Source organism: Kogia breviceps, chromosome 8, assembly GCF_026419965.1.
Source record: "Kogia breviceps isolate mKogBre1 chromosome 8, mKogBre1 haplotype 1, whole genome shotgun sequence".
In the NCBI taxonomy this organism is placed as follows: Eukaryota; Metazoa; Chordata; class Mammalia; order Artiodactyla; family Physeteridae; genus Kogia; species Kogia breviceps.
The window spans coordinates 50,440,176-50,728,533 of record NC_081317.1 but is presented as its reverse complement, the minus strand read 5'-3'; the positions used below and the strand labels follow the sequence as shown (position 1 = coordinate 50,728,533).

General features: G+C 38.7%; 1 protein-coding gene across 22 annotated transcripts; it reads right to left on the bottom strand.

Moving 5' to 3' along the window:
* Positions 1-66,347: 66,347 nt before the first annotated feature.
* On the bottom strand, positions 66,348-226,943 carry ELAVL2 (ELAV like RNA binding protein 2). 22 transcript variants are annotated; one of them, XM_067041399.1, is made up of 9 exons: positions 226,738-226,943; positions 226,352-226,449; positions 141,836-141,926; positions 138,845-139,088; positions 106,848-106,951; positions 80,745-80,898; positions 77,233-77,458; positions 69,714-69,752; positions 66,354-69,108 (listed from the first exon to the last, which is right to left on the bottom strand). In XM_067041399.1, exons 3-9 carry the CDS (start codon positions 141,905-141,907, stop codon positions 68,781-68,783), a joined length of 1,167 nt encoding a protein of 388 aa, XP_066897500.1. In that variant the 5' UTR covers positions 141,908-141,926; positions 226,352-226,449; positions 226,738-226,943; the 3' UTR covers positions 66,354-68,780. The 22 variants fall into 22 exon arrangements, with proteins under 22 accessions (XP_066897506.1, XP_066897500.1, XP_066897505.1 ...); XM_067041405.1 differs by lacking the exons at positions 226,352-226,449; positions 226,738-226,943 and adding an exon at positions 198,381-198,603 and having other exon boundaries at positions 66,348-69,108; positions 138,845-139,085; XM_067041404.1 differs by lacking the exons at positions 226,352-226,449; positions 226,738-226,943 and adding an exon at positions 202,631-203,169 and having other exon boundaries at positions 138,845-139,085.
* Positions 226,944-288,358: the final 61,415 nt, after the last annotated feature.

The following is a 288,358-nucleotide window of genomic DNA, read 5'->3' as shown; positions in this document are numbered from 1 at the left end:
ACATATATCTTGTAGTTTTCCATGAGCTTCAGCAGCTGTTTCATCTATACATACTATACCATAATATTTACTAAATAGAAATAATTCTGCACCACATTATTATACTTTTAGCATCTATATTTTATCTAATAATGTCAATTCTGTTGAGTTAAAATTCCACATTGATAGTACAAGTTTAAAGAAAGATTTACAACTACCTTAGGCTTTCTGTGTCCCCTCTGTGCTAAAAGCTCAAGGCAAACTTCTAACCTGGTTTTACCTAATGCAGTATTTTTAGAGGTGTGGTGTGTTTTTGAAACTATTTTATCTATAGAGCCCCCAGAGCTAGGACTCCTGCATTGAACACATTTAAGTCTTAGGTTTAAGCTGCCTGGCTTTTAGAGTAACACAGAAAACAAAGCTCTGATGCATGAGGCCGTCAACAAAAGCAACATGCCTTCTTTAAAGTTTCAGTTCAATAAAGGTTTGCCATACAGAAAAGGTCCTTGCTTTCTGAGACTTTTTCACTCAAAAGCTCTCATTTTAAATCACATTAAAAAAAAAAATCTTTATTGTCATTGGCTGAGAAGGGAATCACCAAGGTGCCTACAAAACAATGGGGTTGTAGCGAAATGAAAGGCAGGAGGCTTGAACTCTGCAACCTTGGGCAAGTCCTTAAACCTCTATGGCAGAAATAGTGAGAGTAAAACCTAGGACAGAGAAGATGGAGTAAATGTCTTCAGCATTTGGACAGCTACCATAAGACTGGCTCTGGAAGGAGGGTTCATACCTCCTCTAAAAGCATCAGAGTTTGATTTTTCTTTTTGTAATGCAATTAAAGAGATGTCCATGAGATGGGCTAAACCCAAGGATTCAGAGTCTGAGGTGCTTTTGTCCCTTCCTGCAGAGACATTCCTCATCAGGGAAGAAGGTGGCAAATCTCCTTGCATCTTCTCCCTGCAGGAAAAGGGGCCTAGAGGTAAAAACAACTTCTATCAGCCTCCTCTGCACTGTTGAAGCCAAACCTCTCAATATTTCAGTAAACGTTTCCTTTTTACCCTTGCTTCCTCTAGGGCCAGGTCCTTTTTTTCAGTGCTGCACATTTTTCATAGAACATTCCAATTAACAATTTGAAAAAACAATGCTTCATGTTTATGTTAAACATGTCATATGTTAGAACCTACAATCAGGATATGCAAACCCATAAAATGAAAGCAAAATGACAAGTGAAGATACACTAGAAAATGTATTTTAGTCCAATCATATATAAAATCCAAAAACAATGCTAAGTCAGCAAAAAATGCATTTATTCATCTATCCACTCATCCAATTAGTATTCATTCACTCATTCATTTATTCAGTCATCATATACTAAGCTCCTATTATGTGATAGGCACTGAGTGTAAAAAGATGAAAGAAAAAGACACTCTTTCAAGGAGACACTGCCTGGAATCCAGCAGAGACAAAACACTGATCATATGATTGTATGTTAGAAGATTACAGATGATGCTCTGGGAGCAATGGAAAGGCATACCTAGCTCAGATAGGGAGGGGGTGGGAGCTCTAAAGTCTTCTTGGATAAAGAGTTTTAAAGGATAAGCAGAAATTACTTGGGTAAAAGGAAAACAGAATTTTAAAGTTAACAGTTCTTTCATAGATAACAACAGAACACATTTCTAGTACGTAAAACTTTTCCAAGTCTAATATAACCCTGTGAGATTCAGATCTGATCTGAGCACAGCCAATCAAATTATCTCTCTGAAGATCATGGGAAGTTGGCATGATTCTTCCTAACACTGGGCCCAGTGATTCCTCTGATGGCCCAGCTGACATACAGGGCAAACTCTATGGCATCTCAAAGAAATTTGGCTAGGAAAACACAGCAATTAAAATCCCTTCTCTCTTGTGCAGCATGCATGCACACAACCACACAGACACTAATAAGAGTCCCAGAATCCTAAAACACCATCCTTGCAAAGGAACATTCACATCCCCTTCAACCAGTGAAGGTAAATTTAAAAACAAGGGAAACTTTCTTTTAGAAATAATTGAAATACTTAACAAGGAAGATTAATTCTTGAGACTCTGCATATTGCAAGTAAGCCAGAGGAGCTGTACTTTGTCTTTCCTACTTGCTGAAGTCACTTTTGTTTTCAGCTCACTGCACTTTTATTAATATTAATTAGAACATACTTCCTGCCAGAGTTTAGCATTTCCAGATTATTTCTGTAGGTACTGATTTAATGGCACTGACATTAAGCTTTCTATCCAATGGGTCACATAAAAGTCAACGAAAATGGGCTGCAGAAGGAGAAGAGTGTTGAAAATCAAAAGGAGTGGGAGGGCATTAGAAAGACTGTCAATGTGCTTAGCCCGCTGCACACACAGGGTAGCAGGTGCTGACTCCAGTTATTAGCACAGCTTGTTCAACGTCTACTGAGAGTTTCCACTGAGCCTCTTCCTGATGGGAAAAAGCTCAGGAAGGAGAAGGCTACAGTCTATCTTCTCTAATCTCACCGGCTTTGAATCGGATATTCCTATCTCAGTGGAAACAGAGAAACAAGCCAGTCTCCAAATCAGTTCTTTGAGACTTTCCCAAGGGCTTTGCCATCCTAGTGAAACTTAGGCATTTCTACAGGAAGCACAGATTCACAGCACTTTCAGGAGGAGAGCATAAAGGCATGAAATGATGACCAAGAATGCAGTCTTTCTAAGCCCACCTTGAATCAGTTGGTGCTTAAATTCTGCAGGAACCAGACAAGTAATTGAGGGAAGCAAGTATGGACACTACTGTAAGAGAGTGGAGAGGACTGTGGCAAACTGGAGAGTTCGGGCTCTACTCAAAGGGCAGCCACTGTTCAACCTCGGCCCAACGTTTTGTCATAACAGCATGGAGGTCCAGGTTGGACAAATCTTCTGATATTTCAAGAGAAGTAGAAATATAAATTTTAATGTGAACTTCCCAACTTTGAAATGTTGGCAACAAACGTAAAACACATCCAGGTCAAACAAAATATACCTGGTGCCAGATGCAGCTGAGAGACCAATGGTTCGTACCATGTGATCAAAGTTTTATGGCAAGGGTTTGGATATCATCTCAGCAGCAGAAAGTACAACAAAGTAGAGGGTCCGCTAGAACTTAGGCACCTGAAATGCTACTCTAACCCAGAAGGGCCTGCAGAAGATTACCAGCTAGCCTTAGATATAAATGCCTTTTATGTTGCCTCTTCTTTTCTCAAAGCAAACTTAATATTGGGTTCAATATTTCCAAGGAAGAGAAATAAAAAGGGGCCTCGTTTTGATATTTTTTAAGGATTTCTGGGGCATGTGGCACTATCAGATCGTTTGCACTGAATATCTACACTCAGTCTTCTTTATTGAAATAAATTTGCTGGTTGAGTTTTCTCTGCTTCTCAAGATGACTTACTCTCAGAGATATTAGGGCTGAAGGATCTGAGACTCCTGATTAGTTTTATCGACAGAATAAGGGTTTTTTAACCTGGCTTTCTTCAGCATTTCAGGGACTGTATGAATAATTTCCACACACAAGGATACCACAGATGAACTGCATGGGGTCAAAAGTTGTTCAGGGCTAAAAATCATATTTAAGGGCTTCACAGCCACTGGGCCTGGCTCTGCAAAGTGAGCAGTCAATGGGTGAGGGATGGAAAGTGCTTTATTCTGGACAGGCAGGGGTTGAGCCTTTCATTCTGAGAATCTGCAGCAATGCAGGGCACAGGCTTGAGAAGAGTGAAGTACTGTAGTCGAGTGGATTCATGTGTTCGTCCAGTAAAAATTTATTTAATGCCTACTGCAAAGCCAGGAATTGTTCTACATGCTGGGGAACAGCAAGTTAAACACAATTTCTGCCACCACTGAAAAAACCATTCTCAACAAATAAATGTATACTGTAACATCAGACAGTACTAAGTGCCACATGAGAGAAAGGACAGAAGAATAAATGAGTCATGATTGGATAATAGGCTGCTTCAGAGAGTTTTCCCTAAGGTCACAGAGAGCATTTCCTGGTTATTGGAAGGAGCAAGAAACACTGTTGCAACCTGGCCTTCACATCCCCCTTCACCCTGGAGGGAAAAAGCACAGTTTGAAACCCAGCTAAACTAGCTGAAACTCATGTTCTTAGGCAGACTTAGACTCCCTGGGCTTCAGTTTCCTCACCTGTACAACGGGGATAATATTAGCCACCCACCACGAAGGTTAAATGTGGTTTACACGTGACAATGATGTGACGTGCTGTAAAGAGAGCTATGGACAGAGTTAGCACCGCATCAACTGAAATCATTTTCATCACTGTCCCCAGCACAGCGTCCGCCGCCTCCAAGCAATCCCTTAGTTGAAATCAGCTCCTCTCCCCTTTTCGTCTCCGTCAGATTCACGGCACAGAGTGGCTGGGAACATGCACGTCTGTGTTCCCAGCCGGCTCTTTGTAGGAGGGTGTTATATTGGAGACATGCTGGAGTTGAGGGAAGCTAAAGAATTCTTTTTGAACCGAAGTAAAGAGCAAAGTTAGCTCTTTTCTCTTCTTTGTTTCCACACATATAGTTAAAATTTACACACTAATGAAGAATTAGAAAGCAACTTTCAAAGGCACTTGTTGGACTGTACTATTTCCTACAGAGGAATTCTTTGTGGTCAAAACAAAAACTTCCTATTTCAGTTAAAGAAAAAACTAAGAAAAAATTAACAGAATAGAATCCTATTAAATAGAATCCTGTTAAATAGAATTCTTTGAAATGGTATTGCTCTAATGGGACTTGACTTTGATTTATACGGGTTGATGACTGCCAAAAAGATGAATGATAAAATTTTCCAATGCAAAAATAATAATTTCTGTGAAATGGATAAAATGCTCCAAATATATGTGATGAATAAATTCTAACACTAGATGAATAATGACTGCCGGATTTTTACAAAGGTTGTTGAAAATGGTCCCTTTAGCAATGCAGGTGAGAGAAAAGTAGTGGAACTGATTTCAAATTAAATTTGCAAACTTAATCGAACAGCTGGCTTACTTATATTTGGCCAAATATGAATTTAATAGATTTTTCTCACTTACCATTGAAAAGAAGTGTGTTAGTCTCCTGAAAAACTGCCCCTAGGAAATCTATTTGAGAAATAATAAAAATAAACAACCATTATTTTATGAAGACCAATTAATTTGTAGATTGCTGTACAGCATTATATCTAGCATATTTGTAAATTTATTCCAAATATTTCAAAGTAATTAAATGTATTAAATCAGAAGCTCCATAAAGCACAATATATTATAAGAATTAATGTTTATTTCTAGACCTAACATATCTGTGGTGAAACCATGCCAGTTAATTTTCATGGATTGTCACAGACAGAAAGAAACCAAGACTGCTCTATCTTTGACTGGAAACAATGAATCTGCACTGCCATTATCAGCTTGCACTACCCCCCACAGAAATGACAGGTCAAATAACTAGGCCTAGCACTAAAAACACTTTTGCAAACCCTTGCTGAGTTCTTTGCAAACTTTTAGCAATAGCCATTATAAGTTCACGTATATCTAATCCTTTTGACCACTGTATTTAATGATTCAACACTCTTCAGCTTGACTCCTGATGTCCCTTACTTTCTTTTTTATCCACAATTGTCTTATTTCTTCTATGTCCATGTAAATATATGTATACATTATGCATAATATTTGTGGCCTATTTCCCCTCAAAAGACTATATGATCCACCACAATCCGCAAAATTAAGTAGAAATCTTAATTTTGTTCAGTGACATGACCCAGGCACTTAAAATATATGAAGGTAGAAATTTTTTTTGATAAGATAAATTCTTCCATTTAAAAAATGTATATTCATTTCTTAACCATGAGCCCATATTTGTGTCTGCCAGGTGCTCTTAAAACAAGGATTAACTGCAGTTTATTTATCAAGAGGAAAAAAAAGAAGAGGTCACAAAACCACCATGTAGGAACAAGAGAACGGAGGCCGTGGCAATGCAGCTCACAGCCTCATAACCAGCGATAGATACTCTTATTTAACAGCTCTCTAGGCCAACAATATAAAAATGCCAAGGTACCAAAATACTTGTCCCCATACAAACATGGCCTAGGGCTCAGAAATCAAAAGCATGCCTTGAGACATTCGTGAAACAAGCAGGCTTCCTGCAGAAGACCACCCTTCATGCTAGAGTAGCCACTCAGCCACAATCACAATTTCATCTATATTGATGTTCACCTTGTTTTTCTCTTTCAAGGCAAAATGCAAAACACTTAAGTTGTGAATACTCTAGAGTACAAATACATTCTAAAGTATAATGTTCTCTTTCAAAAGGCTAGCCAAGTGCCTTTTCTCTCTCATTTTGAGCCAATCATCAAATCATCCATAAAGAAATGTATGAAAGTCTTATATATTAAAAATTCAACCCTCTAATCCAAGCTCTATCACTTAGCAGCTGTATGTCCTCGGGCATATCGTTTACATTCTTGGAGCCTCAGCTTCCTCATTTGTTAAACAGGGTCAATACCATGCAGAATTATCAAGGTTTAGGGGTACTGAATGTAAAGTTTTGAGCATGGTTTCTGACAAGCAGGACTGTGGCATAATCTCTATTGAGGTGATCGTTTGAATTTTACTCACAACTCTAAGAAGCAAAATCCTAAGTAGTATTTTCCCTGTTATAAAAACATAGCTTGGGCTTCCCTGGTGGCGCAGTGGTTGAGAGTCCGCCTGCCGATGCAGGGGACGCGGGTTCGTGCCCCGATCCGGGAAGATCCCACGTGCCGCAGAGAGGCTGGGCCCGTGAGCCATGGCCGCTGAGCCTGTGTGTCCGGAGCCTGTGCGTCCGGAGCCTGTGCTCCGCAACGGGAGAGGCCACAACAGTGAGAGGCCCGTGTACCACAAAAAAAAAAAAACATAAAAAAACGTAGCTATACGTCTTTGTGATCTGAGTTCTGGGGCTTTATGTGAGGGCTGAAAGGGGCAGCAGGTGGCAAGGAAAGAGGGATGAGTTAGCTTTCCTTCTAGTGAGACGACAAATAGGGTGCCCAAGTGCATCTTCTAAATAAGACTATGTGGTACCTGGAAGGTGTAAACCAAATCCTGCAGCTTAGCGCCCTGACAAATGATTGCTGTGCCCATCTTGCCTCTAAAATGGATCATGTTGACTTAAAAAATGAGTCAGTGTCAACTGATACAGATAAGAACAAGGATACTTTCACAGAATGTCAGAACTGTGTAAGGTCTCAGGAACTCATGGGAAACCTTAGGAAGATTCCCATCCCAATAACTTGTGTTGGGCATCTCTCCACTTTGGCAAGAAAGGGCTTAGTCTCAGATCTAATTTGAATTTTGAGCAAGGAGGAAATGTAACATTCATGCATTCAATTAGAATAGATCAAATTCAGACCCAGCACTTAAATGCGGGACCCATACCATATTAACTCTACGCAGAGATTTTCTTTTGAGTGTTAAGACAGTTAAGATCGTTTTATTAGAGTGATATCATGGCATCTGCAGCACTGTTGCATCACGCCTTCAAGCCCATAGTACATTCCAACATCCAATCAGTGTGACAAAGCACTGGGACAGGGTCACCAGCTTCCTCAACAGATGAGCGGCAACTCCCCTGCAAAGCAACTAACCATTCTAAATTCAGCTCATCAAACAAAGCTTTCTGCTTAAAATGAGCTTCAAAAAGGTGAGTCACTCTTTATCACAGTTAGCAAGTTATCTGTGGGTAAAAAGATAACTTCAATACTGAAAACTTGGGCTATGAAATGCCTCCTTTGATGCCATTCAAAACAAAAGGACATGAGTAACTACAGCCACAGACGTCAAAAGGCATTCCCCAGGGTGACTACACAAGCAGCAGCAGCATGGAAATGGAAAATCCTTAATTCAGAGCTTATTCATGTGCCAGCCATTGCCCTAAACACGTTGTAAGTATTATCTCATTTAGTCCTGACCATAACTCACTGATATTATTATCTCCCTTTTTTCAGATACAGAAATTCATATTTAAAGGGACTAAATAAACTGTTGAAGAAACAACTAGTTAAATGGCAGAGCTCAGGCTCCAGGGCCCAAGTTCTTCACCCCAATGGCACTAATCCGGCATCCTAGTCAGAGGATCTCTGAGCTGCTGCTTCTCAGTTGAGCCTCTCAAATCCTGGTTAAAAACCAGTCATCCTACCTTCTGCTCTTGTACCACTTCTACTGACACTGTAATTACCATATCTTCCATCCTGGATCCTGGGAGGAAAACAGAAACCATACCAAGTATCTTACCAGAGAGACTTTGATATAAGGAATTAGTTAAATACATATTGTGGAATCGAAAAAGTGAACAGGGAACAGTGAGTTAATGCAGAAATAAATACCAAAGAAAGCAGCTTCCCTGGTGGCACAGTCGTTAAGAATCCGCCTGCCAATGCAGGGCACACGGGTTTGAGCCCTGGTCCGGGAAGATCTCACATGCCAAGGAGCAGCTAAGCCTGTGCACCACAACTACTGTGCCTGCGCTCTAGAGCCCACGAGCCACAAGTACTAAGCCTGCGTGCCACAACTACTGAAGCCCATGCGCCTAGAGCCCGTGCTCCACAACAAAGAGGCCACTGTAGTGAGAAGCCCACGCACCGCAACAAAGAGTAGCCCCTGCTCACCGCAACTAGAGGAAGCCCACGTGCAGCAACGAAGACCCAACGCAGCCAAAAATAAATAAAAATAAAAATAATTTAAAAACCAAAGGAAGCAACCACCACCCTTAGGGAAGAAAGGGTAGAGCCCTAGAAGCTTAGAGAAGGGGCTCTGTGAGCTGGGTGTGGACTTCTGAGGAGTCGGGGCTGCCCAGCTGGTGCTGGCTGTGTCAGAACAACAAACAAACTGGAAGCTGAACCAAAGGACCACTGCCAGGATGAAAAGCATAACAACAAACATACAGGAAGGAGCAACCCTTCCTCCCCTCTTCCAGCCTCCCAGTATTCCTCCAGTGCCCCTGTGGGCAGGATCAAAGTGGGAGCTGGCTTCAAGGACTGACTCCCAGTCCAAACCCCAAGTCGAGTATAGAGTGCAAGTTGGGAGTCGGAGACAAAGCTTAGGTACTAAGCAGCACACATCCCATGGGGGTGCACTGGTAAATGAAATAGATAGAGCAGCCCCCAGGAGCCCACCAATGATCCCGTCCCCTCACCTGATGATGAAGTGTGACCCATATTGATGCTGACTGAAAAGATACTTCCTATTTGATCGAATGGCTTCCTGAATGGAGGAAAGTCAGCCTGCGTGGATGCCCACAACGTGTAAATACTGTACCAAGAATATTACCATATGCATCCTAACATTTAATCTTTACAAAATAGTCAGTTCTGCTAGAACTCAACACAGACATTCTTAAAAATCACTATGGTACGCAAAATCGCACAATAAAAACCACAGGGCTAATGGGAAAATTGAGGCTAGGGATACAGCACTCACAAAATTTTGTCAGTGACACAGAGAAACCTAATAAAAAGAGTAGCATAGTTTTATACACACTGAATGATTAAGAAATACATAAATACTACAATAAGTATGTATGAAATTTTATGGAATTTCACCTTGAAAAAGGCCCAAAGTTTGTTTGTGGAAATGGGCAGCTCAGGAGTTACTGTGATTGAGGGAGGGTTATCTGAAACCAGAGGGACAGTTGTAATACCAGATTGGATGGCTGTGGCTTACAACCCTTGCAGAGAACTGAGGCAGCTGGTAGATTTCTGAGGTGTGGATTTGTGATCTGTGTACTCCTATGTGACCTGGGTCAGCTGGCCACAGTTTTCTGTGTTCAACAAATGTTTCTTGCAGACAAAATCTTGAATAAGCAAATATAAAATCCATGTTATGAGCAAATTTTCCCCTGATTGAGCATATTGGAACAAATTAATGGTGTCAAAATAAATAAATGGTTTTGAAACAATTATAGCAGAACTAATTATATTCTGCAGGCCAGAGAGTATGAACTCCAATTTTACAGATGAGGAAACTGACTAGAAAGATTAAACATTTTGCTGAAACTTATCTTAAAAAAAAAAAAAGCCGGTGACCTCTCTTGGGCCAGCACTGTATTTTCTCATCTAAGGTAAGTTACTTGACAGTATGAGGTAAAGCAGTAGAACCTGAGGGCAATGACCCTTTCTAGGTGGTGTAAGTGCCCTGGGATGGAATGAGCTCAATCTTCTTTAGGTCAAAGTTCAAGGCAGAGCTGCTGAGCAACAGAATCCTGTCTCTCCCACACTTTCTCATAAATGGACTTATAGACCTGTGTCACAGTGATCCTCAAAAGATGTCTGATAGGGCTTCCCTGGTGGCACAGTGGTTGAGAGTCCGCCTGCCGATGCAGGGGACACGGGTTCGTGCCCCGGTCTGGGAAGATCCCACATGCCGCGGAGCGGCTGGGCCCGTGAGACATGATTGCTGAGCCTGCGCGTCCGGAGCCTATGCTCCTCAACGGGAGAGGCCACAGCAGTGAGAGAACTGCGTACCGCAAAAAAAAAAAAAAAAAAAAAAAAAAAAAAGAAAAAGAAAAAAAAAGAAAAAGAAAAAGATGTCTGATAACAGTTAACACCTATGGAAAGAAACGTCCCAACTTTCAAGGTCCAATTTACTGATGAAATAAAACATAACATGACTTTCTAAATTTGTTCTTTATAATCTGCCACAGTGATCTTTCTAAAATGCAGAAGTCAATGTCATTCCCAAGCTTGATACCCTTCAATGGTTCCCCAATACCCAAAAGATAAGGTATAAAATCCTTACATGGGGTGGGATCCTCCTGCATAGGGCACCTGTTTCATCTCTAGCAAAGTCCTCACCTAAAACCCATGATGAACTGTGTGCTTTTCCACACACACCAGGTCATTTCAGAGCTACATAAATTGGCAATGTTGGTCCCTCAGTCGAATGCCCGTGTCCTCTATGTCCGACTTCCGAATACCAACCCACCGTTGCTCACAAGCTCCTCTGACAGGATCCCCTCCCCTATATCTTTAGGCAGAAAGAACCACTTCTTTTGTTGGGTCCCCATCATGCCCTACACTAGCTCCTATCACAGTACTTTGCCAGGCATATTTGTGTATAGGTTGACTTTATTTTTAATTGCAAGCTGTCTGAGGGTACTATGTCTGAAAAGTCTCGGCATCCTTAGCACCTAGCTCACTGCCTGGTACATAACTGTGTCGTCAATGTTTAAGGACTGAATGAATAAATAAAAGGCTATAATGTTATCATGATAAGAAAAAAGTGCCATCAGGATGATCCATCTATACCTTTTTCTTTCTTCCATCTGAAATCTGGGAAAAGACCCTCAGCTCCACTAAACAAGTTTCTGTGTAGGGTAAAACCTGCTGAATTGATAAAGGTAGGTATTGTAGGCTGAATGTTTGTATGTCTCCCAAATTCATTTGTGAAGCCGTAACCCCCAGTATGATGGTATCTGAAGGTGAGGCCTTTGGGAGGTGACTAGGTTTAGACGAGGTCACGAGGGTGGGCGTCATGATGGGATGAGTGCTCTTACAAGATGAAGACAGAGAGAGCTCTTTCTCCATGCACATGTACCAAGGAAAGGCCATGTGAACTGACATTGAGAACGTGGCCATCTACAAGCCAGGGATTGGGTCTTTATTAAGAACCAAATCAGTCAGCACCTCCACCTTGGACTTCTTGCCTCCAGAATTGAGAGGAATGAATTTCTGGCCATCCAGTCTGTGCTATTGTGTTATAGCAGTCCAAGCAGACTAAGCGTGATTACTAGATGTATCACATGATTTTGCCAAGATGAAGATGGCCTGGGTGTAACATCTTACGTCAAGGTGTAAGATTCTTGAGGACAGGAAACTCACAGATGCTTAGCATGAAAGGCATATTCGATTAAAATATGGATAGCACCAAGGAAGGTAAACTTAAACCATAGGAAATGTTCACCCACGTTGAATTATTAATTGAAGTATCTGCATAAGAAGCTATGGAGGAAGAATCTAATTTTGACTACTGCAGATAACAAACACTTCTTTACAGAATCCGAGGACTGTGAGAAAACTCCTCCCCTGTGGTGTGAGGTTAACAAACTGTTTAAGTACAAGCAGCCAGTCACCCAGTCCTACACTGAGGCCAACTTAAATCAAAATACCATAAAAAGTTTGCAGACACCAGATCTATGATGGTATAATGAACATGGATTATGCAATGGCTTGCCTAGAGTTCTGCTGGATTCGTATTCCTCAAGAGATCTCCCATACTCAAGGGTGGCTCACTCTCCCTGGGTGGCAGTGAAACAAATACAAATCATGTGATGGTAAATCCAGTCCCAAGGTATGCTAGGCATGGTCTTCTTGAAATATGCATATTCTAAAAAAGATATCCAAAAGAAAGCCTAGATTTTTTTCCTCTGTTTGGGTTGCACATGAAGGAAAGGTAAGTCCTGAGCATCATCTTCTGACAGCTCAGTATCTAAGATGGATACAGGCAAATGTGCCCTCTTTAGGAAAGATGGCCATGCTGAAGCACTAGGCCTGTTTTTCCAAGTGCCTAAGGAAGATTGCCATGGTACAGCTCACAGTTGCCTCAAACACCCTTCATCGGTCTTTTCCCCACAAAGGTGCTGACCTGCCCCAAACCCTACTTCCTATAATGTCACGATCACCAGCTTAGTTAGATCCACTACTTCAAACTCTCAAATCCTTGTTCCCTTCTCCTTTAATCTCCTCTGTCACCAAAATCTCATCACTTCTTCCTTTAAAATATTAGGGACAGACAAAACATCTAAACCTTCGCTTGACCATGCTTTGGAACCACAGCATCGATTACAGAGTTGGCTAGCTATTCTCCAGAATTCATGCCCCTCTCTGTGGTGTAGAGCTGGGAAGTGGCTGCCCACCCAGAGATGCTATTTCTCCGTCCCACTATTTGCAGTAAATGTGAAGTCGTGAATTAGTTCTAGAGCATGGAATGTAAGCAGAAGTGAGATGCACCACTTCTAGGCCAGAAACATGGAAGACCCTCTCACAATGTCCCTTTATGCTTCTCCCTTCTCTGCTGGCACCAATTAAATTTGAGGTCTTAAGGGCTGGTGGAGCCACAGAATGGAAGAAGCTTAGGATCTCAATCACTATGTGAAGGAAAGTTACCCTCTGTCCAGCACCATCCCATTTAACAGATACATTAAGAAATGAACTTTATTGTACTAAGTCACTGAAATATTGCAGTTTACTTTATTACAGCACAAACACCGAGAAGACTAGAACCATGTAAGGTTATATTTCAAGTCATCTTCATATGCATGATTATGAGAGCTGTGGTACTGCCCTTGATTATATGACTCAAACCCATCAAGTATGCTATTGCTTTAAGAAAACAATTGTAATTATACTATATATCATATTGAAAAATAGCCAGCTTAGGCTATTTACTACCTGCTTAGGCCCAGGCAAAGGAACAGGTACAAGCCTAGGTCATATAGCTAGAAAGCGGCACAGCCAGAATTCAAGCCCTATGCTGTCTTTCTCCAAAGCAGTCTTAACTGCTACCCGCCTTCTTTAAGAAAAACAACAAACAAGAGAAGAATGCCATATAATGGCTCTCGCTCCAGTTACCACATGAGACTGTGCATTTTACAACGTGAATGTAAATTTATTTTCTGCCACACAGAATAAGCAACCTGGTACTTCAGTTAGCACCACCGCAGAGTTGTTTAAGTCTAGCTTCAGGGTTCCCCAGCCTGACCTCGGCAGCTGTGTAATGAAAGGATGTTTTCCGGCTGCTCATCTCCACTTTCCCAAGAACCATGTTCCACCCTTCCCCCCATGAGCACTTCACCTGCCTCACGTGGATGCCTCTGAAGTTACACTAGGACCATCTCTGACCGTCTTTTAATTCAACACCAGTTTGAGAATCTAGATTTCAAGCTTTGTTTCCAAAACAGGAGACCCTCCCTAGAAGCTGATCTAAAGTGAAAGGCACTAAATTAGTCATTTAATCATGCACTAATTTTCTTCCTGTCTTCAAGAAAATCCAGATGAGAGGTAGCTTGCACCAAGCCTTAAACTGGTTTTGAGAAATGAATCCGATCTCCAAATAAATCTACCATAACGAATTGGGTTTTTTAAAATTGATGATCTTTACATAAACTGCCTTGTTTATGACTGACCGCTTTCCAAATTACAGGCTGATAGGACACTCATCAGTCACTGAGTCTCCCTAGACAGAGCAACTTACATGACCGACAGTGACTGACAAAGCCTTTCCAGCAGATGACAGGGGAGCCAATTTGTCAAACAGGATAACCAGGAATGCTGAGGTCATTGCCAGAAGCACTGACCCCCTAACCCAGGAGAGATTCCGAACAGGTATTTTATGGGCCTTGGCACAAAATCTAACTTTCTGAGCTAAAATGAAGACAAAGACAAATTAGCCCCTTCCATGAGTACTGATTATTTTTTTTCCTATTGCTATGGTAACACTATTCCATTTTAGAAGAGGAAAAAGAGTGGGCCTTAAAAACTAAGCTATAAAACTTGTCAATGACGTATCAAAAAGATTTTATAAAGAAATTTCTTTAATTATTTCACTGCTAGGAAATTATCCAAGAGAAATAGTCTGATAAATGTGCAAATATACATATAAAAGACTTATAAATAGTACTTTATTATATAGTGAAATTGGAAAAAAAATCTGTGTCCAACAATTAAGTAAATTATGGTATATTTGTACAGAGGAATACCAGAGAGTCATTATGAGTTAGGATACAGATTTGTGTTTACTTGCATCGGTGCATGGCCATTGTGTACCTTGAAGTCAATACCTAAGTGACAGGATAGTATAGACCATTTGACTCCATTATAAAAATTTCCCAGGGAACAATATCTGAAGATATTTATATCAAGATTCTAACAACAGCAGTTATTTCTAGTGAGAGAAACCTGGGGTGACTGGAAATGTTTGCCATGTGCTTTTCTATGTTGTCTATGATGATTTTCATTGTTTGTGTAATTAAAAATAGGGACAAATGTAACCATAGCTGACCATTATTTATTCATATATATTTGCTGCCCCAATGCAGCTCTTTCCTGGTGACTCTTCTTATGAGAGGAATATAATTCTTGTCCCCATAGACATCTGGCTTAATTTTGTGCCTGCTTTGGCTAATACAATAAAGATAAAATAAAACATGGAAGGGACATGTGTGACTCCAAGCATAAACTCTGAGAGCTATCATGTAACTTTAATTTAGTTTCCTTCCACCCAGAGACAGGATTGTTCTAGATAGGGCTGCTGCTTCTGCCTGATCACAAAATAGAGAAGATGTGAGGCAGACTTGAGTTGACTTGCAATAGTCATAATAGGAGTGAGAAGCAGTAAGTCTTGAGTTGTCATAAGCCACTAAGATTTTGGAGCTATTTGTTGCCAGAGCATAATAAACTCTAAGCTGACTGATGTATGAATTTTTACTACCACTCAAACAAGACCAAACTGAGATTTAAATATAAGAGCCTCTCAGTTACCTATCTCTGATTAGTTCTAGAGTTTCATGTTTAGTACAAACCTCCCTGTTAACAGTATTTTAAAACTGTTATTTGTGGCAGAGTTGACTGCACCCAGCCTTCTATTTTTTTCCTTTCTGCCTCCCCACTGCCTCTTGAGTCACGTTGATTATTTCTGTCTTTCATGACTGTTTCTTTTAATCCCCACTATTATGCCCCTGGTCCAAGCCTTGCTCATTTCATGCCCACATATGGTGGCCACAGTCAGTGGCACTATCCTTCAATCCTCTTTATAACAACACTGTTGTGAGGTTCATCTTCCTTCAACATTGCTTTGTGAGTTACCACCACTAGTTCAAGGCTCCCTGAGCATTTAGTCCTGAATTCAGGCCACCACTTAATTCTTCAAACTCATTACCCTCCTCACTACAAACCCTCATCACCAATCAAACTAGCTCATTCATTATTTCCTGTGTACACCTCACACATTCCCAGAATCAGGGCCTCTCGGCCCAGGGTTACAGTGATGATGTTAGTAGACTGAACCCTCTGAAGAAAAATTATCCTGGTGGGTGGAATGAAGGAATAATTTCATGGGTGACTCTGATATACTAAAATACAGGTAGCACCCCATTGAGGAAACAGGTAACAAAGTGGACAGGGTGACAAGGCATGGTGATAACCTCCAAATATGACCACCGACAATTCCTCCCGTCCCCGAACACACGAGAGCTATTTCCTTTCTCTTAGAATCTGGGCTGTTTTTGTGACTTGCTTCGACCAATAAAATGCAGCGGAAGTGAAGTTCTGAGACTTCCAAGACCACAAGAGACGTGGCAGTTTCCCCCTTCGCTGAGCCTAGCCACTGAGCTGTCAGGAAGTCCAGGAGAAACTCCTGAAGGATGAGAGCCATGTGGACACGGCCCTGGAGAGTGGGTGCCCATCTCGGATTTACCAGCTCCAGCCGAGTTCCCAGCTGAAAGCAACTACCTGAGCAGACCCAGCAGACAGCACATGGAGCAGAATAACTGCCCAGTTGACCCCAATCAACCCAAAGACGTCTGGAAAAAAATGAATTGGAATTGTTTGTTTCACAGCAATAGGTAACTAAGACAATGGGAATTCTCCTTGTTTCTGCCCTGAATACAGTACCACTCCAGCCTCTCAGGGGACGAGGATTTCTGGAGCCCAAGTCAGTGTTCGTGGCACAGTAGCAGCATTAGGGTGCCCTCAGGTGACTAACAGGGAGTGAGTCTAAACTATGGATAAGGGCTGGGGGTGCACATGAAATGGGAGACAAAAAAGTATTGCTAACAGACTGACCTATTAGATATAACTAGATGAAAACCTAGAGGTGGTGGAAGATCCCTGCTGAAGCTGTGGGCAAGAGCCAATACAATTTGAGTTATTTTTTCTGTGGTTCTATCTGGTCCCACAGGCCAGTAGTGACTGAGTCTATTCCTACTCGTCACACCCTCCTTGCTCTGGTTATTTATTAGGAAAGGACATAAATCCAACATGAGCAGAAGCACAAACCTACTAACATCAGGGCAATTAGAGCTCAGGTGGCAGAGACTGACAGCTGATCACCTAACTAATTCCTGGACACATGGTCAGACCCTATTCCCAGCCTCCCTTGTAGTTCAGCACGGCCACATGACCGAGTTCCAGACAACAGAATGGAGATGGAATTGATGACACCACCTCCCAGCCTGCCCATTCGAAACCTCCATGTTCTCTCCCTTAACATGGCAACCTTGGAAGTCACATCTTGACAATGGTTAAGTCTCAATTTTTTCTCTTTAGGTCTTCAACTGATTGGATGAGGCCCACCCAGGTTATGGAGGGTAACCTGCTTTACTCAAAGTCTACTGATTTAAATATCTTCACAGCAACATCTAGACTGGTGTTTGGTCAAATGACTGGTACCACAGTCTAGCCAAGTTGACACTAAAATTAACCATTATGCCAGGTGATGCTAAAGTCCTGGGGTCCTCTCAGAGTCACTGCTGTACAGGACTGTGGTGAAGGTAAGTGAGAAAACATAACATCATCTGGTGGCAAAGGGTATCCGCATTACAATTACCTCTTCTCTTCCTTTACAGGCCTTTTAATTTTGAATCGACCAGGGAAATGAGGATTTCATTCTCCAAATACTTGAGAGTGTGTTTGCGTAGAGAGGGTATGTGTAAAAGTATACATCTGTGGTTGCTTCCTAAATTCAAATACACAATTTCCAGATTAGCCACTTGCTTACATTACCTGAGCCCCTTCTTGATCCCATAAGTATAAAAATCAGAAGTTTAATTATGGTTCTGAAATCACCATTTTCATTTGACAGACATGGACACTAAAACAAAGTTAGTGTGGTTTTCCATCCACCGACCCCCCCCCGCCCCCAGATTTCTCAGGCCTTCAAAGATCTAAATTTGGTAACCTGAATTTCAAAATTAAAGCTGGTGTTCTGATGGGGCACTTAATAATTACATGTTACATAAACACAATGAATAATTTTGTATGTTGAAAAGTTGTAAAATGATGATATAAATGAAATGCTAATTATTCTCTTTTAAGAGAGTTGTTTCCTACCAGGATTAAATTCTTGCTTTTTTGACACATTTTAAAAATCTGCACTTCACAGCAGTTAGAAAACAGCAGAATTTAGTTCTGATTTAATCAGATAAGAACTAATTCAGCTTCAGGCCAAAATGACACTTGGTGGGAGAGGTTGGGAAGCTCTCACACTATATTTTTTTAAAACATACACATTTCTTTCACTCTTCCCTTGAACTTTCACTTTGCTTGGTACTATTCCTAGATTTTAACTCCTAACTCCCCAAAGGCTAGAGAAAAGCCATCTAATGTATTATAATTTAAGATAGCTTTAGTTTAAAAAAAAAAGGTTTTTATAATACTAGAATCAAATAAGCCACTTTAAAAAACTCTGATTTTGGCAAGGATGACAACAACACTACTTACATAGAGATATAGATACACACGCACACACACACACATTTTTTTGACCAGCCAAAATTGTATCACACCAAAACATTTGGATATCCCTTATCTAAATTCATTAATACTGTGTTTCACAAATAATGCTCCACATAGTTCTTTATAACAGGCTGGAGGGAAACTCTAGGTTAAACAGGCTCCTTTATTCTAGAAGGTCTTTGGCTTTTTAAAATGTTAATATGCATCAAGACTATTAAAACACACACGTGCATGCACGGTTTCCCAAACTTACTTGTTCCTGAACAACATTTGTTTCCCCCTCAGAGCATCTCTCAGGATTGGGGTTCTACTAAAACATGCTAGAAAAATAGCTTAAAGATGCATTCAGGAAGAACTTACCCTAACAGTTGATGGCCTTCCATTTAAGGATATGCTTGCAAAATCCGGATAACTCTGTACCAACTCAAACTCAGGGTCAGTAAGGCCAACTCTTCAACTGTGGGAAGAAAGCAGAGTCTAAGCTGAACAACAGGACTACTTCTTCAGTTCTCCAGCATTTCAGAAAATCCTACCAATAATAATCATGGTGTTTCAACCCAGCGTGGACAAATGGTATAACAACTGCTAAACACTCTAAGGAAAGAACCAATGTAACATGATAAAAGAAGCCAAAATATCAAGAGTCGTCATTTCTAGGTTGTTAAATTACAGAGGCTTTTTTTCTTCTTCATGCTGTTCTGGGTTTTATAAATTTCCTAAAATGAGCTATCCTTTTCTAATCGCAAAATAAATGTTAGATATCATTTTAAAAGGTAGTCTAATGCAGTTGCTTCTCAGGGGAACTTTTATAACAGAACTATTGAAAATGTCATCATTTTCATTGGCACACCCAATAGACTATAGAAAACCTAGATCAGAAATTAAAACTAAAACATGAAAAATGAGCCAAAAGTGCTAAATTTGCCTTTGTTTTCTCTGGCAAGGTATAGGAGCTGCCCTTCATTAGAAAGGAAAACATTCACTTTCGCAAGAGATACACAGCACACCACCGTAAAGATACGTTCTTGCCTACCTAGAATTCAGATTGTTTTTTTCTAAAAAAAGTTCAGCATTATAGTCGGTAAGTCAATTCCAGAACAGTCACTTCCAGAACAGCTTACATGCCTGTGGTAGGCTGAATAATGTACTTCCTCCCCCAAAAGATATCCACATCCTAACCTTTAGAGCCTGTGAATGTTGCTTATATGGCAAAAAAGGATTTTTCAAATGTGAATAATTTAAGGATCTTGAGATGGAAGATTATCCTGGATTATCTGAGTGGGCCTTAAACACAGTCTCATGTATCCTCATAAGAGAGAGACAGATATGGCAAACGAAGGGGAGAAGTCCTGTGGCCACAGAGACAGACATCAGAGGGATGCAGCCACAAACCAAGGAATGCCGGGCACCACCAGAAGCTGGAAGAGGCAAGGAATGCTTCTGCCTTAGAGCTTCCAAGGAGGAGTACAGCTCTGCCAATGCCCTGATTTCAGCCCAGTGGATCTGATTTAAGACTTCTGGCTTCCAGAATTGTGAGAACAAATTTCAGCTGCTTTAAGCCACCAAGTTTCTGGTCATTTGTTACAGCAGCCCTAGGAAATGAATGCAATGCCCCAGTCTAAAGTACACAAGTAGTCTCGATTTACACCAGGGCACAGGAGATTCACTCTCTAGCTGACCAGCTGGTGCCTGAAGGCAATCCCCACTGTGAGTGACTGTCCCTTGGCCTTGGTTCAGGAATGACCAGGACACTGGCTTGCAAGCTCTGGACATAGCACCTTTGAGTGGCACACTTTTAAAGTGAGTTAAACCTAGGAGACAGGAACCCAGTCATGTGAAAGCTACCTGGGTTAATGTGAGTTTATTATTAAATACATTATCCCCTGACATTCTTGGCATTTGTTTAAAATCATCTCTCTGGCTAGGATATTATTAAAACATGCACCTGGCACAATTATATATATATATATATATATATATATATATATATATATATATATATATATATATACCTATAATCCCAATGTCAAACAAAAAACTCCATGAATCTAGAAACCAGAGAATGTTTTACATAGGAAACAAGTGAGAAAAAAACATTTCACTTACCTTAGTTATTGATTAAATTCTGAAAGAATAAAACATACACTGTGGAAAACATCAGCAACTGAAGAAAGAATTGCTGTTCTTATAAATCAAATTCATTCCACTTAAGAGCTCCATTATCTCCTAGTAGTACCAAAACTGAAAAGAGGTTATTGCTTTTAAAGGTTTAATTTAAATTTAGGCCCTTCAACAGTAAGTTCAATGATTTATCACACTGATTGAATTCTAATTCTCTTACTAGGTTGAAATCCAGAATGCCATTTCCTTCAAACACATACCACACTTACAGGAACTCCTTCATCCTCCAAAAAATAATGTAATTTATATGACACTTAATTGAACGAGACAGAGTTACTGCCACATACTGATGAAAGTAGTGGTACTGCGTACAAGGAGTATGATTACGCATGGTATATTTTTTTCACAAAGTCTTTTAGAAAATCTGGCTTTGCAAAATAATAAAGTATTGACAGCTCAATGTATCCTAAATAAGGAAAGAATGATATATAACTACTAGAATGCAGGGGTAACTATCTACACAACTCACTTTTCTGCAAGAGTGACTTAACTCCCCCTTCCTACTACTCATGCCACACCACAATCTACATAAAAGTGGCTGAGTATCTCCAAGGAAAGTAATGGGAATTCAGATCTGAAGGTAGATCAATTCTAAATAAACATATGGCAAAGACTTGCTAGCTATTCACAAACCATATCCATCTTCCTCATGGAAGTCTAGCTAGACTAGATTTCCCAGCCTCTAGGAGTCAGGGTTCAATACAGGATTGAGTTCAGGTACAGTGATGTGCATCGCTTCAAGGCCTGGCCCACAGACCCCCAAGGAGATGACTCTCCACACTCCTTATCCTTCTGCACCAGCCTTTGGAGCCATGTGTTAAAGAAGGCTTGCACAGCCACAAAATCAAATGAACCTGGAGGAATAAACTATTGCCATTATTTCTTGAAGCGGCTAGCATTAGCTTAATACAGTTGTTTTGCTTAATTTGTTAACTTCTATGTTGATTCAGTTAAAAACAATAATACACTGGCTACTCCACACATGCCAGAAAATGAGGAAACACAGGACTTAACCCAGAAAACTTGCCAATCAAGGAAACGACACAAGTAGACAAAGATCCAAGGATGCATGTTCCTAAGTCCTATGAATGAAATACATGCAGAGTTATGGAAGTTTCTGTGGAAATGGGAGAGTGGTGCTAGGGGAATATGGGTCATGATTCCCAAGTTGATTTCTGAAGCACAGGTATGGCAGGAGCTTTTCCATTCACAGGAAAAAACCATGTGAAAAAGTGGTAAGGGGCCAGATTGTGGGTCCTGTGGAGAATGGAATGGAGGAAAGTAGTAAAAGATGAGGCTTCACATACTGGCAGGGGAGTGATAACCAGAGGCTTGGCAGTCTTCGTGATACCCTCAAACACTAGTCCCACTGACTAAATGATGGTAATATCTTTGCTAAGGAGAGTGAACTCCATCCTCAAAGCAATGCAAAGTCACAGAAGGTTTTTATGGTGGGCAAAGTATCAACAACAGCTCATTTATCCAGAGCTCTGGCTGTCAAGCAACCACACTCATGAGAACCTTCCAAAAGTGAAAAGGTCTGTGGCAGGTAAAGAGAGCCATCACACTGGCTAGTGACTAAAGATGTGGCACTTTTCCGCACAGGAATGTCTTTTAGAATCTTACTTTGTTAAAACTGTATAGAAATAACTGTGTGGAAAAGGCAAGCATCTAATTTTTTTAAATTAATAGACTTTTTTTTTTAAAGCAGTTTTAGGTTTACAGAAAAATTACACAGAAAGTGCAGAGAGTTCCCATATACCTCTTCTCCTACTCCACACATATCAGTTCCCCCATTATTAACACCTTGCATTAATGTGGTACCTTTGCTAAAACTGATGAACCACTATGGATACATCATTAACTAAGGTCCATAGTTTACATTCGGCTTTCTTTTTGTGTTGTACAGTTTTCTGGGTTTGACAAATACACCATATCAGGTATAGACAAGTAACTTGAGTATTAAACAGAACAGTTTCATCGCCCTAAAAATCTCCCTGTCCCCACCGATTCTTCCCTCCTTTCCTCTCTCCCTGAACCTCTGGCAACCACTGATCTTTTTACTCCAAAACTCCATCGTTTTGCCTTTTCCAGAATGTCATATAGTTGAAATCATAATGTAGACTTTTCAGACTGGCTTCTTTCATTTACTAATACACATTCAAGGTTCTTCCAAGTCTTTTCATTGCTTGATAACTCTTCTAATCACTGAACAAATTTCCACTGTATGGATGTACCAGAGTTTGCTTACCCATTCACCTGCTAAAGGACATCTTGGTTGCTTCCAAATTTAGGCAATTATGAATCAAGCTGCTATAAACATTCATGTACAGGTTTTTCTGTGGATATAAATTTTCAGCTCACCCAGTTAAATAACTAGGAGTGTGATGGCTGCACTATATGGTATGACTACACTGAGCTTTCTAGGAAGCTGCCAAACTGTCTTCCAAAGTGGCTGTACAATTTTGCATTCCCAATGGCAGCCAATGACAGTTTCTGTGGCTCCACATTCTCACCAGCATTTGGTGTTGTCGGTGTTTAGGATTTTAGCCATTCTAACTGGTGTATAGTGGTATACCTCATCTTAATTTGTAATTCCCTAATGGCATATGATGTGGAATATCTTTTCCATGCTTATTTTCCTTCTGCATATCTTCTTTGCTGAAGTGTCTGTTCAGATATTTTACCCATTTTTCAGTAGGGCTGTTTCCTTATTGTTGAGTTTTGAAAGTTTTTTGGTATCTTTTGGATACACAACCATTGTGATATATGTGATTTTGCAAAGATTTTCTGCCAGTCCGTGGCTTGTCTTTTCATTCAGTGTCTTTTGCAGAGAAAAGTTTTTAATTTTAATGGAGTCCAACTTGTCAATTATTTTCTTTCATGGCTCATGCTTTTGGTGTTGTATCTAAAAACTCATCACTAAGCCCAAGCTCACCTAGATTTTCTACTAGGTTACCTTCTAGGACTTTTACAGTTTACATTTAGGTCTATGATCCATTTTCAGTGAATTTTTGTGAAAGGTGCAAGGTCTGTGTCTAGATTCATTTTTTAAAAATATTTATTATTTTTGGCCGTGTTGGGTCTTCGTTTCTGTGCAAGGGCTTTCTCCAGCTGCGGCGAGCAGGGGCCACTCTTCACCATGGTCCGCGGGCCTCTCACCGCCGTGGCCCCTCCTGTTGCGGAGCACAGGCTCCAGACGCGCAGGCTCAGTAGTTGTGGCTCATGGGCCCAGTCGCTCCGTGGCATGTGGGATCCTCCCAGACCAGGGCCCGAACCCGTGTCTCCTGCACTGGCAGGCAGATTCTCAACCACTGTGCCACCAGGGAAGCCCCTAGATTCTTTTTTTTTTTTTTTTTTTTACATGTGGATGTCTAGCTGTTTCCATTTGTGGAAAAGACCTCTTTTTTCCATTGTGTGGCCTCTGCTCCTACAGTCAAAGATCAGTTGACTGTATTTGTGTGGATCTTCTTCTAGGCTCTCTATTCTGAGCCAATGATCTATTTGTTCTTTCACCAGTACTACACTGTCTTGATTACTGCAGCTTTACAGTAAGTCTTGAATTTAGGTAATGATTTTTCAACTGTTAATTAAAAAGGAGAAACAAGACTCGCCATCCAAAGGTTCATGGGCAACTCATTACACATATGTAAACTGGAGAGAATAGAGCACCCAGAAGAAGCCCAGAAAGTTCAGTTAGCTTGGACCCCAGAGTGAGGACTATCAGGCAGAGCCCTCAGCTGAGGCACAGAACTTTGAACTGGGAAAACTCTGCACAACTTTAATGAAGGAAATCACCTTTGGGGACTTCCCTGGCTGTTGAATGGTTAGAACTCTGCAGTTCCACCACAGGGGCACAGGTTCAAACCCTGGTCTGGGAACTAAGAACCCGCATGCCTCGAGGCATGGCCGAAGGAAAAAAAAAAAAAAAGAAGGAAATCACCTTTGATTTCTGAATCCTTCATCAAATGAGCACCAAAAATGCTCCTGTAGGAGTAGTCATGTAACATTAAACACGGCCCTTTCAAGAAGGAAGAAGTGAGCCCCTCGGCTTTGGCAGATACAGGGCTCTTAATAGTAATAATTTAGAGGTTTCAGGCTATCTGCAACCCTGTAAAGAAAATAGTTTCTAGTTGAACCTCAGTGAGGCAGAAATCTTACCACCCAACAGAGCAGCATGAAACTCCTCCCACTACTGCAAGGAGGCTGAAAGCAGGGACAGGAAATGAGAGGAGAAAATAGGTAGAGCCACCACACCACAGCACGGAGACAGCAGTGCCTAGACTACCAGAGATTGGTTGCATGTATTTTGTGGACGAAAGTGGACTCAAACCAACTGAAAAGATTTTGTACCTGAAGGAAGTTTTGACTTCGTTATGAGATTGAGAAGCCCCTGCAATGAAGGCAACTGATTCCAAAACAGACTCTTGGGGAAGAACAAGAACGGGCAGGACAATCAGCAGGGCTCAAAAGGGGTAACCAGACTGGCCCAATAGGAGACTATCCTTAGCCATGGGATATGGGTCCCCGTCAGAACTTTGGTGAAGAAGAGTTAAAAGTTCATACCACATTCCATCCTCTGAACTGCATTTTTATTGTGAATATTCAAATTTTGATACCTACGACACCTTTTAATGTGTGCATCCCACCTTGAGCTATTGTAAGTAATGTTTTATTGTCATACCTCTTTGCTTATGTATTGCCTATGCTGTTTTAGCACTGCAACAGCACTACAAAGGGCTGAGGAGCTGCAAGAGAGATCATATGGCTTGTAAACTCTACAAACTATTTACTATTTGGCCCTTTACAAAGAAAAAGTTTACCGACCCCTGATCTAGAGTATAGATTTAGTCAACCGATAAGTCCTTTTGTTGTCTTTGGGAAATCTCAAGTTTTAGAGAACAGTTCCACTAACTTCATTTTAAAAGGCCCTATCTGACCACTAATGTCAACATTCCTGTACCCTCAAGAAACTGATAATGGCACTTGCTTTGAGGAGAAGGACTGGAGGATTGGGAAAGGAACAGCTACTCTCTGCCATATTCTTCCTGTTCATTTTGACTATTTTAGCAAAAGCATGTGTTAAATTCAATTTCTATGTATATATGTATGCATGCACAGTTTTTAATTAGTTCTTTAAAAAACAGTTCTAACAATCAAATTTATGTGGATTAGAAGTTTAATTAGGGTTCATTTTATTTAACTCTGCAATTGTAATGATAAAGAAGTCATCTTAAATCCACTGAGTGTTGAAAGAGTGTTTATCTGATTCACTTTGCTGTACATCTGAAACTAACACAACATTGTAAATCAACTATACTCTAATAAATTTTTTTTAAAAAAAAGGAGTGCCTATAATAGTGAAAAGTAGAAGCCTCTTAAATACCCAATTTTTCAAGAAATGAGGGGATGAGTTATATAAATTGTGGTATATCCATTCAGTGGAATTCCACACTGCCATTACAACAGTGATTAGATATGCATTTCCTCATATGGACACAATGTGGTATTAAGTGAGAAAAGCCAGTCACAGTACAAGATGAATCTCGGGATCCCATTTTAGTTGAAATAATACATCTATGTGCATATATGGGCATTGAAAAGACTGGAAGGATATACATCAGAAAGTTAAATTTATGTATTAAAAGAGTACAGTGTTTCTCTCCTTTTGCTACTCTGTACTTTTAAAATTTTCAACTGTGAACATGGATTCCCTCTCATTATTGAAAATAAATACTTTAAAGATTATAGAGTGAATAGAAGGGAGTACAAGGTGAAGCTTCTGGGATACTGGGCATGTTCTGCTCCTGATCTGGGGATCTGTAACACACAAATGTTCAATATGTAAAAACGTATCAAACTGTACACTTATGTGTACTTTTTGAGGTATATATATTATACTTCCATAAGACACTTTAAAAAAAATATTATAGAGCCTGGAAGGGAGAAAAAGGCACAAATACACCATCCCTTATAGAATTTCACTCATTCAGTTGGCATTTATCAACTACCTGTCAAAGACTGGACTCCCTGCTAGGTATTAAAATAAAGATACACAGAATGTACATTTACAGAGCTTGGTGGAATACACAGGCACTATAAATAAAATCACACAAATAAGTACATACTTATGTGTATCTAAGTAGTAGGATTCAATTACACGTTCCAAAATAACTAAACTAGCTTAAGCAAAAAGGAACTTCACTGGCTCATCAAAGAAGCACTGAAAAGCAAACTAAGAGCAGAGGCGCATCTAGGCCAGTGGTTCTCATGGGAGATGATTCTGTCCCACCCCCAACCCCAGGGCATCTGACAAAGTCTGAAGACTTTCTTGTCACACTGGGAGAATGCTAATGGCATCTAGTTGGGAGAGGCCAGGGAAGGTGCTAGACATTCCACAAGGCACATGACAGGCCCCCACAACAAAGAATAACTTGGTCCAAAATGTCAATACTGCTAAGGTTGAGAAACACTGACCTTTGGCACCTAAAAGCAGGTAAGAAATTCAGAACTGTAATCCCAGCCCAAATTACTTAAATCAGAACCTGCCCAAGATCCCAAGTGTCTCTTAAGCACACCAAGACTTGAGAAGCACTACCTACCGCTCCAGTAACAACTGGAGTCAGGCGATGCCTTCACCAGGCAAGTCTCTCCTTACATTATTTCCCTCCTCCCGCTGAGGATGAGGTTCTATCTCACGCAGGAATCCTGGCCGCTGTTGGTTCCTGAGGCTCACACCTCCTTCCACAGGAGAGGCAATGGGTCTTTTTCACAGATGCTGGGCTTACCAAATAATAGGTGGCTCTTGTAGCTACAAAGGAATAAGGACAGCCATCTTTATTTGACAAATAATGGCATTTCTCAAATACTGACTAAGCACCTATTGTGTTCGACACTGTTCTGGCCCTGAGAATTTATCAATGAAAAGAACTTTTGTCCTGATTTTGCCCTCGAGGAAAGGCTTAAGTCCTACTGGGCAGAAGCAGATAAACCTGGAAACAGAGACAACACAATTACAGAATGTGATGAATGCTAAGAAGTAGGGGAAAGGAAGGAAAGAATCTGAAGGTAAAGGATGATGTGACAGAATGCCTGAAGCACCAGGATGAGTATTTGAAGTAGGATTCTCCAAATGAGGTAACATTTGAACTGAAACCTGAGGGATAAGGAGCCCGACAAGCACCCAGGGGCAGGGCATTCCATAAAGAGAGATCTGTGGTGAAAAGGTCCCAAGGATGACAAGAGCTTGGCGGGTTCAAGGATGAGGGCAGGGTTGAGGGGGAGGAAGGGGGTGCAGGTGGCAGAGAAAGGGACAGAGCTGAGGGGACAGAATGAGGGAAATGTGGTCCTGGTGGTTACACTGACTGGAAGGACTGACCTCCAGGCAGGAGAGAGGGTGGTGCAGACTGGGGTGGCCCCTGGCTCTGGCTGCCTGGGTGTATCAGGCCTCCACCATTTATTAGAAGTGTGATGACCTCACGGGGTCACAAAGATAACAATATGGGAAGACACCTTAACAGGCCCACTGCCTGTTTTGACAGGACTATGACATTTTAAACGGTTATGTAAGTACCTGCATTATATCCTTGATTTTGCCCTTAGTCCGCAAAGCCTAAAATATTTCCCATGTGACCCTTTATAATGAAAGTTCATTATAAAGACCTGAGCCAGTTCTGCGAGTAGCAGGCACACAGGAGGTGAGAACCACTGCTGCCTTCTGCCATCACATGGACTAGGTGGACCCCCAGCCAGCAGTACCTGAGGCTCTTCATGCAACACCTCCCAAAATAACCATTTGCCTAATTTACAGTTAAAATGCAGACAAGTGACTTCCCAAGAACATACAATTAACTCTAATTCTTGAATTCAAATCCATATTTCTATGTCCCTAAAACCCATGGTCTTTCTACCATGTAAACTCCATAAAACTAATCTGTTCTCCGAGCCAGATATTTTGTTCCCTGCATATCTGACACATACAGACAGTTAAGATGGAACTGAATGAATCTGTATCATGTTGCTCATTGTACGGCCAAAAAAAAAAAAAAAAAAAAAAAAGAAAAGGGGTGGGGGAAAGAGGAGGTGGTTGTTTTTGAGGGCCATACTTAAACCAATTTATTGTCCCTCTGTTTACTTTTCTCCTTTTCCCAATTTTCTATAATAAATGTTACTTTTATAATAAGGGAAAAATACTTCTTTTTTTATAAAGAAAGCAAGCAGATATAATCAGCCTTACCCAGAGTATCTACATTGCACTTTTTAAAGACAGCACTATTTTGACAGCCAAAAAAGACACTTAGGAATACAGCATTACAAATTCAAGATCATGTCTATGAACTTGGCTTGAAAAAACTCTCCGCAAAAATACAACCTACCATCTGTACAACGTATTCGAAAATGATTAGCATAGTATGAAAAAATAATGCTGGAACAGCAGAATATTTTTCTACTTTTTTAAAGAATGCTTCCTGTTCAGTATTCGTTGCAGATTTCTCCAGGAGGAATAAGCAAAGGTGAGATGGAACAACAGGTCAAGAAGATAGAAACAGGAGGAAGTAAACAAAGATGAGAAAGGAACACTAAATACTCTTTACTGAAGACTATTTACATGGCACTGTGCTGTAAATTTCACCAAGCCTGAGCATCTTCGCCTGCATGGACTAGAGACAAGAGCTGTACAGGGAAGCCCACCTTCTCTGGCTTCAGTGTTAAGCCTGAGTCCTACTTAGACGATCTCAGCCATCGAAAGCTATAGTGCCATTTCTCTGACAGCAGTACTCTCCCTCTCATGTCACTGAAAGTGAACCAGCAGAGCTTGCAGACATGGAGCCCAGAAAAGTGCCTCTCAGATGACTGTGCAGAGAGCACAAGGGCAGTGTGGATGGAGTCCACTGATGGCCTCAGGGAGCGGCCTGTGGCCCCGGGCTGGGCTTCCTCACTGACCAGAGCACAGCCTTGCAAACTCCCTCAACCCCCTGGAGCCTTAGTAAAAAGGATTAGGGCAAGACCCCACCTCCAACCAAAGAGCCATTCTATGCTTCTGTGATGGCAAATCATGAGGTCACACTCACATTTATAGAAATACACTCTACTAATGTAAATTTTGAACAACATCAGTTTTAGGAAACTGTGTCCCAACCATAAATGTTCAGATATTTTCCCCCAAATGAAGAAAACTTTAAATGTATCAAATTCATACAAATGAAAGGATATTTACCACGCAGGTGCAGTACCTACCCCCAAGGAACTCAGGAATACCGCCTTTGTATCTGAAAAGCAGGCTGGGTGGGTTTTGCTTTTATCTTGACGGGGGGCACTGGAGGATCCCTGTTGAGAAGCTTCTATTTGTATAAAACTCTGGGCCCCAGCAAGAGCTGATCAAGAGAACGACCTCTGGCCCTATATGGAGGCGGAAGCTGGATGCCTAACACACAACTTCACATCTCAAGGGGCCAGAACAACTGAATGATGCCAAAAACAATCTCTGCAGAATTTAAATTTAAAAATGAAAAGGGTTAGGTCTGAGCTACTGCCAGGCACCTTTCCTCCTTTACCTCTGGCAGCTGGTCCCTCCATCCTCAAGGCAGCCAATGCCCTTTGGTCTGTTTTCCCTGGGACACTGGCCAGCTGGTCCCTTCCAGGACAGAGGAGGCTGTGTTCCTGATCCTAGATCTTTGTTCACCACCTCTATAATCTCTTCAATTTCAGAAGCTTCCTTAACTGGCTGTTGGAATAGGTCAAGGCATTAAGGCTGGTGAACAAAATGCCTCTTTAATACTGGCTTTCTTCAGTCCACAGACAGCAAAGACAGAAAAATGCACACTTCTGACAATGCCCCTGCCAAGACGTATCTCAGGGTTAGATAAGATGGACAAATGAACACCAACATGTTTTTCCAGAGACCGCTAGCACAGGATCAGTAAACTTTCTGTAAGAGGCCAGATAATAAATAGTTTAGGCTTTGCAGGCCATGGTCTCTGTTGTAGCTACTCAACTCTGCCGTTCTAGGGCAAAGGCATCTACAGACACTATGCAAATGTTCCCATAAGACCACTTATGGGCACTGAAATTTGAATTTCATGTAATTATTAACAGGTCACAAAATACATAGTTATATGGGGATTTCTGACTGCGTGTAGGGTTAGCGCCCCTCACCTCCGCCTTGTTCAAGGGTCAACTGTATTCTTCATTTGACCTTTATTTCAACCACATAAAAATGTAAAGAGCACTCTTAACTTGCAGGCCATACAAAAGAAGTGGGCTGTAGTTTGCTGACACCTGACTGAGAATGAGACAACTGTGATATTCAACATCCTACCCCAGAGAATGCAAAGCACAGAGCCTTGCTCCAGAGGCTTGGTCACACCCGATTTATCCCTTTCCTTCCCCGAACTCAATCCTTCCAAATATTCCTCCAGTGGGTCCACGTGTCTCCCCACCTCCCATCATCCTGCCTCATCTTGCACAACTCAAACCTTCAGAGCAGCCTCCACCCAAGCATGAAACGTGAATGATGGGCTGGGAAAGGAGATGGGGCCAAGTCATTTCCTGGGTAATAAGCACCTTCAATAGCCCCCAAGTACTTTCAGAATAAACTCCAAACTTCTTACCAGGACCTGCATAAGCCCGTGCCATTCTCTCCAACCTCTTTTGTACTCCTCTCCTTGTCTTTGACCCTGTGTGATGTTTAAATTTTATGTGTCAACTTGACTGGGCCACAGGGTACCTGGACAGTTGGCCAAATATTATTCTGGGCATGTCCGTGAGGGTGTTTTTGGATGAGATTAACATTTCAACCAGCAGACTGAGGAAAACAGACTGCCCTCTGTATTAGGCAGGGGTCTCCAAAGAAACAGAACCAATAGGAGATTGGCTAGTGGGATTATGAAGGCTGGGGAATCGCAAGATCTAAGTCCAGTCCAAGGGCAGAAGAATGATGTCCCAGCTCGTACCCTTTCATTTTCTCCCCCGCCAATGTGATTCAGCAAAATGCACCAAGTGAATGAGGAAATCAAATAGGTAAGTTGATTCATTCAGCAAACTTTTAAGTACCTGCCACTTGCTGGGAAGTGAGGTACCTAGGACCTTCAACAGTGCATACAGCCCAAGAGAAGGAGAATCTTTGCCTTGAAAAGTAGAATTTGAGCACCCACTGGCTTAACATCATCTTCTACTAACAAAATTTGTATTTTCCCTATAACTTACAGCTACCTTTGGCAGGTTCCACCCAGTCAGTGCTTGCTTCCTACTCCTCACACTGGCCTGTGAGGAGATCTCAAACTTCCACAGTGCGCAGAAAGCAAAGTGGAAGTAGGACGGGTATGCACTGATTTGTTTGTGGTTGGTTAGTGATGAAGCTGATGAGCTTCTAACTACTGCGGTCCAGCTCATCCTCTGAGCCCCTCTCCTGCTTCACAAACTGCAATACAAAGAATATCTTTAAGTAGAACAATCTGATCTCAGGGCATGCTACAACTTAACTGAAGATAAAATAACCCGTCAACACTAGTTATGTGAGTTTGTCTCCCTACACCCGAGAGTCCCCCAATGAGGCCAGATACAGTTATCTGAAACCTGCCAGCAACTCTGGGAACTGGGCCCTGGGAAATCTTCCTTTGCTAAAACTGCTCCTATCACAGGGAAATTCAGACCCTAAAAGATCTTCGGGTCTGTGTGTGCCCAGGATAGCATCCTGCTCACCTAGTTCTTTAATGTAGAACACGGATGGGATTGGACTGTGAAATGTGTTCACTTCCTGTACAATTTTCCTTCCAAGAAGACCCCTGTACTTGCTCTACTGAAAAAGTCTTAATCCTTTCACTTTTCCAGTGTGAATTTCATGCTGCAAAGGGGATAAGTTTTGGAAAAACGAGGAAGTTATTGTTATACCTGCCCAACTTTCTGTTCATACAGGCAAACAGGAATATCAGTGGCGATGCTTCCCCAAGATCTGTTGAAAAAGATCCTTTATTTAATCGTGACTTACATCTGGGCATTCCCCCCCCCTTTTTTTTTTTTTTTTTTTGTTGTTGTTTTTGCGGTACACGGGCCTCTCACTGTTGTGGCCTCTCCCGTTGCGGAGCACAGGCTCCGAACGCACAGGCTCAGCGGCCATGGCTCACGGGCCCAGCCTCTCCGCGGCATGTGGGATCTTCCCGGACTGGGGCACGAACCTGTGTCCCCTGCATCGGCAGGTGGACTCTCAACCACTGTGCCACCAGGGAAGCCCTGGGCATTTCCCCTTTGAATTTGATTTTCTTCACAAAGCAGTACCTTGAGGTACAAACTTCAAAACAGTAACCAGAGCAAAACTGCAGGCATTATTCTTTCCTAGCTCTAGACATCACTATGCAGGCTGTTTATTTCTCAGCTCTCTGATATAATGTTGGGGTGCTATGTCTGTCATGTGACAGTAAGAAAACCAATTATGTAGGTCACACTCTGAAGTGATTAAGTGCTGGCCGGTGAAGCTGGAGCTCCTTTTGATTCACTAGAAATACATTTTCCAGCCCTGCATTTTTACAAGGCAATGCAGTTCAGTTTGTACTGCAGTTCTTTTTTACACAATACTTCTTTATTTGACTCAAAGTACGTATTTGTGAGCTATTGCTGAAAGTCACAAAGGGAAGGAGGGCATTAATTGATCGTACATCTCCTAAAGCTTTATTTCCACAATACATGGGAAACCGCTAGAAATGAAGGAATGTCTCAATTTGCCTGAAAACCTCCAACATGGCTTTCTAATAAGTAAGACTACAGGGTAAAAGCATTCCTCAGCATTTGACTCATGAAGCCTCCCACAGCTGCTGAGATTAGGTTTCTAGGAAGATGTGTCCCTCTCTCCTCAGCTGCATGAGTGAGAAATACAATGGTCTCACAGCTTGATTCCAACTATACTTTATTCCCTGAACTTACACTTTGGTTTTCTTTAGGATAGAGCTGTTTACAGTCAACTGCAGTAGCAAAATAAATAAATAAACAAACAGACAAATAAACAAACAAATAAATAAATAACGGCAATGTCATGAATATTCTTGCTGAAAAATTGCTGTGCTTCGCTTACACCCCTGAACGTACTACTGGTCTGCTCAAAAATGCAGGGCCACAAAAGCCAATTCATGTGACAAGAAATGTCTATCTAGCCTGACAATTAGAACAGGTTGGCATTTTCAAAAGTGTAATTTATTAAGTAGTGACTAAGAAGCCTTCTCTGATCAAACAAGTACAGGAATAAGTACAAGAAATTCAGAGTGAGATAAAAGTTAACCGGGATGCTTTTCTGCAGAATTTCTCTGAGCCTATAATATTCAGACGTGTATTCTAAATCTTCTTTAACGTTTTACCCCTGAATTCTTTTTCATAAAGTGCCACGTTTTGTAGGGCTAGTGTTCCATGGGACAAACTTCTGGAATCTCTGGAACTGGTCACTTAAAAGTGTTAGGAATATTCTACTATCTTTTCTATTACACACACACTCTTCACTATTTCCCACTTTTCTATGATGATATTTTGCATAGTGCAATCTAATATGTAGTATATCAAAATATAGAAAAGATAATAGGACGATGAATGTGCTTCAAAATGCTCCCTGGCATTATTACTCATATTTCCTACTTGGCTAAGATTTCAGGCAATTCTGGTATGGGTCTTTTCTCCAAAGCACATGGCAGTTTGAAGAAAGCATGAATGAACAAAATGAGGGGCTGCACAGTGTGACTGCCACATCTGTTAGCAGTGCATTTGGTAAGCTTTCTCCTATCACTATATATATTCAGAAATAATGACAAAGAAATGTAGTTCCTCCGGGCAAATGAAATGGAGGCGCAAATTAGAATCACACCTCCAGTCTCATTTTGGTATCACTTCTTATCTGGATAAACAACACTTACTCTCACTTTCCTACTCATGGCAAGTAGCCACTGTCAACACTTGCATTAGGGATCAGTCACAACACATTACAGTTAAGTTTCACACTGCACTGCAGGAGGCAGCCCGGGCCCCAGGGGAACACCAAGTTAAGCTAGGCCCATTACCAATTTTGAGGTAACTAGCATTGACGCTGAAAAGGCCTCTGTGCCTCAGCCACATGAAGTGGTTAAAATTCTAATACTCTAAGTGATATCTCAATATTTCTGTGTATGGTAGTTTATTATTATCTGTGGAGGGCAGCCGTGGGTAGCTGCTTGCAAAAAAGGTGATTTTAATCACCAATCATTTTCAAGAACACAAGAGATCAGTAGTACTCAACTGTAAAAGAAAGCTGTATTATAATGGGAAACTGCCTGTGTGGATTAAAAACATAAACAGCATTCACGTCAAGATAATTGTGTTAGAAACCAAACTTTCAGGATATGGAGAATATCTATAGACCGCGAGTCACCCAAAAAAGTCCATGGGGAGGGATGGGGAAGAGACAACCCGTAGACTCACAACACCCAGGAATTTGCCCTGTCTATTGGATGAACTGAGGAAAACAGGGTTTTGTAACCCGAATCCTAAAACAGCCAATTTATTAGTTACTCAAGTACAGCAAGATCTACCTGTCCTAATGAAACACAGGCGAGACCTGAAAGAAAAGTCTATAGAATTCACACAATCAACTCTTCTAAGAAAACATAAAGAAGAATAAAATTTTAAAAAACCTTTAAGAGGGCTTCCCTGGTGGTGCAGTGGTTGAGAGTCCGCCTGCCGATGCAGGGGACACGGGTTCATAGCCTGGTCCGGGAAGATCCCACATGCCGCGGAGCGGCTGGGCCCGTGAGCCATGGCTGCTGAGCCTGCGCGTCCGGAGCCTGTGCTCTGCAACAGGAAAGGCCACACAGTGAGAGGCCCGTGTGCTGCAAAAAAACAAAACAAAACAAAACAAAAAAACCTTTAAGAATCGGCAATGCTGTGTATAAATGTGAGAAATAAGCTGCTAGACGTTCTTCAAATGAAACAAATTCAGATGAGCCCACTGATCATCAGACTTACTACATTTTTAAGCATATTACTTATCTAGGGCACCTCTAAGAAGTTCCCTGACTGTTCTTGACATTCCAAAATGGGAGGGAGGAATCAAGGCCCTTTGTGATACAGAATCAGATTTTTCCAGCTCTGGGAACAAGATTCGTTCTATAATTTAGTAGACTAAAAGGTGGGGGGGTGCTGGGGGGGATATTTTGGATATGCTTTAATCCCAAGTAAAACATGATGGGTTTATGCTGGTTGCAGATTTCTTTTCCACAAGACTCCTGTTAGTTAAGTTTCAGGTATCTGCTAGTTCTTCAAGAAGTAAAGGAAAATGATTAGAATCCATCATTTGGACATACCCTCATCATTACACCTTGGGACATCCATTAGTACAGGTGTCCTCTCTTAGTTACAAGAAATCATTATGTGAAATGCCCCTCATAAACTAATACCCACATAGCTATTAGTAGCAGCACTCAATAATGCCAGCTGTCATGCACCGAACGCCATGCTAAGTACAGGATATGCATGACCTAACTTACCCCTCACAACAAATCTGTTTTACGTTGGAAGAAGTTGAGGCTCAAAGGATGAAATAAACTGCTCCAGGTAACAGAACCAATAAGTGATATAGTACAGATTCAAACCCAGACTGACTCCAGTAAGTATGCGTAGACCTTCACTGAGAAACTACTAGGTACATTAGAACGAACACAGGCCTGAATAAGTCAAGACATATGCTGTCAATGAGGTTAAAGCTTAGTGGAGCCAGATGTGAGAACCAGTTACCATGAAACCCTACAAAAGATTTCAGGCCAAGGAAGGAGAATGAGGGAAGGTGGTTTTCGAAGTGAAGCCTGCGAAGAGGAAAAAGTTCCCTTTTCTTACTGAAGTCCTACTCTTTCTTTCAGGCTCATTGGTGTTTGGTAAGTGGGACAAGGGCATTTAAGGTAAAGGAAAAATGTAGGGAGAAAAATACAAAAAAAAAAAATGAAGCTCACATGTTCATGAAATTGCAAACTATCAAGGTTGGCTAAGATGTAAGGGCAGGAAAGGAAGTATAAGGTAAGACTGGGAAGGTAAGACTGGGAAAGTAAAACTGGGCCAGTTGTGCAAATGAGATATGCTTCAGAATTATGCTGAACTCTTCTGTATCACTGCTACATTCCAACATCTACCCTTGCCTTTTCTTGCAAGCCTCTTTATCCATTTCCATGGATACTTTCCCTTCCCTCACTTGGCCTAAAGCAAAGGCCACTTAGTCTCCTAGCCCTTTTCCATCTCTCTTGAGTTCTCCTTCAAACAGAGCTCAAATTCTGTCACCACTCCTTATCTGCAAATCTGGCTTCACATAGAGCATTCACAGACCACTCCCCCAAACTTGGTCCCAAGCCTCATCTCTTGCTCCACCTCTCAACGTTCTTTTACACCTGTTCAGTTTAGGCCTCTTCCCAAACAGCTGTAATGGCTTTGATAATAAACCATTAACTCATCTCCTCCCTTTCCAACCCTGTTTCTCCCCCATTGTTCCCCATCTCAACAAATGAGCAACTGAATACATGACAAAATCAAGTTACATATCTCACCATCAACCAAAACTCCTACCTTTCCCTTGCTCTGATCTTGAAGATAATTTTTCAAAAGATTCTATAGCCACTAATTCCCTGACTAGTCAGATTTTAGAAATGCATACCATCATCTCTCATTTGCTTTACAGCAATGGTCTAACCAATCTCCTTGCTTCCAATCTTATCTTCCTCCCAACCCTTCATCCATATTTTCCATAGTGATCAAATTTAATCGAATCACTCCTCTGCTTAAAACTCCTCAAGGCATCCCACTGGCCCTGCGGGGGTTTAAAAAAAATTTTTTTTAACTCATCTTTTTGACATGGTGTATAAGACCTATCAAGATCTGACCCCCCTTGGGCTTCCCTGGTGGCGCAGTGGTTGAGAGTCCGCCTGCCGATGCAGGGGACACAGGTTCATGCCCCGGTCTGGGAAGATCCCACATGCCACGGAGCAGCTGGGCCCATGAGCCATGGCCGCTTAGCCTGTGCGTCCGGAGCCTGTGCGGATTAAAATGAACTATTGGACAGCTCCTGAACTCACATATATTCTTTCTCATCTCTGAGCAGGCCAGGTCCTGCACATGGCATGCATCTCCCTGCTTTCTCCTTGCTTCCTGCTAACTTCCCTCATCTTTCAGTGTCTCAGCTTGCACATTACTTCTACCAGAAAGACAGAGCTATCTCTTCAAGTCTCAGTTAGGAGCTATTCTTCTCCTCCACAGCACCCTCACATTCTGCATTGCAATTGCCTTTTTGTCTTTCTCACTCATTGTCTTAAGAAGCTGTGGAAGATCTCACCAAATCCCTGCAATCTCACAAATGAAAACGTGAACTATTTTCCACTGTAAGTCAATACTACTGTATTTACTGATACTTATGTATTATTCACTCATAACTCATCTTTCACAACTCAGCCTTCAATTCTGAGGAAAATACTATAGGAAAAAAAACTATATATTCACATGTACCATTTTTCATGACACTACTATATAAATTCCATTAACATCAATTAATGGTGCCTAGAAGCTTATAGTTCACTGGACTAAGATGGGAGAAAATACACCAGTATTCATCCCTCTGTCTCACTACAGTTCCTTACTTTCTTCATTTCTCATTCATTCTTCTCTGTTGTTTGACAGTGAATTTTCCTGGTAAAAATAAGCTCAAGTGCACATAAGGCCTACTACATGCATTTGAGGTTTCCATGTATCTCCAAGAACAAGATATTTAATTTAAGTGAGAAACAAGTCATTGCCCAGTTGTTCAACTTATCCAATCAAAGAAAATTAAGTCTTAAAACCAATGCTTAAATATAAATATTGCTTTTCAGTCACCTAGCAAAGAAGTAGTACCTCTCCCTACTGCATATTCCTGATCAGAAATAAAAAAGCAAACATTGCACGTGTCTAACAAGGCATTGTCTCTTTAAATTGGACAGGAAAAGCAGAATGTTCAGATGGGCGCAATTACCATCCCTCCCCTTGGAGAATGAAGAGAAAGGAAATGATACAAAATAATGTGGGAATATTTGACTGGTATTCACATTCTAGCTTGTAAACAATTTCTAATTCATTTGCCTAGATAGTTAGCTATCAGTCTGGATGTAAAGAATTTAAGCCCAACCAAGAAACAGGAAGCATCAGTTTTGTCACAAGTGCATTTATTTTGGTGGCTCACATCTGCAGCTTTTTCCCTTCAGTGTATCCTTTCAGAGCCAAAACGGGGAAGGGAACATAGTTACTGGGCCTAAATCCATCACTGTAATTGTGATAAGCTGTACCACCCACAGCATCTTTAGAAGGAAGTTATTAGTTTCCTGATGAAGAACTCCAACCCATATGGAGGCAAAATCTAGAAGTAAAGGAACAGTCTATTCGAGATGACTGACTTTATTCAGTATACCCAACGACATCAGGACTGAGCTGGTCACACTCAGTTTAGAAGCAGCATATTTAAGTGGGTGTGTTCAGACTGACATTCAAAAGCATCTGGTGTTCTTCTGGGAGTCCAACATCAGCACAGAATCTTCTTGGTGTCATCTTGTGTTGATGATGAAATTACTTCCAAATAATCAGAACTGTGACTAAACAGTGAACACCGTGGAAGTGGAGGGCAAAACTGCCTTAAGAAAATTGCAAATCCAGAAGCATAGATTTCACAACATCAGCCTTGACTACTACACTGCATGAATCCAAATCCTTCAATGGAAAAATCCCCCATATACACTGAATTCTTGCAGTCTAGAACAGGGTCATAAACTATGGCCTGCAGGCCAAATCGTGCTGGCCGTTTCTTTTTGTAAAGAACGTTTTATTGGGACACGGCCATGATCACCCTTTTATGAATTATCTATGGCTGCTTTTGTGCTACAAAGGAAAGGTTAAATAGCTGTGACAGAGACTATATGGCCTGCAAAGCCATATTATCTGGCTCTCTATGGAAAAAGTTTGCTGACCTCTGGTCTAGAGTGATGGGTCATCCAACAATCCTTGCTCTACAAAACTAGGTTCTGGATCAAAATTATTTTGTCTTCATTCTATAATTCCTCACTGAAGAACCACTACTTAAGGCTTTGGGTTGGCCCAAAGACAGCCCAACCCTCCACTTGGAAGCACTATAGGAACAGGTCCAGGTGGCAACCCTGCAGATCTGAACAGATGCCTATTTTTCTTCTGCCCATGAGACAGATGGTCCTTAGAGAGGGAAGAAGAATTAGCCCATGAGAGAGAATTCTCTGTGCAGCACTAATTTTGGAAATGTATCCCTGGTCCATCTGGCCAAAAAGGATTCCTTAGGAGTACCTTTGCTATTTGAATTTGTTCAGCATTCAGGAGGGAAACCCTAGGTACAAGGCTAGAATCTCAGGTATTTGCTCTCTGACAAAATGTCAGTAATGCATTCCAACTCTGCCCTTGAGACAAGATATCTCAAAAAATTATAAGGTCAGAAGACGACTGTAACGTTGAAGATAAGAACAGCTAACACTCATTCAGGGGCCCCATTTCAAAGGATTTGTTCACTCCTCTTACAGTAAATAATCCCTCAGAGGAGGAAGATAACACTCAGATATTTGTGCCATGTGCAGAAAGTAGGAGAAGCAGTATTTACCTTCAGACCTGCTACCAGCTGCTCTCCCCTAGACACAGCAATGCTTCTCCTCTCATTAAATGCCCTAACTAGCTTCTGATACTGACCTTGTTCTAAAGAGTTTTTCTCCCAGGGTAACAAACCATACCTCTGCAAAGTTAATTAACCCAGAAAAACTGATGTTTTCCTCCATTTTGCTCCTAATTCTACTCCACAGTGTAGTGTATACGTTTCTGTTTTGTCTTCAAGTGAGGAAGAGACAAAATTAAGAACCGACATAGAAGAAACAAGAGCATTAAGGACAGTAAGTCCAAGCAAATTCTTTCCATCCAGTCTCAGGTGACAGGCTTTTGAAGCCTAATGGACTTGAGTTCAAGTCCCAGTTCTACCATTTGCTATTTGGATAATGTCAGGGTCCTCTTCTATCATGAACAACACTACAGCAACTCCCACCTCTGAAGTGCTTTTGGGGACTTTCCTGGTGGTCCAGTGGTTAAGAATCCGCCTTCCAATGCAGGGGACGCGGGTTTGATCCCTGGTCAGGGAACTAAGATCCCACATGCCGCCAGGTAACTAAGCCCATGTGCCACAACTACTGAGCCTGCACGCCCTGGAGCGCGTGTGCCGCAACTAGAGAGAAGCCCACTCGTCACAATGAAAGATCCCGAGTGCCGCAATTAAGACCCAACACAGCCATAAATAAATAAATATTTTAAAAAATAAAAAAATAAAGTGCTTTTGATCCCAAAGCCCTCTGTGGGTTTACTGACGCAGCCGTCCAACACTACCTCACCCAGGTGCAACATCAAGGGGAAAGAAGATGCCACCTCAAATAACCAGGGGTCCCTGCAGATGATGCTAGGCCACATAAATTCATCAAGAAATAGTTACCTATCCAGTATGAATTAGGCAGAGTGGGTTGTGAAAGAAAGAGCTCCTTTGACAAAGAAAGTGTAAGTAGCTGTAACATTAGCAAAATACGATCACTGACCCTGATGCAGTAAATCACTTAGTCTTACAAGATTTTTTTAACAACATACTATTTATTTGTTTACAAAATTAAACTCAGTGTTTTTCTAAAATTATCACCTTCTACATGAGATCCCCAGACATACGTACAAAATGCAGGAACAGAGACAATGAACAAATAATAAACCCAGGAGCGAGGGTCAATTTTTCAAGAAAACCAGGCTGGGGATGAAAATGACAAAGGGCTTTATACATGAAAATCAATACCTGAATTGTATCTGGAAGGAAATGGGTAGCCAGGACAAACTCCAGGCCACAGCTGCAATGGCTTCTGGCTGCCATTAACCTCACAGAGCTCACCTCTGAGGGAACTCCCTGAAAGCAAAGGGAGATGATCCTGCTCCTCTCACCAGATGCTTCTCTTTTTCCAAGCTCCCAGGGTTTGGGTTACATCTGAGCTCACTTTCACCCATGTTGGAAGCTAATTACAAAGAATCCAGAAATGTGGGAATGAACTGGGAATACTGTAGGCTGCTTTAACAAACCTCATCACCATCTGCTGAAATATTAAGATGCTTGTTTTAAAGGTTGGCTGCCAGGGAAGGAGGTCATGGCACTGACAGTGGGGGAGTTCTCTTTAATAATTACTTTTTACTTCTCTTTCCTCTATACAAGCAGTAGGGCACTGAGCCAAAGGTGAACAGTCCAGAGATAAAAGACTGTCTCTGCTTACCTCCTTCTCCTGCTCCAGGCACCAGCAAGACAGAACCCAGAGAGCCTTGGTCTTCGAAGGAGGAGAGATCCAGTCAAAAGACTGTGCCATGTTTGTACATTTCAATGAACAACAGTTATTTGGGAAAATATATAGGGATGTTATTAAAATCCATTTCTCTTTTACAACTGGTTGGCAGAGAGACATTTAAAGTGCACATATACTTAAGAAAGACACCATATGATTTTATCCTGGTATGATAATCCTTCAGTAGTCTGCAACTCATGGGATTTGGGGCCCCCTTTGTATGCTACATGTTTCCTTCTCAAACAGAACAGGGGAAAAAAGCCTCAGCTTTGCTGACAAAGATCAGGCCAACAGAGTTCCAAGCGGCTTAGGGAAAGGAAGGGAAAGTCTTGTATAATTTACTATCACTGTTATAAGGCCCCAATACAATCAGTCACATCAGTGGTCAAGAACTGGACAATGATAATCTTGGGATTTTGTATACTCTCAGAAAAGGGAAATATATTCCTATGACCCCCCCCCCCACTTTGAGTGATAATAATAATAATAACAAACAACAATATAGTAATGGCAGAAGCTAACATCTTTTGAGCACATACCATGTACCAGACACTACGTTAAGGGGGGCATCTGTTAGATATTAATTCTTCCAACATTATGAGGCAGGTACTGTTATCTCATTGTACCGGGGAAGAAAACCGATGCTTACATGGGGTAAGCATCCAAAAACTCATTAGCTAGGAATGGGTGGAACTGGCACTGAAGCCAAGCTGTCTGACTGCGCTCATAACTACTGCACGATGGTGCCCGTGGACAGGCCTCACGTAGCCCAGCTTAAATAAGAAAGTGTCATCATAAGGATATACCGGTAATAAGGAAGACAGAAATCTTACAAGAATCCAATGCCATGCTTTGGGGAGCCTAAGTAACTAGAGGGACTGCAGGCAGCACAAGTTCAAGAGTCTTCCCTCTTGAGTGCCATGATTATTGGAATTCAGGTACTCTGCCTGCCTGCTTCTCTGCTTTTGACTAACTTGTTTCCACTCTGTAACTAACCCCAATCACTCACTGGCTAGCCTACAACCTGGCTGTCCTTGAGTCAGGTGCCAGAGGTCTGATTATTGGAGGCCAGTTACAGAAGCCTGGGCCACAGGGGCTGCAGAGGATCATAACTTCAGCACGAGTTACTGGAGAGGCAGACAACCATGGAAGGGGCCCTGAGCATGAGCCCCATGCTGCTTCCATCATATACACAAAACAACTCTGCGCCCTCATTTGGATCCTGCCTCATATTTTTGGCATTTACAGAGATTACTGATACCCAAAGAGGCACAAAGGATAAATTCTCAGTCCCAGTAGTCTATGTATAGTGACTATACAGTTAAAACAGTATGTACATGAAGAGTTTTCTACTAATCAATGCAAGAAGTACCAACGAAGACAGACTGGTAATTTACGAAAGGTTTTCCTCCCCTTCTTCCCTTTGTGTTTGTTTCAATGTTCTGTTTATCAGAGTTAAAAGGTGCATGGGGGGCTTCCCTGGTGGTGCAGTGGTTAAGAATCTGCCTGCCAATGCAAGGGACATGGGTTCGAGCCCTGGCCCGGGAAGATCCCACATGCCGCGGAGCAACTAAGCCCGTGCACCATGACTACTGAGTCTGCACTCTAGAGCCCGTGAGCTGCAACTGCTGAGCCCATGAACCACAACTACTGAGTCCACGCTCTAGAGCCCGCAAGCCACAACTACTGAGCCCATGTGCCACAACTACTGAAGCTTGCGTGCCTAAAGCCCGTGCTCCGCAACAAGAGAAGCCACCGCAGTGAGAAGCCCATGCACCGCAACGAAGAGTAACCCCTACTCACCACAACTAGAGAAAGCTGGAGCACAGCAACGACGATCCAACATAGCCAAAAATAAAAACAAATAAAATTTTTTTTTTTAAAAGGTGCATGGGTTCTGACTTCCACTTACCAGGAGGCTGGTCATTTTTCATCATTACGTAGAGGGGTGGCTCTGGGTTTAGCTCGACCATCTGTCATCCCTCACAAGCCTGAGGGATTCACAGCATGACCAGGAGAGTCTGCCAAGCCTCACAAGCAGGCTCTCGGGGCAGTCACGTTCTAAGCCTGGGCTGACCAGACAGAAAGAACAGACCCCCATGCATGACTAGATAGAGCCAGACACGCGGGCCTGATTGGTCAGAACAAACACAAAGTAACCCTGCGGGAATTAGAAACCCACCCCTGCCACATTCCCGACCAAAGTCCCAAGTGTTCACACTGGACACTACCTTCAAACTCCAAATGTCTCTTGAGAAGCAAAGAGGCTAAAAACGTTCTCATGGTAAGTAAAACCTCCTTTTATGCAAATAACAAGTAATGATATGAACATTAAGCTGCAACAGAAGCCTAAAGATGAATAAACTTTTATAGTAGTGAGATCAATCCACTGGATAGAATATTTTTAAAGGGCACCAGCACATTTAAAAACTTTTTTCCTAAGAAAATTAAGCTCTGCAGACATGGGTATTAAATATGATTAGATTAGACCCCCAACTATTAACACATTTCATCCAGCTGGCCGTGGGCAGCACACAGCTTCCTGCTAGAATCAATTTATAAAGGATGCTGTGGTAGGGAAGGCATGGATGGAAAGGTGTTTTTTTAAAAGCCTTTTTTAGGAAATGTTACAATCCTGAGATACTCTTGCTTAACAACTCCTCCAGCCTCTTTGAAATACACTTTTAGCAAAGAGGGAGGGCAGGCATGAGAAAGCGCCTGAGGTTTGGAGTCAACATGAGGATCTGATCAGAGCCTCTGCCACTTCCTAGCTTTGTTCAATTCAGCAAGTCCTTCAACCTGAGTTTCAGATCCTTACCTACCCCCACTCCCTCCTACCTGTACATGAGCACCTTAGCACCTGTCCTATTTTACAAGATTTTGAAGATCAAATTAAAATATATATTTAAAACTTTGAAATTCTGAGGTAGGCATTAGATTTTTTTTTTCCATGAATGCACAGACTTAAATCTCTCTTACCCAGCTTTCAACAAAGTAAGGCACATGTTGACAACAGGCTCCAGAGTCCATGTGCAAAACTGAATTTAAATCTCAGCTCTGCATATAAATCTTGGGAATTGATTTAAGCCTCTGTTTCCTTAGCTGTAAGAACATACAACTTGCTTTACAGAATTGTGAGGGGCTTCACACAGTGCTAGGCTAACAGCAGCCACTCCATGAAACACTGGTTTTCTTCTTCTAATCCCATGAGCTCTTGCAAATAAAACTTCTGGACTTATCAGCTTTGTGACACCATAATGTCTCAGTACATATGATATATATCTCATATATATGACATAATATAGTAAGTACATATACATGCCATGCCCAAAATGAATGCTAAACGCTTTTTTTTCTAGAAAATATGCATCCAACTTTTTCAACTCTTATACTGTTTCAAAAGCAAAAAAAAAAAAAAAAAAAAAAAAAGTTGAAACAAAAGAAATTTACAGGGTGAGCAGCTTTTAAAATCCTGACATCTGTCATATAGTAATTTCCCCCTCTTAATAGTTACTTTATATATGAATAAGTTACTTAGTATCATTAAAGTAGTTAAAAATTAAGGGCAAATGAATAAAACCTCACATACCCAAAGCTTCACCTGCAAACTTAAAAGAAGCAGAGTTTGCTGAATATCCCACCCACCACCAGTAGTAAAGCAGCCTTTTTCCTTTAAGACATATCAAATACTTAATGCTAACCACTGAAGATAAACAATGGTTTAAACGTTGCAGAAAAAAAGTCCTCAAGAAAAACGTACTTTTGGGGTGTGTATGGATTTTCCAGTGCCTCTACTGTTTTAAAATTTCATGATACAAACAAGAGTACGATTGAACAGCAAGAGTTTATATTCAGTACCTTGTAATAATAATGGAAAAGAATCTGAAAAAGAATATATAAATATATATGTATAACAATCATTTTGCTGTACACCAGAAACTAGCACAACGTTGTAAACCAATTATACTTCAATTAAAAAAAAATCCAATATCTACTTCTCTGCAGACTTCGCAGTCCTACAAGGGTGGGGGAGTTCAGTACTTCCTGACTGCTTGGATCAACAGAATTGTTTGCAATCCTCAAAGGTACCTATGCTCTCAATGGATAAACACATTAAAAAAAACGCCTTAAGTCAAAGTCATAGGTAGCCAACCCTCACCTGTACAAGAACTGCCCTAAATCAATACAAAAGGGGAGGCAGGATGGTCATGTCAGCTACTAAGTTCTGATCTGTGTTTGCTATACTTGGCAAGGGAAGCAATCAGAATTCTTAGAAGTAAGTGGAATCTTAGAAAAGCTGAAAAGTGCCATTTTTCCTTTTTGATGGATAAAGAGGGCAATGCTTCTGGTCAACCCATTAAATGGTTCACTGGAACTTGTTCAGACATTATTCTCCTCTTCTATTTACCTTTATATATATAGATAGATTTTCCCTTCTCCTAGTGACCACAGAACAGTTTTCCATCTACCTTAGTCCTCTGCAAGGTAACTTTTCAATAAATAAATGTGGAACTGGTGTGGACTCCATCTTCGGCCCTTGGTAAAAGTTCCCAGAATTGGTTGCACAGGATCTTAAGGTCATTGAGTTCAACTACCCAAATTATACTTGGAACATCCCAGCACCAGGGGCCATCCAACCTATGCTGCAACATGTCCAAAGACAGGACAACTCCCAGTGCATAGCCCCCAGACCTACCAAGTTAATCTGTGGGCTCAGGAATCTGAGTTTTAACAAGCTCTCCCAGGTCAATCTTAGGCATGCTCAAATTTGAGAAACCAATTTACAGCACTTCATCTTAAACTTTAATAGTTTAATATGCATATGGATGAACCCAGGAATTCTGCTAAAATGCAGATTATAGGGGAATAAGCTGGGGGTTGCAGATACACTGAGTCTGCATTTCTAACCAGTTCCCAGATGCTGTTAATGCTGCTGATCCATGGACCATACTTAGAAGAGCGAGGTCTTCGAGAACAGAATCCAATACTCTTATTCTGTGTACTGTAATAATTTATTAGCCGTCAAATCTGGGATCCAGGATTGCTAATAAATTGCGTGATGTTGAATGAGGAGAGGTAATAATGGTAGGTAAGAGGAAAACTCCCTGAAATGTTGTGCATTTTATTTTAGAAAAGCCCATACCTTCCACTTGTATGCACTTCCATCTAGACAGTGAGTGCTACTGCCAAATGTGTTTCCAGGTACCATTTCATATGATACTGGCTCAGTTTCTAAATCACAGCCTGGTACCCGAGGGACTGCAGTTCTAATTACACAGAGACTGTACATTACTCAAGTCATCTGCTTCTCCTTTATCAGACTTTCTCACCTGCCAAATGAAGGCATTTACAACTAATCCACAGACTTATATACTCCTTACCGGGACAATAACATGTATGACCAATAGGAAACAGTAAAAACAGAAATAGCCACAACTGCTACTGAGATAAAAAGCAGTAAGATAACTGAGTATCTTACCACCGAAAAGAACACATGCTCGCTTGTCTCTGAAGTCAGAAAAATAAAGATTTAATTTGAACTAGGTTCCATTAAAGCTTGCAAGATTTCTGATCTCTCGGAGGTGCATACACCACAAGACACAAAGGGAGTAATCTGAGTTCCAGTCCCAAGATGTATCCCCCCCTGACCATGCTTTAATTACTAAATACATCATTTATCATTAACTTACCTGGAAATGGAGAACTGTCTTTCCCATTTTACTTAGCAATGATGAAAGAGCTAAAATGTTTTTATTCCATCAAAGGTCTCTCCAAGCCTCAGGTTTTCCTATCTGTAAAATGGGAATAATATTACATACTTCGCAGCATCATCAGGAAAAGTAACAACAGCCCATGTGAAATGAACAGTCTTATGGCTGGGTCAATAGAAGAAAGCCATTATGACAAGAACAGTTTTAAATGATGAGAGTCTTACACTGAGTCAGAGACATGTCTGCCCAAATATACCTTAGAACTCCACACTACATGTTACGGACTGAATGTTTGAGTCCCCATCAAAATTCATATACTAAAATCTAATCTCTTGGGATTAACAGATGCAAACCTTTATATACAGGATGGTAAACAACAAGATGCTACTGTATAGCACAGGGAACTATATTCAATATCCTATGACAAACCATAATGGAAAAGAATATGAAAAAGAACATATACATATATATATATAAAACTGAGTCACTTTGCTGTTCAGAAGAAATTAACACAACACTGTAAAACAACTATACTTTGGAGGACCTTCAAGATGGCAGAAGAGTAAGATGGGGAGATAAACTTCCTCCCCAAAAATACATCAAAAATACATCTATATGTGGAACAACTCCTACAGAACACCTACTGAACATTGGCAGAAAACCTCGGACTTCCCAAAAGGCAAGAAACTACCCACGTACCTGGGCAGGGCAAAAGAAAACACAAAGACAAAAGAATAGGAACGAGACCTGCACCTCTGGGAGGGAGCTGTGAAGGAGGAAAAGTTTCCACACACTAGGAAGTCCCTTCACTGGTGGAGATGGGGGATGGGCAGGGGGAAGCTTCAGAGCCATGGAGGAGAGCACAGCAATAAGGGTTCAGAGGGCAAAGTGGAGAGATTCCCATACAGAGCATCGGTGCCGACCAGCACTCACTAGCCTGAGAGGCTTCTCTGCTCACCCACCGGGACAGGTGGGGGCTGAGAGCTGAGGCTCGGGCTTTGGGGATCAGACCCCAGGGACAGGACTGGGGTTGGCTGCGTGAACACAGCCTGAAGGGGGCTAGTGCAACACAGCTAGCCGGGAGGGAGTCCGGGAAAAAGTATGGACCTGCCAAAGAGGCAAGAGACCACTGTTTTGGGATGTGCGAGGAGAGGGGATTCAGAGCACCGTCTAAATGAGCTCGGGCACGAGCCACGGCTATCGGTGCAGACCCCAGAGACAGGCATGAGATGCTAAGGCTGCTCCTGCAGCCACCAAGAAGCCTGTGTGCAAGCATAGGTCACTATCCACACCTCCCCTCCTGGGAGCCTGCACGGGTTGCTACCGTCACAATCCCGTGATCCAGGGACAACTTACCTGGGAGAACACATGGCGCGCCTCAGGCTGTTGCAACGTCATGCCAGCCTCTGCCACCACAGGCTCGCCCCGTATTCCATAACCCTCCCTCCCCCAAGTCTGAGTGAGCCAGAGCCCCTGAATCAGCTGTTCCTTTAACCCCGTCCTGTCTGAGCAGGAACAGACACCCTCAGGCGACCTACAAACAGAGGTGGGGCAAAATCCAAAGCTGAACCCCAGGAGCTGTGCGAACAAAGAAGAGAAAGGGAAATCTCTCCCAGCAGCCTCAGGAGCAGTGGCTTAAAACTCTACAATCAACTTGATATACCCTGCATGAATAGACTACAAATCATCCCAAATTGAGGAGGTGGACTTTGGGAGCAACGATATATGTATTTTTTTCCTTTTTCTCTTTTTGTGAGTGTGTATGTGTATGCTTCTTGGTATGATTCTGTCTGTATAGCTTTGCTTTTACCATTTGTCCTAGGGTTTTGTCTGCCCGCTTTTGTTTTTTCTTTAATAGTTTTTAGCACTTCTTATCATTTGTGGATTTGTTTTTTTCCTTTGGTTGCTCTCTTCTTCCTTTCTCTCTTTTTTTAATTACTTTTTTATTTTTAATAATATTTTTTATTTTAGTAACTTTATTTATTTTATTATTATTTTTTCCTTCTGTCCTTCCTTCCTCCCTCCCTCCCTTCCTTCCTTATTTTTTTCTCCCTTTTCTTCTAACCCATGTGGCTCACAGGGTCTTGGTGCTCCAGACGGATGTCAGGCCTGAACCTCTGAGTTGGGAGAGCCAAGTTCAGGACATTGGTCCACCAGAGAAATCCCGGCCTCACGTAATATCAAACAGTGAAAGCTCTCCCAGAGATCTCCATCTCAATGCTAAGACCCAACTCCCCTCAACGACCAGTATGCTACAGGGCTGGACACCCTATACCAAACAACTAGCAAGACAGGAACACAACCCCATCCATTAGCAGAGAGGCTGCTTAAAATCATAATAAGGTCAGAAACCCCAAATCACACCACCAGACGTGGTCCTGCCCACCAGAAAGACAAGATCCAGCCTCATCCATCAGAACACAGACACTAGTCCCCTCCACCAGGAAGGCTACACAACCACTGAAACAACCATACCCACTGGGGGCAGATACCAAAAACAATGGAAACTACGAACCTGCAGCCTGCAAAACGGAAACCCCAAACACAGTAAGTCAAGCAAAATGAGAAGACAGAGAAATACACAGCAGATGAAGGAGCAAGGTAAAAACCTACCAGACCAAACAAATGAAGAGGAAATAGGCAGTCTACCTGAAAAAGAATTCAGAATAATGATAGTAAAGATGATCCAAAATCTTGGAAAGAGAATGGAGAAAATACAAGAAACGGTTAACAAGGACCTAGAAGAATTAAAGAGCAAACAAACAGTGATGAACAACATAATAAATGAAATTTAAAATTCTGTAGAAGGAATCAATAGCAGAATAACTGAGGTAGAAGAACGGATAAGTGACCTGGAAGATAATATAGTAAAAATAACTACCACAGAGCAGAATAAAGAAAAAAGAATGAAAAGAATTGAGGACAGTCTCAGAGACCTCTGGGACAACATTAAACACACCAACATTCAACTTATAGGGGTCCCAGAAGAAGAGAAAAAATAAGGGACAGAGAAAATATTTGAAGAGATTATAGTTGAAAACTTCCCTAATATGGGAAAGGAAATAGTCAAGCAAGTCCAGGAAGCACAGAGTCCCATAAAGGATAAAACCAAGGAGAAGCACGCCACGAAACATATTTATCAAACTATCAAAAATTAAACACAAAGAAAAAATATTAAAAGCAGCAAAGGAAAAGCAACAAATAACATACAAGGGAATCTCCATAAGGTTAGCAGCTGATCTTTCAGCAGAAACTATACAGGCCAGAAGGGAGTGGCAGGACATAATTAAAGTGATGAAAGGGAAAAATCTACAACCAAGATTACTCTACCCAGCAAGGATCTCATTCAGCTTTGACAGAGAAATTTAAACCTTTATAGACAAGCAAAAGCTAAGAGAATTCGGCACCACCAAACCAGCTTTACAACAAATGCTAAAGGAACTTCTCTTGGCAGGAAACACAAGAGAAGGAAAAGACCAACAATAACAAATCCAAAACAAGAAAATGGGAATAGGAACATATCGATATTTACCTTAAATGTAAATGGGTTAAATGCTCCAACCAAAAGACATAGTTTGGCTGAATGGATACAAAAACAAGAGCCATATATATGCTGTCTACAAGAGACCTACTTCAGATGTAGGGACACATACAGACTGAAAGTGAGGGGATGGAAAAAGATATTCCATGCAAATGGAAATCAAAAGAAAGCTGGAGTAGCAATTCTCATATAAGACAAAACAGACTTTTAAAATAAAGACTACTACAACAAACAAAGAAGGACACTACATAATGATCAAGGGATCAATCCAAGAGGAAGATATAATAATTGTAACTATTTATGCACCCAACATAGGTGCACCTCAACACAAAAGGCAAATGCTAACAGCCATAAAAGGGGAAATTGACAGTAACACAATAATAGTAGGGGACTTTAAACAATGGACAGATCATCCAAAATGAAAATAAATAAGGAAACACAAGCTTTAAATGATACATTAAACAAGATGGACTTAACTGATATTTATAGGACATTCCATCCAAACACAACAGACTACACTTTCTTCTCAAGTGCTCATGGAGCATTCTCCAGGATAGATCATATCTTGGGTCACAAATCAAGCCTTGGTAAATTTCAAAAAACTGAAATCGTATCAAGTATCTTTTCTGATCACAATGCTATGAAACTAGATATCAATTACAAGAAAGAAAACTGTAAAAAATACAAACACATGGAGGCTAAACAATACACTACTAAATAACCAAGAGATCACTGAAGAAATCAAAGAGGAAATCATAAAATACCTAGAAAGAAATGACAATGAAAACACGATGGCCCAAAACATATGGGTGAAGCAAAAGTAGTTTAAGAGGGAAGTTTAATGCAATACAATCCTACCTAAAGAAACAAGAAACATCTCAAATAAACAACCTAACCTTACACCTAAAGCAATTTAGAGAGAGAACAAAAAAATCAAAATCCCAAAGTTAGCAGAAGGAAAGAAATCATAAAGATCAGATCAGAAATAAACAAAAAAGAAATGAAGAAAATGATAGCAAAGATCAATAAAACTAAAAGCTGGTTCTCTGAGAAGATAAATAAACTTGATAAACCATTAGCCAGACTCATCAAGAAAAAAAGGGAGAAGACTCAAATCAACAGAATTAAAGATGAAAAGGAGAAGTAACAACTGACACCATGGAAATACAAAGGATCATGAGAGATTACTACAAGCAACTATATGCCAATAAAATGGACAACCTGGAAGAAATGGACACATTCTTAGAAAAGTACAACCTTCCGAGACTGAACAAGGAAGAAACAGGAAATATAAACAGACCAATCACAAGCACTGAAATTGAAACCGTGATCAAAAATATTCCAACAGGGGCTTCCCTAGTGGCACAGTGGTTGGGAATCTGTCTGCCAATGGAGGGGACACGGGTTTGAGCCCTGGTCTGGGAAGATCCCACATGCCGTAGAGCAACTAAGCGCATGAGCCACAGCTACTGAGCCTGCGCGTCTGGAGCCTGTACTCCACAACGAGAGAGGCCGCAACAGTGAGAGGCCCGTGCACCGTGATGAAGAGTGGCCCCCGCTCGCCGCAACTGGAGAAAGCCCTCGCACAGAAACAAAGACCCAACACTGCCAAAATAAATAAATAAATAAATTTATATAAGAAAAAATATTCCAACAAACAGAAGCCCAGGATCAGATGGTTTCACAAAATTCTATCATTAAGACAAGAGCTAACACCTATCCTTCTCAAACTCTTCCAAAATATAGCAGAGGGAGGAACACTCCCAAACTCATTGTATTAGGACACCGTCATCAACCCAGATACCAAAACCAGACAAAGATGTCACACAAAAAGAAAACTACAGGCCAATAACACTGACGAACATTGATGCAAAAATCCTCAACAAAATACTATCAAACAGAATCCAACAGCACATTAAAAAGATCATACACCATGAACAAGTGGGGTTTATCCCAGGCATGCAAGGATTCTTCAATAAAGGCAAATCAATCAATGTGATAAACTATACTAACAAATTGAAGGAGAAAAACCATATGATCATCTCAAGAGATGAAGAAAAAGCTTTTGACAAAATTCAACACTCATTTATGATTAAAAACTCTCCAGAAAGTAGGCATAAAAGGAACTTACCTTAACATAATAAAGGCCATATATGACCAAAACAGAGCCAACATCATTATCAATGGTGAAAAACTGAAACCATTTCTACTAAGATCAGGGACAAGAAAAGGTTGCACACTCTCACCACTACTATTCAACTTAGTTTTGGAAGTTTTAGCCACAGCAATCAGAGATGAAAAAGAAATAAAAGGAATCCAAATTGGAAAAGAAGAAGTAAAACTGTCACTGTTTGCAGATGACATGATACTATACATAGAGAATCCTAAAGATGCAGAAAACTATTAGAGCTAATCAAAGAATTTGGTAAAGTAGCAGGATACATAATTAATGCACAGAAATCTCTTGCATTCTTATATGCTAATGATGAAAAATCTGAAAGAGAAATCAAGGAAACACTCCCATCTACCACTGCAACAAAAAGAATAAAATACCTAGGAATAAACCTACCTAAAGAGACAAAAGACCTGTATGCAGAAAACTGTAAGACACTGATGAAAGAAATTAAAGATGATAGAAACAGATGGAGAGATATACCATGTTCTTGGACTGGAAGAATAAACATTGTGAAAATGACTATACTACCCAAAGCAATCTACAGATTCAACTCAATCCACAGATTCAACACAATCCCTATCAAACTACTAATGGCATTTTTCACAGAACTAGAACAAAAAATTTCACATCCTGTATGGAAAAACAGAAGACCCCAAATAGCCAAAGCAATCTTGAGAAAGAAAAATGGAGCTGGAGGAATCAGCAGCACTCCGTGACTTCAGACTGTACTACAAAGCTACAGTAATCAAGACAGTATGGTACTGGCACAAAAACAGAAATATAGATCAATGGAATGGGACAGAAAGCCCAGAGATAAACCCACCCACATATGGTCACCTTATCTTTGATAAAGGAGGCAAGAATATACAATGGAGAAAAGACAGCCTCTTCAATAGGTGGTGCTGGGAAAACTGGACAGCTTCGTGTAAAAGAATAAAATTAGAACCCTCCCTAACACCATACACAAAAATAAACTAAAAATGGATTAAAGACCTAAATGTAAGGCCAGACACTATCAAACTCTTAGAGGAAAACATAGGCAGAACACTCTATGACATACATCACAGCAAGATCCTTTTTGACCCACCTCCTAGAGAAATGGAAATAAAAACAAAAATAAACAAATGGGACCTAATGAAACTTAAAAGCTTTTGCACAGCAAAGGAAACCATAAACAAGACAAAAAGACAACCCTCAGAATGGGAGAAAATATTTGCAAATGAAGCAACTGACAAAGGATTAATCTCCAAAATATACAAGCAGCTGATGCAGCTTAATATCCAAAAAACAACCAACCCAATCCAAAAATGGGCAGAAGACCTAAACAGACATTTCTCCAAAGAAGATTTACAGATTGCCAACACACACATGAAAGGATGCTCAACATCATTAATCATTAGAGAAATGCAAATCAAAACTACAATGAGGTATTACCTCACACCAGTCAGAATGTCCATCATCAAAAAATCTACAAACAATAAATGTTGGAGAGGGTGTGGAGAAAAGGGAACCCTCTTGCACTGTTGGCAGGAATGTAAATTGATACAGCCACTATGGAGAACAGTATGGACGTTCCTCAAAAAACTAAAAATAGAACTACCATACGACCTAGCAATCCCACTACTGGGCATATACCCTGAGAAAACCATAATTCAAACAGAGTCACGTACCACAATGTTCACTGCAGTCTATTTACAATAGCCAGGACATGGAAGCAACCTAGGTGTCCATTGACAGATGAATGGATAAAGAAGATGTGGCACATATATACAATGGAATATTACTCAGACATAAAAAGAAATGAAACTGAGTTGTAGTGAGGTGGATGGATCTGGAGTCTCTCATACAGAGTGAAGTAAGTCAGAAGGAGAAAAACAAATACCATATTCTAACACATATATATGGAATCCAAGGGAAAAAAAAGGTTCTGAGGAACCTAGGGGCAGGACAGGAATAAAGTCGCAGACGTAGAGAATGGACTTGAGGACATGGGGAGGGGGAAGGATAAGCTGGGACAAAGAGAGAGTCGCATGGCCTTATATGCACTACCAAATATAAAACAGCTAGTGGGAAGCAGCCGCATAGCACAGGGAGATCAGCTCCGTGCTTTGTGACTACCTGGGGGGGTGGGATAGGGAGGGTGGGAGGGAGGCTCAAGAGGAAAGGGACATGGGGATATATGTATACATATAGCTGATTCACTTTGTTATACAGCAGAAACTAGCACAGCAGTGTAAAGCAGTTATACTCCAATAAAGATGTTTAAAAAAAAAACCAACTATACTTCATAAAATTAGGGAAAAAAAAAGGCAAACTTCGAAAAAAATATGTAGTCTCCAATGTGATGTTATTTGGATGTGGAGCCTCTGGGAGGTAACTGGGTTGTGAGGGCAGACTCATGAATGGGATTAAGGTCTTATACAAAGAGGTCAGAGAGCTGATGTACTCTCTTTCTACCCTGTGCGGTCACAATGAAAAGTTGGCAGTTTGCAACCTGGAGGAGGACCCTCACCAGAACCCTACCATACCACTGGCCCCCTGATCTCAGACATACAACTATGGGAAATAAATTTCTGTTTATAAGCCTCCAGTCTATGGGAATCTGTTACAGCAGCCTGAACTAATACACTGTACTTAACATCCTGATATTCTTGTATGACTTTCACTAAGTACTTCGATTTGGTCAAGAAATGGCATTAGTCAAGCTATAAACTCTAAGCAGAGGATATTCTATCACTCAGAGTAAATCTGAAAAGGATAGTTACTTTCTGGCTATTAACACCATAATATCTTCATTTTAAAAAATGAAAGAGCTATGAAATCTTTTATTTAAAAATGTACACCGAATACCAGGTTCACCTGGGTCTCCTGAGCAATAGAATCAAAGACATTTCAATTTTTCTTTACATTTCTGTCTCATGCCCTATTCAGACATAGGACCAGCTTAAACATTGTCCAAGACTAAAGAATTTAACTGTTCATATCCCTAATATTCATACTTAGAAGACTTTTTTACCCGAGGAGAATAGAAACCAGAATGTATAGCATAAATCCCTGGGTGTACAGACTTGCACTTTCTCCTGGAGCACAGTAATTCCTTTTCTATACTTTTCCTGGAGTCATCATATTACAATTTGGTATACTGTCAACCCTGACTCATCCGCAAAACAAGCAAGCAACCTGAAATGTTCAAGAAACATGGAATAGCATCAGCACTAATTTCCCAATGGAGAAAATAAATGTAAGGATACACTAGGTCTCACACCAGCCCTAATTTTGAGTAGGTAGCAGCTCCTCAAACTTTGTTCTTCCATTTTATGTACTCTACAACCCTCTAAGCACTCACGATGTATGTGCAAGGGACCATGGTGGACATAAGGGGAAAGAAACACCAAGATGGATCACAGAAAGATCCTACCCTAAGAAATTTCCCAGTCTAGAAAGTGAGCTAAAACACAAACAAACCTATCTTTATATTATAAACTATACACACAATAACAAACATCTGGAACACTTTTCCAAGAGTAGATGTATTTGTAGCAGTAAAACCAAACTAGCTCATGTTAGGGTAAAATCAAGTATTTCCACCACGGTCGCCCACTGTTAACCACTAGAGCAGACTGTGTCGTTAAGACCACAGCTCTGAAGTCAGACAGCAAGATGCAGCTCCAGCTCAAGAGCCAATTAGCTAAAGTCCTTGGACAAGTTTCTCAACCTCTTTAAGCCTCATTTTATTCCTCTGTAAAGTAGGGATTATTAGAGTACCTCTCTCGTGATATTAAGATTGAGATACTGCAAATAGAGTGCTTATTAGCATGTTGTTTGACCCAAATTATCACTCAGTTTTCTAGGTGAAATTTGGGGTAGGAATAGACAACCACAGGCTTCCTGGAAACTGAAGAGAATACAACAGAGAAGGAAGAGGAAACAGGCAACAGGCAGAGTAGGAAAACTTCGAACTCCTATACTCTTCATAGCTCATTTCAATATACACTAGACCAGTATGTCTTTACCTTGGCTGAAAAGCCCCCTCTATTTTGGAGCCTATCTGGGACTTGCTCTAGAGCCCCTGAATCAGAATCTGAGGTGAGCTTCAAGCATCTATATTAGTAAGCCTCAAAGGTGAGTATCATGCATACCTAAGTCTGAGAATGACTGTGGAAGACAAAATATTTTGTAAGTGCTTCAGTATTTGTTTTAGTCATAATTCAGCTAAGATCTGATGCTTTACTTTAAGGCTAACAGAGCTTCCAGGCTTCAAAATTTCAGGATCACTGTCCAAAGTTCTATCCAGAAGTCTTCCTAACAGGGTTCTCACTGATCCATCAGTACCCCACCCCAGGCTTCCATTCACTGTGATGGAAAGGAGAGCATCACACAGAGATGCCCTCACTCTTCCATTCAGATGTTCTGGCAAACCCATATATCCTCTTGTTTCCACATCCGTCTCATCTCACTTACCTGCATCACCAGTGAATCCTTAACTAATTTATCCAAGATGATGTTGCCACATTGCTTTCAAATATATTTATAGTCAACTCTGAGTATTAAAAAACTTTGTGTAATAGACATATGTCAATTCCAATGTTTGTGGTGTCCTAGTAGATACTGCCTAGGTTTCCAAAAGATTTTAAAACATTAATTATTTTTAAAAGTTTGAGGAAATAAGAAAGCCATCAATAATTCATATTATTACAATTATTTTAATCTTCAAGAAGGGAAGAGAGAAGAAAGTCTTGCATTTTGCTTGAAATTTTTGTGTGTTCAATTCAAATCATGATACTTCAGGAGACTATAGTATCATTTAAAATATGAGAGATAAAATATTTACAGAAAACAGAAAATTTTCATTAAAATTACTAAATTAATTTTTAGTTTACCATGCTCATACCTCTCCAATTATATGAAAATTTTTATTGGAAGGGGTTGTGATTAAAGAAGAACTACCCACCTGACTTAGTAATAGATCCAAGCTGGCTGATCAAGCAACTGCCATCTAGTCAATCAACTGCCATTGGAAAGGCTGTTCTAAGAATACCTTCACATAAGTACCTAAATCTCATCAAAATGTAATGACTTCTAATTTTATTTATTTTATTTATGTTAGCTAGCAGAAAACAAACTTTCACTGCACATTTTAGATTCCTACTTGTAATACAATTACCAAACCTCTCCAAGATTCCCAAATAATTTTCCTGACACAAAGTAACATATCCTGATTCTATACCACTTTACTGAGTTGTCACTCTAGCCTTGTACATTAGAGCAATCTCTAGCAGCCTTTAAAATAAAGCTAAGTCCATCCACCTGCTTTCGCTCAGTACACTAGCAGTGAAATATACAAAAACATGTATTTTTTTATTTACACAAAGTAAATGGCCGCAGTACAGAAAACCAAGCAGGTGGTTGGCTACCCACCAACTGTGAGACTATTTACTCTTCCGTAAAATAGGGACAACACAGAATTCCCTGCCTCACAGGTTACTGTGATATTTAAATTAGAAAAGCATACTATGAACCATAAAGCAGTATGACTATTAAATATGTACACACATAAATACTTTTCTATCAAAACTATATTTGAAGGCGAAAGTACAGACACTATAAAAATAGTGAAACAATCCTTTCATTTGAGTTGCTGTTTCTGAAGTGTCAGGCATTCAACTGGAGCCAAGATTTTCTAAGAAGCCAGTCTTTCCTAAAGATGTAAGTCACTGGGCACCAGATTGTACCCATGAATCTCCTTCTCACATTTGCACAGGCAGATTATCCCACAAAAGCCTTAACAAGTTAAGAGCAACAAACAAGGAGTAAACACTCAAGGACAAATTCCTGAGAAAACACAGTGTTCTGGGCATAGTGTTTGGGGACAAGCCATACCCAGGTTTGCATGGTAAAGATACAGAGAAAAGGAATGCGACAGGTTCCTTCCACACACAGCAGCCACTGCCACCCCAACTTCTACAAAGCTAGTGGTTTAGGTGACTCTGATCAACACAGCAGGCTCAGGATCCCATCGTACATTCGACTTGGCTCGGGATCACCCAACTGAATTTGCTAACACAGTGACTCCAGAAGAATCACCCATTAAAAACAATCCAAATACAGACTCTAAATGTGCAGAAAGCCTTTTGTGTTCTCCGCTGGAGCTTAGAGTATCTAACAGCTGCAACTGTGACTGTTCTAGCTAATTGCTCTCAGCAACAAAAATAAACAATCACTCCAGGAAGAAGACTGTAACCCGCCAAATATTAATGAATTTTTTAACAGTGGAAATCTCAAATCTTGGTTTAAAAGCCTTGCTACCAGTAAAAAAAAAAAAAAGTCTCAAAGAACAAACACAGGGTTGAGGAGGCCCAGAAAGAAAAGTCCTTATTTTGTATTTAATCCTCCCCTGTCCCCTTCCTCCCCCCAAAAAAAGAAAAAAGGAAAGTGCCTTGTGTCTGGAAGAATTTAAGCAATCTGAGTTAAAATTTATTTTAACTCATAACTTTTTAACATATGGGGGAAAAGAGTCGCACTGATTGGAGCTATTTTTAAAGTGCAGCTCTACTGTAAAAATAGACATTTACTCATAAGGATGCTTGAATAGAGAACAAGCCCAATCTACGTCTCATTGTTAAGAAAGGGGTGAAAAAAGACTGTCGTATTTTCTGGAGAGCCGTTTATGGTCCGCCTGTGATGTCACGGCAGCATCCAGGTGCACTCTAACGAGCGTCTTTCAGTCTCCTCCATCCTTTTACAAGTGCTCTCCTACCATCAGCTTTTTCTCCCAGAACATGCAATAAGGAGCCAGTATTTACGCAGAACCTCGCTGGAAAGAAGATCACGGCAATCAGAGACCCATGGAAAGAGGAAAATTTACTCACCCACACTTGGGTTCATCGTTCTCCTCTCCTCAGAGCCCCTATTCAGGAAGGGAGCATTTCCTTTTTCTAAGGAAAAAAAGGATAGAAGCAGTTGACTTATCAGTATGGTAGGGTATTTGTGTGTCCCCTGTCCAGACGGAGAAGTAGCTTCACACTTCTCCCTTCCCATTCAGGCCCCTGATGCTTAGCTGAAGTTTGCAACCAAACTGCCCACCTTAGACAGTGGCAAGTGGGCATTTAGGCACATCCCCACACTGAGACTTGGAGATATTGCCGCAGTTTCTATACTTCAATTGGTCTTCAGTCTTTATTAAAACCTATAGGAATGGAGTTGTAATGGGAAACCATGTAGAATTCCTGATTTCTATACCTCCCTGACATGTGAGCAGCAATCAATACAAACAAAACTAGTTAACAGCTTTCATGTGCCTTATCTTAAACCAAAATCAAAATGCATTATTTTACGTCTGTTAAAAAATTTCTCCATATACTCAGGAACAAAATCAAAAAGAAGGAAAACAGCTTTATCAAGAAAAAAACAAATTTGAATGTTTAAAATCTTTATGAAGAAGGTGAGATATATAATCACAGCTTCAAGCAAAAAAGTGTCAGAGGAAAAAAGGTATCTTTTTCAGGAAAGGATTGAGTAATTTTTGACTTGTTACTTTTTGTACTGTATAAATTTTCTACAGTGACCATATTTTTACTGCTTAAAATTATCCACAGGGATGTAAATTATACTGAGTGTACCACAATAAAATACTACATGCACTTACCTATATTCAGTTTCTAGATACCCTACATATCCTGCAGGAATCAAGAAATCTCATCCCACAAAAGGACACAGTTTATGAAAGTTAATTCAGTGTGTGTTTTGGTACTTGAATGATAGCAAAGGGCAGAGTTCCGAGAGTTAGGAGAACTGGGTTCAAGTGCCAGGTCTCGTGTTAGCAAAAGAACCTTGGAGAACCTTAACTTCTCTGGGCCTGACTCACATCTGAAGAATTAGGGTGCTAAAAGATGCCTGAGGTGTCTTCCAGCTCAAAGCCAGAGCAAAAATAGACACAAATTAAATCTTCAGCCCTGAAACAGCAAAGCAACTGGTATAGAGTAGATGCTTAATATACATTTAATGAAAGAGTTAACAGAAGGGAAGTTTTTAAAAAAATAATGGATTTAAAAGAGAGCTTCCCAACCTGTGTGCCATGGCATGCTGCCTTATCATAGAAGGATTATGGGTGTGTAGAGATATTGATCTCCTCAGAACTGGAGCCAAGAACATGAAAAAGTTTGAGAAGCACAACTTAATATTACCATCACACCAAAAAACAAATCATCTGTATTAGGATAAGTTTCAGAAAAACTTCTAAGAAGTTCTCACCACCCCTCACTTAGGAAACACAGAATGTATGCCTTATCATTTGGTACTCAGGCCATTTAATCCTAAAACAGAAAACATGAGGAGCAATTTACTTGAAGAAGCAAAGAGGCTTTCCTTACGTGATGTACAGGTGTAAAACAGGTACTTCTTAAAGAGTAAGTTCTGAAAAGCAGAATCCTCTCAACATATACTTGAGTTCAAATGGAGAACACACAGAAGCAGCCATTCTCAAGAGATGAAATTCTGCTAAACATATTTAAGTAATACGGTAACAACTGCAATTTCTGCTTCCACATATACAGCAATAGCTACTTATCCTTTTGGATAAGTACTCAGGGATTTTTTGGTGTGAGAATCTGCATTATTTCTTGTAATTCTTACTACTTGCAACTTCACAAAAGCTACGTTTTGATAAAGGAAAAGACCTAGAACATGCCTGTAAACATATAAGGGTTTACTTTCAACACGGTGCTCAACATGGTACTTCCGGGTCTGAGAACTAAAAGCTGTGCATCTTCTGGATGTCTGCTCACCTGCATTTGTGCATTGTAGCTTCCCTCCCCCCACTCTCATGGCAGCTGCCACACCTTTGTCACAATCCAGCCCAATCCAGAGAACAAAGCTACTTCGCCAGCTGTGCTTCATTCCACAGGGTGGGTCACCCTGAAGATGGCTGCCAGTTTCTTCACATCTGCAAGGAGGTCCACAGTAGGGTTGGCTGCTTCCGAAACTGGACAAGGAGGATTCTCGGAAGGAGTGCACAATAAAAATCAGAGTTAAGAGATAGCACTGGGCTATAGACAATCTGTAGGTCAAAAGAGCCCTTCAGGACAAACAAACAAACGCCTTCCCCTGAAGGGCTATTTAAATGGGCTGCCTTTCCTGTGGTTCTTCACTGAAATGCAAGGTATGGCTATTAACCGAGTTTCCCAAACAACAACAGAAAGGTAAGAAACTGTCAAACTAAAACCTAATCTTGGAAATATCTGAGAAATATTTCGATTTTATAAGTTTCCCCTCACCTTCCATGCAGGTGATACCTGAGCGATAGGTAAGAAAAGCATGAAATGTAAATCCAACATTTAAGAGTGAACCAGGTACCATGGCACTAGAAATAGCATAACCACTAAAGAAGGATCACTTTATCATCTTAAATTATTGAGTTTGAAAAGTATACATTGTGAGAAAGAGACTGATCCACTATTCTCTTACTAGGGAGATCTAGTTTCGTTTGGTCTTTTTGCATACACTGAACAACATGCCCCAAATATAAATGACTTCTTTTAAAAGAAGTCAATGTCCTTACCAGCAAGTTCTCTGCAACTCCAAAAATCACATATAATCTATCATAGCAAATATATTTTTTAACATCTTTATTGGAGTATAACTGTTTTACAATGGTGTCTTAGTTTCTGCTTTACAACAAAGTGAAATCAGTTATACCATAGCAAATATTTTTAGTGTTACAATAGAAATGAGCAAGGTAACAAGAACAAAATTTCAATGTTTAGATACTTTGTATTTCATTATGGATTCAATTTTCTGACTAATCTGAGATTTAACTAGTTATGAACACAAAAATGTTTAATGAGCTCATAGGTCCGTATTGAATATGACTTAATAGCCCAGAAACTGTTACAAGTAGACAGAAGCTTACCTACATGTCTTTGATCAGTGTTCTCTTCGTGGATTCCCTCCCCCAATCTCTTTCAAATCCTACCTACTCTTAGTGATGCAGCTCAACTGCTACCACTTTTGTGTGGCTGCCCATTCCCACCCCACTAACTATCCTTAGCCAATACACACACACACACACACACACACACACACACACAGAGACATGTATGAGTCACTCCCATCTTCCTTTTCTTTTTAATGTACTCTGTTCACAGCATTCTTGTCTTTCTTTGTATTGTATAGTTCCTTGTGGATGTGGACAAATCTTCTGGAGAATAAGACAGGCTATGTTAAGGACAGAGAGGCATATGTCTTCCAAACAGGGGTTCATGCTTGACTGCTATAAGGTATTTGAAAACGTAACATCCATGAGTATTTCTGGGGGTTAGTATCTATTACATCTTTATCTACATCTTTAGTTTTTTATGCTAATAGTAGTATTAATAATGAGTTTGAGACCCTAAGAGTGTGACATGTTTTCATTCAAAGAATAAAGCTAGTCAGCATACTTTTAATATTCAGGATATTTTACCATGAGTGCTTTGCAAATTGTCACTCCATATATTATATGTTTAGAGAGAGCAAGACCATCCAGCCGATTCCTCCATCAACCTATCTATTCACATAGGCAATGTCTTTATTGTGTATAATAACGTTTATTTTGCTTCAGAAAGGATACGGACAACTTAATGAACAGGAGAGCATCTCAAGATTGACTAAACTAAATGATACTGATGTCGGATTGAAAATTACACAAATGAGGGACTTCCCTGGCAGTCCAGAGGTTAAGACTCCACGCTTCCACTGGAGGGGGCGCAGGTTCAATCCCTGGTCAGGGCAACTAAGATCCCACATGCCCAAGAGGCGTGGTCAAAAAAAAGAAAGAAAGAAAAGAAAATTACACAAATGAGCTAATAATCAATCCAAGAAAGGAAAAGCAGAATCTATAAGAAGAACAGAGAAGGTTCGCTCTTACGAGTCGTAAAGGGATTTGTAACAACTACAGCAAGTTAGCTGGACACCTGCTTCCAGGTGGCATGGCAGGATGGCTTGTCTGTTCTCACTTCTAAGTAAGTTTCCAAGAAGGGAAGAGCCACATCTTGCTCATTTTTACAGACCCAGGACACAGCATAGATAACCAATAAACCTGTGCTGAATAACCAAAAAATACTTCTGTTTATTTCTATGAACGAGAACACTGGAAAGGTTCATTTCAGTAACCCCATGTCAACAGGCTACCTGTATTAATGTGTAGATGTTTTAGTCCTTCCAACTTGAAGGGAACTGAGCCCACTTTTGAAAATTTTCAGAGAAAGAAAACAAACAACAGTAGAGAAAAAAATGAACCACTTGCTGAAATAACTGAGGCTACAAATGCTCTTCAAACAATAATCAATTGTTATGATTCTAGCAATATTTTTGTTTTCTTCCACTGTTTGAGGATCCAATATGGTAATACAGGCATAAAGGATCAAAACCACTGCCTCTTTTTTTGTGTGTGTGTATTTTCTACCTACACGGTATACACATACTGTTCTGGAAGTATATTAAAATGTCAACATACTTCTTACTAAAGTATATGCATTTTCTTATTTCTAGGTACCCCTTTGAGTGGGAAATTACAAGTTTCCACTACATTTTTTTGATTATCGCATAAAATAAGGCTAGGACACTTGCAATCTGTTTATTTCTAAAAAAGCATTAAGGTTAAATTGCTAACACCTTTCCTCAAATCAGATTATAATAATGTAAAATGATGTTAAGATTCAAAATTTATACTGGCTAATCTAACACTGAATTGTGATAACCTGGATGATTTGCAAGCATAAGGTGAGAAGGAATTCTGAGGAAAAAAACTTTTTTCCTCAAGCACACCAATAGTGTCACAACCTTTACTGCGAATTTTTCTCTTATCTGCTCAAATATAAAAGAAATGCTGACATGCAAACCAGTCAAAATACTGATAAGCATACAAGAGGAGAGAGGTGAGAGGAGGATGTTCCAAAATCATAAAATTAGAGTATTGAATTCCTATAATAAAAAAGGGAGTATGGAGATTTGAGATTAATTGCATGTTGGAAGAAAAGGAATTGTCTTGTCACTCAGCTGAGCTCTTGACTACTAAACTGTGAATTCAGGACAATTACTTTTAGAATGGTTTTTTACCAAAAAAGCTGACAGATACAATCAAATTAAAAGAAGCCATTTAGTATACTTTGTTTAAAAAAAAAGAAAAAAAGCACTTCATTATCGTATCAAGTCTTCTTAAGTTCTACAGAAGTAGAACCTTTGTATAAAAGATGAGCAAGAAATAATTTCCTTCCTCCACAGATCTGTTAAGGATGCTTACCAGGGTTAAATATATATGTGAAACACAGCATTGGCAGAGTTCATGATTTGTACACGTGTACTACATACATCAACCCTAACCTAATGGAAACTGCGTTTCTGATTTTAGAGGAGTCTCTTGATAATCTGGCATTGGCAACAAAAGTTACACTCAACAACAGTTGATTCTATGGGTGAATTAAATCTTGCCAGTGGCAGCAAAGTAAGTTACCTTCCCTTCTATTTGGTTTTTCTTTAGCTCAAGTAAATGTGTGAGGACAATTTCCATTTGTTTAAAAAAAAAAAAAGTTAATGGTTATTCAATCAGAAGTATAGAATGATGTCAGCATCCAATTACCCAACTGTACAACTAGCCAATGAAAGCACGTATCCCTGTAAAAATTACCCATCAAGTTAATGTTTGAAAGCTAACTTATCAGAAGGTGTCATTCAAAAAAAATTTTTTGTACATTCTACTTCAATTAACATGCCTTTTGGAATACTTTAGATAACACTGCTTTCAACTAAAGCTCTGAGGGAACCTCTTAACTCGAGAGCAAGTTTATTAGACTGAGCACAGGAGCCCCCAAAAATGTATAAAGACCTACTCACCACACTGTTCTTTCCCTTCAACTTTGTTTATTGATGTACTGAACATGAAAAAGTACAAAGAATCCAAACACAAAAGAAAACATGTACAGCCTCTTAAATACTCAACAGAATATATTTTCTATTCCAACAGATGTGAATTAAGTCATACTGTACAACTTCAAATAAATACCAGCCTTACATTTTATTAAGTGCTCTGATAAACACTGTAAAGTGAAGCACAATTTGCATGCCCTCTCATCAATGCCTTGGTTTGCTACAGTAGTATAGGAAAGAAGCATGTAGCTGCTGTTTTCCCGTGAGGGAAACCTTATTTTTTTTTTAAATATATACATGTATTTTGTTTTTTAGTTTTTTTTTTTTAATGCAGGTTAACTCTGACAATCTAAATGCACCTAAGGATATGAGAAAGTGCTAAGCCAATTGATTTCTGAATAGCATTGAGTGGGTCAGCATGAAAACTCGCTTATTCACTTTAGCACGCGCCTCACAGTATATGTACTGTACTATACTGAAAATTTTTATAACTACAATTTTAAATAATAAAAATAAAACTCAACGCAACCGCAAAGATAATGTACAACTATGTTATGCATAGCACATTGCCTGTTCTAAGGGGAAGCATGTGAGCATCTCAGTTTATACAAAAAGCAGGACGTAACTATATAGTTCTCAGTGCATCCTGATGAAGGCATTTTTGCCTTCAGCTTTTTTGAAAATTTATTATAAGCTAGATGCTAATCAGAAAATATTTTGTATTTTTTAAAATTTCTTTCATACATGGTAAAGACTTATTTTATTATTTCCCCAAATAGTGGTTTAAGCATCATACAAAGTTAAATTTCAATAGCATACAGATATTTATGATTTTTGTATGAAAAATGTAAGGAAATTTGTTCAAAACCTATGGTTATACTCATTTCTTTTTACCACAAACATATTTATAAACGAAAATGTAGCATCACCATAAACAGCTGAAGCTAGACTATCTACAGACAAAATTAGCAACAAATCTGATGCACTGTAAATTCAAGTCCTCAGGACAACAAAAGTGATTAAGCAAGACCTCAAGTAACAATGTTAATGCCATTTACAAAGGAAAAAACTGATACAAAAACATTCAAAACCTGAACATCACTTGGCATGTAAGGAAAAAAAAAAATCAAATTAGCTGAAAGGTTCATAACACAAGGTCTTATTTACATTACACAAAGCTCAGGTGTTAGCCTTGAACATAACTTTCAAAATACCTTCAAATATATCCAACTCAGATCACTTTTGCCGATCTGCTGCAGTACAAATCATGTGCAACATCTTTTTTCCTTAAGACAAAACAATTCTTCAAACAATACTGCAAGTACATCACTAAACACCATGAGCTCTATTCTGAAGGGATTTCTTTAGGAAGAACAGATTTTTTTTCCCCCATCTCTTGGTAATTTAAATTTCTTGCCTGCTCTTATATATTCTTTTGTAAATTTTTTTTATTTGTTTCAAAATCACAAATCAATGTGAGCCACCTATCACATAATAACCAGGATGATCAGACGCTCCACTGGTGATTACAAAAACGAAACCAGCAGTGTTTCCCCCATTGATTCTACTCCTTTCATACAAAGATCTCAAAAGTATTTTCTACATCATAAATCTTTCTAAATTTTCCAACCACTGCAAATTTCCTGGTAAATTTTAAAAGCTCACTAGGTGTCATATGAAGAGATTTCTCAAAGTATTCAAGTCAAAATATTTGTTCCAGGACCAGTAAAAAGTTTCTCCAAATTTTCTTTTTTATAAAAATAGATGCTTTTTTTAAACCCACATCAAAGAGGCTCTTATCTCTTTGGCAAGGTACTGCTTTACGAAAAGTTCTCCAGTATTCTTACAATAAGCGTTTATAATGTAGCCCCCCTTCCCCAACCCAAATCATAATTACAAAATAAATACTGTTTTTAACTTCATAAATAAAAATGTAAACTTCAAAATACTTTTCTCAGACATAACAGCAATGCTTTAAATGTAAACCAAACACAAAGCTAATCAGAAAAAGAAAAAAAAGGGGGGGGGGAAAGACACAACCAACTAAAGAATTACAACACAAAGCCTCAATATTTACTCACAGGTTCAAGGCAGTTATGTAAAAAGAAAAGAAATGTCTTCCCTTAGCTGAAACACTTTAAAAGGTCCACCTTCTTCAAAGAAGGCAATAGAATGCAATGTGACAGGTAAAAACCCTGTACCTCTTGTCCATATTCAAACATAAAAGATATTTAAGAAGTTTTAATTCAAATACTAGCAATAAAAAATCTCACATATTTCTTAGGATGCTAAGTAGTCATTTTATCCCCATCTCAACACTGACTTACAAAGACATTTACTAATGTATAAAGTTTCTCTTAACTTGCCTTTGTTGTATAGTTTTCATATATAAATGGACTGAGGACAAGAGCTCATTAGGCTTTGTGCGTTTTGTTTGTCTTAAAGGAGACCTGCAGTACTCTGTCTCCCAGACGGTATCCATTGAGGCTAGCTATCGCCATGGCAGCCTCATCATAGTTTGTCATAGTCACAAATCCAAAACCTTTGCATTTATTGGTGTTAAAGTCACGGATGACCTTCACGTTGGTGACAGCTCCAAAAGGCCCAAACATTTGCCACAGGATACTCTCATCTGCGTCAGGAGCCAGGTTGTACACAAAAATACACCACCCTGTTCCTGGGTGCCCAGGGATATTAATTCCAGCCAAACTGGTCATTCCATCAATGGTCATTGGAGAAAACCTACTAAACAAAATAGGAGAAACACACACACACACACACACACACACACGCACACACACACGCACACGCACAAATAGAAACAGAGGTTGGTTACAGCAATGGACTTAATTCTTTCCCCTTTCCCATATCCCAAGAGTTTCGGTAACTCCCCTCCCCACAACAGATACATACAACTATTTGAGGTTTCAACCAAAGTCGGTGTGTGGCTTGCAGTGGCATGCTACAATATCATGGTATTAATAAGTTATGAAATGGCCACATATGCTGTATTGAAAAATATTACTCACAATAGCAAAGAAATAAATTTGGAACTGGCTTCATGAACTTAAGCAGGATTGGGGGCAAGAGGGACCAACACAGACAGAAACATGCTATAACGTCGCAACGCAAGAGAAAACAAATAATAGGGTTTTTAAAGGCTAGGTGGCATCCAGTGGTATAATAATATTCCTTGAGTCAACCGTGCTTCAAAAACAGCTTTTCATTAGGTTGTACATGCAAAAGAAAACCCAACACAAACTTATGAAGGGTGTGTCACTCCCCAAATCAAAGAAACTAATCAATTATGGGAAGGGATTATGATTATCATGAACCTCTATCATTACCTCTTTACTCCATAAGCCATATTGAGCAGATTGTCCAACCTGCAAAACATACATTTAGCAAACTTCAGTTTTTAATTTTCCCCCTGATGTTCAAGAAAGCTGGGCTCGTTACTGCCATCTTCCAAGGGGATGTTTATGTATTAATTGTATGTGAAGTCTCAAAACAGTGGGTCTTCTTACATTTCTGAGAGGATGGTACCCACTGCCATAAAACAGTAGCTCTTCCAATTGATACAGTTTATCTCTACAAGGGTCAGGGAAATCACTGGTGGTCATCTGAGGAAACCCTTTCAAGAGGAAATGTGGAGGCTCTGGAATACTTAACATTTGGGTTCTCACCTTTTGCAGGCAAGTTCTAAGCATTTGACATGCACCTACATGACCTTATATTATTTTAAATTTTCAGAGCTATTAGTTCCTGAGTATCATAAGGCACTCAGATTAAGGGACTTGCTCAAGGCCAAAGAGTTAGTAAATGGTGACATCGATATTCAAATTCTGCAGTTTACACAGAATTCCATAAATTTCCCTTCAACCCCCCAAATACAAAGGACTTTCATTTCTTAAAGTGGTGTTATTATAGGTAAAAAGAACCTTACAGACAACCTCAGCTAAACCTCCCATCGCTCAATGTATTCAGCTGAGGTCCACAGAATGTAAGATGACAGACTCACTGAGCAACAAAGCAAGGACTTCAGACCCCAGTCTGATGCTTATTTTGATTGTCCTACAAGAAGTATAGTCCCACCACTCAAGGTTTAAGAAGCAGGTAGAGAGAAACAAACAAACTTGACTGAGCTTCTCTTATTTTTTTTTTTTACGAAGTAGATGGCGGTGGGTGGGTACTCTTTAAAACTCTCTACCCTTTTCCTGTTTCAAAAATTAAATTGATGTTTTAAGCACTTGATTCTTCTTGCTTTATCAGTTTCAAAGAGACCATTCTGATGTTCCACATTTGTGCAATGCGTACCAATCAATGATGTGTGTTTAGAGGAGGTAGGCATAACTGAATACCTCAACTGCCACAATGTTCAAAACTCTCCAAGTAAGACCCTGAGTCAGGGGAACATTTTTTTCTTTAACAGCCATGAACCGTTAAGTTTGAAAAATGTTTCAACCTTATTGTCTAATCCGTGGCCTCAAGTGAGGCTAGAGCACACATGAGAAAGCAACTCCTCCTAGTTTTATAAAAGCCCCAAGACACCTCCTTCTGGTCTTTCAGAACTGGACAAAGAATCTTCACAGGTTCCTATTCCCAATTACCTCTGCACATCTGTGTGTTTCATAAAATTGAAAAAAAAAGAACCGAGTTGATTGTAATACAAAGTACTATAAAAAAAAAAGGAACAAATCACAATGACAAAGGAGCCTCATAAGTGTGTGGTGTGTGCCTTGTCCCTCTACCCTCTCAGGAGCAGTTCAAGTTCATTACTCATTGTACCACTAATCATGGAGCACAGACGGATTGGGTCACTACAGGTTTACAATTAGTACCTGTTTACTGAATAAAATCATTGAGGTTACTAACATTACCCTTAACTACTTAATCCAGAGTAAGAATTATCATGAGGGCAGGCTGGGGAGCCTGTTTGCACATGCAAGGGAGAGAGCACATGTATGGAAAAAGTACACAGGTGGGAGGGGGATTTTGTTTTGTGCAGAGGTAATGAGTATAGTCAAAGATGCCATACCCTTATACTCCAAAGTAGAGGCCATAAATACCAGAAATAAGGATGCAAACAAATTAGTATCAACAACAATAAAGTAATCTGATACAGATAATTTCATAGAATTGCTGAATGATCAATACAGAATGCATTTGGCATATGACACCAGTAGAACAGAATAGCATATTGAGGTCTGCTTCCAAAGTACTCAAAGGCTCAGATGCAGAGACACCAAAACAGAGTCACATCATCTCTGCCCATTAATTGTGCAGACTCTATCACCACCAGCTTAGGACACTAACCAAAAGTCCAGAGACAGAATCTCCTAAGCAAGTTTTCAGTATTTTCAAAGTAGGGTAGAAACCAAAACTGCCTCAGAAGTGGATTACATGTGTTAAAAGGAGAGAGATTTCATTTCTCACTCTCCACCCCAGGATTCTGCAGGCAAGAGACCTAGGATTTTTATACTAGGATCTCTGAGGACCCTCTCAATGAGCCTCATATTTGCCCTACCCGTGAAATCCTGTGTGACACCACGATCCTGCCCACTGATATCTTCACTCAATATTCACTTTAGAAAAAATGCAGTCCTATGGAATTCAAGCCAAGTTATCTGCCTCTCCCTCTCCCTCTTTGCTCTCCTTGCCCCTCCCTCCTCTCCCATCAACAAGGAGGAACATGGCACTAAGAAACAGGACCTAAGCAACACTGAAAACCCCCGCCTGCCCACAGTTGGAACTAGCAGTTTACCCTGCTCTCAGTGCCACACACCCACAGGAGCTGGGAGAAGGCAGTGTGTGCTCCACTAGGGCACCATGTACCCCAAGCCTTGTAGAAGTTGGAAAACTGTCAATTAGGCAGTTAGCTCAGACACAAGGACCACTATTACTCTCCAGAATTATACATTTTTTTCTGGGTCTGTCCAGAGTTCAGGGACAGCCATCTTTTGCATGTGATCATTTAATGACAGAAGCCAATTTTTAATGGAGACCACGTTAATAGCCTCCAGAATGACCTAGGAGGGGTGTGTGTGATGATATACAGCTGTATGGCAAATAAATATTAAAGTGTCTAATAAAAATTTTTTCTAATTTAAAAATAAAGTATTCTTTACTCATATTGAATAAATGCACATTGCATCCAAAGCCCTCACTCAGTTCCCATGCATCACATACTTTCCTGAGGGAAGACTGAGCAGTGCTCAAAGGGAAAGTGACAAACACCTGTTCTTTAGCATGGGCATAATCCACTTTACAAATAACACGTTAAGTGGATTTGAAGGATTAGATTAGAAAACCTAGATTTAGGGCTTCCCTGATCATCACCATCAAAGGGAGGATGACACCAGTAAGGAAAGCCCAAGTAAATAAGAAAAGGGAGAGTTGATTATCTCTCCTACTCCTAGTACAAGCTACACCATGAGGTTAGAAAAAATAATCTAACATGTCTCACATGAAGTCAGACAAGAAATTCCAAATTATCAAGATCATAATTTCATGACTCTTGCTTTAAAAGTATATTATTTACTAAGGTATTATTTAAGTAAAAAATGAGCCAGTTAGCATGATTAGCAGAACAGTGATATACTGTTTATTTCATCCTTATTTTTATTTTCTGTGTATGATTAGGGTTTATGAATTAATGAATATAATAGCACAAGCCCCCATGTGCATATAGTTTATGACTACATGCCTAGTTTCTGATTATAAGTGGGCAATATTTTGAATAGAATATTCCCATTTCAAAGTTAGATGTTTATAAGTAGAGAGTGAAAAGAAGGTATCTGCCCAGTTTCCAAGAAATTTAGCTGACTATGGGAGGGCCTACACGCAGGTAGAAGGGGAAATGTCAAAGTGAAAAATAAAAATATACAGAGAGATTACTAACGGGTAAGAAAATAAAACTCTGGGGCTTCCCTGGCAGCTCAGTGGCTGAGAGTCCGCCTGCCGATGCAGGGGACACGGGTTCGTGCCCCGGTCCGGGAAGATCCCACATGCCGTGGAGCAGCTAGGCCTGTGAGCCATGGCTGCTGAGCCTGCGCGTCTGGAGCCTGTGCTCCGCAACGGGAGAGGTCACAACAGTGAGAGGCCCGCGTACCGCAAAAAAAAAAAAAAAAAAACCTCAGAACTCTACAAATAATGGTTCTCAAAACCTCGCTAAGATCACCAACCAACGGGCTTCCCTGGTGGCGCAGTGGTTGGGAGTCCGCCTGCCGATGCAGGGATACTGGTTCGTGCCCCGGTACAGGAGGATCCCACATGCCGCGGAGTGGCTGGGCCCGTGAGCCATGGCCGCTGAGCCTGCGCGGCCGGAGCCTGTGCTCCGCAACGGGAGAGGCCACAGCAGTGAGAGGCCCACGTACCACAAAAAAAAAAAAAAAAAAAAAAATCACCAACCAAGATCTGCTTTGAAGTTAACCCACAACAAGATCATCAACTCATCTCCTTATCTAATTCCTCTAAAAAGAGAAAAATCAGGAGGATTGATACCAGTTTCTTCCCAAAGTAAATTGTGATAGTGCAACCAGCACATGCCTTAAATGAAACTCAAGTGCTGATTTAAAAGGCTCCTTTAAAAATGCATAAAGGCTTACTATAGAAGCAGGCACACAAGCCATTAGACTAGACCACATTCAATAAAATTAAGGCTGCTCCACAAGAAGAGAGATGAAAAAAATTTGGCTGAAAGTTTAATTCAGATACCATGTCCCAAGAACATACTTAAGAACATACTTACATTATCCATCCAAATAAACAAGGCCGGTCTTATTTTGAAAACTGTAGTCAATTAAATAAGCATATTAGATTAGCAGGGCTCATGTTAAAATAATTCTGTTTCTAATTATTCATATGGGTTGACTGAGCCATAAACCTCACAAGCCCACTTTTAAACTTAACTCTCATTACATGGATTTTAATTTTTTTGAACCTTAAAAGATAAGGTACATTTCATAAATATTAAAAACATCCTTGGCTATTAATATTTATAACTTGTATTCGCCAATCTCTCTCAACTCCTGAGGCACTATGACAACATAAAAACACACAGTGCAAGAGTGTCCGCAGGAAGGTGACAAACTCAAGGCTGAAAGCATTAGAACACAGATACTAGAGACAAAAGATCTAGGTAATGACTTAGGCCTGAACTATATAAGAGCAAAATACCAACAAAGCAAGCCAGTCCTTCAATTCAAGTCTTTCTGAGATGAAAGAAGATTCAACCTTAATTCAATAGAATAAGGGGAAAAAAATCAAGGTAATGACAGACCAGGTTCAAAGATATTAAAGAAAAGCAACCAAACACACAACAGGCTAAACTTAAAATCTAGGAATAAAGACTCTCAATTTCTTGTAACACTGAATCTAAACCAAACACCTTCACTGAGCTCAAAGACTAGTTCATAATTTATTATCTGAAGATGGATTATGAGAAGTGGGGTGAAGGAGACAAGAGTTAAGAATCTGAAAGTACAATAAACTTCTTCCCCATTTTGTGAAACCAAGTTTCCCTTAAAACAAACAACACTTATTCCCTTTTTCCAAAATTTCTTTTTATAGGAGATAAGGAAAGTAAGAATTGCTAAGTTAATTATATACGGAAGTAAAAGATAAAAGCACAGAATGGGCAGAAGATATTTTTTAAAATATTGAATCTGATCATCAGAACATCCTGTAAAGCTTTACCCAATTAAAAAAAAAAAAAGCATGGGGGGGGTGGCTAGATGAAGTTGAGAGCAAATAAAATAGCTACCAACAACCTAATATTTGAGTCTTCTACATGCCTTGCCATTTCAATAATCAGGCATTCTCCTGGAGATCCTATCATTTCAGTCCTCTTGTTCAATCTTTCCCAGAATTCAATATTGACTTTAAGAGCACAGTTTTACTCAGTAACTACCATAAAACAAAAACCAGAGATTAAATTGGGAAACACCAAAAATAACAATTTAAACTAATACAGCTTTCTACTAACATCAAACATCTTGTATTTTCACAGTATTAAAATCAACCAGTAAGTTTCAAAGAACTTCCCTACCTAAGCTCAAAATTCTTTTCTAGGCCCCAAAGAGCTCTGAAGTTAACTGGATAGGCTGCCTAGGAAACACCTCTAAAATTCCTTCATGCGTGTCTGTGCTAAATTTGCAAAAAAATATTACTCACTTAAGATGCCACACAGGAAACCTACAGGCAGAGCTAGGAAATGGCTTTGTGAAATTTCTTTCTCCGCAAGGGCAAGCAGCAAGCAGCCTCATGCATGTCTTCCTCCAGCCCAATCACCAACCACCACAGTCAAAAGTGGCAGTGTTTCCTTTCTACCAATGCTTTTTTTAAACCTTACAAAGTTAAAGCAGAGAGTGAAGTGAACACAAGGCTTAGTCAACTTGGTACCAAGTCATACAGTTCCAAATGGGGCCTCTGACAGTAAACCCTCTTCTCCCAAGGCAAAAGCCAGGCTAAGTAGGAAATGAACATGGTGTTTACGGAAAATTTCTTTCTCATACCTCAAGTGACATCATTTTTTTTAAAGGAGATATTTTACTAATTTTTATCTTTACTCTCTTCAGCACTCTAAAACACCTGAATGAAAAAATGCACGTGATATAAGCTAGAAAACATATAACTCTTTATTAAACTAAATTTGTGATTATATTTTTGGTAATTAACTATTCTGCTCCAGCAAGGAAATAAAATTGATATTCACTGGTGATAAAAAACAAAACAAAAAAATACTAGCATGGAGGTTACACGGCATTATGGCTGCAGTATACCATATGGCCAAAAAGGATACTAAAAATGTTACGGAAAATAAAAAATGTTTATGTCTCTGTGTTCTGTTAAACATCTAAAAGTCACCATTCTTCTCACATGCAGATTAGGGATTTTTTTAAGTGACTTATCTGGTTGTTGCCCCAGTATTAGAATAAAATTTGAAAAATTAGAATATTTATACCCGTCTATGAGATAGGACATCCTCTTTGGGCTAAAAATGCATGGTCATTCTTTGGACTATACGGAGGTTAGAAAACTAACACCCACGGGCCAAATCCAGACTGCCATCTGTTTCTCTACAGCCCAGGAGCTAAGAATGGTTTTTACAATTTTAAAGAGTTGTTTAAGAAAAAAAAAAGACACGCATCAGAGACCATGACCCACAAAGCCTAGAACATTTACTATCTGGGTCTTTACAGGGGTTTGCCAACCTCTAAACTGCAAGGAATAAAAACTTAAAAAGTGAAGAAGGACCTATTTATAAAAACGTAATGTCATCATATAAGTTAGGTACCCTTAGTGGTACACATATCATAAAGCAAAGTAACTGAAAGAGCTTGACCTAAAAATTAAAACACAAGAATAAGATCTTATCAAGAAAAAAACTAAAAAGGGGAATTTGAAAGCACTGGAAACAGTTAAGAAGACCCCAGCATTCTGTAGGTCAGGGTTTCTCAACCTCAGTACTAGTGCTGTTTGGGACCAGATAATCTGTTGCTGTTGGGGGCTATAACTGTACATGCAAGGTGATTAGCAGCATCCCTGGCCTCTCCTACTAGATGCTAGTGGCACCCCCCACTCAAGCTGTGCCCACATAAACGTCTCCAGACACTGCCAATGCCCCCAGAGGGGCAAAACTACTACTGGCTGAGAACCACTGCTGTAGGTTATTGTCCTTTTGTCCCCACGCTGGATATTTGCAACAGACACTATTCCCAAGTAGGTTTTCTCTGTGCCCATAAGAATAAGAAAGAAAACAACAATAATCATAGCAAACCGGAGACCCTGTCAGTAAAAGTACTGAACAGTGAACCTGAGAGTTCTGAGTTGAGTAGCTGGGCATAAGAACCAGACCAGACTTACCTAAAACGCTGTGCCTGCTGAGCTAGTGGTCCTGGATACCTTCTGTTTGGAGACTGGTACAGCTGGGAAAGGATGGCCTGATTTGTTTTTTGGCTTGGATTATTAGCAAACTTTACAGTGATTGGCTCTGTGGCACCAGGAGGTTTCTGGCCATTTAGGCCTTTGATAGCTTCTTCTGCCTCAATCCGCTTGTCAAATCGAATAAACCCTACACCCCTTGATATGCCTAAGGTAGATGTAGGTAAGGATTTGGGAAAGAGGGAGTGGAAGGAGACAGGAGGGAGAGAAGAAAGGATAAATTAATTTTTCCTTCTCAAGAACATGTTTTCACCCACATATAACATCTGCCACAAAATCACATGAGGAGAAAAGTTTTACCTTGACTTAGTAGCAATTCAGTATAGTATTACAATTTTGTATTTTTTTAAATATATGAAATGCATTAAATTAAATTAGCGCATTTTAAAATCCATTACCACATGCTACCAATAAGCCAAGAAGAAGAAGAAAGCACACAAGCATATCCATGTTTCCTTTCCCCACCTTCTTCTCTCCCTCTCATGCACTCACACTCTTTAATAAAGTCAACAGTATGCCTGACTTGTACTTTTCAAATTATGCTATTGGACAAACAGTTCAGGAATGATGGGCACAGTAGCTCTTTTTCTTGTAACAAGGAGAACAGAAACAGACATTTGCTAAAAATGCTAAAAATATATGCACAGTGGTAGAAAAATATATTTCAGCTACATTTTTAAACAATATAATTCTACTTAATCATATTATATAGGAAACCGACCCTTTAAGAAAAATGTCTGAAGAGGCTTTTCTGGTGCCCTGAAGTTCCCCCACTGTTTTTAGCTGGCTGTTCTTTATTAGAGAAATAATATTATATGGAGAAAAAGGAGTGAAAAAGGAAGTAGAGTTTAAAAATAAATAAGATAGAAGTAAAGCCTCAAAGCTTGCTTTCTTTGGCAGCATTTACTTCTGACTACGGAATGTCATTCCCTGGTTCCCGCTCTCTCCACCCTGAGACAAGAATGGGGGAAGGCAGAGGGATGGCCAAATACCTGTCCAGCTTTTGAGAAATGGTAGCAGGAAACCCAACTCATTCCATTTAATTAGCTTAACAGGCTATTTGGGGTGGCCATAGCTGGCCATCATGAGATTAGTAGTTGTAGGGAAAGACTTTCTTGGCAAGCAAATTGGTAGTAGCAGTACCAGCTTGGGACTAGCAGTGAGAAAAGCCTAGATGAGTCAGAGTATGTCACTGAAGAAAAGAGTGAGAGGTTATTAAGAAAGATAGGCTAAGAAAATGTACTAGACCATTATGATTTATAGGAACTTTAAAAAAGAATAAAGTTCTGCTTGCTTTACAATTAATACTGTGTAAGTTGAATGGCTTAGAATTTTACTCTAAGGTAGATGAGGCATTTTTTCCATGTACACTTACCTCAGACAGCCCCTATCACTTCACCTTTCCTATTTAAGCTATACCTGCTGCACATTATTACCACCTGATGGCTGAATAACAAAATTGCAGAATTTTTCATTTTAGGCAAAGTGGAAAATTTCACTCTATAAAGTCATAAGTATAAAGATGAAATGGTGAAATGACAGCAAATCTATCCTTTCAGTTATCTATTAAGAATGAATAACCCCTAGGACTTGACTATTCCATAAGGAAAGCACTAGATAAGCAACGAAATGGCCTCTATATAGGATGAGTCATCTAAACCTATGGTCCTCAAACCTGAGCACGCATCAGTATAACCCAAAGGGCTTGGTAAAATGCCCACTCTGAGAGTTTTATTCATTAGGTTTTGGGTGGAGGCCAAGACTGTGCATTTCTAAGGAGGTTCCAGAAGGATGCTGATGCTCCAGGTGCAGAATCACACATGAGAACCAGGGACTAAACCAGGAGGTGGCGAGATAAATCCACCTGTGAGCCTACATACTCAGGATGGACTTGCAGTTAAGAGATGGGCTTTCTGTATCACAGGTGAAAGAAATCTACTTTTGATTCACAAGTCCTCACTGAGAATGAATGAATGAAAAAGCATGAATAATATGAACAAAATATCAGGCCATTTTTGTTGCTCTAAACAAATATATCTAGATTGCTAAGTCTGGATTTCTATTTGACCCCTTTAGCAGTCTGTGTGATACAATACACTGTGTGATAGAATGTATGATAATTACAAAATGCAGCTAAGAAGAAAAGACCACATTTTTATATACCCTCACTGGACTAAATTTTCTCCATATAGCAAAACCTACAGGCCATTCTCCCAAGTATGTGAATGATGGTAGATATCACTTTACTCAGAACTCAGAAGTATGGTATTCAGACTCTGTAAGAGGTTAATTAACAGCACAGAGGGGCATAACATAGGCTGCTTCTGATCAAATTCAGATCAACTAAATTGATCGTCACTTGAAGAATTAAAAACTTGGCCTGATTTTACTCTGTGGTCCATTGTTTCTTTAAAAAGAAAAAAAATCACACGTTGTAATGTACAACTATCTCCACTGGTACAATAATTATGAGAGAGAGAGAGAGAGATGGGAAAGATGAGAGAAAGAGAATAGGGAGAGTGAAGGAGGGAAGAAAGAAGAAACACGCGGAAAAAAGAAAAACCTATTTTCTTAAAAATCAAACAAACAACCCCCACCTACCCAAAGAAAAAGACTACCCACAAAATCTTAATGTGACTGCTTGAGTATATGGCACTATAGGTTATTTTTTCCCCCTCCTTACCATGTTTCCCTAATTTCATTATGTTTTAAAAAGAATATTGCTTTTACAATAGAAAAATATGCCTGTGCCTTATTTTTAAGATCCATAATCAAATCTTTATTGCTAGTTTTTCTTTAACTAAAAGCTTTAGCAGAAGATCTAGCTCCCTTACATACAAAATTTTTAATAAACATATTAGTCTTTTTATTTTGGTTTGGTTAAAAGTAATATAAGCAATAAAATAAATTTTTAACATTCAAAATTTTAAACTCTTACTCATGTCTATACAACACAGCATGGACCTGAAAAATAGCCTTAACAGCAATTACCAGTGTAGATGTAGTGTAATCTGCTCCTGGAGAATTAGCTGCATTAAACTATGCTTTTCATAAAAATAAGATTGTTTATTAGTACTTTATAAGGAGGATGGGAGCTTTTTTCATGCAGCAGCTTGGAAATGAAGATTAATTTTTAGTAATCATTTGTAATAACTTACACGTAATAATTATACTTGTAAATTTATTATAAGCCACAAAACAGACTCCAAACCTGCACCTTTGCAGAGGAAATGACTCAAGCTTGCTCACTATACTCCACAATCTATTCTTATCCATGCATATCTATGAACAGTCGCAGCAGAAAACTGCATTTTCTGGCCCACATATACCTTTGATGTGTTCCAGAGGCAAGACTTCTGTATGGGAAGGCAGAATATTTCACCATCTGCCAGTAGGGGAGCAGAAAAGATTGTCCAGAGCAGCTGCCTACTTACCAGTGACCTGGTCAACCAGAATACGAGAAGTAATAATGCGTCCGTATTGTGAAAAAAGTTGTTCCAATTCCTTCTGTGTCATTGTTTTCGGAAGTCCACTGACATATAAATTTGCATCTCTGATAGAAGCTGAACTTGGGCGAGCATAGGAAACCTGGAAAACAGCAATGAAACGTATATGCACACTCAGTAACCTCCCTTCCAAAACCCAAAAGCCACCTCAAGTTAGTTAGCAGCTTTTGCATTAGAAGTACACAAGAAACACTGAAGTTCAAGCAAGTCCAGAGTGAACTGTTTCATTTCTGGAGAAATTCTCGACAAATGAGAAATGCCATTCCCTTGCATGGAGAGAAGACAGTATTTACCCCTAGCTTTGTAAGTGTTCAAAACAGACTAATGGTGCACATAGCAGAGTACTACTCATGGTAATAAGCTGTCCTCAAGGGGGGAAATCCCCCTAAACTAGGGATTTAGGCTCAATCAGAAGAACAAGCTTAAAGATTCTAAATTCACCTGACACATCTGTGTGAACTGTTTTTGCGCTTCTCCCATCTCAGGGTTGGGGGTGATGGTACAAAGTTTCTGAAGAAGTTATTATAAGTACATCCTTTTGATTTATTCGAAAATAGCTATCGTCCTTAAATTGCAAGAAGTTGAAGTATGGATGAACTATACCTCCCGCTATCCTTTGCCTACTATCTTCTTGTCCACAAATCTCTTTAATCTTGATTTTCAAAAGGTCTTAAGTCCGTCTATTGGTTTATTGACTTCACCTGCCATTTTAGGTATCCCTTCAAAAAGCTTCCCATCTTTGAGATATAGTGTCCAGAATTCTACCAGGATGGAAGACACAACAAGTCCATGTGTATTTATCAGCAACACTTTACATGAACTCCAGGAGGAGAGGAGCTGTATCTGTCTCTCTTATCACTGTATCTTAGCACATCACACGTGCTAGAATATCTGCTGAGTAAAGCCAGGCTAGTACCCCATTGATCCCGTAGGTCCACAACAGTTTGCAAGGCACACAGCATTCAAGGAGAGTTCATCAAGTCATCTACATCTTGCCCAAACTGTGACCAATAGCTCTGGGCCTGTAACCTATCTCTGCCAATTTTAAGTTAGCGCTGAGTCTCATGTGCTATTTTGACCTCATTTCCTTTAGTTTAACTGTAAGCTCTTCTGGACTGACTACTAGGACAGGAACTTCACAGTATACCCCGTCTGCCAGATCATTCATAAAAATGACCAATGAGGGCTTCCCTGGTGGCGCAGTGGTTGAGAATCCGCCTGCCGATGCAGGAGACACGGGTTCGTGCCCTGGTCCGGGAAGATCCCACATGCCGCGGAGCAACTAAGCCCGTGAGCCATGGCCGCTAGGCCTGCGCGTCCGGAGCCTGTGCTCCGCAACGGGAGAGGCCACAACAGTGAGAGGCCCGCATACCGCAAAAAAAAAAAAAAAAAAAAAAAAAAAATGGCCAATGAGTCTACTCCCGGGCTTGATTTGGTGGAGTACCATGACAAGACAACTTCTGCCTGTTCATTGTAGCCATTAGTATCCACTTTTAATCTGGCTCACTGCTTACTGCAAAACAAAATTTTAAAATACCTTTTCAATTTAAACAGTTTTTGATATTTGGTATGAAACACCAAATATTTTCTCCATGATTTCAATTATGTCCACAGTTCTCTGTGTTATCACTATTTTTTTCTTTCCAGAAAAAAGAGACAGGTTTTATAAAAGTCTTGCTCTCTTTCACCCCAATCCCCATAGTGTTAACATTTAATACTCTTACCCTTTATTCAACAAGTTTGCTCATTAACAAGTGAAACTACACCTGCTGTTCCAAAAGCTGTATTTGGAAGTCACATTAGCACTGTCTTATACTACAGACACAGGTAATTTGGAATAGTGGTGGAGAAATGATAGATAACTATTCACATACTACTCCTTTTCTCTTTATGCCTAAATACTTAAGAACAATGAAGATCGGGGAATTTAAATGTAAGTGAAAATTAAGAAATGAAAGAAATTTCCAAGTGCTCAAAATAATTCAAATGGAGTCTAATCTTGGGACTGATAAAAACTGATAAAAACAAAGCAAATTAACTATATGTGCAGTCAGTGATGTGAATACACGAACACCCAATTTCTTTTCTAAAATACAATCCTTCATTACCTGGGTAAGCTAAAAATTCCACCACTCAGACACCCTTAGGATCTAGGACTCCAAGGCTTTATTTCAGTGGCAGGGAGCTCTCACCAAGTCAGCTGTTAGTCTGCTCCAGATTGTGTGACTGAAGTGTTCCCCTTAAAAAGAGCCACTTCCCATGGGCAACAGAATAGGCATCTACACATGCTCAGAGTTAGGTTTACTTCCAATGACTGATGAAGCAGGCAGCCTCAACGCAAGCTCAAGCAAAGGTGACACCTCTCTAACCAATGTGCCTGGGCTCAAAACCAGGTTTAATTCATTAAGGGCTCTTGAATTTGAACAAATTTTACCCTCCTTGTATGGTTAATAGGAATAATAAAATAATCTCTAATCCACCTAAACTGCTATTAGCACAGAGCCTAAAAACCTAGGTGACTACACTATATTTACCTCTACATGCATCTGAGAATGTAAGTAAAGACCTAGACCATTACAGTCGAGTGTAACCTGAGTCCCTTACTGTGTTCCAGAATAATTTACTCACGCAGTGACATTCACTGCTTTGTGCATTTCAGAGGAGTGTGGGTGGAGTGTTTTAAAAGTTATCCTAAAATATATTTAGGAAAACGGGTTTATATTTAGTGCTTATGTAAAAGCTTTGAAAACATACTTGGGTCAGTTATGTTATCTGCATTTTTTTTTCTTTCAGTGTCTGGTCTTCATTTCACATTGCTTCTTTAATTCCCAACCTGTATTGACTATATTTTCTTATTTTCTGTATTCTCAATGCTCTGGCATTTGTGGCCTTGATCCTAGAGAGACTGCCCCTCCCAGGAATAGCTAATTCTAGAGATAGTAAATGACTCCCCCGTGAGGTACCTTTGACACACAAACCAGTCAATCCAGAGACCACACCCCCAACTCCTTTATCAAATCCTCACATCAAGCCAAATATTCCTCCTGCTCTAAATCAGCTTAGGGCCAGGTACCATACAATCAGGGACCACCCTTACAGACCAGAGCCCTCCAAAACTATTCAAACTACCCAACGCCAAACTTATTCAGTGTACCTGTCCTGCCTTCTCCTTAGCTTTCCACTAGGACCCAACAAAAGCTCTGAGCCATGCTCTGCCCTCTCCCCTCTGCCTCCTAGCCATCCCTGGTGCTTGCCCATGTGGCTCTGCATGGAACGTTGTGCCTCCTGTTTCTAGAGATCTGTTAAGTATAAACTTCTTCCTTCATAACAATCATTTATGTGTCCGTATGTAAGGTAAGACACCTGATTAAAACAAATCCCAGGTACATTTTTAGAGCACAGATACATTAAAAGGGCTCCAAGAACCAATAACAAACATTCTCAAAATATTGTTTTTCAGTAACTTTGTCAAAGAACTGGTTCCTATCACCACAGGCAGAACGGGCGACTGATTGTATAGAAGCTCATGGTGGTAACAATATTTCCATTTAACTGACACTTAGGGGCTTATGGGACTTCACCATTTGCAAAGCACTTTCAGATACAGTATTTTGTTTGTGCCTCACAACAACCCTGTGAGGGCACACATTAGTATTTTATAGCTGGGGAAACAGATATAGACAAGGTAAGTAAAATTCCTAAGGTTATACACAAGTGTTGAACTCTGGCTTAAAATTCTGATCTTCTGAACCCATGTCCTTGTCTGGTTTTCATGCCACAATACCACATTACAGTAACTAGCTCATCAGTGCACTTGTTCTGAGAGTTTGAAAAATTAAATTAATCTTGATTGTTTCTTAAATGCACACACAGAGTGAAACTGAGGAGGACAGACAGTAGAATAGGATGGCACCAAAAATTACAGTTAAGTCAAGTTATTTTATTTCATTTTCCCGTTAATATTTTTTTAAAGCAACTTTTCCCAAGAAACGATGAGTGGCCACTAGTTGCAATTAACTGGAAAAACTATACATCATAATAAGAATTCTGAAATTAGTTTTATTACTTTCTAAGTTTTAGAATTCCATTAAATGAGCATCGTACCACCACTCCCCCTTGCCCACTTCCAGGAAATAAAGATGAAAGAAGGGCAACTTCTCTCCTCCCAGATTAATGTGCTATGTCTCCCCTCTATACGTTTTGTTGTTTCTTGGGATTAAAGCAGCCCCCCCTCCCCTCTCTATCAAGGATATCACTGTCAGCAACATCCTCCCTTCCAGGAAACGGAAAGTATTTCTTCCTCTTCTTCTACCTCAAAGGATTATAAACAGAAAACATACTTAAGACCAAAGTAGGCAGAAGACTTGCAATGGGATATGGACTTGTATTTTACTTTGGAGATTCAAATCAGTTTCCAGACCAAATTTTCTATCTGGCAATTATCAGCAACTCTTGACTCTGACTTCTCTGTGGGTCTGGAGCTCAAACTGGTGCCTGGCTTTCATACTTAGCTAGAGAACCACTCTTGGGCTACCTGAAACCTCAAAGTGTTAAGCCTATCTTTGTGGTTCTTCAAGACTAAAATAAAACCCCGTGGAGAAGACCCAAGAGATGGTTTTGTTTTATGGCAATTTCTTTATTAGAAATACTTCGATAAAATTGAGTTATTTGTAGTGAGGTGGATGGACCCAGGGTTTGTCATACAGAATGAAGTAAGTCAGAAAGAGAAAAACAAATACCGTTTGCTAACACATATATATGGAATCTAAAAAAAATTAAAAATTAATGGTTCTGATGAACCTAGGGGCTGGACAGGAATAAAGACGCAGATATGGAGAATGGACTTGAGGACACAGGGAGGGGGAAGGGTAAGCTGGGATGAAGTGAGAGAGCAGTACTGACATATATACACTACTAAATATAAAACAGCTAGTAGGAAGCAGCTGCATAACACAGGGAGATCAGCTCGATGCTTGGTGACCACCTAGAGGTGTGGGATAGGGAGGGTGGGAGGGAGATGCAAGAGGGAGGGGATATGGGGATATGTCTACATATAGCCGATTCACTTTGTTATACAGCAGAGACTAACAGATCATTGTAAAGCAATTATACCCCAATAAGGATGTTAAAAAAAAAAAGAAAGAAATACTTCGATACAATGAACCTCCAGCATATGTTCCAGTGGAGTCAAAATAGCTTCTTCTTTCACCAAGTGTGAGCTGTTCTCCAATCTACATTCACTGGATTAAAAGATAGGTTTGGATTTTACATTTTCACTGCCATTTAAACAGGTAAATATTTAATGCCTGAGGAGCAAGGTTATGAAATGTCAAAACTACTAAGTGAAGGATCTAATTTAAGAGGCACCCAGAGAGTCTGCAATTTAAATATTTAAAGATGATACAGAAAGTACAACACTGAACACCAATCTACTCCAAAGATAGCAATTTAAAACTCAGGTTTATTCTAGAATTCCTCACAACCCTACAAGTGATATCATAAACAAAGACAAGCAGTGCTGAGACTACTTGAAGGGAAAAGGATGGGAGACAATCAGAAGTACCAGACAAATAAATGCTCTAGCCAATGGCTTCTCAAACTGTTCTTCATAAATGAGATCAGACTGGACAAAACAGAGATAAAAACAGAGTTATCAAAGTAATTAGGTCTTGAAAATGGAATAGTTTGAGACACAGTATGTTCCTTGCAATTAAAACCTCATTTCTTCATCAGCAACTAAAACTAATTACACATTAAACAGTCAAGGACAAGTAACACATATACTAAGAATGGGCTATCAAAACACAAGTTAATCAAAATACACAGAACTAAAAGAAATGAAAATATCTTATGGGAAGAATTGGTAGTTTATTACATGTACATAGTAAAGTTTAAAATCCCTGCACATCACTTTATCAGCAGTCCATCTAAATGCTTTTGTCCAAAAATACAACTGCTCTCAATTCTCTCCGCTTCATCAACGATCAGTGACAGTGGACATTAATACCAAAAGATTAAAGTGATAAGGACTATAAATGAACAAAGCAATCTCTTCTTTATTAAACTAAAGACATCTGAAAAATCTCCCACTGGCAAGATCACCATTGAACAACTTCTATCACTTGTCAATTACTGACCCAGGACTACAAACATTAAACCTGAAAATTAGATACTTGCCACTTCAGACTTTTTTTTTTGAAAAGCTCCATTCAATCTCTTCAGCTGAAAGAAGTGGACAAGGTCATAGTTATGCCTATTTAAACTGAGAGTTAATTTCTGCTCATATCAAAAAACCAAGTCTTGATGGGACTGAGGAAAATGATACTATCTCTAAATAAAAATTAGCTCCAGCTCTGGCAGGCAGTAGCAAAGGTCTTGTGAAAGCATCAAGGCTTTACAGGTAGGGAGCTATATTGGACCCTCCAAGAGAGCTCAGAAATACACAGAAAGATGTGACCTCTAACCACAATTCAGGCCACATACCTCAAAACCCACCAAAAGGAAGCAATGTCCTTTGATCTACTTCTAAACGCAAAACCCTACCAGGAACAGGTCTCAAACACACACCAAGACATATACATATCCGTCCAAGATTAGGTTTTGCATAGGACAAGCATGTTTCACAGAGGGTTGCAAATGAGTAAACTTGCGAGAACAAAGCATACAGAAATAAGTCCATAAGAAATTAAAGATTCCCTCTAGCAAAGGTGCTGGAGATAAAAGGAATAATCATACCTAACAGGAAGACTTAGTAAAGGTATTGTAGATTAGAGCAGTTGCCTTTAAGAGGTATTCCAAGAATATAGAATACTGCATCCATGAAAAACACACACAGAACCTCAAATTTTACTGAGACTGGGTTGGTTGAATGTTTTCAGTCTATATAAAGATTGTTTTGATTCAAACGAGAAGTTCAGAGATACCACAAAATACATTTGATCGGGTTATTCTCTGCTTAAAATCTCTCAAGGACTCCCTAATGCTTTACGATTAATTTCAAGTTTCGTAGTCCATTATACTCAGGGTACTGACTACCTTCTCTATATAACACAAACAACCTTCAGTAGTTTCCCAAAGCTTCCTGCTCTCACTTCCCTGTGTTAGTGTAAGCTGCTCTTTCCAGTCATCTAAATTTTCATCACTTCAGACTCTGCATGGGCATCACCTAGTTTATAAAGTCAACTCTCATCCATCCTCTCCACTCTAGTCTGAGCTGGGTACCCCTTACCTGTGCCCACACTGCATTATATGCCTTGTTCTCTTAAATGCTGAGGAAACCAAGATATACTCATCTGTTACTGTGTCTTATGACTGGCTTAACTGCTTGAAATATGAAACCTTGTCTTTATCCTCTTTGTTCACCCCAGTACCTACCACACATATATTGTAATGAGGATGATTTACCATCACACACTTATTGAGGAGACTTTATTTTTGAAATCTTGTCTAGAAAGTTAGGAGAGGCCACAATCTGCTAATATACCAAAAATCGTATGTGATGGTACTTTCTGAATATACTTGACTGTAGATTCCACTAAACATTAAAAAAAATGAAGTTTTATTTTGTAAACTGGGGATTCAAATCTCAAGAGGCAATAAAATCGTAAACACAGTTATATGCTGCAGGGGTTGGGGTATGGTAATTTTGGAGCAAAAATACAGATATCATTTAGTCCAAACTCTTTGTATTTAGAAAAAAAGGGAAACTTCATACTTGTCCAAAGACACAGAGCAAAAGAGTTGGGTGTAGAATACCAGAGTCTTGACTCTTCGTCAAGGGGTTTTCCATTACACCACTGGCTGCAACACACAGTCTGAAATCATGCAACTGTCTAGAGAAATGATCAGACATTTATAAGGAGATACTAGACAAGATATGCAAGAAGGAAAGAACCTTAATTTTGCTAAATGTTTTCTTATACATAAGGAAATCTGAAATACATCAAATGAGTCTTTCCCTTAGGACAGTTACTGTATTTCTTCTACTAGTAGTGCCTGAGAATTATTTAGGAGAATTATTTATGAGATATTTGAGAAAAATCTAATAGGGGTGAGGGGAGTTGAGAAAAAAATAAATCAAACTAAGAATCCTGAGACTGGGACTTCCCTGGCAGTCCAGTGGTTAAGAATCCGCACTTTCACAGCAGGGGGCGTGGAATCAATCCCTGGTCAGGGAACTAAGATCTCATGCAGTGCACTTCGTGGCCAAAAAAAAGAATCCTGGGGCTAACACGCTTTACCTTCTTTTTTTAAAAGAATCACGTACCATTTAAGATAAAGGGAAAACAGCAACTGGATGTTTTACACCAGAGAGACTTTCCCAGTTTCACATCATTTCCAAGTTTTAGTGCAACATCATTAAATAAAATTCAAAGCAGGTGATTCTTATATCCAACTTAAAGATGAAGCTAAGAATAATGTCATAAGAATAAGTGATCATATATGACACTGTTAAAAACAATACTAAAACTACTAAAGAGCCACAGGAAAACAAAAATATGCTGGTTGTGAAATCTGTATGACACAACTAATCATAAACGGAGGACTTGACAGATTATATTTCCCTTTTCACACATCTTAAACACCCTCTGAAAAATTACCTTAAGCAGAGTTTATTAAATGTTACCCAAAACAGTTTCATCCATGTGCATCAATTAAATGAGGGTCCAAATAGGTTGTCATGACAGGCATCTTTATTTTTTATTAAACTATCATAGTTGGCAGGTATCTGTCCTTTTATTGTTGCTTCTGCTTTGGCTCTAGTACAGTTGGTTCAGCAAGGACTCTCATGCTGGTAAAAGCAAACAGGAAGTCCATGGTAAAGATATTCTTGAAATGCAACTTGGAGAGGCCACAAATACCTTCCAAATTCCTCAAGATCTTTGCACGCAAAGAATTTACCAAAAAATAAAACACAAGTAGAGCAATGGTAGTGGATATGACATCTGAATGCGGGTGTGTGGTTAAATCATATCCACTACTGGTGGTGGATTAGTCATTCCAAGGCCTAAGCAGGAATATGTCAATTAAAATGTTCCGTATTCCATTTCCAATCCCATACCTTCACTTAGCTCATTAAAATTTTAGAAAGTGATTACAGTAAAGTGGCATGGAAAAAATAAATAGATGGGAGTTTCAGCTGTAACCACCAAAGAATCCATTCCTGCTTTGTCTATATTAGGTTGTTTTCAATAGTGGTTAAGAAAGCAGATTCCCTTACTTTTAATATCGAAAATGAGAAATGAGCCTGTTTCTTTGGCCACATAATCTTTAGAAACCTCAAGTAACATGAATAATGAATAGGCTGGAATTGAGGCAAACACGAGTTAGTTTAGTACTAGGTAAAAAAACTTACGGCAAAAGAGAATGCACTATTACTGGTGAAATTCGGGCCACAAGAGATCATATTTTGAACTAGTGGCCTGAAACTGGTGCTTGTACTAGAGCTCTCCAAAGTTACAAAGGAGTAAGATCATAGGGCATGGAGTCTCACAGAGCTAAGTTCAGGTCTTGGCTTTGTTACTTACCAGTTATATAACTTGGGAATAATTTCCTTAGGTCCTTTGAAGCATGTATTTCTTTATTTGTAATTTGATGTTAATGATAGTCTTTACCTCACAGTGACTTTACAATGATTAAACAGAATAATAAAACTAAAAGCATAGAGCTGGAGAACAATAATAATGTTTTCACCATAATATAATGATTTCACATATATAAAATCATGTAACAATACAGATGATGATAGCTCCTAGTATTTATTAAGTGCTTACCATGTGCCAGGTACTCTCCTGGGTATGCTACATTTATTAATTCAATTGATCCTCATAACCAGGGTGTTAATTGGTTATTATTATCAGAGGCCCCAATTTATGGAAGAAAAAAACTCAAATATTACCAGTATCTCTGAGATTTGGCACAAGGAAGATGTATTATGTACTTTAACAGAAAAACAGTTCAAAGATTAAGTAAAGCTTCTTCCAAATTTATTGCAGTTATTATCAAAACTCTCATTACAATAAAATTTATAATTACAATATTACAAAACAAGTATTTTATAAGAGAATAGCAGATGAGTAGGTTGGAAAGCCTGAAGCCTGGCTGAAACAAAGCACGATGGAGAGGCCATCCCACTGTCATACAGAGGGTCAACATCCAGCATCTTTTTTTTCTTTTTTTGGCTGCACCGTGCCGCTCGAGGGATCGAACCCAGGCCCTCGGCAGTGAAAGTGTGGAGTCCTAACCACTGGACTGCCAGGGAATTCCCATCCAGCATCTTTAAATGGGCTGATAAGAAAAGCCAACTTAATTTCTCCAAAGAAACTGCCACATATCAAATCCTCCTACTTCTTCACTCCCTCTCAAAGGTATCTTAGACCTTAATGTGAAATGCAGAATGAGAAACAGGATACTTTTCTGGTAGACAGTGGCACACACAATAAATGGACTTCATGAAATAGAGCCTAACATCAAGTCAGATTAGGGTTACATGAATGTTTCTGAATATGGGATGGTTACAAGAGTCACCAAGAAACCAGGGCCTAATGACTCAATGTGAATTCACACTATGAAAAAAACACTAAGAATCCTACACTAGCAGGGAGAATTGTAAATTTTTCATTTTAGACACTTTCACTAAATATACTATGAGGATGTTAGAGAGATTTAGAGAAGGGAAATTTCAGTACTTAGAACTCAATACCCACATGTGCTTGGGCTTCTTCAACACTACCAGAGCAGCAGACTGCCTCAGAGCCTCCCTGCTGCCCCCAAGTAACTGGGAGCACTGCAATTCACTTACAACACTTTTACAGTATTAGGCTTTAAGCTCCTAGAGGGTTGAAACTTATTCTTATACATACAGTTATCCCTCAGTATCCACAGAGCCCCTGTGGGTACCAAAATCCACAGATGCTCAAGGTCCTCATATAAAACAGTGTTGTACAACAAATAGAGTCAGCCCTCCATACCTGCAGATGTGAACCGGAGGACTGACTATATGTGTGTATTTATGGATAGCTCCATCCACCAAGTAAGCACAATACCTGCTGAGTGAATCTATTCCACGGCCTCCTGCATGGGCTATTTCTGAAGTACCTCTCAGACAAGATGACTAGAAGGTGTGATGCTTGTCCAAACAATCTGGTTTTTTGTGCTTCATTGGAAACAATACAAGTTAAATTGGCTTATAGAAAAATAGAAAAATAGTACTCACCCAATTCTTAGAAAGCTATTCTGCAATAAAAGCTCTTAAGGGTTCTTTCAAGATTCTGAAACTTGATCAGACACAATCTCCAACAAAAACCATACTATCAGGATACCTGTCACAACTTTACCCCCAAAATAAACTTAAAATATAATTTATGTAGTATTTGAGCATCTAGCATGTCTAAGGCACTGTCAACAGATTAAAGAGCTGAGTTAGAAAGAAAGTTAAACCTAAAGAAGGGACTATACACTACATGTGATATAAGTAAACTGGAGCTGTTTAAGAATAAAAGCTAATTAGTTTTTTCTTACTGGTTGGTAACGTGTGGAAAAAGAAAAAGGTTCTCAATGGGGCAATTTTCGTAGGTTACACATTCTAGGACTTTCACATACTCCATCTAAGGTTTGAGAGAGAGAGAATATACGGAAGAGACACAGATGATAGACAACAACACAGGCTCATGTGCATTATACAGAAAATGTCAAGTAAAAAAATAACAGCTAAATCTTCATTTATTGTAGAAAAGAGAAAAAAGCCGGTAAGTCCCTTATACACCCATCATTTGACCGTATCTTCACTGAATCCTAACACCTAACAGGAAGCCACAGTTTCACTTTTAATTTCACTTAAATTGTGAATTTTCCCATCTTTGAGTATATAGAGCAGGTTTCCCACTCTTTCTTGTGAACAATAAATAGAAACTTCCTTATTCAGAAATTACAGACAAAGCATAAGTTTTCTGTGAGGTGCTCTGAAGATGAAGATGCCTGCCCTCAGAGAGCAGACCACCTAAAAGGAGAGAAAGGTAACATGCAGCAAAAAATAAGTGCTTTGTTGGCCAAATAAAACTTGGTAAGTAATGATGGTGGTATAAGGCAGTATACGCAGGGATGACCCAAGCAAGGCAGGAGGTAAGAATCAGACTTGCATCATCAAGGGTAAAGAACCCAGATGTTACAGGGTAAAAATTTCTATAGGACAAGGACAACACCGGAATAGTAATGGTAGAGCCCTAAATGTCAAGGTGAAGCTTTTATAAGCAGGGGAGTAACAGGTTACAGGATTGTGGCAATTTTTAAAAAGTTAATTTGAATTCCATCTACAATAAGTTTCCTTTTGTGCTATAACTAGAAGAAAAAAACTGCTTCACTACAATGTTACCTCAGATATCCAAGTCTTCTTTGACCTACTTATACATACTGTAATGAAATTATAATGATCCTATCTCTGTGTGTACACTAAATACTCCACAGAGAAATTTCTTCTTGGTACCATCTGTAAATATCTTAAATGAGTCTCAAAGGTCACAGTGGATCTTTTCAAAACAAGGCAGATATGTGTCTATGAACAAATGAATTAATCTGCCCCAAATTTATTCCCAAAGTTCCTCTTATAAATTAGGTCTCCACTTGAAAAGGATAAATGTAAAATATGGGGCTAGGATGGATCAAATTTTTCTACCAATCATTTTTGTAGAAGGTTATTACTTGATAGAACAAGCACACTTACAGTTTTCAAATGCAAGTGTCCTCCAAAAAAGTATATGTCACAGAAAGGCCTCTGTGTCTTTGGATGAGACATTCCTTCATGTGCAATATCTTTCTTCTTTCTCTCCCTGATAAATCCTATTTTGTAAAACCCTATCATCTCTGAAACCATTACAGAGGCCTCTCAACAGCTGGTGACATATCCTTTTCCACTGCACTCTGCATTCACTTACCATGCATCCAAATAGTGGTCACATAAAGCAAGTGCCGTCTCCCCTGCTACACAATGACATCAAGGACAAGACTACATCTTGTCACATTTTAGCACTGTTCCAACATTTAGCAAAGCTGACTGGTACATACTAACCACTCAAAATGCCTCCAGAATTAATTAATTACTCACAGGTATTCCCTATCCAAGATTGTATAACCATGATTGTACAGTCTTATAACAATTTGCAATTAATTAATATTATGATAGATATCTTTGCCTTTGGGGTAAGGGGTGTGGGGGGGAAGCACATGTATAATGAACATAATAACTTTTAAAGCACATGACCTTCCCTACAAACTTGGGGACTAACCACTGGTCTTGTTATAGTTCCATATAATGTAATAAGGCTGTAATAGGATGAGACTCTTTTACTAAACCTTTAATGTATGTTAAAAAATTATTCCTCAAACTTCTGAAGGAAAATTTCTAACAATCTTCCTCTTTTAAACAAAGGAGAAGACAGTTTATTTCAATAATTGCCCTTCAAACACCTGTTAGAAATATAAACAGTCTGCAACCCATACCTGTATTACAAATATACTACAAAAGCCAAGATTTATTGTTTTAGGGCTTGTTTTGACCCATTTGTCAGGGATCTGGTGTGTGTGTGTATGCACTTATACTCTCTCAAAAAAAAAAAAAAAAAAATTAGGAAACCTAAATCTCTTTCAAGGGTAGACTGTCTTTGGTAAATAAGCCTTGATCATTATACGCTATACATCGATTAAAAAAAAAAAAAGGAGGGCTTCCCTGGTGGCGCAGTGGTTGAGAGTCTGCCTGCCGATGCAGGGGACACGGGTTCGTGCCCCAGTCCGGGAAGATCTCACATGCCGCAGAGCGGCTAGGCCCGTGAGCCATGGCCACTGAGCCTGCGCGTCCGGAGCCTGTGCTCCGCAATGGGAGAGGCCACAACAGTGAGAGGCCTGCGTATCGAGGGAAAAAAAAAAAAAAAGAGGCAGTAACAGAAAACATTTTGGATTAGCTATGGCATTTCTTACGTCTCAAATAGGCCTAGATGGAGATTTGTGTAACAATATATGTGTGTGTGTGTGTGTGTGTGTGTGTGTGTGTATAAAACATACTATAAAAGGATAATAGAAATGTTATTAAACGCCTTCCCCAGAGCCAAAGAAAGTTTTACCTACATATATTTTGTAGACCTGACCTAAGTTATACAACTAGGAAAAATGTGTTCAATAGATAATTTAAAGGGAATAACCTTTGAAATATTACTGAATGTTTTATAACTTCAAACCTACCAAGATATTTTTCTCTCAACATGATTAGACATTAGAGAATAATCATGGGGAAAGCTTTTTTTTGTTTGTTTTACTTTTGGCTGTGTTGGGTCTTTGTTTCTGTGCAAGGGCTTTCTCTAGTTGTGGCAAGCAGGGGCCACTCTTCATCACGGTGCACGGGCCTCTCACTATCGCGCCTCTCTTGTTGCGGAGCACAGGCTCCAGACGCGCAGGCTCAGTAGTTATGGCTCATGGGCCTAGCTGCTCCGCGGCATGTGGGATCCTCCCAGACCAGGGCTCGAACCCATGTCCCCTGCATTAGCAGGCAGACTCTCAAACACTGCGCCACCAGGGAAGCCCGGGAAAGCTTTTTTTTTTTTTTTTTTTTTGTGGTACGCGGGCCTCTCACTGTTGTGGCCTCTCCCATTGCGGAGCACAGGCTCCGGACGTGCAGGCTCAGTGGCCATGGCTCACGGGCCCAACCGCTCCGCGGCATGTGGGATCTTCCCGGACCGGGGCACGAACCCGCGTCCCCTGCATCGGCAGGCGGATTCTCAACCACTGCGCCACCAGGGAAGCCCTCGGGAAAGCTTTTTTAAATGAGGTGATTTGTGGGACTAATAGTCTCATTCAAAGACAATCTCTGATTCTCCAAATATCTATTAGACACCTCAGCTATATATTCCCCTAAACAGCTTTAACAGAAAGTAATTACTGTACTCCTAAAGCCTTTTGTATGACAGTTGTGAAGATTTTACAAGAGAGAGGGTTTTAAAGGAAAACACCAACAACCTTAACTGTACACAAAGAAGAGACTGTATCATTGCCATTCATAGAACTCCTCCAGAAATGTAAAGAGGGGCAGCAAGGAGGAGATAACCACCTTTACCTTTGTTGCAAGACAAAGTGCTCCCCTGCTTCAGATGACCTCACTTTACCTTGAGAATCCAGTTCTACAGTATTTAATTACACTGTTGGGAGCACAGAATGGTCTGGCACCATGCCCTTTCCCTGGGTCTCACTGATTGATAGCATCAATAACATTCAGTGGCTGTAATTAAACCGCCAAATAGTATCCCCTTTGCCACTTGGCAGATCAATGTTCTTTAATACTCAAAGAACAAAGTACAAAGGTGAAAGAGGTGTTTTTAGCCCTCACCTTCACAGTTCATTTGACTTTGTGCTTCAGAGTAGTTTGCAGACAATGCATATTTCACAATTCCCCCAAGAACACTGGTTAATGAAGAAGAACACTAAGGAAAATCCTGCAAGTTGGTGACAAGTACTTATTAACCCATTTTTGCAAATCTGAGCAGAACAGAGACATACTAAGCCTTGGGGCAACAGTATGCACACACTGCTATCCCACAGCTTTGGGACAAAATACAGTTTATTGGTCAAAAGGTTTATAAATTAAGGTAGCACACGGTGAATTTTTTTTCTTTAAATATTTTCAACATGCTATGTGGAAAAGTCCTTTACAATAAGAGCAAATTCCCATTTATTCAGACCTTGACTAGAAAGTTCAAATATCCAGATACTAAGGAGGGTGGGTCAGGAGTGTTGCTAGGAGTTTATAAAAATGAGACAAACTTTTATTGTATTGTAAAAGCAACCTCCATAATCTAAGGATTCACAACCATCTTGGATCATAAAATTCAAGTCCTAAACTCTATACTATGAAATACCCATTGTAAATGAATGAGCCCCAGAAGAACCATGCAGCAAATTCCCCACTCTCAGAATCAAACATTAAATGATGTTTAGGTACTTGTAATGCTAGAAGTATTTAATGACATTCAAATGCTCTGAAAATGAGCACGCATCTGTGTGTACGAGAGACAGAGAGAATGAATGTGTGTGAGAGAAAGGGTAAGTATGGCATTATGTTCATTAAAATTACACCTGTTAATCACAAGCATTCCAGATAGCTTATGAGAGGACCCACAAATGAAAATCTTACTTACATGTATCAATAGATTTGTTTTGAAACAAGCACCAGAGACCTATCCAAGTGTTAACTATTAAGGTCCACTAAACAATGGTTCTCAGGTCAGGCCACCACCTGCTAAGAATCACCTGTGGTGCTTGTTAAACTACAATTTCCTTGGCCACACTGTGTAGATAATCATATTCAGTAAGTCTTGACTAGGGTCCAGAAACCTGCGTTTTATCAACCAGACCACTCCAGTGATTCTGATGAACATTAAAGTTTTAGCAGTCTCTTATGTTGAGGGATTTTAAATAGGTAAAATTCTCAACCTCTGGGGCATGTTTGGGTTTCCTGGAGATCCAGCTCATAAAAACTACAGATGTCAAGCCCTTCTCTTCACCATCCACCAGTGTTGGTTTCTGAATAAGACAAACCCCCAGGTAGCTTGAAAGTATATGTGACTATAAATCACCAACAAATACAAAAATGCAAAAGTAAAACAAAGCCCATAAAACCCATCCAAAGGAATTTCTAAGAACCGGACCTGCTGCAAGTGGCTCAGCTGGGTTGGGGAGCCCATCTGTATAGCCAGTCTCTGGAAAAGGCTGCTGTGCTTGATTCTATGAGGTCACAGCCTCTCTCAATGACTCTGGAATCTTTCTAGGAAGGTGAACAGGGTCGTGTGGGTAAAGCAAGCAGAAGTGGTCAAATTTCTAAAGAGTCATTTAACAAAATTTGTGGAAACTAAAGCATTTTCTGAATTATAAGTTTCCAGGGCCAGGCAGGCACTCTGCCTGCCCTTCCTTAGGCTCACCTGTGGGTCATTTCAAGACTCATTAGCAAGCCCAGAATCTATGCAGGAAGGATTAAACTTCTCATTCCCCTGGGAGGAGGTAACCTGGTACTAATGACCGAAAAGAAAGCCTATTAGCATGATTTATTTTTTTTCAATATCTACTTCTCTATAACACAAGGTAACTAGAGCCATTTTTAAAATATCCAACAAAACGGAACCAAAGAATTAAAACATTGTGACTACTTTCTTCAGAGTAAAAGCAGCTTTTTAATTCCTCCCCAACTAGACTTCTAAAATACCACTTTAATACAGAAAATGCAGACTGAAAAACAATGGAATATTCTTGATATTCTGCCTCTGAAAACAACAGGCCAACACAAGTATTTTCTACCTCTAGATGTCGAGCCAGACGTTTCACTGGAACTATGTAACTTGGGACCATCTCTACCTTTTTATAAATGAGCGAATTGGGCCAACAGAGCTAGAGCAGAACAGGAACCCCAGACTTGTGACTCCACATCCTGATGCAGCATTCAAAGGAGTTCTTCAAAGCTGGGGTGGGGTGGGGTGGGGTGGAAGGGAAGGGGTAAGTTACCGATTTCCTGTATTGTTTTCAAAATACAGCCGCCTCTCTTGCTTGTTCATAAACAGCATGCCAAGAAACTTCCCGAAGCAAAAGTTCCACAAGGAATTCTGATGTAGTACTTACGGCTGAGAACTGATGCTAAAGGCAATTATAGGAAAACCTGGCAGAGGTGGGAGTGAAAGAAAATGGACCACACATGCTTTTGTAAAGAGCCCACACAAATTTAAAGAGAGACAAATGCACTTTTCTGTGATTTTTAAACTAGCATCTAGGACTCAAAGGAACCTACCAGAAAAACATTCTTGAAGAATGAGTGGTCTCCTATAACACAGAGGTTCAGAAAGTTACTATCATGCTTCTTTTACTGTCCAATTACCATTGAAATACTTAAATCGATGTTAACTCACCTATCTGCTAAATAGGACCTCCAGATACCAGTTTTCTTCTCAAACCGGAGGTCTGGCTGTCTCACGTGCTCAGCCTGAAAGAGTTTTTCTACCACCAGGCACAGCTCCACTCCCTCGCACCTAACAGAGGCCTGGTTCAGAAAATCTCAGGACACTAAAAGCCCCAAATCAAGGTCCTCAAGAGAATATTCAGTTTGTTTATAGTGTATGGATGCTTGAATATCAATAATGTGAAACGGAAAGAAAACCATAAAAGGTGCCGGCATCAGCCAATGTGGCCTATTTCTGGTCCTAGTTGTACTATTATTAGCTACATCGTTTTTGAACAAGTCCCTTAACCTGAGCTTCCTTTCACTGGCCAAAGGGAGTATTTGGCTACAAGAGACTATTGTTTTGGCATGAATCCAGACAAGCAAAAGGATAAAAGTCCTATGAAAATACTACACAAAGCAGATAGAGCAAGGAATTAAGAGACTTTTTCAGAAGGTAGCACACCTACCTTAACCTCTCCAGCTAGCTCTGGAAGAACATACTGAAGCCACCAAACTGACGCAGTACTACTTCTCCTGAGTTATATGTGAACAACAACAAGTCCTACCCTACCCTTAAAGAGCAGTAGAAAAGTTAAGCAGACAAGTGCTAACAGTGCCTCGCAGAAATGCCTTTGCTGATGTACGTTTATGAAACAGGCAGGAAATGTAGGGCCATGCTTGGGTAATAAAGTGATCTATAAAATCCCTCCTAAAGAAGATGGGTTAGTTCAGCTGCTAAGACTCTCCCACCACCACCCTCATGGCTCACAAGCAGGGATGGACAGGAAGTAAGCTAGGACACTGCCCCCAGGAACCCTCCTCCTCACCCATCCCTCTGTAGAGTCTCAGCCTCTGCTCCAACAACTGTGGAAAAGTATCTACAGAAAAGCTGTTCAGAGAATGCCAAGTTATTGCCCTCTGGAAACTTTCAAATGTCTATTTCCCACTATGGACAAAGCTTGTAAGGAGCAGAAGTAACACAACAGGCCTGAAGTCAGGACAAACAAATTCTGGACCCTGATAGGTCCCTGAGATAAGTAAAAACCTCTGGGGCTTTTTATGTTTTAAAAAATCAAAGCTGAAAATCAATCATTCCACAAAACACATGATGTGCATTGTACAAATAACACATCACTCAAAAAATCTGTTATTCCTCATTTCATATAAGGACTATGTAAACTGGACTCAATATAGATACAAGAATTTTATTTAAATGCACTGAAGAGTTTCTGATAATCAGATATGGCAATACACTTAAAATTTGGCACACGGCTCTAGAAAGTTCCAGACCATGGGTTAAAAATGAAGTTAGAAAAACATTCACTCAGTCTGTATTTTTTAAAAGGCAAAGAGGGGCTTCCCTGGTGGCGCAGTGTTTGAGAATCTGCCTGCTAATGCAGGGGAAACAGGTTCGAGTCCTGGTCTGGGAAGATCCCACATGCCACGGAGCAACTAGGCCCGTGAGCCACAACTACTGAGCCTGTGTGTCTGGAGCCTGTGCTCCGCAACAAGAGAAGCCGCAATAGTGAGAGGCCCGTGCACCACGATGAAGAGTGGCCCCCGCTTGCCACAACTAGAGAAAGCCCTTGCACAGAAACGAAGACCCAACACAGCCATAAATAAATAAATAAATAAATAAATAAATTTAAAACGCAAAGAAATCATTTACTCAAAATTTCCATTTTTGCCTCCACATTTTCAACCTTTTTGCCTCTCCACAGAGATCTGACCAGCTAAATAACAATTTAGGATAACATCTCAAAAGTTGCCAGTTAATCTGAGGCTTGTCCTTCAGACTATTACTTTCAAAATTTCCAACTCTGGTCAAGGTAAAAGGTAAATGATGATCTGTACTCAAGTGTTGAACTGATGGGTACTTTATAGAAGATGATTTATAAATTTGTGAAGCCCACACTTCTTCTACAAGCATCTACACTTTGTACCTTCAAGGGAAATATCAACTACATAAGCCACAAGAACAGTAGGGTGGAGATGCTCAGAGAGATGTGGAGTTAAATGCAAAGCAGATCTTCCCCTCCTAATAAACACTCAAGCCCAATTCCATCACTACTCTGCTCAAAACTCTTTGGTGGTTCTCCCTCACATACAGTATAAAACCACACGTACCATACCTTTTCGGATCCCTAACTGCTCACAGGCTCATTTCTGCATCACTCCCCCACCCAGCTTTCTCCTGTAGCTAATCTATGTGATTTCCCTAACACCCGCTTTCAAACTTCCGACAAAAGTATGAACTCTCAGCTTTCCTACTATTATAAAACCCACACCCCAGAATGGTGCTGCAGATATTTTAAACAGAGCACCTACCAAGAGGCAAGCCTGTAGCCAAGCTTCACTCTCCCATTCCTGCTTCCATGCTCTTTCTTTCTCTACAGTGGGGAGCAGATTTATGCAGTATCTGCAAGATATTTCCTCATGTTCAGAACATTTATAAATGAACAACTTAAATGATGAATAAAAACCAACCCCATCCCAGCTAATCCTGAACCAAAAAGAAGGCTGAGCCAGAAAAGTGTTTCCAGTATGAATTTTACTGTGGCTGCTAAACATTCAACAGTGGTAAAGGGAAATGGTTAAAATTGTTACCTCCTCAGGACAGGGTGCTGCATTTCATTCTAAATGCATTCTCAACTAAACCATGCTATATGATAACCATGAGTTCATTAAAAACAGTTACACCTTTTCTTAATATGCAATTTGGCAGACTATGGAAAGTTAAGAGTCAGGTAATAAACATACTCAGTGATACGTTAATTCATTAATTTTAAAGATTTTACAGATATAGATAGAAACTTAAATGGTTAAAAGATGAGTCCAAGATTACAGAGCCAGTTAAATCACTTAAGCAATGCCAGGGAGGGTAAGATTTCAGAAATGTAGTTCTATATTCCTCCTAGATTAAGGATATAGTTCATGCTCAACAGCAAGAGAGTCTGCAAACATGACATTTACTAACTGAGAAAAGGATGAGCTAGTTAGGAAATGGTATAAATTTAACAAAAAATTAAAAGCAATACAGTAGCTTAGAATAAAGGTTTATTAAGCTTTACTTAATTGCTCTCTAATAAACTGAACACTTTAAGGAATAGATATTATTATTTGTAATTAATATTCCAATTTTTTATAACAGTTTTTCCATACAGACTGAAATGGCAGTTTAATTCAATATAAGAAATTCCAAATTAATGTATGTTAATTAATAATTTTTAAGCCAAGGTAAGATTTAATCTGACTTACATCTGATGATTAAGAAAAATCGATTTAATCAAAACCAAATTTAGGCAGTTTTTCTATGCTGGTAGCATTTCTAGACAGGGTTTCTTCTGTTGGGAGAGAGAAGACATGGATTTCTAGGGGTAATACCTATCAATAATGCTGAAAAGTTCTCTCTTCCTTGAGATAATAGCTCCTACTACTTTCAGATGAAGCAAGCCCACTTTGCAGAATAAAGCTTCCTAGGCTGGTTGTAGAAGGGGGAGGAGTTGGAGAGATGCTGGGAGTCAACATATCCATTTTACTGTGTATGTGATATTCTCTTATTCACAGTACTTGATGTGGGGGGAAAGTCTAAGTATTTTCAGAAATGAATGATTTTACTCTGCTAATTATGAATTTAAGTCTGATGCTATTAACCTAGGCAAAAAAAATACATTTTCCTTTAGGAGTGGAAAGAATTGTGCATATACTCCCTTTTTACTACCCTCCCTCATATCAAAAGTTAAAAACATCTTGTAATATCCACTTTATTTACCAGCTGATTATTAGGGACAATGCGGGTAGGCTTAACCCATCATGACTGTCTCCTGTGCAGTTCAAGGATGGTGTGATGTCACCAGCAATGTAAGCTGCTGGGACATTAACCCAACCAGGAAAAAAAAGTGATCCTTTAGAGAATCGTCATCTTGAACCTTTAACCTATGAATGCTGCTATTCAAAATAAATAAACCTCTAACATAAGGTGAACATATTAATTTTTCTAATTTCTAAACCACACCTTTTAAAAAGTGAAAACTGCATGAACTGCTTTTTACTCCGAATACTAAACTAGCATTCAGCACACTCAAAAATAAAGCATGGTTAATATTCCAGTTAAGTGAATTATCCACAAGAAGATTATCAAGGTAAAAGATGAAGACAAACGAAACTTTGCATGCAAAAATACCAAGTGTTTAGAGAACCCATCTATTTAAAAAAAAACATACATTTTGGTAGTTCCTAAGTTCTAGGTCTTAGACTCCCTGTCACAAATTACCTAGAAAGCATATTAAAAACAGATTCCTGCATCTCACTCACCTCTGGACACTGACTGAGTAGGTCTGAAGTGGGTCCCAGAACCTGTACTTCTAACTCACTCTCCTTGTGATTTTGATGCAACCAAGTTTGGGAATAACTGCTTTAGGATTTCACAGTGCCTGAGGGACTTTGCTTTACTCATTGCAGAGATACTGAAAACTTGTCATTTATTCAACATACCATCCATCTACTGCACAAAACCCTACTGGGCTAATGCTACTAGGAAGCCCCAGGAGAAAATGCTAAATAAACCACCTTTCACAGCACTTGATTCACTGTTTTAATATTCCAATCTATAAAATGTATAAATGCTAGGCGGCCTGGAAGACATAAGAGAAACCTGAACTCAAGGGTGCACAAACACTTGTATACTTGTACATAAAGTATACAGCTTTCTAATGGAAAGCATGGTGTTACGGCAAGAGTTTTAGTGTAGATATCAAAAGACAAGGATTTGAGTCACAGCTCTGTCTTCAACTGCCTGGTCTAAGCTAAACTCTATGACCACTACCTAGGTCTCAACTCTTTTACTGGGGGCAGAGGTTAGTGCTTAAGTCTAAATCATATATGGGTCCCTTCAACCCCAAAACTTCTGTGATTCTTCATGGGTAAAGAGAACATATTTCAAAGAAGGGGGGAACCCAACATGAGTTAGAACAACCCAGGAAGGCAGCAGCTGAAGAAAGAACTTCAGACAGGCTCTAAAAGATGAGATGGTTGCTGTTAAACTGAGTGAGAGGGACTTCCCTGGTGGCGCAGTCGTTAAGAATCCACCTACCAACGCAGGGGACGTGGGTTCCAGCCCTGGTCCGGGAAGATCCCACACGCCGCGGAGCAACTAAGCCCATGTGCCACAACTACTGAGCCTGAACTCTAGAGCCCACGAGCCACAACCACTGAGCCCACACACCACAACTACTGAAACCCGCATGCCTAGAGCCTGTGCTCTGCAACAAGAGAAGCCACGGCAATGAGAAGCCCATCAGCAACAAAGAGTAGCCCCCGCTCGCCGCAACTAGTGAAAGCCCGTGCACAGCAACGAAGACCCAATGCAGCCAAAAATAAATAAATAAATTTATTTATTTTAAAAAATAAATAGAAAATAAACTGAGTGAGAAAGAGTACGCCAGGAAGTGGGAGCTGTACGAGCATATATGCAGAGGCCGGGAATAAGATCCGCTTGCAGGCGAAAAGCCAGTCTGACTACCATAGAGAACAGTAATAACACTGGGTCACTCCAAAGTTAAGCCAAATGATATGGTAAAACAGTAGTGGAATATGAGAGAATTCTGAGTGAGAAGCAATATGAGGAAAGTGGTGTTTTTTGGCGGCCACCACCAGGATGCACTGGAGAAAGGAAAAAGAGACTAAATTTACAGAATAGGGACTGGAAAGGCTTAAATACAACTTCCAAAGGGTACTTAGAGCAGTGAACACTAGGAAAAACCTGGCTCAGATGTTGTATAAGAACAAGACACATCTAACTGAAAATAAGCGGGAAAAAACACACATAGAAAGAACAAATAGACAAAAATGGTGCTATGTAGTTTTGGAAAATAGTCTGCTTTGCCTCCGAGAAATGTGGGCCAAATTGAGGACACCAGCTGTTATCTGATATCTTTGCAGGAACTGAATGGGGGTGGGGAAAGAAGTAGCCTGCTGCTTACCCACCACCTCCACCCCCATCTCAGAAAATCCAAAGAAAAGTAGCAGATGCCACATGTGGTGTAAAAGCCACAAGGCATGACTGTCCTTTCTTCCACGTATTCTGCCTGAGCAGCTGGGCCCTGAAGAGAAGGCCGGGTGATCGACAGTGAGGAAGCAGCTGTCACCAATGGTCTCTCTGCAGGCCACGGGTATTTCTTCTATGGAGACCTGTTTCCCCTGCATTTCTACCTTCTCATGGACCTTACTGCAAAAGAACTGATTTAGAGCAAAAGAACTGACTCAGTAGAATGAAATGAGGGTGGTTACTTCTGGAATGGAGAAAAGGTATGTCAATCCAACCATCTATTCCATTTTCTTCTTAACCACAACTCAGGACCTCAAAACTACGAAAAATTAGCAGCAATACTGAAGTCAATTTAAGTTGGGAGCCTCACAAAAATCTGCAGTAGGATACAGCATTCACAAAACAATCTGAAGGTAACTGGACATTGGATGTCTTCTTAAGAACACTTGATCATTACACTTAACAGTACTATTAAAAGGTTAATCTCTGTGACACAAACAGAGAGCATGCAAAGAAGTGTGGACAATTAGAAAAAATCGTCCAGATGGAAAAACCAAGGTTAAAATAAACAAGTGTTTGCAATCTTAGAATGTATTAGAAATCTAATAATCAGACGTTTTGTACGTAGAACATTTTCTTGACCAAGAAACATGCAGAATCTCGGACATCTTACATCCAAGTATATTTGGGGGCCATTGCATACAGTTTCCTTTAGATGAGACAGTGGTGGGAGGCATTTTTCCTCTGGGCCAAAAAATATAAAGTACAAGAAGATGTCAAAACTACCCAGGGTTAGTGAATTACCTTAACTGACAACTCTGAGAGAAGCAACTTTTAAGCACAAAGATGACACTGCATTTCCAGATACCTGAGAAAATGAGCAGAAATCTTCTAGACACATCTCTAAGCAAGATGGATACCACAGTCAGCTGTGACTAACTTCCCCTCACCACTCCAGGCGATGGTCTGAGCTGAGTTCTTAAATCAAGGGTGGAAAATAGGTTCCAACTTGAGTCAATTGACAGAGGTTGTCTGGAACACTATTTTGAAAAAATACTTGGGAGCCTCATCCAGACTCAGTGAGAAAGACTGCCATGATTGGCAATGTCTGCACTGGGCAGAAGAGGGAAAATTGATGGCACATGTACTAAGCGTCTGCCAGAGGCAACGTCCCTTTCAAATTCTAAAGGAAAAGAAATCTACACAGCAAACTGGATTAACTTCTTATCCAGAGAGAATTTACATCAGAATTTCAAAAAAGCAAGAAAAACATCCATAAAATTATTTACCATTTGTCTTGAAAAGAAAACTGTAACAGAAAAAATAACCTGTGTGGCATGTACACTCTTCAAGTCAGTCTCCTCAAAGTAAACTGAATCTGCCAGAACAGAGTCAAGCTACAGCTCAAGGACATGTTTTTCTATGACCCAAGAGCTAAGAATGATTTTTACGTTTTTTAATGATTGGGACAAAATTAAAAGACTATTTTGTGACACATGACGATTACGTGAAATTCAAGTTTCAGTGCCCATAAATATAGTTTTATAGGATCACAGCCACATCTATTCATTCATGTGGAGGCTATATCTTCTTTCAAGCTATGAGGGCAAAATTGAGAAGTTGTGACAGAGACTGCACGGCCGGCAAAGCCTAACATATTTACTACCTGGCCCTTCACAGAACAAGAATGCCAACCCCTGTGCTAGAAGAAATGGTATAAGGTTTCTTCAAGCTATAGGCAAGTAATTCTCTATCAAAGAAGGAAATTTAATTCAATAAGTTTCATAAAGTACTTATCTGAGAAAGTTGCTACTCTGTCCCTTTGTTAACACATAAGTAATTACATGTAGTACTCATGAATAAAGTTTCCCTCATCATGCAACAAACAAAAAAATTCTGCTATGCCTCCCAGAGAAGTGTCCATATGGGCACAAAATGAATAAAGGAAAGAACTACAAGTAGACCTTAATTCTTTTAACCTCTGTTCTGCAAGTACATATAAAAAAAAAACACATAAACTTACTTTTATTGTTTTGGTTTGAAGTCTCAATCCATTCAGGGTGTTGATAGCTTTCTCTGCATCCTTAGGGTCAATGTAGTTCACAAAGCCATATCCCAAGCTCTGCCCTAATGAAAGGGAAAGGGAAAAAGGCATATGGTTAGCTCTACACCACTGATGACAGACATCCACTTTCATTCTGGCATATGGTCTTGTCATTAACGCCAGCACATTCTCTCAATAGAAAAAAAAAATCTACATTAATTCTTCTAGAAATATACATGTGGCCTTTTTTCATCTCCTGTCTATTACAGTTGCAAGTTTAAACATCAGTTAGAACTCAGCAAGCTGTGCTGTTTAAAAAACACACATACCCAAAGTGTTCCATCATACATGTCCTGCCTGAGCCAGAGCACCCAGCAGCAAGGCAACATTCAGCTTCGGAAACTGTGGGTGCAAGTCTCCACTGAGCTGCTGTGTGGGATTCATGGGCACGACTTTTTCAGCTTCAGTTTCCTTACCCATAAAATTGGAAAGCAAAAAGCATCAACCAAGAATCTGTCAGTGTTCTGTACACATTACCCTGACAAATTTACAGCCTTTACCAAGTACAATTATTTCAGATTCTAAAACGGTGGAGAATCGTGAGTATGTGTGTGTGTACATGGAATATATGTGTGTATATGCATAAGTACATTAATTTTAGAGGAGCTTATTCAAATAAACTGAATCCAATTTTCTAAAAGGGGTCTGAAGACCTAGCTAAGGAATACAGGGAAATATGAACACAAAGATTTACACTTGAGAACATCTAAGCCCATGAGAACATGTGGGAAAAAAAGAAAAGCATAAACAAAGATAAAAAACAGAATAATTTTGGAGTAAGAGTTGCTTCCAAATAAGTCTGCTGTTGCTTTTATCCATCACCTGAGCCCTCTCGCCCCTGGCTCACTGATGTGTCCCGACTCTCAAGAAATAGGAAGTAACAAGAGATCGGAATCAACGGAACGCACAGACAAGTAAAGCCAATCCTAAAGGTCTCCATTTTTCAACTAAGGGAAAGTTTCTCAGTTTGAAAAGGCGAGAAACACTTTACTGGGGGGGGGGGGGGGGGGGAGGAGGTGACAAAAATGGACATTAAAAAGATTTAGTCTACTAAAAGTCAAACCAAACCAATTGAAGGTTTCCTGGAAGATTCCCAGTAAAGGTCCAAATACTTCTTATTAATTACCATTTGGGGATCAATTTCATAGCAAAAGAAAAAGGGATTGTTTTTTCTTTTAAGCAGCAACTTAGGTCCAAGTGGTTATGAATACAGATATTTAGAATAGGCTAACCAGAGTGGCCAATGTGGTTCTTTATAAGTATACAAAGAGAGAGAGAGAGAGAGAAGGCTAAACACAATGCCTAATAACCATGAAAACTTGGGATTGTATTTGGGGGACCACAATCATTTTGAGGGGATAATCACTGATAGCTTATACCCTTTTATCAAATTATATTTTTTTCTGTTTTTAAAAAAGGGAGTTAGGAGAGAGCTAAAACTAATTCAGTTCATTTTTTTTTTCTCACACTACTCATATAGATTGTGTTTTACTCTAGGCTGTTTTTTAAAAGTTGCATGTGAAATCTGCAATTTTAAGCCTTCAGTTTCTTCCTAATTTGACATTTATCATGTGTCTACTGCATGCACAGTGCCCTCTTATGAAATGTGTCACAGTTCTTTTGTCACTGAGGATTCAAATAGGCTGAACATTTAAAAATCTGCTCAAAGAAGCTGTTTATGATGAAAATAATACAGGCTTTGGAGATAAACACACAGAAGTTCTAATCCTGGCTCTGCTGTTTACCAGCTGTGTGACTCTGAAGAAACTAATTAACCTCTCTGAGTCATTAACTTCCTTATTTCTAGAATGAGGATAGTTCCTACCCAGTGAGGTTGCTAAGGCAGTGAGGAGAACATTCACTATTGATGGAGGTAGACCACTCCAGTCAAAAAATAAAGTGAGGAAAAACAACATATCTACTAAATGTTAAGGAGTTTACATGTATTCATTTAAAATTAGGGGCTTCCCTGGTGGCGCAGTGGTTTTGAGTCCACCTGCCGATGCAGGGGACACGGGTTCGTGCCCTGGTCCAGGAAGATCCCACATGCCACGGAGCAGCTAGGCCTGTGAGCCATGGCCACTGAGCCTGCACGTCCGGAGCCTGTGCTCCTCAACAGGAGAGGCCACAGCAGTGAGAGGCCCGCGTACCGCAAAAAAATAAATTAATTAAATTAAATTAAACCAGAAAGATGCTACCAGTATAACAGGGGAAGGAAAGGCAAAGTGAACACTGGGTGGTTTTGTCACACTGCTATTCTATAACAAAATTAATCAAATTATCAATGGTATTAGCATTGAGTCCATTTCTCCTACCTACCCTCTCAACCACCCTCACACCTATATTTTGGCAAATTCTAATCAAAGTCCTTTCTTAACCTTGGTACACACCGGAATCATCTACAGAGCTTAAAAAACAAAAATGAGAGCAAAAAGAAAAACTGATGCCTGAGTCCCTTTCCCCAAATTTTTCTTTTTTAATTGGTCTATTATGAAGCATTGATACCAGGTTTTTTAAAGCCTGGTGACTGTAACACATGCAGCCAAGGCTGAGAATCACAGTTTTAATAGTGAGAGATACTCTGAGGCTGCAAATAAGGCTTCTGGGAGCTCTTAGAGGGGCCAGATGCTGATGGTCTGGGCATGTGAAGTGACTCTGCAAGGAAGACTGCCTTTTTACAGATGCATTAAAAAAAAAACAGTAGATGTCTTTCTTCTAAAATCTTCAAGTTATCCACCACTTCAGAGAAACAGTTTACTGCTTACCGGGTCACTCTCTAGCAGAACAGTGCCTGCTGGAGTTGGGTCACTGGGTAAAGTAAAAAATCCTAACCTGCTTAGCTGTCTCTTGCCCTGTCCTCTGAGCTCTTACTCCTAGCACACTGTAGGCACTCAAGAAGTTTGCTAAATGCACGAATGAGAAGCGCAGTGGTGTTATTAATTTAACCAAAGGTATTATCATCAATGTCACCATCAGATAGTCTAGCCATTGAATGAATGGGTCTTTGACCTGACCCCCTCAAGCAGCCACTGCTAGTTTTAATGAGGAGTCAACCAAATTTCAACTATTGGAAATTGAGTAAACTCAATATTTATCCCTAGATGAGCTCTCTGCCACAAAGTTTCTAATTTGCTTAGTGGTAGTATTAGGAAGAGCAACACCTGCCAATTAGTATTTAAGGTAAGCAAAATGTTATTACTACCCTAAGTAAAATAATATGAAAGGAGATATTTGCTGCTAAACGGCTGCATTCCCAAATCCACTGTAGTAGATGCATTAACATGTTGGCATTGGAACTACAAGGGAGTTAGTAACTTCACAGATTTTCATTTTAAAGTGAGTTAATCAAGTCAGCAAATATGTGTTGGATGCTTAAAATACATAGAGGCATCACAAATGATACAAAGATAGGCAAGACTCTCCCCATTCTCATCTTTAAGCTGTGTGGTGTTCTGGTGTTTAATTTTAGCCTCACACTGATCTTATGAGATACTCATATTCTTCCCCTGTAAGGAAGAAATGGTATCTGAAGCTGGGCAAGGTCAATCAGCTTCCTCAAATGAAAAAACAGGTAGAAAGTAGTGGTCAGGACTTGAATCCAGGACTCTCAAATGCTATGTTCTTCTCCTCTCAATTCACAACTAGTTTATATCTGAACCTGGGTCACCTTCAATATGCCTGAAATATAATGTAAACACACTTTCTAACAGAGCTCTACCACAAAAACTTGTTTTGAGACAGTTGCCTACTGTCTCAAATTGCAGTACTTCTTGTGCAAATATCTATTTCAGTATATATGAATTCCTATGCTGTTATTCATTCCTATGACAATGTAAAGGCACCTTATTTATACAGTGCCTGTTTCAGGTTATTATGAGTACAGATTTTTTAAAAATATAAACAGTAGCAAGTCAAACATCAAGAAAAAATATTTAGCCTGGACCCACTTTTTCCTACTTTTGTATGCATCAGCTAGTAACAGTCATAAACTACCAAGGAAGGCTTGAAAACCAAGCATCATTTAACCATATCCTCCAAATCTATTTTTCACGTTATTCTGAATTTAGAATGTGCATATTGACAGTCTTAAAACCAAGAATCACTTCTTTAAAAAACCTATAAAGCTGGCTTTCCTGGTGGCGCAGTGGTTGAGAGTCCGCCTGCCAATGCAGGGGACGTGGGTTCGTACCCTGGTCCAGGAGGATCCCACATGCCGTGGAGCGGCTGGGCCCGTGAGCCTGCGCGTCTGGAGCCTGTGCTCCGCAATGTGGAGAGGCCAAAACAGTGAGAGGCTCGCGTACCACACACACAAAAAAACAACTATAAAGCTCTACATTTAAATTCCAAGTATAACAATTATGGAAACCAACATGATCAAAAGAAACTTCTGAACAAAATGACAAAGCTAAGGCTCACCCAAAAAAGCCTTCAAGACAAATAAATCCTGTCTTTAGAAGACAAAAAATTCCTCTGGTAGCTGAACATCAAGAATAAGGTCAATGCTACCCGTCCCCAGCTATCCTCACAAGCTACCCGTGGTCCCATGCTCTTAGGGACTTTGTAAGCATTAATCTAAGTCTTGGTCCTAATAGTCACAGCTGGGATTCTAAAACTTCACAATGGTGGAAGCTATCTCTACAGTCATAGGACTAAGACCTTCAAAAGAAGGTGCTGAAAGCTCCTGGTCAATACCGCACTTCCGCGCATGGTATTCTGTAGATAGTGTCTGTGTGAATGTCTTCTGTTTTGCACCCTTCTTTTTAATCTAAATATATGCCACAGAAAAGGATCACTTCTTCACAAGAGACAGAACAATTACTTATAAACTGTTCGTTGGCATAAGGAGAACTGTTATAAACAGGCTGCTTAGAGCCATGGTCAAGTGATCTAAAGCACAGAGCTGAAACACTCCAAGGCCTCTGAATGGGACTGAGGCACACTGAGAGCTGCGTGGGGGTCAGAGCAGGAAGAGGAAAACAGGAAGAAAATCTGTTTAGTGACAAAGTGCTAGTGGGAAACACAGTAAACTCCAATTTATCCCTAACGGTGCATAATTCAAAGCAGCAGCCGTTCCCTTGCCACCTACATTGCTTTTAATAGCATACTTTAATTACAAATTTAATTGCATATTTTAATTAAAAATACACAATCTTCTGGACCCATTTAATTCAAAGGTTACTTTATTTAGTCTTTTCTATTTCACATGACTACCAATGTTCTAAATATCAAGCTACCCCCTCAGGTTTAAAGGTAAAAGCAATAGATCACCACAATTCTTGATTACAAACCTGGTACATAAATTTAATTTTATCCAACCAATATTAAGTGAGACCCTTCTCAACATGGAATTGTGAAAAATAAAATTCTGTATTTAAAAGTCATCCTAGGGCTTCCCTGGTGGCGCAGTGGTTTAGAATCTGCCTGCCAATGCAGGGGACACGGGTTCAAGCCCTGGTCCAGGAAGATCCCACATGCTGCAGAGCAACTAAGCCCGTGCACCAAAACTACCGAGCCTGCGTTCTAGAGCCCGCGAGTCACAACTACTGAAGCCCACTATGCCTAGAGCCTGTGCTCTGCAACAAGAGAAGCCACCGCAATGAGAAGCCAGCGCACCACAGAGAAGAGTAGCCCCCGCTCACCGCAACTAGAGAAAGCCGGCGCGCAGCAACAAAGACCCAACGCAGGCAAAAATAGATAAATAAAATAAATTTTTTTAAAAAAGTCATCCTACATATTTCTCACCAACATTCAGCATTCATTTGTTCAATGATTATAGAAAATCTACTTTTTGCTAATCCCTGAGGATAAGCAAAGAGACAAAAAGTTCCTCTTCATAAAACTTACATTCTGGTAGAAGGAAACAAAAGAACAAGCTCTACAGTATATATTACAAGAGACTAAGGGCTAAGGAGAAAAAAAGCAGAGAGAGGAGAGTTTGGAGTGCAGGGTCAGGGCTGCTGACCTAAATATAGTGGTGAGAGCAGGCCCCACCCTGAAAGTAACGTTTGATCCAACACTTCAAGGAAGTAGCTCATAGTTTACTAGGGAAGCTGTGCAAGCAGATTCATTTCAGTGCAAGTTCTACCACAGGGGTATCACATCCCGTCTGTTATACCAGCTAAATCTGCCCCCAGCCCCAGCCCCAGCCCCTCGGCATTAGCACAGGTCCTCATGTATTATTCTAATTTGGATTATTGCTACAATATCCTAACCCATTATCCCTTCCCTAGACCCCTGTTAACTCCCAAACCAGTCATTCTCAACTGTAATATTGTCTGGGTTATCTTTCTAGAAGAAAATCCCAATCATACTCTGGTTTCCAAGGTCATCATCAGCTTCTTGCTTACTTCTACTACCCCTATACATACGCATACCCTCAAACGCATAATCTGTTCCCTGTGCCTGGAAGACATATCTCCAACTGGCTAGCCCTGACAAATCCTTTAGGACTTTCTCTGAGACCATTTCCTGCCACAATTTGTCCCACTCCCAATGCTCACTGTTCAGTGCCCCTCCCTAGTCCTCCCACAGCCTTTATATTATACACCTTTATCTTAATACGTATGGGTATTGAGTCAATTTGGATGTCGCCTCCCTTAGACTGTTGAGCAAAGGCAAGCTGAGCATAGCTCCTGATATAAAAGACCCTAGCATAGATTACTAATATGCCCATTGAAACAATGAATGAACGAACAAGCTAATAAAAAAAGAATGAACAAACGAAGAAACAGCCATCTGCCTTCCAGGAACTTACGGTTTAGAAGAGAGATGCCCTTATAAACATGCTCCCCATGTCCCTACATCATACCAGATGGTTACAGAACAAAAGGAGACAAGATGCTCAAATGTTACAGTATTCTGTCTTTATAAAGTAGTGATGTAAGATACATTTTTTCAAACAGTTCATGTAAAATTTTTCACATGAAAATTTTCTACAAATACCATTTAAATAAAATGTCAATTTAAAAAAATAATGTCACCTAGAGTAATTTGATAGATTTACATAAATCTGTTTCACAAATCTCTAAGTATAAATTATGGGATGTCAGCATATAATTTTGTTGAAAGTGCTTTTTCACTAATATAATTAAGTCTGCTGAGACTATTCATGTACAAGTCAAATAAAATGCAGAGTGAATTCTGTAAAAACCTAGTAGTTGAATCAACAATAAAAGGTGACTATGCTGATTGATGTGTATCTATTATTTTATTTAGAGCAATAGTAATGCTTTATGAAATAAAAAGGACAAAAGCAGCATGACTCTTTTCTAAATCCCCCAGTAAGCAGAAACAGGTCACTATGGTCCCCTCTGACAAGCAAGACTATTTGCAAGATGAGGTTTAATAATGTAACATTTAACAACAACAACAAAAAAGCAAATTGGGAAGATATACTATCTCTAAACATGGTCCCTGTATAAAACTGCATCCCTTAACAAAAAAAACAAATAATCTGATTTAGGAAAACAAGTTTTCACTCCAAAGGGGGACAATTTTTGTTTTTAAAGACAGACCCACCCCTTTCCCTCAATCTAACACCATTCTTCCCTCCTCCCCCAAACACAAAATGAAGTTGCAAATGTGTTGTTTCTTCAGATGGACTTTCTGTTCTTGGGCACTGGTTTTGTGTGTCTGTTGAGACAGGCTGTGCACTGCAGCTCTGGCACCACAACAACATGCACCAGACTTTACAAAGGACCTTTCTCAACATCACAGATCTGATGTGTAACAAAACCATGTGGGTACCACACATCAGGGGAAAGCTTTGACAGAATCTTAGAAGAACAGAAGAGGGATGTAATCTTCTCCAGTCTCTCCAAATTTTAATTCCTGACTTAGCCTGAGTCTCCTCAGATGCCAGATGCAGGAGGTCCTTCCATTTAAATATTCAACTAACTCAGGTCAAATTAAACAGGTCCTCCTCATCGCCCTCTGATGGGAAAGATCAAATTGTGAGGCAGAGAACTGGTGAAATCCTATTACTACAGACCAAGCCAGACTCCCTTGAAAGCTTGGAGCATTTTTACCAGCTTCCCAAAGGATATTACCAGGGATTATCACCAGGATGGAGAATTCAACCTAGACACTCACATAATACAGAAAACAGATGGCTCACTAGAAGACTCATCTTCTACCCAACTGCTAATAAAGCTGGCCTGAGACTAAAGAGCCCAATATTTTAAAATGGTTTTCATGACTTTACAGATATACGAGATAACATAGAAGAGTTTAAATCGTAACTTTTCTGCTGAGATCAAAGTTGTAAATAGTCATCACTTGGTAAATATTTCCTAAGTAGCCTAATTCGAGAGGGAGCAGTTAATGACCTCAAGCACCGGAGCATTTTCCTACTGAGTTAATTTTAATGGCCATATCTGTCCTCCGATTATACAACTGGTAGAGCTCCATTTTCCTATAGTTCCAGTCCCAGTAATTATGAATCTGCTGGCAATGCAGCATGACCTTGCTTAAGTTGGCAAAACTGTGGGTTCTTAATACATCACCATTTCAGACATTAAGAACTCCCACACAATTCAGTCTTAGGCTTCTGAGAACAGCATATTAAATCCTCTAAATTCTCAAATAGTGCATATGGGTACTAAGATGTCTTGCATCGGAGACCAGGAAGATGAGGAAAAATGATCTTTATTTAAAGTGGGAAAATAAACTATTTCTTCTAGTACACCCATCTTAGGAGAAGACTTTAACTTGGACCAGGTTCTCTAGCTTGAGAAAAAGTGAATAAGATATTATAGCATCTCAACACCATTTTTAAAAACAAACAAACAAAAAACCAAAAACCAGTTCTCATTACTCTCTGATTTAGGTAGTTGCTCTAAAAGAAAACTCAGCAGGCCTACCTTCAAACACTGGAGCTATCCCCATGGTGAGAGCAAAAGCCAGAAAACTGTTAGTTGGCCAGAAAGTCAGACCTTACCGTTCAAAAAAAGTTAGGATATTAACATACACTGAGCTAGGGCAAAATCAACTCTCAATTAAAGATCTAAGTTGGCTACAGTAGTCTCACTTCTTTGTTACTTATAATTAACTCTATACAGATTTCCCCTGCCATACACACACAAAATGGGGCTTGTGTGGAATTCCCTGGCAGTCCAGTGGTTATGACTCTGCACTTTCACTGCCGAGAGTGCAGGTTCAATCCCTGGCTGGGGAACTAAGATCCTGCAAGCTGCAGGGTGTGGCCAAAAAAAAACAAAAAGGGGCTTGTATTATCTGCTTTATTTTGTGCATACTTAAAAAGCAGTAGAGTTGTTCAAATAAATATCATTTGAGATGAGGGCCAGGGAACTATACTCCTCAAAATATTACTGTGGTAAAGAGGGAAACCAGTTTACAACTGCAGTAGTAAAAAGGGCATCTGCTGTTGCTTGCACTACCAGCTGGTGTCAATCTACACACACACGGAAATCGGTAAGCAGTCCATCAAAAAGCAGTACAGTTTCTTAATGTGCTTCTCTCTTTGTAAGATTTTAATTTAGATATTGCAAGGAAAAAAATGTAAAGGCCCTAAACACTATAATTAGCCCAGTGCCCTTTCTGAGCTGTATAAGAGTTTTGCCAACCACTATGGTGTGGTGTTTTGTCCAGAAGAATGGGAAACATTAGTCAGACCATGCAAATCCCACCAGGTCCACATGATTTTAAAAAATTGTTACAGAGGGTAAGTTTTCTTCCTGAACACATAATGGTTTTGTGTTTTTTTTTTTTAAGTTTCTCACTCACTCCAAAGTTAAAGGTTCACCAGCCAAAACCTTCCAATAGGCAAAGCTCGGTAAGTCGGGGAGAGAAGTCTGTTCCTGCTGCCCCATAAATGCTTTTATCTAGCTCTCTGGAAGCAAACAGTACCACTACCTAATTACTGACTGCTATCAAGCATCTTATGAGCCTTATATTACATGCAGCCAACATATTTAATTCTCACAACAAAGCTCTCTGTAACCCATTTTACAGTAAAAACATGGAGGTCCTGAGATATTAACTAACTTGATCCAAAGGCATAGAGGTAGCTGGTAAGTGGTAGTGTAGTTTTCGAAACCATAATTGACTTATCCAAACTCCGTCTTTTCAGCATACATTTCACTGCCTTTGGCCAAGCTTGGGAATTATTTTGAGTCAGAGTCCTGTGCATCCGAAGTACACAACTTTTCAACCAATACACCTGCATTGTTTTTCTTGTTCTTTGTCATGTAACTGATTGACTGGAACGTCACCATTCTTTCTCAATCCATCAAGAAACTATGTATTAAAAGAAAAAAACACGAAAATGTTTATCACCTCACAGGTACACAAACCACTTCAACCCTCAAAACAAATCCATCACTACAAAACACATAGAGATCTCCGCATTATAAAAATATTCATTTAAAACAGGACTTGCTTTACATACTCCTTTTCCAGAAGCTCAGAAAGCAATTCTTACGGCTAAAGCCAAACGTGTTTGCTACTGCCAAAATCGTCTCCCACACAAGACACTTCCCTCATCAGCAGATTGCATTGAAATGCTTTCACACGCATAGCATGGTTTTCTAGCTGTAGAAAAGCAGGTGGGATCAGTACCACATGGTCTCTGCCCTCTAAGATCTTAGCTCAAAAATTTAAAGCAAGACAATAACCAAGAGAGATGCAGGCACTTAATGAACACAGAACACCTATATTTAATCACTGGCATTTAAAGCTTAACCAGGATGAACTTGAAGAGAAGGCTTTAGGAGGTGAAATTTAGGAGATTCTTGTCAGAGAAACTGTGGAAACAGGCATATGGAGAAGAGCTAATTGGTGGAGAAGTACAGAGGAGTTGGTTAGACCAAAGGCACATTGAACAACAAGTGGTCTGTGCAGAGGTAAGAAGCAGACCCTCCATCTTAAGAACAGGGGCACCCCATGTAAAGGCTTGTAGTGGTCACAGTGTAGGATGCACCAAGCAGGAAGTGACGATGAAACACACGAGAGAAACCTACGGAGGTCGGAGGTTAACTTTGGCAGCTTGAACAATCACTAAGGAGATGCAGATCTAGCATCAAGGAGACTCCTGGGGAAGAAGTCATGACAACCCAGAAAGGGGATCTGACCCCAATTCCCTTTCAAAAAAGTCCCCAGAGATCTCTAAAAAGACAAAAATGAGAGGATAAAAACCCATCATATCTTTCACAAGTCCCTACAAATCGCCCCAACCCTAAATCGCAAACTTCTCATTTGGACAAATCCCAGCCCAAACCTTCTATTCCTAATTCTCCTATTCCACAAAAACTTTTGTTCATGCTACAGTTCTCTGAGCCCCTGTCAAGTACACTCGTATCTGAAAATGAGCCTGATTAACTTAGTCCAAGTGGCCTTTTCCCCCAAAACTGAACTTTCGGAACAACTACTCTTCCTTCAGAGGGCCTTCCAGATTAAGGGCCAGGATTGGAATCGAAAGCAATCCCTCAAACCCCAGGAGGATCTGTATTTCCTTGGCGCGATAATGTCTCACCTTCGTAAGGCTAACAAGACACAAGGAACCTTTAGAACCTTAGGTTAATACCCTGACATGAATACAGAACCACCCACCTAATGACCTCTCAAATATTCATTCACTATGAATCTAACAGGGTGTAGATAACCCCCAGCCAACAAAGAGCAGCACTCAAGATGACGGCCCCAGGGAAGGCTTATGATTTCTGAGATCTCTTTTACAAAGCTATAAAAACATATGTACCTGAATGCTCCCCAACTCCCAGTTAAGCTGCTATTATGAGTGAAAGTGTTAATAACCACCCTAAGTGGGCGCAGTGTTAACAAACCTCACTTTGACATTTTGTGTAGCAATCACGAAGTTATACACGAAGTTATACACGACTTCTGAATTCACACACATATCTAAGTCCTTTACATATAATATGGTAATACCAAGTCAAAAAATAAAGAGGGGGAGGGAGGAAGGCCAGGTCATTTAAAGAGGAGACATTGGATAGCATTGTATCATCAAGAAAAGAAAGTTTCAAATAAAGTAAAAGCACATATCATTTCACCTTCTTATCTGCATCACTGATAAAGTATCCTCCATACAAGTAACAAGGCTTCCATCTGGGGACAACTCTCCACTTTAGTTCATTTTATTTTAAAAAGACAGACCAGAATGAAATTACTGATATTTTTAGCAACAACAAAGGAAGTAAAATTCCAGAGGAATCCATTGTCCCCAATCTACACAAAGATTTAGGTATAAATAACATACGATTTTCCTTCTCTCTGTACAGGACATTTTGTTTAGTCTATATTTAATAAAGAAAGGCAGTTACATTTCCAAGACGATGTGAGGAGCAGGGTTTTTTTCCTCCCCCTCAATTTAAAATAGTCACACAAAAGCACTGATTTTTATACTTAGGAGAAATCCCCAAACAGACCAATTGTGTTTTGGTAGGTTAGGGTATAAATGCTGACTATAAAAGAAACCTATTTAAATACTGCAGATACAGCTTCAAGGACCTCAAAAAAGCCCTCTCTGAAGCAGTAAAGAGGAAAGAATCCCAATGGAACAAAATCTATAGAGGAAGCTGAGCAGGACACGGTAAAAGTGGTAAAGGCTGCAAGTCAGGTGGGAGCCATGGCTACAATTAAGTCAAAGAGGTGCCCTCACAAAAATAAATATCCGCTTTGTTTCTTGCTAAGGGACAGCTATGTTACAGCAAACCACTCTGAGACCCCAGTGCAATTTCTCCACCAATTAACAGATGGCTTCTAAACAGAAATATAAAAGGGGCTAGCTCTTGCAATTGCCACATTCATATCACACAGAAGCATCTCTTCCATAATCACCTAGTTTAAAAGTTGAAAGAATTAGGTCCTGTAATCCTCTAAATTAAAAATTCACAAAAACACAAGGACAAAAAAGCAAATGCTTAAAGGATTTAGCCTAGACAATCATTCAGCACACAAAGGTGATGCAGCACTGTCCACATCAGCATCACAGCAAATGAACCATCACAAGGAACTAGAGAGGTGTGTCTTTTACCACTGACTAAAGGTATATTAAAAATGAAATATTCAAATCATATAGTCCACAACTTAGTATACCTGACCACTGCTGCTAACTCCTGGATACATTATCCCTGTGAGACAGGAAAAAACCTAAACACGAAAATAATCTTTTTAACTTATTACCATTTTATTGTCTCATGTACCCACGAATCTACAAGCAGGGTGCAGGTAAAAAATTTTATTCAAGAAGAGCATCTCATCTAATTCAACTTAGGAACTTTTAAAATGTTTTCTTTCATCTGCTATTACTAAAGTTACTGGACTACTTGCTTATTCTCATATCTGAGGTTCATTCTTGGGGAAAGTGCTGTGTTTTTATGGCACCAGATTAGTATTAAGGACCCTCTGGATGCGGAAAAGTAACTTCTACAGACAGAGCTTCTAGGTTTTAGCGGTCATATTACATAATTCTACAAACACATTTCAAGATTAGGGCAAAGACAAGTAACAAAAGAACTCTCATTCATACTAATTCATCTTTTTGCCACCAAGTGTCCCCTAAAGAAAAGGGGTCAAGGAGTTTATGGCCTCCTGCTAAGTCTCAGACCTATATCCATTAAATGATACCTCATCAGTGACAAAATCAACCTTGCTCTTGTCAAGTAAGTTTCACAAATAATTTCAGACCTATGCATTAGAATCAGTCACATTAAAGAGCATCCTACTCAGGAGGATGCTATACAAAACACTAGGTATTCGACTACAAGTACATCACTCAAATAAAGATTTCACTAAACACTAGTCTTTAGTTCATTCTAGTATGCAATAACCTTTAGTGTCGAGGAGTTTTCCTATTTTGTTGCTGACAATTTCTTACTTGCTATTTTATAAAGCAACAGAACACTAAATAGTTATATATTACAAACTAATCTCCTTTATCTGGGGAAAAACTTGAAAATCTTATCTATGCTGCCAGATCACTTACTAGTTAAGTCCTATTCCCAAATATAATATAATGCTTATTCTAGTTCTCTTAATAAACACTAACATTATTAAGGTATTCCTTATATACCTAAATTACCAATCTTACTTTCCTCAAGGAAGAATATTTCCTAGCAAGAAACCACACATATATATACACTCTGAATTGCAATTCGTTAACCCAAAAGCCTTCTATACTTTATTTGAGTTCTTGATCCTCTGCTCCTCCCTAAAAAACATACACCTAAAACTAAAGGAAGTAAAACTTGTATTATGGTTTAAAAAGCTTTATCATCTTATAGTTGTGACTTGTGTATGTGTAAAAACCTCAGACATCTCTGAGATTTAGTTAAGATTCAGATAAAAACTGACTGGTTCTAAACAGCACTCGTTTGAAGCAAGGAAGAGGGGCAAATTATTTTTCATAAGCCTCCAGAATATGAAAGATTACATTAAACATAAAATTTAAAAATTCAATTAAGTATTCTATGCTACTTGGCCATCTTAATTATAGTCCTTCCACTCTTAAAACATGGGAATTAACCCATAATTTCTTCTCTTTCCTAGCAATTCAAGACTTCTGGTTGAATATCCAGAAAAAAAAAACCTAAAGGTTAACCAGAGTGATAACTATATTAGTTACCAAATTTCATCAAATAACTGTCCTTGGCCAAATTTTAAATCTTACCATAAAACATAATTACTTCCCAATCTTGACTGCTGCCTAAGTCTTTGATTCCATCATTCCTTACAAAGCTAAGGTGTTCCTTCATTTTAATTTTCTATCACTTTCATCTAGGATAAAAAAATAAGTGAAGCAAAATTTCTAAGGAAATTCAAATCAAGTGACCAGGAGCTAAGTGAGATTTTTACAATCACCACAGGATTTTGTTTTCTGAATGTAGAACCTACAGCCTAATTAAGGTGTTATTCAAAGATTTTCTGTATCATTTCCTATAAAACCTGGTAATATCTTAGCCAGGCCATCCTTCTTCCCACCCCCATGCTGTGTTTTTACTTAAAGCTACTTGAACAGAAATCCCATTCTAATCCTCTAAAGCTTACATAAATATCTTAACAGGTTGCATGGTAAGAACGTAAAATTGATCGTATTTCAAACAAAGTTAAGATTCTGCATCAATGATTAGAAATAAAAATACTAAAAATAAAGATAAAACTAGAATTTGATCTTTTCTTTATTTTATTTTATTTTTTTGTGGTACGCAGGCCTCTCACTGCTGTGGCCTCTCCCGTTGCAGAGCACAGGCTCCAGACGCGCAGGCTCAGCGGCCATGGCTCACGGGCCCAGCCGCTCCGCGGCACGTGGGATCTTCCCGGACCGGGGCACGAACCCGCGTCCCCTGCATCGGCCGGCGGACTCTCAACCACTGCGCCACCAGGGAAGCCCTAGAATTTGATCTTTTCAAAGAGAACTGAAGACTGTTCAAAAAGAATTGATACTGAGGATGTATACCATTGACTCTATGGAACACAGAAATGTAATGCCTCTAAGCATACCTATGACCCCACATGGCTAGAAACCATAGTTTTAATTAAATGATGACTAAGTAAGCAGAGGGAATAAATGAAGGTTATTCACAAGCAAGCTTGTTTTTCTACAAGGTATATGCCTCTCATCAGCTGCTATAAACAGCAGGAGCCACCAAACATTACTGATCTCTGAAGATTAACCAGCTGAGTGACCAGAGAGAATGCCATTACTACTGGTGATCTCACTCAAGGAGGAAAGTAGTGACCACAAAACATAATGAAATGGGGGAGCAGTCACAAGATGTTATTTAGGACAGAATATCAATTATCTTCATTGCACCTACGACTTCTGCATAATTATATCAGAACTTCACTTTCCTCCACCAATGACAATGTGAATCAAATGAGTCAACTCTTTGAAAGATAGAGCCAAGGGACTTTATAAAATACACATACGTATAAACCTCGCAAAACAAAGACAAGACATCTTTACCAATAGCTTTTGTTTTCCTCAAAGCTAAAAGTCTCAGGGCAAGTAAGCAGTCAGCTTGGGCAGTTCATCTATTACAGCTATGACAAATATAACAGGTTCAAAGAAGAGAAAACTGTGACCCTACAGACACTGGGAAAATGGTCAGGATGCAAACCCTGGAGGGTTACTGGCAATAAAGCGTACCATACAAAAAGGGGTAACTGTTTTGTTAGAAGTGAAAGATAGTCCTTAAACAACAACCCTCAGACTCCATCAGAGGTAAAAGCTGTTCCAAACAAACCAAAATAAAAATAAAAATCACAACACCTTTATCCCTACAAAGCAGTAATATGTCTGAGTATATGATGACTCTAGACTGCAGCTTAACTTCTTCCACATCATAGATGCTTTACAGAATCTAGCTGAACACACATGGTATGTTAAAGAACTAAAAGTTCAGGTTAGAATGATATAGGTGTGAAAGGTATCCAACTAACTGGAAATATGACCTGAGCAAAAAAGGGCTCAATCTCCCATTAAGATTCAAATAACTTCCTAATGGAAAACTTTCTGTTATCTAGAGAGTGAGGCCTGGAACCTGCACCTTCTTTGACAGCCCTGTGTGGAAAGACGGTGAGTTCAAAACAGGGACTTCTAAGCAATTTCAAAAGTTACTTTCTTATGGGTCAATGTGATGTCAACCAAAAAAAAAAAAAAAAAAAAATCAGTAAGCTTACTTTTGGGTGTGTAGAAAAGTAAACTCTGACACACAGAGACAGAAATGTGAATTAAGCAAGAATTGTTTCACTAGAGTTCTATATTATAAGTAACATAAACTGACTCTAGCTAACTAGCAAAAGGGAATTTATTGGAAGAGGCACAGAAATTTTCAGAATCAATAGGGGTTGGGAACCAGGCTCCAGTGGGCTAAGTAGTGAAAAGAACAGCCATCATCTCAGATCTAAAACACACAGTCTGATGAGATGGGTCACCATCACCATCTCATCCTTCCATCACTTCCTTGAGGTCTTGGGAGAAAATACCTAATTGATTTTACTTGGGTCTCATACTGGCCCCTTGTCTATACTAAGGCAAGGACAGAGAGAACCTGTCTCTTGGATTCTGAAACTATACTCCCACCAACTGTACACCAAGAAAAAGAATATCTCAATATGGAATGGTCTTATGAAATCAGAGAGACAATCTTCTCTTGCATCCATGAAGGGTCTTATGAATTTCTCCATACGAACTGAAAAGAAATACCTCTCTTATTTCTGATCAAATAAAAGACTGCTTCAAAGACTGACCATCAAATGGAATAATCAACAAATCACTAGTGGACCAGACCACCCCCTGCATATAGAAAGCATTGCTTCTAACTCCTAGCTCAAAAACAAAAGAAAGTCACCAGTTTAGAACATTCTGCATCCCCCTCTGCAAACTATGACCAGTTCCCTCCACCTCTACCACACCTTAAAAATAAGGTGCCAATAATGTAAGAAATTACATTATCAGAGTATGTTGTGACTCAGGATCTCTTTAACAGATAGTCACTACCCTAAATCAAGTACCCAACACTGGCTGATATTCTCTAGCATGCCAAGATTCTTAGTTAGACAAAGGCTGCTAACCTGAGTCACTTTCACCACTAATACCAGTCAAGAACTTACAGCTCCAGAGGAACATCTTCCCTATCCCAATAAGAGGTCTTTGGTAGCTCGCCACAAAGAACGCAGCGCGGAGAAGTCTGCATGAAGCCTGAATTAAGACCTTAAACTATAAAAAGTATTAACTTTTTATATTATTTTATTAAAGCCTCCACCAGGGGAGCCTTTCTGCTAAGTCTCAACTCATGGAATTGCTCTTAAGTTGTCAATAGCCAGCAATGAAAATAAATACAGTAACTAAGCGTGGAATGATGTTCCTGTTGCCAGCAGGCATCTGGCAGATGCCAACAGAGAAGGCAGGAGGCGAAGATATGAGACCGAAAATTTTAAAGGAAGACTGCTCTACTCAGTAGCATAGAATTTGAAATGATGTAAAGGCAGAAACAGGCCACCACCTACTTCTAAATTCAACCTACATCAGCATCTGTCTCCCAAAGTTGCTGCAGGAAGATGCTTAAGCCTTTCTTTACTACAGTAATTGTTCCTGTGGTCTAAAAAGGAATGTCCCGGGCTGAGGTTTTTTTGTTGGTGGTGGTGGTGGTGGTGGTTGGTTAATTGTGTGTTTGTTTTTTTTTTAAGGGAGGTGGGATTGCATAGGATGGGTGTGCTGGGGAAGGAAGGATAATGGAAGGAAAAGCTAAAACTATAGAAGAGAATTTCTATTTTTCCCTCTTTGGCTCCTTCTACTGAGCAACAGCTTTCTGCCAAGATTTTCTTCAGGTTCTCAGTGGAGAAGAGGATGAAGTGAGATAAAGAGAAAGAAGTCTGGAGCCATCGCCCTGTGTCCCAGGACACCCCACAGGCGGTCATCCCTGGACGCTGTGACTCTCTGGGAGAAGAGGAAGTAGAAGAAAAGTGTGAAGGCAGAGAAAACTGCTGGAGAGCAAAGCTGCTTTAGTTCTTTTCTGAATCTACCGTGTGTGCCACTACCTCTTCTTCCAGGTGGCCTGCCGTTATGCCATGGAGATTGCAGGCAAATTCCAAAAAGAAGAAAACAAGCCTGAACCAGGCTGGACCACAGCAAAGGGGCGAGATGAAGTCCCTGCAAGTAGTGAGCAATCTGATTAAATACTGCACAAATTCACTGTTTTAGCTGGATATTCCTTTTATGGGGAAACTGGCAAGAACTAAGTTTGAAAACAAAGAAATTATTTCAAAGGGAGGGGTTGATTCCTAAAGGCAAGTTGAAATGAAAGGAAATAAAACACGCAGAAAAGCCCATGGTCCAAAGAAAGAAATTTAGTATCTCCTGAAACAATTACTATATATACAATGTATGTGTTATAAATATTCTATATATTATTTTTTAAAGTTTTTTAGAAGTAAAGTTTATATATATATATGTGTGTGTGTGTATATATATATATATAACTTACTTTTAAAGTACTTTGGTAGGGCTTCTCTGGTGGCGCAGTGGTTAAGAATCCGCCTGCCAATGCAGGGGACACGGGTTCGAGCACCGGTCCTGGAAGATCCCACATGCTGCGGAGCAACTAAGCCCGTGTGCCACAACTACTGAGCCTGTGCTCTAGAGCCCACAAGCCACAACTACTGAGCCCACGTGCTGCAACTACTGAAGCCCGTGCACCCTAGAGCCCGTGCTCCGGAACAAGAGAAGCCACCGCAACGAGAAGGTCATGCACCACAGCGAAGAGCAGCTCCTGCTCACCCCAACTGGAGAGAGCCCATGCGCAGCAACGAAGACCCAACACAGCCAAATATAAGTAAATAAAATAAATAAATTTATAAAAAATAAAGTACTTTGGTATAACAAATACTATACAATTTCACTTTTTACTTATATGAGGTACCCAGAATAGGCAAATTCATAGAGACAAAAAGTACAATGGTGGTTGCCAATGGCTTGAGGGAAACAGGGTGGGGAGTTACTGTTTAATGGGTACAGAGTTTCTGTTTGGAATGATGAACTGGTTCTACAAATAGTGGTGATAGCTGCACAACACTGTGAATATACTTAATGCCATGGAGCTATACACTTAAAATGGTTAAAATGGTAAACTTTATGTTATATATATATATATTTTACCACAATTAAAAATTTTTTTAATTTGTCATGAATCAGTGTGATGTTATTTATGTGCCAGTAGCTTTAATTCTAGGAGTGGTCATATAACTCACTATCCTGAATGCACATACAATCCAGGAATAATTAACTAGCAAAACACAAGGACCAACCTCCAAAAGTGACTAGTTACAAGACTATCTACTATCCATATCTAAATCAACAACCATTTCTCTGCTAATTAGTACAATGAATGTCAAAATGGGTTTTTGTTCCTTAAGCTACTTATTGTTAATTAGTGTAATGAGAGTTAGAAATGGGGTCTCATTGGTAAAATCAAAGGTATTCAAGATATGCAGATGTGCTAAAATAGTTTAGAGACACTACCCACCCCTGTATAAACAGGACACAAGAATCCAAGGTGGCTTTAACTTGTACCCTTATGGATAGGACCCCCAAATATGAAATGGTCCTGGGTTCAGCCTTTGTTCAGAAGGATTTCCTTTTACATGATGCAAACAGAGGGCACAGATCCCCACCTCTGGAATGCTGTCCAGCCTCAAGTGAACATTTCATAAAAGGCGTGTTCGAAGCACCTAAAAAAGAATAGAGAACTGGGACTTCATTAAGCTTGCAAAGTAACTATAGGCCAGCTTGCTAGATGTCTGTACATGTGGCAGAATTTGGTCTTGAGAAACAGCTAAAGCCTCATTCCTCCCTCTTTGATGTTTACCTTCACCTACCCAAAATCACCTGAGAACTGTATACACTAAATTAAGTTCATTTGCAATATCTCACCACCACCACACTCAAAAAAGGCAGGAGGGACTCTTTAAAAGTCTGCTGTCCAGCTCTAGAAACCAGGAAAGAATATTAGATGCCCTCCTTACATTATGGCTACATCCACATATGTTGTTTTCCATAAACACTCAGAGAACTAAAATCTCAAAAAAAATCAAGGAACCTAAGCTCAGAAGATTCCACATTCTGATTTTTAATAGCTCATTAGGTCTGTTTTTAATGTCCCCAAATATGGAATTGGGGAATATAATGCAGTGAACAACCTTATCATGCCTTTTTGGAAAGGCTTCCAATTTCCAGCACTTACAAAAGGAAATGTATTGATTAGAAAACACAGTAACAAATCAGTATTGACAATTCTGTATTTTAACCTGATTACAACATGAATGAAGGGAATTTACCCCTGAAATAAAGGCCCAGAAATACCAAGAATATAAGGGTCTAAAAACAACCTTGGTTAAATATCTTGAGGTTAAATGTTAGATCCCAAATCATTCTGCTTGAAAAGGTAATATGTTGTCTGCACCATACATGTCAGAATCCCTAAGTACTATGCTTAAGCAGAGCTAACTTAGCAGTTATGTTCACAAAAGAGAAAAGTCACAGAATTCTAGGGCTAGATACGATTTCAGATCATTTAGGAAAGTGCCTTTATTTTATAGAAGAGATATTTATTGATTTGACACACCGTAACCAGCCTATTTAGATACACTTTAAAGTGGACTAAAAGCAACTATAATTCATTTTAGTGGTATGAAAAAAGCTCTCAGAGACAAGTATCAGGGTTAGGAAGAAGGATTCAGAACACAGTATCTTGGAGGCCGCGTGTTAATGACTCAGTGACTCCTTAAGATTGGATTTAAAGCATCAAAATGTGAAGAAATAAAGTTGCTCCCTCAGGCCCCAGTGACCTTGAATACAATGAAATGATTCTGGCTTACCTGCTGACATGCAGATATGTCTCCTTTAAACCTTACTTTAAAGGGAGAATCTGACTTTCTCAGGATAAATCCCGAAGGTCAAACAGGTTGTGAAGAGTCAAGGGCATCACCACATCTACTCTACAAGGTAACATAACCAGATCTATTGCCTCAAATGAAAAAAATGCAAATTCTAGTTGAGTTGGAGTGGGGATTGGGGATGGATACAAGACTTGTGAGCCATATACACTCCCCCTTCAAAATCAAAGCATTATGTAGAAAACAGAGTTCCAACAAAAAGTACAATGATGAGAAAAGAACTCATTAAGAGCTAAAAATAAACTCTAATTCACAATATGCATAAGGATTTAACAAAAAAAGGAAAACAAGATGTAAAATTGCATCTGCTAAGTTAACCATGCCCTCATGGAAATCGCCACCCCCCCCCTTACACAAACTAGAATCTGTAAAATCTGTGATGACTGAATAAAGCAATGCTTTAAATGCTTTCAATGAATATTTCAACAGAAAGAAAACAAAGGGTGAGCAATTTTTTTTCTAAGTCCTCTGATCTGCTAACACTACAGGAATACTGGGCTTCTTAACATCCACACACACAGATCTCTATTTCTCTACTTGAAAACCTTACTTTATGAAATTAGAATATTTAGTATTGGTATTTACAATTTATATTAAAGGGGTATTAATCTTAAGGAAGAAGCTGTCAGTAACAGTGAAAACAAGCCTCAGTTAGTTTTCATCTATCTGATACCCCATGGCTCAATTTAACAACTTGTGGACTTTCCAGATCAATAACACTCCACTGGGGAAGCTTGGCTTAAGAGTAAGTCCATATTTTAAGTCAAGCTAATTCATTCTGAATAACATTCACACAATACCACACAGAGCAATAACTCCATACTCCAGTGCTCTAGTTCAGAGAGGCTGGTGTAATATCATTAATCATCTTTCTGGGCTCCCAAGTCCTGCCTTGTACTTCCTAGTCCCACTTTGTCCCACCCCTAGAAAATCAATTTTGTTCATCAAATCACCTAGAAAGCAAAGAACAGGAAATTAGCTTTGCAAACTTCCCACATCATGAGAAAATCTAAGAATTCTAAGACAACAGATTTATTTGGAGATTTTTTTCAAAAATCAGTTTACCCAAAGAAAAAAACATCTGCAACTGTCTTCTAACCAAATGAATATTAACTGGTAAGAAGGGACTGAGGAGACAGAGAGTACCCCAACGTGCTAGGCACTTTATGGAAGAAACTCACGTTGGGAGTCAAATAGTTCATATAAAGTAAGTGTCTAGGCTGGGATTTAAACTTAAGTGTAATGCGTTCTTTCTAGGCTAAAACCTCTAAAAGTAGTGCTCATGAGCCCACCTCCCTAGCAGGGGAGTTGAAGATAGCAGGCATTTTGTTTCAATGTTAATCCCAAGAACTTGATGCCAAGCTAAGCTAATAACAACCCTAGTGTACATAGGGGTTTGGTAAATACTATTACCCCTGCATTCAAAGTCCTTTTCACACGGAAAGATGAGAAGAAACGCTTATCAACACAGTTTAAACTGAATATTGCTTTCTTCTTCTTCTTCTTAAGTGGTCAGACAGTCTCCTAGGCTGCAAGAGGTAGAGATGGTTGTCTCCCCTCCTCCCACTCAGCTCCACCCAGAGGCTCTAGGCTTCAGGGAACCCTGTGCAACTTTTGCTCTTTGGATTCCAAAGAAATGAACTTCTTCAGCACAGGCACAGCATGCTAGAAGTGGATGACAGGCTGATCTGAAAGACAGGAAAGCCCTCCTGGTTCTTCTGGTTGAACACACTTCCCCTGTGCTCTGGCTCAGGGTAGGGCTGGGCCAGGCAAGGGAGGCTATATCTAAGACCCTCTGGGATGGGCAGGGGTCCTCCAACAGGGAGGACAGCAGGTCTTAGACCGTGGCCTCTGCCATCACCCCTCAATTACTTACAGTGATGTATGATGTAAGAGACTACTGAGTAGTTAGATCACAAAAAAAGATAGTTTGGGGGCTTCCCTGGTGGCGCAGTGGTTGAGTCCACCTGCCAATGCAGGGGACATGGGTTCATGCCCCAGTCCGGGAAGATCCCACATGCTGTGGAGCAGCTAGGCCCATGAGCCATTGCTGCTGAGCCTGCGTGTCCAGAGCCTGTGCTCCGCAACGGGAGAGGCCACAACAATGAGAGGCCCGCGTACCCCGCCCCCCAAAAAAAAGATAGTTCTAAATGAGGCTCCATTTCTTCACAATACTTGGAAGAGCTGCCAATGCTGCTTTACAGCTTGAAGTCTCTCAAAAAATGTATGACAGATACCATAACCAACAAAAGGGACATCCAATGGTGTCAAAAATTGACATTCTGATACTTTAAGAAGCAAAACCAGATACATTAATAAGTAAAACATGCTAGGGAATTCCCTGGCAGTCCATTGGATTAGGACTTAATGCTTTCACTGCCACGGCCCAGGTTCAATCCCTGAGTCAGGGAACTATCATCCCGCAAGCTGCGTGGCACAGCCAAAAAATAAGTAAATTAATTAATTTTTTTTTTTAAAAAAAGAAGTAAAACATGCTAAATGAGTCACTGCATAGGCCTTACAGATCAAAAGACACAAGTAAAATGACAGAAAATAGTTTTTAAAGTTAGTGTTTTTAGCTGGAAAGGACACTCTGATGGTTTCCCCAGCTCTCAAAATTCAGTAGCAGCAGTGGACTTGAAAGTCAAGTAAATTAGAACAAAAGCTCAAAAGAAGGTGGCAAATTCTGAAGCACAGCTTTAGTTTCAACGATCAACTATTCTGTTCAAGTAATATTTAAAAGGAAATGTTCCAATAGGTCAAAAGAAAAACACTTTGCTCTACTCATAATTTAGAAAGTTAAGAAAGCAAAGGCTGGTGCTAAGGTAGTATAACAGATAAGGCAGTAAAATAGAGTAAAATCCACCAAAAGAAAAGCAGATTGATAACTGCATACCTGAGAAACAGAATTTCAGCATTCTATAGATTTTAAAAAGAAGAAGGATTCCTGGATCAGAATTTGTTCTTTATGTTCTTCCATTTAGTTCATCTTTTTTCTCATCTACATTTTTCCATCATTATGATGACAGCCACTAAGTAATCAATTGAAAATGTTTTCTATTCTATACCACCTGATGTATGTATGTATGTATGTATACTTTTTCTGATGTAAAAGTAAACAAAAACTAGAAGAAACACTGTGGAAAGGTCTGGAATAGCAAAGAGCACAAACGCATTCATATCTTGCTAAATTTCAAGGGGTGAATCCTTACAAAAGAACTTCAACTATATTCTGTTTTCTATGAATTTGCATACATTAACAAAGTTTATGTTTTGTATCAAACTAATAACGCAATAAAGTCAAGGGCACTAAAACACTATGTTCCTAATCTATTGGCAAAACAGGTATGGTCTTCCTTGAAGTCCCAGTGACAACAAGGGCCAAGAAACAGAATCAAAACTCCTAAACTTCATTTCACCAACAGGTTCAACCTCATTTTCACAGTAAATATTCTTGAAAAGCTGTTGGAGAACTGTGTAACCTTCTCTTGAGAGTTACAATACTTTTCTTCATTTCCTTCTAATGGAGTAAAACAAATTAATACAATGATCACCATCAAGAAATCAGAGAAACAAAAATCCAGATGATTTACAAATTAGTCAGGAATGGTTCTCTTTCAAACTTTTCCATATCCTCACAATAAATGTTTTTCTTCCCAGAAACTAGTCATTTAAGGATTCATTACCACAGGCTATCAGAAGAAGAAACTTCTCTAAGTCTGCTAACTGAGAGTTAAACTTATTTCATGGTGAAGAGTCAGAATATGCCTTACCATCCCTCAAATATGCCAGTTATAAGCATAAGGAATATTTTGAGTTAAAGGCAATTAAGAATCAACAGAAGCAGGAAGACTACTCTTCTCTGTCCTACCCTTTTCTGCCTAAAAGCAGGTTATAAATTTCCCTTGCGAAGGTGTTCCCCTCTCCTATACCACGAAGAGGAGAGCAACTCTTACCACTGGGGATGGAGAGAGTCAGCATCAAGATGAATCTGCATAGATAAACCTTGCTGAAATAGCTCTCATCTTCCATTAGTTCCCCCTATATATTTTCTTGGTCACTCCCCTACAATTTACCCACCCTCAGAACCCAAACCCCCTTTTGTTTTGTTAAAATGGTATATAAGCCCCAGAGTCTAACAACTTCTTTGCTTCACTTTTTTTCTGTGAACTCCAATGCATGTGAAATATTACTAAAAACTGTGCTGCCTCTTCTCCTGTTAATCCCTTTTTCCCCCAGTTTCACTGAGATACAATGGACATATAACATTGTATAACCTATCTTTTGTTAGGTTCGGTAATTGGGGGCTTACAAATTAAACTAATAGGGTAGAGGAAAGTTTTTCCTCCCTGACAATGATTTTTTTAAAAAAAGAAAAAAAAAACATACTTGGTTTCTTAAATCTTATAAAATTTCTAATTTCATCATCCTGAAATCCTTCACTAAATTAATCAAGACTGACACTTTGAAAATTGTTCTATAAAACACCCAGTTAGGTCTGAGTGGAGAAAAATAAACCTGAAAGAATAAATTTTAAAGTTTTTCCCTGAAACTTTATAAAAAGCCAGTAACATCAAGTAGTAACATCAAATTTTTGAAATGACTGATTAGTCATGACATTTGGAAGAAACAAGAGTACATGGAAAAATAATGTGGTTTAAAGATATATTGATAAATAGACAAATAGTTTCTTCAATACCACAAAAAAGTAAATTTCATCTCATATTATATAAATTTCATTTTATACAAATTTAGCCACTAAAATCTAAAGACAGCCATACTCAAATGTATATTCCACAGTTAATACACTAGGCATCAAGGCATTTACCCTGTGCTGCCAAGTTATCTTGTTTTGTGAATACCTGGGCATACACCCAGCCTTTCTGCCAAATTTCTAATTAAATAGCACCCAGAGTCAGCAAAATGAGGTATTTATTAAGCTACCACCACCCACCTACCCACCCACCCACCTAACCGCCCAGCTCTTTTCAAGTACCTGTCTGCAAGAATCAGAATTCTTAATCTCTTGATACTATGGATACCTAACAACTAACAGCTGACCTTAAGACTGTAACTGATGCACACAACCACATTTTCAAATTAGTGTTCATCACAGCCTTGGGCTCACTGTGACTGACTGATTTCATCACCGTAAATAAATGCTATTAAATTTGAAGGTATGCATTAGACTTATAAAATACCATTTATCTGTTTCAATCCTGAGGAGCTAAGAGTATATTTGTTAAAAAGAGGAGGAGAGGGCTTCCCTGGTGGCGCAGTGGTTGAGAGTCCGCCTGCCGATGCAGGGGACACGGGTTCGTGCCCCGGTCCGGGAAGATCCCACGTGCCGCGGAGCAGCTGGGCCCGTGAGCCATGGCCGCTGAGCCTGTGCTCAACGGGAGAGGCCACAACAGGGAGAGGCCCACGTGCCAAAAAAAAAAAAAAAAAAGAGGAGGGGAAAATATCATGCCATCAAAATAAAGTTTGAAAATCACATTATCCTCATAAAATAAACCAGCATTAAAACTAACTTTGAAGTTCTCAGGAAGCAACAGGGACATAAGTTAAGAACCCTCACATTTTATATGAGATTTTTACCCCATGGACCCTCAGGAAGGGGAAAAAAAAAGAGGTCTGTGTTACCATCCAAGGCACTGCCTGTCCACAGATAATCTACATCTGCAAAGCCCCTCCCCTCCTCTGGGCCCCTGTAATTTGTATTTTTATATGTTTGTTTTGGCCTTTGTTTTTCCGTTTTGTCTGAAAGCTTCTAATTGGCAGCTTATGGGGTCAGCATAGGACCCACCTCAAACAATTCCTAGGCTAAAAGTGAAGCTATCACATCAAAATTAAAAAGAGCAACACTCATTACCTGAGGTCTTCAACTATAATTCTCTTATCTCCTCTTTTTGAAGGAAAAGTAACAGCTACAGAACAAGCTATCCTGGAGTTGTGACAACTAATTACACACTTACAGACACATACGTGCATACATACATACCTACATAGGCACAGACTCTTTTAGGGACAGGTCAGGCATTCACTAAAGACACAGCCCAGTGACTTTTACATTCGTTTCTAGTCCTGACCCCCAGGAGATCAAAAGCTGGGGAGGGAAGAGCATCTGAAACTTAGTTTGCCATACAATTAGGCACTGCAGTTATTACACCCACCTGTCCCACGCACCTCCAGCCAGAATTCAGATAAACCTCGAAATCCCTGGTTCTATCTCCCTGAAAAATGTTCAGGAAAAGAAGTCAATAACTCCCAGGTAATTGGCACATTCCAGGCCCTACCTACAGAGACTGATTCCATAGGTAGATCTGGGCAGGGCCCAGGAACATGCATTTCTGACAGTCATCCCAAGTGATTCCAATGCAGGTACTCTACTGACCATAAAGACTATGATTCCCCAAACTGCTCACTTGCCCATCAAATCACCTAGGGAGTTTTCCTGACAACAGATTCCCAGGGCCTCTGAAATCTTTATTTTTTAAAACTCCCTCAGGTAAGGATGTACAGCCAGACTTGGGAACCACAGGGCTAGACTATCTGAATTGACAACCATAGATTTAAAGTTTTAGAGAAGCATGGATGCTCTCATTAGTTTTATGTATCCCTCACTCCTTGACCCTCAAAAATATTCCACTCTCCTCCTGTGGAAGACTCACCACTCACCAGAAGATGCCCCTTCGTGACCCCTGTACAAGTTATATGTCTCACTAGAAATTCATCAGCTGGTCCTGTGCTTAGTTTTTAAAGAGTGAGTTCTGGCCCTCCAACAAAGGCAAGGAGGAAACATGCTAGGGAAGAATGAGAAAACCAGAATTAGGGTCCCTGCTCTGCCATTTAATCGATGTGTAGTCTTAGACTCGACATGTCAACAAAGCTGGGCCTCTCCCTCACCTGTAAGTGAGGAGGTTGGCTAAGGTCACCTCAAGGGTTTTTCCGACCCTCAACGCTCTATTATTCATTCCCTGCTTCACAAAATCCATTTCACTCCTGCAGCATCAGCAGGTGTCAAGGACTCTGAAGTGCATTTGAGAACTCAAAGGGACAGACCGACATCAGCTAAGCTGTACAAACAGCATTACCTTCTCATAATTAATGCCTATAGATAGGAAACAGGGTGAAGCATAAAGCTGGCATAAGCCCAAAGTGAGAGCCTGATGAACAACATAATAAATAGAATTTCGGCTAGAGAGAAGATAATTGTATTTGAAACTGAACCCATTTCTTAATGTATTTCCCTAATCCTCATTCTATCAAAATAGTGACATTAATTCACTAACACTGACACAATCTAAAAATGATATACTCTCTTTTAGGACTTAGGAAAGAGGCACATACTTTCCTAACTAGGTATTTTGTGCCTGAAATACAGTTTCTTAATTTTAGCATTATTTAAGTAAGGAAAGACTTAAGAAAAGTGAAAAGGAGGGATTTAAATTTTCTTCCCACAGAGTGATCCCAGTTTTCTTACAATCCAATCAATTAATGCTCCCGCTCCTACAAAATCAGATACCAGGAGCTGGCCTGGAAGCTCCCCAGGAGGTAGAATAAGTTGGATAATTAGAGAGGGACTGACAAACTCTGCCCTGACCCTAAAAAACGTATACTGGAAAACTGCTCAAGATGACTAATGCTAAACGCCACAGGGCAGGCTCCAAATCCCCACAGATTCTTTCAAAACCTTTTTAGAGATATGTTAATAGTCACTTCTTCAGAAGATATGCCCACTTTGCCAAGTGCAACAATTCAAAACCCAGTTTTAGAAATCTATGTACTAGACTATTTTGTTCAATACAAGTATTTACTAAGAAACTCAGAATAACAAAAAAAAATCTAAGGTAATTTTATGTTTGAAGCTAAACAATTCAGACCCACCTAAATACTGATTTAACACGTACCAAGAGTAAGACGTTAGTGGGCCAGATCAAAACTGGGTTACTAGAAGAGGTCCTTAGTATTCCGATATGCCTACTCAACTTTTTAATTTATAGTTCATTATCATGGATGTTCATTTTATGAAACATGCTCATATTTTATTGACGTGAACAGGTTTTATGGAAGAATTACAGATTTTCTGATAACCAGTTAACAAATGACTTCTAAAGCAACATGTTCAATGGAAAACTAGTGTCAAGGAGGTATTTCCACACACACACCCCCCGCCATGAGTTCTGTGATTAAATAAGACTGGGGAACTGTAAATCAAACTGATTTCTTTACTGAAGGATTTTAATATAGTTTTTAGTATGTTAATGATCTGCAATATGGTTCTTAAAAACTACGGAGTACAGATTTTTCTCAAACTTGTCAGTGGAACAGTTATTTTGAGGAATATTTATGACTAAATCTCATGGAACTAAGCTTAGAAAAAACATCTTTTGACCTTGGTGTTCACTGTTCATTTTCTTGGGTACTCAGCTTATGAGAGATTTTAAACAGAAATTTCACTATGGTGGAAACCTCCATTATCCAGCTCTCCCTGAAAAGGCAATTGGGTGAGGGAGTGAAAGAAATGGACAACAAATATTAACACACTTTGCCAGTATCTAAGTATCTAACCAGGCACTCTTTCAGATTACCCATGCGCTGTGGTTCTATTACTACCATCCTCCACGTAAAGCCAGAGAAGCAAAGGGTCTGAAGATACAGAAGTCAAATTTATCCAATTTTGCCACATAATAGCTCTAGTAAAAGGTTTACAGAAGAGTAAGATAATTCAAGACTGACCAGAGGTAAGAGATGAAAATCTGTGCAATGTTTCCTGTGGAAAATGCCTAATTCAAAGGATGTATGATTGGTTTACTGTTTTCATCTACCATAACAAAAAATGTGACCTTTATGCCTAGTTCAAGCAACATTTTTTTAAATAATAAGAATAACTACTAAGCAATCAAACCAGAAATCTCATCATTTATGTCAAAACCTTCAAACCATTTATCACATTTATGTCGAAGAGACTGCAAAATTCACAAATAAAAGGATGCTGTTTTGCTAAAAACATAAAATAAAATTCAGTACCAGGACAGACACACGTAATAAAAAGCCTTTGTTCTCTAGCTTTCCCAACTTTTCAAAAACTGTTTCTTTAATAAATTTCACGTATAAATTTTACATATGCTGCTCACACTGATTTTGGAAAAATAAATGGAAAAATCTCATCCATTCAATTATCAATATTCAAAAACAAAAAAGAAACCTTCCTGATAATCATGAACATCTAAGTAACATAATTAGTTACAATATAATTGTGTATGGATTGATGACAACCAGGTTTTACTTAGTTTTTACTTGGTTTACTTGATTTTAATGAATAAATTCTCTCTGTGAACCTGAATCTGTATCTCAAGTAAATATGACTATGAGGCCAAGCCCAGTAACAGCTCTAAGTCACCCTGGAGACAAAAAGCCCTGCTGTCTTGATAAAAGAACAGCTAAAGGTACCATCTCAGAAAAAGTCAGAATTGGCCTCAGAAGTTAGCTAGAGACCCCTTCCTCTGCCTTCTACCTCATTTTACCAAGGGAAACCTAAAGCAGAAGCCAAGGGTTGACTTGACCAACGTCATACGACCAGTCAAAGTTCAGACTCCTAGTCCAACTCCTCAAACTGCCTTTAAGTACCCTTTCCTCATTTCAAATATTTAGCTTAATATTTTGGTTATAAGCCATTTAATACACACCATCACTCAAATTTAACAGTAACATGGAAAAGCTAGAGTCTGTCTACACTTTATTTATTTCCAGTGTTTAAAAACAACTCCCGCAGGAAGCATTAACCCTTCTCTGCCAAGAATACTCTCCTTAATTAGGTTTTGCCTTATTCTAAAAATTTAGTCAAATCTCACAAAATACTAAGGAGATTTTCCACTACCCAATATTCAAAATATACCTTCATTAAAGGCCAATTACTCATCTTTTCATTCTTATATTTATAAGAGAAGCACTCATACACCACTTTTTCCAGAAGCTAAGATCTTACTAAACTCAAATTGTATCAGTACAAATATTTAAGTATTGACAATGTCAATATTACCATTTACTTGGTTATACAAAAGGAGAACTATAGAGACTTAAGAAAAAGGACATTTTAAGAGGTTTTTTCCTCTCCTAAAAAACCATTCTCCTTGTATTTCATTGTTGAAATGCTAAACACGTAAGCTCAAAGATCTCAAAACTAAAGGTTAACATAACACTTGCTGCTCCAGACATACACACACCTTTAAAGAATTTTTCAAAGATGTTATTGTATAGTTCAGGTTATAAAAAAGTCTAGTTATTATATTATTTTATGTTTTAAAAGGAAAACTTAAAACTCTCTAAAACTAAGTTTCATACTGTTGATGTAGCCAAGAACAAAGAGAAAATCTAGATGTGTAAAAGTCTAGCACTGAATGATTTACAAGCAGTAAACTTATTTTCCCATTCTTTAAAACACAATCCTTTACATGTGAAAAACCTTACATAAAACTGCATACCTGTTATTTTGTCCCTTACAAGCTTACAGGACTCTATCTCACCGATGCTCCCAAAAAGACTCTTTAGTTCCTCCTGTGTCATGTTCTGAGGAAGATAGTTAACTATTAAGTTGGTCTTGCTGTCCTCTGTGTTCCCGGAGTCCACTGGTGACGAGCAGTTGTTGTTTATGGTGGTTGGACCGTTGGCTGTGTTATTGCAAGTTGGCCCATTAGACAGTTGTGTTTCCATGGCAGCAATTACCTGCTAAAAACAGAAGATAAGAAATGTCAGAATTCATATTTCACAAACTATTAGAGATTCCATCCAAGAATTTAAACACTTGTCACTAAACACAAGTCGTTCTGCTGAAATTACAACAAAGCTTCAAAAAGTGCGACACCTATGCTAATTCTTACTTCATATTAAGCTATTCGATTTAAGATCACAATTGTACTTTTCACATAAATATTCCATACATGCACATAAGCACAATTTAAATCTTTAACATTCTCTAGAACCGCATTCTGGGTCTACTCACATACCCTTACTCACCTGCTGTGTGTCCACACTCGAGGAAATTTAGTACCAAAGAACACAGAATTAAACCCTGACTAAAAACACCAGAACATGCTGCCAAAAACAAGCCCCCAAAAATGGTCTACCTAACTTTGCAGAGATATTCAGTTAGCCTAGAAGTTCAAATATTCTAAAACTGACACATCCATTAACTTAAAATCAAGGAGCAAGAGTACTTTAAAAAAATATAAATTTGTCAACATGTACTGTTTTGGTTACATATTGAAAATGTTTTTAATTGACAATATCTTATACCTCTATCATTGGTAAGAAATAAGAAAATAGCAAATGTTATTATGTTAGGGCATCAAAAGGGTTTGTAGGACAACTTGGGGAATAAACTGAGTACTTAGTATACCTTGTAGAATCTAACAAGCCATTCTTGTCAACCTTGGCAGCTAAAGATCACCAACAAGGTAACTGACCTACAGCATCAAAATAAAATCCCCAAACAATTCAAAATGGTATTTTGCCTTGACTCTGACTTTAAAGGAAAAATAAAAATTAAAAAATCCCTATCCAGTCCACCAAAACAACAATGTAAATATATCAACTTTTGCAAACAGACGAGCCCAAGGAATTTTCATTTGAGCATGTAAGCCTGTTGAAAAGCAAGTGATAAGGTATCTATAAATTCCAGATACAGAATAAATAGCAGAGTTGGGGGAAATGGCCTCAAACTGTTCAGGCTACTCTAAAAATCACTTAGTAAGCAAATTTGGATCTAGTTTCCTAAAAACCAATCCTATGCTCTTTGAGCAAAAGAGTTACAAACCACAGCCCCAAATTCTCTAAAACCATCCTCCAATAGCTATCTACTTTGGACAGCCAAGCTTGTAGGGGAATCCAAAAAAATCAAAGCATCACTGAAAGGATTATCCTTCATATTTCATCAATCTCTCAGCTCCACAAAGAAGTACTTCTCAAAATTGACAATTGTTAATAGATGGGATGCTAGTTTTAGGGAAGTTTTAATATATAAAAGGCAAAGAATTTGAGGTAAAATTTAAAAAGCAAAGTAGAGGCAAAGACTGTTACAAGAAAAGAGAAAAAAAGTATTTTAAAAAGTATATGGCCTAAGAAAAATAAAAGGGCACAACCGTGGATAAGCAATAGGAAGAAATCTCTACTGCCAAAAGATATTTATAAAAGAAGCCAGCATAGGACAGATTGAGACTGGTCAGACTGGACAAGAATCAGTGTTATCAGGATAAAAAACAGGAGACAAAAATCCAGGCTATCTATGAAATACCAAACCACCTATAACCCTTCCGTAACTTCATTTCCTTTTCAAAGAAATGGGTTGTTTACTCTGCAAACTGCAAGCTACCTCTCTTGAGCAAGTATTTTCAGAGAATATTTGGGGGGGGGGGGGTAAAGGAAAATAAAGGAACCTTTGGAAATCTATATAAAAAAACCCGAAACAATTCAAGATATGCATTTTATTATAATTAACAAATTTATCTGAAACTGAGAAAGGAGGTTTCAGATTTCCTAATAAACCACAACTGTTTCACTTTATAGAATATTAGCCATGGGTCACTCTTTCCACAGCAAAATGCTTGTGGGATTAACCTCTGCCCAGCAGTTAGGAAAACAATGAGCTACAAGATGAGAGTGAACAAGGCCAATTGAAACAAATCACTATTCAAACCTTAGGGTATATGTGGAGACTATATGAGACCCAAATAAGAGATTCGGTGGGATGGCATTTGAAATATATAAGTGTTCATTGACAGAAATTAGCAGGATTTAGCAAGGACAACAAACACTCCTCACTTAATTGCACATTTATTTCCATGTTCAGGTGGCAAGAATGAGCTCCTAAGCCAACATTCAAGTGAACAGCTGCAGTAGGCTGTGTGCGCTGAAAATTACAGCATCTCTCAGCTATAGGACCATCTGCTCAGAATAAAATGATACTAATGTGCTATATTTTACAAATAATGCATATTCCATTGATAGGCTCAACACAACTGTTCACAGAATGCAAACTCTTTCAACAGTTACTGGGCAAATAATTTTCAGCCAGATTTACAATTTTGACATTTTTTTAAGCATCAGGTATTATAAATAACTTCAAAATTTAGTAACCAAAAAAATACATAGTAAACAGAATGTAAAGAATTACGGTAACTTAGTATTCAGACCATACCAAAACTTTTTTTTTATTTAAAAAGCTTGTCACTCTTTTGAGGCTGTACTAAATCCTAAATAAGATAATAAAAAGTTACATACAAAAGCAGGTTCTGATGCTACATGTACCACTAAAATTGCAATGTGCTTTACCTCCTAATGATGGCCATACCACAATAGGTTAAATGTAAGAATAATTAGTATGCCAAATGAAAGTTCAAGTGTTTGGTATGGCCTCAGCACTCCTGCAACATGCTAAAAAAAAGTAGCCTACAGAATTTAAGAAAAATCCCACAGACCCCGGTCCAAGGCTCTGCTGCCCACGAACCACTTCTAAGCAGAGAAGCCACATCACACAGTCTGACTGCCATGTTAGTTTGGAGTTGCCGTCTGCAATATGGACACAAAAAGTACCGTATGTTAGATGAGCAAGATAATGCAACAAATCAGTTTGTACAAAATTTACAGTGATTGTATTGATATTCCCAGCACGTCCATGCAGTGTGGCTTAATTGAATTTGAGGCAATTCCAATCTAATCTTTCCAAATTCATTTTAACATGTAGTTTTCTTGCACAAATTAACCATTTTTAATTAAGAGCCTGATTTTAAAACAGTATTAACTAGTTACCTTGGCATCTATATCCTAAAGAACTACCTTAAACCACATCTTAAAAAAAATTTTTTTTTAATAATAAAATGAAGCAAAATACTGCATGCTGTCCTATCTCTTAAGGATGTGGGAGAAGGGAGGAAATGTGAATGAAATTATATTTAGAGTGAGAAAAGGCAGTCATTAGTGAATGCTTTGCATAAAAGCACTCTTTCCCCAAAATATCAGAAGGGCATTAAGAGAAGCTATATTTGCCCACACTGTCACATTATACTATAAATAAATCATCCTTAATCCTGGGACTTAAAATTAAAAGTGAATCAAAACCCTGTGAGATTTTTCTGCCACTACAGTCAAAGGATCTCTAACAGATTTGCTGAGAATTGTTCACATATACTAAGAGGCAGTAAACCAGCATCTTTCAATTGAAATAATTGGACCAATAAATAGGATCGTTTGAAGCAATGTTTATATAGGATGTCAGCTTTGTCCCTGAACCAAATCAAGTGAACATTTTTAAATATGTAAATTGCAAACCCAGCACAATTTGAAATGAGTGTTGCTATGAGGCCTCCAATATAGTTAATGGGCCATTTACCATTTATTACAACTTGCCCAAATACTAAACAGAGCCACAATACTGGCACAAAAGCCAAAGTTTACATTTTAGCCATATATGCAGATGCTTTAAATGGTCAACATAATATTGAGAAAAACTTGGTCTATGAAAATAAATGAGTAACAAAGGAGGGCTGAAAATGTCTTTTACGTGCATATTTATGATTATAAAAATTTCATCCTTAGAGTTAAACCTGGCTGTACGTGATTTACTCTTCATGCAAGTGTGATGAAATTTGTAACATGTGACAACAGATTCCATTTTCTGGCATCTATCTAAAGGGTTTAACATACTCTTTACGGGATGCCATGAAAATGTTTTACTCTTCTTCCCTTCTCCCACTGTTACGAGGGAATTCAGTCTGATTCTATGTCCTTTATTTAAAAAAAACAAAAACATAGTTCAACTGAACCTGTGAAAAAATAAAGTGCTTTCATAGCCATGAAGTATTTTGACAAGAACCTAATTGTGGTTAGACTACATGGGTAGAACAGTTAGGAGGACCACACCTAACAGGTTAAACCAAGCTTAAATTTATGTCCTCCATACCCTCAGGAGTTAATATCTAAACGTTCTTCACTATGTAAAACCATAGATTCGAATTTAATGGCCTCATCCCTTCCATTCCACAGGAAGCGGACTGCTAATGAGCTAATCTATTGACACCCCTCTTTCTTAAAGCCCCAGGGATGCCAACAATCACTTTATTGCACCAACTAGCTAGCAAGGCTGTGTATGGAAAATGATTCTACTGCACTTTTACATTTCAAGCACCCCAGACAGTTTCTCTGCTTGAGGCAGACACATACCTTTATGGGAAGTTATAAATAAGTTGCTCACATGGCCCTTACCTTTATGCTGGCCAACAATTCAGTTACTAAAAATGTAAAGCTACTTCCCCTTCACTTAAGGACAGGCAATTCTGCTCTACTCAATCTACCACAGACAACCAGGCTGTGCACTATTTATAGATTCTACTGGCTCTGAAACTCTTTGGAAGGAAAATAAAAGGCCATATTCCAGCAACAAAGAACCATTAATTTTAAAGCTTAAAAAAAATAATGTCTCAATATATGTTCGCCTCTTAATTTAGACATCAATTGTGTCAACTGAGACTACTTTTTCTCTTGTTATTCTCCATGAAATAATTTATGAAAAGGCACTTAAGCATAGATCAGTCTAGAATATTCTAAACTTTCCCTGGGTTCTGAGAGATAATGATGAGGGGTTTGGTGGGAGCATATGGATTTTGAAGGGAGTGGAGGACAGGGAGGAAGTGGCCTTTATGTTTTCATTCATAGTTTACTTCCAAATTTCTATAAAGACTTTTTAAATGGAATTTTTTTTCCTTTTTACTTAAATGGCCCTCTATGCACTTTCATATCTTAAGTTTCTTATAATAATGGATTTTAGGAAACCAATGCTACTGCTTGACTGCTTATAGCTGGGACTAACAATTTCCTGGTCACATGAAGAGAAAAAGAAAAGTCTCTATTTTCCAAACTTCCTAATAAAAAATTCTGAAAACTAAAGTAATCAGCTTCTTTCCTATTTTCAAACCTCCTTCAGACAGCCACCAAACAAGACAGATGGCTAATCAAAAACATACTAAATATAGTGTGAGAATTCTCATTAAGTACACTGTATGCAAGGGGAAAAAAAGGTTTCCAAGACCTAGAATCCACCTGATTCAGGGATCAGATCTCTGGTTTAAAGTCACAGCAGGACTGCTGAAAGCGTCACTGCACATACCCTGGTGAGGCCTGCCTACCTGCACCAGCCTATCCACTGCGACGTATACCATCCTGACCTGGGCCCTCATCTCTTACCTGGACCACCAAATTACAGCCTCCCAAAAGGTCCCTCCATCATCCTAATCCCCATTTAACACTCTTCCCAGATAGATTTTCCTAAACTCTCAATAGCTCTCTGCTGCCTATCAAATAAAGTACAAACTACTTATATTATTTAGCATATAAACATCTGAGATACTCTACAACTGCTTTTACCAGCCCACTTATTCAAGCATCTGAAAATCTGAACTGCTCCTTGTCCATCATACAGTCACAGTGCATTGAAAACCATACATTCTTCTGGCTTTGCTCATGCAGTTCCAGCTGCCTGGAAGGCCCTCAGTCATACCGATCCCACTTCCATTTCAGGGGTTTGTACAGACTAAGCATTCAAAAACAGATGTAAGGACAAGAGTAGTTCCTTTTTTAAAAAACTGGAGCATGAAAGGGCAATCACCTTTCTAAATAACATGCAAACTTGGTAGCTTGTTCTTCTATCTCACTTCAAGTACTTCAAACCATCGATAATTATGAAAGCATATTTTCATTTTTTCGCACACTCCATCAGCCACCCTCACCCACTGAAATCCAAATTCTTGTTCAATGGCATGAAAAAGGAAACTATCTTTTGAGTGATCAGTTGTGGATTGTTATTTCAAGAGCCCATTATGACCATCTGCCCACTACAAAAAAACCAGAAGCCAAGACAAATCCAAAAACATGGTAACCCTCTGGTCAGCAGGGTTATGGAGCTGTGGCATCTGGAATCTGGGTCTAACTTCAAGAAAACAGCAGAAGTACAGGTAAATGTGAAAAAATTAAATTTTAACTCAAAGGTATTTAAAAACACATCATAATTAAGCTACCGATCTCAAATGGTTTTAATTTGATAGAAACTATAAAATGTAATAAGCAAACAGAAAAGGCAACATCTCTAAAAAGAATCATAGCTAGGGGAAAGGGCAAGCATCTCTCACACTCAAAAGGTCTGGCCTGGATAAAGTGACCTTGGTCTGGATACTTATTTACAGCTAGAGGGTTCTCAATGCCTCGAGCAACACAGAACCAGGGCAGAATCAGTATAGCCCAAAGCCTTCCCTCAGATGACATCAAACCTCTCTAAAGGCCAAGTCACAAGATGAAAGGGAACAATTTGTCTTAAAGTTTAAGAGCAGAACCCACTAAGATAAAGCAGCAGCCTTGGCCAAAAGGCATCTTCCTTTGAGGAACTCAAGGCAAGTAGCTAAAGCTCTCGAAATACTCAGTGAAGTGAGTAATGAGAGTTCACAAATGAGAGCTGGGTAAGCAGCAGGTGGGGTCATCTGTCTAGCAGACACCATTCCTACAGAATGTTTTATCTTTCCCATTCAAATCACTAAAGTGGCATTTTCAGGATACATTTTGGCTTTACTGAATTAAAACAACAGAAGAGTCAACCAAGCACTCATGCGGCTGAAATGTCAGCTCTAAGAATAAGCCATTAGTTTGTTTTCTTTAAGCCTCTTTGCTTTGCCATTCCTAAAGTAATAAATGTTTGTGGCTTTAAACTTCAAGAGAGCTCCTCAATCCTGGAATCCCTGTCAACTCCCCACCCTACCCCCATACCATTTTAGCTGCCTCACCAGCTCCAAGGATTCCTCAGCCTTGTCAAGCTCAGATTTTTGGCCTTGGGGCTAACAAGGGTCCAAGAGCTGCCAGAGACACTGCACCAAACAGCTGCAGAAGTCACAGGGAGAATGTTCTCTGGCAATGAATGCTAACATTTCTGAGTCTCTCAGCCCTTTATGGCTCCTACAGACAAACTGCAGAGTCTTTCTGACGCCAGTCTTTCTGAGGTTTTGTAGTTCTAGAGTTGGCAGAATTAAAAGCTTTGCAGTTAGAGAGTAAAGCAAGTGAGTTTAGGGGGTCGGTCCCAAGTCCTTTCCTTCACTCTAGGTCCGTATCTGGCTTCTATGCTGGGCAACAGGAAAACAAAGACCCAGTGAAGAAGACTGGCTTAATCTTCACACTCTGTTCACTCATCCATTCATCCACCAAACATCTGTTCACAACTCCCATGAACTAAGGACTGTCCTAGGTACTTGATATACAGCAAAATGAAGAAATATCCTGGAGTGTACATCTGCAATAGGAGGTATACACATGTATAAATTAGTGTATTAGCTAGAAATAAGTGTGCTTTGTAATAAAAGAAAATGTAGAGCAGAGTAAGAGTGCTGAAAATATGGAGATGGAGGATGGACACTTTCCAGTATTAAACAGCAGATCTCACTGAGAAGGTGAGCTTTCGGCCAAGATTTAAAGGACAGTTAAGCCAGCCCTTGTGGTAGGCAGAATAACGGCTCACCTTAGATGCCCACATCCTAAACTCTGAAATCTGTGAACATATTATGTTACATGACAAGGGAATTAAGATACAGATGGAATTAAGGTTGCTCATCAGATGACCTTGAGATGGGAAGATTATCCTGGATTATCCAGGTGGGCTCAGTGTAATCAGAAGAGTCCACAAGAATGGAAGAGAGAGGCTGGAGAGTCAGTGTCAGAGTGGTACAACCTGAAAAAGACTCAACCCACAGTCAGCAGCTTTGAAGATGGAAGGGAGCCATCAACCAAAGAATGTGGGCAGCCTCCAGAAGCTGAAAAAGGCAAGGAAACAGATTCTCCCCTAGCATCTCCAGATGGAATGCAGCCCTGCCAATACCTTGATGACAGCCCAGGAGACCCACATCAGGGGACTCTGCCCTTCAGAACTGTAAGATAATAAACCTGTGTTGTTTTAAGCACCAAGTTCATGGTTATTTGTTACAGATTTAAAAGTAAATAAATACATCCCCATAGGGATATCTAGAAGAGAAGCATTCCAGACAGAGACCAGCTAGGGTGAAGCTAGGAGAAGGCCAGAGGGAGATGAGTCTAAGAGGTATAAGGCCGGACCACATAGGATCTTGGAGGTGCAGGGGAGGAAGAAGTTTTCTTCAACACTCTTAGGGTCCTGGCTGGGTCTACAAATTAAACTGACAAAAACAAACTAACAGGAGAAAAGCATACAAATTGTGTCGAATCTGTACATGTATATGGGAGTCTTCACAAGAGAATGAAGATCCAAAGAAGTGATCTGAGCATGAAGTTTATATACCTTTTAGATAAACAATAAAGTTGTGAAAAATTGACAAGACAAAGGGGTTTGGGCTGGGGGTCCTAAGTGATAAGGATTAAACTAAAAAGATAAGGGTTAGTTTAACAAGGTGTGCTTGTATACAGATTTCCAGGCCCCAAATCCCTGTACGGGTGGTAAGAATGTTTTCCTTCCTCCTGGTACAGGGAGGGTATCTTCCACATGGGAATTTTATTACCTGTTTCAGGGACGAAGAGAGAGGAAGACGGTCAGAATAATCTTTCTGCTTCTGCAGTTTTCTCAAACTTCTTCAGCTTAAGATATTCAATACGCCAAGGTACCATACTTTGGGGTAGTGTGTCCTAAACCCCATCAGAGGTCACCATAAAAAGAAAGGAAACCACAGAAAGGTTTTGAGCAAAAACAGTAGCACGTGGCTATTGTGAAAATAAACTGGATATGGTTGTGTGGAAGAACTAAGCAACTGTGGAAACAAGAAGACCAATCAAGAAATAATTGCAGAAACCAAGATGCAGAATGACAGTGACCCCGATCAGGGTGAGAAGTGGACTTAGGCAGGAGGAAACATATTACTTACTATAGTACTTACTATAATTACATTAGTAAACTATTTAAATTCATTATCAAGAAACTGGTTTAGATTCTAACTGCTCACATTCAAACAAACCAATCCATTTATTACTTTCTGGGCACTAGGAATACATGACAATTAAGACAGGGATTAAACTTTTATAGAAAGTTGTGTCTTATTTTGGGGGTGGGGGGGAATCTCCTTAAGGAAACCCAACATATGAAAATCTAAGTTTATAATATTAAATCAAGAGTTATTTACTTTATCTATGGATTCTTTAAAAAATTAAGCAAGTGATTTATTTAGTAGAAAATGCAAAATTTTTTTAAAATCAGAATAACTTAAACGATGAAACTACTTACTAAGAGTATAGCATGTCAGAAATTGGCTTATAACCTATGACAGCCCCTTAAAGCTGTCAGAATTCAAAATAAAAAGAAATCTCGAAGTTCACCCCATAGGTGAAAGACAAAGTAGATGTAGATAACGAGAATAAGTTACATTTTTGTGAAATGTAATTAAACTTTAAGATCTATATTCTTCAATAGGGTCATTTATACACCTCCACCATAGTCAAGGTTAAGCCAGGGGTTAACTCAATCTTGGTTATAGGTTAGAATATACTACCATCTAGTGATGAATCATTCCAACCTCAGTGGGCATTATTAATTTCCATGCCATTATTTGGCTGTAGAACCTAAAACAGGATATGAGCATAATAAGAATAAAATCAACTACTCCCACAGTTTTGTAGCAGAGTTCTTGTTTGGTATAGGCAGATAAATTTGAATTGCTAAATTAAGACAGTTAACATAGTAATCAACATAGAAACTGGATTAACTTCACATTCTTCTACAAAAGTCACAGCTAACAGGAACCCCCTCAGGGTAGTACAAATGGTGAAAGGCTGATTGGAAATCCTCAAATTAATCCCACTAGTTGAGTGTTTTCATTAAGTAGGTTAAAAACATAGCTCCTCTGTAGGATACAGACAGTAGAATACTGTCATATCTGAGCTCCAAAACAGCAAGTATGCCTAGTCTTAAAGGGAGTATAAAAGACAAGGAAGGTTTATGGTCAAGAATATTGGGGTTTTTTTAAACTCAGAAGTGTTATAAAGGGCCACAATACTCCATCTGGCCACTAAGGTTATTTTACTTTTAACTGTCATCACACAGAAAACTAAAAACTATAGTTAGTGTTTAACCCCAAGTAGCTTATACCAAAATAAAGTAAACAAAATAAAATGTCAACAGAAGAAGGCATATTTCCTTAATAATGCTGAGGGGCTACAAATATTTCTACTGAACTTTAAAGAAACTGAAATTAAGAAACGCTACCCTAGGACATATAAAATCTTGTAGTTCATTAATGCATTGTGGAGCATAGAACAAGGGGCTCTTCCCCATCCACGGTAGGACTGTGAGAGTGTAAACCTTGATCAACACAGACGGCCGGCCAGCTCCTTTCCTCTCTGAAATGTGGAACATTTCACTGATATTCACCTATGAAATGTATTTTTCTTTTCAGTTGATGTTGAAAGTCCTGAGACTCCCAAGAGATAACTACGTTTGATTTAGAAACAAGACTATGAATTATTTAGTACAGAAAGTTGGAGCATCTTAAAAAACATGATTCACACTAAGAAAGATACTTTATTTCCTTTGGTCCATCTCTTCCCCTCCTTCCCAAAAGATGGCTTTCTTTAAAAGCTACATCCCAGCTAGAAAAAACAAGCTACATACATCTGTGACTTCTTATGGTAATTAAGCTTATGGTTATTTACTACATTTCAAGAGGGGGCAAGGATTTAGCAATCAAAGTGTTATTTTAACTTCTAGTGATTCCAATTGGGGGAGGGGGCCTAAAGGAGAGCATCACAAGGAAATTTCTGGTTAATCTGCTGCCTAGAAATGTGTATAAGAGTTAATTATTTATATATACACTACTAGGTACAAAATAGATAACTAATGAGAACCTACTGCATAACACAGGGAATTCTACTCAAAGACCTAAAAGACCTAATGATTTAGTGACCTACGTGGGAAGGAAATCTAAAAAGTGTATATATGTATATGTATAGCTGATTCACTTTCCTGTACAGCAGAAACTAACACAACATTGTAAAGCAACTATAATCCAATAAAAATTAATTTTAAAAAAAAAGAAAAAGATTCTCAGCATATGGATTCACCCCTTTCCAGGGATCAGTATTCTAAAGTGTTGAGAAGTGTGCATTTTAAGACACAGAAAACAAGACTCTTAAAGTTCTTTTCACATGGCCATGGTGCATACTTGTGTTACCGTCACAAAATAAACGAACCTAACTCAAGTGATACTTTTCATTACAAAAAACAAAAAAAGAAAAACTAAGAAAAAAATAAGAGTTAATGTTTAAAAAAAAAAAAGAAAAAGAAAGAAAATTAATGCGATACACTACAGATGAGGGTAAGGTCTTTCTTAGCCTCAGACCTTGCCTGCTTATATCCACAGTGGGCACACACACCCAATCCCAGATCTTGGATACCTCTCTAACAGGAAAAAAGGAGTTAAGGTGCTTGGGTTCCCTGCCAATGACTGTCACTTCAACTTCTGTCAAACTTCCCATTTTGCAAATTATCTTCTTATCACTAAGGTAAAGCATATTTTAAATAAACAGTTAAGGATCTCTAAAAGTGCATTGAGGCAAGTTCCCCCATTGTATAAATGAACAACGAAGCAAGGGTATGAGCATATATATGTATACAGAATGTATCTGTGTACGTACATGCATAGTTCCAAAAGTTGAAGAGAAGCAATCTCCATCTCCCGTAGGTTGAAGATGGGAAAGCGGGCATGTGTAACCACAGGCTATATTTTAACAAGGAAAAAACCCCACACATCTAGTCTTTGAATTATTTCCACTCTGTTAAGAGGGAGAGGGGGTAAAGGGGCCTGTTCTCTATAAAAGCTTCAATTATATGCATATAATTTAGACAGATATGTCAAAGCACTTTACAAATTCTGAAGTGCTATTATCATTATTGCTGGGCAAAGGAAGATGCACCTTAAAGTGTTGGCATAGAGAACTTCCTCATCTGTCTTTTAGGTTAAGGCGTAGTTGTTTTGTTTTGTTTCCATGTCTCAATGGGCAACAGGGTGCAGAGCTGTGTTGGGAGCTTCTTAACTTGAAAAGGGAACACTGGACAGAAAGTGAAGTACGCAGACTACCCAATCGTGACTGTCAATTCCTGTGTAGGGCCCCTGAAGCACATGCTATGTTAAACTACATTTAGCACATAGTCACAAATGGTGACTAAGGAGGATTAGAATTTTTACTTAAAATGCTGCAATTTTCGACCCCTGACCTCCAAATACTATATTTAAGTACAAAGGATGCCAATAGCCTAAATGTTCCACATCGGAATTACAGCCTTGTCTATTTTAATTTACCTTAAAGAGTAAAACCCCCCACCCAACACACAGAAGAGTACACATGCCTTCTATCCTCCCCAGCTCAATCTTCTCATCATCAGCTGCTCAGCCTCTTGGAATTTTAGTATTTAAGATTAGAAACCACTACCTCACTGCTCCTTTTGCTAAGAACTCCAAGGATGACACAAGCATCTTCTATTTAAATTCAGATTTATTATTTACAATACAAGGCAGAAAAAGAATGCAGAAGTCTCATCAATGATTGTACCCTAGATCGATAATCTGCACACTAAGATGTACTGCACGGTCTCACAGTTTCTACAATTCACAAATCAGAGCAATGATCCATATACATCCACACACAACTGTACGGCCTCCTACCATCTTTCTCCTATCATGATTTTCAAAATGATCTGAATTTAAACATTTTCTAAGACTGCACTAATGTTGGTTTTAAGATCATGTTTAATTAAAATAAAAATAAATAAGGCATCCTCCTGAACTCTCCAAAGGATCTGGGTATCTTTTGCTACAGGAAAGATGATCTGACTGCCTCTTGTAGTAGAATTTAATGAATCCTATGACTGAAAGAGAGTAGGGAAAAGTGAGAAAGGAAAAGTAGCATTCCTTGATTCCTTATTCTGGGCAAGGCCTGAAGCTACATATTTTACAGACAAAATCCCATTTAATAACCTTGTGCACTATGAGCTATATATATTAGCATCCATTTACAAATGAGGATTTCTAAACTTCGAGAGTCTATACAGCTATTAAATAGAGAAACTGGGATTTGTAACCAATGCTGAGACTCCATCTGAAGCCTCCTACCTGATCTCTGCTTCCAGGCTTGTCCCTTCTCCAATCCATCCTCCATTCCACTGCTACAGTGATCTACCTAAAAACAGTCAGCATCCCAGGACCATTTCTCTTTTTCAGGCCTTCACTGACCCCACACTGCATACAGAGTAACATCTTAGCCTGCAGTGAGGCATATCAGACTTGACCTGGTTCCCACCTCCCCCTCCACGAGCATATGCCCATGGCTCCATGCCCACCCCTCCATGTTGCACACATGAGGCTCTAACAATCTCCCAGCGGTTCCTCCCACACCCAGGCTGATTCCCACTGTTACTCACGGTCCTTTCTCCACCCACAAGAGCCTCACTACCTTTCTTCTCCTGGTAATGGAAACATCCTCAGTACACGAAAAGGAGGCACAACGCCTCCAGGAAGCCTTCTGTGAACCGCTGAGTTGAGCCAGACACTCCTCCTCTGTGCTCCTATTAGCCCACACTCACCTTTGTCTCTTCAGCAATAAATGTGCACAGAGATCCATAAAAGAAAGAGCATCAATGCCATGAAGTGCAATTCAAGGTGACAAGAAAAAAAAAAAAAAAACCATTTATTTATGGGATTTTTCATGTGGTTTTATATTCCCTGCCATGCAGGAAACCTTCTATTGCAACTCTATATACCTGGAGGAGCCATGAACACCGCAGGTTGTTAATGAAGGGGAAGGAAGGCAAACGTATAGTATGCTGTCATTCCCCACCACTAACATATGCACACACCCCTTTCTAGACACACCTTTCCAGATACACCTACTAATTCTTATATTTTGAGCTCAAGCATTAAGTTGAATCAGCTTAAAAAAAAAAAATCCTAGCTACAAGCCTTTGTTTAAAACAACACAAGCCTCAGGAAGGAAGAGAGAATATAGGAGTGGTCCATTGTCATCACATCACGGTTTAAAAAAGCAAACTTCATCACCAATGTGAAAAACCAAGACCACGTAGGGAGTTAACACCTCTCTTCCAGCCCAGTCAAGGTCTCAGGAAGCTGGGAGTACAGAAGAAACCACCCAGGAGAGAAAAGCAACATCCCTTATTCACTGGATATGACAGGCAACTGTGCAAGATGCTAAGAAAACAAGGGTATACAAAACAGACTCACATTCCACCTCTCAGGGAGCTTCTCTGGAACACACCTGCACCCAAAGAAGTCAAAGGCTCCCAAAGAAGTCTTTAAGAACACAAAGCCAGGAATAATAATCCCTCTGGACAACCTATGCTAAATATTGAGCTGTCAAAGAAAAAGATAAAAGGGCAAAGTCACTGCTGCCATGGAAACTACCACTGCTAACTTAAACATCTGAGCCTGAACATATATTTGAGCAGAAATGAAGCATCTTGCTTCCCAATGTTTAAAATGCTAGAGGGTAACAGGAGATTGTACACAGCTTTCCTATTTCAACATTAAACTGGATTTCTGCATTATGAAAATTTGAAATTACAAACAATCACAAGCTGAAAAGTTTTCCTGATTTAGGACTGCTAAGAGTTTCTTGGTACCCACTTCCTGCTATACTTTTATTCCGTATAAAGAGCAAGTTTCTTTACAAGAATTCTCTCAGTACAGTAGATTTAACACATAAATTGCTTGGCAGTAAATGCACTGTATTTTACCACTGACAAGACTTTCAGAAAGTACCTACTATGTAACAAGTAACATACTAGTCCAGAGCAGTTATGACTGCAATCTCTTTCAGATCAACCTAAAAGGAAAGAAATTTTTACCATCATCTACTACTTTAACCTCAGATAGATTTAAAAAAAAAAAAAAAGAGAGAGAGATCCTCAAGCCATCCTTGAGACTATGGCCCCAAACCCAAATTTTTCACTCTTTCTGTAAAGAGAGTGGAAATCTACTCGAGTACACTCTAAGACATATTTTAAAGAGTTTCTTGACTTGATTTTGATTGCCAATCTCTGCTTGAGAATCATCAATATAAGGGAAGTAGAATGGTTTAAAAATGTGATTTTTCTATACCCTTAGGCCCGCTCAAGCATGCTTTTTAAAGCCATCTTGCCTCAGGCTAAAACCCAAGATTCACAACAAAGGTCAGGGGACTGCAGGCCTTGGAAGTAAGTTGAGGAATCAGGATACTATTCTTTGTTCTGTATTTCAAGAAGAGCAAGAACAGAGGAAGGGAATCATTGAGGTAGAAGCAGTGGTAGTAAATTAAGACTGGACAAAACTTTCACTGCATTGGAACACTCATTAGAGTGAATTTCACTACCATCAGATCAAGAAAGAACAATCACTATGCATCACTGGCCAAGACAAAAAAGTATTTCACCAAAGTAACTTCTTGTTCTAAATGAAAATGACCCATATCTTGACTTGCTGAGATTAAAAATGACTGGTTTCCTACATTAAGAACTGACCAAAATGCAAACAAATGAATCCTCTTATTTATCTGTCAAGTTTGGCTACACATTAACTAAGACCTACTCAACATGGCCAACAGAAATGACAACAGCCAGGTGGCCACTTCTGACATTCTTCATGGTATACAGTTCACCATATACCAATGGCACGGTGAATAATACCCAACAGTGGCTCTGACCAGCAGGAAGAAAATCTGGGGTAGGCAGTCAGAAGTCTTTCTACTTAAGGTATAACTCATTCAAGTAAATGGCTGAATCAGATGATCAGAGTAAATAACACCAAGAATAAAGACAACAATGGACTTCGCTTAATTCATGCACAAAGTCATTAGGAGGTTACAGGATCACATCTAAAAGAAGAAGTAAGGAAAGGTGCCAAAAATATAGTCATTAGTAACCACATATGATCATGCATATGCCTCTTGGAGGAAAGCCAAGAGATAGATGGAAACAAGCAGTCAGGCAATGAACGCTCAAGATCTTCAGGCCAGAGTCACAACTGGATGCCAGAGAGGGGATTTACTCTCCAAATATGTGTTATTTGGTCTATTCAATGTCTTTTTTTTTTTTAACTAGTAGTGTTCAACATATAAAACTTTACCAATTTAGCAATTTCACATTTATTTTAAAAAATTCCCAGCTTCTCTTTAAAAAAATAAACAAACAGATTGGCAACAGAGGCCATATTCCCACAGAGCTATGAGCCAGCAGGCCGCCCTTCAAATGGAGCATGTTCTCTGCTGTTCTCCCAGTACCAGCTTTTCTCTTTGGCCTGAATGTCCTAGTCCCTGCAAGGGCTGGATCTCAAGTAAAACATCACAGCCTAAAGGTCAAACATGCTGAAGGGTACACAGCTTTTCTACTATGGTGATGGAAAGTTTCAGAAGACTAGAATATTGGCAAGTGGGTGGGGGAATAGAAAAGACAAGAATGCCTAGTGTAAAATGCGTGAAAATGTCACTGTAGGTACAGTACAGAGATACACTAAGGATGGCCTGGAGTGAAGTGAATTAATCTTAACTACTTTTGACATATCAAGTTCATCTAAACTCAAGTTCTTTAATTTTAGAGTTAATTATCTCTAAAATATTCCAAGGACTAAGCATAATAAGGAAGCAAAAAAAGGCATCAGGACTTCCCTGGCGGTCCAGTGGTTAGGACTCCATACTTCCAATGCAAGGGGTGCTGGTTCGACCCCCGGTCAGACAACTAAGATCCCGCATGCCACACAGCATGGCCAAAAACAAAAAGTATCAATTCCGTGTTACTATACACATCCTAATAACACACTGTGTGGCCAAAAACAAACAAACAAAAAGTATCAATTCCGTGTTACTATACATCCTAATAAGTCTTCCACATATATTCAAAGCACTCTTAAAAGGAGATCTATTTTGGCATGTTATACTACTCTGGATTAGGACTAACTAAAAGCTATCTTGTCCATACAGAATTAAGTACATCCTGTCCCTTCCAGAGACTGAGGAGAAAGTTAATTCAGACCTAATTAAATATTTTGAGACCGTAAAGAAGGGAAGGGACACATTAAGTGCTTTAATCCCAGGATTTGGGGCAGGTGGCAAGTGATCCATATACAAAAAGATAAAAATTACCTTGCATTATACCAGAAGCCCTTGAATTAATATAAACAAATTTCAAGGTCATCATCTCTAAACACTGTCTCATGACATATCACGAATTATATGTGGAGATAGAATAGAGGGTAAGTTGGGACAGAACAGAAGCATAAAGAGGTCTTAGTTCACACTTTGCCTGCTGCCTTCCGTGTACCCAAACAGATTCCCATGAAAACCTGCTTCAAACCTGCAGAGTGGGCAGGCAGTGGGACAAAGGTGATCCCTGAGCCTGCAAAAGCCCTGCCTAAAGACTGGCTGCTTTCCAGTGGGGTGAAGGCCCCCGTTGGGAGGTGGTTAAAGCAATGAAGCACTAGAGGGTAGGCTGAATGTATTCTTCCATGGCCCCAAAGCTGCTATTTTGTTTCCACTGTAAGTCTTCAAAGAACTGCAAAACTGTCCCTAGGTCCATTTGGCAACATCACAGAAATTACAATTTGGTTAAAATCCTAAGATAATTAACTCACCATTCTTTCCAATTCTCCAGAAATAAAGAATTCTCTAGAAATAGAGGTCTGAACAAAGCAAAAGATACCACCACCCAATGCCAAATAATGGTCTCCCCCAAGGATCTCCTGAACTGTCTCAGCATAACTAAAAGATTGAGGGTTTTATAGGGAACGTTAAATTATGCTTTATCAATTGCCAATCTTTAGGCTGCAGAGTATTACTTTAATGCTATTGATCCCCACCCCCCCCAAAATCCATGGTAACTTTCCTTAAAAACAAAACTCCTCATGAACTTTGAGTCCAATCTTTATAATAAGATCAAGGGGCATGAGTTCCTAAATTTGCAGGGTATATTGCCCACTGTGCTAAACCTCGGATGTTACCTAGGTCGATTCTCTCTTCTTCCAGGGCTGTATTATAAAACATGAACTGGGAACAGACCAACACTTGGCATTAATTTTTTTTATTTGTTTACTAATTCAGTACGAGATTCCAAAACAAGAAAGTAGTCAAACAATAGAGAACTTACCAAACAGCATCTGAAATTCTCACGTTTAAACACTGTCAATTATTTATGTTCTCCCCTTGATGCCTGGTTGTTATAAACTCTTAAGGTATGCTTTCAGCCTAATAAACCTCGGGAAATGGTTTTCCACATACTAAATACCTCCAATGTGACAAAAGTTTTTAAGCACTGACTCCTTATGGGTCTTTGTATAATAACTTTCTCATATTTTTGGTCAGTTTACTATAACCTTGTAAAAGCTAAACTCTAGAATACATGAATTTCAGATAAGAGGTACCTCTTAGCTCACATTAACTGTGTTGGCCCATGTCAAGATTCTTATTATACTCTTCATTAAGAGCCAAGGTTACAAAAAGGAGTGCACTGGATCAGTCTGTACTCAAATCAAAATTATCATTATAACACACAGCAATTCCCAAGTATGGCTACTATTTCCCATACCTAAAATATCAGAACAAAATATCAGAATATCCTAAAATGGATACAAATTGCATCCATCTGTATTAAAATGAAGGCTTCAGTTTAGTTCTTCAGAAGAGTTAAGCGACGGCCAGGTAAACCAAGGTCAAAAAAAGACAAGTCTCAGTTATATGTAGCATCTGAGGGAAATCTGGAGTTTAAGCTTTCGCCATTGAACAAAGTTAGGGCTGGAAATTGATTGGGGGCAGGGGGCAAATATCATAGTTTATGATCTTTGACAAATTTTTAACCTTAGTAACTTTCCTCATCTATAAAGTATAGATTTTTCCCATTTCGCCTAGCAAACAAGGCTTTTATAAGAAATAAGTCAATGGATAAAACAACAGCTTACACATTCAAATTTAAATCTCCCTCCCAAATCTTCCTCTAAAACCACTCCTCCTGCCCCACCTGACATAGAGATAACAGCTTGATATATATTATTCCATTGTTTTCATCATACTTTTAATATATACTTATATACAGGTTGTTCTTTAAATAAATTCTTTGATTAAAATGAAAAAAAGAATAGCTGATAAAAATTGTAAAATACTATGTACAGTATTGCTCTTAAGACACTAACCTTCTATAGAACTGTTTTCTGCCCTCCTCTTCTCTCTTCTAACAGCACGTTTCTAATTTGTGCTAAGGTCAAGCTGTCACAATCACTGTAACTCGGGAAATTCAAATAAACAAAAGTCCTGCATATGGGCCAGACTGTGCTTTCTTTACTTGGTCCAAATAATAATAATAATAATAAGGCCAGTATCTGCCTTAAACTGACCTGCAAGCAGACCAAATACTCTCGTATACTAAGTTCCAAGTTCCAAATATTTAAACCACCAACAGCAGATGTAATAGACTGAGTAAAGTTTAACATAAAAATGTTTAAACACATACCAAGTCAAAACACTTTATTGCTAAACAGTTGACAGTGATGTTCAGATGCCGATTTAAGAACCATGCACTACAGATATCCTGCCATAATTAATAATTAAAGTACATGGTAGGCATCTGCTCGGAGCCTAGCATAGTGCTTAACATAGGGTCTTATTAGCATGGTCAACATACTGACAGTTACCTGTAATTAATGTTAAATGTTTAGCATTCTTTAAAACATATAAGAGATTAGGCCACTTTAGAGAGCTATAACTATGAACTACAATTAAGCCTAAGGATGATTAGTATGTACCATACCACACCAAGAAAACCACTTTACACAGCCAAATACTTTCTGGTATCATCTGCTGATGAGGCAATCCTACCTGAACATACTGATAAAGAAACTACTTACAAGCCTACCAAACAGACTTGAGCACAAGGCTAAGGCATAACTCAAGATGGGAACCCCAGAGCACTGAAAAATGGGGGTGAGGTGGAGGGAATAGGAAGAAAAGCAGGGAGGCCAAACTTCTTTGACAGTCTTGTATTTATCTTACCAACCCTTTTTTTCCCTCCTAGCTTCTCATCTCTGCTGCTCAATGAACCCTCATCCCCTGTCCCATGTGTGAGTTCAGCTGGGTCCCCAAATAATACCCCAAGACACTAACTGGTAAATATCTGGCTTGAAAGAAGGAGCCCATCTCATTTTCTATGCATCCAACAAACTCATGCCTCAAAAGGCAAGAAATACCTCTAAATGTATTCCAATACTTATGAAAGGTAGCCAAACATCTACTCTCTGGAGGATGCAGTCATCCCATTCCCAGAGGAACCACTGGGCAGAACAATCCTTACCTCATCTGTTAACCTTTACTGTTCAAAAGAAAATAGCTAAAGTGAACATGAAAGGAAATGCTCAAAGGGCTAAGGATGGAAAACGGCAAGATCTCAGCTTACAATCCTGAAGTCACTTAAATGGAGTGACTGCAAGCAAAACCAAAGCTCAACTGAAGAAACACACATCACTGCGGACAGCATGACAAACCCGTGTGATGTGGACAACTACAAAGTGGCTATCTACCAGTCTGCAAACAAGGAGTGTCATTACATAAGAAAAGACATCAGGAATCCTTTGAGATGGAGCTTTCGAATGAGGCTTGAGTCACAACTAAAAGGACACAGAAAAAAATAGATGCGCCTCAAATAAACATGTGTTAAGGACAAAGACATTCACATTCATTCTAATATGCAAATCCTGTAACATGCAGGGCTCTGTGCTAGATACTCAAGATGGTTCAGATGGCTCAGATAAGGAGTTCCCACTTAGTGTCTAGCAAAGAAGGGAACACATGCAGAACCACAACACAGGACACAATCTGCTACCTGTAGGGAGGAGGGATTATTTCTCGATGACAGAGGGAAAAAAATCAGAAAGGTTCAGAAAACAGAGAAAGGACATATGCACTAAGCTATCTGTTGTCATATGTTCACATAGGGGATGAGACATGCATGGATTCAGCCATTTAATAAATGCCTACGATGAGAGTCCACAAAACAGACACTTGGGGGAACTTAGTGGTAGAGATTAAACAAACAAAAGGATAAAACTACTGTTTAAAACATTGTAACCCATGCCATGGGGGGAAAAAAAAAGCATCCATGTGAATAAAATGGGGACAGCGATCAGGAAAGGCGTCTCTAGAGAACTGACATTTAAACTGAGACCTAAAGATAAGGAATATGTTTAGCTTTATTACTACTTGTCTCTTTGGAGGGAGGGGATGGTGCTATGCCACATGGTAGGTGTTGCAGGTATGAAGGACCAGGAGGTATGGTGAATAAGATACAACCTATGCCCTGAGGAATCTCATCTTAGGGAAGCAGGCACATGCAGAATGTGGAAACCCAGTAAGCAGAGTTTTACCAGTATGGAACCTTAAGGACCCGAGGAGATCTTGAAACCCATCCAGCTTAAGCACTCCTTTTTTTTTTTAAATGAAGGAAATGAAGCCCAGAGATTGGCTCAGGGGTCCCTGAACTAGGCAAGGCAGAGGTGGGGCACTAGCCTATTATTAACTCTCATTACTCGGCACTGCCCATAAGTTTTTTGATCAGAAAACTCATTTGGACAATCAGAGCTCAGTAAATTAGTAATGTACAAGGAATGCTTAATATCTGTAGGGGAAATAAGCGGACTCTGATCTAAGCACCAAGCACTTCACTAGACATTGTGGAATAATTTTCCCTTATCAGAACAAAATGAAAAATGTAACCAGTTTTTGGTAAAATGAAATGTATTCATTTTCTCTTCTGAAGTTATGTGCATCCAACTTTGGGGTATCTAAGCATCCAGGAAATGATGATAATAGCAATTCTGTCAGATTTTTTTCAATGCCTTTCCTTGGCAAAAAGAGTTGGCAAATCTATCAGTCCCCTCCCCTCCATATACTTATTTTTTATTGTGCTTGCCTGAGAAATACAAACACTGAGTTATAGAGAGTAGGGAGAATGTGAGGAGCCACTAAGAGGAAAGTTCATAGCAGCACTGTTCATTAGAGCAAAAAAAGAAAACAACTCCAGTGCTTATCAAAGGAAGATAAACAGGAAGGAAGATATGAAGATAAATAAATGGTCATACATTCGCCAACTGAATATTATTCAGCAGTGAAATAAGAGGGCCCATGCACAGACAAAAGTATAGTACAAACAGAATTTTGATCAATTTAATTCTGTGTCCTTCAGGACAAAAAGGGATTTATAATCTTTTAAGTTATTACAGCTGCCCTTATAAGTCAAATATAGTCAAAAAGAAACATTAGGGGCTTCCCTGGTAGCGCAGTGGTTGAGAATCCGCCTGCTAATGCAGGGGACACAGGTTCGAGCCCTGGTCTGGGAGGATCCCACGTGCCGCGGAGCAACTGGGCCTGTGAGCCACAACTACTGAGCCTGTGTGTCTGGAGCCCGTGCTCCACAACAAGAGAGGCCGCGATAGTGAGAGGCCCACACGCCACGACGAAGAGTGGCCCCCCCTCGCCGCAACTAGAGAAAGCCCTTGCACAGACATGAAGACCGAACACACCCATAAATAAATAAATAATTTTTTTTTAAAAAAAGGAACATTAAATTTTAATCACTTATTTTTCATTTCTTACATGATACTTTAAGGATCATGTGGAAACAAAGATAACATGGGGGGAAATGTCTTTCAAATTGGGGCCATTACAACTCAGACCTCACTGCCTCATGTCTGGTTAACCCAAAACACCCACCACAAACACTATCAGCCCTAAAACAGAAACCTGGACCTATTTTGCCCTTAATTGCTGCTCAAGGTCCAGGTCAACCTGCAAACAGGCATTTCTAAAGCATATGACCAGGTTCAGCCTGAGCAGAATAACAGGTTAAAAGTGGAGAGAGAAGAAATGGGAAAAACAGTTAATCTGTTTAACAGAATTCTGCATAGAGCTGGCAAGACACTGGGTCCCACTTGAAGGAGGCTTCTCTCAACCTTTTCACTTTCATTTACAGTACCAATGGAAAAAATAGTGACCTAAGTAAGAATTCTAGACCTTTGTGCCCTAAAGGTCACCAGATAAGGTCACGCTGAAGAGGAATTCTCCCAGAATGTGGGTTGATCTAGTGGAAGAACAGCCTGGCTGATCTTCACTGATGCCACGCTCTATTTTGGACACTAACTGTCTCAAGCTACCTGAACTTGAGAGATTTCTAAATCTTTCAAGGACATCAGAAACATTTTTGTACCAGAGCATTTATCTCTGTTACTGAAGAAAAGACACCTTCCAGAAGAATTGCCATGAAAGCCCACATCATGTGCACTAATAAAAAAGTAACACAGAACAGGAGAAGTAGTTTAAAAACGCTCTTCCATTTTATATATAAGGAAAGTCAAGGTGAACTTTAAGAAAATTAAAACCTTGATATCTAATTTTATCAAAATAATGTAAGCAATAAAGATATAATTTATATTACGACAAACTAATACATAGCTCAGACTATTCTAAGCAAGGAAATTGGATGGATGCTTATTTCATAGTGAGATTTATAAGACATGAATGATTTAGAAATATACATGGACCCTGAGCTACTAAAATGGTGACAACCCAAAGGTGATTACTGACATATCAGAAAAATCAATGGGAGTTTTGAAGAAGTGTTTTACTCTCAAAAACAAAGGTAGTTCAACAAAAACCCACCTTTAAAAAATAGAGTTATCCCTTTCAACTGGTGTTGATCTGCCCTTTATCACTGGAAATAGAATATATCACTCAGAAAGTCACCTTGAAGCTATAAAGAAGCTTGTGGGGGGGGGATTAAACTTCAGGTAAGGATAGGACTAGGAGGCTATTAAGACAAAAAACTAAGACATAAGTGTTCAAAAGCATATTAGCAGGAAACTTGCAGTGGATTCAGTAACAGTCTTTAGTGGCAAGAGAAAAAAAGAAAAGAAAAGAAAGCCTTTTAAAAACCTAAGCCACTGAAATTTTAAAATGACACCTACATGACCCAGTACTTTTCTATTCAAAGATTTTGATGCTATATATCTATTTTTCTTTGGAAGCTTTTCATGTCTAATATATTTTAAGAGGTAAAAGGTATAGTTTTACTTAAGCACACAATGGAATAAAACATCACTGAGGACAACCTTGGACCTGTAAGCAAATTTTAATGGGAAAGAAAAATACAAACATGGGGGAAAAGGCAATATATAAATGGCAAATGTGACAAAAAATCTGGGCATTTTGAAAAGGAAGACAGCATTGTTAGATGGGGTGAGAAAGACACTAGGTAGCATTGGCTTAATTTAGGGTGTGTCAGGCAGTGCGCTAAACCCTTTTCAGGGGCACCATCTCCATGTAATCCTAACAACCTAAGGAAATGGGTCATTTTATCCTGATTTTTCAGATGAGGAAATGGGCTTAGAAAAGATTAACTTGCCCTGAACTACAAAACTTGCAAATCCAGGTCTATCAGACTGTAAAGCACATGCGCTTTGCACCACTTCAGTAAAGCAGTTGAAACAACCAATGCCTGGCTTCACTCCAGACCAATTAAATAAGAATCTCTCGAAAGGGCCCATGGCACTGCGATTTTTAAAAGCACCTCATTTGATTCTAATGTGCAGCCAAGGTTGAGAGCCACTGCAAAGACCTTCATAAAACAAGTGGAGTCCGGCTTCCCTGGTGACGCAGTGGTTGAGAGTCCACCTGCCGATGCAGGGAACACGGGTTCATGCCCCGGTCCGGGAAGATCCCACATGCCACAGAGTGGCTGGGCCCGTGAGCCACGGCCGCTGAGCCTGCACGTCCGGAGCCTGTGCTCCGTCCGCAACGGGAGAGTCCGCAACGGGAGAGGCCACAACAGTGAGAGGCCCCTGTACCGAAGGAAAAAAAAAAAAAAAGTGAAGTATCAGCTAGGATGTGTAGAACAGACAAGAGCCAAATAATGAGAGAAGGGAAAGGTATCCAGCTTTTAGGGGGCAATAGGACTGTGAGCATCAGTGAAGCTATGGAGGCAGAGCCAGGCCAGAGGTCATCCAGGGAGTCTCACCAGAGCAGTGACTAAAAGGCAGAGAAAGATTCAACTGGAATCTTTTTTGCTGACAGTACTTAGAAGACTATAGTAAGAAAGGGGCACAAAATGATTTTTATAGCTAATGTGACAAAAGGGCTATGAATGTTAGCAAGATAAGAAATAATAATTGACAAATCTAAAGCAAATGGGCAGAGATACAAAATATAGGAAGGGACAGATAATGAGCAGGGCTTTGCTGAGCAATCAGATGTAGCTCAGTAGTTACAACGACAAGCTCTGCAGTGATCCTTTCTAACATTCACCATTCTAAGCCTCGATTTCCTCATTTACAACATGGAGAAAATAGTCACGCCATCTTGCCCACTTACTGGAAGGAATAAATGAGAAGATAATCCAAATAAAAGAAAAGAGACTTGGAGCATCTGTATTCCAGAAGTATAAGAAAATAGTACCCCAATTTTTTTCCTTCTTAGCAGTACATCTTTAGATGGCCTTGATAGCTTTAAACACTTACTAATGTAGAATAGAAACGTGACCTGCCTATTTAGTTTCTATTTTCAATTACTCTCCACATCACCCCAGGCCAGTAACCAAGGAGCTAACATGTAGCCATTTAAAAATTGTAACTTTTCCTAAATGGTAAGCTGGAATGTACCCTACGGCCCACAAGTGACTGTCATTTTACAGATAGTTAGTGAATTTATATATTAAGCAATATACTAACTTTATATAATTTATATACAAAAGTATATATTAAGATATACTCTGTATGTCCTCAATTGAATTCTTGGAGACAAATATTATTTAGGAAACAAATCTAGTAATAGGATTAGTTAAACTGTCAATTATTCGTCAAAATAACCTACACAAAATAAAGCTTGGTAGTCTGCAAGATTTCCCATTTAACTTCTACTTTCATATACTTTATTTTGTCTTCAGATGATTTCCCCCACACTTAGTAGATAATTCTTTAGCTATGTCATGACCAGTAGATAATTCTTTAGCTATGTCGTGACCTTTAAACCCACATTCTGAATGGCAAAAAAACTGCTTCCTTAATAATCTGTTATATTACAATATATTGATACAAGCTACCATGTCTGGTCATTATGATGGAAACCTGATTTGGTAACTAGAAAGGAACTTGGGTTCCTTCTCTAAGAAAATAAATATTCTTTAAAAAAGGGGAGGGGAGCCAACATGGGGAAAAAATAAGAGTATAGATATAAAAAGAGTAAATTTCTTCTACTGTCCAAGTCTTTAAGTATAGCTTACAAATTAGAAAAAAGATATTTGAAGGTGTTTTTAAAAGAGCTGTGTTCTTTTAACCCTCTCTTGACTGTAGAAAGGTAGCACAACTCAGACGAACTCATATTCCTACAATGAAGTAATTACATTAATTTCCAATCCCTGAAGCCAGTTCTCAAAGGGAAACACTATAATGCTTTGGGTAACTCCTTAAGACACAAATGAAATGGTAGTTGCTGGAAGAAGGAAAAAAAGCCTTTCAGCAAGTGAGAAGTTTTCTCCTACTTTTGCTAGAGAACCACTCTAAAAGAAGTGAAGTGTTCTACTGCTGCTCTCCTGCTTTGTACTGGAAACAAAGTATACCTCACAGGGAGAGAACAGAGGGGGAATCCTGAAATTGACAACATTTTTTTTGGTGAAAAGGGTAGAAGAAGACACAAAAATATATTGAAATGCCTGCTTGGATGAAAGGGTACCGGATATTTTCACCAAACCATTTGAATCCACATTCTCAGAGACCCACACATGTCCTTTCCCATTCTGTGCCTGCACAGGTAAAGCAAAAATATAGTTTTGGCTTTGGAATGGATTTTCTACTTAGGATTAATTACAGGCATATCGGCTGCCCTGGGAGTTTACTTTCAAATAAAATGAGGCCATGTAAAAAAAGCCTGACTGAAAGAAATGGGATAATATCCATCTCAGGCTCCATTCCGGTCTCACAACTCAATCTCACTAACACCTATAAACCTCAGCCCAAAGAAAGCTAGAAATCTTGCTGCATTCCCACAAGAGAAGAAAGTTAAAGGTTTGGATCTCTCATAGTTACCCTAAGAGATAGATAGGAAAGCAATAGTTAAGCAAGGTCGGGGCCAATAACCACAAACTGACTAGCTAATAACTTAACTAGGTGTTGGTCATTTATCCCAGAGCTTTGATTTTAGTTTCTGTATTAGAGTTCCACCGCTCATTTTCTCTTTAAGTTTGAAAACCAGGGCCTCACTAAGAAGTTGTGACTTGCAGATGTGTGCTCTGCATAAGTACACAAAGCAAAAGAAACAGAAGGCACCCCAAACCTCACATCTTTTAACATTTCCAACACAAATATCACGAGTTCCATGAACACTTGACCTCTTATTGTTCTCCAAGTAAAGGGGGCCCAGAGGATCTCGGCGCTGCACACACACTTCAGCAGACATTCAGGGAAATCACTGCCAAGACTGTCTTGAAACCTATGGCAAAAGCATACTGTCTTTTAAATACATGTTCTGTTTAAGTGGTTTTTAAAGCATAAGCACCGTGCCTTTAAAAGCAGTTTGTAAGAGGTCAGACTACAAAATTGAAGAGACAAGAAATCAATTGTGTATCAATTGTCTAAAACCAACTTTAAAAGGTATAGTTGGTCAGAAACTGTTGTACAGGGTGAAAGCAGGAGAAACTCTCCACATTGGAAATGCCCAATCCCTAGGGTAGGAGCAAGAAAAGAAGTTTTTGACCAGTTGTAAGGATCAGAAAGCATTTCTCTTCTGCACTGAAAAAAGGAAAAGTATATATCAGAAATGCAGGAAAAAGAGATTAATTTCTCTTCGTCCTTGGAGGAATTAAATACCTTTACCCCTGTCATGGACTGAATGTCTCTCCTAAAATTGATACGTCGAAGTCCTAACCCCCAATGTGACTGACTGTAAATGGAGAGACAGAGCCTTTAAGTAGGTAATTAAGGTTAATGCAGTCATAAGGGTGGGTTGTAAACCAACAGGACTAGTGCCCATATAAGAGGAGGAAGATTCACCAGGAGTGTGCACAAGTTAATACCATGTGAGGGTACATTCATAAGGCAGCCCTCTACAAGCTTTGAAGCAAAGGCCTTATCAGAAACCAACCCTGCCATCACCGTCATCTTGGACTTCCTGCCTCCAGAACTATAAGAAAATACATTTCTTTAGTTTTAGCAACCAGTCTGCAGTTTTCTGTTATGGCAGCCCAAGTAGGCTGATATAACCCCAAACTAATTCTTCTTCTCGATTATCTTCTTCTTCCTAATGCTGCCACCCAACCTTCACAGGCTCCTGGCATCTGAACCTTGGCATCGAAACAATACCTCCTTACTTTTGAATTCACAACCATTGGCTTCCCTGGTGGCGCAGTGGTCGAGAGGCCGCCTGCCGATGCGGGGGACGCGGGTTCGTGCCCCGGTCCGGGAAGATCCCACGTGCCGCAGAGCGGCTGGGCCCGTGAGCCGTGGCCACTGAGCCTGCACGCCCGGAGCCTGTGCTCCGCAACGTGAGACGCCGCGACAGTGAGAGGCCCGCGTACCGCAAAAAAAAAAAAAAAAAAAAATGAATTCACAACCATTAATTTTCCTCTCACTACTGACATCCACTCTTCCATCTTACAATTTCCAAAACACAAGGGCAAACCTTTATCACCATATACACTGCTTCACGTTTGGCTCCCCCCATCACCTACATTTCATCCCCATCTGGCTAGCTTCAACTTCCCCAAAACATCTCACTATCACCTGCTCAAATACCATCAATTACATCCATACAGGCCTGCATTCAAGGGCATTTTCAACTTTATAACAACTTACCTGCCCTAATGTTTTCTTCCAACTTCTCATGCAAAAACCCTGCACAAAGTCAAAATGACCCATAGCCATCCTCTGAATACCTCTCAAATTTTCCTATGTCTTTGCTTTTTTTTTCTCATTGTTGCAACTTAGAATGTCCTCTCTGCTCTACTTCCTCTTTCTAAATGGTGGCTGGAAGAGAAGTTACTGAAGAACATTATACAAGAAGCTGTGGCAAAATCTTCTACTCCAAAATGCTGCCTGCCAATTTATTTTTATTCAAATAGGCTTTTAGCCCCACCAAGGCATAATGCCAAGGTCTTACACAAGATCTGAAAGATGGTACCATCCAGTAAAAGAGAAGTAGGCAACATGACACCACAAATTCCACATCATGTCCATGCATTTCATAATACATCCCAACTATTTCTGGTTTGGGAGTAGAGAGGAGAAAATCCATGAGTTTTCAACTGGCCCTTGAAAACAGGCATTTGAAAATAGACTACATGATCTACTTAGTCAATGATGTTTAACTTTCACAACACATAAAAATTTCAGCTCCATATAAATAGGAAATGGGGAGACCACACATAGTTAAATTCAGAAAGTTTCCAAAGATGCTTATCTCCCCCCTAAATCTTACCATTCTAGTAAGCATCACATAAGGTCTAGAGACACCATGAGGCACCCAAGAACTTGATCTCCAAGTTCAACCAGTACCCCTCTCAAACACACTACTTTATTTCCAAAGTCACCGCCTAAATCCCAGCAATGAAAGTTCTAAACAGAGTCTCTCTTGGATTCTCCCAATTTTCAATGATCCCTTTCCCCATCAATTCTCCAAAGAACTTCCTAAGCTTCATCAACCCTCTTTTCCTGAGGACATAACTGAGCTTCATAACTTACATTATATCCTTATTGATTTTTATCATGTGAGTGACAGGAAAACAGAAACATGCCAAGATCTCCACAAAGTGAATGCCTGGCTCTTAATTTTATATGCACTAAAATAGCCTCTGTCCCACTCACTGGGCCTTCTTTTCCATACTTTCATAACTGTTATTTTCTCCACTTGGCATCTTCCCTCCCCTAGTTCCAATTCACACACATACAAGCTCATCACTATAAAAACTTCACGCACCTTCAAATCCCTCATTCCTTTAACAGTTATCCTCCAAGAGATTTTTCCTGTTAACTTAGCATGTACTGTATCATACAGACACTTTTAACACTCCACCAATAACTTCACTTCTAAGCAGTAGTTTTTATGTATTGAATAGAAACCTAATGAGAGTAGAAACATATCCGAAGAGGCTTAGCTCTACTGCTCCAACCCAAATCAAAGTACCCTATAGTCAGCAGCCCTCAGAGATACTCCAGTGTCACTGATTAGCACCCTAAGAGCACTTAAACTGCTTGATGAGCTTATCTTTCCCATTCTAACTCAGGAGTGAAAGGACAGAGAAATGATACCAAGCAGATCTACAATCTGGGTCCAGAATCAGAAGCAAATTGACAGTGTAACATTCGGGGACTTCAGTGACTGTTTCACGTTTTCTCATTTCTTGGGACACCAAGTGCCCAAGAGGGCTGGGCCATCAGCTTCCTATCAAAAGGGGGAAAGAACCACCCACTTTCTAAGATAGATTGACTACTAAACACATGCACAGCAGGCCTCAAAGGGGAAAAGGCAAGCTGTCCTGCCAGAGTTCTCAAAAGCTTCTGAGAACAGCAATTTTTAAGAGGTGCAAAGATATATATTAACCCATATTTGATAGCACCCTTTCTCAAATTCAGGACTTAATAAAAAACCTTTCTGTTTTAAAAATTCCTACAATTTGAGAATTCCAAAATACCAACCCTTTTCAGATCAAATAATTACATTTGTCAAACCAGACTAATTATTAAAATTCCACAAAGCTTGTACAATCAATCCCTAGTGTTTAGGGAAATCATTTTAAAATTCATGTGGTTAAAGGCTACCTAATCTTTTCAGTGCCAGTGCACCAACCACTTGGCATTGCTTTCTAAAATCTGGGGTGATTTCCTGACCAATGAAATACAGATAAAATATGGCAAAGTAAGCATTAATATTTCTACCCTCTGTTGTTACAGTGATAAACAGAGTGCCAGGAGCATATTGGCTGGTATATATAGCTCCTAGAAAAATAATATTTAATGAAAGCTAAAATGATTAACATTCCTTCTTAATCAAATTTTCCCTCTTATTTTGCTCTACACACACACTCTACATATCAACAGCTATCAAAATAAACTGCAGGAGTAAAATAACATTATTGCTCTTTAGACATTTAAAAACACATTTTTAAACAATATTTTCAAAGACAACAACCTTGAAAATTAAGCCCCTACCTTCATAGACCATAAGAGTAATAGGCTCATGATTAAGTAGGTAATTTATTTGTTTACATTTTATATAAAGATTCCCAAAGAGTCCAAGATCCTACCAGTGACTATTTAAGACACTAAGACAGAATTTTAAGTATGGAACAATAATAAGTTCATAACCATTAACAGCATGTAAAATTACCCCAAAGGAATGGGACTCTTATAAAATGTAGAACATCTTACACAGAGGAGAAATTTTCAATTGCCAGTATTAGGAAGCAATTTAAAATACCAGGATTCCATGCATTTAAGAAAGAACATTCCTTTGTTTGTTACAAAGCTGACACAAAAAAAGGGCATTTAATGGCAACGTGTCTCCTCCCTGAAAGCAGATTTATTGCTATTTAGGTATCCAGGGAAGTAGTTCCAAGAGCTAAGCAATAGTTTTTAATGCTGACTCCTCTTCACAACCTGCTCTGTGGTACCCCACCCCCATACAGATCAGGGGAAATGCTTCAATGACTTACTTGATCTCAATATTTTTTCCCACCAGGTTGTGGAATATTGTACATAGGAAGTATACTCATTTTGGTCCTTGAATTTTTCTACTGAGTCTTAATTTTACAAGAAACAAAACTACAAAGAGTAAAATAACTTCAGCAATCCAAGGAAATGACGAACTTTTCAGGTCCTCCCTACAGGAGTGCCTAATACAAAACTCAAGTGTTCAAAGGGTGATGAACGGGAAAGCGTTAACTGTGTGATTCAAGCCTTGGTCTCCCGGCTTTCACTGGGTTATTAAGGTTCCGGTTATTTACAAATGTGGAAGCTTATTACATATAAAAGCTCTTAGTTCCAATAAGCTGTGGATAACTTGCTATCTCCACTTTAAAAGCCTCTTCTTCACAATTACCATCCATTTGAAGAGTGATTTGACCTGGACTCTGTCCTCTGAGACATTACATAAAAGGACTCTCACCTACTCAAAAATCAATCTTTTCAATTAGATGAAAACTTAATGAAAGCTGAGATCATCTTGATGAAAGCAAATACTGCCAAAAGGCAAAAACAGTTTCACACTCTTAACGGTAAAGCCAAAGTTGCCAGATTATAATTCTGCTACATAGTCATTACAGTCCAAAGATCTGTGATTTACCTCACTGGGGCAATGATTTTCTGTAAGTAAGGTATTCAGGGTTTACTATCCTTACAGGGAGCCTTGACACTACCATTGTCAATTCTACATACAGATTTGATTCCCTGAACAAAAAGGCATTTAGTCATAGTTCTATAATTAAGATTCTTCAAAACAAAGAGTAATATCCCCAATATGCAAAAGGTATTCTGAGAACAACTGCACTTGCTTGTGTCCTTTGTAGAGATTTCCCTACTGATTCAATTTCATGATCGTGGAATACAATAAAGGGACTGAATTTAAGTTTGCTTATCCTGTCACTTTAACCACATTCTCCCTATGGCCAATAATAAGGATACATTTGATAGACAGGAACCCATAAAGGATGAGGAATAGGATAATGGAAAGCAAAGCTGGATGATGTAGAGTCCAACCCACAAGCATGACACAGTAGCCAATTTAGCTAAGTGGATACAGGTTGAATTAACCTGACCTTTATGCTACAATGTCCTGATTTATACAATCGATACTATCTGCCCAGCTGAGTCCTGAACTGCTGACAATAAGATTTAAATGACCTAAGATCTGAGACAAAAATGAACCAAAATCCAGAATGAATCCAACTTTTTGTTTAAACCCAAAAATGAACCATCATCCTATTACTAAAAAAAAAAAAAAAAAGAAAAAAGCAGTTTTCCCACAATGCAAACCAACAAAAGCACTTTGAAAAGAGAAGTATTTTCTGAAAATCATTAATTGAATCTTAAAATATAAGCAGCCCAAAGTACATGTGTGATCCCTGAGGAAGTTCCTCATACATCATAGGAGCAGTGTAAATACAAACACAAACCAAGTGAAGGAATTCGGAAGTCATCTTTCTGTTATTAGGTAAATTTCATGTAATACACATTTAAATGAGACCTGAATGCCAGGCACTGGGAATTCAAAACAAAGTTAATGTGCTGTGGGGGATGGAGCAGTGGGGGAGATGATGACAGAACTAATAAAAGATGGGCTGAGAGGAGATGAAAAAAGGCAACATGTGTAGGATTTAGGATTGCTGTAATAAGATATATGAGTGAATAAAAAGTATGGGCTAAGAATTCATTGACCATGTTCAAGGGAAAAAGTATTTGGCTAGTTCACAAAGTGAACATTGCATTTGATAAAGAATGGAGAACGAGAATGTTTGAAAGCGCTTGAAATCTGTTCTGAAGGCCACAAGGAGCCAAGGAAGGTTTCAGGCAGGAGTGACAGCCAGAGCTGCCCTTTACCTGTCTTCTACAAAGTTCTGACTCAAATGTGTCTAAATTCTACAGGGCTACTTTTATCCCAGGAGATGGTTCATAAAAATCAATGCTAAAAAGGTTACAAAAGCAGAACAGTACTCCAGCTGATCCACAATTTATGTCTACTACCTGGGGGCCCAGAGAACGCTAGCATGGTTAAAATCATGCACTCGGGAGCAAGACTGCCCAGGTTCTAATTCTAGCTCTGCCACTTACTTTGTGTCTTTGGGCCAGTAACTTAAACCTCTCTGTGCTGCCATTTCTCATTGCAAAACTGGTGAATTTTTACTACGTACACCATAAGAGTTCTGATAACTTGAGTGAAAGAATGTAGACTGCTTACAACAGTGCCTGGCACAGAGAAACAGCTTCCAAGTGACGCTGATACTACCACTTCTACTATGCCACATCCTTTTGACATCTGATCAAAGTTACATAACATTTCCTATAAAATGAAGGAATGTTGATCCAGGAGGCTTTGCAGAGGAGTCTGTGTGTGGGGATGGAGGGAGGAGTCACGTTTTTCTGTTCCTTCCAAAACCACAAGCCAAAAGCTATGTACCTAGGTGAACACTTGCCTTTTTCAATATGTCTTGCCCATTTTTCCCCTCAATGGCTTTAAATGGTTCCCAGGCACACATATGTAATTAAAATTCATTATCTAAAAAGACTGCTTTAGGAAGCCCAGCAATCAAATCTGCTATTATCTTTTTTTATGGGTAGATATAATTACAACCTAATAGGCATCATTTAATCAAGACTTAACAATTAGGTTCTTAAATCCAGAACTTGATCATTTTCTTCCTTGATAGGTGCACAAAATTTTCTCCCAGGTGGCGGTCATGTAAAGTGAAGGACAGAAGAACTATTAAAACCCTTATCCTAACTGCCTTCTAAAGTGCTAATTATTACCCGATTATGACAGACATAATCTGAGAGGAGAAAGCCTGACACAACCTAATGCAATCTCATAGCAGCATTTTTCTTTAATTTTTTCACCTCCATCTCTGTGAAAAACAACAGCCCACAAAAAGCCCAAAATAGAAGGTAGTATTTAACTCTCACCTACTATTTTCTAAACAAGAAAACAAAGTCATTAGTAACAGCATCCAACCCTTCCCCTGGTTCTGACATCAGCCAATCAGACCTTGAAAGGAGAAAAGCAACCCTATGCTTGTTTCCCATCCCACATTTTAGACATAAGAAACAGAGACCCTGAGAAGTGGTGCCCTCCTAAGACATTCAGGGTCAAACCAGGCTAGAACCTAGGTCTCCTCCAGTATAAAAAAAACAAACAAACAAACAGTATTTTGTACTCTACACCTCTGTACTCCCATTATGGGAGTACAGAAAATTGAAATAATTCTGAGGGCCTACATTTTCAAGCCTGATAGCTGTGTCTCTCACATCTAATTATACTATATCTATCCCCATTTCCAGCTAAATAAGATTAATTCTTAGTCACTGATGCTTAATAGTAACTCCTGCTACTCCCAGCAGCCAACACCCTAGTTTGAAAGGGATGCAGATCATTAATTAGTGCATCATCTATTGAGAGCCTGTAATTGCCTTACCACACCCAAGTCCCTTCTGGCTAGACTAAGCTTCTTTACAGCCCTAATACACCAAACAAGAAACACACAGTTGGGCAAGAAATCTATTAAGAATTAGAAAACACTGAGAGGGCTCTATTTATCACTGAAAAGAGAAATCTAATCTCTTTAGTTTTCCTTTCTTTTTCTTTTCTCAAAAGCTATAAGAGGTCTCCCAACAAATCTAAACCAAGCCTGTGCCTTTAAACATAGCTGTCCAAGGACTCTAGTGCAGAGGACAGATCTGATCTTTATGCAGGATTCGCAGGATTCGAAGGATTCTACTGTAGAAACAAAGCCTTCCATTTCTCCTAAGACAATCTCATTATCTTCAGTTTTCCAAAGAATTCCAATTCAGGAATGAAAAAAGAAAATAGATACTGTTGAGGGGAGCTTTACTATAGCATAGCACTTAATCTTTCGTCATAGATATCACCACCATTCCCATTTTGTAGGTCAGAAACTGGAAGGCTGGGAGAGGTTGGGTGACTTAAATAAGGTCCCTGAATTCTTAACCTCAGGTGTAACCATCAAGCTGTAAGATGAGAGCATTCCTATTTCTTACTCTTAGCTTTTCTAACACTGCCAGAAGTAACCAGGTCGTCAGGTCCTACATGGGTCGGTCAACCTCACACCCCAAAAGGTGCAGCCAAAGAACAACTGTGCCAAGCTGGTAGGAGCATGCTTCAATGCCAAAAGTGACTCTGAAACCTGCAGTGCAACGTTTCCCCCAACTTCGTTTCCTCTCATTTAAGGGTAACTTGAAATGGACTGCAGCCCCATTCACTTTCTTAAAAAACTAAAAATGAAATTTTAAAACACTTTTCAAAGGACTGAGGTCCTCATCTTTACTAAGAGTAACTCCTTGTGATCTAAGTAGTGTGAGAAAGAAAAGCTACTTCAGATGACTTGGTGAGTGCAGAATCAGTCTAGAATCCTCAGCAAATGAATCTGCAAAATTAGAAAAATTCAACTAATTTAAAATAAAGTTACAGTAAAAGTTTAAAACCAATTTTTAAATTTAGTTTGCAGAAGCACACCATGTTTGAAATTCTTACCCAAATACTAACTTAGATCTATCTTCCTTCGATATGGGTGCCTTCAAGGGCAATGAATATGCTTCTTAAATCTCCTCAGAGGATCTCATTCTTATTTATTAAGCAGAAACCACAGGAAAACTGGCATTATTAACATCCTCTTCCTGCTCTTCTGAAGCAAAAGCACCTCATTTGGGCTTTTCAGATTAAGAACACATTATGTACCAGTAAACCTTACAGTTGGACCCAGTTTCAAGCCGAAATATCATGAATTGTATAGCACCCCTTTATTCCTTCTAATTTCAACTTTTCATTTCCATTTGGAGCTGTATAACACAAATACAGTTGCCCTCCAGGCTTTTTTCTCCAAACAGCCCTTGACCTTTAGAGACACCCTTACCCTGAGACACCTGCAAGTATGAAATATAAAAGCCCCAAAGACATACAGAAGCAGCACTACTGGAAATAGTCTCAAATTTAATATATATATGTGTGTGTGTATATATATATATATATATTTTTTTTTTTAACTGCGGCCTTATTTCTTTAAACTAGGCAGAAATTTTCTCAGGTTGAAGATTTCATTTTTTACAGCTACAGGGATTTCCAAAATAAAAAGTGATTAATGTTTCTTGTCCTGAAGTTTGTGTTTGAAAGGAAATAAAAGTTTCACTGTCATTCATTCAATAAATATTAAGCTCTATGTACACGGAACTATCAGAATATAAAAGTGTCTCTTTGCCCTCAAGGACTTCAAAGTTTTCAGAGAAGTTTCTTGCAACCTGAAATTCCAAAACATCAATACTCTTCACCACCACTCACCAGAGATATCCTGGAAAAGGGACTTTGGTATGAAATAGAAATCAACATCATTAAGAATGCTACAATGAACATCCGGGTGCATGCATCTTTTCGAATTATGGTTTTCTCTGGATACATGCCTAGGAGTAGGATTGCTGGGTCATGTGGTAGCTCAATTTTTAGTTTTTTTAAGGAACTTTCATACTGTTCTCCATAGTGGCTGTACCAATTTACATTCCCACCAACAGTGTAGGAGGGTTTCCTTTTCTCCACACCCTCTCCAGCATTTATTGTTTGTAGAATTTTTGATGAGAGCCATTCTGACCGGTCTGAGGTGATACCTCATTATAGTTTTGATTTGCACTTCTCTAATAATTAGTGACGTTGAGCATCTTATGTGTTTGTTGGCTATCTATATGTCTTCTTCCGAGAAATGTCTATTTAGGTCTTCTGCCCATTTTTGGATTGGGTTTTTCTGATACTGAGCTGCATGAGCTGTTTGTATATTTTGGAGATTAATTCCTTGTCAGTTGCTTCGTTTGCGGATATTTTCTCCCATTCTGAGGGTTGTCTTTTCATTTTGTTTATGGTTTCCTTTACTGTGCAAAAGCTGTTAAGTTTAATTAGGTCCCATTTGTTTATTTTGGTTTTTATTTTCATTACTCTAGGCGGTAGACTGAAAAAGATCTTGCTGTGATTTATGTCAGAGAGTGTTCTGCCTATATTTTCCTCTAAGAGTTTTATAGTATCTATAAATATATCTATAAATACATAGTATTTATAGTAACCATAATTCAAAAGGATACATGCACCCCAATGTTCACTAGCACTATTTACAACAGCCAGGACACAGAAGCAACCTAAATGTCCCCTGACAGAGGAACAGACCAAGAAGATGTGGTACATATATGCAATGGAATATTACTCGGTCATAAAAAGGAACAAAATAGTGTCATTTGTAGAGATGTGGATGGACCTAGAGACTGTCATACAGAGTGAAGTAAGTCAGAAAAACAAGTATCATATAATATCACTGATATGTGGAATCTAGAAAAATAGTACACATGGACCTATCTGCAAAGCAGAAACAGAGTCACATATGTAGAAAACAAACTTACGGTTACCAAGGGCGTGGGGGGAGATGGGATGAATTGGGAGATTGGGATTGACATATACACACTACTATGTGTAAAATAGATAACTAATGAGAACCTAGTGTATAGCACAGGGAACTCTACTCAATGCTCTGTGGTGACCTAAATGGGAAGGAAATCTAAAAGAGTGGATATATGTATACATATGACTGTTTCATTTTGCTGTACAGCAAGAAACTGACAACACTGTAAAGCAACTATACTCCAATAAAAATTAATTTAAAAAAGAATGCTAGACAACACTGGTATGTATATATATTTTTTAACTAAACTTTTAAAAAATTGAAGTATAGTTGATACGCAATATAAGCTACAGGTGTTAAATAAAGTGATTCGCAATTTTTAAAGGTTATACTCCATTTATAATTATAAAACATTGACTATAATCCCTGTGCTGTACAATATATCCATGTAGCTTATTTTATACATAATAGTTTGTACCTCTTAATTCCCTACCCATATTATTGCTCCTCGCCCCTTCCCTCTCCCCACTGATAACCACTAATTAGTTCTCTCTTTGAGTAGGTTTCTTTTTTGTTATATTCACTAGTTTGTTGTAATTTTTAGATTCCACATGTAAGTGGATATTTCTTGATCCCGTCTGGACATAGGAAGGCCTTAATATATAACAACATAATGTTCAGGAATTTGTTATCCAAATTAAAATCCAGGAAATGTTTCAAATTTGCTCATTTAGACTTGAAAGAAATCAATTCTATCAGAATATTAAACAAATGTGGTATCACCAAAAAATTAAATGGGCACCACCTCACCACCACCAACCCCATTTTGCATTTCAAAGGAAGGGACTACTGTGCCATTTTCTTCTCAAGGACCTCAGCAACCTGGAATGTACAAGCGCAGCCCTGCCTGACAACAGTGGTTTGGATGATATCTCACCTTCCTCCTTCTTACCCACCTAGTCTTGACTAAGTTGGGGGGGGCGGGGGGGAATAAATGCAGTGGAAGGTTTAAAAAAAAAAAAAGTGCAGGTGTGTTCAACAGCTGACAAAAGAGGTTAAGATTCTATATACACCCACAGTACAATTTAGTCAATTTCTATTTAAAAACAAACTAGGACAATGAAGCCAATGTAGGAAAAAGAAAATGCTTAGGTGAAGTACTCCAAAGTGCATTTTTAGCTCATGTGACCTTCCACAGTGCTCCAAATGTGTGTATGTAGATGTGTGGGCATGTGTGTATTCATAGAAAGAAAGTGTTGAGAGCACTATAAAAAAAAAATACATGAATAAATCATAGAATGTTTGTGCTACATGGAACTTCTGAAAGCTAGTCACAGCTTTGATTTTTAGGTAAGGAAGATAAGTACCAAGATTTGGACCAAGGTAAAACCTGCTAGTGACAGAACCTGGTCACACTATTCCAGGCTTCAACTCCCAGCACAATCTCACCTTCAATTATTCTAATTCCATGCCTTTATTCTTAAATTTGCACTTCCACTGTAAACATGACTGTCCATTAATACCTGTAATACAGATTTCTAAATTTTAAGGCTCAAGTGAGCTTTGCCCTATTTGTCCCAGGAAAACATGAGTCCAACCCAGCAGTTCTCAAAGTGTGGTCCAGGAACCCCTGAAGGTCCCTGAGACCTTTTCACAGATCCAGAAGGTCAAAACAATACCTTTTCCTCTCATTCTCTCATAAATGTACAGTAGAGCTTTCCAAAGGTTATATGTGACAGCTGCTTCTGCATTCAGCCTGGTGCAATATAAGAATACAGCTGGGCTTCCCTGGTGGCACAGTGGTTAAGAATCTGCCTGCCAACGCAGGGGACATGAGTTCAAGCCCTGGTCTGGGAAGATCCCACATGCCGCAGAGCGGCTAGGCCTGTGTGTCACAACTACTGAGCCTACGCATCTGGAGCCTGTGCTCGGCAACGGCAGAGGCCGCGACAGTGAGAGGCCCGCGCACTGCGATGAAGAGTGGCCCCCACTCGCCACAACTGGAGAAAGCCCACACACAGAAACGAAGATCCAACACAGCCAAAAATAAATAAAATAAATAAATTTATAAAAAAAAAAAGAATACAGCTGACTTCTATTAAGCTAGACATTAAAGAGATGAAAAAATGTAAAATCATGCCACTCTTAACATTTTTGTTTTAGAAAAATATACATATCCTTCATTTTTAAAATGTTATTTTTGTTAATGCTATTGGAGTTTTTCGAGCTAAATATCTGTTTTTAACTTTTTCATCTTAATTTCTAATGCAAAAAATATTGATAAACATAACTTACATAAACATAAGGTCTTTCTAGTCCTCAATAATTTAAGTGTAAAAAGGGGTCCTAAGAACAAAAAGTTTGAGAATCGCTAGTCTAACCCAGTGCTAAATAAGTTTTCTTCCGTGGTGATTTTGTTGTTGCTGTTGTTGGCTGCGACAGGTCTTGACTGTGGCACTCAGGGTCTTCGTCAAAGCGCGCAGGCTCCTCTCTAGCTGTGGCGTGCGGGTTTTCTCTCTCTAGCTGTGGCAAGTGGGGTCTAGAGCACGCGCGCTCTGTAGTTTGCAGCATACAGCCTCTCTAGTTGAGGCTTGTGAGCTCAGTAGTTGTGGTGCGTGAGCTTAGCTGTCCCGAGGCATGTGGGATTTTAGTTCCCAGACCAGGAATCGAACCCGAGTCCCCTGCATTGGAAGGTGGATTCTGTACCACTGGACCACCAGGGGAATTCCATGGTGAATTTTTTAAGCACATACAGATAAACCTTAGAATGGTGTCCTATTGCTCTCCTTACCTTCAAAGACATGTTTCTCCAGCCCTGGGACTGTGTAAAGTACTTCTTATGCCCAGTACTTACTTTTAATCAGTTCAACTTTCTTTGATATAGAATTTCTATAAAACCATGATAGGGGAACCATGAATAAAACTCTATATTCTGGTTCTCAGAAAAGACACTTTATAAAGCATAATAAGTTATGTTTCATGTTGCATACTTACTTTGGTTTAGAGAATACTAACAGTATACAATATGCCAAGTAGTAGTCTTCCATTTGCTAGATTCCACCATAGTCAGGCACCAAATCACATTTCATTTCACTCTTGAAGTCCTGCTCCTTCCTTTCTAGGGCTGCTTTTGCCTTACCAACCTACATCCTTTATTTCAGTTTTCCTCGCACCAGGTCATCCTACAAAATTGTCCCCAATCTGGTTTCGCTCAAGTTTTCTTCCTACTATGCTCATATTCCAAAGGCTTTACAACACCATACACCATACAGAAAGGGAAACGTTCCTTCCTGAGTTTCAAGGCCCTCTAGAAACCAAACCACCCTCTAATAGTCAAAACTGTTTCCTCAATATGCCGGGAGTACATCATGTTTAATCCCCCTCTTTTTCTCCGAGAAAAAAAGTCTCCCTCTACCTCTATAAAACCTCCCTAAAGTGTTACTCACATCTACCTAGTTTCACAAACCTTTCCCAACTATGCAGCAGCCCTCACCAAACCCCCTCTCCCACAATCAACTCATCACATTTTCTGACTACAGGCTGTCAACTAGACTTAACCTAAGGACAGCGTCCATATCCTACTGCTCCTGAACTCCCAAAGACCTGGCACATTGCTAGGCTCTATCAAGGCATCGAACACTAATAAACAGGTGAGATGCAGAGAATACTGAAAATCTGCTAAAATGCTTTGAAAAATACAAGGGGGATTATCTTCTGAAGTAATTAGTAACTGCATGTTAATATCTTTGCAAATTAAAATATATACATGACACAAAAAGATCATAACTGTTGAACACTATAAAATGAAAGAAATCTAATTCTTCCAACACACACACCAGAAGTTAACAGTTTTCATTAACAATTCGAACATTTTCAAAGCCAATACAAACATGTACAAGCACAGTTGAGGAAAGCAAATATTTCAGTAGATACACAGAGGTAGATCTTTCTGTAATGATCTTTGCAACTTGCTTTTTACAGTTAAATATCAGCACATAAGAGAATTCTTTCTTTATAGATGGCTATACAGTGGTCCCTTGGTATCCGCAGGGTAATAATGGTTCTAGGATCCCCACAGATACCAAAATCCTGAGGATTCCCAAGTCCCAAAGTCAGCCCTCCGTATCCGGTTCTGGTTCTGTATCTGCCGACTGTAAACATAGTATACAGTCCGCAGTTGTTTGAGTCTGTGGACGTGGAAACCCACTCCCTGCAGATACAGAGGAGCTGACTATAACAGAGATGGCCCAAATTAATATAAATGATTCCCTACTGATAAATATCCAAGGTTTTACTATTTCAAACAATGCTTGCAATAAATACCTTATACAACAGAGCAAAAATATACATTTAAAGATAGAAACTGTCGGTTCATAGTCAATTTGTATTTTTAATTATGCTAGTTGCTGCCAAAAAGCCCTCTAAAAAAACCTATCAACTTACAATCCCACCAAGACATCGCCTGCATTTTTAAAAATGAAATGGAAATAATGCAGCAGTGCCGAGAGGGAACTGGGAGAAGGAAAGGCATGTCAGGAATCAGCTATGGGTTTAGAGTCACCAACTGCTGTCACTTTTTATAAGACATTAGGCAACACCTTTACCACAAATTCCATGTTTATAAAATGAGGGTTTTGGTCAACACTGTGGATAAGGGCCCCTCCAGCTCTGACATTCTCTGATGTCCTTGAATTTGCTATATATAAGAAATGCATATTAAATCTGAAGACAAAACTCTTATTCTCTTGGGCTGCCCGGAAATAAACAAGTGCTGGGAAAGTCAAACTGCTGCACTGAGAAAGTAAATGCTCTGATAAAACCCCTGCTAGAATTTAAAAATGGAAGTGAAATTGAGACTGGAGGAAATGGCCACCTTAGAGGGAAGATAAAAAACCATTTCAAAAATAACAAACAAAAAAAGGATCATTTTAATCATCTGGTGGTTATCCTAGTTAAGACAAGCCACATCTCAGTAGAAGAAATGCAGCTAAATGGCTATCACAAGGGAGGACCAAAGCACCCTGATGGCTACTAATTAATGAAAAGTCACAAACATCCCTTTCAAGCTTACCATTTGAAAGAGTGGATGTTAACAGGAGATATGATTTGCTAAGCTAAATAAAAGGCTTCATTAACAAGAAGTGACAGGATCACAACCCTGCTGCTGATAAACTGCCAACATACCCCGGGCCTTCAAATGAAAGGCTGCCCATTTAACATATTGCAGCTTTAAAATGAGTTGCTTTAGAACAAACAGTTCTATGTCCCGGCAGGCCTGCAACATACCAGATGGAGCTGCTGCTGTACCCTGGATTGTGCGTGTGTGCGTGCGTGCGTGCGTGTGTGTGTGTGTGTGTGTGTGTGTGTGTACAGGGGCCACACGTATACCTCAGGAATACCCAGCCCAATAACCCTTCTTAAGATTAGCCATCCTTGATCAGAGCATCCACCTTGGACCTCAACTTCTCTACCTGCTTCCAAAAAGACTCAGTGTTGAGCAGAAAGCAGCCATTCTCCCAACAGCCAAAGGAGGTTTCACACTGCTGTAGACCAGCCTGGCAGTCATCCCTGGAGTCTGCCTCCTTAATCCTGGCAAACACAGCCACTTCAATCCAGTCTTGAAGCAGGGATTTTTTTTTTTTTAATATAGCATGCTTTGAAGCTGTATAAAACAGGTCAAAAATACATGTAAAAGGCATAATCTCAGTCTTGTCAAAGTGGTTACAGAAGCATCAAACCAGATCTTTTCCTGTGTGGTCCACTGTTAAATTCACCAACTAGGAGACTGCAAATAGATATGGTAAAGTCTTAATTATTCACAGGGATGGATGAAGACAAACAGCACTGTTAACTTAATATTCTAAGATGACTTTTTGTATTATCTACTATCTAGCACTTAAATAGTATTGTATAGTAATAATTAATGTCCATAAAAAACCTCAAAGTGCTCAGTTTAAATATTAAGAATCCTGATTAACTACAACTGGTCAAATACGTATGTTATACATGGCAACTTCTCAGTAACCTGAGCACGAAGGCTGACTATGCCTTAAAGAAAAAAAAAAAAAAAAACACTTACATGCAGTATTTACTTTTGGCATGTGTAATTTTATAATTTTAAGCTTTATTTTAAAAATATAGGGATCTACTATATTCAAGGAACAAAGCTGTAAAACAGGATCACTGACATCAAGGAGCTTCCAATGTAGTTGAAAACATTTAATAAGTGTCCAAAAAATGCAAACAGTCTAACTCTCTGAGGAAAACAATGAGTTAAGAATGTACTCTAGTAAATGTAATGATCTAATAAGTATGTAGGATATCATTTTAAAATACCATGTCATAAATTCACAGTACTGTTTATAGTTCTGATGATGTTTGTGGGTTGAGGAAACAAGCCACATGGAGAATTCGCTTCCTCATTTTCTTTAACCTCTTTTTCTTCTTGTCTTTTTCTGATTACTTAGAGCAATTTCCCAGACTCTGCTACCAATCCCTTACAAACATACATAGCCCTTTAGAATTAAGGGACTGCCCAAAAGCCATTCAGGTCATTTTAAGAAAGAAGTATTTTTCAATGTCTTCCAAGGTTTCTACAAAGAAAACTGCTTAAGCCTCTCCCATCCCAACGAATGTTTCAAAGACAATTCCAAAATAATACGGTATTTGATTTTAGCTCAAATTTAAATGAATACTGGGAGGAACACAGTATGATGAAGAAATGGGGTGGGCTGCCTCGATCTGGCAGAGGGATTCTATAACAGGTTATTCATAAATTAACCAAACAATTCAATCAACAACAAACTATAATTCTGCGCGAGTAGGTAAAGTCCTTTAGACTAAATCAAAAAGCCTAAAAGACATTTCTCTTTATAGCTTTTACAATCACAATTTATACACTAGAAAAGTACTATCAAAAAAATGTTGATAGGGCTTCCCTGGTGGCGCAGTGGTTGAGAGTCCGCCTGCCGATGCAGGGGACATGGGTTCATACCCCGGTCCAGGAGGATCTCACATGCCGCGGAGCGGCTGGGCCCGTGAGCCATGGCCACTGAGCCTGCGCGTCCAGAGCCTGTGCTCCGCAACAGGAGAGGTCACAACAGTGAAAGGCCCGCGTACCGCAAAAAAAAAAAAAAAAAAGTTGATAAATTATACTTCAAAATTGGGTACAACAGTGCATCTTCAAAGCCACAAGTGAAGGATGTAGACTATGCAGATAACACTGCTGGACTTGGCAGTGGTTGTATAGTTTTTAGTGTGAAAGCTGCTGAATTACTGGTATACTTGAGAACATTACAGTTTGTTTCTTGGCTGTTTAAAAAAAAAAAAAAAGAGCCAGACCTTTGGTGGGATATAAACTAGATGGCAGGGATCAGATCCAGGATTCAAAGTTCACCATGAATTTATCAGGGAAAAATAGAGTTCAACTTCAGGTCCCCTTTCTATTCTAATATTCTAATGCCTATAAAATTAAAAAACAAAACGTCTGCCTTTGTTGGAGTAAGGCAGGGAGAGGGTAGATGGAAAGGAAAATGAAGTTAACAAATGAACTTCCCTGACCACCCCACACTAAGTTAGGAGCCCCAAAGACTCTTGCCCTTCGTAACACAAATCACCATTATAAATAATAACTCCAAGAGCTTTAACACGTGTCTCCCCCAATACACTGAGTTTCATGTCCACAAAGACTAGATCACACTCACCACTATGTCTCAGTATCTAAGACAGTGTGTGGTACACAGTATGAACAAAATGTTTACTAAGTAAATGAAACTAAGGAAACTGAGATGTTTTCATGTATAAGCTGGAAAAATAATTGTTTTTAAACTACTGCAGAGTAAAAGAGGTTGATAAACAATCCAAAAAAAGTGAATGGATAAGAAATCAAGAAGACAACAAAATATCACTAAGGTCAGGAGGTCAGGCACAACACAAGCATAAAAATTTAAATCCTATAAAGCTGTAGGTCTAGAGGAAAGTTTTAAGTTTTAAGAAGCCACTTTCTAGCAAAAAGGAATAGTGAACATTTTCAAACAGACATTTAATAAACTATCAGCAAATCTGCTTCATTTCTTTAGACAATAACAAACAGGAAATAATCATAGGGAATGGGGAAGAGAAAGAGGTTCCAGCCACAATGAAAAATTCCTCACAGATAAAGTTCCATAAAACTCCTTAGGGAAGCTCAATATAAAATACCCAAGACCTGACAACAAGTCCCCTGATCTCTTTATGTTTCTGAATTTCTTAGAGAACTGGGGAACTATAGAAACCTTTCACTCAAAATCTTTTGATAGTGGAGGCCAACTTTAAAAAAAAAAAAAACTTACAGAAATTAAAAGGAAGTGCCAGCTATTTATTAAAGTCAAAGGTTAGGATTGCAGTGTCCTATACGATGAAATGATATAAAAAGCTATTCAGCTTTGAATTCTCAATACCTATCTTAACTTCTGCTTCATCTTGTGATGTCCTAAATCTGGCTAAACAGCATGGAGCACCCTTGGCAGGATTCCACCTGACTGCTATGCTGTACTCCTTAGCTATGTGCATAGCCTGTTGGGCCAATTTTACACCAGAGACACTTGCTTGAAATATGTAGAGATGATTTTCTTTTTTTTTTTTTTTTTTTAGGTTTACAACAGCTTCACAGAGCACAAGGATAATATTTATAGGCTTGAAAGAGTAAAATATATACAAAGATAAGAAACCAAGGGACACGTTAACAAGAAGCGTCTCTATTCTACAATATCATGGATTGAAAGATGCACCACTAGCTTCCAGATTCCCAGCTGTGAGAAAAATAAATATCACTACATTAAGTGGACATATTTATGAGATTCAAAAACTATGTAAAAATTGCACATATAAGACTTGAGGAAATATGGCATTAGTTAAACCAATATTTTTTGCTAAAATTTCCTCATAGTGATTAAAATTTTAATAAGATCACCTATCATTCATGGTTTACCTACAGATGTAAATAAAACTTTCTCAACTGATAGTAAATTTCAAGTACTGTATTATCTCAATTCCAGACTTTGAATTCAATTGAATTAAACAAATAACTTCCTGAATTTCTACTACAAGCAAGTAGCACACCAGGTGCAAGAGATAAAATAATAAACAAGACAGATGTCCCCTTTCTAGGGAAGAACAGAAAGATTATCTTGAATCTATATTCTTCACCAGCCACCCTCCCTCCAACAGATTTTTCTGACAGTTAAGTTGGAGAAACAAGATAAATCAATAACAATCTTTACTGGGTAGATATTTTGTTGATTCAAGTTTGGACATCATACATCCTATGGAGCACCTGACCTGCAACTTTTTAGCAGAACAAAGATAGGTGCATTTCTAAAAGCCCACCAGATTTGGAACATATTAGTCCCAGAAACCTAACAACTTTAAGGAATAGCCCTTACAGATTCTCTACTACAACGAGCTAGGGTTATCAGAATGTCACCTTCGCCAGGAATAGAGCACACAGTATCACAATCTTTTTTTCTTGATTTTAACAGAATCCTAAAATAAGTCTGAAGACAGTGTCTTCATTTCCTCAGTTATAGATCTATACTTTATATAGTTCCAAAAAGTAATCCTGCAAGTGAAGACTGCCAGCTGGCAACAAGACACCAGCCTGTGATGGAATTCTTCCAGAAGTCATCTGGTCACAGACCTTAAAAAATGCAAGGTCAGGGCTTCCCTGGTGGCGCAGTGGTTGAGAGTCCACCTGCCGATGCAGGGGACATGGGTTCATGCCCCGGTCCGGGAGGATCCCACATGCCACGGAGCGGCTGGGCCCGTGAGCCATGGCCGCTGTGCCTGCGCGTCCAGAGCCTGTGCTCCGCAACGGGAGAGGCCACAACAGTGAGAGGCCCGCATGCCACAAAAAATAAAAATAAAAAATGCAAGGTCAGAATCCTGGCCCTAGGGAAATAGGTGTGGGCATTCTGCTGGGAGTGCTATAGGTTACAACAGCCCCATCACTGAGGGGCCAAACAATAAGGCCTGGAGATCACACACAGTCGTCGAGCTGCCTCTCGGATCTGTCTCTCTGTCCTCAGCCACCTGAAACTACAACCAACAGAACTACCAGAGGTAGAAAGAACATCATTCTGGAGACCAGGGTAATAGGTAGTGAACTAGGAGTCACAGACCTAAGTCCCTTCACACCCACTCAGCAGGATGATTTTAATAAGCCACCTGACCTCTGAGCCTCATTTCCCTCATCTGTAAACTCATTATCCCAGGGAACTGTGGTAAGGTCCTGGAAGAACAGAAAACACAATGCTCTTGTCTCCTGGCTCCATTATTTTGGGCAGTACACCACCTTCAATTACTGATTCCACCTGTTCTTCTGTCCTAACAGCCAGGGCTTTCAGCAACTAAAAACAGGCAGCTCCTTACTGTCCCATCAAATACAAAATTTCTTACTCTAATTGCATTCTTACAAGGCAATAATTTAGAAATTACTTTTAGAAGTTGTACAAAAGGGGAAAAACCAACCTCTTCACTTTTCTTCTCTGGATCACAAACTATGTTGTTCACCAAGAAATCAAACTTTGCCCCCTACTGTCCACAAACAATACAGGTAGATTAGCCAAATCCTTTTTAAAAAGTCCAAGAATCAAGAATACATATTTCCAAAGAGCCAGTTCCACCTGAGGGAATGAGCCTCTCCAGCAAAACAAGGAGATGAAGCAGCATACAGGCTGTCCAATCACCTTTCAGAAGTAAGAAAAATAATGTAAATGCCATTAATGGAGAAAAGCAACAGGCAGACCTAAGAACATCAAGAACTGCCATGAGAAAGCTACAATCAGCAGCCTTAAGAACCCTTGTTCCCGGCAGACGTGGTCTTGGGCATGAGCAAGAATCAAGGAGAAGGTATAGATCAGTGTTTTTAAAAGCATCCCAGATTCTAACCTGTCACTGGCTTACTACTACTGGAACTATACTAACAGGGAAGGAGTACAAGAAACCTTATCATCCTTATGACTTATACACAGAAGAAGCTCCTAGCACATCATGCTATCAAGAGAATAAAACTATGGGGGAAACACTGGAGCCTTCAAGTGGTTACACACACATGCCTGGGATCCGATCTTCTTTGGACAAAAGCAGAATTAAGACAGTTGCAGTGGTGTCTCTCTCCAGCCACAACTTAAACTTGGCAGGTTCTGCATTGCATAAACATTCTTTACCTGTGACTGGACTCCTGGCAAACTAGGAAGTAATTACTCATACAACAAAAGAGAGACCCGAAAGGAATGACAATGACATGGGAGGGAGGGCGGAGGGAAGACACAAAAACTAAGCATACATACACACAAAACAACTGAGACCAAGAAAACCACATACTCCTGTCCCCCAAACAATATGCAGAATACTGGTCATATATCCTTAATGCCCAGACTATAGAGATATGTCACTTTCTCAAGTCCTCAAACTACTATTAAAGTTAAAGGGGGAGGCTTGTGATATCGTTTTCTGCCGCATCTCCTTAAGCAGGCAGACCAAGGAATGAGGACAAGGATGCGTTATAAATTTCTCTAAAGCTCTCTCAGTACCTAGCACTCAGTAATAATGTGTGATGAAATTGTAAGTACTACACAAACTTCCTGGCTTCTGAACATGGTCCCAACACAAAAAATGTGAAGACATTTCTTAAGATCCTTTAAAAACTAGAAGAAAAAACTTTAGATGAATTTGGAAAAGGTCTAGTCTCCAAGGTAACTACCAGCCCACCAAAACCAAAGCCTTTCTAGTAGCATAGTAGAAGCTCCATGACAATAATTCTCAACCTTTAGGAAGATAAAACACAATTCTTTTTTTAAAAAACAAATTCCCAATGCCCCACCCTACCCAGCAACGAAGACACCCTGGAAGCCCCTCAACAAGACACTCCAGGGCATGTCAAAATAAGCAATATATTCATCTAAAAGAATCATATAATCATGGAAGATGCTTGGTACCAAGAGTTTTTCTTAAGAGTCTCTTAAAAATTAGTTCAGAATAGACCTACAGTATTTTTTAAACTTTACACACAGTTAATTCAAAATTAGTTTTTTAAAAATTAAGCACACACTTTCACTCACTCCCAAATATCAAAAAAATGTGGCTGGGCTAGAAACTACACCAATTTTTAAAACTGCCAGCATTAAGCTCCTATTATTCTGAAAGGTTTTGCTAAGATGTTCAATACAGGGACACATTCTAATTCCTTGTTATGACTGGCCCAGCTCAAGTGGCTGCCAGGAGAGCAGGGCTTTATAGGCATTGTTCCATCCTCAGAAACTACATTAATGCTGGGGTGATAAAACAGATCTTCATATCTGTGTGCTGGGCTGAACAAAAAGTTAACTAGAAATGTAAGTGCTTAAAGTCACCAAAAGGAAAGCTCTACACTGACATTTTCTACCTACTTACCATTCATCTGTATTCACCTCACTAGACATTAACACACACCAAAGTTGCTCTCTGCTATTCAAATTGTGCTATTATGCTCAAGAGTAGATTAATAATATCCACCTTCCTTATTGTAAAATAAAATTACAACACTGGTCCCAACATGACATGTGGGGCCTCTTTCTACTTCTGCTGGCATATCAGCTTGCTCTATTGCACACATGGAAGAAAGCTTTGCTGGGTCGCCCTGCTATTTCTGGAGAGGGGGTTTAGAAAAGGCTGAAAACTGAAAAAAAAATAAATAAATAAAATAAGGGGGAAAAGGAGAGAACAACAAGACACATATAAACTTCACACCTGGTAACCTCTCATATCAGCTCTTTTTTACAGCATTCTGAGGGGAGAATGTCTTTTCTAAGCTGACACCACCAGCAATGAGGTTAGCAGGTGGGCCATGGAGCTCTTTGAAACAGCTCATAACATCCTATTAGTTTTCACAGCACCAAGCAACTTCTGCTGACCTCAAAGCATCTGAACAAATATAAGCAGGCAACAAGCAGGAAGAAATCTCTGCTCCCAATGGGGGCAAGTCTAAAATCCCAGGGAGAGGGGAAAAATGGTAAGATACCCTGATGGAAGCACATCTTGTAAAGGAACGAGAAGCTGTCTTGCAGCCAGGCATTAAGGAAGAGGAGGTCCAAGACAAGACTTCTCTATGTAAAATAAAGAAGACTTCAAGATGTAAATTTATAAGGAACAATCTAACATAATTCAAATGTTATTTGCAAACACAAAGAAAATCAAAAGAACTGAAGTCTTCAGAACTACTGCCTTTGTCTAGATATTTTAATTCCCATGGCTTTAGGAACTGCAGCATTAGAATCACAAACTCAAATACCCCCAAAGGCCAAGCAACAATGTATTCTGAAGTGAAATAAACCATGCTCCGTGTAAAGAGTGAACTGAATATGAGCTCAGTGTTGCTCCACCTTCACACATTTTCCAGAGACACAAAATATAGCTCTAGATCTTTACATGATATTTCCCAATGCCTAAATCAACAACTCACTACTTTTTTTAAAACACAGTTTAGGCCAAATAAAACAGCCCCAGAATATGCAGCCCATGGGGCCACCATTTGGGAACCATGGCAGAATCCACTTGTCAGTTGATACCCATTTCTCCCTTTCATCCTCTAATAGAGGCAACTGTCTTGATGACAGAAAATAATCTTCAGTGAATAAAATGTAACAAAATGTTTAAGAGCCAATGCAAAAGTGGAAGCTGAATAAGAAAAGAAAGGGACAAGTGCGTAGGTTATGCCTGACCCAGAATTGCCAGGCTAGAAGTAGAACTGGCACAGGGCTCTGAAGCACAGACAGGTGACTAAGGGACAGAGAGCTAGCAAGAGGTGTCACAGAGAGGAGAGGAAGGCTGTGGGTGGTTCAAGTTCTTTGCAGGGACAACAGCAAGGAAGGGATGAAAACCTAAAGCACTGATGACCTGGTATTTGGGAAAAGTCCATGAGTCATTCACAGCCATAGGCCAAAAAGGACCCCAAGGGTTTAAACAAAATAAGCCAGCAACCAGTTAAGTAGCACCTAGGGGAGAGAAAGTGGTGTTGAGCAAACTCATACAGAAATAGGCCTTACCTGGGAAGAGGTCATAAAAACTTGCTCACTCTATAATAAACTTTGTATATTTAAAATGTTCTAGATCGTTCTGCAATAAAGATGGGTGATCCTCGTGTCACCAAACGTACCTCCAGTAGAGCAGCAGCAACAGTGAAATAGAAAAAGCTCACTTTTGAAAAGCAGCTCAGAGGAAATTCAAGATCAAGTACAAACAGTTCCAGGAATATTTTCCCCACCTTACCCAATTCGGTGAATTTATTTTCAAACACACTGTTACTTATTTGCTTTGAGACATACCTCTTATACTTCTGATATGCACAAATGATGCCTAAAGTAAAAAAGTGTTAAACATCCTTTAAAAACTGAACAAGTGAGCAATTTCCAGTAACTTACCTGACAGGGCATCCATCAATGACTTTTCACTTGGGGTGGTAAAAAGGTATCGAAACCAACAGGGGAAAAATGTTATTTCAGTGTAAATTTCATTTTTTTTTTGATATATAGGAATAGATCTTTGATAAGAGATCAAACAAAATTCAAATCAAGAAGATATGGGCTGATTATTTTAATGTAAATGCTTCAATTTTAAAATTTGATTTCTCATTGAAAAAAGATGGAAAATTTAAATTAAGATATTTATATTCCTGGAATGTTAGCTGGCTAACTTCTCATAATTTCACATGTAATCTCTTAGCTTTATTTATATTTTCAAGAAAAAAATGCATTTTAGACTTCCCTTCCAAATACCATTGATATATTTATATCTATTTCCATATTGAAATGTTCAAAGTCACAATTCTCCCAAAACCTCCCTACAGTCTGGGAATTTTTCTCTGTGGCAGAAATACATATTGTATGATGGTATGTTATAAAGATGGTATGTTATAAAAACAATGGTTCTTAATAACACACTGAAGGCCAAATATATAAAACTCATCTACGGGGACCACCTATTACCACTTTTACAATTCAGGAAACACTGTCATTCCACTGCCAGAAATCTCATACTTCAATATGCTCATCTTCACCCCATCAATGAGGTGTGAGGTTTCACACTCAAAGAAAGGTTAAGAAACCAAGGACATAGGTAATTGAACCAAAACCAGATGACAGAAACTTCAGAATACCAGCCTAGTATTTTCCACCTGGCTCTGCTAAATTAAGAATTTCAACCGAAGCGACAAAATCTATTCAGGCAAGACAACTCAGTAGCTAAACTGGCAGCACTGAGTTCACAAGACCTTACGTGTATAATATTTGTTTACAAAATCAGAATGGATTTTAAAACAGCCTATGAGGAGACAAGGAAGCTTAGAGACTGCCTTGGATGAAAGCTAAAGGCCCACACCACTAACACAACAGCACACAAGAACCAATCTGAATGACTTCTCCCTGCTCTCACCAATGTAAGACAACTCCAATTTTCAAAGTCCTATTTCCTAAATAGAACCTTATTTTAATAGTCTTTCCTCCAGAGGGCAAGATGGTAGAAACTGTATGGAAATTTCTGGATATGGGACTTTCTCCTGGGAAAGAGGGCCCACAGCTTTCTTCAGATGCTCAAAGAGACTCAAAACTCCTCAATCTTAACAAGAAATTTCAATTTGACAGTGACCCCATGAAAAGGAAATACAGGAAAGCTGAGAACTCTGAAATAACTACTGCCCATATTCTCATAAGGAAATAAAATTAGTGAAAAGGAATACTGAGCTTGAAGTAAGTCTGACCACTGCTAACTAAATGCAAAACAAAATAAAATGAAAATCCATCCTGAAAGAACAGTTAATGGGTCTGATATTTGTGAAAATAGGGATTTTTGTGATATTCCATTAATATAGTCTTTAAAGCTGCTGAAATAATCTCCAGTAATGAATAGCCCACAACAACAAAAATTCTGGAGGAAAAGAAAAGCTAATCATATAGAATATAAATTTCCTTTTTATGAGACAGACTCCTTTTTTAAGTCAAGGAAAAAGGCCAGTATAAATCTATCACTATTAGATTAAACAAGGGAAAAATATACAGAAACCTCAACCTAGTAGTTCAAAACTTATCTGATACTAAAACAAAACCTTCATGTTTTTAAAAAAAATCTAACATTCTACTATAACCGTCTCATGATAAATAAGTCTATTGAGAAAAATCATCCAGTTTTTTCAAATAATTTCTAAAAGTGGGAAAGAGGGTCTTGCCTGTCAAACCTTCTTTGCTATTCATTTTAAGTCAGAAACTGACAAAACAAATAAGTAACATAGACAAGTACTAGGAAAGTGCAAGCTTTTTTTAAAAAAAAAAAAAAAACATAAAACACAATTACTTGCAATTAATAGGGCAACCTTCAAATTGGTTTGGCTTTAACCCCATGCTACCTATTCCTATGACCTTCTCGGTTATTTTACTCCTATTCCACTCCTTGCCAAAGCACCTATCCCTCTCCTCCTCATAAACCCTGCTTACAAGGAAAACCCTTAACTGTCATCACACAAAACTACAGAGCTACATTCGAAAGGGAAACATACAGCTAAGAATATTAATGAAATTGATACATTCAACACCAAACTCATATCTCTGAGAAAATAACACCTTTACCAAAAACAGATATTTTTATGTAGACTAATCTCGGGAAACTTAGCATTGGTAATTGCGGGGATGATGGCTATGAAAATGCACCTAGCCCAGTGTTACAGAGGAGGAGCCTTTTGTTTTGTTTTATACGATGGACTACAAGGCTATTGATATAGAAAGTCATCTCCCCGTTAAAAAAAAAAAAGTTCTCCTTTGACCTTACTAAAATTAAAGTCATGATATACCCCATGAATGCTAAAAGCCAAATCTGTTCATTTCCTGTTAGTGAAAATTTTCCTAAATACACCATAAAACCTCTGTAGGATTTTACTAGACACTAATTTCTATTTTTAATTCAGATTTCAAGTTACCAAACCTACTTAAACCGTAAAAAAAAATGTATATTTTAACACACAAAAGTCCTAAAACAAATTATTGCCTTTCAAGCTTAAGCTCCTTCTGTTTCCACTTAGCACTTGAAATCAAAGAAAAATCGACAAGCGCTGCAAACCAACCAGTATCTAGAATCAAATAAATAGATGATAAATGTTCTTCCCAAATTAGAAACAAAACAATGGATTTGGCATTAGAGTACACAGCACGTGGGTTCCGTGAGTAGCAAGAACCAGTGAAGACTGCCACATCAGTAAAATGAAATTGGCCAAAGCAAGTAAACATTCTATGCATCTAATGTCCTCCACAGAGTTAATTCAAGAGTTGGGTGTGGCATCACTAGTGCACAGAGCCTTGGATTTCCAACAGTTCTATAATATAGTATTAGCATAAAGCAGCAATGCTGCCAGCTAAATATTAACAATCGAGAAAACCTCTAACCAGGCAGGATAAGCTACATAATCTGTGGGTCACAGTACAAAATCAAAGTACCGGCCCCCTTGTTCAAAAATCAAGAATTTCAATGGGGAGGCATTATGGTCGTGCCCATTCAGTGGCCCTGCCTCCAACCAAATACCCATGCTTAAAAAAGAGAAAGAAAAAACACAACATCATCAACACTTTAATGTGGTAGCTTACTATGATTATTGGCCCATTCAGCTGATCTTCCAAAGAATCAGAAACAGCTGGGGAGGACTGCTATGGGCAGGTTTTCCACAGGGTGGCACACCATCCAGGCCCCATACCATCTCACCTATAGAGCCCCTCCCAATGCCATCAAAAAAATTAACCTGACCAGGCTAAACACCATGGATCTCCAACCTCCCTTACTTCCAAATAAATATTATCCGTGACAAAGGTGGCAACAAGAATGTAATAATGTGGTAGATTTTTAAAGGTTTCAAATGAGAGCAAAAGAACTGACCCTACCATGCAGACCAAGCCATCAAAAAGGTGAAGGTAAAGTCACACTTGATAAGATGCTATTTAGGAGTACCCAGCTCTTTGGGGACAAAGAATATGAAGAGTAATTTGCCACTGTGGTGATCTTGCGCCATGCTGATGCCTGAAAAGCATCATAAATTAAAAAAAAATTTTTTTTCTTCCAATCAAATTAAGAGGAAAAGGTTGATCCCAGCCTAGAAGCTGGGGTATTCTGGATGGTTCTGTTGTGTCCTTAAAGAGAACTTGGGACTTCCTTCTAGAAGAGAAGAGAAAGAGACGTTTGAGAGGGCAAAGCAGTATTTTTTTTTTAATTAAAATAACATCAACAGGAAAAGCACAGAAGGCTAGAATGGCTGAAAGTGGCAACAAGGATCCAGCCAGGAACACCTGTCCGATAAAAAGAACCAAAAGCTGGATTAAGAAATGAGGAAGTAGAAATGCCACTTAGGGCATTGTTCTTCAGTAACCAGCTGGGAGCTGAGTCTTAACTAAAAGCACTGAACCAGACAGAGAAGGACCTCACTCCTCTGGTGAAGAAGCATTAACCAGAACCAACCAACCAAAAAACCAAAACCAAAAAAGGAACTCTAACAACCAATACATTCTGAGCCTAGAAAAGGAAAATAAGGTAGGAAATAACAGACAGGCCTGGCGGACACTGACCAGTTTTGGGTACCTGTTCTATTCTAGGAGCGTATCCTAAAACTATAATTCTCTTAAACCACGGGGAAAGAGTGTGTGCAGCTTAAACAGCTGACCTGACATATTTCTAAGAGCAAACAAGACACAGTGAAGGAAACACTTAAAGACCGTGGGGTGGGGGGGGGCCTTAAACGCCTAAGGCTGGGTCTTTGAAGAGAAAACAAAAAACCTTACTCCCCCGAAAGGTGGCAGCACAAAGTTACCCGAAAGGGCATTAAGGGGCCAGTTTTGAGCACACAAACACAAGAACATTCTCTCAAGAAAGAAAAGAAAGTAGAGGAAGCATAGAAAATTGGATGTAACGTGTTTCTTCAAAATCTAATTTTCCCCACCGCACCCCAGCCATGATCTTCCAGAAATGTTTTCCTCTTTCCCCCTCTACTCTCTCCCCCATTTCCAAGAGAACTTTCTCTAAGTATGTACCCCACACACACCTGAACAGTGTTAAACCAACATTCCTACAAACGTGTTATGAAGAACAGCTCAAAACCAAAGGCAGTAACTTTGCAATTCCTCCATCAAGAGTCACCTATTTCTAGAACCAAAGGTCCAGATGAGAAAGTAGATCCAGGAAAGCTTTTCCACACGCTTACCAAAATGGAGACTCCAGGTCAGCTTCCGCAAGAAAAAGCAGCCTTAGCACAAATGAAAAATTCAGACGACTCTGGGGGAAACGATTCTTGACAATGTTGTCTTCAAGGGCAACTGAACAGTATTTCAAACAAACCGATTTTATTTAAAAGGATGGGGAAATTACACCCCAACTGGTATTATAGTTTTTAAATGGACTTAATTGCCGTTAAGTTTGGGGCTGAGCTACATTTTTACGAAGACAATTATTATGGGTAGGTCCACAAAAATATTAAGTTTTAAAAAGCTCTTTGTCCTTGCCAGACATACTTCGTTTGGCATTAAACACCATCCTTTGAGGAAGGAATAAAGGAGAGTAGATAGCCGGTTACAAGCCCTCCTTTCCTCACATTTTCAGAAAACATAGACGATAGGAGATGAACATTTTACCGTAAAGATGATCTTTGAAAATGCACACTATTTTAAATGACCATCTGGACAGCTACGGCTCCGTGCCTGTGGCTCACATCTAGAAGCAAGGTTCTGCGCTCCGGCCCTCTAGGATAACAAGTCGGCTTTTAAGGAAACGCCGTGTTAAGACTGTGTGCTGGTCACTGTCACGACCACTGGAGGAGCACCTGCTGGTGCACCGAGGCTGGTCCACCCGAGACTCCACCAGTCTCACCAGGGCGCGCACACACGTCCGTGCACCGGGACGCAGCTGGCCAGCCCTCCTGGCCGAGCTGGAGGCAGCCGCCGCAACCACCGCGAGCAAGCGAAAGCCCAGAGCCTGCCTCGCCCGGCGGCCCGACCCGCCCCGTGGTTCCCGCCCAGCGCACGGCTCGCGCGCAAACCCGAGATGCGTCCTCGAGCTGCGACCTCGCGCGGCTGCGCCCGATCTCACCTAACACGGCGCAAAGGGAAGAGCGGCCCGAGGATCCTCCCCGCTCTGTCCCGGGCGCCCACGGTCCCAAACCACCTCCGCACACTGCGTGGCCGCAGCAAGTCTCGAGACGCCCCGGGAGCGCCAAGGACCACGCGCGAGGAGCCGCCGTACCAAGTGGGCACGCCACCAGACACCACCCGACTGGAGAACCCAGTGCACGCAGCCTCCCACAAGGCGGAGGTGCCAGTCCACCACAGGAATCCTGCCCTTTTTCTAGAAAAGCCCCCTCCCCCACTTTCCCTCCAATACACTCACCTGCGTCTCGGCGCAGTTCTTCTCGCGCCACCCGCGGCCGTACCCCAGCACGTCCACGCCTGTGCACGCTGCCTGGCGCGACTGGCCCCGTTCGGCTCCCGCCGCCCCCAACCAGCTTGTGCCCACAAGAGGGGCGGTGCCACCTCCCGAGGCGCCCAATTCCCTCGACTCCAGCCGCCAGGGGTCGAGCTCTAGGAACTTCCCGTACACAACCTCCGCCGCCCCCACCAACGTTCCCGCCCTGAGCCCGGACGAGGGATCCCGCCGAGCCGAGGCCGGACTCCGCAACACAGCGCCGCGGCGGCGCGCACCGCCCTCAGCCTCAGCGTCCGAAACAGACTCGCGGCCCGGCGAGGCGTGCCCGCCCCCGCCCCCGCCCCACCCCACCCCACCCCCGCACTTGCCTGCTGTGACTCAGAGCTGCAGCTACTACGGCTCGCGCTGCCGACCGTCACACAGCCGCGGAGGATTCGCTCCGGGCGGGCTCCGCGGAGAGGCGGTAGTGGCGGCGGCAGCGGCGTCCCCAGGTCTGACGGTGACGGGAAGGCGGCCTGGAACCCAGCGGAACCCCCGCCCCACCCGCGCCGGCAACCGGCCTCCTCACCCGGCCCGCAGCTGCCTCAGTGACGCCCGGGCGCCGCGGTCCCGCCGTTTGTAGCGGGGCGAGGAGGAGGGGCTTGCTTGGAAGAGCGCCAGGAGGCGGGGCCGGCGGCGAGTTCGCGGCGCCGCGGCTACTGCTGCCGGCGCGTGCCCTGCCCGGCAGCCCCGAGGGTCGGTGCCTGGGAGCAGACGCCCGACTGCGGACGCTCTGCTCCTTCCCTACCAGCTTCCGATTCCAGGCAGGCTCCTGGACCAGGTTCCCCTGGCAGAGCGGAGAGCGTCGCGCGTCCAGAGGCGTCAGATACCAGGTGCAAGTTTGCAAACCCCGAGGCTCCGGACGCTAACGGGCAGCCAGAGCGATTCGCGCGGGGGTACTTTGATATATGTGTATCAAATATATATACATACATATATTAACATATTGCAAGCAAAGCTCAAGGGCTTTTTCCCTACTTCACAGCTGAAGGGTCCGGTCCCTCCGCGAAAAACTAAAGGTTTGCCCCCGCTGCCCTTCTCTGCCTGTCTAGATGGGATCTGATGTTCAAATAAGCCCCGAGTACCTGTGTGGGGTGCTATACTCTGCTTCAAACACAAAGTAGGAAATCCTGCACTCGACTATAAAAGCGCCTGTCGCTCGCCGCATCCTTCCAACGCCCCCCACCGAAGCCCCGAAACGGCCAACTCTTCACCGAGGGGGCGTCCCATCGCTGCCTTTCCTAGGCCCGCCCCCACGCCCAGTTCAATCGCTTTCCCCAGGAAAAACCTGTGCCAGTTCTCAGACCCAGACCCAAGACTGGGAGTCAAAACCGACCCCAAACCACGCGGCGGGAGCACGTTTTTACACCTGCTCATCCGCTTAATTACAAGAGCACCTGTCATGTTGGGGTTTTTGTGTGTGTGTTTGTTTTCTTTCAGTGCAAAGGCTTCCGTTTTAACCCTTCCCCCTAAAAAACTACATTTAAAAATATCACCTGTCAAACCTACCTGTAATCGCACGAGGTAAGAGAAAGAACTGAGCAGTGGGCGGCTGAGTCGCCGCAAGAACGTGACCGAGGTTACAGCTTCAAGGGCATGATGCGGGTTTGATGCAGCAAGGTCCGCTAAGGGCGGCCAGCGCTCCCCGCCCCCCACGCGACGGGCGGGGCTGGGGGAGAAGCGAGGAAGGACTCCTCTAACCCAGGGCGGGGGGTGGAGGAGACAAAATTGCCCTCTTGGGCTAAGTCAAATCAGACAGTAAAGTAGGGGGCTCAGCCATGATCGAAATGGAGACAGTCCATCCCTCAATTTGGGGGACCCAGACTAGGGACACCAGAAATAGCTAATTGATTCTATATCAGCATTTTTATTGTCATCCCAATTACGATTTGCAATTAAATGACCTTAATTGACTTTGTACGGGTTCCTGGGAAACCGGCTCAAAGCGCCTGCGCCTCTTTGACCTCCCTCTAAACAGTTAATTATAATATTCCCATCCCAGGCAGGGGGGATTGCTAAGAATGCCTGTTTCCAAACGTTAGGTAAAAATGGGCCTACCAAATTTGCCAATCCAAGCCTAAAACTCTTAGAATGCCTTATGATGCCCTACTTCCTGAAACTGACTTCTTGAAGTTATGGGAGACCTCTCTCTCAACAGAGTTCCCCAAGTCTTCCAAACCACTTCTAGTTGGCAAACACTACGTTTTCGTGGAGAACTCCAGAACAGGTTAAGCTTTATAAAGTGGGGTTGCCAAGCACTTGGTTAAAAGAGGGAAAGGGAACCCAGGAGTACCTGATGTAAGACAGACTTAGCAATAACTAAGAGAAATAGTTATTTTCTTAATCCCCCAAAAGGTGATTTTTAAACATTTTCTTTCCCTCTCTTTTTTTTTTTTTTTTTTGACTAATTTTAGATTCTAACAAATCTTTCAGATGTCTCATTTAAGAAGCCATTTTACCAAGGAAATCTTATGGGCCCTAAACAGATTTTATACCCTTCCATCCCCCAAACACTCACACCTTTTCCCCTGACTTTTAGGAACTGATTTCCAATTAGGAAAATAATTTCTTAGGTTACTATTGTCTGCTCTGTACCCCGCACCCCCGCATGTTAAGCCTACATTTTATAGGTTGCACTGTAGGCCTAAGAAATAAATCACCTCCATTTCCCTTCCACTCTCAACATCCAGAGGATGGGTATAATAAATAGGGTGTAGGGAAGGGCTGAAGGTTTCGAATCTTAACCAACAGGAATGTTTGTACATGAGCGGGGGAGGGGAAAGAACCTGTTCATTTCGGGGAGAAAGTACAGAGACATCCATCCTGGCCCAGCGGTGTTAAGAGTAAATTCTAAATGGTTGACAATTTCTCTCGCTCTGGCCACAGTAAAGCCAGATCTGCAGCTGGTAATTACGAGAGAAAATACCCAGTCTCGACATCAGTTTCGCTAACCCGTACTTGCAAATGGAAAACGGAGAATGTATCCAACCTCCAATTTCCCACAGTTATACAGCTCTCATATTAATTCTTTACAGACGTGAAATAGGTGGGTACGTGGCAACGTGCTGGGCATAAATTAAGCAACAATGGCCACGCGAAGTCCTGTTCGCCGCTGAGATCCCGGGGTGGGCACTGCCACCTTGCTATCCCCAGCCCCCAGGACCCTGGAGATGGCAAAGTCGAGTCCGGAGGACACCGGCCGCGCGTTGGCTTTTCGAACTGGGAGGGTGGGTGGGATGGAGAGCAGAGAGAAATTAACCCCAGCCGGCTTTGTACCTTTTCCCAATCCTCTCCTTCTCAAGCATCACACGACCGCTCTCATGCACACACTCGCCCACACCCCCTCGTGCCAATAATTTAAACTTCTCTTAGGCAAAGGCACTGCCACCACCATTCCCTCCACCCTCCCAGCCCCGCGAACATCCTCCCCCTTTCCCACCTCTACCCTGTGTTCTCTTTTTCGCAGTAGAAAGCCAGCTGGTTTCTCCTAAACCCTGAGAAATCACAAAAGTTAAAATGAAGCAAGTGTCTGCCCAGCGTCTCATCCCCAACCGTCTTTCTCCAGGCGTCAGTTTAACAATAGCTATTCGAGAAAAGGGGTGGGGGGGAGGGCCGCAAGGAAGGGGGTGAGGGATGTGTAGCCGAGTTGGCTACTGAGTGGCTGCGTAGCCTTGTCGGCTGCAAAGGGGGTTCCCCCCTCGCCCAGAAGGCGAAGTCAGCCGCGTAGGACCAAGGACAGGGCTTGGAATCCACTTCCCAGCGCGCAGCACAGCGAGGCTCCCAGGCAGCCGCCCCTCCACAGACACAGCTCCAAGGATCTTATTTACGCTTTTCTGAACAAAGGGAATCTCATATCCGGTACAGGCTTAAGAATTCGGTCCTAAATTGGCTATCTTCCTTTGAAACACAACCATGATCATTGGCGGCCGTGAATTAGAGCCCGCACACCTCGCAACGATGAGTTTTGACAGCTTCTACCCACCCCAGCCCCAGCCCAGCCCCAGCCCTCAGGCGGCACGTACTTTTTTCAGTCAACTACAACTAGCTGCCTGGTGCAGCATCTAAATTCCATCTGGCAATCCCATCTCCCCAGCACATGTTATCCGGTTAATGCAATTAAGTCTGGGGTTTTCGCTGGTCTAATCTCCAAGTCCAGGCTTCTGATTCCCCTTAACAGTCCTAAAGCCTCTCCGGTCCTTCGGTTGCTTCGCGAAAGTAGAGGCATGCATACCCCGCCCCCCACAAACCCAAGTTATCCCTCTCTTCCCACGAAATGAACTTCCAACCTCAATCCCGAAGCTCACTCAATATCTAGACTCCCATTGTACCCCTGTTCTTCCCTAGCCACATTTACCACTTAAGTTCCTGCCATTGACATTTGTGAATATTCAGTACGTCAAGCATGCGTCCACGGTCTTTTAGTCTAGCTCTCTAGAATTAAAAAGCAGAGCAGTATCTTTGAAATAATACAAACATGTGCAATTAACTTCGTATTCTGTATTCCACTCACTTACAGGTTTTCTGGGTTTGCCAGCGCATCGCTGCAACTAATGATTAAAGAAACCAAACCGAAACTTACCTTTCTCCCTTAAGGTTTTTGTGTATATGTGTTTTTAAAGTAACGGTGCAGTTCTCCCAATAAGGATGAGCAAGAGGCTGCTGGATAGTTCTCTTAAGACAGCACGAAACCTAAAACTGTGCTCGGCTTAAAAGAAGCAAATAAAAAGAAATGCTTTCGACCCCAAAGTCCAACGCTAAGAGAAATGGCGAAAAAAAATATATGAAAGGGGAGGGGAAACTTAAAAAAGAGAGTTTAAAAAGACGGAGACTACCCTCCTATTGCCGTTCAACTAAACAAAAAGGGGCAAGAAAAACAAACGAAGGAACAAAGAAAGAGACGAAAGAACGTTTTTTCAAAAAGACGATGTCTTTCTCCTTGTTGCTTTTTAGTAGGTCGCTACAGGAGTAAGCTGCTGCATCTCTAACTGAGAACAGAAATAAGGGGGGAGGACGTCTTAAAAGGGAGGTGGACTGGACCACAGATTTATAGCACCGTATCACCAACCCCTTCTCTGCCTCCGCACTGCCGTGTGTGCAGCTGCTCTGCCAGGCTCCTATCCCGGGCAGCACGCGCGGAAGTATACGCTGAGTCGTGCCACAACGTAACTTGCTCATCTCCCCAGGATCCTGATTGGTCCACACGCTTCTATTGAGGCCGCCCAGGAGGGGCCGCGCGATATGATTGGTTAGGTGCTTGTGTCACTCTCGAGAACTCAATGGAGTCCCGTTTCAAGGTAAGTTGTGCGGGGAGGTACACGCTTAACACTGGTGGCGAAGGGAAATGCAAGAAGCAAAAAGAGATGGGGAGAGAGCAACGTGGGAGGGTTGGAACTGTACTATCAGAGTTTGCGATATGGCACGATCTCCTTTCCTCTTAAATCTTTCTGCTTCGGAAAGACTCATTTCCTTTGCCATCACTGCCTCATCTATGGCACTTTTCTTTATTACATTAAACTCTGTCCCCTATGTATGAGTCACTGAGAGCTCCCTCTCTTTGAACTGAGTGAAAGGGATGAATGTACATCCATTACTTGCACGCATGCCTTTTTCGATTTGTGTTCCAGTATTCCAGATATTAGGTAATTTAATGTCTTTCCCTATTTTAATATATGCATATTGCTGCTCTCTTGTTTGTTTGGGGTTTTTTAAGCGTCTTTTAGGATAAGAATGAAGTCAGAAATGCTTTCAAATAAAGCTGAACGGTTTGAATTACCTTTCACTTCAGGTCAGAGTAGAAAAGTGCAGGATAAACATCCTGTCCAGGGAAAGAGGTACTGAGTTGAGCTAAGGTCCTTCACTTTGGGGTGTATGATGACACTCAAAAAGAGCAGCTGTATATAAAATTAGAACAAGCCACTCCTCTGCATTTGGTGGCAGTACAGTTCTTGGACCACACATGTATTGCTGACAGTAAAGATAGTCAAGCCTTTATCTGGGCTCTTACTCTGAGGATTTAGAAAGTTTAACCAGAAGACTAAGTGCTGTCAACCTTTCTGTTTTATAGATGAAGACTACTATATTATACCCCATATTTTAATAACATTCAGGAGGCTGAAATATAGCTTTATTCATGATATTTATTTCTTCCTCCAAGTGAAACTGTAGTCCTCAGGATCGACTTGATGTATAGGTAGAGACAATATTCACTTGACCTAGGTTCTTTTCCAGCTTGGATTTCTTCTTTTAATCTTGAAAGGTAACACCAGCTTCCTACACAGTACTTACAGTTCTTACACAGTGTAACATCTTTCTGGAAGCTCGTTCCTTTCCAAAAGAAATTCCTTTACATATTTATTTATTACTAGCCTCTATCTTTGAGAATGCCAGAAAGAGGAGGCACAGGTAAGAGTTAGAGATTGCAGGGGGGTGGAATGGGAATGGAGGGAAAATGGACAGATAGTCACAAAGCAAAATGACTAGAAAGTCAGGGTTGAAGTAAATCATAGTTCCTTGAAAGTGTCCTTGAGTGTTGATAAATGCTTAAAGGCAAAAAACAGAAGACCTGTTAAACTCCCATATAGCCCATACAATACGTCCCAGTTCTATACTTCGGATAACAATAACTGCAACTTGGAAAAGGAGGCCTGAATCTATATAACTGGCATTTATAATTATCATGCCTTAATCCCCACCCCTACTTTTTATATAACAACAGGCCTGGGGTCCTAATTTCAACATAAAACTATTCTCTAGACCTGGATGGAACTCAGGGGCAGAAGAAAGAAAAGCTGTTTGAAGAAAGGGAATCAAGGGGCTGAGGGAACAACAAATAAAAGGAAAAAACAGAAAACCTCCACCTCATCTACAATAAAGTAATCACTATATGAACAAACAGTTGGAAGATTGGGTTTGCTGTCATTCTCCTTCAACCCCTCCCTTCACCCCTATATCAGTACAAAGAGTAAATACAATTTGGATAAATGTATAACACTGTTTAGTCAGAATTACCAATGAAGTGAATTGTCTTTTATCCTTGTTAATATGCTCTTAATATTGAATTAGTTGCATTTGTTCATGTAATATTCTCAGCAATTTGAAGAAAATCTTTACCATTAACTTACAATTACATAAGTTCCATCTAATTACGTGGAAACTAATACTTTGTTTTATTTTTTGATGTTTGTATCCACAAGAAAGATTTTGTGGATTACAGTAGTATATTTTTGCAAGGATTGGGGGAGGGTGGGTATGGAAAGCTGGATGTGGTGTGGAGTGATGAAAATCCAGCATGTGTGTTATGTAGTTAAAGAAATTACCTGAAAAATGGCAAACTTGTCCATTCAAATGCAAAATGCTAAATTCTGTGGCTTCAGTATGTATGCTTTTTTCAATTTTTTTAAAGGAGCAAATATTTTTCAGAATGTTTTCATTTTCAACAAGTGTTTTTTCTATGTAGATAAAGTGGAGTTAAATTATTTAAGAAATTGAAAACATCTTAAAATACTAGTTTACTTCCTCAATCAAACAGGTTTTTTAAATTTTAAAACTTTTAAATGGATAAATATAGTATAAGTAACATGTACTTTTCCAACTTTTAAAAATAAAAACTGAATACAATCACTTTAACACAAATGATACCTGGATATATATTTCACTTTGAAATTCATGCTGTTACAGCCTGAAATATTAACATACTCTATTTTGCAATTAATAAAGACTATGTGTAAACATCACACTCCACATTAAGCAATTGTAATCAATCCCTCTTTGTTCATAGCTAGGTAAAGAATTATCCACAGCATCTGATCTTGTATTAGAAAAGCATTTGAATTATGATTGTCTTGTTACCTCTGATATATCTTCAGAGTACTTGATATTGAACCACAACAGAGAAGGGAGAGATATAGGGAGTCACTGAGAGCTTGGAGAAAAAGTTTGACGTGGAGAAAGCTGCAAAAAGAATAGTTCTCAAAGCAGAAAAAGTAATGGATTCAATTGATTATTTTCCTAAAATATCTTTATAAAGGAACAGTCATTCATAGGAATACTCATAAGCTATTGCGGGCAATGTCTTTTATGATAAATAACCCCCCTACACTAGTTCTGGGGAGGAAGAGAGGATACTTTTAGGGTTTTATGATAAAGGTGGCTGTAAAGTACAATTGTAACTTTTTTAAAGTAAAGAAGGAAGTTAAGGTATTTAAATGAGTTTACAATGTTTGGCTTAGGGTGATAGTTCCAAACATTATACCATCTCAGATGTATAAAAATATTATTCTGTGTTAATTTGTTGGGCTGTTTGGGATGAGGGAGGGAGGTGTCTGTTGTTCATAATGTTAGCAGTGTGACAGTTTACTGCCTGAGTGAGAAATAGAGGTATTATATAGCTTGATGATTACGATTTTATTTATTCTTCTTAAAGAAGTACGTCAACTTTACTTCCACAGTTTAGGAAACAGAAAAAATAAATGTCGAGAAAATTGATACCAACGTGAGTTTAGAACATGCAACCGGGCTAGGAATGAGGCAGGAGTTAGCACCATGGACAGAGACAAGCCGAGCCTGAATAAAGGTTTGCAAAGCTTGTTGGAGTTTTCTGTCCCTCCCAGTGAGACACAGAAACTACAGTTCTTGGGAACATTTCATTTCTACAGACTATGGGGCTGTCCTACTCCATAGAAACACGTTTATTTTGAATTAGGCTGGCTTTTGCTAGGACTCGGCCATAGTGACAAACCGCCAGGAAGGTTAGCGCCCCGAACTCGCTGCGCACCCTCCACTGTCCTCCTCTTTACAGACACTTCTTTCCCTAGTGAGTCTGTCAGTCATCAAAGAGGTCATACAAAATAAATGCAAATCCAGGTAGTCATCGAAAAGTCAGCTAAACCTACTCCAGAGTTTTTAATCCTCGAAATTCCCAGAGGGAATCGCAGCAAAAACGCCTACACGCTCGACCCTCTCTCCCCTCCCCCCGTTCTTCCCCCGGCTCCCTCCGTCTCCTGGCAAAGGGGCAAAGCCTTTTATCCGAAGGTGAGTGACCTCCGAGACTATTTCGCAAAGAACCCTTTATATTGCAAACACTTCCCATTAGGAACAGCGCCAGAGACGGCAGTGAGTAGGATCACAAACACCCTTTACTTTCTCTTTACATCATGTCTTTAAACTCCTGTTCAAGGGAAAAGGCTGTAAAAGGAGCAGACTCAGCGAGAATTTACCCTAAATTCCGAGGTTACTGTTTACACTTAAAGACACGGGAATTGTATAGGATTTTTAAAAAATTAAACGTAATGTAGTGTCGCGGTAAATTAAGACCAGCCTATATTGTTCTACCCCCACCCCGCCCCCTACCACGACCGCCTTTTTTTTCCCCCCTCAGCAAAATGTGTACGAGGTACATTCTCCTTTAGATGATTTGCCTGCGGCTATTCAGACTGAAATCTGTTGCACGTGCCCCAGAGTGTCTCGGAAAATTTATTTGCAGCTTCGGATCAACGATCATTTATGTAAACGCTCCTGCAAATGCCCTCAGCTTTCTTCCCCTCCTCTTTTTTACTCAGGACCAACTTTTAGCAAGGTAAACTCACGTCTTTCCTGAGAATGCAAAGGGTGATCTAGGCGACGAGGGAGGGTGAGGTAAGAAAAACTTGGAGGTGAGAAAGGGCAAGTCGGAGCTTTGTGTCCGTTTCTTCCAGGGATGCTAACAGCCTTCTCTAAGCTTCCTCCTGGAGCCGATACATCTCATGCAAAATTAATACAAGTAATTAAAAATAGCAGATTCCAAAGTTAAAGGAAACCATCTGTCTCAGCTGGTGGCAATCAGTCTTTTCGCCGGCCCCTTTACCGGGACCTGGGAAGAAACGGTTTTAATGCTTCCGATGCTCGGAGGCTCTTTCTTATATTGAAGATTTATGTTTCCACTTGTGTGCGATGCACGTCTAATTTGAAATAATAAAGCCGGGCTGAGCAACCAGTCAATCAGAGCTATCAACTGCGCTCGGCACGCAGCCCTGCCCCCAGCTTCCTCGGATCTCTAACCCTCTTTCCCTCCTCCCCCCATCTCGCTCTCCTTGCTCTCCCCCTCCTATTTCCTCTCTCCTCTGCTCTCTCACACACTCACACTTTTCCCCCACGTGTGTTCAGATCAAACCCTTGCCCCATAGAGCAAGTGACCGTACCAGGGCCCGGGGACAAAGGCAGAGTTTGTAACAGAAGAAGACTGAGGCCCGGGGAGACAGCGGCTAGAGAAACAGCTGTCTTATCAGCCCGCTGCAGAGATGGAGATGGCTCGAGAGGTCCTCAACAGATAATCACTTGAATACGTTTGCAATGCGCCAAACTTCACGCTTGATAAGGCCAACCCAATGTAGAGAACAGCCCAGATCCTGCTCCATTCTGTTTTATCTGGGCTGTAAATTAAGAAATTGAAATTCAGGTGGCAGAGGCAGCAGTCGGCTGACAGACCGCTAAAGTAAACTGTCATTAAAATGCTTTCGGCAGGCAAAGAGGGGGAGCCTGGAACGGGATATATTTTTTAATGGGGGGAGGGGAGCGATGAGAGAAAAAGTCCACCGGTTTTAAAAATTATTTGGGGAGAGGAAGCTGTGAAGAAAAGTTGCAAAGGGACACAGCATCTTGGTCATGATTCCTAGTCGTAACTACGATGTAGAAACAATTTGAAAAGAATAAAGTTGTGTGAAGTTTGGTGTAATAGAGATTAAGGGACAATTTAAACCAATCTGATGAAAAACTGAATTGTGTCTTTATCAGAGCATAGGGCAGAGGAAGCTCTCTGACTACAGTATTAGAAACAGATTCCAAATGGGCTCTAAAATTTTCCTTTTGTTGTAAGAAAAGTAGATCAATCAGATGCAGAGGAGTTACCATAAACTGAGGTAAACCTGACCTCTTTGTTGAAGTGATGGGGCCACAGGAGAGATTCCAGGATGGTTTTTAGAATAGCCTAAGAAGTTGTCAACCACAGAAACGAATCTGCTTTAGCTACTTACAAGAATAAGAGTTACATTTCATCCCCTCTGCCTTTACCCAGATAATTACTATGGGGTATTTCAGGAAACTCAAGAAATTCCACATGTGTATTTTGACATCACTTGATTCTTTCAGCACACTTTATATTTACACTCTTCTGTCTGCTTTTATGGATATGGGGCATGAAGTTCTATGCATTATTTGAATAAATGTTTCACAAAAAGTTTAAGATGTAAAATGACCAGAATATAGCCAGTGACCTTGTTGTCTTGATTCACTGATGACTCTGCACTGTATCTGGTTCTCTATGTGGTTGAATAGATTGTAAATTCACTGGTGTGCATTTATGAGAGTGTGTAAATATGAGAGGATGCAGTACATTTTCCAGGCAGCATTTATATTTTAAGTTTTAGCAACATTTCTAAAATGTTGCTGATAACACATGGTTAACACAGTTTTAGAAAATTGATCAGTTTTTACTTTGTTTAACCCCAAAATTTTGATCAATGTCAGAGTGCACTTAACTGGCAGTATAAAGGTTGCTTAAATCACAGTGGCGTGAGGAAGAATTAAAAATAAATTTGTTGGGAAAAAATGATGAGAAAAAATTTAAGATGCTAGTATACATTTCAATAGTTATTAAACTATTTAGATACATTAAAAAACAATTCTTTTAATCTTTGAAATTGTCATTTGATTACTCATAGGGAAGTAATCAAATAAATATGTCATGGAATCTCAAACATGTTTCTGTTGAACATTTTTTGCAAAAATCCTTCATGCCTTGTAACACTGAGAGGTATTAAAAATATTCAAGCACACGAATGAATGAGTGTTGTATGGGTTCTTCAGTGAGAGAGAAATCTAAGTTTATGTTAGGTAGCTTTTCCCCTCCATAACACCATCTTCCATAATGTTATCGTAATGGTTTAAATAATGGCTGCTACATAGGCATTTTAAGAAATATTCTTTTAGTGAATCCCAACCTTTTAGGCAATGTTATATTATCTTCTGGTAATGAGACATTTTTCTGCTTGTTACAAAGCACAGTATTGTTGAGTATTTACTCAAACAAATTTGAATTGCCAACTGTAATGTCTCAAGCTATGGTTTTTATTTTTCTTAAGTAAATTGAAAATATGCATACAAGGGACTGCTTAACCTATTCTTTGTCATTACAAGTAGGACTTTTTAAAGATAAGAATTTGCATAAGGCTTAAAAGATTTACTCTGCTTGAAATGTGAGAAAAAGATATTTTACAAATATAAATCATTGTAACACTTCAAAATTAAAAGATAATTTTAAAAAATTTTTCATTATTGAACAGAAAAATGTTTTAGCATGAAATTATTACAAAAACCACTCCTGTCTAATTTTTGTCACAAATAAATGATACAATTTCTAAAGGCATAGCAATTCATTATGAAAGATGAAAAATAATTTAAAAATTTTAAATGCAAAATTTATTTTTCAAGTGATTCCCCATTATTAATTCTTCTCTGTGGGAAAAGGGATAATAGATTTTTAAGGTAAACAGTCTCTCTATGATGTATAAAGGCAAAATACTGTATGCTTTGGAAATACCTAAAAGTTATAAATGTTTTTATTTAAAACTGATTATGATTTTATTACCAAAAAAAAAAAAACAACAATCAAACAACTAATTGTGTCTTTTCAGATATACCATTTATCTTCAGGTGAGGGTCAAATGAGTAATACATAATCATTTCCTATTTCTAACTATTTATTCCTGATCTTTGACAAAAGACCCATTTCAGTTTGATTCAATCATCTTTTGAGTGCCTATATTTATACAATATCTCTTTATAAGTTTTTTAATAGTATGGTTTGTCCAAAAATTAATCCTTTTAATGGAAATTGATATGTTGCTTTATTAGGAGCTACAATTTTGAAAATTTTAAGAGCTTGGGTTTTCACTTCAGACACATCTGGATTTGAACCTCACTCCACTTACTGTGGGGTCCTAGACAAGTTATTTTATCTTCTAAGCCTTGATTCCCTGATCTACAAAATGGTGATAATAATGCTTAATTTAGGATCCCTGTGAGGTTGAAGGAAGTCATGAGTGTAAAATACTCAAACTTCCTGGCATAGAGGAAGTAGTCAAAACACGGTAACTACGCTTATGGAACAAAATGGTGACTTAACACATTTATTTGATGAAGCCAGAATTAGAATTCCTGTGTTTATATAAAATGTCTCTTAAACATTTTCATTTGCTCTCATTAATTTCCTAACTGATATATCTTATGATAAATATCTTCTCACATTTCTAATTGTAACCAAGTTTAAAAGGCCCCCAAAGGCATAAAATCTGTCTGCCCTGTTATGTAGCTTCAATATATTTCCCAATACAATTTCATGATTCACCCATAAAAAGTTGTGGGTCTTCAAAAAGGAACTTAGTCTGAGATCTTATTTGATTGATATAATAATAAAAACACCTTAGATTTTTATAGTACCTTTTATCACAAAAAGTTCAATGCACTTTTCCATATTTATCATTGTTAACTCAGGAGGTAAGGAAGGACATAAATTATTTCTCATTTTCAGGAGCATAGCAGAGGCATTGGGAATTTAGGTAACAGTTCTAAGATTAATAGGAATACAGAATAGGTTTCCTGAATGTCAGTCTTTCTGCAGTGTTACTCTCTTTGGCATTAATTACAACCATTGTTCCTTTATTTAGGCTCACAATGTTAGTGTCTGGCATTAAGTATAGGTTATAATTCAGTTAATTACTCACTGAAATCAAGTTGAGTCAAATATATACTATCACAGTCTAATCAAATTGAAATATTTTGATTTTATGCCAAGAAACTTTTATTATTCAAATATATATATATATCATATATATGCATACATTATCCATTCTTATTTACCATTCTATGTTAACTCTATGGCAAGATTTTTAAAGTTACCAGTCATTTATGGCCTTGAAGGAAATCAGTTTCAATCTCCTCATCACTTGCCTCTCCCCAGGCTCATTCCCTCTCTCCACATATATTTTTATAGGCTATTATATTTTTTCCATTTACATAGGCTAACAGTAATTTCTGCTCTAGTTTTCTATTTCTTATGTTTCTGTGCTTGAAAAATCTAACAAAATAAATATCCAAAGGAACATAGAGGTAGACTGTGTAAAGGGCACAAGAGACTATGCTTTTTATAATAGTTTGTTTTGAATGAAACAAAATGGAGACATAATGTCCACTTGACGTTGTAAAACAAAGAATGTCAGAAGAATAGTAAAACTTGTGTATGGTTTACAGTTTTTCAGTTCCTTCCTGGGCTTACTTTGCCACGGATTGGTATAGATTCAGCTACAAATGTGGACTTTCAGTGAATAAGTAGAACAGAAGGAAACAAAACTTGATAAAAACCTGATAAAAGAATAAACTTTGGGACTTCCCTGGTGGTGCAGTGGATTAGAATCCGCCTACCAGTGCAGGGGACACTGGTTCAAGCCCTGGTCTGGGAAGATCCCACATGCTGCGGAGCAACTAAGCCCGTGTGCCACAACTACTGAGCCTGCGTGCCACAACTACTGAAGCCCGCACACCTGGAGCCCATGCTCCGCAACAAGAGAAGCCACCGCAATGAGAAGCCCGCCCACTGCAGCAAAGAGTAGCCCCCGCTCACCACAACTAGAAAAACCCTGCACGCAGCAATGAAGACCCAAAGCAGCCAAAAATAAATAAATTAATTTAAAAAAAGAAAAAGAATAAACTTTAAATATTTGGATGTCTAAGTTCATAGGTTACAATGGAAAAACAAACTTACTGTTCTTTAAACTACAATAGGCATCTATCTATAGCCTAAATGTATCCTATAATTTAATAGGACTGACCCATTCAAAGTCAAGCCCAATCATGTGAATGCCAGACTTTAATGAGGAAGTCTAATTAGCAACAAGAAGAAACAGAAGCATACACACAGAAGAGCCAGAGCTACTCTTTATTGCCATTTCGCACCAACCCCTTTTAACCCTTCATGTTGATGTGACTAAATGGAAAATCTATTTCTCTGATTGAGCATATGTATATGCATTTTAAGGCTGAGAATACTGTTGTAATAGAAATATGTTTGGTGTCTTTGGTCACTGTCATTTCAGTGTAAGAAATTAGAGAATATGTTGTTTGAAATGTCAGTTTTTGTAAACATGAGTTGGAAGATGTAACATAAATGAATGGTGTTACAGACTGCTTAAGCTGTCTGAGTAACAAATAAACATTTCCTTGAATTATTTTGACATGATTTACTATGAAATTTCTTTTTTTCTCTTGCTGATATTTCTAGATTTCTTGTGCGGACAATAAAGAGAAAAGTCTTTCTTTTATGTCAGGGCTCATTTTTTAACTCATAGAGCACTGTTTTGTAGAATACTAACATTTCCTAGATGTAAAATGAATACTAAAATAGAGACGTGTCTCCATATTAGTCATATCAAAAGGATACATGAAAATTTGAGCCTCTTTACGAGGTTTTTCACACTGATAATAATGAAAATGTTTTGATGGCCAAAATATTTACAGCAGGTATTAGGACAATGATAGGGTTCTGAACAAATAATACTTTTGAGCCAAAATGCCCAAGAAAGCTATGAGGGAAAGAAACCAGGAACCAGAGCCTATCATGCTGCACCCTGCTTAGCTGTGGATGCCCCTAAAACACCTTTGTGCCTAAAAGGGAGCTGTATAAACAATGCTAGGAGAGGATGCATCATGCTAAGATTCCTAGGCTTGAAGAAAGGAGACTTGAGTCCTAGTATTATTTCTCCCACTAACTAGCTGATTCCCTTCACCAAGTCCCTCTGACTAAACCTCATGATTCCCAGGAGAAGACTGGATTAATAATAATAATGGGTAACAAGCACTGAGTATAAAATATGTGCTGGGCAGCATTCTAATGCTTTACGTGCATTAAATCATTTAATCCTCACAATAATCCTATCATTTTAAAGATGAGGAAACTGAGGAAGTTAAGCAATTCACCCAAGATCACACAACCAGAAGTTGACAGAGCTGGGATTTGACCTTAAGTATCCATTTTTATGGCCCAAGTCCTAAACCACTATTTATTAGATGACCTGTAATGTCATTTAGCTTCCAGATGTAAAATTCAGTAATTCCAAAAAAATATGGCAGAAATTAATACTTGCAAGAGAACAAAAGTGTCTGGAAAATAGATATTACAGTTAACATAAACAAACAAAACTCTACTTTTTATAATGAAAATAATTATACTGTCTTGCCATGCTACCTATTGCTGACAAATGAAAAAGATAAAAGTGATAATTGGATGATTTGCTTCTTTAAAATGATTCAGGTCAAATACAAAAAAAATTTTGAGAAATATTACATAAGATGTCCTAACCATCAGTTATTTTGGGGGGTTTGAAGAAATTTTAATTATTTAACTTTTTTAGAGAATTGTCAAAAGTATTAAACATCATACAAAGGATGGTCACTAGAACATTAAACAGTGCCTATTTTGAGGTAATAGGAGTTGGACTTTCAGTTTTTTCTTAACATTTTCTGCATTATTTAATTTGTAAAAATTCTGAGCATGCATTTTTTTTTACACATCAGAAAAACAGGTAGTTTAGTGTTTTGAGGAGGAAAAAAACTTTACAGCTCCAGAGCTCAAGCTTCAGCCTTGTAGCCACCAGGTGGGAGCAGGACGTAAATACTGAGTTGTGAGGACCAGTGACCTCTTAAAAGACAATTTAGATTTAGAGAAGCACAGATTAACAGCCCTGGAGCTTTATAGTTTAAACAAAATAATATTCATTTATAAAGACAAATCTTGAGATTTAATACATATGAAAAATAAATATAATAGAGGAAAATGAAAAAAATCTCAGAAATTGCTCTACCAGTTTTTTAGAATAATACAGTATCAGATGTAACTATCTTGTCCCATTAGAATTGCCTAATGTATACATTTTAAAAATAAATTTATTTATTTTATTTATTTTTGGCTGTGTTGGGTCTTCGTTGCTGCACATGGCATTTCTCTAGTTGTGGCAAGCAGGGGCTACTCTTTGTTGCAGTGCGTGGGTTTCTCATTGCGGTGGCTTCTCTGTTGTGGAGCACAGACTCTAGGCACGTGGGCTCGGTAGTTGTGGCACACAGTCTCAGTAGTTGTGGCACACGGGCTCTAGAGCACAGGCTCAGTAGTTGTGGAGCAAGGGCCCAGATGCTCCGCGGCACGTGGGATCTTCCTGGACCAGGGCTCGAACCAGTGTCCCCTGCATTGGCAGGCGGATTCTTAACCACTGTGCCACCAGGGAAGTCCCGAATTGCTTAATATTAATTACACACAGGAACAATTATTTCCTTCACTCACTGCCTATCTATATTATGACCAAGGGATGTTCTTCTTTTCATTTAATTAATCATTTCTTTTTCCCTACTCTACCCTTTCTTGCAATTGCTGAGATTCTCATAAAATGAACTTTAATTCCCAACTAGCAAAGCCCTTATATTTCTATGGCAAATAAATAAATGAAAACCATAATACAGTAAAGAATTACGATGAGATTGAGCAAAAACTGGCTTCCTGACAGGTACCATTTAGTGAATTGCTATTTCAATGCCCTAAACAGTCACCTGAGCTAATTCAATTTTCATATTGTTTAATTTTTGTCTTTAAAATCACTCTTCACTGTCTCAACTCTGTAGGATGGTACATCCTACAAACATCCAAACATCCTCATTTATTTAATTTTTCCATTTAAAAATATTCTAATATTATGACCAAGAATCTAACAAGAGCTAAATGCAGGTATTATTTATTTTTAAAGGAATGCTATGAATAAACCTGTATTGACAGAAGTGAAAAAGAAGGTACTAAGAAACAATATCAAAATAAGAGAATTTTGTTTTTTAACATGATGTGTTTTAATGTGACCCTGTTACTATCTTTTAAGCTTTATAAAATGTAAATGTATATTACCTTTTATAGATGAATTGTGGCCATTTTGGAAAAAAGTTATTCGTCATAAACAGAGGATATAAAATGCCACTGCTCTCACTCATGGACTCATTTGACTCATGGTGCAGTCTTGAATAATTTTAAACCAAACATGACTGCGGCAATCAATTTTCGTCCAATTTATTGGGCATGAGTTAAAGCCAATTAAAAAACCATTTTTGGTGCAATTCAAGGGGAAAAATGTATAAACCCATGAAAAACAGATTTCAGTCCTAGACATGAGTCATCACTATTCCAAATAATGGCGTAAGCCCCAAATCAGAAAGAACATGTCCTAAAATTGCATATTCCACACTGGAAACTGCATTTCTCAGCAATGATTTTATACTATTTAAATTTTTTTAATAAGAAAATGACCTGGAAGGAAAATCATGCTCTTCTCACATTGTCTCATTTCTGAATATTTTTTAGCCACAAAATTAAAAGGTAGTTTACAGCAGCTCCTGAGTTTATGAATTAAGAACTAAGGTAGAAAGCCATCTGTGACCTTTATACAAAGAAAGCAAAACATTTTACCTATAATTTTAAAGTATCTTTTACCTATTAGACCATGTCTCCTTTCACATGAATATAGTGGCTCTCTTTTAAGGCTGTAAAATGAAACAATCCCTGTGCGCTCCAGATAATCTTAGGGTAATCAAAGCAGCAAAATGGAAGCTTCTAGGTTGGAAATTACAGCTATAAAATGCAGCCATACATTTTCAATCTGTATATTTAAAAGGCCTTTTCAGGGTTATAGCTGTTCAAAGTATTCAAGCAGACCTGGATTTTGGTTCTGCCTCTCCCCTGTCCTTGGTATATGACTCTAGACATGTTGCCTGATCTCTCCAAGCCTCAGCTTTCTCATTGGTAAACTGAGTATAAAAATAATAGCTACCTCTTAGGGATGTTGTGAGCATTAAGTGAAAATATATTTGTCAACTGTTTAGGAAAGTGTTTGGCACAGAGTGCATCTTCCGTGAATGACAGAACTGGTGAGATGAGATGAAAGCCCAGGGGTTCTTACACATAGCTGTGCATCTATACCTCAACCCACCTGTGGAGGCTTTCTTTGAAAGTACAGATACCTGGGCTCGATCCCAGGAGTAATTCTACTCAGTATCCAAGGTAAGGTCTAAGCATACATGTTTATAAAAACCTCTGTGGATGATTCTGCTGAGCCACTGATTTAAAGCAAAAGCTGATACAGATTTTTCAGTTGCTCAGTTAATATGGAGTTAAAGTAAACTCTGGCTTGAACTATTTTGGTTTGGCTTTCTCCACTGAGCCGATGAACTGGAGTAATTGCCAAATATGTATTCTGGATATGCTGAAAGAGATTTACCTGGGAGACTCTTTAAATATTTTATTTACTTTCAGATGTCTGTGAGGTCACAGAGTAAGCATGATTTTCAAAAAGTTCCTGTTATTATAATAAAGGAATAAACACGTGAGATAATCCTGGGAGATTACAGTCATTCCACTGGCATGGATGTATTTCAGTGTTTACTACATCTCGTAGCTTTTGCTTCTGTTTAATAACATAGGCAGATAAGCCAATACTACCAAATCAATTTTTTTCAGTGTTATATTTTCCTTTTGAGTTCATTTCTAACTGTCCTATTTCGAGATAAGTAAGTAGTCTCCTCTCCTCGGTGATAGAGATCAGGAGTGCCACACAGTTAAGAAAAGCAGCTACCAGAAAAAGATGTATTTTGGCCTGACATGACCACCCCACGAGTTACTCATCATGATTGTTTCACAAAAATGAGGGCATTTTACCTGGGAGCAACCTTTAAATATTAACTGAAACCTGGACTCTCCTTAATATCTTCCCATTAGTGGAGATTAGCTTATTAGATTAACAACCTGTCTGTCACATTGGAAGGGAAAGAGAGACTGTCCTAGTAGACCTTGGGTTTTACCAATGTCTGTAAAGGGGGCAGCACGAGCCTAGGGGCATAAGGGATAGCAGGTCCTAGAGGTATCAAGAGAAGGTGATGGGGAGGTGAGATAACCAATCATTCAGCATTTTGTCACCATTTTTGCCTAGGGTAGCTCTAGGTGCAGCTGGTATGGTCTCAGACTTAAGGTCTTCCTTGCTGGTAGGCAACCAGAGTTATTTATACCCCGGCACAGCTCTGTGCAGGAATCCAAGAATATTCCGATACTGCCATACCACCAAACAGAATTTTGAATTTAGAGAGTTTTTAGAGAGCAGGCCGTTGATATACTCTCTCCTTGGATCTAAACATGCAAATTCACATAAGATCTAGTTGGGAAAATATTATCTGGGAACATTCTACCTCCCACCCCACCTCAGGGTTCAGAAATGACTCAGAATAGTCTAGATATAATTCAACATCATGTATTACCAAGCTTTTGGTAGATCAAATCTTAATGTTGATTAAGATGTTGATCAAGAAGTTGGTTTACCCAAATTCTAGTTTTAAAACTATTTGTAAATCTCTATGTATATATGAAAACTGGAGAAAACGTTTATTGTTGTGGCATAAGAATGGAGAGGAAAAGAATTATTTTTTAATATACACAACTTACTAGCAAATTATCCAAAGCCTTTCAGGAACATATTTCCTTTTTCTTAAGTAAACTTCCTTTTCTTTTCCTTTTTCAATACGATTCCCCAAAAGTTTCAAAATCAAGTTGTAAGATAATAACCCTATGTTAAAACTTCAAAAATTGAAATTGCCTCAAACTTGCTGAACTCTCTTGGAACATGAAAATCTGTAGAAAAAGTGAAACTTTCCCTTTTTTTTGGTTTATGAATGTCATGTTTTATCTAAGTCTAGCCTTAGACAATTGGTTTCTAAAACATGGCTCTCTGAAATTTTAGAGGAGAGAGCCCTTTCAGAATTTTTCATTTAACCGGCAGAGAATTGCTTTCTCACAGCTGGAAGCTTGAACAGCTGTTGACTCTGGCACTTTTCTATTCCTCTGGGTGAGAGTTCACGGACCCTGACTGTGCCATTAGGAGGACAGCCAGCGATGTATGTGGTCAGAAATATTTTCCAATGCAACCTATTTCCAAGGCTACCCCTCCACCCTCTCCCTAGGACTGGGGCACAGATAACTCAGAGCCCTTGTGTCACCTTGGGAAATATTCTCTCAGTTGAGGAAAACCAACCTCCATAAAAATCTTCATTCTGACCCATGGTTAGATCACAAGGCTCATGTGACCATAGAGATTCCATGAAGGACTTTTGATGTCAGTCAGTCTCAGGATTTAGCATCCTTTTAGACTTTATAAATATCCACTCACCCTCTTTTTTTTTTTTTTTTTTGCATTTTATAGGAAATTTCCCTTTCATTCAGCGTGCAATTCTGAGTGTTTCTTAATTGATACTAAATAACTAACTCCGTTTTGAACTTACAGAAAGAAGAACAAGCAGAAAGACTATTTCAGAATAGCTGCCACTGCAGTACTATTTACTGTATCCACTAGAGGACACCTCTCAGAATGGCTTAAAATATCTCCCCTCTCATTCCCTGTGGCCTCTGGCATCTGATGCTCAACTAACTCTTGAGCTGGGCCACTGGCTACATATCAGTGCCAGAACGAAAACATTCCCCCTGCTTTAACACCTCCTGCTAGTTCAATAAAGCGATGTTTAAATAACTGAACTGGCTTCAATGAACTGTACTTGCCATTTTTTCCTGCTTCTTAGCTAGATAAAATGGAGATAATTATGAAGTGGATGAGCAGGTTTAATGAAAGCCAGTTTCTTTTGGTATACTCCTGAAGCAGCAATCATCATCTGTTTGGCTTTTGAAGAGCAACAATTATAATCACTTAAACCCCCAAGGGGAACAAAAATAGAATTTACATTAGCATATAAAATATACAGCTGGATTGGGCAAGCCTATAAAATTCTGGGAAAATCATTCTAATCTGAATGCTATTCAAACTCACAAGTAAAATGAGTTCAAGAGTATTTTACATGCTTCCTTCCTATAAAATAATACATATAACAATGTTGAGAGGATTTTCCTAAAAATGAACACAAGGAAATAAAAAATTGTTGCCAGCAGAGAATCCCAGCAGGAATGGGCTAAACTGTATTGTCAAGATATCAGAGAGCAAAATGCAAAACGATATTCACAGGAAGGACTAATCACTCTCAAGAGAAGATTTTTCATGCACTTGGGAGTTTAAAAAAGGAAATAGGGTGGCTTTAGTCTGATTAATGATGAAACTTAATCATAAATAAGGAAAATTTGAGATTACTAGTACTTTCCTCCTCCGCTGTAAATGTGAAAGCAATACAAAGGAAAGTGAAATCGCTTAAGTTGATACCCTATTGTTATGAAGCAGAACTCTTTTTCCTATTTTAAAATATTTTCATATCATTTCCTCTCAAATAACCTCTTTCTTACACCTCCCGTTCTAATTCTAGCCCAGATCACAGGCAATCTCCTTCACCATTTATGTTATTTAATTACTTTTGCTTTTGTGTGCCTTTCACGGTTTACAAGATACTTTTTTTTTTTTGGTAGAGCACAGAAGAATAAAAATGGAGCCTTTGCTTTATCCATTATGCTACTAGCAACAAAACACTAACATAATCAATATATTAAAGGCTTTCCCAGCTGTGCACATTTGTCAAAGGCAGTGTGTCTAAGAAATTACACTAATGAATCTTGAAAAATTCAGCATCCTACACAGACAACTTGTTCTCCCTCATAATAAGTACATATCAAAATGTAAAGACTAGGAAAATGAATACTTTCATCTTTCTTTATATTATTTGAAGTTCCACTATTACACTTTTCTTTCTGATGGAAAAACAAGTCGGTATGCAAAACTTCACCTCCACTGGGAAGCGCTTCCTGAATACCCACACAAAAGCCAACTGCAGGCATACTGGCGATGGCTTCTTCTATCTTTCTAAAAGCACTTTGTACACACCTCTGATAGCAATTATGTCACTGCATTATAACCATTTGTTGACATGCCCGTCTCCTATACAGACTGCATTGCTTAACAGCAAAGCCATCTTTTTCATCAGGGTATTCCTGGGCTCCAGCACTGTACCTTAAACCTAATAAGCATGCAATAATGTTTGTTGAGTGAAGTTTATCATTTTTGTATTCCAAGACACATGAAAATGTTACGGTGATTGATAAGGTTCAACCATATATTAAATACCATCTCTGCCATAACATCAAATTTAATGGTGATATATTAAGCACTGAGAAATTAGAAATTCCAAAGTCTCGATTTCCGTAGCAATCTTTATTCTCCTTATCTTTAACAAAGGATAAGGGTAATTTTTTAGATTTTATTAAATATTTATAAAGTGTCCAACAGTTATTTTTACTGGAAACACTAAAAAAACTGAATTCTCATTTCTGAATGATAATGACGACTTCAGGTTTCACCAGCTTTATATGTCTTTCTTTCTTTCTTTTTTTTTTTTTAAGTTAGAACCATTAACATTGCTTTCTCAGCCTTTGTCAACGTCTGTCAGGTTTGGTGGTGCCTAGCTAGTAGTATTCTGCCCTTTCCTATAAACTTTTCATGCTCTGAGAGGCTTTGAAAGTCCATAACATGTAACTTTACATTGAATACAAATGTAAAGATTTCATGTTTGAAAGAATTTAAAGGAATAATTGAAATGCATAGCATGAAGGATTCCAGGACCTATGCAGGAAGTATCTTAAGGTCCTTTCATTCTTCTCCTAATTTAAACATACTCCACATTTTCCTCCTAATTTTTCAAGTGAAATTATTATTTTGTATGAGGTTATGGGACAGCGATGGGTGGTGAAGTACAAGAAGAGACTCCACAGACCTATCCTAAAATACTCTTACATTTTTAGTTAATAATGAATGTTAATATTATCATTAGGTAAAATTCAGTTTTGTGGCATTATCCCACAAATTGAAACTGAAAAACTGCTTTAATAACTTTTTTTGCTTCATACTAATATAACTTTTTGTACATTTATTATTCATATATACAGACTTGTATACTTTGATGAATTTGAAGGGAAAGAAAATTGTACATACAACTGTATGATTTTAGTACATAATAATGTAATGTAAATTTCCAAATCAAGGATAAAATAGAAGATTATACAAATATTTTATTAACTATGATAAAAACCCAGCCTGAATTTTAATTAAAATGAGACAATAACTAGAATTAGGTTGGGGAGGTAAAAGTTCAAGTTATGGTCTCCAAGGTCAAAGTGAAGTAGAATTGAGTTATATGTGACTGACTGCTAGACTATTTGGGAGTTTGAAATGTTTAAGCCTCACAATTCAGCCCTTTATAACATGGTTCTTAAAAGTCCAAAATTATCAGACTCTTAAAAAAGCTATTGGAATTCTCATAGTGACAGGGTTTAAACATGATAGAGCTGGACAATTTCACTTTTTAAAATCAAACTTACAAAATGGATAAATCAGTTTTTTAAAAGTCCTTCACTTATCAGGAGCATTCATTCAAATGCCTTTTAAAATATGTGTGTTCTCTGCATTTAAAAAAAATAACTCAATTTTATTAAAAAAAGGTCCACACAAAACAACTCAGAAGCCCATCTACTGCAAAAAATGCAGATAGAGTGCTTTCATTTCCTCTCAGGTGAAAGTGAAAAATTGAACAGTTTTCTGCTGAATGTACATGATGTCCTTAAATATTTTTAAATTTAATATCTATGTCCCAATCTCTTAGGTTCAAAGATTTTATAAATAAAAAAGAGCAAAATTAGAGCTTTTTAAAGGGAAAGGTTTTTTTCCCAGTATTTCAGTCTATCATCTTTCATATTTAAAAAGGAATCATAAAATGAGGCCCCATATTTTCTATACCACTTTGTATCTTTAAGTCTCTTTAGTTCACTAAATGAAGGTAGTTTTAAAAATGGAGGCCCATATTCACTGAATAATTAGTGTAAAACTTAACTGATTAAACTCTAACTTAGAAAATAAATATATGGCAAAAAAAAATCATGAAATGATTTACTACCTATAAAAGCATACAACATTTCATTGCTCTAGCAAATGTTATTGTAACTGAATTTTTAAAGTCTTTAAAATGGAAAATTAAATATGAATTTAAGTTGGTAAAATAAAAAAAAATCACTCTGCTCATTTGATTTATGTCCCTTATATTTAAGGAAAACTGGGTTTTCAGTTAGGCTTTCCTTTTATTAAGTTGTTGGTACATATCTGTGTATGTTGTGTATGTTTCAAATATATTGGTACATATTTAAAAATACTTTTGTCATTAAATTGATTTAATCTTCCTCTCCTTTTGTTTATTTTTGGGGTGGGACAGAGGAGGCAATAAATCCTCCATTAGTGCCCCCAAAAAGAAACAACCAGCCAAGCCAGCATAATGTATCCAATCCCAATCTGGGGATATAATTAGGAATGTTTCAGTAGGATTTTTTTTTCTTCAAAATGTTTCATTGAGGAAAGTGCCCAGATTAACAGGTAATCATTCCTATGTTTGGAATTTGGGGAGATTATATGGGTTTTATGTGGAAGATCTCTTTAAATTGAGTAAATTAGCTCATATTTTCTATTATTTGATTCTCATTTTGCTTGATTTTAGACCCAAGTTTAGAGTCAGAGAGATTTAAATCCTCACTTTATGGTTTATGAGCTGTCTGATTTTAACTACTCAGTTTCTAGGCATACTAAAACTACCACCTAGAGAGTTCTGAAGAGTAACTGAGATAGTATATGTAAAGCACTTACATATATGATTGGATCATGGTAGAGAAACAACAAATGTTAATTAGTAAAGTTAACTTCTTAGCTGTTTTACATTGTATATTTGATATAAAATACACATTAAAATTTAATACTAATTAGACATAATAAATGAAAGTTATTTTTGAATTTTTAAAATCATAGTATCACTTCAGCCATTTCTTTTTTACTTTTTTTGCTTGCAGGCACATTTTATGTCCAAGAATGGTATAAGAGGCAACACCTACAATGTAACATTAGATGACCCTGGCTACCCTCCCCCTGCCCCCATATCTCACCCATTTTTTTCTCCTTTATGGGAAACAATGAATATTTCTATGAGACTATAGAAATATTGCTTAGTTGAAAACACTTAGAATTTTGTTCTTATGAACATTATAAGCTTTCTGTTATTTGTAAAATTTATTCTAATGGACACAGGTTTAGGGAAACTATCAAAACATGGCCACTGTATTTCCAATGTGCCAATAACATATAATTAGAACACTGAAGAAAGAAATGATTGTAGTATCATATTCTGATATAAAGAAATTTCCATATTGAGAATATTTAGCAAACCTACAATTGCCACAGAATTAGGGTATTAGTAAGTGAAAGTGCCAGGAAAATACAGCTCTAGTCTAAGTACATATATAGGAAACTAAACATATACACTAATATTAATTATCATTTAGAGACAACTCTCAATTATCCAACTTATTTTAAATAATAATTGTTATGATTATCTTCAACTGAAATAGTATTTTTAATGTGCAAATGAAAAACTATAGTAAAGTTGAGGGTTTGTTTGAGATTATGAGTATGATAAAAATAAATTTGATTAAAGATGTTTTTCTCAATTCAAGTATCAAAACAATCTAATTTTACATATGTACAGGCCATACATTTAAATTAAATAGGTATGAGAGTTGAGTAGTATGGTCCAAAGTAAATTATATAGTTAAAAACATTGTTAGTTGACTATCTGTACTCTAAGAATATCAGCACATAAGAAAAACAAACTTCCTAATTTCAATGAGATTTAAATATATATCCTAAAAATATATAAAGTATTATATTCTAATCTAAACTCTTTTGAGAGCCAAAACTTTACTGAATTGATTCTTCCTGTACCAACAGATTAACAGTCATTTGGTGTTTAAGCTCTCAAACTGAAAACTGTTTTAAGGATGGTGATTGCAAATAGTGATGATTTTGAAAGCTAACTATTAGGTGACACTTTCCTATGATAGTTACTGGTAAATTACAGTAGCTTCACGTAGAATCGACAAAAAATAAGTCAGTTGTTAAAATAAGTTATTAAAATATATGCCCAATAAAATACATTAATCTTTATTGCAATATAATCAGTTTAAAAGTTACTATCTGTGTTTCTTAAGATCAGAAGATATTTATAACTTAAAAATCTTTATTTCAGAATAGATCTTGAGAAATGTAAGCACATACAATTATACATCTACACACATATAAAACTAAGAATGGTTTCAACAAAACATGAGAGCAATTCCTTTCAAGGGGGCATTTTTGCTTCCATTTCATCCTTCAAATGAGAAAACTTAGATGGCCTTGCCTCATCAGAGAATGTGCAGGTCCATTCCAATATAGGGCATCCCAGTCATCTCCATGGCAACAGCCCTTGACAAGTCAAAAGGCAACTACATTCACAAACAGAAAAAGTTAAGACTACTGAGAGCTGGCCAAACAATTTAGAATTTTCCAGAGGAAAGGTTGAGCCTTTTACCAAACTTGAAATTATTAAATTTTACCACAGATATTAAGTTGGATAGTTATTCTCAGAAAGTGAATGAGATAAAGGGGCAAAACTCAGAAATTCTTCCCTGGAATATACCTCCCATTTAAAACAAATAAAAGGGATTAGGAGAGGAGATTGAGGAAGGATCCGTATATGAACCTGTTCATTTTAGTTTAAAAAGAGGATGGGGTGGGGAGGAGAGCAGGGAGAAGTGAGAAGGAGGGTAGCAAGCAATCCCTTTCTCCAGACTCAAACCTTTTAAGATCACAACTTTCCAAATGCATTATGTGATCATCATTTAGCGTTTAAAATTTGTCTAAGAATGATGGCTTCTAAGGTTGCTACCTGAGGAAGTGCAAGGAAGAAAGGGGGAGGTCTAACAGGGCAGGTGAGGACACAGAGACAGTTGTAGTAACTTAGCGTGACCCCATTGTTCCTTTTCTCCTTAGGATTTTGGTCAGGAATGACCCGGCTACTGTGCTGAGTTCAGGAAGTCAGAACGGCACGGCTCTTTTGAAACCAGACAATAACCTAGTTCCCTTCTCCATCCTCTGCACCTCGACCCTGCTGACTGCCAACTCTCACCCACTTGAAATACATCAAGCCCATTGCCTTCCCAAGAGTATAAAACAGATAAACACGGAACACGTCTACTGCCCATAGTAAAGAGAAAAAATTAAAACTACTATTTTCTGTTTCACCACCCCCTGCTCACAGCTCCCAGTCCCAAGCCCTTTGTGTGTGATGAGTCCCCTTCAAACCTCCCACAGACCGAGCACCCGAGAAGAAATGGTAATTTTTTGTTTAAAAGTTCACTTACCACGGCAACCTCATATTGCTTTGTCATGCTTTTTGCACTTAATTTTTCAAAACTGCTTGTGCAGGGCGCAGAACTGGGAAGGCAGGACTAAAGTATCTCTAGTAATCACAACAAAAAGGAGAGAACATTCACCAATCAGAATTACATTAAAATGCACAACCCCCAGAGCTAGACGCGCGGTTCAGACCACACCGGGGAGGGGAGGGGAGGGGAGGGGGGCGGAAAAAGCCAAGCTAACGAGACAAAAGGTAAAGGGGAGAGTTGAGTGGTTGGAAGGGAAATCGATCCAAGCCGCCTTTAGACTGAAGAAGGGCTTAAAACCAGCACGACTATCACCCCTCCCCCGCCCCCAGCACCCCCGCGATCACCCGAGCGACTGCACTTGCCTCCAGCCAGCTCAACCTTAGGAGAGGAATGCCCCATCTAAGTACGCTAGCCCTGCCACAGTCTTCCACTGCCTGCTGGGTTCGTTCAGGAAAACACTTCCAGAGGCATCCATCCACTTGAGGTCTGGGTTTGGCTGCTGCTGCGGGGCGGCTGCGATCAGCTGCTAGGATCGTTGCCGTCTCGTTCTTGCCTCACTCGCGCTGCACAATAGCCCCGGCTGGGTGCACCTCATTAAGCCAGCCCGAGAGCCCCAGAGCAGGGCAGGCAGTGTGACAGCGCTGCCCCTTTGTAATGACTGTGTGATGGATGCAACCGAAGGGTGGGGTCTGGGTGGGTCAGAACTGTTAATGACAGTATGTATCATTCTGTCTGTCCTCCAGGAGAGGGAAGCCCCCTGCCTCCCCCTAGGTCAGACGGTCTCTCTCTCTCTCTCTCTCTTTCACACACACACACACACACACACACACACACACACACACACACACACACACACACACACACACACACACACACACACACACTCCCCTCTTTCCTCACCTCCCTACGGGATTTTCTGCTGTCAGCGTTCAAAAAAGTATGAAAACCATCGTGTCATTTTCATCTGAACAGATATGGATAGCGAATTTATCCTTAAGGAAAGAGAAGATCCTAAAATCGAAAAATACAGGCGGAAGGGGGAGTGGGGAGAAGAGCGGGGTGGGGCGGTGTCGGGGGCAGGCGTCCGGGACCTTCACTGGCCGATAGTTTACAGCTGTCAGCCAACTCGCGCCAGCACCTCCGCGCGGCTCCGGGAGGCACGGGACGGGCTTCCCCGCGCACCGTGTTCTCCCCAGAACCAACCTGGGGGCCGGGCTCAGGGGGAGGAGAGGGGATAAAACCCACCCGAAAGGACCCCGCCGGGGAGGAGATTGCAGGAGGGGTCCCGGCACCCGGACCGCGTGCAGCCGGTGGGGGAGGAAGCCTGCACCCTGACGCAAAGCCAGACCGGCCGGGCAGGGGCTGCCGGGGTGCTGGAGTGAGTGCCGGGTCCCAGACGGGAGCGGCGTGCCAGGGGTTCTGTCCCCTGCCGTTGGGTACCGCTCGGCCCGACTCCCCGTCCCGCTAGCTAGTTCTGCGCGGCTCCCGGGTCCGGCAGCGCCGGCGCCGCAGATGCGACACTAAGTCTCAGCTTGCGGGACGCGACCCCGCCTCTTCCTCTCCCGTCCTGACAGCCTTGCCACCCCTCCCAGTCTCACTCCTTCCTCCGTCTCGCCCCTGCAGCCCCCAGAAGGCAGAAAGCACGTGGAAACGCCTCTCCTTTCGCCCCCTCTGTGGAGTCTGGAATCGTTGCTTCGCTGCCGCCCTATTGCCCCGCTGAAAACATCCGCGGATACTTTTTTTCCCAGTCACAGGCACTGATTTTTCAAGTATAGGAAAGCCTTACAGTCTATTTCTCTACGTGGACAAATAGACTGTTATTTTACACTCAGCTTTCCATTTCCAACTTACTGTGATGCTATCCACTCGATGTGTCTACAAAGCACCTGTTCCGAACATCCTGAGCGATTTCTCCAGAACCGCGTGGATGATATTTATTTTTATTAGAATTTATGGCTCCACTTCTCTGACACTGTAATCGACTTATGTATTTTCTTCACTGATGCCTTATAGCAGTTAAGAGAAAGCAAGAAGCAGAGAGAAAACAGGACCTTTATGTCTAATGAAGCATCTCTCCCTTTTTATGTCTGCTATTTATCGCTTAAAATTTGTGTATATAGGTTGTGTAGGCTGTCCTAGGCCGTGGGAGAGCACTGAAGACGATTTTTATGCCACTCTTCAAAGAGCTTCTGATCCATAGGGAAAGCAAAAGAACCGGCAGCTTTTAATTGCTTCTGATAAGAAACCACTTTTAGTGATAGGAAGGAGAGATCTTGTCAGAGATTTTCAACATAGGAGAAAAAAAGGTGTGGTGTTGACTTTACGTGGTTCCTTCAGTTCTTATAAACCTTCAAGGGCACAAAAACCTTCCCCCTTTATAACCAATTACTTTTTACAACTCTTTACAATTCTATGATTTGAAGGTAGTACCAGACTTATGTTCACTTATTTATGATTAAATAAAGGGGGGAGGTTGGGGAGAAGACCAGTTGGAATTAATGAGAATCTAAATTAATTGACTAATTACTGACTAACAGTGACACCAACTTAAAACATGCCTAGAACTCCTTAAAGATAGACTTTAATGAGTAAGAATAAGAATTATATATCCTTAACAAAATAATTGTTTCCATGTAAACAGCTCTTATAAGAACATAGAAAACTTTTTAAAAAGACATTTCCTCTTACATTGTTTTACTAATAATTTGCATAATATACAAGTGTTAGCTCATAAAAACAGTTTTGAGTGGAGACAGCTTGAATGGCTTTTGTAGTATATTATTAATTATAAGTGTAATAATAAAGAATAAAAGTTTATGTTTTTCTTAATACTAGCCATTTCTTCAAGACCTAGATGGGCAAGACACTAAGGACTTTTAGCATATTCTCCTGGTTGAAGGCAACGAGGACATTTTTAAAAGAACAGCCTATTAGGGGCTCCCCTGGTGGCACAGTGGTTGAGAGTCCGCCTGCCGATGCAGGAGACACAGGTTCGTGTCCCGGTCCGGGAAGATCCCACAAGCCGCGCAGCGGCTAGGCCTGTGAGCCATGGCCGCTGAGCCTGCGCGTCCGGAACCTGTGCTCCGCAACGGGAGAGGCCCGCGGTTTAAAAAAAAAAAAAAAAAATAGCTTATTAGGTGGCTGGGTAAATTTCCCCCCACATGGAAAATACACACTTTACTAAGTTCACTTTTCTCTGATCTCCCTGTCCGCTCCTCCAAACCAGAACAACTTTTAGGAGAGGAAAAATGGAAGGAATGAGAATGCTAACTAGTGGAATAAAGATGGTTTCCTTGACACTCTAAACAGACTAAAGAAATGAACAATAAATTTGGAAATTGGGCCTCTTAACAAATGAAAAATTTAAGATGTGATAAAAATAGCTCCAGTAAATGTATGCATTAAATGTATTAACCTTGCAAAACATAAGACTGCACCTGGGAGAAGTTAACACAGTTGGAGATTATTAAGATGTATCAACTCACTCAGCATTAATGAGAACTTGAGCCTAGTGTGGAAAACAGTTGTACTAAATTGGCAAGAACCATATACCTAAATGTAAATTGAAATTTTTCTAGGAGAGAAGGATATATCAAGCCCAAAGAAAAACTGTAGCTATGTTATAACAAAACAAACAAAAAAAACTACCATTCTGCAAAAGTGTTTGTCCTACCAAAATTTTCTAGTCTGTTCCATAATAACCTATATGATAGCATTAGTACACTCTGAAAATAGGATGTTTAATACCCGAAGAAGATAATATGTTCTATTTTCTATTTTTATTAAATCTATTTTATTATGATTAGGGGCCTGATTTATTTTCCCTGTTGTATGTGGCAGGGAAAAATAGAGGACAAAATAGTTTCTTTGGTATACATCAAGAACTAGATTATAATCAATAAAAGCAAAACAGGTCTAGAAAATATATAGGCTAGGTGTTATACAAGTAATTTACCATCTGTAAATCTCCCACCAGTGGGTAAATATTGAGAGTCATGCTAAGGCTTCAGTGACTGATGGAATACAGTGGTTAATCCCAAGTGACCTTGACTCTCCCCTTCTTGGGAACTTCTCAATGAGTTTTGTTACAAGTAAGAACAAGGTGATTGTGTAAGACTCCAATAAGGAATCTAAAGATTCTCCATGCTGCCTTTTTAAGAGCAAGTTCAATACTCAGTCTGTGGGAAAGCATTATTTTCATGCTGTTATGATTTCTTGACCCATGTTAGGTAGCAGCGTTTCTGGAGTCATATAGAAATTGGTTCCAATTCTTATAAACTGCATGACTTCGACAATTCTCTTAACCACTCTAGACTACACTTCTCTTTTTAGTAAAATTAAAAGAGCAAGGATAAACTACTGTTGTGATGATTTAACGATACAGAGTGAAAACACACTGCCTAGTAAAGTGTAAGCACTATTGAGACAAACATTGTAATTGGGCTCACTCAACACAAATTCTCAACCTCCTTCCTCCTTGTCTTAAACTAATTTAGAGACTAGAAAGTTGAATATTTGATCTTCCAATTTTCCTTGCAGCTAGTCTGTTTGACACATTTCTGGAAAATTAAATGTTAATACATATTTGCTGAGGGGTCTTCTGGAAAAACTTGCTTTTTTGATGAAAGAGGAATAGACACAGCTACCACCACTTTTTCCCCCCTTTGCCCTACCCCCTTCTTACTCCTTGGATATTGTGTGGTGGGGAGGTGGAGCAGCCATCTGCATTTATGAAGCAATAAATCGAAGGGCAATCCTTGAAAGATGGTGGAGAAGAAAGATGGGAAGAACCTAGATTCCTGATGGCATATTTGAGCTGCTCAATTAGTCGTGGACTGCCTAACTTTGGACTTTTTGTTTTATATGACAAAACAAACTATTCTTTATTTAATCTGTATTTAGCTGAATACTCTGTAACTTGAAGCTTTCCTAACATATCTGCTACTGTTGTTGTGGTTTCCTGCCTGTAAATAGAATCTGCATAATTATTCAAATGACTCTGGATATCAACCATTTTGAAGAATTCCAGGTAAAGTCTTCTCTGAGACTTCACACATAACCAGGTCACTAGTACTGGTGGGATAATCTGCTCGCTCAAATTATAGAGCCAGGAGTAGGTTTTTAAGGACCACTTATTTGAGGAAATCCTGCAATTGACAATTCTTTTTGAGGAAATCCCATAATTGTCCTATAACAGATTGAACTTAAAGTTTATTTAATCCAAATATCTTTTCCCCTTCCTTTCATAATAAAATATCTCTTTGCTTTTGTTTCCAAACAAACATATAGGTATAGTCACCTTGGAATGTATTTATATTGCAATATTCAGAATACTCATGTTGGAAGACTATGAACACCTACTTAATTGATGACTCCAGTTTACTGTCATAGCCAAAACAATTTTAAATGCCCCTTTTTAGGAATTATGTTCAGAATCTGAATCACAATTTTGGGGAATGCCAGCAATATCAACAAATATGTACTCTGAAGATTGAATTCGATTTTGGAGAATATCCAAAAAGTTGTTCAGAGTCAACTCTAGTAAATTAATTAAGCAATCACAAACTGGATAATACACATTTTTTTGTTATTGTTAAACACAAACAATTAGGTATGTACACAAAATAATCAAATTTAAAATGTGTTGCAGCAATGATGGCATGGTTTAAATAAATATATGTCTTCCCAAGGTGACCGCTTTGGAGGTCCACACACTTGGTCACATGTGTTAGCTAAACTCATCAGTTTCATAGCTATGCTCAGTTGTAATTTCTTTGAATAAACCTGATGTTTCCTTTTCCTCTTTCCCCTTCCATCCTGTCATAAATTTCTTATTCTGAAACACGTTCAGTGTTCATTTGATTCAAAGTTCATATAGTTCATTTTTGTACTATAATTTTGCTATAGTTCTTTTTAAAAAAGTACAAATAGCAAGACAAAATAATACACCAGTAAGATTTTGAATAAAACAGAATTTCATTTGAGCTCCAACCTTACTACTCACTAGCTGTGTAATTTGAGTAATTATTCAATCATTTAAGCCTATTTTTTATCTGTAAAATGAAGATAAAAATAGTACCTATCTTAGAGAGTTGTTGTGAATATTAAATAATATATATGGGCTTTGTGTGTAATGATTGGGATATAGTGGGTGATCAACAAGCATCACTTAGGATAATACCATGTTAGGCAAATAGTGAAGTCTTTGGAATACTTAAAAGGTAAATAATATTAGGCCATTTATAGGAGTTGCTACCAAGAACTGCATGAAATTCTACAATTCTAACTTTCAACAGTTTTGAAGGCATTCTGAAAAACATACATTTTACTGAGTTCACTTTTCCCTGATTTCCCTTTCAGGTCCTCCAATCTAGAACCACATCTATTAGAAAAGAAAAAATGGAAGGAATGGGTATGCTAACTAATGGAATAAAGCTGTTTGTTTTCTTTGGCACTTTGAAAAAAAGACTAAAGAAATGCACAATAAATTTATTAAGAGTTAATTATGAGTTAATCATGGATAGTTAACATGGACTAATCTGGATATTTTATTATTTTGTTTGATGCAGTCCTGGTTTCAGTGTATGAATCTAGATAAAACACTTAACCTACCTAAGTCTCATTTCTTCAGTGTAGTGTAACTAACGTCTGTCTTCCCAGGGAAATGTTCTCAAAAAATAGGTAAGAATCCAATAATTACTTATGTACCCCTTGTAAGTAAAGAATAGAAAACTGGTTGCATTTGCTAAGAACCAGGAAGTCACAATTAACTTGGAGTTTACAAAAGATCTCCAGAAGCATTTTATTACTTGAAGACCTAATATAAAAAGACCTATTAGATAAGAAAGTGAAATATGAATATGATTTTAAGTTATCCAATTGTTTGCTTCTAGTTAATTTTGACAAAATATAAAATAAAATTTTCTCATTTGACTCAACAAGACCTTCCCCTCACTGACCTAATTATAGTTGTATGGAGAAGGATAGAATGTAGAAAGGTGGAGAGAGACAAGGGGAGAGATGAAAGAAAATCTTTCAATAGTTTTTGATTGACTAGAGTTTATTATGTTTTTAGGGTACCATCTCCAAAAGGAAATTAAATTTTTCAGAAAAAAGGGAAAAATCAAAATCCTTTAAAAATTACTTAGATTTTAGATTTTTCTTATTTTACCAGAAGAGAAATATATCATAAATAATATGTTATGCTATGCAAGAAATAGTTTATTCAGAAATAAAATTACATGTATGTTAAATTTAAAATATTTTTGATAGAATGGACTCAACTGCAGACCAATTGTTCTCAAAGTATCTGCAGACATCATCATCATCAACTGAAAAACTGTTAGAAATGCAAAATTATTGGGCCTCATCCCAGACTTACTGAATCAGAAACCGAAGTAGACCTAGTAATCTAAGTTTTAAGAAGCCTTCCAGGAGATCCTGATGCATATGAAAATTTGAGAACCACTGCTGCAGGCTTGAGCAAAGGAATGTATTCTTTATAATGTGACTTTGCAGTTTCTCCCATCAAGAGAAGTCGTCTCTATCAACACCCTTGGAATCTGGGCTAGTTTTGTGAAGTTCTTTGACCAACAGAATGTGGCAATACTGACAGTGTACCAGTTGTATACCCTGGCCTCAAGAATTCTTTCATTTTTCCTCTCCTTTGGTACCCTGGCACTGCCATGTATACAATCCAAGAATAGCCTATCCAAATATGAGAGCACATGGAGGAGAGCCCAGGTATCCCAGCTGAGGGCTTCGGAACCAGGCTACAGCAAGTCAACTCCCAGACACATGTGAGAACCCAGCCAAAATTAGGAGAGCTGCCTATAGGACCCACAGCCGATGCATGAGTAAGGCCAGCCAAGAGTGAAACTGCCCAGCTGACCCAGAGACCCCTGAACAATAATAAGTGCTTACTGCTTTAAGATACTGAGTTTTGGGGTGGTTCATTATGCAGCAGTATGTTAATTGATACACCCTACCCAAAGTGTAGAATACATTCTATTCCAGTCCCTCTTTAAGAAGCTTTATGTTGATAACACTTTAATGAGTTTAAGATATCACATTATTTGTGAGGTGTTAACACTTGCTTTATAAAGATCGTTTTAAGAATAACCAAGCAAGTTATACACACCATTGCTAATTCTTGCAGCAACCCTGAAAAGAAGTGGATATTACTATTAATAATATTTTTACAGATGAGAGCAATATAGGTTGAATAATTTACTCAGTGTCACACAGTAAGTGGTGGAATTGATGTTTGAACCCATGTCTTTTTTTTTTTTTTTTTTTTTTTTTTTTTTTTTTTTTTTGTGGTACGCGGGCCTCTTACTGTTGTGGCCTCTCCCATTGCGGAGCACAGGCTCCGGACGCGCAGGCTCAGCGGCCATGGCTCACGGGCTCAGCCGCTCCGCGGCATGTGGGATCTTCGCGGACCGGGGCAGGAGCCCGTGTCCCCTGCATCGGCAGGCGGACTCTCAACCACTGCGCCACCAGGGAAGCCCGGAACCCATGTCTTTTAATCACCTGTATTTGCCACTCTGCTACAGTGTAGGAACTGGAAGGACTATAAATACCTCCCAGCCCAAGCCTCTTATTTTTCAGATAAAGAAACAAATGAAGTCCAATAACTTGGCTAAAGTGATTCACAACATAAAGTTTTCAATCTTTAGAGTGCCAAATACTCACCTGTGATTGCAGAATTGGACACTGAGCAACAATGAGTCGTTTCAACATAGGCCTCTAGAGAAAGCTTCATTTTTAAGTGAGCATAATAGGTGATTCTGCTGCAGGTGGGCTAGGAATTATCTGAGAAAGGCTGGGTCAAATTAATCCTGGAGCCAGGACTCAAGTGAGGTCAACTTTAAACTACACCAGTGATTTTCAAAAGATAGGGAGGATTCCCTCTGGTGGTGTAGTGTGGGCAGAATCTACGGAATCACCCTACGGGGACTTTTCAGGTCACCTAACAAACCCTCTCCCCACTTTCCCCAAATGAGAACCTTTGCTACAGTACACTACTGTCATTGATGGATTTATGTTATCATCTCCAGCCCCCAGGTGTGTAGGGGTTAACAATGACAAAGGTTGAGAAGTACTACTGCACTGCGTTGTGTTGCCTCAATTATTTTATCTGGCTAAATGTACTCACACAGTAAAATCAGATGAATAAAAGCTTCAGTGAGAATAGGACTCAGAAGTATTATGCTTTGAACACAGTAAGTATAAAATGACGAGCTTGGGTTCTGCTCATACAGCTTTAAACTGTTACCTGATGGTAGCGTGTAACTCCAACTCCACATTTAGACAACACCTGTCTCAGGGTAGGGTAATATAAGGATCCCTATGTTTGAAGTTTTTAGCTTAGCATTGACTCAGTCTATAGGTTTTTCTACTTTGACCATATTTTTCTCCTGCTTTGCTCTCTGTTTTCTTTGCTAATGGTTATTATTAAATCCTTATGTGCAATTAACTGACTGGTATGCTCAGGTCTTATCACCTGTCCTAGTGTTCAGTACCTGCCTTTCGACTTCCCCAATATTAAACGAACACCTACCTGCCTAGGTATCGGATCATTTTTTGCTACAGGATTTACTTGCCAGCTGTCCTTGTGTCCTGTCTCCTCTGCTTCCTTATCCCCCTTACATTTTCCCCAAGAAGACAAAAGATGGAAATCTTTAATTGGAATGCCTATCTTTTGAATAATGAATCTCTTGCCTTGTTTCTATGTTCAGACACCCATTCTTTTTGTGCACTGCAGTCTCTCTCATTGCAGCTGTTTCACCCACCACCCAGGTCTTAGAAATGAAGAGTAGGGGGAGGAAAGTGAAACATGATTTACTTGCCTGGTCCTGGAAAGGCAGTGTAGTATAGGTATATAGCAGACAGTGCCCTTTTCGTTTTTTAAATTCTATGGTTTTATGAGGCAAAGTTACCCAAAAGGAGCAGTAAGATGCTGACAGGGAGCAAGTTGCTCTATACAGCTACTTTATTGTTTTGCTCTAGACAGACAGATACTTTATGTTTTGCCTAAGGATCCATGGAAATTCAGAAGCATGGTCCAGGGAGAAAGTTTGTGCTATGTCTTCACCTTTTATTTAATGAATTAGTTGTCTACTGTTGCTGCAACAAACTACCACAAGTGCTGGCTTAAAACAACACAATAGAGCAACACAAAACTTTGTAGGTCAAAATCCCAGGTCTTATCGGGCCAAGATCAAGTTGTTAGGAGGGCTGCATTCCTTCTGGAGGCTCTGAGGAAGAATCTGTTTCATTGTACTTGTCTAGCTTCATTTTTTTTTTTAATTTTTAAAATTTATTTTTTATTTTAATTTATTTTTTACAGAATGGTTTTTAATTTTATTTATTTATTTATGGCTGTGTTGGGTCTTCCTTTCTGTGCGAGGGTTTTCTCCAGTTGCAGTGAGCAGGGGCCACTCTTCATCGCGGTGTGCAGGCCTCTCACTATCGCGGCCTCTCTTGTTGTGGAGCACAGGCTTCAGACGCGCAGGCTCAGTAGTTGTGGCTCACGGGCCTAGTTGCTCCGCGGCATGTGGGATCTTCCCAGACCAGGGCTCGAACCCGTGTTCCCTGCATAGGCAGGCAGATTCTCAACCACTGCGCCACCATGGAAGCCCATTGTCTAGCTTCTTGAGGCTGCCTACATTCCTTGGCTGCTGGCCCCTTGCCGTCTTCAAAGCCAGTGATGGTGGTGGAGTCTTTCTCCCATTGTATCGCTCTGGTACTGACTCTTTTGTTTCCCTCTTCCACTTATAAGGACTGTTATGATGACATTGGGTCCACCTGGATAATCCAGATACTCTCCTCATCTCAGGGTCATCTGATTAGCAAACTTAATTCCATTTGCAACCTTAATTTCCCTTTGCCATACATTTACAAATTTTGGGGGTTACAACATAGACATGTTAGGGAAGGACCATTATTCTGCCTATGGCATCTGTGTAGTGAAAAAACAAATTTCTCGTGGTAAAGAAGTATCTGTAACGATATCTATTCACTGGGATTTACAAAGACAATATACAAGTAAAACTATCTCAGGCTCTTTGGGGAATTCATGTAGTGCACTGAAAATTCTAAGGAGATTGAGAAGGAAATTGTTATGCAGTTAGTAGCTTGCAGGAATTTTTTTTTTTTTTTTTTTTTTTTTTTTTGCGGTACGTGGGCCTCTCACTGCTGTGGCCTCTCCCGTTGCAGAGCACAGACTCCGGACGCGCAGGCTCAGTGGCCATGGCTCACGGGCCCAGCCACTCCGCGGCATGTGGGATCTTCCCGGACCGGGGCACGAACCCCTGTCCCCTACATCGGCAGGTGGACTCTCAACCACGGCACCACCAGGGAAGCCTGGAATGTATGTTTTTAAAAGCCTGTGTTGTTCTAGAGTTCATGTTCTGTGAGTATTGTTTTTAACCTGAAAGCATCACACCTATGTATATGAGGAGAGTTTCTGTAAAAATGAGCTGCCCCCAAAGAAATGGGGACCAATTCAAATGGGTGCAGGAATAAGGAGAAGGAACAGAAGATAGCTTTGTAAAAGTAGAAGCAGTTTTTTTGAATTCTTATTATAATGTAATAATTCCACTCTCAAACTTCATCATTTTCTCTGGCTCCAACCCTGGTTTCCATCTATGCTGTTGATTTAGAAGCCAAGTCAGTAATTTAAGTGTTAGGACTTATTCTGCATGCTAAAGTCTGTTTACAGAATCAAAGGATTTTCAAATGGAAGCACTTATCTGGAATTTGGAGATGAGATCTATCCAAGTGCACAGAAAATCTTAAGTCTGAGAAATAATTAAATTACAACATTGTTTCTATTGAGCTCAAGATCAGTTTATGTTAAAAAATTAAATGTCTCCCCGTTTTTATCTTTCCTGTTCATTTTTAAAAGAAGAATTACTTTATTGATTTTGTAAATGTAACACTTGCTTATTTTAATGAGTTCAAGTCATGCAGAAAAGTAAAAAGAGCTTTTTAAAAAAATCACTCTAAATCCCTTTTTACCATTATTAGCACACAATGCTTGCTATTTTTATAAATAAGTAATGAATTAGAAAGAAGCCAAGTGAAGCTGAAATGAATTGGAATGGACTGCTAAACTTCAAATAAATGTTGTATCTGGTACAGAGTATATTATCTCTTAAGAGATCCCTCTAAAGTTAAGAAGAGATAACTGAAAACATTAAAATGTTGAAATCGTAGCTTTAAAACCTACACATTTCAGTTGTAGATGGCATCCATTGTTTCCCTCCTCTGAAAGATGAAGACATTAGCTTCTCTCTTTGCCCCTCTTCCCACCTCTCAATCTTTGTATTTATATTATTATTTATATATTGACAAGGTTTTTACATTTACATTCTGTTCTATAATTAGGTATACTTTAAATTGATTCAATGTTCACCCAAGACTTTTCATGTGTTTCCTCTTTATTTTTCCATCATCTCTTAAGTAGTTGGATTTCATTAGCAAGTAGTGTGTGTTCCTCTGTTTTTTGGTTTATGTTTTGTGTTGGTTTTGGTGAAGAGGTGTGCATGGGTGTTGTATTCTGCAGACTTTTTTCATGTTTGAAAACATCTATGTGTTGTACATATTGCTGTTGTATACCTTGTATACATGTATACTTTGTGTATTTTGGATATTTATATTACTGTTATATTTCTTTACTCCAAAATTTCTTTTTTTAAAAAAAATAAATTTATTTATATATTTTTGGCTCCATTTGGTCCTCGCTCATTGCGGTGTGCGGGCCTCTCATTGCAGTGGCCTCCCTTGTTGCAGAGCATGGGCTGTAGGCACGTGGGCTTCAGCAGTTGTGGCACGTGGGCTTCAGCAGTTGTGGCACGTGGGGCTCAGCAGGTGCAGCTCACGGGCTCTACAGCACAGGCTCAGTAGTTGTGGTGCACAGGCGGCATGTGGGATCTTCCCCAACCAGGGCTCAAACCCATGTCCTCTGCATTGGCAGGCGGATTCTTAACCACTGTGCCACCAGGGAAGTCCCCAAAATTTCTTAGATATTTTCCAATGGCTTCTGTTACTGAATGTTACTGTGGAATAACATGAGACTGGCATGGATATTTCCCTTCGATGGAGATTTGCTCTGCTTTTTTGGGTGCCTGAAGAATTCTTTATCCTTGAGGACTGGTAATTTAACTATGGATTTATCTCAGAGATGAGTTTTCCTAATCAAAACATATGCTTCTTTTCAATCTACAAATTAAACTTTTGCTTCAATTCAAAGAAAGTTTCTTCTTAATTTTTTTAAAAATTACATCTTTGTGGGTACATTGCTGTGTTCCTCTGAGTTTTCTACCTGAGAGACACTGCTCTGTTGCATGGAATTTTTCAGTCCTCCAAATCTATTACCTTCTTTCCAATTTCTTAATTTCTTTATTTTTCATTTCCTTTCCTTGATTATCTCAGGTCTTTCTTGCTTTTAATATTGATTATTAGTTCTTTTTATTTATTTATTTTTTGCGGTACATGGGCCTCTCACTGTTGTGGCCTCTCCTGTTGCGGAGCACAGGCTCTGTACGCTCAGGCTCAGCGGCCATGGCTCACGGGCCTAGCCGCTTCGCGGCATGTGGGATCTTCCCGGACCGGGGCATGAACCCATGTCCCCTGCATCAGCAGGCAGACTCTCAACCACTGCGCCACCAGGGAAGCCCTATTATTAGTTCTTTAATAATATTGTTTCAGTTCTCTACTTCCTTAGGTTTGCAATCCCTCTTTTCTTCATTCTGCAATTTTAAAATTCATTTTTGAATTTGTGTTTTTGTTTTTCTCAAGTTATTCTAAATGGCAAAGCTGTTGCAGAGAACGTAATTCATTTTCTTGCATTATGTTTTTTCTAGGCTTGGTTCAATGTCAGTCTTTAATATATTTTTCCTCCCTTCCTAATGTGTTTGTATTATTGCCTGCTATTTATTTTCATTGTGCATGTGCATGGGGATCCGTCCAGACCTGCATTTGTTTTCCTGTAATTAAAGGAATGCTTTGACAATTTGCCACCTTAACTAAGACCAGCTTGCTTTCTCCTCTTATAAATAGTGGATGGCTAGGGATTTAGTGTTCTAGATTTTTTTTTTTCCTAGACCAAGAAGGCAAAGTGAGGAAGAAGGAGAACTCAAGATTATGTGAACATCTGGGTTCTGCTATCACTTCGCACATTTTATTAAAGGTCTTCTACCAGGGTTCATTGCTCCTACTTGGGCAGGGGTGGTGTATTTCACTCTTACTGGGGAATTTACTTGCAGTTAGGGTGGTCTCTTAATTCTGAGTGTAGACCTCACCTGTTTCAAAGAGAGAGCCTACATCATTCACTTTCTTTGTATTATATCTCCTTTTCCTTAGCAATCATTTCCACTACTCTCCAGTCAGGATAAGGAAAAGAGAAAGTTGCCCACTTCTGATGGTACTTTTCCTATTGAATGAGATCCATTAGCCTGTATTCTGGCCTTTCTTAACTCTCTTTGTGCCAAAGGTGATAGAGTTACCTCTCTGATGGGTAATGATGCTTCTGACTTGGTAGATAAATATAATTATTTCTGGGTTTTAGTTGGTGGCTCATTTTGCTCCTACTCTAAGCTATGTCATCAGCTTAACTTCTTTCAGCTATAAATGTAATATTTATGTCTCTTGTCTGCCTACACCTTGTGTTATTTTTCATTTTTCCCCTTCAGAAAACAGGTAGGCCAGAAAGACCCCCTCAGAGACCTCAACAATATAGTTCAGGTGGGAATAGGGCAGATTGGAGGTTGATGTTGGGAGATACATCATGCTGTCTTCCAAAATCCTCTACTTATTTTGTTGGTTATCTTTTTTTTAAATGCCCTTAGGCTATGCCCCTTTTCTTGTATATATGACATTTTTGGTCTGACTTTTACTATTTTTTGTAGTCAATTCTGTAATTTAATTTCATTTGACTATCCTTATATGTGAGTCTGAAATCATTTTTTTTCTTTTTAATTAACTTTAATTTTTAAAATAGACAATACACAGTACAAAATACAAAATATACAAATGTGTGTATAGTGAGAAGTAAGTATTCTACCTACTCTTGTCTTCCATCTATATGGATGCTTTCCCTAGAGGCAATTACAGTTACCAATTCTAGTGTAAATCTCCAAAAATGAATGGTTTCTGTATATACATATATATCTGTGTATATATATATATATATATATGTATACATGTATGCATAAATATTACTTTTAGTTTTTTAAATAAAAATAATAGCATACAGCATATACAGTTTTATACTTTTTAAAAACTTATTATATCTTGAAGGTAGTTCCATAAACAAACATATACAACTACTGCATTCTTTTTTTTTGGTGAATGATTTATTTAAAATACAAAAGAATGTATGGAATGTACAGGTTTTATTTATTTATTTATTTATTTATTTAACGTCTTTATTGGAGTATAATTGCTTTACAATGGTGTTAGTTTCTGCTTTATAACAAAGTGAATCAGCTATACATATACATATATCCCCATATCTCCTCCCTTTTGATGTATTCTTTTTAATTGTGCACAATATTTTATTTTATATCCATGCATAATTATGTCACTCAGACTCACAAGATATAATTAATGGGCATAATCTTCCACTGCCCCTAAGGTGGAAGCTTGGGCAGATCCCCATGACTTTTTTGCTCCCTTTTAGGAAATTATATAGTCCTATACTTACTTTGTCACAGAGACTGAATTCAGAAATCAGAATGCACTGTCTTAGAGATTATTCAAAATTCAGAGGTAATCAATTTGAAATTGATTTAACACACCAAGCTTAAGGGAAACAGGGTTGTTTTGATGTGAAACTCTTCTTCTTTATGGAGCCCCTTCAACCCCCTTCCCCTAACCACTGGAAATTTGCTAGTTTCTGAGCCCTTCAGGGTCAGAGCTGGGAGGATGGGAAAGGCAAGACATTTGGACTGATCCCTTTCAAGCTGCATTTCCTCATGCCCTCTAGACCAGACATATTTTTAAAGTGGACTTTCTAGTGGGTTTTTCAGAGGTTCCCTGCAGGGTCCCACCAAACATGACCCTCTTGACATGGGCCATGTACCTTTTCTTTCATTAGGCCCCTTCCTATCCTGCCTCAACTTACATTTCCCTGGCAGGCAGTTCACCCTACACAGTTATTCAATGATGGGTCCCCTCACCCTCTGCCAGTTTCTAGATGCCCTCTTAGGCCAAACTAAAAATGGCCCCAGTGTGGTTCTTTATTTAATGTCCATAGCTGGTCCATAGAGAATCATATCTTTTCCCCTGACAATTTTGGGACTGTGGTCTGCTCTTAACACAACAGAACTCTCTTGGCTTTATCATCAAGTGGTTGGTTAGCCCCCTTTTTTACCCTCTGAACTTCTCAGCTCCCATGGGGTTTTCTACAGGGAACACATCTCAAGCTCTCCCACCAGCCTCAATGAAAGCTCCTTTCTAGTACTTTGCTGAACTACAATGGTGTCTGAGGCAAAAAGAAGATGTGTACCCCTATATATAGTTAACTAAATATCCTCCTATGTTTTGAATGAGTGAAAGAAAGTTAAAAGCTTCCCCTTATGACTATATATAAAACCTCACTTTTGTCCATTGTGGTTGCACACTTTTGCCAACCCACATAAACATGCCCAGAGGGAAGAACACAATGGCTGTGCTGGCCTGGAATGAGGGCTGTTTAGAAATGACTCTTCCCTTGCACAATAATGCAAGGTCCTAAAACAAACAAACAACGTATCTTTATTTAAAAATTTGATTTTTTTGTTTGTTTTTTTAGATGCCACCAGAATATATAGTTTTCACTCCATTTTTTATTTTATTTTATTTTAGTTTTTGGCTGCACCACACAGCTTCCAGGATCTTAGTTTCCTGACCAACCAGGGATCGAAACTTTGCCCTCGTCAGAGAAAGCACGGAGTCTTAAACACTGGACTTCCAGGGAATTCCAGGAAATTTTGTTCAATGTGGATTGGTTTTGCATTAATTTTGATTTTTTTAAAATCTTACATTAACTATTATTTATCTTGATTACTGTGTTTTTGGCATCCTCTTAAATTTTTAAAATAAAAGCTTTATTGAGATATAATTCACATCATAGAATTTATGTATTAAAGTGTACAACTGAATGAATTTTAGTATATTCTCAGAGTTTGTTGTGGCCTCTCGCGTTGCGGAGCACAGGCTCCGGACGCGCAGGCTCAGCGGCCATGGCTCACGGGCCTAGCCGCTCAGCAGCACGTAGGATCCTCCCGGACCAGGGCACGAACCCGTGTCCCCTGCATCGGCAGGCGGACACTCAACCACTGCGCCACCAGGGAAGCTGTCTCAGAGTTTTTAACCATCACAATTTTAGAACACTTTAATCACCTCCCAAAAAACACATTAGCAGTCACCCCCACTTTCTCCACAGCCCCAGGCAACCACTAGTGTACTTACTGTCTCTATTGATATACCCAAGAGAAATGAAAACATATGTCCACACAAAAATGTTCATTGCAGCATTTTTTATAATAGCCAAAAGATAGTTCCCTTAAGTTTTGCATTTGGCCCTGCTCCTTCCTTGAGCTGAAAGAGCAAAAATCCCTCATTCTTTCCCCTTCACATCAGTGCAGAACTTCTCTCCAAAAAAATCTCTTCACAAAATCCTCTCTTTTCATACTCTGAGTTTTTTTTTTTTAAGTACAGTAGATTTACAATATTGTGTTAATTTCAGGTGTACAGGACACTGATTCATTTTTTGGCAGATTATATTCCATTATAGGTTATTACAAGATAATGAGTATAATTCCTTGTGCTATGCAGTAAATCCTTGTGCTTATCTATTTTATGTACAGTAAGTTTTATCTGTTAATCCCATACTCCTAACTTGTTCCTCCCCAATTCCTCTCCCCTTTGGTAACCATAAGCTTGTTTTCTAGATCTGTGAGTCTGTTTCTATTTTGTATATAGATTCATTTATATTAGTTTTTTGGTTCCACGTATAAGTGATATCATATAGTATTTATCTTTCTCTGATTTATTTCACTAAGCAATTATTCTCTAGGTTCATCCACATTGCTGCAAAAGGCATTATTTCATTATTTTTTATGGCTGAGTAATAGTCCATTATATATATATACACACACACATGTATATATCACATCTTCTTAAGCCAGTCATCTTTTGATGGGCCCTTTGGTTGCTTCCACATCTTGGCTATTGTAAATAGTGCTGCTATGAACATTGGGGTGCATGTATCTTTTCAAATAAGGGTTTTCACTTTTTCTAGACATATACCCAAGAGTGGGATTGCTGGGTCATATGGTAGTCCTATTTTTAGTTTTCTAAGGAATCTCCATACTGTTTTCCATAGTGGCTGCACCAATTTATATTCCCACCAACAGTGTAGGAGGGTTCCCTTTACTCTACATCCTCTGCAGCATTCATTATTGGTAGACTTTTTTTTTCATATTGGCATTTTTTTCTCATTTATTCCATTAATTTTTTTCCATTAATTTTTTTTAAAATAATGACTGTTATTATTGAGTAAATCAAATGGCTAATCTTGAGAAATGCTTGATAAATTTTTTTAATGGGTCAAAAATCCCTTTTGGTAGACATTTTGATGATAGCCATTCTGACAGGTATAAGGTGATACCTCATCATGGTTTTGATTTGCATTCCACTAATAATTAGTGCTGTTGGACATCTTTTCATGTACCAGTTAGCCATCTGTATTTCTTTGGAAAAATGTCTATTCAGGTCTTCTGCCCATTTTTTTATTGCATTGTTTGTTTTTTTGATATTGAGTTGTACGAGCTGTTTGTATATCTTGGATATCAACCTCTTATCAGTTGCATCATTTGCAAATATTTTCTTCCATTCTGTAAGTCATCTTTTTGTTTTATTGATGGTTTCCTTTCCTGTGCAAAAGCTTATAAGTTTGATTAGGCTCCATTTGTTTATTTTTGCTTTTATTTCTTTTGCCTTGGGAGACTGGTCTAAGAAAGTATTGCTACAATTTATGTCAAAGAGTGTTCTGCCTATGTTCTCCTCTAGGAGTTTTATGGTGTCATGTCTTATATTTAGGTTTTTAAACCATTTTTGAGTTTATTTTTGTATATGGCATGAGGGAATATTCTAATTTTATTGTTTTACATGTAGCTGTTCAGCTTTCCCAGCACCACTTGTTAAAGAGGCTATCTTTCCTCCATTGTATATTCCTGCCTCATTTGTTGTAGATTAATTGATCATAGTGTGGGTTTAATTCTGGCTGTCTAATTTATTTTTATACCTTGATCTGGCTGAGGCATCCACCAGTCTTGAAATTGGCTCAGAGTAGGTAGTGAAGAAGTAGTATGTTTACATCTTTGAGAAATATACTCTAGATATCAACTGGCTTGATTCACATCTTGGTCTTGCCAGTTACAAGTGAAATTACTTAAATTCTCTGAACTTCAATTTCCTCACCTGTACAATTGAGATAATAGCATTATGTTCCTCACAAAGTTCCTGGAAGGTTTAAAAGAATTAACAGTGCTTGTTAGCAATGCCAGTTTAAATGTTAGTGGTTATTTTTAATTTTTTTATTGTGATAAAAAACACATAAAATTTAGCATCTCAACCATTTTCAAGTGTACAGTTCAGTGGTGTTTATTTACATTGTTATGAAACAGATCTCCAGAACTTGTTCATCCTGTAGGACTGAAAGTCTATATCTACTAAACAACAACTCCCCTTTGCTTTCTGTCTGTATTCCCTGGTAACTACCTTTCTACTTTCTATATATATCAGTTTGACTACTTTAGATACCTCATATATCATATAAGTGAAATTATACAGAATTCGTCATTTTTGGACTTATTTCACATAGATAATATCCTCAACGTTCATCTCTGTGATAGTATGTGAAAGAAATTCCTTCCTTTTTAAGGATGCATAGTATTCCATTGTATAGAATGGAGTGGGTTCCATTTGGGTTGCTTCTATTACTTGGCTGTTGTGAATAGTGCTGCTGTGAACACAGGTGTGCAAATATCTCTTCAATACCCTGCTTTCAATTCTTTTGACTATATACCCAGAAGTGGGATTGCTGAGTCATATAGTAGTTCTATTTTTACTTTTTGAGGAGCTCCCATGTTGTTTGCCTTAGTGGATGCAATCATTTTACAATCCTACCAACAGGGTACAAGGGTTCCAACTTCTCCAAATACCCCCCAATATTTGTTATTTTCTGTTTTTCCTAATGGGTTTGAGGTGATATCTCATTGTGGTTTTGATTTGCCTTTCTCTGATGTTTATTATGCTGAGCATCTTTTCATACGGTTGTTGGCAATCTATATATCATCTTTGGAGAAATGTCCATTCAAGTCCTTTGCCCATTAAAAAAATATATTTATTTATTTATTTGGCTGCGCTGGCTCTTACATGTGGCATGTGGGATCTAGTTTTCCCACCAGCAATCAAACCTGGGCCCCCTGCATTGGGAGCGCAGAGTCTTACCCACTGGACCATGAGGGAAGTCCCCTTTGCCCATTTTTAAATTGTGTTATTTGATTTTTTGTTGTAGAGTTTTAGGAGTTCTTCATATATTCTGAATATTAACACCTTTTCCAATGTATAGTTTGCAGCTATTTTCTACCATTTCTGTAAGGTGTCTTTTCACCATGTTGACTGTGTTCTCTGATGAACAAAAATTTTTAGGTTTGATGAAGTAATTGTTTTTTAATGTGCTTTGTATATTCAACATGTAACAACTTGTTTTTTGAACTTCATATATACCTTGGTGGAAACTTCAGTTTTAACATCCTGTAATATTTATCTGGCTGGTTCCTTATTGATGGACATTTAAGTATTTTCCAATATTTTGCTATTACCAACAATTTTTTACTCCTTTTTACATGTGTCATTTTTCATCTGTGCAAGCACATCTGTAGAAAAAATGCCTAGAAGTGGAATTGCTAAGTAAAATGATTTATACTTTAAAAATTTTGATAACATGTATCAATTTACACCCCAACCAGCATTTTATGAAAGTACATATTTTCTGACACACAGGACAGTACAACACAGTGTGTACTCAACTTTCCTGATTTGTCATTCTGATAAATTTTAAAAATTATATCTTATTATTTTAATTTGCATTTCTTTCATTATAAGGGAAAGTAAAATCATTTCATAAGGACTATTCGTTTTTCTATTCTGTGAAGTTATCCATGGGCAAATATTTATTTATTTGTCTGCTTATTTGTTGGTTTTCCCCTAATACTGTAAGCTTTATGAAGGCAAGATATTTAGCTGCTCTGGACAAAGATTTGTCCCAGCTGCCTAGAATAGTGCTGAGCACCAGTTGACTCTGAATAAATGTTTGTTGAATGAATGAATTAGTATTCAACAATAATGAGGGTAAAGAATGTATTTTACTTGTCCCTGATTTAATGAGAATGCATTTATTGTTTCCCCATTAAGTCCAATGCTGTGTAGTTGGCATTTAAAATTTACTTAAAACCTGTTTTGTTTAATTCAATGAAAGAATTTTTAAAAATTGACATTTAAAAACATTTTTAGCTTACTAGTTTAATTATTTTTTAATTAGAAAATTTGTTTTCTTGGCAGTTATGCCCATGCAGATGAAATAGTATTAGTATTTGAGCCTTAATAATTGTACGACTGAAGTTGAGTGTTCAGCTTTGCATCCTGTCATCATCTCATTGTTTTTTTTCCCTCAATACTTCTTTGTATAGCTCTGCTTTGAATTTAACACCTACACAGAGAAGTGCACAAAATGCAAATGTATAACTCAGTGACTTAACACAAAGTGAAACCCATAAAAGCACTTTCCAGGTCAAAAAATAGAACGGCACCAAAGCATCAGAAGGGTCGATTGTGCCCTTTCCCAGTCACTATTGCCTCTGCCTACTATCCTGACTTCTAACATTATCATTTAGTTGTATTTGCTTTATATTTTATATAAATGAAATCATACAGTATGTATTATTTTGTTCAATATTATAAAATCCATCCATGTTGTTACTTATAGATGTAGCTTGTCCATTTTTATTGTCGTGTTATGGTATTTCACTCTGGGATTATACTACTTCCAGAGTTCCCAATCCCCTCTCCCTGCCCCCAAAACAGGGATAATTGTAATGTTCCATTTGCTCCTTTTTCCCTTCCCACAGAGAGTTTTCTGGCTCCTTTTCTATTGCTAAACATGATACTTGCCTCTTACTTTACTTTTATTCTTGACTTTTCAAGGCCTCTAATTTTCCTTAGCCTTTCTCTTCTTAATCACCCTGTCCTTGTTCCATGCTTTTTTTCTTTTCTTTATGAACCTGCTTTCTCCTCCACCATCTAATGCAAAATATTATGACGGAAAACAAAACACAGCATTCATGAGTTAAAGAACTATACAAATGAACTGTGAAATTTTATTTTTTAATTTGTTGAAAATTCATTGATCACAGAAATATAAATTTGGAATGATGTTTCTTTTTCTATGACTTTATATTTAAGAAACATGGGTTAGTTATTTTTAGCTTAATTCTTTCAAGTTTGAAGTGTGTGCATCAAAATATTTAATAAAAATGATTTTTGATGATGTAGGAGAATTAAAGCAATATAGAAAACAAATATATCTTATTTATATAAATATAATTAGATGCTTAAAGATACGGTTCACGAAAAGTGAACTATTCCTTCAGGGAGATGTCTTACATTATCTTTTTGCTTAAACTTAAACTGAAAATAAATAATTCAAAATACTTGTTTTACCATTTGGCAGTAGTCTAACTTACACACTGATGGACTGACTGACTAGAATTTAAAGGGAGAAAATAATTCCTTTTCATAAATCATTAGTAATGAAATTGTTTACGTTAGGTATCATAAAGTAATAATTCACCTTATAAATAAAATGGACTGTGGAGAGTACTTTAATGAATATTGACTTACACAACTTTTTTTTAAAGCTATCTTTATTTATTTATTTTTGGCTGCACTGGGTCTTCATTGTGGCACACGGGCTTCTCTAGTTGCAGTGCACAGGCTTCTCCAGTTGTGGCACGCGGTCTGTAGAGCTCGTGGGCTCAGTAGTTGCAGTATGTTGGCTTAGTTGCAGTATGTGGGATCTTAGTTCCCAAACCAGGGATAGAACCCAGGCCGCCTGCATTGGGAGCGTGGAGTCTTAATCACTGCACCACCAGGGAAGTCCAAAAGACTTTTTCTAAGTGTAGTGAATGTTATATTAATATGATTCCCAACAAATGTTTAGAATAATTGATAACAGTAACAAATATAATTATATATATTATAATTATATAAAATATAAAAATATTCATGATATTGTATAATTACACAAATACATTTATATGTTTTAAAAACATAATTATTATACAGTAACATTAATTAAAATTAATTCTATTAATAAATTAATATATAATTACTATAGTTAAAATAGTTAATACTTAATAATGAAAACATTCACGGGGATATCTTAACAAACAGGTCCTTCATTTGATTTCATTACTTTATGAATATAATGTCAATTGAAAGAGGTAATCTTTTTTGTTTGAGATATATGATAATGGACAGTGATTCAAAATGCCTTTGCTTTTTGGTTCCTATTCTCAGATTGGACCCTTCCTGTTTTACAGAAAATAGATTTCTTTTTTAACTCTGATTTTCCTTATTTTATCACTGTAAAGACTGAACCTTATTTCAGAAGATGTTGCCCCAAGTTCTGATTTTTCAATGCACTACCTGTGTGATGCTGATCAAGCAGTGACTTCTCCAAGGACCATTCATATAGTGAAAATTCCCACCTCTTTTAATATTTATTTAAAAGTAATTATAATATTTATCATGAAGAGTTTTCCTAGAAACTCACTAAATATAAGAATTTTTATTATCAATAATGATATTTCAATAGTTACAAGTTCTAAAATCAAATGATTGGCATAAACACATTAAAAACTAATCTTTCTGCTTTTGTTTTGAATCTTTTTTTCTTTGACTTTTGGTCACTCAAAACAACAAAAGCAACAAAAAGAACAATGATGACAGCTAGGCCTCTTGGCCCAGTCACCCAAGTTGTGAATATAAAGGAAAAGTTCTTGAAGGAAATTAAATGTGCTACTCCAGTGAACATATGAATAAGAAAACAAAACAGTTTCATTACTGATATAGAAAAAGGCCTGGATGGAAGATCAAAGCAGCCACAACATTCTGGATAGAAGATCAAACCAGCCACAACATTCCCTTATGCCAAAGCCTAATCCAGAGCAAGGCCCTAACTCTCTTCAGTTCTCTGAAGGCTGAGAGAGGTGAGGAAGCTGCAGAGCAAAAGTTTGAAATGAGCAGAGGATGATTGATGAGGTTTAAGGAGAGAAGCCATCTCCATAACAGAAAAGTTCAAGGTGAAGCAGGAAGTGCTGATGTAGAAGCTACAGTACATTATCCAGATGATCTGGCTAAGATAATTAACAATGGAGGCTACACGATACAATAGATTTTCAATGTAGGCAAAACAGCCTTCTATTGGAAGAAGATGCCATCTAGGACTTACATAGCTAGAGAGGAAAAGTCAATGCCTAGGTTCAAAGCTTCAAAGGACAAGCTGACTCTCTTGTTAGGGGCTAATGCAGCTGGTGACTTTAAATTGAAGCCAGTGCACATTTACCATTCTGAAAATCCTAGGGCCTTTAAGAATTATGTTCAATCTACTCTGCCTGTGCTCTACAAATGGAACAACAAAGCCTGGTTGACAGCACATGTTGTTACAACATGGTTTACTTAATATTTTCAGACCACCGTTGAGATCTAATGTTAGGGAAAAAAGACTCCTTTCAAAATATTACTGCTCATTGACAGTGCACCTGGTCACCGAAGAGCTCTGATAGAGGTGTACAAAAAGATTAATGCTGTTTTTATGCCTGCTAACAATGCATCCATTCTGTAGCCCATGAAATAAGGAGTAATTCAGACTTTCAAGTCATTATTTCAGAAATACATTTCATAAGGCTATAGCTGCCATAGATAGTGATTCCTCTGATGGATCTGGGCAAAGTCAACTGAAAACCTGCAAAGGATTCACCATTCCAGGTACCATTAAGAACATTCGTGATTCATGAGAAGAGGTCAAAATAACAACATTAACAGGAGTTTGGAAGAAGTTGATTCTAAACTTCATAGATGACTTTGAAGGGTTTGAGACTTCAGTGGAGGAAATAACTTCAGATGTGGTGAAAGTAGCAAGAGAACTTGAATTAGAAGTGAAGTCTGAAGATGTAACTGATTTGCTGCAATCTCCTGATAACAATTTGAACCTGTGAGGAGTTGCTTCTTATGGATGAGCAGAGAAAGTGGTTTCTTGAGATGGAGTCTACCCCTGGTGAAGACACTGTGGAGACTGTTGAAATGACAATAAAGGATATAGAATATTACATAAAATTACTTGATAAAGCAACAGCAGGATTTGAGAGAATTGACTCCTTTTTTTTTTTTTTTTTTTTTTTTCTTGCAGTACGCAGGCCTCTCACTGTTGTGGCCTCTCCCGTTGCGGAGCACAGGATCCAGACGCGCAGGCTTAGCGGCCATGGCTCACGGGCCCAGCCGCTCCATGGCATGTGGGATCTTCCCAGACCGGGGCACGAACCCGTGTCCCCTGCATCAGCAGGCGGACTCTTAACCACTGCGCCGCCAGGGAAGCCCGACTCCAACTTTAAGAGAAATTCTATTGTGGGTAAAATGCTATCAAATTGCATGCACGCTACAGAGAAATTGTTTGTGAAAGGAAAAGTCAATTGGTGTAGCAAATTTCACTGTTGTCTTATGTTAAGAAATGGCCACGGCCACTCAGCCTTCAGCTACCACCACCTGATCAGTCAGCAGCGGTCAACATCGAGGCAAGACCATCCACCAGCAAAAAGATTGGGACTTGCTGAAAGGCTCCGATGATGGTTAGTATTTTTCCAGCAATAAAGTACTTTTTAATTAAGGTATGCACATTATCTCTTTAGACGTACTGCTATAGCACACATAATAGACTACAGTATAGTGCAAGCATAACTTTCGTGCACTGGGATACCAAAAAAATCATGTGACTTGCTTTATTTCGATATTTGCTTTGTTGTAGTGGTCTGGGACCAAACCTGCAATATATACAAGATACGCCTGTATCAAGCCCACTTACAAATTAAGAGTTTTAGAAATCCATGATTCTAAAAGATAGGAAACTGGTTAGAGGTCTGTGGATGGCAATTATGAATTAGATTGAGTTTAAAGGGGGAGAAGTTTTTATTTTTCTACTTGCATGGCTACAACAATGGTTTCAAACACATGATAATAATAATGCTTTGCCATAAGATGAATGTTTGATTCTACTTTCCATTCTCTATTACCAACAGTAATTCAGTTACAATTTTATTTCAAGCTCATCTTCTATTAGAAGCTTTGTCTTTGGTATGCTTGCAGTCTAATATACCCTATGTAAGTCATTCAAACTGGTGAGTATCTCATTTGGCAAGAAGAATGAAGTTGTTTTTTTTCATAAACAGCAGTTTTGAAAACTGGGTACAGAGAACAAACTGTTCACTTAGCATTGCAGTTACTTTGTTCTGTTTCTCTGTGTTATGCTCTAATTTTATTACCACAAACAAATGAAAGGCATAGGGATAGGAAGTAGGGTACAGGCCATATCCTGAATTGGCTTTCAATTGTGACTTGTTCTGATTCCATTTGTACATTCAAAAATGGCTCTTCTGAAATTAAATTCACTTGGCATATCTAGGCTATCATTTCCTTTTGTTTTATAGAGCTTATCTTCCTTCAGCGGGCTGATAAGATTCGGGTCTAGCTGGTCATTCTATCATTTTGGTGGGTGAAGCTTGTCCTCGCTGAGACTGTATTATGTTTAGGAATTCACTTTCTCTTTTAGTCATGGGATGAATGTCATTATTAACTTCAGTTTTTCCTCAAGTGTCATTTTTGTGTGAACTGCATCAGCGTCACCTGAGATGATTGTTAAAATACAGATTCCAGCACACATTTACAGAATAAAAACGCAAGGATTAACAAATTTCCCAGTTGATTCCCATTTAACCTAACATTTAGAACCATGATCCTCTAAGTTATTCTCTACTGCTTCCCATTTCACTAGCTTCTCAGAGAAAGGTCCAGCTCAAAGAACCAGCACCAGTCTGGTTCCCTCCTCTCAGTCCTGAGTCTTTCTTGACTGAGGCAAATCGCCTGTGTTGCTCCACATTTTTTTCTCCTAGTAGCTAGATGTAGAATCTAATGTCTCTGAAGAATACTGAGACGGTTAATTTTATATCAACTTGGCTAAGCTACAGGGCCCAGTTGTTTGGTTAAACAACAGCCTAGCTGTGAAGATATTCTGTAGCTGTAATTAACATCTACAATCAGCTGACTTTAAGTTCAGGAGATTGCCCTAGATAACGTGAATCAGTTGCTTTAAGAGCATAAGACTAATGTTTCCCTGGACAAAGGTATTCGGTTTGAAGACTGTGATGTAGAAATTCTGCCTGAGTTTCCAGCCTGCTGATCTTCCCTACAGATTTCAAAATTCAGACTTGCCAGCTCCCCCAATTGCATAAAGCAATTCTCTCTCTCTATATATATATACACATGTATATGTGTGTCTATCTATCTCTATATATAATATCCCTATCTATCTATATAAGGATAATATAAGATCTGTAAATAACATCTCTATCTATCAATGTCAACTATCTCTATCTATCTATCTATCTATCTATCTATATCTATCTATCTATCTAATCTCCTATTAGTTCTGATTCTTTGAAGAACCCTGACAGGTACAAAAACCTCCAGATGCCCACATAACTCTCATGTTCAGGGGCTAATATTCTTAGGAACTCCTTTGTAGCTTCTCCTACTCTGTGTTTGCCCAGTCAATAAAGCTAACTTCTGCCTTAGATCTTATATTACCAGTTTCCTCCCCTCAGCTGAACTTACACTGAGCAACGAATTCCTGCATTTCTACCATCTAGCTCATTAATGTCTAATTATTGTTTGATTCCTATACTTCCTGACTCTGATCTCCAATTTATGGACTGAGAATACTAAAGCTATATATGTAGGATACAACATTGTTTACATGGCTTTACTTTTGCAACCAGGACAGTTTCCCTAGGACCTAACTCAGTTGAGGATACAAGTTTCATTTCAGATCCTTTCTGCTCCCAATCCTTTCCCCATCCTCCCCTCATCTTCTATTCCCCAAGGAGATCATCATGCTTTGAGTCTAAGTATTGCTTTGTCAATATTAATATCCTTAGTGTGATCAAATAATAATTTTTGTTGTTTGTTTCATGCCAGATTTTCGTCTCAAGCTTCAAAAATATAAGTTTAATGAGATGAGAAAATATTTTATCATCCTAGCAATTGGCCTCAGAATTCCTCTCTTGGTGAGAAGGGTTTCGGGTAAAAAGCTCATGTGGAATAAATTGTATTTTGTTGCAAGTTGTGGCAGTTGCCAAGTTCACATACTACAGTTGGAGGCAGCATAGTCTAGTGGTTCAAAGGATAGGCTCTAGAATCAAACTGCATTTGTTCAAATTCCATCTCTACTACTATTTAGCTGTGTAAACTTCGAAAAACTACTAGGCCTTTTGGTTTCCTCATCTGTAAAAAGCATAACAATATTAATAATTACTTCCTAGGATTGTTGTGAAGAATAAGTGTGGTAATACATACAAAACACTTAGCACAGTGTTTGAAATATATGAAATATTCAATGGATGTTAACTATTATTTTCATCATCAGAAGAGGGAAAGTTCCTCTGCATGAAGAATGGAGAAAGAGAAAGAGAGAAGAGGGCAGGAGTAGCAGGAAGCTGGGGGAAAACCTGGGACTATATTGCAATAGTAGGATGGCAAAAGGGTATTTAAAAGTAGTTCAGACTTAATATTCCATGGGAAATTGTTTGAATGGCTGAGATATAAGCCTGTTTCTCATCCTTCCCTCCCAAGTCAGTAATTAACCATTATACTCATGAATACTTCATGCCATTAGTGTGTGTATGTACACTGGAGTGAGGGTTAAGTTTCATTCCAGGTTCAGGCTCTGCATCATAGAGATGGTACACATGGCAACAAGAACCAAGGTGGCTAAAGAAGCTCTGAGAACATAAGCCCCTCAGTAATTTGTTGTAATTTTGGGTAGAGTTTTGTATTTTGTAAATCAGATCAGCCAAGTTTGCTCAGGTCACAAACATGGGGATCCCCCAGCTGATATCTGGGTCATTTTGTCTTTTAATATTGTGAAAAATGGAACACGCTCAATGCACTGCTCCACATTGCTTCTTCTTTGAAGTGTGTCATAGACAAACAAAGACTAATACTGTAACAATACTTATGACCACAATGGTCACTAAGAAGTAATTTCAATCTTTACCTGCATCTATAGAAGAAAAAAGGGGATCAAATTTATATTACCAAACTATACTCTCTAAAATACACCTTATTCATCTTGTAAAGATTTCTCTGAAGGGTCATACTTAGGAACCTCCCCAAACTCTCCCAGATACCCAGGTCTTCTAATCTCCTTTGCCCTCTCTCCTAGTTCTTTTTTATGTAAATAGATGTAAACTTTATGGTTAAGGATTCTCTCCTTCTTCCCTCTCTCACTCTCTCATTCTTATACTGTGCATCACAAAAGAACAGGTCCAGCAAAGGAGTTCTAAGCAGGAAGGGAAAGAATCTAAATGGGCGATGACAAAATTATCTTCAGTAGCTATAGGGAGAAAGAGAAGAAAACAGAACACTCATTAAAAACCTTTTTTCCTTTCCTCCTTACAATTGTCCCTTGGTATCTATGGGGATTGGTTCCAGGACCAGCCCTTCTGCCCCAGGATAACAAAATCTGAGGATGTTCAAGTCCCTTATGTAAAGTGAAGTATTTGAATGTAACTTATGCACATCCTCCCATATACTTTAAATCATCTCTAGATTACTTATAATACCTAATATAATGTAAATGCTATGTAAATAGCTGTACATACAATGTAAATTTTATGTAAATAGTTGATGGCATGCAGCAAATTTCAAGTTTTGCTTTTTGGAACTTTCTGAAATTTTTTTCCCAAATATTTTCCACTTGCATTTGGCTGAACCTGAGTTTATGGAACCTGAAGATGTGGAAGGCTGACTGTATATCCAGAAAATCTAAAGGAAAAAGACTGCCTATAATCCAATCATCTATGTCCCTTAAGTTTACTGAGAGGAACTGATCATCATACATTAACACATGTTAATATTTAATTATGTATTTTTTCTTCCAGTTTCAATGAGATGTAATTGACATACAGCACTGTATAAGTTTAAGGTGTACAGCATAATGATTTGACTCACATACATCATGAAGTGATTATCACAGTAAGTTTAATGAACATTCATTATCTCATGTAGATACAAAATTAAAGAAATAGGGCTTCTCTGGTGGCTCAGTGGTTGAGAGTCCGCCTGCCGATGCAGGGGACACGGCTTCGTGCCCCGGTCCGGGAAGATCCCACATGCCGTGGAGCGGCTGGGCCCGTGAGCCATGGCCGCTGAGCCTGCGCGTCTGGATCCTGTGCTCCGCAACGGGAGAGGCCACAACAGTGAGAGGTCCGCGTACCGCAAAAAAAAAAAAAAATTGAAGAAATAGAAAAAAATTAAGATACAGCAGTGTTAATTATATTTATCACATTGTATATCCTTATATATCCTTAGAATTATATTATAACTGGAAGTTTGTACATTTTGGCTGCCTTTCTCCACTTCTCTCTTCCCCTACCACCTCCCCTGCCTCTGGTAACCACAAATTTGATCTTTTTCTATGAGTTTGTTTTTGAATTATAATTGACCTACAACACTATGTTAGTTCCTGTTACATGACATAGTGATCTGATATTTCTATGCATTTCCAAATGATCACCACAATAAGTCTAGTTACAATCTGTCACCTACTAAGATATTACATAGTTATTGACTATATTCCCCACATTATACATTTCATACTTGTGACTCATTTATTTTGTAACTGAAGTTTGTACCTCTTAATCTTCCTCAGAAATGTGAGTTAATATTGAATGTATATACTACATTTTACATATTTACATAATGAAAAACTGGAATCATTGACATGCTGAGAAGGACAGCACAGGAGAAAGCAATTACAGGCTGAGCTCTCTAATAAATATATCATACATGAGATTATGATAGCCTCATAAAATGATTTAGGGATTATAACCTCTATTCGTAATCTTTGGAAGACTTGAATATGACTGGAATGGTTTATTCCTTGAATGTTTGGAAATCTTAATTAGTGATATCATTTGGGCCTGGAGTGTTCCATGTGGCAATATTTTTGATTTGGATTCAATTTCTTCAATAGAATAGGACTACTCAGATAATTTTATTTCTGCATGAATTAGTTTTATAAGTTATACTTTCTAGAAAGTCTTCATTTTCATCTAAATTTTCAAATGTTTTATCATGAAGTTGTTCACTGTTTTAGACACTAAGTTTTGGGGTACTTTGTTTCATACTACTGGATAACAAAACAACAAAAGACATTTTGCCTTATGTGTTGTAATTCTGCTTTCACTTTTATTCTGCATGCTCTCTATTATGTGCTACACCTATGGGAGAAATATTATGAACTGTCCTAGATCTTTAGTGGGATTCTGGTTTTAAGGGAAAAAGTGAAATGTATCGACTTTCATGGTAAAATAATTGTGAAGTATAAATTAATCAGTTAAGGAGGAACTATATTGATAAATATAATTGCCCTAAATAAAATCATAGAGGTAGAAAACAAATATGATGTGTTTATGTGGTAATACACCAGTTTTCTGTAACAGCAAAGTTTTAAAATTAAATTCTAGGAGATAAAATTAAAAATCTAGGTAAGGGCCATACTTTTAATGCAATATTTTAAAAGTGTGCTGCAAAGAGCACTAGGTTATGGAATATGAAAGTGTTAAAAGAAAATAAAAGAGAGTTCCATAATGAGATATGTCTGGAAAAAATACTAAAATGTGAATTAATAAATATTTATTAAATCAATGAAATACTGAATATTAAACTTTAATAGTTTTATTTACTTAAGGACTTAGAATATCCTTCAATATACTTATGCAATTGTAAATATCTGACAGGCATAGTGGATGAAAGACCAGGCAGGGTTGTTTGACCACATAACAACCTCCTCTTGATTGTTTTAAGGAACTACTTGAGATCTAGAGAACATACTTTGTGAAATGCTGCTTTAAATCTGTTAGATTCTCATGTAGACTAAAAAACCATTAAATTCTGGTTCCAGTAGTAGCCAAGGATCTTGCATTGGAATAACCACAATGTATGTAACAATTGTAAACCGAGGATTAAGTTTTTTAAAAAAGAAAAAAAAAAAAGGAAGGCATAGAGTTTAACCAAAAGCAGGAAAAAATACTAAAAGTGACTTGATCCTTGAAAGAAGACTGCACTGAGTAACACCCACATTTATTATAGACTTTTCCCTGAGGACCTTTCCTAGTCCTAGCAATGCAGGACAGCTTAAGTAAAGAAACACAGAATTAATGTCTTGTGGTATAAAGTATGGCATTTAGGACCCTCAGAGTAGCTTAAAATTGAAGGGGTAAATCACATAAAAGAGGGCTCCACAGTGTGGGGAGCCCCTAAATCTGTAAAATCTTTGGCTAACCCCTGAACTAGGCATGCGTGAGGAAGACTCTAAGGAGTCTAGGAGATATCAAGTTGGAAAGCTAAGGGGAGACAGTTTAGAGTTTGAGTACTACTAAGTCAACGTTTATGCTAGAACAAAATCTCAAAACTCTTCAAAGGAAGATAACAAGATTCAGTCTCTACAGTGCATCAGCCGCAATGTCCAATACATAATGCAATTTTTTTCTAGTCATGCAAAAAAACAAGAAAATGTGATCTATAGTTCAGAAAAAAAAAAGCTGAAAATAGAAACCAATCCTGAGATAGCACAAATACTTTAAACTCTAATCTGTTGATTAGATATTATTGTGTCAATGTTCATTTATTGATATTGATAATTGTACTGTGCTCATGTAAAATAAGTATTTAGAGGTAAAGGAGTGTTATTTATGCAACTTACTGTTATACATTTCAGAAAAACATGATATCTATATTTACAGAGAGAGAGAAGGAGAAAAAGAAAAAGATAAAGAAAATGTAATAAAATGCTAACACTTAGCGAATCTGGTAAAGGATATTGGAGAATTCTTTGTATTACTTTTCTGTCTTTTCTGGTACTCTTAAATTATGTCAATAAGTTCACTCTTCAAAATAAAAAAGTTGATATGGTATTAGAGACAGATATAGCTAAGAACATGATTGAAGTAGATGAATGTACACCAAGGAAAAAAAATAGAGATTATTAAATATTAGTGAGGGTGCCATGAAAGGGCCAATCTTATACACTGCTTGTGGGAGTAGAAGTTGAATAACCCTCTGCAAAATATTTGGTGATGTGTATATATATATATTTGTGTGTGTGTGTGTGTGTGTGTGTCTGTGTGTGTGTGTGTGTGTGTGTGGTACGCGGGCCTCTGACTGTTGTGGCCTCTCCCATTGTGGAGCACAGGCTCCGGAAGCACAGGCTCAGTGGCCATGGCTCACGGGCCCAGCTGCTCCGCGGCATGAGGGATCTTCCTGGACCGGGGCATGAACCTGTGTCCCCTACATCGGCAGGCGGACTCGCAACCACTGCGCAACCAGGGAAGCCCAGTGATGTATTTTAAAAGACTTTGACAATGAACATCCATTTTATTCAGTAATTCTGTTCTGGAATTTTCCTCTAAGGAAGTAAGAAAAAATATGGAAACAGCTTTATGTATAAAATATGCCAAATCCAGCATTATCTTTAAAGCTAAAAATAATGTAAGGAAACTTAGTATCTTTTAATAATTAGATGGTTATGTATATTATGGTAGAGCCTTATGGTTAGGTATTATATAATAATAAATATAATGTGAAGATGGTAGCTGACATGTGCTGACATGCAGTTACTGTGTATCATGAGCTATACTAAGTCCTTTCCATGACTTACTTCATGTAATTCTCATAACATCCTTTAAATTGATATTTATGCATAGTTTATATTAATATAAGAAACATTTTATGATGTGAAATGTTAAATTCAGGATTCACAGTTTTACACATTGTAATTGGAACCAACTTTAAAAGAATCTATGGAGTAAAGACCAGAAGGAAGATTACCAAAAGGGTAATAAGGACTGTCGCCAGATGTTGGGAAACTGGGTATATGTTTTTCCTTTTATTTTTCTCTACTTTACAAAATTTAGGTAATAGCTATATGTTAATTTTATAATAAAATGTGGTAAAATTTAAAACAAAAAGTTATAGTAAAAATTATTTTACTAGAACTCCATATATAGCTATCATTTAAAAACCATAAAATTGAAAATATTATTGAAAGTATCAGCAGGTTAATTAAGAAATGTGTACATGGTGGGTTTTTGTTTGTTTTTTTAAAAAAGATCTTTACTGGAGAATAATTACTTCACAATACTGTATTAGTTTCTGTTGTACATATATCCCCATATCCTCTCCCTCTTGTGTCTCCCTCCCACCTTCCCTATGCCATCCCGCTATGTCATCGCAAAGCACTGAGCTGATCTCCCTGTACTATGTGGCTGCTTCCCATTAGCTATCTGTTTTACATTTGGTAGTATATATATGTTGATGCGACTCTCACTTCGCCCCAGCTTCATGCTCCCACTCCCGCATCCTCAAGTCCATTCTCTATGTCTTTATGCCTGCCCTGCCACTAGGTTCATCTATTTTACATTTGGTAGTGTATATATGTCAATGTTACTCTCTTACTTCGTCCCAGCTTACCCATCCCCCTCTCCGTGTCCTCAAGTCCATTCTCTAAGTCTGTGTCTTTATTCCTGTCCTGACCTTAGGTTCATCAGAACCACTATTTGTTTTAGATTCCATATGTAAGTGTTACCATATGGTATTTACTTTTCTCTTTCTGACTTACTTCACTCTGTATGATGGACTCTAGGTCCATCCACCTCATTACAAATAACTCAATTTCATTTCTTTTTATGGCTGAGTAATACTCCATTGTATATATGTGCCACATCTTCTTTATCCATTCATCTGTTGATGGACACTTCGGCTGCTTCCATGCCCTGGCTATTATAAATAGTGCTGTAATGAACATTGTGGTACATGTCTCTTTTTGAATTATGGTTTTCTCAGGGTATATGCCCAGCAGTGGGATTGCTGGGTCATATGGTAGTTCTATTTTTAGTTTTTTAAGGAACCTCCATACTGTTCTCCATAGTGGTTGTATCAATTTACATTCTCACCAGCAGTGCAGGGGGGTTCTCTTTTCATGACACCCTTTCCAGCACTTATTGTTTCTAGATTTTTTGATAATGGCCATTCTGACCAGTGTGAGGTGATACCTCATTGTAGTTTTGATTTGCATTTCTCTAATAATTAGTGATGTTGAGCATCTTTTCATGTGCCTCTTCTTTGCTGAAATGTCTACTTAGGTCTTCTGCCCATTTATTAATTGGATTGGGGTTTTTTTTGGTATTGAACTCCATGAGCTGTTTGTATGTTTTGCAGATTAACCCTTTGTCTGATGTTTCATTTGCAAACATTTTCTCCCATTCTGAGAGTTGCCTATTCATCTTGTTTATGGTTTCCTTTGCTGTGCAAAAGCTTTTAAGTTTCATTAGGTCCCATTTGTTTATTTTTATTTTCATTTCTCTAGGAGGTGGGTCAAAAAAGATCTTGCTGTGGTTTATGTCACAGAGTGTTTTTCCTATGTTTTCTCCTAAGAGTTTTATGGTGTCTGGTCTTACATTTAGATCTTTAATCTATTTGAAGTTTATTTTTGTGTATGGTGTTAGGTATTGTTCTAATTTCATTCTTTTACACATAGCTGTCCAGTTTTCCCAGCACCACTTATTAAAGAGGCTGTCTTTTCTCCATTGTATGTTCTTGCCTCTTTTGTTGTAAATTAGGTGACCATATGTGCGTAGTTCTACTTCTGGGCTTTCGATCCTGTACCATTGATCTGTATTTCTGTTTTTGTGCCAGTACCATACTGTCTTGATTACTGTAGCTTTGTAGTATAGTTTGAAGTCAGGGAGCCTGATTCCTCCAGCTCCATTATTCTTTCTTAACATTGCTCTGGCTATTAGGGGTCTTTTGTGTTTCCATAAGAATTGTAAATTTTTTTGTTCTAATTCTGCTAAGAATGCCATTGCTAGTTTGATAAGGATTGCATTGACTCTGTAGATTGCTTTGGGTAGTATAGTCATTTTCACAATATTGATTCTTCCAATCCAAGAACGTGGTATATTTCTCCATCTGTTTATATCATCTTTGATTTGTTTCATTAGTGTTTTATAGTTTTCTGAGTAAAAGTCTTTCACATCATTAGGTAGGTGTATTCCTAGGTATTTTATTCTTCTTGTTGGAATGGTAAATGGGATTGTTTCCTTAATTTCTCTTTCCAATTTTTTGTTGTTAGTGTATAGGAATGCAAGAGAGTTCTGTGCATTAATTTTGTATACTGCAACCTTACCAAATTCATTGATTAGTTCTAGTAGTTTTCTGGTGGCATCTTTAGGATTTTCTATGTATAGTATCATGTCATCTGCAAACAGTGACAGTTTTACTTTTTCTTTTCCAATTTGTATTTTTTAAATTTCTTTTTCTTCTCTGATTGCTGTGGCTAGGATTTCCAAACTATGTTGAGTAAGAGTGGTGAGAGTAGACATCCTTGTCTTGTTCCCGATCTTAGTGGAAATGCTTTCAGTTTTTCACCATTGAGTATGATGTTTGCTGTGGGTTTGTCATATATGGCCTTTATTATGTTGAGGTAGGTTCCTTCTCTGTCCATTTTCTGGAGAGTTTTTATCAAAAATGGGTGTTGAATTTTGTCCAAAGCATTTTCTGCATCTATTGAGATGATTATATGGTTTTTATTCTTCGATTTGTTAATATGGTGTATCACATTGACTGATTTTCATATATTGAAGAATCCTTGCACCCCTGGGATAAATCCCACTTGATATGGTTTATGATCCGTTTAATATGTTGTTAGATTCTGTTTGCTTGTATTTTGTTCAGGATTTTTGCATCTATGTTCATCAGTGACATTGGTTTATAATTTTCTTTTTTTGTGGTATCTTTTTCTGGTTTTGGTATCAGGGTGATGGTGGTGTCATAGAATGAATTCGTGTGTGTTCCTCCCTCTGCAATTTTTTGGAAGAGTTTGAGAAGGATCAGTGTTAACTCTTCTCTAAATGTTTGATAGAATTCACCTGTGAAGCCACCTGGTCCTGGACTTTTGTTTGTTGGAAGATTGTGTGTGTGTGTGTGTGTGTGTGTGTGTGGTACACGGGCCTCTCAGTGTTGTGGCCTCTCCTGTTACGGAGCACAGGCTCTGGATGCGCAGGCTCAGCAGCCATAGCCCATGGGCCCAGCCACTCCACAGCACATGAGATCCTCCTGGACCGGGGCACAAACCTGTGTCCCTTGCATCAGCAGGTAGACTCTCAACCACTGCACCACCAGGGAAGCCCCTGTTGGAAGATTTTTAATTACAGTTTCAATTTCATTACTTGTGATAGGTCCATTTATATTTTCTAATTCTCCGTGGTTCAGTCTTGGAAAATTGTACCTTTTGAAGAATTTGTCCATTTCTTTGTGGTTGTCCATTTTATTGGCATATAGTTGTTTGTAGTAGTCTCTTATAATCCTTTGTATTTCTGTAGTGTCACTGTGATTTCTCCTTTTTTATTTTTAATTTTATTGATTTGTGTCCTCTCCCTTTTTTTCTTGATGAGTCTGGCTAAGGGTTTATCAATTTTCTTTATCTTCTGAAAGAAGCAGCTTTTAGTTTTATTGATCTGTGCTATTGTTTTCTTTATTTCTATTTCATTTATTTCTGCTCGCATCTTTATGACTTCTTTCCTTCTACTGACTTTGGGTTTTCTTTGATCTTTCTCTAGTTGCTTTAGGTGAAGTGTCAGATTGTTTATTTGAGATATTCTTGTTTTTTGAGGTGAGATTGAATTGCTATAAACGTCCCTCTTAGAACTGCTTGTGCTGCCTAGCATGTTTTGGGTCATCATGTTCTTATTGTCATGTTTCTATGTATTTTTTAATTTCTTCTTTGGTTTCTTCAGTGATCTCTTGGTTATTAGTAGTGTACTGTTTAGCCTCCATGTATTTTTGTTTCTTTCAGTTTTTTTTTCTGTAAATGATTTATGATCTCATAGCGTTGTGGCCAGAAAAGATGCTTAATACGATTTCAATTTTCTGAGGCTTGATTTGTGACCCAAGATGTGATCTATCCTGGAGAATGTTCTGTGTTCACTTGAGAAGAAAGTGTATTCTGCCACTTTCAGGTAGAATGTTCTATAAATATCAATTAAATCTATCTGGTCTATTGTGTCATTTAAAGCTGTGTTTCCTTATTTATTTTCTGTTTGGATGATCTGTCCATTGGTGTAAGTGGGGTGTTAAAGTCCCGTACTATTATTGTGTTACTGTCGATTTCCCCTTTCATGGTTGTTATCATTTGCCTTATGTATTGAGGTGCTCCTATGTTGGGTGCATAAACATTTATAATTGTTATATCTTCTTCTTGGATTGATCCCTTGCATTACGTAGTGTCTTTCCTTATCTCTCATAACAGTCTCTATTTTAATATCTATTTTATCTGATACGAGTATTGCTACTCCAACTTTCCTTTGATTTCCATTTGAATGGAATATCTTTTTCCATCCCTTCACTTTCAGTCTGTGTGTGTCCCTAGGTCTGAAGTGGGTCTCTTGTAGACAGCATATATATGGGTCTTGTTTTTGTATCCATTCAGCCAGTCTGTGTCTTTTGGTTGGGACATTTAATCCATTTACATTCAAGGTTATTATCGATATGTATGTTCCTATTACCATTTTCTTAATTGTTTTGGGTTTTATTTATGTGGGTCTTTTTCTTCTCTTGTGTTTCCTGCTTAGAGAAGTTTCTTTAGCATTTGTTGTGAAGCTGGTTTGGTGATGCTGAATTCTCTTAGCTTTCACTTGTCTGAAAAGCTTTTGATTTCTCTGTCAAATCTGAATGAGATCCTTGTTGAGTAGAGTAATCTTGGTTGTAGATATTTCTCTTTCATCTCTTTAAGTCTATCTTGCCATTCCCTTCTGGCTTGCAGAGTTTCTGCTGAAAAATCAGCTGATAACCTTATGCAGATTCCTTTATATGCTATTTTTTTGTTTTTCCCTTGCTGCTTTTAATATTTTTTCTTTGAATTTAGTTTTTATTAGTTTGATTAATATGTGTCTTGGTGTGTTTCTCCTAGGGTTTAACCTGTATGGGACTCTGTGTGCTTCCTAGACTTGGGTGACTATTACCTTTCCCATGCTAGGGAAGTTTTTCACTATAATCTCTTCAAATGTTTTCTCAGACCCTTTCTTTTTTGCTTCATCTTCTGGAACCCCTATAATTCGAATGTTAGTGCGTTTAGTGTTGTCCCAGAGGTCTCTGAGATTTTTTTAATTGTTTTCATTTTTTTTCTTTATTCTGCTCCTTGGCAGTTATTTCCACCATTTTGTCTTCCAGTTCACTTATTCGTTCTTCTGCCCCAGTTATTCTGTTATTGATTCCTTCTAGTGTATTCTTCATTTCAGTTATTGTGTTGTTCATCTCTGTTTGTTCTTTAGATCTTTGTTAAATATTTCTTGTATTTTCTCAATATGTGCCTCCATTCTATTTCCGAGATTCTGGATCATCTTTACTATCATTTATTTGAATTCTCTTTCAGGTAGATTGCCTATTTCTTCTTCATTTATTTGGTCTTGTAGGATTTTACCTTGTTCCTTCATCTGTGACATATTTTTTTGCCTTCCCACTTTTTTTTTTTAATGAGTGGAATTGTGTTTTGTGTTTTTGTCTTACTGGTTGTTTGGCTTGAGGCTTCCAACATTGAAGCTTGTAGGCTGTTGGGTAGAGCTGGGTCTTGGTGCCGAGATGAAGAGCTCCAAGAGACCTCACTTCGATGAATATTCCTTGGTGTCTGAGGTTCTCTGTTAGTCCAGTGGTTCAGATTTGGACCTCCCACCACAGGTTCTTCGGCCTGACCCTAACTCGTGACCCAAGATCTGCAAGCTGTGCAGGGCAGCCAAAAAAAAAAAAAAAAAAAAGAATAACAAATTAGAAACTAAAATTAGCCTAGGAAACTAACAAATATATATGTTAGAAAGATATAAAAATAAAAATATAGATGAAACAACAACTGGAAAGTAAATCAGAGCCACAGTTGTAAAAAAGGGGGAGGAAAAAAAAGGTGGAAAAGGCCTTGGCTGTAGAGGGTGGGGCCTAAGCAGGGGCGGGGTTTAGGCGGTTCCTAGGCCCTATGCTTAGGAACCACAGGGCTGGAAAAGGCACTAGGAGGTGTGGGTGGTGGAGTTTAGGCTCAACGGAACAGAAGGCGGAGCCCAGGCATGCCTCCAGCGTCTAGTTTCAGAGGGCAGGGGATCTCACCTTGGAGCCCAGCAGGCCTACTGGGCATGTGTGGGTGGGGCCAACACCCTCTGTTCCTCTCCTGCTCCTCCAGTTCTGGAGGGCCCGTCCCCCCACCTCTCCTGTTTTCCACCTGGCCTCCCTCCTATGCCCCCAGGATCAACATGGCCCTGAGGGGGCCTCTGAGGGCATAGGACTTGGCCAAATAGCCAGGCAGACTTCCCAATTGGGCAGGGGAAATGCTGGGCATGCTCTCCCCTAATCTGAGCCTGTGAGGCTCCCTCCAGGCATGGGAACCCCTCCCCGCCTCAGCCACCTCTCAGGGGTGCTGGTTCTGTCCAGCCTCCACTTCTCCTCCCCCCTCAGTCCCCTCACATCCTTCCAGTTCATTTGGGGGTTCCTCCCATCTCCTTGGGCATCATGGTCCCCCACCAATATCCTTCAGGCACCCTAGTTGTGGGGAGATTCGAACTCTGCTTCTTCCCACACTGCCATCTTGACTCCACCCCCACATGTTGTTTATATTTAACCCATATTGATCTCTTAAGACAAGAATTACCAGCTATTTTTAATGACACCTTCCAACATACATTATAAGATCTGTCAGAGGATATTTAATGCCTATGGTAAACTTAAAGTTAAATAGTCGATTTTCTCTGATTGTGTCTGCATTGTATTGTAGCCAATATAAACATATAATTCAAAAGATTTGCTTCTGATAAAACAGAAGCAAAGGAAATATGTGTTATGGTATAGTATAAATGTAGCATAAAAATCATATTCCAGGAATTTCAAAGACAAATACACTATTTTTTGTATTTCTAAGTTAGTAATTTGCATGTTAAAGAAATACTAATAAAAGATATACATTTGGTATGAATACTTTAAATATAATACATGAGATGAGAACTGGAGTTTTTCAGTGAGATACCTATAGTCATATTGGCTGTGACAATAATGAAAATGTTCAGTAGAATATCTTCCAATTTAAAATCAAAACTTAGGGCTTCCCTGGTGGTGCAGTGGTTAAGAATCTGCCTGCCAATGCAGGGAACACAGGTTCGAGCCCTGGTCCGGGAAGAGCCCACATGCCAAGGAGCAACTAAGCCTGTGCGCCACAACTACTGAGCCTGCGCTCTAGAGCCCGCACACCACAACTACTGAAGCATCTAGAACCCGTGCTCTACAACAAGAGAAGCCACTGCAATGAGAAGCCCATGCACCGCAAGGAAGAGTAGCTCACGCTTGCCGCAGCTAGAGAAACCTGCTCGCAACAACTAAGTCCCAACGCAGCCAAAAATAATAAATAAATAAAATAAATAAATTTATAAAAAAGAAAATAACTTAAAAAAATAAAATAAAGACAGAGCATTATTATTTCATATCACAGAGATGAAAATATTGTTTCCTAGAAATATTTACAATAAAATTATACCCACAAATATAATACATTTTCCAGTTCTTTGTGGCTGAAAATCATGGCTAGATTCAGAAAATGATTTCTAAAATAATCTAAATGTTGTATAGAGATATTAGGCATTTTATATCTTCTGCACAAGTTATACAAATATTTAGACTAACTTTTATTATGGAAGGTAAAATTAAAAATAAAAGTTGGACAAAATACATAATCAACTGCTGCCAATAAATGGAAAACTTACCATGAATATTCATGAGATTGTACTGGATGCGTTTTAATGATTTAATTTTTAAATCATCCATATCTGCTTCAAGTAATTGTCTTCAAGTAAAGCTTTACTATAAATGATCTTGCTTGTAAGGAACCTATGAGACTTAAGGAAAATTCCTGTCTGGTGTGAAACAAATAAGTATTCAATATTTCAAAGGTAAAGTAATTTGTTTCAGAAATGGGAGAGAGAAAATCTCTACTGAAGATGTAGAAGTCTCCATATAAGGAGATAAACTCAGAAGAGGATGGATGTTGGCATAATTTGAAGAGATTTATTTATCAGTATTTGTCTTATAAAATATTTAAAACGTTATAAATTTATGACAATATTTGCATCAATTTATTTTTTTTGATTTTGCTCTATACTTAGATTTTAGTAAAAAAAAATGTTTTTTCCCTTGAAGATGTTATGTACCATCTTTAAAGACAGGCCGTCAAGGATTTCACATTGAAGAGAAAAAAAAGTGATATTTTCCTATGTTTAGTGTATGACTAACATTTTTTAAAACAAGGAGCAAAACATTCACTGTGTTTTCCTCTTCCTAACAACACAGAACTTCAAGTTCATGTGCAAAATCCAAGCATATTATAACAGAAAAGAGATCTTAAAATTATCCATTCCAATATCTTCATTTTACAGATGAAAAATTGAGATCCTAAAAGATTAAAACTTTTCAGTTTATTCCCCTTTGACTACAGAAGGATGTCTCCAGGAGCAGTCAAACCTTCATCATCTGAGATACATTAATAACATCATATATATTCTCCACTACCTCTGTCCTAAGAGAAAAGAGTGTGAGTGTATCTCGCCCTGGAAAAGGGGAGATTAGGGGTGATGGATATAGTACACGTACTTCCTAGTATTCACAAGACACTTCTGTTTATGCTTGTTGTCTTGGTACAATTATTAATAGCTCCCTCTTTTACACTCAGAATTGTCCATCTAAGTTTGGGTACCCGAGGATATTGAGTGTTTAATTTGGTTAAGCCATGCTGATGGGATAAGGTGGAGTGGATATTCCTTTTTGCTTGCATTTTTCCAGCTAATCCAAGAGATTTTTGGAGAGAAAGTGAATGAATGGCTTTGCCAGAATTGCATAAAGTTAGAGCCCCTACATTTTATCACATTAATTTTGCTTCAATTGGACAATCGTGTACTATGTGCTTGACAAACTTGGGTTAATCTTACTATAAGACAGCATTTACCTCATTCATGCTCAAGGACACTAACAGACATTCACTTGTGAGACTATTAATATATTACAGTCATCTTCTTCTGTCTTCCAATTTCCCATCTAGTAAGGATTTGAGGAAAAAGGAAGTGAAAAAAATGAAGTGATGGCCTTCTATTAGGAAGCAATAATTATGTTTAAATTGTTACTATTTAAAATGAAGGCACAGATATATTGGCACATGCAAATTATGTGCAAATATATTTGGTCTTATTTCATATAACTATAATATGAATACAAATGTTCTTTTAAGGACAGTTATATAGTCCTAACTTCCATAACAGCTAACCAAAATCTGAATTTGTAAGGAGAAGCTTATTATTATAAACAAGCTTCCATCGTTGGAATTTTGTTAATGCTTTCACCGAATACCATTTTATGTAGTTGGTATGTCAAATTTTTTTGTTTTGAACATGAGCTCATATGTAATTTTCAGTGTTAAGCTGATGTTTCCAGGTGATCATCATGATGAGCCATAGTTTGAGTAGACTTAACTTTGTACTTTCATTTCAGCAAACAAGCAGTTATAAATTCACAATTATGTGACTAGATTGCCCCCATGCTATTGAAGTGCAAAGGGAACATTGAAGAAAAACTTTGTCTAATTTATACATGTCATGGTTTTATACATATCTAACATATACTAAAACCCACCAAGGCTGGATGCATAACAAATAATTCTTCTGACTTACACGGTGCTAAAATACACATGAATCCTCACCCCCTTTCCTACTTCAATCCACTCTTATTGAAGGGGTTGTGTTAAATGCCTACTGTTTCCTAAATGAGATAGCTGTATTATAGGAAATTGAAATGGCTTGTTGTTCATTTCTCAATTACGAATAAAGACTTGAGGCCACAACTGAAGTGAATTAATGCTGTTATTTCTGTGGAGTATGTATTATGTCTTATTATACCTGAGTGAAGGGAGTGAGGGGAGTGGGAAGCAATGCCTTTCATAATATCATAAAAGTAAAACATTACAATATATAGAAAAAGGAATAGACTGAAGGGCAAAAAAAATGTAGAAGAAGATTCATTCACTTACACTATTTACTAAAGCTGACAATTTGTAATGGGCATTGGCATCAATATGTGCAATTACTTCTTTATTTCCACTGAACAGTGAAACTGTTCTCCCCCTAGGAAGGCTTAGAGCAAGGTGTTTCGGGGTAAGGGGTAGGGAAAAAGACAAAAGAGCTTATCCTGAATCTATTAGCTATAATGAACAGGTATGAAGAATCAGACACTGCTACATAACATAAATTACAATCTAAATGAGATACTCGTATTTACATAAGCAGTTCCTCAGACGCTCTAAGCTAAGTTCATGGGAAGAAAGTCTTCCAAATGCCATTCATACCACTAGGGATAATTGCAGGACTAGAAGCATCCATGCCATTGTTGGGGAACCATGGAATGGGGTTTTAATTTTCAGTTTGACTTACAGGCTGTTGCCATATCATAGAGACTATAGTTGCAGTTTTACAGCATGGTTTTTCTTAGCTTATTTTAGAATCACAGAAAGAGTAAGCTTGCAAATCTTTTAATAAGGCAATTACATTCAGACAAAGATTAGATCTCAGTGGCACAATAGATTTTTGCTATATTATTCAGTATCTTTTTGATATTCCACTGTCACTAGACAAAGATATGAATAGTAATGTGACAAGTCTATTCAGAAGACAACAATGAGGGTTTCCTTAATTGTGTTCGCTTGTATGCCACACAAACCCTCACTTAATTTCTTTTCCTGTTTTGAAAAAGCAGAAAGAAAATATCATTTAGAGTCACAAAAAACACTGTTGAATCTATCTTTGAAATCGACATTTTGTGTTTGTAAAATGAAAATGTTGAGATAGTCAATCATTTAATTTTTTATTTGATAAAAATATCTTCTGATTCAAAATGTCAGTCTTAATATAGGAATGAATTACTTGGTGTGAAAAAGAATAAAAATCCATAAGAATCTAAAGAATTGCTTAAAATATGCACTTTTTGTGATGGGATATGGATTTGGAATATCCACATGTGGGTTCCTAGTGGTTGCTAATGGAAAGTTAAGGGAAATATTTGTTTTATGTAATTTCTTCAAGGCTTAACCTTCTCCCCACAACTTAAAATCCTTTGAAAAAATTACAATGGAAACATAAGATATATGGTCATTTTTGGAAAATCCAACTTTACATTAATAGTTCATTTAGGAAAAGAAAATCTTGTTCATATGATCTATGATTTTGTTAATTTTATAAATTAATATTCATAAGTTAATTTTTAAAAGTTGAGCATAATGGCACATCTTCATTGTCCTGGATTGAGATTGTGTACCCAAAACTTCATTGAATTTTTATAACATTGTTTGGAACTAATGAGTGTATAGGAGGAATTATCCTCAAAGTTTAACTCAAGCAGGACAAATGGAGACAGCGATCTAGTGGAGAAAGTGATGGGTTCTAATTTGAATTCTACAAGTAAAGTTTTTACATCTTGGTTTCACTTAATCTTTTTGTATCTGTTTCCTCAGGAGTAAAACAGAGGAAATGCCTGATGTGGGGATAGAATGGAAAATGGACGAGAAAAATTCTGTAAATGTAAAAGCACTACAGAAACACTACATAATATTAAGAAAGATATAGAAGATCCAAGAAGTTTCCATAATCATAAATTTAAGAGTTTTACATACTGAATCATGGAAAGAAGTAAGAATGTGGTTAAGACTGTATACCACTGGTTACCTTCAAAGAGGTTTCCAGGTAGAAATCAAGAAATAACTCTTACACGTCTTAAAAAACAATTGATAAATGTTATGATGAAATAGACCTTATTAATTTACCAAAATATTCTGAGAAACATTTACCATCTTTTTATACATAAAAAAACCAATTGAAAATAAACCCAATATTATTATTGGACGTGATTGATAGAGCTATAGCTTTCTGCTTACTGAAAAGCACTGTGAGGCATTCTGGTGTTTTTGCATAAAAATTAAAGCGAATGCTTAGAGCAAATGTAATAAATAAGAAATGAATAAACTTTTCCTAGTTAATCAAGATGGTTTCATGAGCACTAGTTGTAATCATTAGACAAAGTGGGAGCTATTATACTTTGATATTGCTACAGAAATCTTTACTTCTATGCCCTTACCAACAGCTTATCATTGAAATGGACTTGGCCAATAGAGTCAGACCATAATACTCTATTTGTATCTGATGCATCCAAGAATTATAAAGAATATAATGACAATACTTCATGATTGTTAATATATGAGCAAATTAATATTCACAATCCTGCTACAAAGTCCAAAAAGTTATTGTTGGACTCTTTCTAAGTCACTTTTCTTGGGCAGTAATGCAATTCAGTTAATCAAAGCCAGTCCCTCAAAAGACATAAGTTTATCTTGTTGGTGTCCGTAACCCAGATTTGTCATGGACATTAAAATCCCAAACAAGATGATTGATATTTACTGCAGAAAATTTTAAATGTAATTTTTCAGCATTGCATTCTACCTCTACAGATTCTAATGAATGAATAAATTATTTATTGACTTTAGCTCAAATGGCAAGGCTACGTGACCCAGGGAATAACCAAATGTTGGCAGAACAAAAGTGAGAAATCAATAGCAATTGATTATTTAAACTCAGAATTTCAGGGTACTCAGGCAGGATTTATTCTAAGCCAAGCCCCAGTAGGAACACCCTTTGAATCTATCTGATTTGTAAACTGTCTCCAATACTTCATCCCCCCCAGTTAATCTGCAATCAGAATTGCTGTTTTATATGAAGGCATCTGATTTGTTGATGAATCTTACATAGTTCTTCTGATTTGTTTATTTTTGTTCATGTGTATATTAGTGTCCAGCTATATCACACTATTTTTGTCATTTTGAATTCTGAACCACCTGTTCAGATATTTCTCCTTTATGCTATTTTATTTCAGGAACTGCTAGAAAGCCTTCAGGACTCCAGTACTCCTGTGGTGTTGTCAGATTGAATGGTAAGGGAGAGGAGTTACCTGTCTGATCTCAACCAAACCAGGCTGGGACATCATTCAATTGAAAGCCAAGAGGGACTCAATTGGAAGGTACCACACTTTTTTGGTACCACACTCAATTGGAAGGTACCATGTTTTTTATATATTGCACCTGCCTCTTGGGGGTCATGCTAAAGTGGCAGAACTTTCAGAAAGAGAAAAACTGGCAGATGTTGGAGGTGATTAGAGGGATGATTAAAAACGGGCACACTCTCTCCATGAAGTTGTGCCTGTGTTTATTCTACTACATTTAGAACTTGGCAGGTCTTGGAGATCTGGCTAGATTGTGAAAACTCTGACAGGGCCACTGTTACTTAGAGAGTTTCTTTTCCCAAGATATTGGGATCAAATGCTAGGCTATTCAATTTGCCAATGAAATGCATAATATTATAAATTTAATTTTGTACGAACTGAGCAGAATACACTGAAATTATTTTCAGTGTTGTTGGTGACTATCACAAACACTAATTCTTAAAAATAGAGATGTCGGGGCTTCCCTGGTGGCGCAGTGGTTGAGAGTCCGCCTGCCGATGCAGGGGACACGGGTTCGTGCTCCGGTCCGGGAAGATCCCACGTGCCGCGGAGTGGCTGGGCCCGTGAGCCATGGCCGCTGAGCCTGCGCGTCCGGAGCCTGTGCTCCGCAACGGGAGAGGCCACAACAGTGAGAGGTCCACGTATCACACACACACACACACACAAAAGAGATGTTGAGTTCTGTGATGCAATTAAGCAATGTGTTTATGAATATTTGTGTTTCTCAGGGACATTTAATTTTGTGAATAAAACAATTTGAAATTGAAAATGTCCAAATAAAAATATCTGGGATTCTTGTAATCATGACCACACCATTTTTCTAGAGAAATCTGCCATTCATATTATATTGAGTCATTTTTTTGACTATAACAACAAAAGCCATCATTTTTATCTCTTTATTTAATATAGCCATTATAGAACTTTTCAACGCATTTCTCCATAAGACATTCTGTTAAGACAAGTGATAACCAAGCTGTATGTTCCTTCCAAGAATATCTTAAAGGAAATAGCTTTCAACAGTTTACAAGACTGATTCATCAATAATAGTAGCAGGTTTTCAATTATTGTGAGTATAGGGATACTTAAAGTGTTATCAAACTCTTTATGTGAACTTGTGAATTGCTAATAAGTAAATTAGAAGCTGATTATTCACTTTACAAATACTCACTGAGGCAAGAACAATATATATTTCTGCCATATGGGTAATATTATTATATTATAATATAGGTGATATCATTATAGAGTGGGAAGGGATCTTAGAATTCAAAATTCCTCCCAAATTTTGAGTCCTTTATGGAACATCCTTGATGAATGGTCAGTTAATCTCTTTGCAGTCTCATTTTCTGTCATCTCCAAGTATGAAACCCATTGACTTCTCTTTGTTGCCTATACATTTTTATGTCTCTAACCATGATGTTTCTCCTGTCTGGACTTCTTTCCTCCCCTGCGACTTCCAAAATATTATTTGCCTGGTAATTTGAAATGTTACCTTCTTTGTGAAGGACCTTCCCACTTCTGCCAAGGCAAGTAAAAACATCTTTTGCTCTCTACTGTTACTATGGTTGGCATTTATCACATGGTATTGTATTGATATTATCACACACACACACACAAACACACACACAATTTGTTACTCTCACTGTACAATTCTTGTGGCAAGAAACAGTAAAATTCATCTCTATATGTTTAGAACCTAGCATACAGTACCCTCCCAATAAATGTTTTCTGAGTGAATATATGGACAAATGGATTTAATTGGATCAGAAACAGCAGCTGTAAAGTTACACAAGAGTTGAAAATTAAATCTGAGCTCATAAGACAAAAAATAAGTACTGACACAGTTGAGCTATTGCTGAAACAACTAGAAATCTCTAATTTTGGTTAATTTGTTTATTTTTTAGAGTGATATTGATCAGTGGTAGCCCCAATTTACTGAATGAGGTCAACCTAGAGACAAATATAATGAAGGGAGAGTTTTCACTTTGCCTAGGAAGCATCAAAAAGAACAGGAAACAAATGTTTATCTGCCCGTGTCCTGCAGCATGCTGTTGAAATTCATGTCTTTTTTCATGTTTCAGCCTATCAGCAAATGATAAAATGTTTAAAATAACAAAACTTAAATTTGGTCAAGCATCCATTGTTTGCCATTATTGTCCCATCTTGATAATAGTCACGAGACTTTGATAAAGTTAATAAATTATTATTCTCCCCAGTATAACTGTAAGTGGGACTAAGATGAATATATCTGCTAAATTTCTTTCATTGTGAAGCTACTGGGATCCGTTTATTTTGTAGCTGTCATTTCAAAACAAACCTAAGTATGACTTGGGATGATGTACATATTCAGGGAGTGAATATTAGAAAATAAAAATTATTAATCTGAGCTATATTTACACTTCTGTTGCTCTTTATATCCATGATTGGAGGGGTTTTCCTTAGAGTTATTCAGCCATTATAGCTTTGCATGCATTTTAAACTCTGAACATTAGGTTTTTAAGTAATGTTCTAACTTGGTTAATACTTTCGCAGGATGCAGCTTCTCAATGTTTCAAAATATGGCATTACCCATTCAAAATTTTCAAACAGGATAGTGATAAATCTGCTGCTATTTATCTTCTCTTTTAGACAACATCAGTTTACACATCAAGTTCTGTTCTCAGATATCTAAGTATACATTATACTTAGATAATAATAAATAAATTCTTCCAGGTACATTAGAAAGAAATGATTATATAATGAATCTATGGGTTATGACTGAAAGGGAAGAGTATCAATAGCTAAGAGAAAGCATCTTTAGAATTTTTAAAGAAATCTTTATCTTAAAAGATATGAATGAGACTGTCTTCATCATTAAAATGTAAATTTTCAAAAATATTTATGGATATAATAATTCAATGTTGCAATTTTGACTTCCAAGAAATGAAAGAGTAACTAACAAAATAATGAAAGCAAATTTCAATAAAATGTAAATCAACAAATAGGAAGTCATAGGAGATAGGTAAAAAGAGTTTCAGGGAACATCTAGAAAATTACAGACATACACAAATATATGAAGTTGAGTAGGAGACATTGGAGGTGTAGTGCTAATTGAATAAAAATCCTGAAAAACTGGACATGTCTAAGAGTTATACCAAAGTAGCATGACTTGATGGGTTTAGGATCAGAAAGTTAAAACAAGAATGTAGCTGCAACTAGTAACAGACGAGATGTCAAGGTATGAGATAATTAACCTCCAGAGATATCTTCCAACCCAACCAATAGTTTTCATTTAATACTACAAAATTTCTTGTTTATTTACTGAATGTCTATGTAACAGTAGTCCCCCATTATCATCGGGGGTTACATTCCAAGACCCCCAGTGGATGTCTAAAGCTGTGGACAGTACCAAACTCTGTATATACTTTGTTTTCTCCTATATGTACATACTTATGATAAAGTTTAACGTATAAACTAAGCACAGTAAGAGATTAACAACAATAACTAATAAAGAAATAGAACAATTATAACAATATACTGTAATAAAAGTTATGTGAATGTGGTCTCTCTCTCTCTCTCTCAAAATATCTTATGGTACACATTTAATGTCTTTTCCATTTATTATGCACTGTGGCACCTTTTGCAGTTTGAGGTGTGACAGCAAAACTATCATGAATTTCTTTTTCCTCCTTCACAATTCATGGATAGATGATCTGTTCTTACCATAGATGTTAGCAACCTCAGCATACAATTTTTCTTTCCTTATTAAGTGGAGAACTTTTACCTTTTCACTTAAAGGAAGTACTTTAAGACTTCTCTTTGGCATATCTGAATTGTCAGCAACACTACTCTTGCACTTTGGGACAATTGTTAAGTAAAATAAGGGTTACCTGAATACAAACACTGATACCACAACAGTTGATCTGATAATGAGGAGAGCTACTAAATGATTTGCTGGACAAAGGGATGATTCACATCCTGGGTGGAATGGAGCAGGATGGCATGATATTTTACCATGCTACTCAGAATGGCATATAATTTAAAGCTTATGAATTGTTTATTTCTGGCATTTTCCATTTAATATTTTTGGACCATGGTGTACTGCAGGTAACTGAAACTGTGGAAAGCGAAACAGCAAATGAGGGGGGACAATTGTATTATGAATTCATCTGACACAGTTCCCTGAAACTCAAGAGTTCTTTTAACTCTTCAAAGTAAAGTCAACAAATTTCTCCTTAAAAATAAAATAGACTGTAGAGGAGTTCTTTTTTGGAAGCAGGAGAGTTCTAGTACTTATAATGCTTATTTTCATAGCTACTTTAGTGCTGTGTCTACTCTCCTCTTTTAAAAGAATGTGTGCAGTGAGAATGATTTTCCACCAGAGTTTTTGCTACAATGAAAAAAATTATAACAAAGTTATGCCTTACATGTCTATATTCATCAATCCAATAATTATTTATTAAGAATCTATTTCTGTCAGGCACTGTTCCAGGCATTGGGGATATAGCAGGAGCTTAAACAGTCACTTTTCTCTTATTGCTTCTAATGGTGTTCTTGTGTGGGAAGACAGACAATAAATAATCAGATAAAGGTACAATGTATCAGAGTGTGCAAAGTGCTTTGAAGAAAAAGCTTCATAATATAGGGGGTGCTAGCTTAAATAGGATGGTCAGGAAAAAGCTCTTTGATTTGGTAAAATTTAAGCAAAGACCTGAAAGACATGAAGGAGCAAACCATGTGGCTATGTTGGGGAAAGAGCAGAGATATAACCTTTCAATTTATAAAATGCATTACAAAGTGGATTATTTTATTTGAGTTTCACAACAACCATAGAAAGATAAATATATATTACTGTCATTCTTAATACTGTGGAAACTAAAGCTGAGAAAGGCCAAGTGAGTTGAAGTTACCTGCTCGGAAAACAGCAGGAAAGGTTTTACAGAGTCCAAGTCAAATGTTGTTAGTTCAGTAACAAATGTTATTGCCACTTATGAGGCGAGTGACCTCGCAAAAGTTACTTGTCTTTTAGACTCAGTTACCTAATTATTAAAATGGTATGAGTTCTGACATCATAGAGTTGTGAGAACTAAAAAATAATTTGTATTAAGTCATTACACGATGTTTTCTATATGCACCTAACAATCCTTGACTCTAGATCAGGGGTCAGCAAACTATGGCCCTCGGACCCAACCCTATCTGTTGTCTACTTTTGTAAGGCATGTGAGTTAAGAATGGTTTTCATGTTTTAAGTGGTTGAAAAACGAAAAGAACATTATATGAAATTCAAATTTTATTGCTCATATATAAAATTTTATTGGAACATAGCCACCTGCATTTATATTTTGTCTATGGCTGTTTCATCCTGCAACAGCAGGGTTGAGGAGCTATAACAGAGACGATATGGCCGCAAAGCTGAAAATTTACTATCTGGCCTTTCACAGAAAAACTTTTCTGACCCCTGCTCTGAATATAAGTGCTCCGCTTTGAGGCCCAAGCTACATTTCACTTCTTTGATTCTGAGACTAATTACCTATCACGCCTGATTGTTAGGTCTATAGACTAGGAGCGATTCCAGAGTCTTCTTTTTTCCTAACCCTCCTACTTTCAATATATTAACAAGTCTTGACAGGTCCACAGCCAGATAATGTCATGAATCCAGTCACTTCCCTCTTTAACAACTACTACTAGAGAGACAATATAAAACCAGCCAATGGCTAGACCAAATAATAGAACTTTGACCCATAACCTGAAGCAGCCTGCCCAAGAAACTAACCCCTTATCTACAATAAACAGCCCTGTAAGCCAGCCTGCTGCAAGTCAGACTTGCAGGAAGCCAGAATTCTATCTCTAGAAACAATCCAAGAAAATAAAAAATTACTTACGTGACAATCAGCCCCAAATGGCTGGGACTTCGTTAACAACTGAGACCTTCCCTAATTTTTCTTCCTGCTTTCCATCTAAGACTAACCAGAGAAAGTCAAATATGCACCAATCACACAGGATAACTTCTCATTAACCCACCTACAGCTTCCCCAGGCCAACAGCCTCCAGTCAGGGCATTCCCGAAGGCTTCCCTTTTTCCTGATACAAAGCTTTTCCCATTCCTCTGCCTGCCTTTGAGTCTGCCAGAATGAAAATGATGGTGGCAAGCTCCCTTGCTATGCAAGCTCTGAATAAATAGCCTTTGCTTTTCTCAGTTGGTTATTTCCATTTATTTCCACAGTTCGTAGAGCAACCTCTATCAACTCTTGCCTCCACAATATAGAAGTCACTACTTAAATGGGGCTTTTCTGCCTTGATCCTTCGGATTTTCTTCTTGCCAGCAGTGAAGTGGTCCTTACACTTTGCATCCAGCAGTGAAATGGTCCTTTTGGAATGTTAAATCTGATTATATCAAGCCTGAATTCAAAACCCTGTCATTGTACTTATAATAAAAACCAAATACGTACCTACACCTAAATGCCCTATAGGGTGTGTTTCCTGTCTACTTTAAAACATTTTATATCTTGACTATCAACATCTTATTCACTTTGTTTTAGTTATACTGTTTTAGTTTTGTTCCTGTAACCCAACAAGCTCTGTTGTGCCTTATGTCCTTTGCATTTTTCTCCCAGATCTTGTAAGAGGAAGTCCTTGCATTTTGAACTCTGCAGTAGACCTTCTCATACCACCCAACCTAAAGTGGTTCCTGTCCCAATCCCAACCCTTAAGCTTTCTATTGTTATGGTTTTTTCTCAAAGCACTAATCAGCATCTGAGAGAATCTTGTTTATTTTTCAGCTACTTATTATCAGTTTCTTTCCCAAGTGACTACTCTATTAAAGTAGAAACTCCATTTGATACCTTGTCAGTTATAGTTGCAGCATAAAGATGATACTTTTTTGAAGATATTCTTTGATCTTATCTCTCAATTTCTAATGTTCTCTAAGTAGGGAAGAGTTGGTGTTGATAGGCTCTGCTCAAAATCCCAGCAACGTGTGCAGATTTTTTTTCATCATTGATGGCACTATACTCTATATTTTATTTGACCTTCTTTTTCTCTTCATCTTACCCTGTTTTTACGTATTGGCTCCCTTATTTTTTAATAACTCAAATATATATGATTTAATTATTACTAGTGGGATGAACATATTTAATATTTTATTATTACAAACAATATATATTTTGTTCTTTTGTTCATTTGTACTAGTATTTGTGTAGAATAGCATTAAATGTGAATGTTGTCTCAAAGAGTATGCCTATTTTCTTTTTTTTTCTTTTTGTGGTACGTGGGCCTCTCACAGTTGTGGCCTCTCCTGTTGCAGGGCACAGGCTCCAGACGCACAGGCTCAGCGGCCATGGCTCACCGGCCCAGCTGCTCTGCTGCATGTGGGATCTTCCCGGACCGGAGCAGGAACCCACATCCCCTGCATCGGCAGGCGGATTCTCAACCACTGCGCCACCAGGGAAGCCCGAATATGCCTATTTTAAATTTGATACATACTGCTGAATTGCTTTCTAAAATTTCTATACTTTTTTTTTTTTTTTCTTTTTTTTTTTCAGTACGCGGGCCTCTCACTGTTATGGCCTCTCCTGTTGCGGAGCACAGGCTCCGGACACGCAGGCCCAGCGGCCATGGCTCACAGGCCCAGCCGCTCCACAGCATGTGGGATCTTCCCAGACCGGGGCACAAACCTGTGTCCCCTGCATTGGCAGGCGGACTCGCAACCACTGCGCCACCAGGGAAGCCCAAATTTGTGTACCTCTTAATAACTCGTGTTTCCCCATATCTTAACAACATTGTATATTGCCAAATTTTTCATTTGGATCAATCTGTTATGTAAGACATGATATTATATTACCAGTTTCAATTTGTTCATTCAATATATGAGACTGAACATATTTACTTATATGTGTTGGTCATTTGTAATGCTTTTTCTGTAAATTTCTAGTTCATATCATTGCTCTTTAAAAAAAATTGAATTGTCTTTCTCTTATTGATTTTTATGCACTCTTTAAAAAATTCTGATGTTATTAATTTTTCTCCTATATATGTTGTAAATATTTTTCATTGTCACTTATCTTTTCTTTGCTTCTGGTACCTTGTAGCTAAATCTATCAATTTTTTCTTAGACTTTGTGACTTGTCAATATAGAACTTCTTCAAAAATTATAAAAATATTTCCCTAGAGTTTCTTCTAGTAGTTTTATAGATTTTAATGTTCAGATCATTCATCCATCCATAACTTTATTTAACTGTAAGTGATCTAAATCAAAATTTCCCTTAGTAGATAGCTGTCTCAACATTATTTACTGAGATGTCAATTTTCTACCATTGATTTGAAATGTTAATTTTATCTAACACTAAATATCCATATATATGCATAGTTATTTCTTGATTTTTATTCTTTATCTTAGAAGCAAAACTGAAGGATAGGGTACATACAAAAAGTACACAGATTCTAAATAAAAAGCTTGATGACTTTTACAAAGCAGACATATCACATAACCATCAGTTAGGTTAAGAAATAAAATGATAACTATTTCAGAAACCTCTCTTTTCTAGGTAGTCCATCGTATCTCCAAGTATTGACAACCCTATCTTTTAAAAATATTATCTTTCTTTTGCTGCTACTGGATTAGGAAGGTGTCCAGAAATGTTAAAAGCAAGGATCTCCTTGTCTTATTCCTGCTTTCAATAGGGGATGCCTTTGATCTTTATTAAATATGAAGCTTGCTTCAGGTTCTTGATAGATTCTGCCCAATAAAATAACATAATTTTTTTTTCTATTCAAGTTTATGAAGATTTGAAAAGTCATGCATTGTAATTGAATTTTTATGAGGCAACAAGCAGAAATGTGCAAAGGAGACCTTGTTGTTCAGGTGGGCTTGCTTGGACATCAGGCTAGCTGGGGCAAGAATGCCTCCGCTACTTCAGGAGGAGAGAACTCAGCTTTCACCCCTTCACCACTGTCCCTTTGCAAGAGGGACTGCAGCATTCTACTGCCCCAAGGTCTCCAGTAAGACAGAAGGCTGACCTTCCCAGGTAATTCCTATTAACTGCTTTCACCTCAGATCCAGAGAGCCTGATGCTAAGCAGCCTGTGTGTTCTCCCTACCCCAAACCTTGACTTTCATGCTTGAATTATAAGGAAGAAAGATGAGGATATGGAGGTGGGCGCAGGGGTGGAGGTTAAGGTGCCTGCACTGGAATAGCCTACATATACTCTGGACTAGCTGTGCCCTGGGGTGGTTGGCCTCCCTGTGACATGTTGGAACGATTATGCCATCTCTCCCTTTGCTGACTACTGGCATACCTGTTTCCCCTTTCCTCCCAAATGTGTACTCCTTAGCCTATACGGAGTGACATTGTGGAATTCATCCTGAACGTTGTGGGTATAGATGATGCCTCAGATTGCATCTACCAGCTGGGGAAATTACATAAAATGTTTTATTACTTCAAGACAGTCATATTTTTTAAGCCAATCTGTTATTGATTTGAATTACATGAATAGACATTTTAATGAAGTACTTTTCTTTTTTGTAATAAACCCTAACATGATACAATCCTGGGCCTGATTGCCAATATTTATTTATCATTATTAAAATCTCTATTCACGAGTAAGAGGAATCTATTCTAGTCTATTTAAATAGAAATCTATTGTTTCTTTGTAAACAATAATTTTGATACAATGTTTGATAGCTTTTCATCTTTATTCCTATTCTCTGAATAAGTTTAAATAATGTAGGAGTTATCTGTTCTTTCTAAATTTGGGAGAACAGACCAATAAAACTGGGCCTTGTGCATTTTGGGAGAAGGGTAGATATTGACTATACTTTCAGTACATTTTTTTCAGTATTGTTTAATTTGGGTTTCCTATCTCTTTTTAAACTCAAATTTTGTAGCTTAAGCCTTTCTGGGAAACTTTCAATAATTGTCTGTTCATCTAACTCCCCCTACCCCAAACCTTGTGGAATCAATCTCTATGTTATTGCTTTTAAAAAATATCTCACAATGTTCCTTTTCTTGTTCCTAATTTTATTTATTGATACCTTTTTTCTAAAAAGGATTTTCTAAAATTTTTGTTTCTGAAGAACTAGTTTTAAAATTATTTCTGCTTTTTTCTATTTTTAACTCATTATTTTTTCTATTATCTTCATAGATACCAACTATTTATTGTAAGTTGGTTTTGTTACTATAATTTGACTTCTTGTATTAAATGCTTAGTTCATTTATTTTCAATTATTTCTTGTCAGCTAATACATGCAGTTAAGGCTATGATTCTTTTGCTGTGTTTCTTTGCTCATCACATAAATTTTGTCAGTAATTTAATAATCTCTAATATCATTTTCAATTTCCTCTTTAATGTAAGTAATTTAGGAGAGTATTTTTAAATTTCAAAGAGACAGATTTTATTTTAGCTGTTTTTCATTACACGTACTGAACAATTTTTTGGGGGGGCCATGCTATGTGGCCTGTAGGATCTTAGTTCCCCTGTCTAGGAATCAAACCTATGCCCCCTGCAATGGAAGCACGGAGTCTTAACCACTGGACCACCAGGGAAGTCTGGAACAATTTGTCTTTTGATGCATATTTCTACATTTTTCCCATGTCAGTACATTCAGAAACTTCTGCCTCATTCTCCTAATAGTTGCATTGCATTAAGTTTTATAGATGTATCATAATTTATTTAATCTTTACCATATGGGTGGAAATTTAGATTATTTAGAATTTTTGCTCTTGCAAAGAGTGCTACAAAAATATCCAGTATCTCTGTGCATATGTGCCAGTATTTCTTTGGGAGAATATCCTAGAATTGGACTCAGAAGCCAAAACTTACATTTGAAATTAGCTCCATATCATCCAATTGGGCTTTAAAAGGTTTTATTTATATATATATATAAAATTATATACATAAATATATACACACACTAATATATATATTATTATATATATCATATATACACACACAAATACTGTTTTCCTTCATCCTCACCATAATTAGATGTTGTCAATCTTTTTGTGGGGGTGTTCCTATCTGACTGTGGTAGGCAGAATAATGGCCCCCGAAGATGCCCACATCCTAGTTCTCAGAATTTGACAAATTGTACCTTGCAAACATGATTGATGTTATGAGCTTGTGATAGGGGAGATTATCCTCATTTTCCTATCCAGGTGAGTCCCAATATAATTGCCCAAGCTTTTAGGTTACTTATCTGTTCTTCTGCCTCACTTATTCTGCTATTGATTCCTTCTAGTATATTTTTCATTTCAGTTATTGTATTGTTCATCTCTGTTTGCTTGTTCTTTAATTCTTCTAGCTCTTTGTTAAACATTTCTTGCATCTTCTCAATCTTTGCCTCCATTCTTTTTCTGAGGTCCTGGATCATCTTCACTATCATTATTCTGAATTCTTTTTCTGGAAGGTTGCCTATCTCCACTTCATTTAGTTGTTTTTCTGGGGTTTTATCTTGTTCCTTCATCTGGTACATAACCCTCTGACTTTTCATCTTGTCTATTTTTCTGTGAATGTGGTGTTTGTTCCACAGGCTGCAGGATTGTAGTTCTTCTTGCTTCTGCTGTCTGCCCTCTCATCTGCCCAAGCTTTTAAGGTGGAAGAGGGAGGCAGAAGAGAGGGTCAGAGAAATGCAGTATGAGGACTTGACCAACAGTTACTGATTTTAAAGATGGAAGTAGGTAACCATGAGCCAGGAAATATGGTAGCTCTAGAAGCTGGGAACTGCCTTCAGTTTATAGCCATCAAGAAAACCAAGACATCAGTCTGATAACCACAAGGAACCAAATTCTGCAAGCACCCTGAATAAAGAGAAAACATGCTTCCCTAGAGCCTCCAGAAAGGAAGGCAGCCTGCCATCACCTGGATTTTAGCCAGTTGAGATCTGTGTTAGACTTCTGAACTATAGAATTGTAAGATAATAAATTTGTGTTGTTTTAAGCTACTAAATTTTGATAATTTTTTATAGCAGAAATAGAAAACTAATACACTGATGCTTGAATTTTCCTTCCCTGATAAGTAGTGAGATAGAGCATTTTGGTTTTAGTTTATAGTTTTTTTTTTTTTAATTGTGGTCTCAGTTCTTATTTTTAAATTTTGTTGATATTTCCTTTGAGGCCTACTGTGACCGTGTGGGTTCTGTCTCCTGAGTTAATCCCAACTGGCACTCTAGTATATGTAAATATTCCATTTCTATTTGAAAATAATGTGAATTCACTACTGGGTTCAAAATTCTATATTCCTATATGGATCTATTAAATTGAACTTAAACAGTTATTCAAATCCTTTATATAGTTAAGTTTTTTTTTCTTTACTATTTGCTTTCCATTCATTCAGCTTTATATAAGCTTATTGTTTTTCTCTTTTCATTACTTTTTTCAGAGTTTGTTATAGTTCTTTTTTCTTATTTCATTTTTTCTCTAGGGGCTTGAAGTTGTATTTTCTATTTCTATTCTTTTAATCTTTATCCCTGATATTGTCACCATGTACATTTTAAAAAAAATCTAATGTTCATATATTAACACCCTTTCTCTACATTTAAAGTACACTTGAATTCCTGAATAACACTCTAGAAAATTCAGAACTGTGTCTTTGTTTAACCTTCAAAATTAGACATTATTATTATTATTGAATACAGACTATTTTAGTTAGATTTATATACATGTTAATCAGTTTCTTTTTCTTTGTCTTTTGTGTACTGCAGATGCATTACACCTTTCAAGGTATGAATTTCTTCTTATCCTATTTGGAATACATTGTGTTTGTCTTTGTGGATTCATATCTTCATCAGTTCTAGAAAACTCTGTCATTGTCTCTTCAATAGTGCCTGTCTACTTTCTTCATTCTCTCCTGGGAATTTGATTTGATGCATGTTGGACCTTCTTGTTTTATCCCCTAGGTCTCTTCATTTCTCTTTCATATTTTCTATTCTCTTTATTTTCTGTGTTGTCATTAATTATGTTCAACAGTATCTAAAATGCTGCTTTAATATATATATATTTCAACAATTTTATTTTATATTTCCAAAATTTTATTTGCTTATTTAAAAAAATCTGCTGGTCCCTCTAGATAGTCTCTTGTTGCTTGCTCAGTTTGGTAGTTCCATTAAAAAAAATTCTTCAACTATCTTATACAAGTTCTTTTACATTGTATGTCTGATATTTTTATACCTAAAGTTCTTGGGTTTTCAAATTTGTGTTTATTACTGATGCTGAGATTCATTCATAGAAACTTATTTCCTTCAGTGTTTACATTTTCTTGACTGTAGGCTCATCTAGGTTTGATCTGAATCTATGGAAATCTTAAGGATTAAACTGATGATGTTTACCACCTAGGATATATTTACTAATGTTTCTTCTAGAGACTAGAGGATACTAGTGACTTTACACCAAGAATGTGGTCATCTTGGTTCACTTGGGAACCAAGGCCTGGTGCAGTCCTGGTATATCATTTATCCTTCAGGCACCCCTACCTTTCACATTTTCCTAGAACTTACTGCTTCTCTTTCAGTTATAGCTTTATTTTTCTTTTCATCTTGGAGTTTTCCTTAATTTCCTGAAAGATTAATAATACAGTAAAAGGTTTTACCCTGGATCTAAATGTTTTGTAGTGGAAGGTCCTTCAAATATCTATTGCCCCATATTCCCTGAAACAGAAACTACCTTCTCCTATTTCTAATAGCGTTTGATTTTCATATTTTAAATATGTATAATTAAGTACATTAATATTCATTACTGTTGTAACATCCTAATGTATTGTGTCTTTTAACTGTATGAAATACCATTTTTTGTCATGTCATATTTAATGATTTTTTTCCCTTCAGTGCTATTTTTCCAATATTTATGTTATCACTTTTGCTTTCTTTTTGTTAGCATTTCCTTATCATTAGTTTGTTTCTCATTCATTAAAATTTTTGCATTTTAAAAAGTTTTTAAACATTTATTGAGAACTCTATCATATATACTAGACAGACTATGTAATATACTTGTGCAGTTTCATTATGTATGGTTTCATTTCTCATTTTCAGCTTTTTAGGGGCCTATCTAAAGATTTGAATTTTCAGTTAAGGGAAATAAGTAATTTAATTATTTTCTCCTTCTAGTGTCTTTTTCCTATTCAGTTCAAACTTCTAATAGATTCTGGAATTTCTGGATCTAGCTTACATTTTATTATTTTATTTTATTTATCTAGTTTTGGCTGTGTTGAGTCTTCGTTGCTACACACGGGCTTTCTCTAGCTGTGGCGAGCAGGGGCCGCTCCTCATTGTGGTGCGTGGGCCTCTCACCGCGGTGGCCTCTCCTGCTGCGGAGCACAGGCTCCAGGTGTGGAGGCCTCAGCAGTTGTGGCACGTGGGCCCTGGAGCGCAGGCTCAGTAGCTGTGGAGCACGGGCCCAGTTGCTCCATGGCATGTGGGATCCTCCCGGACCGGGGCCCGAACCCATGTCCCCCACATTGGCAG

Excerpts from the sequence above, each read along its gene's own strand:
- ELAVL2 (XM_067041391.1), bottom strand. The coding sequence starts at position 141,907 with ATGGCAGTCAGACTGTGTGATGTGGCTTCTCTGCTTAGAAGTGGTTCG. Across the intron at positions 80,899-106,847 it reads TTCAAACCAAAACAATAAAA|GTTTCCTATGCTCGCCCAAG; the intron begins GTAAGTTTATGT and ends GCTGTTTTCCAG. Across the intron at positions 69,112-69,713 it reads ATGGCTTATGGAGTAAAGAG|TAGGTTTTCTCCAATGACCA; the intron begins GTAATGATAGAG and ends TATTTTGTTTAG.